This window comes from Xiphophorus hellerii, chromosome 2 (genome assembly GCF_003331165.1).
Source record: "Xiphophorus hellerii strain 12219 chromosome 2, Xiphophorus_hellerii-4.1, whole genome shotgun sequence".
Classification (NCBI taxonomy): Eukaryota; Metazoa; Chordata; class Actinopteri; order Cyprinodontiformes; family Poeciliidae; genus Xiphophorus; species Xiphophorus hellerii.
The window spans coordinates 17,874,838-18,107,794 of NC_045673.1; the positions used below are offsets into that span (position 1 = coordinate 17,874,838).

Below are 232,957 nucleotides of genomic sequence, written 5' to 3' on the forward strand. Positions count from 1 at the left end.
TTCTCTGGTGCTGAACGCTGGATACCAGAACGGCAAACTGCCTGCAGCGCACTGGATCGTCTGCCTGCACGCAGACCCTTCATGGAGCCAAGGCAGGGATCTCCCTGGCTGCAGAGACTTAAAGTTCAGGGGGCTGACCTGCACGGATCGCACCGTGGATAACTATGAAGGAAATGTTTCTCAAGTGTTTTCCTTTTGTTTTTTGAGGATTTTCTCGTCAGGTCCCCTTCCCCGCCCCCCCAGGGTTTGGAGGTGCATAACTTGCCACCAACATGATTTGGGGTGTTTTGCTGTGTTGCCTTCTAATGCCGGCAGCTGGATATAAAACACAGGCTCGATTGCCTTTCTTTCACGGACATATTTTTGAGAACTCGCCAGCGGCGTCTAAAGTGAACGGACTCAGCGTTACGGTGAAGCGCATCGACGCGCAAAAATGGTGCCCAGTCTCCGGAATGCACTTTAAATTGTTTGGAAATGGCAGTGAGGATTTCCACGTCTTCGCCCACCACAAGCGGGGAAATGTGCTGCTGAAAACTTCCCGGGTTTTAGACAGAGAGTCACGCTCAGAATACCTGCTGAGCGTCGGGTTGTGTTGCCAGACGTGCGCGTCGGAATCTGTCGTCTTCGAGGTTGCGTTGGTGAAAGTGGACGTGTTGGACACCAACGACCACGAACCGACTTTAGTGAGCGCAGACAGCGTTCATATAAGTTTAGATGACACCACCGCGCTCCGTACTGTTGTTTACAGACTGGAAGCTGTCGATGAGGACAGCGGAAAGAACGCAGAGTTGACGTTCGCCTCCGAACCAAAAAATGGCACTTTCTATGTTGTCCCGAAAACGGGGGAAGTTTTGCTCGTCGACTCTATCCTGGGTCTCTTTTCTCCCATTAAATTTTATCTGTACGTGCGAGATCACGGCTGGCCTCCTTTGACCAGCAAAGCTGTGTTGGTTACTGTTTCACCACAGCGATGGATGACGCGTACCTCTGATTTACGCGGACCAGAGAGGGCAGGACGGTCGCCGAGGGCGCTCCTCGAGTCCAGCACCGTGCTCTCCCTCAACGTGTCTGAGGACGCCGGCGTCGGCTCAGTCCTAATGAGCCTAAATCCCACCAGGTTTCAGTCAGCTGCCTACGAGCTCATTTACCCGGAGTCAGAAAGCTCTCCGGTCACCATGGGCCGCGACAGTGGAGATATAACAGTAACCCGGAGGCTGGATAGGGAGACGGAGCCTTTCCTGGAGCTCACTGTTAAGATTCAAGACAAACGAGGTGTGTTGAATATCCCTCGGTCTATCCGAGCTCAACTCAGGCCACGCAACACCCCGACACACCGCCTCTCCTCTCATTTTCTGCACAATTATCTGCTTTGCAGTGATTTTGCCCTACTTTAATGAAACGCTGCACATTAAATGCACTTGGTTAAACTGTGCCACCATCTGGACATGAAACTTTTCATCACCTGAGGCCCTCTCATTAGACTTGACCCACTGATTAAACTCATAACGGGCATTAGGGCGGCCCGATATATATGCAGAGTTTGCGGCTGCAAAATGTTGCCTGGGGGAACCAACTAGAACTTTAATTCAGCCAGGATAAGTTGGCAAATGCCTCAGTTCCACACATACAAGTCTATCTCAACAAATTAGAACAGGGGTGTCCAAAGTCGGTCCTCGAGGGCCAGCATCCTGTATGTTCTAGTTTTCTCCCTGGTGGTAATAACAACCTCTTCAGCATGTCAATGTTCTTCTTAGGCCTCTAATGTGACATCATTGGATCCAGGTGCATTAAACCAGGGAGAACTAAAACATGCTGGATGCCGGCCCTCCAGGACCCACTTTGGGCACCCCTGAATTAGAAGATTATTCAAATGATTATTTATTTTATGCAATTCTAAAAGTGAAACTTGTATTATTGAAATATCACTAAACTATATCAATAGGGTGATATATTTAGGCAGTTTGTTGTGTTAGTTATGATTATTATGGCTTAACATCTATAGAAACAAATTGGTTTCTCAGAAAATTTTAACAATACAAGAAACCACTAATAAGGATTTTAAATTAATATGATGCCGCTGCCCTTGCCGCCCTTGGTGGTCACCCTGCTTTAGCGACAAACACAAAATATCCAGTTTGGTCATTCTAACCCCTGTGTTGACCAGCCTATTTTATATTTTGAACTCAGAAATGCTTCATAGAAAACAAAAATAATAAACACTGAAAATAGCAGAAATTGGTTTCCTGCTAAAAATTGTGATTAAAATTTAACAGAAAGTGTTTGTTTTTTTTCACCTAAACACCAGGATTGCATTTTCACAGTAATGACACATTTATTATTTGTTTTGTACTGCACAAAGCAACTGAACAATAAGAGCGTATTGGATGTGGAAGAATGGTGATTCATGAAGAGACCTTTTCAAATTGACTAAATTATGTGTCCTTGATTGACATAGTTTTGGACTGTGAAGTTGTTTTCAGAGCTAATCCGTGTAGAGTGGCAAACCACTGCGACCCTCTCCCTCTCATCAGCTGGCATTACCCCTCTAATCCTCCTCACATTCGCTCTCTAGGCCCAGGGATTTGAAGTAGCACTACCATAGTCAGGAAACATCTCACTTACTCAGGGAAAAGGTGAAATTATCGGCAGCTGAGATGTGTACTGATGTATGTGTGTTGCTAAAAAAAAAAAAAGTTAGACTTTAAGCTCAAAAACGGGAAGATGGAAAAACGAGAAAAACGTTGAATCCAAATGATTTGCTTCTTAATTGAGCCTCACGGTGTGCAGGAAACAGTGTACACTGTTTTCGTTCAAATTGCCTGCTGCTGTTACGTTTCACAGCGTGTTCTAGATTGTAATTGCATGCCTGATTGAGATGCATTCTTGCAAAGGTAGGTGTCTGGAGGATTTGGGGAGAGAGGGAATATAGTAAAAAACTAAAATCTTCTCTCTCTCTTTTGCTCACTTAACAGGTGAGTAGCAGAATTCAGCAGGTCTGGACTGACAGATATTCAGATAGCTTCTTTCAGTGTATCTCTCTTACCTGCAAAACTCTCCTCTCATGATCAAAGGCATGGCATGATTTTTATTCCTGTGACTTTGGCTTTTCAAACAGAATCCTGGCAGGAGACTGGGAGGACAGGCCTTTCTTCTGCTTGTCTCATTTTAGATCCATACATGTATGTCTCTCTGATGGAATAACCCAATTTGAGCCTTTTGATTAGTATTTATAGAGGTTGAGTCAGGTCTCCCATGTGACTTGGTGTTTGAGATCCCTTTGTAATGAATTTTGGGACATGAAAGCCACAATTTCGCAAATGCATCAGAGAGCGTTTTGTGTATGCTTGTTTTGTCTGCGAGTGTGGCTGTGTGGTCACATGAAAATTGACCCCAGGCGCGATAGCAATAGTTTTAATGAGGCCCCATGCGTTGCGTCATCTTGACTTATTTTACCACAGTGTACTCTCCGAGGCACAGAGCTGTCCGCCGTACTGACAGTCACCTGCTGCGAGTCAAACAAGACGTTGCCATCAGATTACAGGCAGACAGCAGATCCCTCAGAGTTATAGTTACAGCAGTTTACGGCAAACAATAAAACTACTCAGGCATCAACATGCAAAAGAAAATAGCCAGAAAATTCTCCTTTCTAATATTAGGCAATATAAGAGGTTGAAAGATTAGTTCACGCAGACAAATAATTGAGGTTAAAAGAGCTTGCCACTAAAAGAAAAGGTGATGTTTTTGGAAAAGTCAGAATGCCTGTCTTTACAGCATCATTGTTTATTTCAGTTCCTCGTTGATTCTCATCAATCAAGAACATCATCACTCCTGCTCTGTACTAAAGTGGTTTGAACTGTTTATACTTCTATAGTGCCCTGTAATTTACATACCTGGAACTCTTTTACAACTTGTCACATTTAAACCATAAGCTTTCATGTACTTTATTGCTACTTTACGCAAGAGACTAACACAGTATATATATATATATTTATTTCCATTCTCCTTTGCCAAATGATTTCTGTGAACATAAATTTTCAGATCTAATCACAAAATAATTTCCCTGCTGGGATGAATAAAGTAATTCTAGAAATCAGAGCTGGATTTAGGTTTTGACTTTGAGCAAATTCTGACACATAACACGTTTTTTGTTCATTTGTGTTTCTGAAATGCCTTCCGCTCAGTTAGACTGAAGAGAGATCATCTGTAACCATGAGTTTTCAAGTCATGTAACAAACTCTGAATTGGATCTGGGCTGGGTCATTCTAACAAATGGATATGCTTTCATCAAACTGATTCTGTTGGAGCTTCTTGCTGTTTCTTGCATTTTGTTGACTTGCTGGATGGCTGACCTTTGCCCCAATTTAAGGTTTTTTGAAACCTCAAACATTTTATCAACTGCAGTTGCTTAAGAAAAGATAGTGTGTTAGGGGATGTGTATAGGGATTTGCATAGAAGCTCAATTTTGATCATTTTAACGCATGGATAAGCACTCAGTTGGAGCTCTGGTTATATGTCTAACACCGTTGTCCTGCTGGAAGGCTCATCACTATTATCATGATGGTAGTAGTCTCCAGGATGCTACTGTCTTAGATCAGTTTTCTTCTCACTCCCATCTCCCCAATATTCTGATCCATCTCTCCATGTTCACTAAAACTCACAAACAAACTATGATTACTTCACAGAACAGCTGTGACAATGCTGGATTGAGGTTGATTTAATTTATGTGTGTCAGACTAAAGGGAGTAGAATGCATACACAGATTGCACTTTACCAATTTTGTGAAAAAAAGTCATTTTTTTCATGCACTTTACAGCTGAGCTTCACTGTGTATTGGTCTAATAGACAATGTTCAAATAAAAATACATATGTGGTTAAAACATGACAAAATAAAAAATAAATGTTAGACTTGAATAGACTTGAATTAGTGTTCATACAGGTCCTGAAACAATTGCAGATGTGTAGAGTACAACCATAAAAGAAAGAGATCTCCACAAAATAAGTGCTACCAGTATAATATTCAGTAAATGTTGTAAAAAAAAACCCCAAAAAATCCACCAATGGCAAACAAGGCAGAGCTTCACAGAAACGGTGTTGTTTCTTCACAGCCCCATCTGATGAAGCGGTGGTCTGGCCCTGTTGGTTTTCCTGCGTGTAGCGATCAGTGAACAGTGACCTCTGGGTTATAGCTGAAATTTCGAAACCAAAAACCTTTATCCAGTAGAAATATTGTGGTACATGAAGCGAGAAGTTCATGTGAGGAAACTCTGCAAACTCCCGCAGTTAAGACTGTGGAATCAACAGAAATTCTGCCAAGCTTATGTGCAGAAGTGATCAGGCGTTACTAGAAAAAAAAAGAAAAGCTGCAATCACTGCAGCTTGTTTGAAAACAGGAATTAAATTCATGCAATTTGACCACTTTCCTATGTCTTTTAATAATACAAAGTCCCATAATAATAATAAAGAGTATGACTATTTGCTGTTTTGACTCTCTAGGTTGTCTTTGTCTAGCTTAAAAACATGTATATCAGTCTAATATTGTTTGAGAACATGTTTGAACAGAAACAAAAAATAATTCAATTCAAAAATCCTAAATTAATCCCAAATATATCAATCAATAGCCACCATCAATAATGCACATCAATACATTTGCAATCGCTCAGAATCTTTTCAATTATTTTTATGTTAATGTTCACTCCTGCAAATAGTTTCGAAACATTTTGTGTGGTGGATAAAGTACTCCTTGCTATTAGGTGGTGAATGCAGGTTTACTTAATGTATAGTGAAAGCATTCATTAAGCAGTTAATGTGGGCATGAAAAGCTAATCAAGGTGGTATGAGGCTTTTTCGCGTTAATAAGTTTGAGGTGGGTACAGCATTATGATTAGAGCCATCACTAAAGCTGGTATTAGTGTTGTTCAAATAGAGATTAAAGAGCCAAGTCTGACAGTTAGATATACTGCCTGTGCATGTAGATGGGAGATGGAGCAGCTCTTCAGGATTACGCACAGTGTGGCGTCAATCCTTTTGGACTTACCTGAAACAGAGTGAGCTAAGCCAACACTCTGGGTCTATGCTAACAATAGCTCTGAGGATTTAACATGTTTGAGCACTGAACTACCTGTGTAGCCTGACGCACTTATCAGAATCAATATTAGGATAGAGTGCCTTGCAAAGTATTCATGTCACTTTAGTTTTTCCATGCTTTGTCACATTACAGCCAAAACTAAATGTATTTTTGGTGTATCGTGTGACAGACCAGCACAGTGTAGAGCATTAAGAGGTTTTCCCAGTTCTTTTGAAAGTGTTGTGTGCATTGTTACTCAAACCCGCCCGAGTCAGTAACTGTAAGAGCAACTTTTTAGTGTCTTTTCAGCTGCAAGTCTTTTATAAAATGAAAACAAATAAAAACATCAGCGTATCTCTTAACAGCTTTGTACATTACAGTTTCTGCCCAGTTGCCTTTTTGTCCCAAACTGGTTATGCTCAATTGCATTGTATTGAGTTCATCTGTGAACATCAATTTTTTAAAATCTTCACACAGATTCGCAAAGGGATTTAGCTGTGGAATTTGACTGGGCCGTTTTAACCTGAATATGTTTTAATCTAAACCATTCCATTGTAGTTCTGACTGATTCTTTAGGATCATCGTCCTGTTAGAAGATGGTCCTGTCAAATTTCTTTCATTCTCAAACAGGTTTTCCTCCAGTATTGCGCTCCATCCATGTCACGTCACCACCAACTCTGAGCAGCAGGCCGTGCCTGCTGAAGGAAACCGCAGCATGATGCGTCCACCACCTGGTTTTACAGCTGGGATTGTCTGTTTAGAGTGATGCACAGTGTTGGTTTTCCACCACACATTGTTTTTGCTTTGCCCTCTGACCTCTGTGACTCCTACAGTTACCATCTTAGATGCTATGCAAACATGCCACACTTCAGATTTTCAGGTATGAAAAATATCTAAAACGTAAATATCTTTCCTTTCCTGGCCAACCATCTACCATTGAAATCCCAATGAAATACACTCTACCTTGGGTTCGTTTTGTGACAAAAGTGGAAAAAGTCGAGGGGTGTGGATGTGTTTACAAAGGTTTGACTTGTTTTTCCATTCAGGCCAGTCAGGAACCCACATTGTTGATTCTCATCATCATGGATTTGATTGAAATAATTTACCGTAACTCTGGTATCAGATGCTGCTGCTTTCATAAAATTAAACTGTTTTGATTGGTATTTTCTGCTGTAATTGATCAGTTAATGTAACAGTGCAGCAGATTGTCATATCTGACTGCTTCTTTCTGACTGGTTTGAGCTAATTACTCTCGCTCATTTTTGAAACAATATCCGTATGCTACATATTACCATCCCAGCGACGTGATTCATCACACCACTTTCTTTTTAATTACGCCTCCAAAAGTTTGGAATTGCTTTCTCTTTTTGCGGAACAAAACTAATACTTTGGTAATTTCTTGCCTTTTAATCGTCCTTTCGTCAAAACCTCAGAAAATGATTCGTCACTAGAGCATGAGTGAAGCTTAATTTCTATTTGTTTGTACGTATCCACATGTCACAACAAGATGCTTTAGAAGTTTTGAGTTTAATTAGGACTTTATTGCTGAATAGAAATGACTTCAGGACCCCCTGACTGGTCTGTACTCCCTCTGTGGAAGCATCAAATTTAGCATACGGTAGCGTAGCCTCGTTTGTTTAAAGAGTTTGCTTTTCCTCGGGGCTCAGAGAGAGCAGTCTTCCTTTTTTCTTGACAAGATCTCCTGCTAATGCTGGAACAATATTTGACTTCTAAACTATATTCAGTGCTCTAAGAATCCCCTGAGAAAACAATATTTTTTTTCTGACATACCCTCTGTGTATCAAACCATCTGTATAGAAAAAATAGAAAAGGTAAAGGCAGTGGAAGTAGGCCATGACTCACGACTCGCACACTGGTTATGCAGTGTTGTTTTGTCAAGAGGGAGCCAGGGACCATCGCCAGCTCTCCCTCTATAGGATTTCCACTGGCCCACAGAGGACGTCAGTTTAGATTTGTGGTGGGGATTTTTTTTCTCCCTCCTCGCTTTCGCTTGTCCCCACCCGAAGAATCGCTTTCTTTGCACCTGACTGGGAATCTGTTAATGGTATTTGACGGGTTAGGGGGAGTATTGAACACGCGGTGCTGCCCTAAATGGGCTTGAGCTGCTTCCCCCCTCGTCTTTAGTTATCTGTGGGCAGGCTGGTATTCAGTTTGTGGTAATCACCTCTTTGCAGGATGTTTTGTCTGGGAGCTTTCTCCCTCTCCCCCTCTCTCTCTTTCTTCCGACCTCGCCTCCCCCATCTCTGTCTCGCAGTCAGCATCTCGCCTCATGCTGCCTTTAATCCAATTTCTCTTTTCCAACTTGCCCCACCTCCTTCCAACTAAATTTGCATATTCCCCCTTGTGATGTGAAATGAATTGAGGAGAGACTATCTCTTTTTTTTTTTCTCTGGTAATTTGTGACTGAAGGGCTGTTTGTTTAAGTAGAAAACAATTTCACAAAAAGATGTTTGCATTTATTAAATACAGTTTTTAAAGAATTCCTGGGGGATTGGGCTTCATGTTTTTATTGTGATGGAAAGCATGCGTGTGGTTGTGTGTACACGCGTGGGAATTGTTTTTCTATCTGCATATCTAATTATTTAAATGTGTTTGCTTCGTGTTAAGTATCCACATTCTTAGACTCGTCACCTCCGGCACCTCTGCTTTGGAGCTGTAACAAGTCTGCAGCGCTGGATTTCTGCTTTGTGGCTTCTCATTTATCAGATCTCTGTCTAACTTCCCTGCAGTCTTCGTCATCTTCCAAAGTCTTTGCATGCATCTTCTGCCTCGCAGGTAGGAGGGGTGTGCTTGCCACTGTGTTTTTGAAAGATGTGATTAAAGCTGTATGAACAAGATCAGAGCCAGGAAAAAACAGAGACCTCCTCTCCTCTACACCTGGAAAAGATATTTAAAGTGGAAACAAGCGACTCGGAAAGGTCAGAGCAAGCGGCGTGAACGTTGATATGAGATCGGAAAAGTTAAGAGAGGCAAAGGTGAGAAAGATAGAGAAACACAGTGGTAGAAAAAAAAAGATGGGAATGTGTTAATACATGCCAATGAGAAGGCGTGTGTGTGTGCGTATTTTCTCTGTACGTCTCTGCAAGCTTCGCTGAAAATAAGTAAAGGGCAGTCAGATGAGTGACAGAAAGTTGTTGACTGCTGATGAGAGGTCAGCTTGGTGAAAAGTAATTGTCAGATGGAAGCGAGAGACTGTTCAGAGGGCAGGAGTGGAATGAGGTGTGCATGTACTCTACCCTGTAGTGCAGATAGGAGGGTTATAGGGCACAGTAGGATTGGGGTGCTACTATATAGCTGCAAAAACACCAATGTGCACAAGCATTTCAAAACTGTTTCAGGCAAAAGGAGGAAAGATTAGAGGAGGAATACCTACCCTTAGGAGAAAAGAGCAAACATGAAGGGATGTGATGGCACATAAAAATGTGCGTTGTCTGGCAGAGATGTTGGGTTGACTTTTACAGCCCTCAGAGCAGAAGTACTGATCCTCTGCCAGTGCTCTCTTTATTAGAGAATTAAAATGAGGATTTAGTGGGATCATTTTAATGTAAGGTATACCGGGGCCAAAGTCTTCATCAAGAGGGCCAACAAAGTTTTAAGAGTATGGAATAGTTTTTAAAGGGGATGAAGTGTAAATGGTCTCACAATCCTCCGTCCAATCCAGTGTCTATAAAAAGCGATAAATGTGTTCAATATCTGTGCCAGGTATCTGGATTCAACAACTCCCCCTGGACCTCCACCCATTTTTAGATGTTCTGTGAAGGAGGCTTAGAATCATGGTAATATTTTATTTTATGTCATGATTTTTATTGAAAAATCTTAATGAGGTTTTGGTTGTTTTGAATCAGTGAAGCAAAACAAACGGACTATGTAGGAAAGATGTTGAAAGCTCTTGTTACTGCACGTTAAAGAATGATGTGGGGATTGTTTTGATTTTCTGCCCTAAGATCATCATTACTCATGTGCCGCTTTATGTTTCATATGGCTGGAAAATGCTTCATCCAGGCCCTGATGCGATGTGGGAACTAATGTCCTTCTTGCCTCGTTTGTAATCCCTCCATTACTTTCTTTATTTCTGCACATTGCTCCGAATGTACAGAGTTAATCTCCTCTCTTTTTTATTTATGAATTTGAGGCACATCTAGGAGAGTAGTTGCTGTAAATCAAGACAGAATGATTTAGAGTCGACATTCATTTTGCCAACGCTTCACAGCAAGCCATGGTAGAGGCAGGAGGTAGGCAGGTGAAAATAAACAGTTTACTGGAGAAAAGATATTCAAAACTTATAAAAACTAGGGTCCAGTGGTAAAGCCAAAATAATGTAGCACAAGATGAGCATAAGATACCAGATTGGTGGCAATAACAAGATGATTTCACACTGAGTGAGAAAACCCAAGTAGTATTTAGTCTGGAAAGCCTGATTACTGGAATGTTAGACAGGTAAGTTAACAGGCAGATGGGAGACAGCTTGGGAGTGCAGGCAGCTAAGACACTGAAGGGAGATACTGAGCAGATCTGGGAGTTTAGACAACAAAATATGTAAACGGTACCAGAGATACAACAGAAACTCAAATACTACAGATTTGAGTTTCTGAGCTCACAAAGAGACAGAAAATAAGGAACGAAGATCAAATAAACGTAACTAAGGTGTGCAGTTCAGACAAGAATAAAAATACATTTCAAATACTAGAGGATACTGCAAGGAATTGATCCTAAGGATTGGACTGAATATAAAAAGCAAACACTAACGAATCCTAAAATAAAGTGAAACACATGACAAATGTTCACGAGAATTGGATGAAGAGTCCTAACAGATGAAGAATCGTTTTTTCTTCTTGGGTTCTTAAATTGCAATAAAAGTATCTCAATGTGTTTTTTAATCAAATACAATTGGGCTAAATTATAGCAAAGAAATCCAAAAAGGAGATTGCCTCAAGTACCTGGATATTATTTGAATTCCCAACTTAAATTTGAAAGACGTATTAGGAAAGCATCTAAAAATGTTCAGCCAAATGATTTCTAAATCACCCACAGCAGGAGTCATAACAAGGAGAGCTGTAAACAGATTGCAATTCAGTTAGGTGCAAAACATCCTTTGGACAATCATCTTTCTCATTTAAAGATCCAACATTTGTAATATTTTGCTGCCAGTAAGTAACAATTTGCTAGCCTTAGAACATTTAAATATATGTGAAAAAAATGTCTCAAACAGAGACAAATGTGTGAACATTGAAACTAGTATACGTTGCACTGCTCAGCACTTTAATGCATTGTTATTTTAAGTCTTATTTTACTGTTAGCTTTAAATAGGTTTCTTTGTATCATTAGTTTTAAAGGTTGACTTCTCAAAGCCTAACCAGGGACTGGGTGTCTGAATTAGCCATTGTCTGGATTCCCTGTAGACAGTACACTGGTTTCTTTGAAATATAAAATTATTCTATGTCTCATACATGATTAAAAAAAAAGTGAAGCAAGCGGCCAAACTGACCACTATCTGGCTAAATCTTTCTCATAAAAGAAAAGTTTGCAAATGTAATATAATCAGCCTAAGTTTATTAAATGCAAGTCATGTAAATCTTTGGCACTTTTGAGATTGTAGTTGTTTTAAGTGGAATTATAAAATAATTGGACAAGACCACACCTAAATCAGTCTAAGTAAAATTCCATAGCTCAGGATAAAACTATGCTTCCACACTTGGAATCTCTCCTCCTCCCCTTTCATCTCTAATTATCCCAATTATCCTTCCCGTTCAACAATACCAAGGAGGGGAGTGTCGGACTGCTCCAGCTTACTTTAAACTTCAGCCAAATAGTAGCTCTCCTTTTTTCCTTTTCCAACTCCTTGGAAAAAATACTCGAGCAGAACTCCTTTATTCCTCTTGGGCCTGCTCTGACTAACCATTAGCACAAAAACAATCTCTTTTCCAATAAAGAGAGAACACCAAAGAGTTATACACTGTAAGTCAGATATTAAGTCGACACAAACTCTTAAAAGAGCAATACTATGTATTTTCCAGGCACATTGAACCATTTTATAGAACAATCAAGTAACTTTTACCTTCAATTGGTGTAAAAATCCTGCATACATCAAGAATGACTTAGAAGAAATTTGACTCAGCAATCTGACAATTTTTCTTCTGTCTCTTTAAGAAGTTCCTGCTTTTTAACAACACACTTCCTTCAGCACGTCATCACAGCATTCCTCCATTATGCTGTTGACAACCAGTTCTTATGAGTGTTAGTTTGCATGACAAGCTCAGCAGATGTGTCGTTCCACCAGGTGTTTCCTAATTGCTGCTGCCACAAGTCGCTGTGGGGAGAAGGTGCAGAGGAAGGCTACTCTGTGAGGCAGAAGCTCGGCTGGAGACTGCAGGTCCAAGAGCTTGGTGGAAACGGGCAGTATTTTTGTGAGACAAGCGTTTAGGCACCCCAGAATGGTTGCCACAGGAGATGCAAGGATTCCTCAAACATGCATGAAAGAATCAAAGCAACACTCCAGGCATGTTTTTGATGAGGGAAACACAATTTCGTGATGTAAAGCTCAAAGAAGTCAATTTTATATAATACCCCCTCTTTAAAGGAACAATTGAGGATTTTTGAAGAGTGGTTCTATTGACTAGTAATAGGCAGTAAATATGTTCCCTACTGTATATAACTCCTCTGGTGTTTTACTTTGTAGAAATCTAGATCAGTTGGTCTATGATGTTAAATCTAGCAGCTAGTTCAACAGAGATCAGGACTAAAGCAGACTTCTGCTTTTAAAACAACTTCAATCTCCAAAACATCAGAGTGGCCTATTATTTTAAGAACCTTTAAACTGAAATCATGTTAGCATGTTTTTTTGGGGTTTTTTACCACAAAAATGATGTCTACATAAAAAACAGAGGATAGAACAAATAATCCTATTTCTGTGAAAAATAGGAAATTCATAATGACCACTAAAAGTGCTTTAGACTAGAGCCACATTCGCTCATTCACCCCCACATACACACACACATATTTATACGCCAATATGCAAATCAGTAGCCACCTTGGGCTTTAATTGCCTTGCCTAGGGGCACATCAACATGTGATACTAGAATAAAGTCTAAAAACTTTCTGTAAGATAATATGCACTGAGTCACTTACATATGAGTGCGTATATGCACTCATATATACTGAGAACAGAATGCAATGCATTTTTGATTAGTTACTCCCTTATAAAAAAAAATGCAAGTGGTGTAAAAATATTACATACAATGATAAATATGCAGATTTTAATTAGTGCTTCTCTAGTCAAAATGACCACTCAAAATGCTTTAACAATAGAGCCACATTCTCGCAGCAGCATTAATAAATGAATACACATTCAAACATTGATAAGTTGTATTTATGTGTTTTCTGAATGTCTTATGCGAGTATAGAGCTTTGTTGAATTACAAATTTCTGTCACCTTTGGTGTCAGACAAATTTTATAAATGCAGAAAACAGAAAACTTGGGATAAGTCCCTTCCCAACAGGTACATAAACCTGCAGAAGAAAGAAGCTAGAATTGAACTCAGCATGTTCAATTTGAAAGAAGATTCTACCCATCCAGATCCAGCTAGTCCAAGTAAACAATTTTTTTATTTACTTAGCCATTAGGTAGTTGCTCTAACTGGAAAAGGTTTTTTATCTGCTCTCAGTTTCTTTCGCACAGGAAGATCCTACCTTCATTTAAAGGTCACCTGCTTTCCATGTACAGAGGTTGCTCTCATCCAGGTATTGGATGAGATTTCATGCAAAACATAAATAACCTCTTAAACCTGCACTATGTAAACTTTTATAAACATTTTTCACATATTTGTTAAGAACATACTGACTATACTGTCACTAGTTCAAGACAAATAAATTGTGAAGGAGATGTAAAGTAGGTTTGTGCACACATTGCAAAAACACAAAATCTTACTTAGAATTTTTGGTCTAGTTTGTAGCGCAAATATCTGAGTACACAGTATAACAAGCAAAAAATGTCTTATCAGTGAAATGATCTGCTAATGAAACAAGTACCTTTTCATCAATATCTTGCTGAAAAGTTTCTTGTAAATTAGTTTTGCCTTATTTCAAGTGTACGAAGATATTTGCAGTAGAAACTACACCAAAATTATACTTGTTAAGAATTTGTGTTTTTGCTGTTTACACAAGCGTGATTAACAGTGTAAAACCTCTCTGGCTGGCTTTGATTGGTGTTTTCTGGCTGAGCGGTGTATTTCTGTAGATGGCAGTAGGACCACAGAGAGGAGGGAGAGAGGCTGGATTTTTTTTTATCTATCCCATGTGATCCTGTAAGGACATAGTGACAGTTTTAACAAATATGTAAAAAAGCATATTTTACAGAAGTCACCAGCTGCAGATTTAATGCAAATATTCCTCTGGTTTTAGGTTATTAAAATGAGGTTTGCATGAAAGGCTGTAAAGTTTTTTCAAACTGGTCTCACTTTCAGACATGAAAGCTCTTTTTCAATCATGGTCCTGCTTAGAGATTCAGTTATTTCAGCTTTCAAGACCATCAAATCAACTTCATGAAAAATATTTACTTCTTGAAACCTTGATTATCACTTTTTTTTGAATATGTAAATTATCCCTTGAAAATGTCCTCAGTACAATGAACTGTTGCTTGTTTTGGCCCCTGAGTGACACCTGTCATACTTTAAACATGAAGCAATGAGTCATAAAATGTAAAGGAAAAGCACATTGGACCAGAGAAGTATAGTGTATGTAGCTGAACGGGACCAGAAAGTAAAAAGCAAAATGGTTAGGAGCCACTCCAGTAAAGTGCAGATGATAAATGTGTGTTTTGCTCTTAAACTATGCAGCCATAAGACCACAGAAGTTGCATGTTTTGATTGAGCTGAATCCTTTTGCAGTCTTTGTGTCATGATGAAAATGCTGTGCTACCTCTTAGTGGCAGCAGTCAAAGCTCATCATCTTTCGTTTTATTTTTTGTTTGAAGTGGGCTCTGCTGAAGTGTTGTTTTTCATGGTGGGAGATTCTACAGGGATCTGGCAGCCCTATGTGACTTAATGAATAAAATCCGATGGCAGAAACCCCGCATCTCGTCACAAAGTCACGGTGACAGCAACTGCGTTTAATGTGAGTCAACCAGAGGGTTAATATTAAACCCAGGACTAGTGGACTATTATAACTGCAACAGCTAGAGGAGGGAGGAATTGGATGAAAACATAATTAAATCCGAGACAGTGAATGAGTGAGTATCTGCTGTATCTGTCTCACAGATGTGGAAACCTCATCCTTCAACCTACACATATTAGTTTGTTGTGTGCGGTTTTGTGGGAGATGTGAGTGCTGCATTTGGCACTGTGCTTTGAAGACCGTCATGGTGACAGGGAGTTTTTATTGGGCCAAGCGTCTGCATTATTGATGCCTATTACAACAGACATGGTCAGCTCTAGACTTTACTCCAAGGCAGGTGCTGTCAGGTAAATGTCTCGCTGACCTCCAATCGCACTGATTCCCTGAATGCCTCTGTGCAACCTGATGTCTACCTTTGTGATAAATGAGCATGGCTCGCACATCGCACGAGAAACTTAGAACCAGTGCTGAAGGTTTTGTTTTATTAAATTTAATCTGTGATACGGCTACACTGGTTTATTGGGAGGCAGAGGTTTGAGTTGGAGGTTTGTTATTGACATAATTTAATCATCCGCTATTGTGTTCGCTGTGATTGCCTAAATGTGGAGAGATTCCTGATGAACACAGTGGCGTTTGAGCTCGCTTGGCGACTGCTTTGTTCCTTGGCATTTTTCCCCGTCCCTCCTAAACTTTCACTTTGGCTCCACTTTGGCATGCTGGGTCATCTCTCATTTCCCCCAGAGAGCTGAATTGATTTTGTGGTATTGATTAACCAGGAGTAGTTTTGCTCCCAGTCACAAAACATCACTTTAAACAACAATTTATATGTCGCAGAATAGGCTGTGACAGAAGCCAGCTGATAGTTTACCAACTTGCACAGAGGTAGGTGTGTGATTGAGCCGAGGGGTTGATAGAACCCTCCTGAAACGCTCTAATGAATCAGCCACTCAGACAGGCCCGCCTATGGACTAGAATGAAAAAAGGAAAATTTCAGCCTGCGTGGGGATATGTCATGGGAATTCGATGCTTCTGCTTATTTATTTGGTCTTGAATTTCTCAACCTTTTGTACCCAAAGGTCCAATTAACTGAGCATAACAATGGTTGCAGCTCTGCTCTCGGTGGCCCAAGGAGGCACTGATAAACACGCAGACAACTTTGAAAGTTCTGCCGGCTGAACTGTGAACAAGAAGATTTTTAATGCGGCGGGGAAACGATCACATGGCTGCGAAAGCTACACTGTAAAAAAAGTCAGTAAATTTACGGTAAAAAACTGTAAAAAACCAACAGTTTTTGACCGTCGTATCCAAAAACATTGCATTACCGTAGAAATTACATGGAACTACCGTAAGTCGAAACTGCAAAGAAAGTCAGTAAATTTACGGTAAAAAATTGTAAAATGCCAGCAGTTACTGACCAGAATATTCACAGCATTATACTGCCGTAGAAAATACATGGCATTATCATAACTGAATAAACATATATCCTAAATAATTGTGACAGTCACGAATGTAGAAAATACAGAAATATAGTGTAAAAATATAAGTAATTGTAAAGTTCTTAAAAAATTGTAATATTGCCAGCAGTTAATTACCCTAAACTTAACAGTAGCAATCAGCCAAAATTACAAATTTTGCTGATGTTTAGATCTACAATGTAAAAGCGTAAACAAGACTGCAAAATAATTTTTTACAAAGAACAGAATGCTGGTGTGATATTTTGGTTTCTTTTTTAATAATGCCTTTAATACACCAAACTGAAATCTCAGCAGTAGACCAGGCATCGATCTGGCGATCCACCGATTGCAAAGCAAACTCCTACAGCCAACGCCACCATCATTTATGAGAGCATTTGATCATTAACATTAAGAGAACTGTATGTTAGCCCCTCTTGCTTGAATGAAGCTGAAGTTGGTTTCCAATTGCTGCTTCCAATTTGGGAAATGGCTAAAGGGCAATTCCACCTAATTTTTCACTGCAATCAGCATCTTTAATTTACTCTAGCTAAAAAACTACAACACCTAGACTCTTCAAATCTGGACTAGATTATTCTCAACTCATATCAGAATATTTAGAACCAAGTGTGGGATTTGTAAAACCTTTATCTGATTTGTGAAACTTCAATAAAGAACAATTCTAGTGTTATCCAAAATCATACAAGTTGTAAAGTCACCCATCATTGAAGTTTCACAAATCCCACACTTGGTTTTAAATATTGTGCTATTAGTAGAGAATAGTCTAGAGCAGGGGTCCCCAAACTTTTTCCTGCGAGGGCCACATAGCTGTTCCTTTCTCTGCTCGGGGGCCGGTCTTAGTTTTTGGAGAAAGATACCTTAGAAACTTATTGTCGGCGGGGGGGGGGGGGGGGGCTGTTCTGTCTTTGAAACTGTCGACGGGGGGGGGGGGGGGGGGGGGGGGGGGGGTTGCTGACTACGACACATTCGCGGTCGCTTTTAGATAGATTTTTACCCAGAATGGAAATGGAAAAAACCGTGAGTGAAACGGTGACTGGGACTGACTAGTATATATTTGAGGGAAAGTTAGTTTAACATCTGCTCAAGAGCCCCCTGGTGGTTGAAGAGAAATCCACAAACCAGAAAATACAATATATGAAAAAATACACTGAATGCTCTCTGGTATGAGGAGGCGGGCCAGATCCGGCATTGCCAGACCAAATGACGCAGGCCGTAGTTTGGGGACCCCTGGTCTAGAGAGTTTTTCATTTTGTTATTGTGATAAATAGTAGGGTTTACAGTAAATGGAGACTGTTATTTGTCATGTAAACAAATAATTATCTAGTTTGCATTGCTGCTTGATCCTTCAGCATCAGCAGCAAGATTCTTTTAACTCTGTTCCTGTAGTGGTGTCCTGAACTCAACACAGTAAAGTCACTGTGCTAACTAAGGTTGCTAACTAGGGTGCTGAGAGCCCAGTAGGCCTGGTCCTTGTCAAGATGCTGCTACTGTCTTTGAAATCAAATTCCTGCTATTTTTGCACGTTCAGGAGGAGAAGGGCAACACATCACAGGTGAGTCCCTTTCACGGTTTCAACTGAAGTTAGCTAACTTTAACCAACTGACAAAGAAATGTGTAGTTTCTGAGCCATGCTGTTTATGTACATGCACTGCAGCTAGATATTTTTACTATATGGAACATTTAATCTTCACAGATGCAACACTTCCATTAATGTTTCTGTAGGAACGGCTGCATAGATTATATTTCTGGTCTACTTCAGACTACATGTGCTTAAAGTTATTGTTAATGGCAGAAGCAACTTTTTCCAAGTTTGGTTCAATAATTAATTTGAATTACTTTGAGTGTGAAATGTTCATGCATGCAAGTTAAATCTCTGAAGAACATGTTAGCTTTTGTTTCAATATTTTGGTAATACTTAGAAGTATAAAGCTTGGCATCAGAGATATTATTTAATATTTTCCTTTGACCTCTTGACTCTCACACCCAAAATACTTGCACTAAAGTCACTGGGTCCATGACAGTTGAAGGATTTGAAGATAAGAGAATTTAAATATTAATATTTTACAGCTTTTCTCAGTTTGGGTGCATCTCTCAGAACAGAATTGAAATTCTTAAAACTACCTGTTCAATCTTCAAATTACTGTGTCACTTCTGCACATCAAAACAATTAGTTTTGCAAGTTTTGCTTTTGTACATCATGTAGCTGGTTATGTACACTTCTATGCTTTTATAATTGTAATTTGCTTTTATCGTCTTGATCAAAATATGTTAACCCTCCTGTTGTCCTCGGGTCAAAATGACCCGCCACTGTGTTAAACCCCCCCCCCCCCCAAAAAATCCCCTAAATGTAATTTTTTTAACTTGAGATTTTAAGACTTTTCCTAGATTGGCCCAGACAATAGAAAAAGTTCAGTGTTGCTTTTATTCTCATTTCCATGTAAGCTGTACAAAAAAAGGTACAAAGATGGTCTTCAGGTCAAAATGACCCGTGAGGCAAATGGAGTTGAAATCAAGGTCACAGAGTTATTTACAAACCATAAAATGTTACAAAGTTTTAGTTGTGTCTCAGATCAATCAGTAGCAGAAGTGAGCAGAGAGTGGAAGGCCAATTTTCCGAGCCACAATGCCAGTCAAACTCTTTCACACCTACTCAAGACTGATGCGATTTGATGACCGTGAATCAAGACCAGCAAGACGTATGACAGACAAACTTGCAGCCATAAGAGAGGTATGGGACAAGTGGGTGGAGCGGTTGCCCTACCTCTACAATCCAGAGCCTGATGTAACAGTGGATGAGCAACTGGTTCCATTTAGAGGTAATCTGTTTTCATATTTGTAATAAAAGTGATTTTCACTATTGATTTCTTTGACTGTTTTCTGTGACACTGATACTAATCACTGATGCTAATGTCTTTTGTCCAAAGGTTGTTGTCCTTTCCGGCAGTATATGCCCAGCAAGCCAGCAAAATATGGGATCAAGTCATGGGTGGCTTCTGAATCAAGCTATGCTTGGAAAATGCAAGTCTATACTGGGAAGTCAACCAGTGGATGCCCAGAGAAGAACCAGGGGTTGCGAGTTGTGCTTGATGTGACAGAGGGACTGAGGGGTCACAATGTGACATGTGACAATTTCTTCAACTCTTATGAACTCGGACAGCAGCTCCTGAAGAGGAAGATCACCATGGTTGGTACAGTTCAAAAGAACAAGCCTGAGCTCCCACCTGCACTGCTTGGGTCAAAGGAGAGAGAGGTCTTCTCCTCAAAGTTTGCCTTCACACCCACCACCACTCTAGTTTCCTACCTCCCAAAGAAAAACAAGAATGTAGTTCTTCTGAGCACACTGCACAAAGACGGCGACATTAGTGACCGTGAGGACAGGAAGCCAATCATCATCCTGGAATAAAACCGAAACAAAGGAGGTGTGGACAACCTAGATAAGGTGATTGGAGCATATAGCTGCAGAAGAATGACTGCCCGCTGGCCCCTGGTCATCTTCCACAACATCATTGATGTGTCCTCCTACAATGCCTTTGTGATTTGGATAGAGATCAACCCAACCTGGATGTCTCATAAGCACAACAAGAAGAGGGTGTTCCTGGAGCAGCTAGGAAAGGCACTTGTAACTCCACTCATTGAAAGAAGGAAGCATGTCCCCCACACAGAAGCCTCAGCAGCAGTTGTGAAAGCTATTCAGAGTGCAGCAGCTCCTGATCAACCTGAGGATCCATCTACCACAGCCACTTCCTCAGCTAAGCCAAGTAAGAGGAAGAGATGTCAGTTCTGCCCTCAGACTGTAAAACACATACTGTGTGCTGCAGGTGTAAGAAATATATCTGCAAAGGCTGTGCACTTGCATACTGCCCTACATGTGCCAATTAGTTGAATGGGTTATGTTATTTTTCATATTTTTGTATTGTACATCCTCTTGTTCACTGGAGAAAAGTAAAAGAAAATTAGTCACTGTGATGAATAAAAATGCATTCGAAACTCATTTTGCACATTTTTTTTCTTAAGCTATAGAAATTCAAGTGGAGAGGGAAAAGTCAAGTATTCACACATTTTGTGGTGAGTGACAATATACAAGATAGAATTTGGTGTTTAAAATTCAATTAAGCTGCTTATATTGGGGGTTTATTGAAGACGGGTCATTTTGACCCGGAGGATAAAGGGTGTATACAGAAAATGAGGACAACAGGACAACAACGTGTCTGTGTTGAATTCTCAACTTCCAAAATAGCATCAGTTCATTGTGTAAGTCTTAACATGCATAAGTCTTAAAGTTGTCATAATGTGAATCATATATTAATTAATTTATATTCTATTATTTTCTAAATCTGTCCTGAATTGGTAAATTGCTCCCAAGTGAGTCCTGAGTTTCTCTAACAGGTCAGTGTATGAACCATTAGCTCAACCAACGATCAACCAGTTTTCTGAAACAGATTGGAGGTGCATCTTGTGAACCATCAGTTGGCAACATTATGCTCTATATAGTCAGAACACAACACAATGTTACATGTCTGAGAACTGATGAACAAGTATCTGGGCAGAGTGAACAGCCAGAGAGAAGAAGAGGAGTGAGGCTGAGGAGGAAATAGTTGGGAGGAAAGCAGAAGAAGAGTCAGAAGAGGCTGAGGACATCTGCCAGTTTCCATCAGTCCAACATCAGGACATGGCTGAGACCCACAACATGATGCTGATGGAGGTCCTCCCACCCTACTGTTCATTCCTTAACCCCACTGAGGAAAAAAGATTCCTCAGTGGAGTTAAGGAACAAAGTGACTATGGAAATTAAAATGTAATGTAATTTCTACAGCACTGTACAGTTTTCCTTGAGGAGATTGTCCTGTGGCTCCTTTTCTACTTTTTTTGTTCTCTGCATTTCTGTCTTTTTCTTTCTGAATCACCATGGCATGGTCCATGAATAAATTATAGCAAAAGCGTAAATCAGTGTTTCTCAATCCTGGTCTTCAGCGTCACCCTGTCCTGCAGGTTTAGGTATTTCCCTTCTGCCACACACCTGAATTGTATCTCTGGATGATTAACAAGCTTCTGCAGTACTTGATTGTCATCCAATCATTTGAATCAGCTGTTCTGGAGTAGAGGCACATCTAAAACATGCAGAGCAGGGGGGCGTTGAGGACCAGGGTTGAGAAACACTGGCGTAAATGATCCTTTTGTAGTCTCTTCTCATGACTAATCGATTTGACTGTCTTATCTGTACATAGAGAGACTATAACTTATTATTTTGAGTCACTGATATGTTAACAGACAGGATTTTAAGAGCTGAACTAAGGATTTTGAAAGCAAACAAATGCTATTTTTCCTGTTTCTACAAATTGTTTTGAGAAATGCGCTTACTGTTTTGTAAATGCCAACAATGACTCGAGAAATGCACCAAAAGTGACTGAGAAAAACTAACCTAGCATAAATTGTCTCAGCTGTATCAATTTGTTTGCCTGTATGAAAAGTGTTCACATTTACAGCTTTGTTTCTGCTAGCTTGCAGGAAATGTAACTTACATAAATGGTTGAAGACAACCTATTGGCCTTCATGAGACTCAGATAAATGGTGAGTATCTATTTCATAAATTGCCTAAAACAGTTATATTTGTTTTTAGTTTGTGTATTTTGTCTGGTTGCAGACCAGAGGATCACACCTGTTGACAACAAACAAAGGTTTAACTACTGAATTTTCAGTCAGAAATGATCACACCACCTGGTTGAAGTACCTGTGTCCATATGCAAGTCAACAAAGGTGAAACAAACATTTAAGCGAATAAGATGTTCATGTAGTGCATCTTTCTAACTTTTTCTTTTTGTTTTCCAGCAGAGAGGAAACACCCGATTGACAACATGCGAGTCTCAATTTCAACCTGTGACTGGGAAGACTACAACCATCCTGAGCAACGTCTGATCTCAGCGACTTGTGACTCTCAACCCAGAACAAGAATCCTTTTATCACCATTTTGTCTTCTACAATATGTTATCTCTTATGTGGACACATACTGTTTGTTTTGTTTTTGTTTTCCAGATCTCAGTAATACCGTGAGGAAACTGGACATAAAATAGAATCAGTTCTTTTTTTAACTTGACTTTTTAAATAGAAATTGTTTCTTTAAGTGGATTACTCGTAATCTGTATTTTTGTTTAATTAGAAATTATTTTCTTTATAACTTTCTGTATAGAAATGCTTGACAAGTTACACTTCCTTGGTTGTTGTACTATAATTTGTATGGTAAAATTCTGGTAGGAACAGAGACCAGTAATTTACCATAAGTTTTTTTTGGGGGGGAGGGTTTACAATAAAATGTCAATATATCATACAGTCTGGATGTGTTTTTCACTCATGTAGATATTATGCCTCAGTCAGCATGACCGTATTTACTACGGCAAAACCACATTTTATTTTTTTTAAAATATTTTAGGAAGTACGGTATTTTACCGTATTTTAGAAATACGGTAGAATCCTGCATTTACAACATACGGTAAAAAACTGGCAGCTGTGGTTGCCAGAATTTTACCGTATATTAAAAATACGGTAAAATCCTGCATTTACAACATACGGTGAAAAACTGGCAGCTGTGGTTGCCAGAATTTTACCGTATTTCAAAAATACGGTGAAATCCTGCATTTAGCAAATACGGTAAAAAACTGGCAGCTGTGGTTGCCAGAATTTTACCGTATTTTAGAAATACGGTAAAAAACTGGCAGCTTTGGTTGCCAGAATTTTACCGTATTTTAGAAATACGGTAAAAAAATGGCAGTTTTGGTTGCCAGACTTTTACCGTATAAAGACGGTAAACTTCTGGCAACTCAGCTGCCAGTTTTTTACCGTAAAATGAGGCCGTTTTTTTTTACAGTGTACCCTGAGATGTTTTGACATGTCGTGAACTTTGCTTGGGAGTAAAACACACAAATTTCACAAATTGTGGTAATTGTGGGACACCAATTTGCACAGCGGAGAACATAGTTTTTCTTGAAAAGCTGAGAATGACTCGGATGTGGATAGATAGATGCCAAAATGAAGCAAGAGATTCTTGCAAAATTTCTGGCTGACTGCCGATCAAAAAGATGATGTACTGGAGAAGGCTGGGGAATTGTCTCTCAGATTGCAAAATGTGTTTGAAGATGATGTCCATCTCATGGTTTATGGTTCAATCAGTCTCATGAAAACAGCGAGAGAAAAAAGAACTCCATCGATGCCAGAGGATGGCTGATTACTGAAGCAGGTGTCTTTGATGCATAGAAAATGTAGTGCCTCTCAGGGCTGATGAGGATCTAAGAGAAAGCATGGCCTGTTATATGTCTTTTTTAAGATTAGAGCGTCTGTGTTCGAGAGTGCTGCAGTTATACAGACAGATATTCAAACAAAGGATCTTCAGATGACGCATTTCTTCCTTATTGTGTTGTGATCTGGCTTTCTCTGTCTGCTGTCTGCTTTTGTCAAGTTCTCTCAAACTCTTGTTGGACATTTCTGTTTTATTCTGGGGCTTTGAAAGCAGATGTGTTCTGTTCTTCTGCTTTCCAGCCGCCAATTTGTGTCTTCTCTCTTCAGTAGATGAGAATCGGCAGAACCCTCCTATCATTTCACCCTTTGCAGGGCTTAATTCTGTGGACTAAACAGACCATATGGTCGAAGGCCTTATAATGTGATGAGAGGCATGCAATAGGGATCTCACTGTGTCATTACTGCCAGCCTTGCCACTGAATTAGAGAAACTACTTTCCGTGATGCAGTAAGTTTGGTGCAGCTTTTACATACCCAGTTATTCAGCTTGATACACAAGAAGTGTAAAGGGAGAAATGTTTTTTTTTCTTTTCTTTTTACTAAAGCAAAATCTATGTGTCACTTGCGAAAGTGTTATAAACATTTTGTCACATAACAACTCCATTACCATAATTGTATTGCATTTTACTGGGATTTCATGTGATAGACCAACAATGAACAGTGCATAACAGAGATGACGACTTTGACTAGAGTCGGACTTATGTTGCAAAATTAAAGACTTCCCACTTGATTTAGACTTGCCCTAAAATCTTAAGGCTTGACTTGGACTCCTTGTCTGAGACTTGAGTCTTATTCAGATTTTATCCCTTGTAACAAATATTCAAAGGAAGCCTATATGTGAGCAACAGATTGTTGCTCTGATTTGCTCTGATTGCTGAGCATGTTCCCTGAGAAAGTATATGCTTAGGTGGGGAGATGGTGCAGAGGTAAAGCGTGCAACTAATTTACGGAGGCCTGAGTTCTCAACTTGGCCATCATGGGTTCAAGTCCCGGCCCATTGACCTTCGCCGCATGTCTTCCCTTTTTCTCACAATCAGCTTTCCTGCCTGACCAATGTCAAATAAAGACCACTAGAGGCGGAAAAGACTTTAGAAAAGTATATACTTGATTATTAACCAGAAGAATCCACAAGTTACCAGTTGTTAATGATTCATAAAAATCTGTTCATGTTAGCTGTAGCTTCATCATAAGGACCACTTGAATGGCTCTATAAAATATTGCTGAATTGAATGACTTTAAATCATACCTGCCTTACATCTCTTGCTGTTTAGCTATTTGTCATTACAATCACATTTTTGGCTGCAAATATCAAAATAAAACCACGTCCTCTTCAGTTTATTCAGTTCTTCAGCACTCTGGTTTATTTAGTCATTACATTTTACCTAGTTAGTTATGTTATAAATTTTCCCTTAAATTTTAACATCTTTACTATTTAGAATTTTAATGTTTTAAATGTGTGTTTAGAAAAAAGTTCCCCAATGATATTAAAATATTTCCAGCTTAGAGTGTGGAGAAAGGGAAAAAAAAGAACCTTGCAAAACATATTTATATAATGAAGTGGACAACATTGAGATGGAACATGGTCATTACTATGACAGAGATATTTTGTTTCATGCATTCTGAAATTCAACATTAAAAAGTTTGAATCGCTTGTAAATGGTGTAAATATGATAAATTTTCAAGATCAAGTAGCCTTTAACTATTTCTTTTAGGATTGAGAAATGAATGTTAAAAAAATAAAACATAGCTCTCAGTGAATATTAAAATGTTCAGAAATGATTACTAAATGTTCATGCGGTAATTCAGGCCTAAGGACAAATGATACAGTTTTGGATTCCTTTGATTCCTGCAGTGATGTAGAGTCAGAGGTGCATTACATGCTGTGGAGTTAATGAGAAAAATGTTTATTTTAGTCGCCTTAAGAACTGACTTGGACTTAAGGTGAAAGACTTGAGGCTTGACTTGGAAAAGATGTTCTGTGAAAATTTCTGCTGCATAACTGTGAAATAAAATGACTCAAAAGGATAATTTAGTTTTTCACATGTGTTGTGCATTTGTAGTCATCTCCCTGTATTCTGACACCACAAAATAAAATACTGTTTGAACCACTGTCTTTACCAACTTAGTTCATAAACAACATGTGTATAAATTGTATTAATGCAGCTGTTTGTTGAACAGGTTTGTCAGGGAACATTATTGAACAGACAACAACATGTCCAGTTCAGTTGTACAGTACAAATGCAAACTGTATGAGTGGCCACCTAATCTGAAAGGAAGGTCAAAGAGATGAGCAAGCACAAACGTAGTCATGCTAACTTTGGAGGAGTTGATAAAATATCTATGAGATGAGCACTCTTGCACTTTGCACTCTTGCACTTTGCACTTTACTGTGCAACCTACTTTGCAATGTAGGTTACACAGTAACTATATGCAAAGATGTTCTCTGGTCACATGAGAACTACGAAGTTTGAACTTCATGACCTACATCCAAAAGGCTACAGTATCTGTGGCAAAAACAACTAGCAATACACATCAAGTAGGACAACTCACACTCATGGTGAAACTTAGTGGTGAAAGCTTCATTCTGCGAAGAGTCTTTTCTTCATCAAGGACAGTAATGCTTGTCAGAGTTGATGGAAGTGACAGGAGCTAAATATGGGGCCATCCTGAAAGAAAACCTGCTAGAGACTGCAAATGCTTTGAGACTCAACTACAGCAGAATGGTTTAGTAAAAAGATTATCCATGTGTTAGAAAAAAACCCCAACTAAAATCAAGACCTAAATCTACCAAAAATATAATTGGCAAGACTTTAAAATTGGTGTTCAGGGATGGGGAGGTTTCCTGAATATAAAGGCTAACCACACTTTTAAGGTTTCATATGACTTTCCCTCCATTTCACAATTATGCATTAATATTGTTGATCAAATACCTAAAATTCAAATGAAAATAATTCAAATTTGACATATTGTGAAGGTGATTTTGTGTATAAATACTTCTCTATCTTTTGTACGTACACTATCTTCAATTTTACATATAATTTCTCGCAACTTATCAACTTGTTATTACTTCTGCCCTCTCTGCCCTGACACTTCAGCTGCTATACCATCTCAATAATTAATTGTGTGACTGTGCGGTAGCTTGGTTTTGATGGATATCTTGCACTTAAAAATGGCCGTGTCTGTCAAATGCTAAATTGAAGATCTGACTGTAAATGTTTGGTTAGCAGCATGAAAAATTGCGTGTTCAAAGTTACAAATGAGTCGTTCGGCTTCTCTCAGTGTTTGGATTAAATGCAAGCTTAATCCAAATGATGGAGCTTTGCTTTTTATTAAATGTATTTATAATAATAACCTATAAGATCATGCTCATCCAATGTGAACATCATCACAGATTTAAGGCATTAAGATTGATTAATATTAGTTTTCGGTGAACATGTTTAATCATAGAATTTTGTTGATAATGTGACAGTGATAACAGATTTTGTGATCAACTGGGATGGCCTGGAGGAGTTTAACTCTTGATTTGTCCCCTCACACGTTGGGTGATGCACGCTGAGCTTGTTTAATCTTGCTGTCCTGCTGCTAATGACAGGAGATGATGGTCCACAAAGGACAGTCTGCTCACTGGATTAGATATCTAAATGAGGACTTTATCCTCATCCCCACTTCTCTTCCTTCCTTCCATACCAATAAGCCACAGAATCCAGCTTCAGTTTAATGCATTTGACGGGAAGTGTGTGCATGTTTTCTGTCATGTCCAGTGTGTGCATTCACGCAAGTGTGCAGCATTTCTATTGGACGAATGCCGCCAGAGCCGAAGTCTAACTCCGCACTGCTTCTCCATACTAATGTCCTCTGCTTCTATGGAAATGCATTTCCAATGTTCACTACATTATTCTACCTTTTGCACAGTAAGAGACAGTGAGACGAGGTACCCAGAATGCCTCCCTCTCTGGTGTGCTAAACAATCACAGACCCAGGCCTGGTTTCAGTGATAGATTAATCCTGTCTAACCCATACACTGTGGCTTGTTTTCCCATTAAACCTGTGCAGCAGCCTCTGTTGCTTCTGCCTGGCACCAATCTCCTGTTTGCGCTCGTGTGTGTTGGCATCCCTGTCCAGTTCGCGGGCTGTGCGTGATTGTTTGCCTAGAGATGTGTTTCTATGGAAAGATATCGAAAAGCACTCCATGGACCACCTCCATCAATCACCAACTCACAGGGAAATGGAGAGAGGGATGAAAGATGGAAGGAGAGATGGGAGGTCACCACAGAAGGCAGTGTCTGGGGAAAAGGAGCAGAGGAGACAGAAGGAAAGTGGATGAATGGATGAAGAAGACAGTTCCCAGCTCTGATTGAGCGGGGTACTGTAGTTTATATCCTTTGGAGATAAGACCTGGAAGCACTGCTCAGCAGCTTCCTCTCCCTGTAGCTTGAACTGAGCGTGATAATAAGAAAGCGTGAATAGGGCAAATTGAATTAATGCCGCGGCACACCATAAAAGCCCTAACTATAATGCATTTTAAAATCCTATAATGAGGAGAGAGCTAAAATAATTTCACACTCCAGTGAAGAAGATGGCCTTGTAACAGATTTTGGGCCTGGCTGACACTGCCAGCGCTTTTGTCATTTAATGTGACTCTAGGTGCTATGTCGTAATGATACTTACTTTTATTTCCTGGGGTGCAACAGCATGAGGCAAACTTGGTAAGAAAAAAAAAGGAGAAATTGAAATTTGTGTAACATATAAAGAGTTTAATCAGAGCAGGAAGTGGCTGCTTGCCTGCTGATGTCTCACTTGGGTCTGTTTTATGGTGTCAAGCTAAAACAGTGTTGCGGAGAGGGCACATCTGCCGTGGAACTATTCCCTCATTAGTCTCCATTAACAGCCCATTCAGTTATGGGGACGTTGGTTGGAGCTGGACCCTGTCCTGTATCAGTCTGCATGTATGTGGATGAGCTTACACCTACATTTCGATGCAGAAAAGGCACAGATGTGTGCGCACAAAGGTGTGTTACAAATGCAGGAAAAAAAAAAGCAACTCATTTTTCACCGTCCTACCACGCTCTCAGCTACCCCTTCCTCATCATTAGAGTCATACTGCCATAAAGCTGAAATTACCTCCCCATTATCAAACTATGGAGAGAGAAAGATGGCTGTCTGACATGCAGTAACACCAACAGACGGGCGCTGATAGAGACTAATGACGAAATGAAAGAACGAAAGCTGCAACGATAAATGGCACACCTTTATGAGGGGAAAGGGAGAGAGAAACGTTGCTTTGCAATTCTGCACTTCTGTTCTGGTCTCTGTTCTCCTGAAAAAGGACAAAAGACGTGCCTTGTGGAAAACCCAAGGAAGTTGTTCACACTTTGCCATCTAACAACCGCAGACATCACTTGTATTTTATGTCACTGACCAACAGAAAGTAGTGACGTTCATTTCGTCATCTATAAATGAAAAAGTATGAATAGCTGCAAATCATCACAACTTAGCGAATCATCACAACTGAAAGATCAGAGGAAAAGAAAAGGAAAGGCCTCAGACACGCAGTCAAGAGGCCTTGGAAACTCTGGGGGAGCTGCAGAAATCCACAGCTCAGGTGGGAGAATCTGCTGACCAGATAAACTAGTAGCCACAGATCACAGATCTGGCCTTTATGGCTGAATCTCAAGAAGAAAGCCATTGTCAGCAGAAAGCCATAGTTAGTCTGGTATGCAGTTTGCCGGAAGCCATAGAGGATACAACAAATGTGAAATAAAGTTCTTTGGTCATCTGAGAAAGTAAATATGGAAATAAAACTGTTAAAGACATGAAAGCGAGGCAGTGGTTCACCTTTCAGCAGGACGACACAAAACATACAACCAGAGCTAGAATGAGATGGCTTAGCTAAAGCATATTCACGCATTAGACTGGCTCAGTTAAATCCAAACTTAAATTTAATTGAGAATTTGTGGCGAGAATTGAAAATGATGTTCAAGGATGTTCTTAATCCAATCTGACTGAGCTTGAGATATTTTGCAAAGAAGAATGGGCCATTAGATCTGCAAAGCTGGCAGAGGTATACTCCAAAAGTCCTGCAGCTATAAATGCAGTGAAAGGTAATTCAGTGAATTATTGCCTCAGTGGTACTGAATACAAATGTCCTCGACATGTTTAAGATTTGTATTTGCAAAGGCTTTTGAAAACCTATGAATCATTTTCCTTCTAGTACTCAGCACTGTTTGTTCTGGTCTATAACATGAAATCGCCCCAAAATACACAGAAGTGTGTGATTATATGACAAAATGTGAAAAGGTTCTGGGGTCTGATTATTTCTGTAAGGCGCTGTAACCCCAAGGATATAAATACTGAGGTGAACACAGTCACTCATCACTCATATACTCATTCCACTTGCTCGGTACACAGCTGCTGTAATGTGGCACTGGATCCACCAAAGCAGCAGAGCTAAACAAAAATGCACCTCACACACACACCCTGACACACACACCTACACACACATTTTCCCACAACAGAGTCTTGTCAAATACACATAGATGGACAAACAACGTTAAATTCCATAAAATGTCAATAATCCTCTATTGCCAAACAAACCATTCTGCAGACGGTACTTGACACACAACTTGTACATGTGTAAAGGTGCCAGCTGGGGAAATAAACACATATTTACTCACCTCATCAGACATGCAAATGAAAGCTCAAAGTAAGGTGCAAAGCAGGGCAGAGAGAGGTCAAACAGCAATTTCCATCTGAAAACTTCAGATCCACACGGTGAGGATTTTGCTCAGAAACTCCATCTTTGACTGTCAGCTGGATTAACAGCCCCTGTAACCTTTGCAAATAAGTTTCAGCCATTCCACTGACAGAGGATGCATGTGTTGCAGTAGATCATGTCATTTTTTTTTTACTGTAGAGTGCCCAGTGGGTGGAATAATGGATGGGAGCTCTGTTTTCTCTGTTGGACACATGCTTTAGTAAGTTGGATTCCAACTTCATTTTTCCATAACAATTTGAGAGTAGAAAGCATACTTTTCTGCCAGCTCTAATTACATATGATTTTTGCAGATGGCTCAGAAAAGATGATGCTTGACTGGTAATGTAGAGGTTATGTAAGTGTAACCTGATACCTATGTGTACAATTGTTTCTCCCAATTTCATTTGTGAGGAGGTGAGGAATTCATCTCACTGCCAATCATTTGGAACTGAAATTTCTTTTCAGATTGTCCTCAAAAAAAAAATCCATTCAGTTATTTATCTTTACCTACCAAGACCTGGAGAAAGCACAACAATTTATACAAGTAAAGAAAACTTGCTGTAGCCAAATGCTTTATTTTTCTTTTGTTGCTTTCCAATCAATTTCTAAACCCTAAGATATTATTCTTTTACAATAAATGGACTGTCTGTAGTCTCTGTTATATCGCTTTACCTTCCAATTCTCAATAATCTTAGACAATACGACGATATAAAGCTGCTTAGAGTGTAGACAGGAGAAAAAAGACAAACAACAGCACTGGATGTTCTTTTAAAAGCAGCTAAAAACCCTTTGTATTCAGCCTACCTGTTACCACCCTCATTACGGTGCAAGACTGGTATTGATTTGCTGGGAGCACAGCATCTTGTTGGCTTTAATGGTGTATTTAATACTTACTGAAATATCTCAGGGAGGTTTTAGCTAGTTTTGTAATTTGCTTTGCTGTTCTCGGCGATTATTTCTCTCTCAGCTACTTTATTTTAAAGAAAAAATGACCACAATTTACTTTTTCCATTTTAAATAGATGAGCCTTGGAGTGACTTCTGGTGCCTGCAGGGCTGTTTCATGTTAATGTGGTGCAAACCACAGCAGGCTACAAGTACCCAACTAAGTCTCCTATTGTTTAGGCTACTTTATGTGGTAAGGTCTTTTGTCAGGGGAGACTCTCACAAGTCCTGAAAGCGATGGTTGCAGTTGTTTCAATGTATGGTTTCTGTGTAAGCCTTGCATCATAAACTCTTGTTTTTTTTGGAATAGCTATGACAAAACTGTGAAATACAACAGTAACAGTGTTGAAAATATTCTGTAAAAAGCACTAATTCTATAAATCAGGGATGAGAAGGACAATACTACAAAATGGAAGTCTACAGCAATAAAATAATTCAGTATAATGAAGTATGCAGTAAGCTTGCAGACTTGTTGACTGTTGAAGTGAACAGTTCCCCGATGCCATATTGGTTCTTGTTTTAAAATGTTAGTTCAATGTTTTTGTATAATATTTGTTATATAAAACAGTTTAAAAGAAAGGTTGCAAAACATCTAGAAAACATGCCATGGTGATATTTTTGTTGCTGTGACATTCTTCCTCCTTCACTCTCTGTGAGCTTCAGCATCTTGGTCTCTAAAATTTCTGTTACTCATTAAACATTCTTTGTTATTTAAAATGCATCTAAATAATGTCTACATGGTCCTGAGAAATCTTGGCTGAAGCTGGTATAAATTCAGTATAAACCTATTAATCTCAGTAGCTTCATCTAGGATTTCTCCCATTGACCAAATTTTTTCCAGTTGAGTATCAACTGGGCCAATCAGCAAACAGAAGAATGTTTGATGTCAAATTTTTGAGTAGTTTGAGATTTGATATGGTTGTAGTTTGGCAATGACAGCAGAAAAAGTGAATGTAGCCATTTAGTTCGGTCCACTTTCTGGAAGAAGCGTTACGTACAACATATTTGTTTTCTGGCATTTTTGAATGATTTGCAGACTTTCTATTATAAATCTAATCTTATACCACTTTTTTGCTTGGTAGTTTTGTTTTCTTTAAAACTAGTCAAATCAGAAGACTTTGCATTGATTATGCATAGAGTCAATGTTACTCGGTAAATAGATGTGAGCATCAAAGACAGCAAAAGTGCATCCATATGACTGATAGTATGGAGCAGCTAAAGAGTGGGAATGTATGACTCTTAAAATATAATAGTCAAATAATGCATACATTTCTATTATAACTGCAATATAGCATGCTTTGATTTTAGCAATGACAATTATGATTTGATTAATTGTGAAGCTTTATTTAATATTTACCTGTATACCATTAACATAGTTGCTACTAAAATTCTACAACCCAGTACAATCGAAGCTAATTTCTCATAAACTTACTATTTCTAAGTACAGACTACATAAATTACAGAGTCCAAATGTGGTAGAGTTCTGTAGTTTTTATAAATTTGAAATTATAGAACAATGTACTCTATTGTTTTCTAAATTGGTTTCTTAAAAATGACTGGCAAATCAGGATTGTTATTTTGTTTTGCCGAAATCTTCTCTAACCACTATGTTATTGTATTTAGTTGTTTTTAGGTCTTTTTCATTACATGTCACTGAAGAACTAGCCATGGTGAGCAGATTTTTGCTTTTTAACAGCAACACTCCTAAATAAAAACTTCTCGCTGATTGCTGCTTGCAGTTTTATCTTGCTGTCTTTTTAGGAACTTGTAAAACAAAAACAAAAATCATATATGCGTCACCAGTAAAAAAAAAAAACAACAAAAAAAAACATTTCAAGAAAGCTAATTAAAATCACAGTTTTGTTTAGAAAGGAAGGACGCTGATAAAAAGAAATAACACAAAACCATTTTAAACCTGCGACTGGAGGTTCAACTGAATATACTATAAATCCTAATTAAATGCTCCTTTAAATAGTTTTAGTTTAATTTTAAAAGCTTTGAATGTGTCAGTGACCAATGCAAAGAGGAAGCTGGTTCCAAATCAAAGGAAACTCTACTGAGCTGGTTTTCCCTGAAGATTCAGTGGACAACAAAAATCCTGCATTTTAATACCACAGTATTCTTGTGTGAATGTAAAATAATTCTCATTAACAGCATGTAAAGCCAGACCATTATTAGCTTTACAAAGAGTCAGTGCAGCTGATTTTAAGAAAAAGACAAAGGTTTTTATCGGTCAAGTATAAACCCTTGTTACATTAATTGAATGGATTAACTAAATGATCAACGGTGAGTAGAGTTTCCACAAAACATACTCAAGTGAGAGGAGCAATACCCAAGTTATTCTTAGTGAAGTAGAAGTGAAAAATAGTCACCAAAAAATTATTCAAATAAGAGTAAAAACAGTAACTCTTATAACATTTATAATCAGATAAGAACATTAAAAGGAAAGATGATTGACAAAAAAGTTTTAAAAAGGAAAAAAAGTTATATATATATATAGCTCTGGAAGAAATTAAGAAACCACTCCACTGAATCCCATTGAAAACCTCCTGGTTATTTCACCAAACATTGATTTCTGAACTCTTCCTGAGTTAAAACATTAGTATTGTTGTTTCTAAATGAATATAAACTTGTTTTCTATGTGTTATTTGAGGTCTAAAAGCACTGCATCTTTTTTGTTATTTTGACCATTTCTCATTTTCTGCAAATAAATACAAAAAAATAAATGCAAAAAAATTTGTGCTTGAAATTTTGAAGACATGTTAGCAGTAGTTCATAGAATTAAAAAAAAAGTTAATTTTACTCAAAACTATACCAATAAAAAATAAAATTAGAGAAAATGATTTTAAGTGGTCTCTTAATCTTTTCCAGAGCTATAGATACTGATAATATCACTCATGGATTTTATAGCATTCTAATAAGTTTGGACCTAGAATATAACTTTGTAGAATACCATGATGGTAAATAAACTGGTGCGTCAGATTGAAACCACTATAAAATAAATAGACTGAATTTATGTATCACTTTTTGTAATCTTGTGTGTGGGGACATGTTGACATGTGGAACGAGAAAGCCGAAATAGAACCCACAGTTTTCAGATTGCAAGACAAACTGTTATGTGCTACGAATCCATTCATCGGTAGTCTATAACCACTTATCTTCAGAGCTAAGTGAAGATCTTGATAAAATGGCAAGAGGTAATGTAATTGTCGTAAATACTGTTTGTCATGAACTGCGGTGTGTGAGGTGGTGAGGCAGGGCGCAGCAGACCCAGGTTGGAGTGAGGAGAAGTAGTTTAATGAAGAATATAGTCCAAATGTCCACAAAAACCTGGCAGCACGACTGAGCGGAAGCCAGGGCTCAACGTCGGTAGCGGCAGGATAAACGAAGGGACAGACTGACACAACAAACGACAAGGACCCAACAGAGACGCAGAGACACAGGTGACATTAAATACACAGGAGGCAATAAGGGAACGAGACACACCTGGGATCAATCAAGGGGAAGACAGGACAACACGGAAACTCAAAATAAATACATAGACAAACACAGATCCTGACACTGTTTTTCTGTAGATGGCGAGTTAGCTCAAGTTTTGCAAGGATTTTAGAGATAAATGGAAAATTGGACATGGATATATAATTTGAGAAAATAAAACCTAGGATAAAGAGAGAGGGGATCCTAAACAGCATTTGATTACAGTCTTCTGTAGTAATGGTGCCCGGCAAGCTATCAGATGTGAAATGAAAAGGTTGAATGTTTTCACTTAAGAAATTCTCTTTCAGTCCATGAAATCATGCAAGGAATGTGTTGCATGATTTCAACACATCTCTGAACATGCACACACAACAAAGATGAAACCTGTGTTTGTTCTTGTTCTCCTCAGTTAACTTTGAAACATATTTTGATCTTGTCCTCTGCGGGGCATTTTTTTTTTTCAAGTTAGGAAGCAAGTTCTCCAATCTAATTAAACACTTTTAACTTCTTCTTTCCAGTTTTGATTTAAAAAAAATGTTTACTGACCTTTGTGTAGATGAAATATTTGCCCTTAAATATGCAGTCATTAACACTTTCAGCTGGAGAAAGCAACAGATCTCTTTTAACTAATTTAAATAAAAATAACTGCTGCAGCAAAACACAGTGTAGAATAAAGCATTTATTTCTTATTTGTGTCAAGAATGAATTTATAATGTTCAAAAACAACTGTGAGCTTTAAGAATTTTTTTTTCATCCATTCTATAGATGGTAACCTTAGCGTGTTATTAAGTAAAATGAAACTAGTGATGTGGAAGAGACCAAAATCAAAGTCATTCCTCTTTATTGCAGTGTGCTGCAGTCAAGGTGAAGTGGGATGAAAACAATAAACTAATGCTTTTTTAAAGACAGCTGTCAAGAGAGTTTAAGTACCGAACATAACCAAAGCTCAGAACGTATATCTGATAAAGTAATATTCTGTAATTTCAAAGCATAAATAACTTTTACTGAGGAAATGGCAACGTATTTCTTTTCATGAAGAACAGAAAAAATTTATTCTAATTCATAAGTTTTTAGAAACAATCAGCACTTTTTAAAAATAATGATCATATTGATTGTCCACAATCAAATAGATAAATCCCTTAGGTGGGACATGTGCAACGAGAATAAGAACAAATTGATCCATGAGAACAAGCACAGGATGCGTCTTCTCCTGGAAATAACATATTTCAGAAGTATCCCAACATTTTGTTAGCAAGGACAAGAACTCCATTTGGATTCTGCGAAAACAACTGTGGATGTTTTTATGACACAATGTTGCTTGTATGTTAGACCTTGCAATGCAATAAAAAGAAGATTAAAATGACAGATTGGCTTATAGTACTCTTCTTTTAGGGGTACAACAATGACAACAATGGTCAAAAAATGCCAAGGCTATTTTTTGTGAATCTAGTTATCACCAAGTAGCTCCTGAAAAAGATATTGAAAAATCTACATACATGAGGTGAACTGTAAAAAAAAAAAAAAAGACAATTCTAATTTACAGTAAAATACCAGCAGCTATGGTGGCCAGAATTTTACTGTATACAGTAAAATTCTGGCCACCATAGCTGAACACACAAGAACACACTGACTCATCTATAGTGAAATTACACAACATTTTCTTGAACTATAAACAAAAAAATATTCTTTAGAAGTCTAGGGGTTGCAGACAGCTCTTTGGACACCATATATTTCTTCATGAAGCACAGTGGCTTGATTATTATAGAACTACGGTGTTTATCACCCTCTGGTGTCAGTTTGCATCCATCAAACTACTTTAAGAGGTTATGTTATCTTACGTTGAAGAGCAAATTCCCTTGAAAAATGTTTAGATAAGACAGACAAGAACCCCAAAACCACACTTGTGAACTATCTTGGTAATATTAACCAACAAGGCTAATATTATGGAGTGATTTGCTTAAACATCAGAACTTAATATCTAGTAGAAAATACGTGAGAGGACAGTGAACACAGTGCCACTATTTTAAACAAAGCTCTATGTGGCATATATTTAAACATATCATTCAGTGACTGCATGTCTAAATTAATTTTCAGACACATTAAGCAGTTGCTGACAAATTATCATCTGATAAAGATGCAAAATTTAGCAAACATTTCTCATGTATTAATAAGCTAAATGCAGTTCCTTTATCTAGCACAGATTGTAGATACATTTCTAAGATTTGGATGTAGCTGTACCTTTCAGTGTTCAACCTGAACATAATTAGCAGCACCATCTCTGCCTCCACACCCTGATCTCCATTATTTTATGCTAGAAGACTGTGTCCTACTGGAAACTATTTTGTAAATTATCCAGCGAAGTGTAAAAAACTAAAAGTTTTTTTTTTTTTCTCCCAAACAGAACAGAAGTCTTACTAATTGTTCCATTAATTGTGGAATACACATATCAGGAAATGTGTGGCCTTGATCTGAAGAATTTTACTGCTGAGTAGGAGTTTAGTACAATGTTACCAGTACAGAGTTGACATGAAAAGAAACATCTTAAATGTTACTTTCTCTGAGATAGTCAGACCACAAATCTTATCTCATTTTGCTCTACTAATTCTATTTACAATAATTTGTTTATAGCAGCAAAATATTTGCACACAGCTCTCTTTTAAGATGTCATAGCATATCTTTGTTAGCACAAATCCCTTTTTGCACAATATGCTAATTTCTCTGAGGTTACTAAGATAGAGGCTGACAAAAAAATTCCATTTAAGGGAAAGAAGGAGGCCTACTTTTAGTGCTCACATTACATTCTGATAACCTCACTTGGGCTAATTTGTATCTCCCATTCCTCATGGCTAGAAGAGATTTGATGAGTCATTTTGAAAGTGACTCACATACCCGTCATGGTTGTATTTTTTTTATTTATTTTTGTATTTTGCTTTGCCTCTCTGCTGTCGCTTCATGTTTAAATTATATCAAGTAAGCATATTTCAAATTGTCTGTATAAGAATGAAGCAAAATGGTTGTGAAGTGCATACATCAATCCTTTTACTTTTTAAAATGAAAATGCTTTTGAATTTATTTAGTTTTCCTGCAAAGAAGAATCGCAATTTTAATGCAACAGGCCAATTTTTCCAGGTAACAGCTTGTAAAAGCTAGGAAGAACATAAATAGACTCACTAAAGGGCACTCTGTCTCTTTAAGAAGCTCCTGCTCTTTCTGACACTCATGACAGTGCTCCTCTGTTAACGTTGCACTGAGAATGGTGATTTCCCTACTAACTCCAAATGAGTCCCTGGCACCTTTTTCACACCTTGGCTCACCTGTTCAAAGAAGAATTTTCACTTTAATGGATTTTACTCTTTTTATTTCTTTTCTAGTTCTATATTTTAAGTATTTAGCTTTTAAATTGTTTTGCTTATATTCTTTATGAGCTGACCTGTTGGAAAGCAGGGGCCGTTACCATGGTAATCTGGATACGTAGTGGGAGCCTTCTGGGTATTTAAACTACTTTGTATATGTACTTCTGAGCAGGGAAAGGGCAGTCCACACGGCACCTGCAGCTGCACTCTATTTCATGCAAATTAGGATGTATGATGGAAAGGTAACCAGCCACATGTGTGTGAACAATTTTGTACATGTGAATTTTTTGAGCACTGCACCTTTCAAAAATTTTCCCTATGCCAATTTTTAGTGTGAAAGCTGCACACTCTTTTACAAATGAGGACACCTATGACTACGCTGAAGGAGTTACAATCTTCAGCAGCTGAGATGGGAGAAGTTTTGCATACAGCAACTGTTGCCTGGGTCTGCTGCAATTGTAGCCAAAAGTGCATTGACTGGATACTGACTTGAACGCGAATGTTTATGCAATCGCTTCATTAATGCTACATGTTTTTTATTTAATTCTCATTATTCTGTGAAAACCAGTTCTCACTTTGATATCTTTTTTTGTTGTCAAAGACTCCAAATAGTGTTCATCGTAATTGATCTGTGAAAGCAATTTTCTTTTTATAGGCACTATGTGTACCCACATATTAACAGGATGAACAGGCAAGCTGTATAAAAAAAGACCCTCGAATTGATAACCCGCTAATTCAACAGATTAACAGTTTTCTAAAGCAACTTGAAAATAGAAAGTCCAAACTTTCTGTGGAATTATTTTTGAGAATATCTTGGCAAATAACAGGTACTAAATGACTTAAGAGACCTAATAGTGCTTCAACAGTTACATGTACAGTATTGCATATCCTAGGTAACTTTTCCGATTTAGTCAATTTTCGTATTTTTCTCGTATAAAAGAGTGAGCTTCTACTTTTTTCAGGTGTGTTTAATTTTTTAGGTGCATTTCTTTATTTTTAAAAACCTTTGCAGTTTTTTTTTTTTTTTTTTTTACCAAATATTGAGACAATAGAATCATTGGCCAAATTTAAATAATATTAAAACCCATTATAGGTAAGGCGATGGCGCATGGTTAAAGCTGAACAATCCAAGTGCAGAGGCCTCAGTCCTTGACGCTGCCATCATGGGTTTGAGTCCTGCATGTCTACTCCTCTCTCACAACACACTTTCCTGTCAGACCACTATTATTAATAAAGGCCACTAGAACAAAAAAGACTCCAGTTAACCCCAAATAATTTAGAATCATAGAACTGACATGCAATTTACCATAGCTTTCCAAGTACAAGCTTTAAAATATTTCAGCAATTTTACATTTCTTTTTTCTAAAGGCTATATACCCTACCAGTATATCTCCATGCAACACTTGCTCTCTCTAAATCCTTGCCTTTTATGTTGGTGAATAGGGTACATTTAAGTTTGCCTCAAAGCAAAAAAAAAAAAGACAGAGGACTGAATATGCTTTCTAATTCTTTTGGCTGAACTTAAAGAAAAAATGTTCCCATGGGCGCCAACAAAAAGACCCAGCTATACGAGGTTATTTCCAACCATCCATCCATCTGTCCGTCCGCCCATCCATCCCTGCTTCCAATTACCAGGCAGGAGATTTTTTTAACTATCCTTGAAAATTCATCTTAATACTTTCACATACAAACAAAAACATTAAATAGAAATACAAATAGGGGAAAAAAAATGGAAAATTAAGAAAAGTGCATGAGAGTGAGAAACCATTAACCTCTATAAGTTCTGATAAATTATAGAGAAATGTACATCATAGCGGATTTTCTAAAACCAATGTTATATTTGGAAACTTTTTGGATGTGCTCCCATTTTGCCAGAAAATGTTTCAGTTGCAGTATTTTCCAGCTTGTTTTACTATTCCTTGTTGTGCATCTCATGTTAGAGAGATTTTGTTTCTATATTCAGACTGGCAGAGATGTTTTCTTAGACTTTGTTTGCACATCAATTTTCTTAAAAGGAAGCACAGAGGAAGAGCTGCTACAGGTAAAAAGAAAAGAATGTAGTGAGCTGTGCTGGCACCCTCTAGCTTCATTAAGTACAACACAGAAAATGGGCGAAGTGAGAATGCTACATGGGAAATGTAGCCACTGAAACATAGAAGAAACCTCCACCCACACCCCACCACCACCGCACTCACATTTATCCCAAATGATTTGGGAGAAAATGCAAGTTCAGTTCAGAGATTCTGGCCCTGCCGGGGCTTAATATTCAATATTTTAAATCAAGGTGACAGTAATATCTGATACTGACTCGTCCAAATTCAGCCAAAAGTCTAATTTACATCAAATAACTGATTTGTCGATAATTGAAATGTACCAGTCACAGTTACTAGCATACATGATACAATACACTAATGTAAGATTAAATGCATTCTATTAGATGAAAAATGGCTTCTTAGTTCAATCCCTGTTGTGTTTTTATCTAGAAAATGTATAAAACAAAACCATTAGCCTAAATGGTGTTCTGTGATAGAAATAATGTTCTTCTAACAGAATTTAAGGTAAAAATGTAAAGATTTTGTGTGAATAAATATACACACCCTTTTTTGTTTCAAGGGTTTTATTATATCAGGACACAATTAAATTTTTTCTGTCACCTGGTACTAAAATTGTTCAAATTTAATATCAGATTGAAAACAAAACAGATTGTACTCAGACATCATTTATGAAACAAAGATGAAGTCTTCAATAGCAATAATTTGAAGTAATCCTTTTGCTGTATGTAGTTTTTATGAATTTCAACTTGCTTATGGTCAGGATTTGACTGTGCCAATGACTTCAACTTAATTTTTGGAATTTTGTCAGAGATTTAACCCAGTTTGTACCAAGATTTAGCTGTAGAGATCATCCAACAACTGGGAGTTGCCTTGATATACTGTTTGAGGAATTAAATGTTCCTGAGAAAGTAAAAGCTATTCAGGTTTTGTGGCTAACAAACGAGACCAAATTAACACAATTTGACCATCAGGCTAATAATTAAAATGTGGTGACTGTAGTGAAATGCCATAAACTTGATGCTGTTCCTCTGGCCAAACAAATCGTCTTCTTTTCTTCTGTTCTAAGGATATTGTGTCAAAGTTGTTTATTCATAGGCAGCTTTATATACTTAAGTCATGCCACCATGTTCTTTTTGGAAAGGAGCCAATGCTTATCAGACCCATAAAGTGTTGGCTGTATTTTGAACTATAACTTGATAGTTAAATAACTAGAGATAGTGCTTGGTTGCTCTTAAATTTCTTAGTGAATTTGGTATGATATCCACAGGAAGCAAAAATTTCTTCACTAAGGTAAATGCTGATTTCTTTTCTCCATAAACCACAGGTTGTTCTTAATTTTTCACAGAAGGCTTTTCCATATTATGTAATTTTGTTTAATAAATTACTTTATGGTGGAACACTTTAAGTTTGATTTAGGAATTTTACAACCTGGCAAAAACAGATGTACCTTATTATTCCCCTATATGAAAAAAGAACAGAAGTACAATGTACTTTCATTTTATCATAATGAAACCTTGTTCTTTATACTGAAACTGACAAAAAGAAATAAATAAAGTTTGTCACTTTCCTTTTTGTAGTTTCTACAGAATATATTTTATTCACTAAGCTGCATGACTTTCGCTTTTTCATATCTGCAGCTATAATGTGGGGCTACTTGTTGATACAGTTATAAAGTAAAGTCTTTAAATAGCTACTAAAGCACGCACACGTGTTCTTCAGAAAAACTTTAGGCATTTTTATTCTAAATTAAAAGAACGACCAAAACTCGAGGATGTCTACCGTTGGTAATTGTTCTGGGATGAAAGTAGCTGAATCTGTGTGTTTACATGGTAAGTGTGTCAGTTGCTGCGGTGTTAATAGATTTCCGTCCCTTGCGCTTTCCAGCACGTTGATCTCCTGCTGACGGCTTCACACTTTGCTTTAAGCACATAGGTTGGAGTCGAGCCTTCTTAACACTGCGAGCATTTGGTTAATGTACCTCATTACTCCCCCTTTGAGCTGATTTTCCCTTTCCATTCACTTGCTGCTAAAAATGCACCCTCTGAAATTCCACATCTCACACGGGCCATTGATGTTTATGCTTGCAGACGCAAATTGTTTAATTCCACATAGACGTATTTGTATCCTAATTCTCTCCCTGAATGGAAGAAGAGGGAACAAGGGATGCATGTGGAAAAACCTTGTGTTATTAATTACACTCTGTGTTCTGTCTTAATTTTTTGCTCTCATGGTCTGCTACTTCATGTTTTCCTACCAGTCAGTGTTGTTCCTGCTACCTCTTGCTCTGTTCTGCTGTTTGTTGTACATCCCTTGTGTATGCTCTTGTCTTTGATTTGGTATTTTACGCTCTCTGTTAAATATCAGAGAATACTCCTTCCACCATGCTGAATGCCTCTTCCTGCCTCTCAGCCTCTTTCTCACTCGCTCTGTAGATATTTGTGTTCCTGTATCTGTGCCTCTCTCCTTTACTCTGTTTCCTCTCATCCCCTTCCCACACACACTCCCTGTCATTGCACTGTGGGTAGTGCATGTGTGCATAGAAGCACTTGAGACAACTTTTTTTTCCCTAACTGGCAAGCCACTTAGCAGCTTTATATAGCACGTACCCAAGAAGAGGATTAACAGCAGGAAACATCAACAGACTGGGCATGCACTGAGAGCGAATTCACATACACTCCTGCACAATTCACACTCGTGCTAAAACAATACAGTCATTGTATTAGAGCCAACCACACCATGGACCTCTAGCTTACGACTTTTCATGATACATTATGCTAGCCAGCCAGCTGATGCTCTTATCCTTATGGGATTGTAGTAGACGGCACAGGCTAGCTTTTCATCACACAGAGTGCACAAGGCATATTTGACTTTGAAAAATCCACTGGAGTCTGCGAGGCTCTGCCTGTTATTTCATCACATCTTTTTTGTCCCAGTCAGGTGAGGCAGCCCGTGTCGGTTTGGTGCTTGTGGGTCATCGTTCACAGCCAACTCTCTGCTTAACTCTACAGATCAGAGAGAAATTGCTCACGTTTGTAGCCTCAGAACACGAGGCGTGTTCTCTCTCTCTCTCTCTGGTCCATTCAGGCATAAGTCCTGCACCTCCCAAGCGTGCACACACCCGTGTACATTCTTCATTATCATTCCAGAGCTGATAGGCTCTAATTATCTGCCTTGGCTCTGATTAGTCTCTCTGTAACAAGCTAATTAGATGGAGCCTTGTAAAATCATCTCCACCATTACCACAGAGACATGTTTGGGAAAGACACCAACAAGCAGAAGGCAAGGAATATGTCCTGCATCGCTCCCTACAAAGATTTTATAGTTAACTAAATGTTAAGTGCTAGAGCTCTGATTTCTTTTTGATTAAGTGCTTTTTAACCCCCCTTCTACTTTGCAGCAGAATCTTTATCCTTTCTCATTATTCATCATGAAAGGATTGTTCCGTCTTCCAGGGCAGGATGATCTGGCTTAAAGTGCATAAATTGCCACTGTCAACATTTTAGGAGATAACATCAGAACATTGATTGGTTTTTCTGCCCACACGATACAGTGGCTATTTATCCAAAACGAAGTGCCGTCACAGTCTAGCCTGAACTTTTTTCTCCTCAGCAGAGGAACTTTTAAACCCCTGAGGAGAAAGTTAGATTAATTCCTTCCTCCAGCTCTTCCTTTCTCTGTTATTATCCTTCTAACAATCCCTTTAGGAGCTGTCACACACTTTTTAGCTTTTGTATTTAGATGTGAATGCTCCAGAACTAGTGCAGAGTGTGTTAAATTGCATTTTCTATCAAAAATTAAATGTAAACCAGTTGGAAAAAAAAAAAGAATTGTGATCTCTACGTCTGTTTTTCATGTGGTGAAAGGAATTAGACTGAACAAATCAAATAAGTAACACATAAAGAAACGCTAATCAAATCAAACAACCTAAGATCTTAACATTTAGCAGCATCTATCTTTCAGTTCTGAAAACCTTCCCTGTCCATGCTGAATAAAGTTTCCCCACTCCAAGATGCTACCTATGCCATGTTTCAGTATAAGAATTTCAGCTCTCTTTTTCAGTTTTGTCAGTTTAGGTAGATGGCCATGTGTGCAGCTTCGTCTGTCCATCCATCCATCCATTCAGACCAGATAGAATCCCAATGTATTCCTAAGCCAGCTGAGAAACATCGTCCCTCCAGCATGTCCTGGGTCTTCCTCTGGGACTCCTCTTGGTGGGACATGCCCAGAACACGTCACCTGGAAAGCATCCAGGAAACATCTTAACCAGCCACCTCAACTGGCTCCTCTCGACATGGAGCAGCAGCAGCTCTACCCTGAGCCTCTCCTGGACAACCAAACCTCTCACTCTATCTTTAACAGAAAGCCCAGACACCAATGGGTTTTTTTTAAGTTTTTTTTTGTTTTTTTTAAGCTGTCATGCCTATAAATAACAGGTAGATCTACACCAGGGATCGTGTTAACGGAATAATTTCAGTATTTGATTGTTTTGGGTTTTTTTTTAACAATGACAGAAAAATCTAAAGGCTGTCCTTTATTTTGAAGGATTACAATTCATTCACCTGATTACTTGATGCACATACGCAGCCATATCCGACTTTATGCACAGAGTACATTACAGATATCAGTCAGTAAAAAAAGAATATTCAAATCTGAGTATCAGATCTGACCTGGACACTGAACTGAATGCATCTCGCTATCCAGGAGTGCACTCTTTGGCATTTTTTGCTGACTTCTGACCACATCAACTGGAGAAATGTTCCCTGATTTCAAAATTTTGGCTGGAGATTTGCTTGCAATTCCAGTCTCCAGTATGGCTGCAGAGCACTGATTCATCCTTCAGATTAATATCAAAACCCTGAGATATTTGATTATATGGACAAGCCGATGCATAGCTCTTGTCCACGTTCATAATTTAAGTGTGATTGTTTCATTTGATTGCTTATATATGGTTACTACCACAGTCAATTCGTTTTGTCACTGTGGAGAAAAAAGTTTGTATTAATTTGCTTAATGTGTTATGATGGCACAATGTGCATTTTTGTTGAATATTAATTTAACTGAACAAAAGTTAAATGCAATCATATGGGTAAAAATAGATTATGACAGGATTCTCTTTGACAGTGTCTGACTAAATGATGGACCACAAAAAAGTCTAGCACAACCACTGATCTACACAGACATAAAATTGCGCACAGGTTGACTGTCCAGAAGGTGATTGCACTGGAATTGATGTCGGGGTATCAGATTAGAAAACTGAGTAGTGTTGTGCTACATTTTTCAGATTTTTTATTCATAAAAGATCTTGCAATCTATGTATATTTTTGTTCTTCACTTCACAATTATTCACAACTTTATGTTGGTCTTTCTCAATTAAAAAACTGAAGTTTGTGACAGTATCACGGCTAAATGTGAAGTATACTTTGAAAGGCAAGATATTTATTTCATGAATGGAGCAGTTATAAAGGGAACATAGCTCTATTTATCAGACCTTGTTGACTTAGCATAGACTTTATGTCTACAACATAAACCAGCTGTTTACATCAGAGAAGAGCTATTGACTCAGAGTTCAGGTAGTGACAGGATACATCACAAATTCTTCTTTTATCTTGGATTAAAAGCACACGTGTAGCCTGTGGACAGTTCTTGTTACATAACAGGATTTGTAACCCATAGCTACTTTTAGCTTTCAAGGTACCAGTGTGTTGGTGTGTCCACTGGTGTGTGTTTGTCAGAGAGGGACGTGAAGGTAGAGGGAGATGTGTGAGGACTGGAAGTATGTTGTCACTTTGTGATAACCTGCTTTGATGTCAGAACTTTTGCAATCGTGTTTTAATCTGTTGGTGCATGTGTTTGGGAACATGTTTGTCTTGGCAGGGATTTTTTTCTTCTCTGTGGTGAGGCAGATGGCCTTAGTGGATGGCAGCCCACTGAACTGGTTGGCAGCTCTTCTGACATTCTTTAATGCCACGTTGACACATGATCACAGCCAGTATTTGTGGAAATACTGTCTTGTGCTCACAGATCTGTGAATCACTTTACTTGAGGCAACAGATATGCATATTGAGGCCTGTGACATTAACAGGAGTATTTTTTTCAACATCATTTCTATTTTAACATGTGCAAAGCATGAAATAATTTCAGTTTGAATGAATGCTTGGTATGCTCTTGTCATAAGGAGAAGTACTTGCACGCAGCCTCTCTGTAGGTGCTGCAGTGCTCTCTTGAAGTCAGCCTCAGCTTAGACAGAGCAAGTTGGTAATTGGATTCCTAGAATCTTCTTATTCACTTCAGTGAGACAGCATGCAGGCGACAAAGTGCCTGCTGTCTTGAGGCGTCATCCATGCATCCCTATGGGAAGATCAAGGTAGCTTTACCAAGACTTGCTAGATGAGACTGTGGCTGACACTCTCTCCCATCTGATGCTGTAAGTCTGATTGGGAAACTTGATTTAGATCTAATACATGGCTTCACATCCACCATCCTCCGCCCTGGCAATGAGGAGTTTATACTAAACATCTGGATAAATACCAGATCAATTTTGTTTTTGTACTTACTTATTTGAACCATTCAATTTATATTTGTGGCACACTATATTAGTGGCACACCACAACAGTAAAAGTGATATATTAGTAATGTATACTTTATATATTAGTAATGTATGATTGGTGGTGGCCCAGGCCATTACAAAAACCGATCACCTGTATCTCAGCCTGCAGAGGCAGCATATGGCCCCCCTTTCCTTCACACTGCTCTAGCACAAATCCTATCAAGTTTGTTTGTAACTTTAACGCTCTGAGAGTAATGGACCTTACCAAGCTCCGCCCACAACCGACCCACGTGACCACAAGTCTCACAAACAAAGCCTGCGGGCGTGTTGTTTCTATGTAAACATGACTCGATTAGTGCATCATTTCTACCGGATTTTCACAATATATCAGCTACTACAATGGACAGAGGAACTAACAAGTTCAGGTCACCATCTGGGAGGAGGTTACTGGTTTCTCAGTCACAAGCTGGTTGCAAACCTGAGGCCAGCAGGTGTCAGTCAGTTATGGTAGATCTGAACTTTGGTTTGATGACGTCAATATGAGAAGCTACAGACTGATAGGAGGAACCAAAGAGCTCTGTAAAGGTAAAGGCAAATCTTCTGAAGTTGGGATATAATTAATTTAATTTAACATAGTTATCACGGTAGAAGCCATTTGTTTGTTAAAATTTTATGAAATATATTTGTTCTATTTGATGTTTGTTGTGAATGATGTATACTCACAAACGAACGAGGTAATTAGTCCAACGTTTAGAAACTACAGCGGCTGTAATGCGCCACAGCAAAGGTAAAATAACCCGAACAGGTGATCAACTCAAAACCACTCTTACCTTTTTACTCTCTCTCTCTTTGTAGTTTAAGCACACTTGTTACCGTGGCAACCGGCTGCGCCCCGCAAGACAAGCAAAGATTACGTTAAAAACATAACATTCAGTCCGTTACGATATCAAGTTTCCAGGCTTGATATTTATTTCTCGATTATTAATCAGCGCTTCCCTGAACACAGCGATGGTTGATTGACTAGCTGTACTTGGTGCTAGCGTGGCTAAAACGAGTAACAGTTTAGTCCAAAGCCTTTTCTGCTAAAATAAAAATCTTTAGTGTATGTCAGATACAGCACACATTGCATATTGATCTGTTTAGCTAACGTAAGACTGTGTAGCAGACAGACTTCAAGGTGTAGAAGTTGTATCAGTGCTGCCATTATGCTATACTTAGCTAACGGGAAGCGTCTGTTTGTGAGACGGCCACGCACGTGACCACGTAGAATGGACATCAGCCAATGAAAAGCGGCCCCTCTGGTAAGGTCCGTTGGGGAAGTTTGCGTCTTCACGTCGGTGACATAAAAAAAAAAAAACTAGAACTTGACAAGGGTATGGAGGCTCACTGCAGAAAAAGACATTTGGAGCAGCCAGACAGCAGGTAAAGCAGTGCACAATTGCCAACACTCACCCGGATTAGCGTGACGGTCAGAAAACTAAGCAAATAAAAGTTATCGGGCTAGTGGTGTAAAACGCTGGGTTCTGCGCTCGCTGTTAGACCGCTGCTATCGAGACGTAATGTTTCAAGGACGTAGCGCCGATGGCTCCCCATCAGACAATGGACTCTTATCGCGAACGTCTTCTTAAAGCTGCAGCATGTAACTTAAAAAATACGTATGTATTAAAACTTTCGCTATGTCCTAACACGAGACTGATAATCTGTGAAAACATTTTTTTTCAAGCTCCTCCTTGTTTTATCCAGAAACACTGCTCTCGGAAACAACCAATCAGCACTAGCACAAAACACCTAGCCATTCTTTTAGTCAGTTTTGATTTAGTAACTTATTATTGTTTATTTTAATACAACCTGCGTTTAACTCTGAATGAATGTTTCATTTTTTAACTTGACATTATTTGATATAGTGAATGGTGTGAGATTGTTTTGACTTCATTTATAATTTAGGGTGTTGAGAGCCTGCACTCTATTATTGTTTTTCAGATACAAGTTTTTCAGCTGTGCTTTTGACTGAATACTTGCTAAATTGCTAAAACCCTGCTCAAAAATGGACTCCTTAAAGCTCAGCTGAACTTTGCAGCCTCTCACATGGACAAACCAAATGTCTTCTGGAGAAAAGTTTTAATTTAATCATTTGGCATCGTAACCGGGAAGCTGAGTTCTTAAAACCAAAGAGCACGCTACCAACTGTCAGTAATGTTGGTGGGGCTGTTTTACAGAAGGCTTGTTTTACTGCCAGGGCTGCTGGTGTATTGCACAATAAAGACACAAGAATACCTTCAAATTTACCACAAATCAACTACTACATAGTAAAAACATAATATGATGTCCAGACAGGACAAACTTAACACCCCCCATGCCCTCTCCATTGTCCTAAAATATTAGTTAAACTCCAAACATTCAATCCAAGTCTTAGTTTTGACCTTGGAAGGTCAGGTCTTTGTCTTGGTTTTGGCCTTGGAGAGTGTGGTCTTAGACTTGGTCTTGGAAGAATATGTCTTGACTCCATTCCTAGAGGGTAAATGTATATTTTTGAGCTTTGTGGATTAAAAATACAGTAAATTCACCAAAGTTTTATTTTTAATGCTGAAATGCATAGTTACAAGCCCTACTTTATTAAAAGACTAATGTCACTAGGAGCAAATGTAAACTCCTGACTGGATTGTACACCTCCTCTCATGTATCAAGAATAACATGCTAGGAATGATAACTTTGAAAGAGGAGAGTAAAACTAAGCACAAAAAATCAGGGAAGATCACAACTGTTAAGACTGATATTTTGAATTGGATTTGATAGATCTCTGGGTTAGACTGCATTGCGATTAGCTCAGCACAGCTTACACAAGAAACAGTGACATTTATTACTATCCTACCTGATTTATGTGTTTCCATCTACAGGAGAGGATTTATCTCTCACATACTTATACCCTTAGTTGAGTGTCTGTTGGTGCTTCATATTTCCCTGTTTACTTGTCTCTCCTCCAAACACATACAATTACATGACAGCTGTCACTTTTTGTAATCGCATCTCTGCTACTGTCTCTGCACCGTCCTCCAGGCCCAGACTGGTACCTGAACAAGGTGAAGCTGACGATCACTGATGTCAACGACAACGTCCCTGAGTGGAATATGAAGCCATACCCATACTTGGCTGTTGTGTCTTCCGAGGCAGTGGCAGGAACATTTGTCTACCAGCTACAGGCAATTGACGGGGACTGAGGGCAAAAGTGGAGAAGTGGAATACTTCTTGTCAGATGGTAAGCTTTTTGTTGCTCTAACACATAACAATACACAACACATATAGAAGTAAAATACATTGTGCTGTTAGGTACAAAACATGGCAGATGGAAATGTATGAAAATGAATACGTCCAGGTTGTCACCAGCACAGTTGTTCAGACAAAAAGCCATAGGCATGCAGATTCTTTCATGCATTCATACACGTTTTATGTGTCCATTAGATTATTTATCCTTTTTTACCCACTTTCTCTTTCTACCTCTCCATATCCATCCCACTTTGTCTTTCTCTCTCTCTTTTTCTCTCTCTCTTTCCTGCAAACACAGCCACTATCACACAATCCCACACACAGCCAGAGGCCTTCACAGATTTGTTTATGCACTTTTCATGCACTCTTGTCTGTCTGCTTCTTTCTGTTTCATACAGGGAATCATGCAAGCACACATTCACTCATACACAAACACATACAGTGGGCTGCTGGAAGCCTGCCACAATAGTGGACCCCCTGGTGGCTAAAGGGATTGAGGGCTGCTGGCAGAGATTGGGGGATGTGCTGATGTTGCTTGTGGGGTTTACTGATTTACCCTGACTTGTGGTTTAACTGTAATCAGGACATCCCACAGCGTCCTCATTCTGAGTTGAAACCCCAGTTGCACCCGAGCGCTCATTGTCTTTATAACTATGCTAAGGACTCTTTAAAGTAGTGGCGTTTGTCAACGGAAATTTAAATCAGTTCAGCCGAACGGACTTCTCTTCAGAGTAATTTCAACTCCCTGTTTGGATTTCACCCATATTTGTCTAACCCTCTTATCCACTGCTTAACATTAACACCGTTATGGGATGTCATCAGACGAACTGACCTCTTGATGACCACAATTTGACCCAATTCTTTAGAAATTGCCAACAGCAGAGCAAGTAAAATCCCCTGTGGAGTTTTCTTGTGAAAGTATTAAAGTTTGAACCTATCATTGCCATTAGATAGAATAGGGGAAAAACTGGATATTAGAGTGTTGTATGTGATTTTCTTAGCTCCAGGTCAGTTTGTGCCTCCACTTGGTACCTACGTATAGTGCCATTAGATGTTTGTTCAAAAAAAGGAAAGAAAGTGTACCCATGTACTTAAACCATGGCAAATCAGTATATTTATTGCATTTCAGAGTATTTTCTGACATTATATCAAACTAAAAACTTTCCGTTTTAAGTCAGTGAGGATTATCAGAAATATTTTTGATTGGCTGAATTTCAGAATAATAAGTTTACACACAGAAAGATTATTATCCCTTCAGACAATTTGGGAAAGCTAAAATTATGCTGATGCCGAGACGCTGTAAGACTTTGATATGATAAACTGCAGCATTTGAGTTAAGTTAGTTAAGCACAGCTGGGGAGGTATTTAAAGACAACACTGCACACACACGCATATGCACTCACACTGGTTTCTTGCATGAGATCATGAGAAAGTCAACAGAAATTAGAAATCATCACAGGGTACAATTTCCAGAGGCCTTAAGGTTCCACACTCATCTGTTCAAACTGTTTTAACACAAGTATAAATATAATTGAAATTTCTTTCTCAGTGAAGCTATTTTAATAGGAGATTTGCTTTCTAAAAATGCTTGTTTCAGAATTGAGGCCGAATAATTCTTCAGGACTGCCAATCTGTGAGCTTCACAGACTGTCTCTCCTATATTTTATATATTTTGTCTGGCCAATATGGTATTTGGCAAAAAGCAGTTTGTGAACAATATTTTAACCAATTTTGATGTAAAAAATTTCTCTGGCTGAAAATATAAATGTTGCAATCGTAAAAATGTTATTTTTACATAGCAAATAAACTCAACATCAGTGCATGTTTTCTTTAAAGAGCATTATTGGCCACACCTATTCAAGCAGAACCATAAGATTACAGACATTGCAAAAACCTCATGTATGCCCTGCTCACAGAATCTCCTTACTCTCTGCCATGCTACAACTTCTGTCAGCAGTGCGTGTTGGGAATTCTCAGACATTGCCACTGACGATGGTGGATAAATAGTTTTTCTGGGACAGTAAGGCCTTTCTCTGCCATTAGCAAATTTAGCAGTGCGTACGTGATTAAAGTACTTGATGTACATGAGTTACATTTAATCAAAGTGTGCACTTATATTGATCCCACCTGTAAAAGTGTGTTAAAAGCCTTAAAAAATAAAACCAAAATTTTTGTTGTGGCATAATCTAACAACGACAACTTTAGAAAATAATGGAAGCAACATTTTCTGTAAATAAACATATTTGAGGCCTTTTTTCAGTTACAATTATCCATCCATCAATTTTCTTCCACTTATCCGGAGTCATTTACAGTTAATTTCTTTTTAAACTGATAAAAGCTTCTGTGGTTTTCTAATTGTCAATCCACAATATTTTATTAAATATAAATATAAATATGAGTTGACAGCAGTTTTCATCATTTTAGTTGTTTTTATGTCATGGAGCATAAAAATACAGACCACTGGTTTTTTGTTGTTGTTTTTTTTTTTAGCTTTTAGAGAATTTCAGCACAGAGGGCTATCTTGCAGTCACCATATCCAGGAAAAAAACAATTATATGTTGTCTACATACTAATCAGTTGTACGAGAATGATCCTAGAAAAAAAATTAAATAAATAAAAATAACATTTCTATCCTTCGATCACATAAGTATGAAGTGTTTGCTGTAAATTCCTTGGACTATAACATTGAACAAACCTCGGCTATAAGAACTCTTGGTAATTTTTGGAAAATCACATCATGCTCACTGCCTCTAATACCTTGTTAGGGTGCAAGCATCATGAAGTTGTAAACATAACAGGGGATTTGAAATTTAAATTAGGCAGAGTCATTAAAATGAAAATGGATTGGGTATTTCAACTTAATTATTCGAGACATAAGGCAAAATGCACGCCTGAATAGTTCACCAGACAAAAAATTCTTCCATAGCAATCTCAGCACCCCCGACCTAAATCCTATGGAAAACCTGTGGAAGAAAGCTACAACAAAGAGTAGACCAATTCTCTGGACAATGTAGAGAAATTGTGTAAAGACGAACTGTCAAAGACCAATGTCTCTGAATGCTGCGCCTCAGTGAAATATAGTAGAGCAGTAAGTGCTGTCCTAATGGCATAATGGAGTTGTCAATATTGTCCCTCTTGTTATTTTGTCAAAAACAATTATTTCTTTACATATTTTTATCACATAATCTTTTTGAGGAGCGCCAACCAATCTGACTGGCTTTATAACTCATTCGGGGTCATTCCCATACTCCCATGTTGCTCTAAGTACTCAAGTATACATTTATATCTGAAATTGGTTTCCAACCAAATGTGATTTGTTCCTTTTGAGGAATGCTTTCAGCACTCATCAGTGACAAGCTGCTTTTAAGAATTACTATATCTAATTCACTCCCTATTGTTGCCAGTCTTTTTTATTTTTTAATTTGTGAGGCATTAGAGAAAAAAAATCAATGTGTCCAACACCAGATGGGATGAGAACCACAGTGGGTATGGCAGCTCCGTTGCAGATGATTTGCACGGAATTATTTTGATCTTCACACAGGATTTACTGACATCAAGAATTACATTTCTAGGTCTCATTTTAATTTCATCTCTTGTATGTTCACACCTATTAGAGTAAATACATTTGATAATGATCCTTTGTGGGTTTTTTTTTTTAACTCTCCATCAACAAATATCTAACTTGTATTGCTGCAAGTTATATTTTAGAAGGTTTTCAAGTGCGTCTGATATTTTCTTCAGTAAACTATCTACTAGTTTATATATAAATGTTATATGAAGCAATTGTTTCTAACACAACACCATCATGGGATAATCTTGACTGAATGTACTTTTCTTTACACAGACAGTTTACAAGCAGTTCAAAAAGCGGATCTCCCCAAGTCACAAACCACTGGTGTCAGCATATACTAGTATAAATGATTGAATTTATAAAGCAAACTTGTATTCAGGCAACAAACATGGTCCTTCAGTAAATAATCTCCCTCAAATGCATTTTCTGCAGAATTTCTGTACCAAGAAAAATGTTTTACTAAATAAGTTGATTGTGCTGTGTCATTATTGGCTACCGTGAGACATTATATACCATATATAGGAAAGTTATGGAATGTCTGGTTTGAAATATTTTGGTTGCTTTGCTTTATTTGAACTCTTCACAGGTCAACATTACTGTCAGCATTCGCTTATGGGGTCTACCAGCGATTGAGCCTTGAGGCCAAAACTACCTAACAGCCATAACTGTCCTTCCAACTTGTAAATCCATTTGGATTACTAGTTAGAGGTCTTTGACATTAAATAAGTGGTAGTTTATCTCATATTTGTTAGATTTCAACAATGCAATTTTTCTGTGGTATAAGTGACATAATCTGCCAGCTGAGCTCATACTTTTTTTTAGCATTATTCAAGAATTATTGACTTAAAACAAACTCCTATATCTTGCCGAAAAGTTACTTGTAAATTAGTTTGGTCTTATTTTAAGTTTGCTGAGTTATTTCAACAAGTAACTAGACATCACACTTAATCTAATGATCAAATTTATTAACTGACTTTAATATTTTCATGTACTCAAAATGGAAAACCTAGTAACTTTTTATTTAATATTCACAACAAAAAAAAAATCTGTTTTGGATCCAGAAACAACAAAACTCTTAATTGAATTTTCCCTACAGGTGGTGATGGCTGCTTTGCTGTGGACAGGAAGACAGGCCAGGTGGTCACTACGGGGCTCGTACTACAGAGGGAGGGAGAGTACCTCTTAAGCGTGGTGGCCCTTGATGGGCTGGGAAGCCACAGCGCACCTGCCATGTTATCTGTAGTAGCAGGGGCCAGAGCACCGCAGTTTACCAACACCAGCTACGCCATTTCCATACCAGAGAACACCCCGGAAGGACAGCCGTGAGTTCTGTGCATGTGCTATTCTTTTTGTGCAAAAGCAGGGATTCATTTCCGCTCTTTGACAGAGAGAGTCTTAAGAAATTATTTTTTTTATATTGTTTTTGACGTCATGTTAAAAATATTTAGCCTTTACAAAATATATTACACTGATTAGATATCTTTCTTAGGTCTTGCCTTTTAATTAGACTGTTTTTTCCCCAGATTTAGCCACGTATTTAGTCATGCTCCAGCACCTTTAAACCAATTCTTGCCACAGTAAGAATAATTGCATGACCCAGGAGAACTGCAGTTTAACAGAGAACATTTCTAATTAAGATTATATTCTTAAAGTGAAAATTGTTGGAGGAGTCAAACCTAGATTTTTTTGAGCTGAAAGGGGAAAAAATGGCTACCTTGGGAAGTTTCTCTAAAAACATTTGACTTCTGAAATATTATAAACAAGCAAACCAAGCAGGATGTGCAGTAAAAACATATAGAAACTATAGTCTGCAGTTGAACATATGCATAAAAAAGCACTGAAAGAGAGACAAAACTGCATGTGGTGTCTGAGAACTAATACTATGTTCACACAGCTGCTCTTGATGCTCAATTAAAATATTTTCAGAAATTACATTTTTGGATGGTCATTTGTATACTAATAATTAAATGTGGCTGCAAAGAGACTTCTGTGTGAATGGTTTATGACCTCAAAGCGACTCATCCCTAAAAATTAGACGGCTGCCTTGCATAGTGCTTGATCACGTTTTTCACACAATCTTTTACTCATTGACTTTCACAGTTTTTGAAAGCACAAAATTCAGAGAAATACATAATTTCTAGCTAATTGTTACATTGGTGACTGAACATGTTAATTAACAAATCCCACTTGTTTTTCAAATTAGAAATTGGGTTGTTACTTGTTTGCTGTTGTATGCATAAGTTTGTACTGCGGGTTCTCTGATTTATTTCTTCTGAACCTTTCTTTTGAGAAGTTTCTGGTAAGGCAAATGTTCTTCACTAACACCTTTTTATCTGTGGGTGGTTATATTTATCACAGTTTTCTTTTCATATCAATCTCGCAAATAATTGATACCAAAAATGTCTTCATTTGACTGAAGACAGCTCAAATTCCAGAAGCAGCACTTGTATTACAATTTGACAGCTTTGGATCTAAACATTTTCTCTATGCTGGGACTGTATATAGTTAGGTTGTTGTGTTGCTGGCAGGTAAACGTCCGACCCAGTCCCAAGCCTTTTGCCACCTCTAACAAGTTTTCTTCACAGATTGCTCTGTATTCAGCTCCATCCGTTTTCCCATTAAATCTGGATAGTTTCTTAATTCCTGTTGAAGAAAAAGATGCAGCCACCACCATGTTTTACCCTGTGAATGCTGTGTTCATTGCTAGTATGCTCCCAAAGTTTAGTCTTGCTTTCAACTGGCGATAGTAGGACTTCCTTCCATGTGCTGCGTCCTTTGCATGACTTATGACAACTGCACAGGACGTTTTTTCATCTATGCCTACTTGGTCTTGGTTTATCAAAATCCAAATAAAATCAACTGACATTGTTCAAACTTTTCAACTTTTGAAAAGTTGAAAAGTGTTGCAAGCTACAGTAACTAACTACATGGACTAGCAAGGTAAAGAAAGACTGAGTATGCGCTCATATTTGAACAACTACTTAAATGAAAAAACAAGTTTACAATATCATGCATGCAGGCTTACACGTGTGCAGTAGGTGAATTTTCTCACATACTGTTTAAGATTTGTGCTAATAAGTATTCATTTGGTCACACTGTGCACTTGAGCAAGCATTGACAATCATAATCGCACACTATTAGGGGAATACAAACTCTCCCCTCAAAGCAAACACTGGTGTCTGCATAATAGTGTGACATTATTACACACAACTGACAAGAACTGATTGACCGTGTTTGTAGCACGCAGGCAATGGAGCATAAAGTAATTGATTTCATTATAGCACACTGCTGATGCAGGAAAAGAGGATTTCGATTCTAATTCTACATGGGCGCAGCTGAAATCAAGTAACAAAGGCTGCTTTTTTCAATTTCTTTTAATCACCTTCTCTTTGTTCCACAGCTTCCTTGTGGTGTTAGCCATTTCCTTCCAGAAGGAACAAATCAGCTACAGCCTGCTTATCAATCCCAGCAGCCTTTTCAGCATTCAGCAGGACACCGGAGAGATCAGCCTGACCAGGACGCTGGATTATGAAAGTGACCAGAGACGCTACCTTCTGATGGTGCGAGCCAGCGAGGAGCCTGGCAGCCTGAGTGCTGCAACAGAGGTTAGTTTAATTAGAACATGAAACAGTGAGTTAGTGATCATCAGTCATGAGAGTTCACACACTCTGGTCAACTAAACTCAAAACTGAGGTAGAAATTGATTTTTTGTGTGTGTGTGTGTGTGTGCGCGGGCGTATGTGTGTGTGTGTGTGAGAGAACAAACAGAAATCCATTATTCTGGTAAAACAAACTGAAAGAACTGCAACTTTTCATTGGTCTGGCTCTGTCGCATAAAACTAGATCTTAAAAAAATATAACTTGGGAAGACAATAAAGCGAAGCAAAGCTCATATTTTGTTATGTTAATTGTTGCAATGTACTAAACTTATGCCAGATGCTAAAATTAGTGTATAGGTCATGTTGTTCATTTTAATGGGGGCGTCCTCCTATTTTGGAAACATTGTGCTCCAGTTATGCAAAATATATTAATAAATCATTCTGAATAAGTGACTTTTTTTTTCTTTATAGAATCAGTCGCTTTTAAAAAAACTCAATCAAAATCGAAAGCACAATCACCCTTATTTGAATCAAAGCAAGTCCTGCTTCAAGTGCAGTATCTTTTGAGTATGCAGGTTTTTTGTTTTTTTTTACATATTTGTTAAAACTGTCACTATGTTGTGATAGTATAGCATGAGACAGTTGATATGTGAAAAGACAGCCAGATGTCTCTCAATCTAGACAGATAGCCACACTGTCACACCTAGTAGAAGGAAACAAACGCACCCAGTATAATACTTGCATTCTATTGGCTGAGATGTTACCAGGCGACAATGCTTCTCTGTTCCTAGCGCAAGCAGAAAATGATTCGCAAGAGCGCAAAGAGGTTTGCAAATGGAGATTTGATCCGAGCTGAGACAAGTTTTGAGCCCGAGGAGAAAAGGTTTGAGAAAGCACCGTGAATGTTTGAAAGAGAGCAGAAGTTTTGAGTAGAAGCATTACAAGTTTTGAGAAGGCATGAAGTCATTCTTTCACACTGAAAATGTAAGCACAAGTACAAGTTCTCAAAACTTTTAAGTTGTGCTAAATGTGTGCTCTCGAATTATGGCAGAAAAATTACCCCATAACATTAACCTAGTACTTAAGCAAACTGGTCGAAATGAAAACATCTTCATTAGAAGTGCATTTGAGTTTTTAAAAGACTGGATTTGTTTTAGAAGGTATTTACCCAGAACATTACAGCAGTTTTGTTAATGTCTCTAGTGTGTTATTTTAATGCACTTTAAAGCTACTGATTTTTAATGAAATGTGTATGTGTTGATTATTAATTTGAATGTAGCATTGGAATAGCTCTCACAAAAAATATACATAAATGACTGGGATTTTTATGACAGTGGAGACAATTCTCTTACCGTTTTTAAATTAAAGCCAGATGTTCAACTTTGTACACCGTCATTTCTTACTTTTTATTTTGTGTTTAACTGTGTTCACATTCATCCTTTCTGCTTCATTCCAACACAAATCCATGTGCATTATTTCCAAAATTGAAAGACTTCCATTTCTTTTCAACTCTTGATATTTTAGGACTTCATGGAATTTTATTCATCATTTCTACTCATTTGTTTTAGTTTGAAAGTCACTGTTGTAGTTTGCTTTGTTTATACATTGTTGTATTGTGAGAATGTTATTTTGTGTGTGTTTTCTTTCCTGTGGTTTTATCAAGCCTCATTGTATTCTTTTGTTTTGTTGGGGTTTTTTGTTCAGTTGTGCAGTGTTTTCATGCAGAGCTACTGTAGCCAAGGCTTTGCAAAAAAAAAAAAAAAATAGTGATTAAAACTCAACGCTGACCTATTGACACCATACTTGGCCATAGCCTCAAAGGAAGAGCAGCAGAATTTGTCGCTTTCTGCAGAAATGGGACGGCTGAGTGGTTTTGAAATGTTAACAAGTGAACCATGGGGCTCAGGGATTTTGTTCTGGGTTTTTTATTTATATATATATATATATATATTGTTTTAAAAACCTTTCGTTTCTGGGTTTTGGAAAGTGCTTCTGTGAAAAGTTGAAATGTAGGAAACGTCTTTTAGATTTCAAACTTCAGAATTTGAACTACAGGTAATCAATTTTAGTTAAACTATCAATCATTTCAGGTTTATCTAAATTATTTATTTTCAGATTTAGTTACCCAGTTATTATGTCACAGGCTACCTTTACACCACATATTTAGCATGGGAAAATCCTTTCTGTACAGCTACATGTTTTGGAATAGGAGCTGGAGACTGGGAAAAACCTTTCCCAGCTATTTCAGGACTATTACTCAGCTGTCACTTCACACTTTACACACTGTGGTGACAGGGAGCTTGTAGGACGGAGGACAGTTAAGGGCTTTTTGCTGAAAACACACACACTGCAGCACTCACATGCTGAAAACATTTCTATTTTAGACTCGGGAAAAATCATGAAGTGGAAGATAAAGGATGAGTTGAACGGGCAACTAGTGGAACTAGAAAATGCAATTAAGATTAAGTTTTGGGGTCAACTTTCTACAGAGCATTTGATATGGTTGTCTTCCGGATTTGAGAGCTAATAAAGAGTGGTTAATTTTGTGTTCTTTCACAGTGATTTTTCCTCTCCCTCCCTTTCTCTCTCTGCCTCTCTGCCTCTCTTCTGCCTCTCCGGCACTAATCAGGTTCAGGTGTTGATAACGGATGAGAACGATTGTGTCCCAGAGTTCCTCCAGTCCATCTACAGTGTAGATGGAGTCCCTGAGACTGTAACCACAGCAACATCCCTACTGCAGGGTGAGACTCTTTTGACCTCAGATTTCCCATCCATCTGTTTCCTTTATAAATGGAGTAGGGAGACTTTTAGATTGTTCCCCTTCTCCATTTCACAGAAGAAAACTGTGGATGGATTTTAAATTAAATCAAAAGTTCCAGCTTCTGTGAGTCTTCTCTGTTTTAGCGTATTGATACATAAAGGCTCCATTTTTGCCTCAGAACATCAGCTGCTAAAGTCCATGAAAGTCTGTCAAGATGATATGAATTTGTTTGGATTTATTATGGTCTCTCTAACCGATGATGTAATACATTCTCAATTTTTTATAAGAATAACATCTGATTTAAATTATGTGTCTCAACTCTGGACTGATATCCACTATTACTGTTTATATCTTGTACAAACTGAAACTAATTAAGAAAACTCTCAGGCTTAAAATGGTACGGAAATGTTCTGTTATCCAAATACAGATGTTTGTTTTTTTTAATGTTTGACATATTTTGACACTTTTTCACAAGCACTCCACTTCCCGAAGAAAATTACACTTTTGATTGCACTCATGAGAGTTAAGTGTAAGAAGATGCTGTACTTTACATCATTCAGATGCAGCCTGAGGGAGAAAAAAAAAAAATAAAAACAGATAAGGAAAACACACAGACAAAGCTACTAACAATATACTATGAATAAATATAACATATTATTATTAAGTTTTGCCTATTAAAGTTCATGTCATTGTTTAAAAATCAAACCAGATATTTACATGCATTATAGAAAAATGCAACATTTTTCCTGCTGTCTAACAATAAATCAGGCAAAAACTCCTCTTTTTAGTCCTTTTGGATTATGAACACAATTAATATTTGTAGAGTTTCATCAGACATTTCTCCAAAATGTAAGGTCTTCTGCAAAGTGCAGTCTTGCTTTTCAAATTTCCTCTAGAATAATGACATCTTCTCTGAGTGGCCTGTTAGCCAGCATCTTCACAAGGTTTGCTACTTTTGTTTTGCTGTTGACTATTTGCACCAAAGCATGTTTATCGCCTAAAAATGTTTGAAAAGATGAACGTGACACCATAAGTCATCAGAAAATTGAGCCAGACTTGTGAAGGTCAACAACTCTTTTTCTGCTGTCTTGGCTAATATTTTTTAAATTTTTCAATGATCTCAGGCAAGTTACTCAGTGAAGCAATGTGTTTGAGGTTTTGCCTTGAAATGCATTCACAAGTATGCTTCCAATTAACTCAAATACTGTGAACTAACCTATCAAAACTTTGCATGGTCATGACATCATCCAGGCTCTCCCAAATGTTGCAAGGCACAGTGATCTCGGCCATATGCAAACTTCAAAATTGAAATGCAGAAATTGAAATTAAAACTTGTCACACTCACAGCTCTCTGTACAGCGCAATTAAACATCTTGTTTGAACTATATCATTAGTTATATTTTGTAACTGTTCAACATTTTCTCTCCAATTAATTTTTTTTCCTCAGGGTTTTTGTTTTATAAATGCAATAGTAATTACAATTGGATAACTGAACTGGTGGCTGAATGAATGATATGGAATAGGAGCACATAGGAGTACTGCTGGATATATTAACTTGAAGAAGATCAATAAGATATAGAGACAACATTGCTGATGACCTTGAAAGTATGAAGTATGATTTTTGTAATCCTTGAGGCCATTGTGTTCAAAGCCTCAAGGAGGATAATTTATTAGATTGTTATATTACCTCAGCAAATCAAATATTAATTGGCTAACTTCATTTTGAATTCACTCTGATTATTTTTGACTATAAAGTTTGATCATCTAAAACATTTAAGTACAGAAAAAAAAGGAAAAACAGAATATTTGTTAGGGGAAATGGACTATAAATCAAAATGTTTATTCAGAAAACAATAAAATATAGAGTATAAATGGATGCCATGTAGAAATAGTTGGAAATGGAGATCCAGCTATAAGAGAAAATGATTAATAGGTAGTGGAAAAAAGTGGAAGTGAAAGAATCAATTTGAAGGAGAGAAAAGAAGCTTGTAGGGTTGATCTTTAAAAAAACTCAATCCCAGCTAGGAGGAGTGGGCAGAATTGTGAACAGACATAGAAATAGAGGAAATTTGTTAATCTGGAGGACTGCTCTGCTAACCAATAAAATATCAAAGAAAATCAGCTTTTCACTATCAGTATGTCCCCACAGGGCAAAGGCCCACTGAAGTTGACGACAAAGTAGATTAAACTCACAGAGGAGCTTTTATTGGAGAAGTGTAAAGGAAATGCAAAATTTCAGTCTCTTTAACATTTAATGAGTCAGTGAAATTATACGAACCAAATTAAAAGAGTATCATAAATTACCAGATGTGATTTGTTTTACAAGGTGCTAAGATGAAAAAAGAATGAGACATTAACACATGCAGGCTGCATGTGATGCTTGACATGCAGCAAATAAACACATCAAAATAAATTGATGTATCCAAGTGTTGGGAGCTGGCAGGGTTGTATGTGTTAAACAGAGAGTTTAAGTGAAATTCACAGTGGTTGTGGCTGCGGTCTCTGGAAAAATCTCATCACACATCAGAGGCAAAGCTATAGTTTTTCTGTGTAATTACCTTAGAATGTAATCATTTCCAGCCAGGCATACACACATAAGTGCTGTTCATTTAATTATTTCTTTTCCATGTCTTTAAGCCAATTTTGGCAAATGATGGTAATCAGTCTAGCAAGGAGCATTTTGTGTTCTAATAATTGTAGCTGTCTGAACTTATGATTTATTACATGTTATGCAAGGCCATAAAGGGATAATGATCTACAAAGATGTGAAAATATTCATCTGCACATGCCATGCCATGACATGATTTTTTTTTCATTAACTGCTAACTGATGATCCTGATGTCATGTGCTCCATTTTGACAGTTTTAGCCACAGACTGTGACTCAGGATTAAATGCAGAGCTCACCTATTACACCCTGAGCCCGGATTTCAGCATTTCACCCCATGGGACTGTTTTCCCTGCGAGGCGGCTTGATTATGAGCGGCCTAATCATTTGTATGAGTTTGTGGTGATGGCAGTGGACAGCGGGGATGAACCTCATTCTGGCACCGCCACAGGTCCGTGTGAGGATGGCTAATGTCAACGATGAGGCTCCTGAATTCTCTCAGCCTGTGTGAGTTTCTTTATTTATTTGCATTTAAAGAACACCATCTTATTCTTTTGGGCATATTTATGGGAAAGTTGAATGTTGTAATCTTATTTGTCTTCTTTTACATAAGCTGGACAGTACAGTACAGATCAAAAGTTTGGACACACAGTTGTGTCCAAACTTTTGGTCTGTACTCAATACAGACCAAATGTTTGGACACACTTTCTAATTAAATTCAATGAGAAGGTGTGTCCAAATTTTTGGTCTGTACTGTATATGAATACACAGTTCCATCAAAATATGTTTGCACAGCTGGTAAAGATGTGTAAAAAGCATGAAATAAATTTCATATTTAACTGCAGTACCTATACCCTTAAAGACCTTGTAAAACTTCACACTTAATATGAGTACATTCAATTAGTGCCAAAATAATCCCATATTAAGAGATAACTGAGCTGCAAAATTGCTTGTGAAAAACTTACTGATACCAGTAACAATAATGGTAAAATAAAAATAAATGGATCATTGTTTTTAAACGTATTTCATAATTTTTTGTGTGTGTGTTTCTAGGAACTTTTAATTATCAATCCAAAACTTTCTGCATAAACATGACATGACACAGAGGCCTATTACTTTTAGCTACTGGCAACTGGGCAAGAAGTCTATTCTGCCTATTTTTTAAGTATTTGCCCTGATAATGCAGGAACATTTCATAAATTATATTTCTGTCATTTAAATAATCTTCTTTATGGGGACTTAAAATCATTGATTTCGTAGCTGCATCTTAGGAGAATAGCTGTGCATTTAAGAATTCCTGTTGAATTCTCCTTTCTTCTCCTTCCTGTCACACTAACAATAAACAAAAATGACACCGTGCCACTGGAAACCACGCATGCTCATGCCATCACACTGCCTCCGCTTGTTTTACATGTTAAGCTTCTATTCATGAGCTGCTCCGAGCCTTCCGCCTACTTTGTTCCCAATTGTTAATCTGGTACATGTTGACCTAAGTTTGATGTCTTCAAAGACAGCTGCTTCAGAACTTTTTTGGCTTTTTAAGATGTTTTGTTGGCAAAATCTAATCTGATCTTTTTCTTTTCTCGGGGCTGACAAATTTGTATCCTTTGATGAACTCGTTGTGCTCCTGTTATGCCTTTTGATAATCTTTGACTCAGGAAGTGATGTATACCTACTAACTAAGTGTTTGCCACTTGCAGTGGTAGTATTCTTTGATAATCCGTTTTGTGGACCTTAAGGACCTTTGCGGTTTCTCAGCTAAAGCATATGTGTACAAAACATCCATGCTTGTTGCTACACATGGTAAAAATGTATAAAAAATGTAAAATAAATCCATCCTTTATTGTTGTAGTATAATCTTTCCCATATAAACTAAGTGTTTATATTTTCACGAACTCAGTGGTCCCACAATTAATGGCACCCCTAAAGGCTAATTAAAAATAAATAAAAAAGAAACTGTAGATGAACTTGTTTCTTTGTGATATAAAATTAGACACTAATGGCACATGTTATAGCCACTGTCTGCTTCCCAAGATCCAAGTTCACATTTTCACAAATCACAGCGAGAAAAATAAGATGATGGGTGAGGTATAAAAAAATCTAAAAGTCAGATTTATTACTGCAGCAAAGAGTGGCAACTTGGGATCACCAGGTATCCATTATCTAATTAAACAAAACTGGCATATTAACTGGTTGCTTGAGACACAGGGATGTGTACAAAGTGATTTGTGATTAGTAAGACATTTGTCGCAATGTATTTTGCAGAAATGCACCCGGAAAGCAGTGCTGATATTTAGCTTCAAATAGTTCTCTGTCACTATCTGGATTTTGTATCTGCAGGAGACATGAATAATTTTGAGGAATGTTTATCTGACACGGTGAGGAATTATGTACATTTATACAATTCTTCACTAAGTAACTGCTATAATAATAAGACTATCAAATGGCTAAAAACTTCTGGGTGGAAATTGTTTATTGCTTATTTAAGGATCCCCTTTAGTCTCTTCCGTAGTAGCGACTGTTTTTCCTGGGGTCCACACCAAACATTACAATAAAAACATTCTTTACAAGGCAATGTTGTTGTCCACTGAGGATGCTGTCTGCAGAAGAGTGCGGCACTCTTTCTACGACTGTTTTGTAAAAGCAAAACAGAGGATGCAGGAAGGGAGTGGGAACCCCCTGCAGGTAGGGGCGTGACGTATAATGAATTGAAACGGGCGTCCCCGGGTGTTCTGCACCGTTGTGTGAAAAGTGTTCACAATCACGTGACTGCGCTTTGACTGTTCAGCTTCATATGAAGCGTGTGGGAGTTTTAACTTAAGATGTTTTCTTTAGAATAATGTAACTAAGATTCAGACTTTTAGCGACAAACACTCAAAGTGGGTTTGATATTAGATAAATGAGAAATATGAGCAACAGAATCTGATGATGAGTGTTATGTATGGTGGATGAACTGTGCAGCTCTGAGCCCGTTTCTGTTTGAAAGAGGAACTGTTAGGGGGCATGCCATAATAAACTTTTGCACTATTGGAATGTTTTAAATACAAAAATCTGTTAAAAGAAAACTAGAAATGGGCCATCATTTGGACTTTTACCTGTATGATTCAAATCATTTACCTAAATATTCATAGAAATAGTTCAGCAGACAGAATTTCTACCCTTTGTTCTACTGTGGCACTGAGGATTACATTAAAACACTCTTAAAGTGTCATTCCATTCTTACTTAATATGCTGAAAATGTGTCTTCATCAGGGTTGTAATTAAGGGCGAAGGATGATGTTTATTACTACTAGGCTCTAGCTTGCCATATGAAATTGGAGAATAATTTGATTAAATTGTGCATATTAAATTGCAAGGAAAAGAAGTTGGCTCAATTGGACTTTGACTTTATGTACCTATTCTCGATTTTTATTTCAATTTTATATTTTTTGATAAACATAATAAATAATACCTTTATGAACTTATTTGACTAGTGTCAAGAAAATCCGAGCTCATCCCACTTCCCCATGCTGGAGATTTTAGTTTAACAGTAATAATAAATAAAGTTATCTTTAAAATGAATCACTCAAGTGACACCAAGGCCCAACAGTAGACTTAAGTGTCAATAAAATAAATCTGGTTGTGTGTGTTGTTTTTGTCTCATGCAAACTTTGCTTTAATTCTACTTTTTTCTATCTAATCATAAGAAATCATAGTCAGTCAGAGAGTCATGAAGCAGGAAAAGCAGGTTTCCTGGAAAAAGAGGAAGTAAGTTTCCAGCCTGCAGATTTATAAAAATAGCTGAGACTATACCTTATTTTAAAGCATGAACGTTTTAAAGAATGAAATCTAAACATTTTGAGTAATTTGATAAGATTCAAAGTAAAATACTTATATTAATAATGGTTTACTTGTAATAATATTTACACGTACATTTGTGGGAACACTTACAAGAAAAACAAGTAACTGTAACTTTAGTAGTAAATAATTAGAATCATGGATTATTCTTGGTTTCTTTTCAGAAAAACATCTGTAATAACTCACATTAAGATCATAATAAGAGTAACTAATAAGTTATGGTTATAAAATCATAAATGAATGATAGATCAGAGAAGCTGAAGAAAATAAATGTGATATAAGTTATGGTTATAAAATTATAAATGAATGCTAAATCAGAGAAGCTAAAGAAAATAAATGTGATAAATGTGATTTTGACATTGAACTTGAAATGGTGTAAAAGGTGTAAATGCAATTAAACATCACTGATATGTTGGAGGTAGAGAGTAGGTGAAAGGTTGTGCAGGCAATGGACATAGGAGGTTGAGCAACCCTGACATTAGCACAGACATCAGGAAATGTCTGTAAGACAGTGATGGATATGAGATCATCTGTCTGAGCAGTCAGAAACCCTATAAAAGGTGGGTGCAAAAGAGGAACCTGTTGTTGGATCCTCCGGGCAGCTTCGAGCCAAGAGATGGACAAAGAACTCTGCAGCTGAAGAAGAGCCGGGGCCACAGAGCTGAAGACTGTCCTGCTCATGGAGACCAACCCGTCAGGCCCACAACCTGTGGCTTCGAATCGCACTTCTCTCATCGGCTGGGTTCAGACCCCAAAGACAAAGATGAAGACAAAGATAAAGGCAAAGACAAAGAAGAAGAACTGGTGCCTTTTTTCCTGCCAGCACCAAGTCCTGTGTGACCTCACCATCCATGCGGAGAAGAAGCTCATCAGACCTGCGGAGATCCCTGCCTTCATCGATCAACATCTTCCTCCTGCTGCAACATCTTCTTCATCATCAGGCCAGGTCTGGGGTTCGAAACGTCAAACTCCGTCCGTCTCTCTCAAAGGTTCCCTTTTTTTTAGTTCTCAGTATCAGCAGTAGGGAAAGATAGACTAGATGATTGATTTTACTTATTTGATTATTTCTGCTACTGAATTAAGCTGTACTGACCCTTGCAAAAATGCCTTACTAATAAAATATTTAGCATAAAGAAAATCTAAAAGATGTTGTGGACATTCAGTTAATGAGTCACCTTAAAGTTCTTTGATGGTTGTAAAATAGCTGTGATGTTTGATTCTGGAGAGGAAAAAGTTTAAAATGTTTTTAGGTTGCTGGTAGCCCAAATTTAAAACGTCATCCTTGGGACTCGCCCGAGTCACTAAAACCTACCTGGTTCAATAACAAATGCAAGTTGTAAAATAGAGAACGAGCGACCGTTAACAGGTGTGCTCTGTGAAACTAGTTGGCTGTAGGCTGCTCAGTCTGGCTAATTCACAGGGGGAAGAAGGGTGGGACACCTGGATGTAGGCCGTCAGAAAACCAGGCGAATCGTTTCTCGAAACCAGCTTAAACAGAGTTTACTTCAGTTCTGGACAGGGTAAATCCCGGCAGATTTAGGAAACTCAATTAACCCGTTAGAAGGAGAGCTGGTAGCACATCTCCCCTCTCAGAAGAGGAAGTAGAGAGTGAGACAGTAGAGACAGAAGGGGGGGGGGGGGTGTTGCGCAACAACACTAGGGTATAATTTTTTTCTAGGAGTCTTGATTTAGCCAACCAAGATGTTTTTCTCATTGCTTTCTTGAACCTCTTTTACTTGCATTGATTGTGCCTTTTACTGCATGTTGCAGAGTCACTGCTTACAAATGCAAGAGGTGCTTAGAACTTGATTAGACAATTTCTAAAGAAATTGCAATGGGACCGCTGAAACTGCCAGTTCCTTGTCCTCTAGTAAGTGCCAAAAAAGTTTAGTCTGAATCTATTAACGTGTTTGTTGACAAAACAGAGACAAAGGAACATGCTGATTCTCAAACGTCAATTTCAGAGCAACATTCTACCTAACTCTGAAAGAAAATCGCTAGATATTTGTCTTGAACTGTTTTTATTTTCTGGAAATCCATAGCTCATAATGAAAATATTTTGTTACCATGAGCTTAACAAGGCCTGCCTGCTTACAGCAGTGTGACATTTATTGTTATGGTGTAAAATATGAACACAGGCAGAGATAAAAACAGAATAACCTTTAGGTTGTCTGGTACAACCCTGCTCTCATTTTGTTTTGGACTTAATGGGGCAGCTGAATGTAATTTTTTTTCCTGTTTTCGGAGGCTTCCAATACACAACCAATATCTGGTGGGATAAATTAGTAGTAATGAACTTTTGTAAAAAAAAACAAAAAAACTTTTCTGTTAATTCTTTTTGTAATTGGCACAAAAGAAAGTTGTTTTCATTAGAGACGTATAGAAAAACTACTCTGCTTTTGCCTTGGTTCTACTCATTAAAGAGCTGTAGATGCATTTTAACTTGTAGTATATACAGTACTTACTGTATATATACTATGTGTATAGTTTTTGTGTGAAAACATTTCACACAGCAATACCTCTTCCAAATAACCTCTCACAAAACAAGGTTTTTCTTACAATGATTATGAAACACTGTTTTATAATACAGGTGGAGCTCAGTAAATCAGAATTTCATCAACAAGTTTATGCATTTTTTAATTCAGTTCAAAGTCATTGCACACAAAGTGATGTATTTCAAGCACTTATTTCTGCAAATCAATATAATTATTGCTCACAGCTTATGAAAATGTTTTTCTAAGAAAATAAGAAATGCATTAATGCATTAAAAAGTAACAATGAAAGCATATATTGCACAGCATATGAGCTCAGTGACTTTTACATGAATTACTGCATCTATGTGGCATAGTATAGAGGCAGTGGTCTGTGGCCCCATTACTTGTGTCCTTTTTTCCTACCACTTGTTTTTTTCACTCATTTTTCACTTTCTGCTGTGCTTGGATACAGTACTATGTGAACAGCCAGCTTCTTAAGCAATGACCTTTTAAGGTTTACGTTTCTTGTGTCTACTGGACAAATGTCAGGTCAGCAGTTGTCCACCTGGTGGTATGTTTTGTTTGTTTTATTTTGATCCTGTGTACTTTTGTGTACATTTTCTACGAAGCCTATTTGTAGGACTTCATTTGCTTGAACAGAAATAAATGCTTGAAATATTCTGTGTGTATTGAATCCATATGATTTAAATAAATTAAATTACAAAACGAATTAGTTTATTGGTAATATTCTAATTTATTGAGATGTGCCTGTGCAGCTTGTGTATACGTCGGACAGAAAGCATCTAGCAAAGTCAGAGACATCGTTAATTTATTTTTACTGTTTCCATAAAATATTCTGTTTATGTTTCCATTTGCTTGTAAATCTTATTGTGGTTGAGCATTTCTATTGCTTGAGTCTCAATCATGGACTGATTTCAGCTCCAAAGATCAATGCTACTCACCAAAATGAAAAGGTTAAATAATTCTCCAGGTCTTACCCTGATCCACCAGCTGATCACATCTCATTATGTCAAAGCTAGCAGACTAGTTGCATCACAGATGGATGGGACGTTACATCACATATCTCAGACCTGCCTCCCTTCAGGCGATTCATTGCAGTGATGTTAGATGCTGGCAGTCTTGTCGTAAACTGTGGCTCACTTGCGTCAAGTAAAAACCATGACCGCTAAGACAAACTCAATATGTTTGTTAGCTGTTTTAATCACTGTCATCTGGCATCAAAACACTCTGTTCATTTCTCTCACAATCCCAGACAAATATTGTGGCGAATTGAAGCAATCGCACATACCCCTATGGGTTATTTTTTATTTTATTTTTTTGCACCTTCTCTAAAGGTATGCAGTAATCTGACATATGGATGCAATTCACACTGTCACCACTGGCCTTTTTGGCACAGCTGAAAGAGTGGGTGGGCTGCAACTGTCACTGTGACTCCGCTGCATTTGTTTTCTCTGGATGAGTGAGCTTCTTGACCTGCCAGTCAATTTCTTTTTTCAGTGACCTCTTTAGACTACTGTTGCAGACCTCCATTGCATGCTCTTGTTGTCTTGTTGGGGCGTCCGTCTCGGTGGGTGGGCGGACACGCAGCTAAACAAACAGGTGGGCAGAGAGGTGGAGAGTTGGGCAGGCGAACATAGAGCTCGGAGGAAAATCACGCGGAAACATGGATGCAGGCGAGCCTGTGGAGAATACCAAAAGCGGAAAACAGACAGAAGACAGCCTGTCAGATATGCAGATATAGAGAGCAGCCTGCCGGCATTCAGACAAATGCTCCTGCCAGACAAGCTGCAGACTGATAGAAATGCAGGCATTATTCCAGATACTGTGTGTTGGGTGCTTTTGTCATTGCATGTCTTAGTGAGATGTAGATATATGCTACGAGGAAAGACATGAAAATTGTGTCCAAAAACGGCACATGTAAGGGCTGGAGAGATGAACAGTATTTTATTCATGAAATTATTCTTCAACTCAAACTAATTGTGACATTTGTAAAGGGAATATCAGCAGACAGACTTATGTTTCTTGGCATGTGCTGTCAGTTTGCATTTGAATAAGTGGTAGAAAGGCTAAAACAGATTGATGTAATGGAAGGACAGACACGCGGGCCAAAGAAATACAAACAGGCAGATGTCTCGGCCAGCAGACAGACAGGAAGGCGTGCTCTTTCTGAGCCGAGCGCAACTTCACAGTTGACTGAGACGCTTTAGGAAGTAACGTGGAGGGAGTGAATGTGTCTTATCCGGGAGAAGCTGAGAAGAGGTGGCCTTTGAGCCGGGTGACGGATTACAGGTCACTCATGCTGCCACGGAGATTGCTGTGGCTGGCGGAGATGAATCGCCTATCAGCATTCTCCTGTAAACCATCAATCACTCCCCACCGCCTCCCCTCACCACAGACGCCAACACCCCACCCCATGCACATATACTTACACGCTTTAGCAGCAGAAATGGCACCAAATCTCACAGTGGATGAGTACTGCTGACGAGTCAGCTGAAACTCAGCGAGAACGCCGCCCCCTCTTATATTCCGCTTTTCTTTATCAGCCATACTCTTTTATCCTCTTTTTTTTTCCCTTCTCACCCCCACATATAACTTTTACTGTCATTTCAGTCTCAGCCTTCGCCTCTGTCACCTGCTCCTTACCTCACCTCTTTTTTCCTGTTTCACTACAGCTCAGCTCCCTCCCAGTCACAGGGTTCATCTCCACCCCACAGTTCTTTGTGCCACAGCGGTATATCAGTCTCCTGTGTCTCACCGGCCATCTTTGCTGCCCAGCACAACAGAGATGGCAAATCACTGCTGACATTTTAAAAGGCACTGGATCAAATGGCCCACAGTGGGCCGGGCTTGAAGAAGCAGCATTTGTTCAATGACTTCAACATCCCAGCAGACATTATCATTTGTCTCAGCTGTGGCCAGCTAAGAGGACAGGTTAAATCATTGTGACAAGTAAAAGCCACAACCATACGTCTAATCAGCCTGCTGATGCTTTGGATAGTGTATTAATTCATGTCGTCTGTCTTTCTGTGTTATGTCGTCTGCTCATGAATTGCATGTGGATTTACAGGCCACATTTTGTTTTATGTTGGTTAATTTTCTCTCATTATGTCTTTACAGTTCCAGTTTTTGCACCTTTATGAATTTTTTCAATTTTGACATTATTAAGCTAGACAAAAATCAGCCAGAAAAAAAGATTTTTAAATTATAATTTTATTTTATGTTATGCGAATCTCAGTTATAGTCGATGTCTGGGATTCAACTGTAAGAAGCAAAGTGAGAGAGTTCCAAAGTGAAAACCACGGCTAACCAAAATGGAAACAAAGACCAACCTCAAGACTTTCCCAAAATTTGAACAAAAGCTGTTTTTGTGAGATCTGGGTTCTTTTACAATAGGCTAAAATCCAATAGTACTTTTCAGAAAAACAGAATTATAACAGTCGAACATCAACTGTGATGGTCTGTGATTGCTTTGTTTCCTCAGAACTTGGACAACCTGCAACAATTCATGCAAACATGAATTTCACTCTACCTGAAAATCCTGAAGGAGGAGGTCCCTCCATCAATTTTTCATTCCTGAAAGCTTTTCAGTTGTCACAAATATGCTAAAGTTATTTCACAGCAATGCCAAAGACTCAGCCAGTTATTACAGATGCTTGATGGCAGCTTTTTCACCAAGGGTAACATAAGTAAGCTATTGTGTTTCCTATAGGTTGGTTGGGATAAGGTTCTTCATCATGACAACAGATTTTTTTTTTTAATCTTTCTTCAGGTGATCTTATTCTAATATAAAAATTTCTTTGACTAAAATCTGCAAAATGGTAAATACGTTTTCATGGCACTAGATTAAAAAAAATGCTATTGAACTGTTTTGTTACTACATTAAAAAATCGACTCTATTACTTTTAGATAAGAACACTCAAAGCTGAGCTCTAGTACATCCCACTTCAATCAGAGGTCCTTAAGATGCTTTTTAAACTTGCCTGCTGTCTAGTTCTGGCCTATTGAATCAATTGCACTCGAATTGAAAAGGCACCTGTCTGCAGTATATAAAACCTCTTACTGTGGATGTGTGAGTGCAAATCAAGTCAAGCTGAGAATTGACTATACACCTATGAGACATGATTGTGTCAGAAGTACAGAAAAGGAATGAAATAAGCACATCTGCTAGAATGTAAGCGTTTGAGATTTTGCTTTAGTCTTTGTAAGACAAAAGCAATTTGGAGTTTCTGGATGGTGCTATCACAGATGTTTGGTCAGAAAGGTTACCAACAAGCCGAATGGTCAGTATGTGTTAAATAAAACGTTTTGGGTAAACGTTTTTTCTCATTGAAATGTGCAGTTGAAACACTCTTAGAGAATGAGGTCAGAAGAACCAAGAATTTTGCCGTGATTTTCAACAGTATATACAGTATGTATACAATTAGACATTAAGATTCATTTCTAGCTTGCTCTCCTGTCCCCACCTGATCTGACCATGAGTGGTGTTTGTTATTGGACTTCTGTGTTGGCACCAGGACATTTTAAGCCGCAGTTCAATAATCTACTTTGTTTGCAGCATCTCTTTATGACATTTGGTAGTGGACATGAAAAAAGCACGTGAACATGGTGTACTCAAAGTTAATGCGTTAGGACTAGGAAAAATGGGCAAGCGAGGGATTTGAGAGAGTTAGACAGGGATCAAATTGTGATGGCGGTATGAATGGGTCAGGAATTTGTAAAAACTGTAGCTCTCATGAATGTGGCTGCTAGTGCAGTGAGCAGTATTTCTCAGATGAGATCTAAGAAGGAACAGTGGTCACTTCAACAGCACCATAACAGGCAGCTAAGGCTCACTTATCCCTGGTCCAATCCAACAGACTAGCTACTAAAGTTCAAATGATCACTCTTTGCTCTGAGAGAAAGCTACCAGTGCAACGGAGATTGCTGCGTATGGCACTGGATTTCTGCAGACCAGTCAAGCTGAATTGTAATACTATGCCAGAATGGTGTAGGACTTTATTATATCAATTCTACTAAATGGTTCATTTGTTTTGGTTCTCACTATAACCCAGTTCTTTTTGAATCCTTGCAGATATCGAACATTTGTTTCCGAGGACGCCGGTCCCAACACTCTTGTTGCCACAGTCTTGGCCAAAGACCCAGATGGTGACAGTATAACCTACTCCATAACCGCAGGCAACGAAGAGGGCAACTTTGTCATTGACAGCCAGAAAGGTGATATTTCTTAATTTCCAGCCTGACATTATATTTTCACCTCTCAAATTAATTGACAGGTTTTCTGTCAAATCAAATGCATTTTTTTCTAACATGCTGCTGCTGCAGAGGTGTGTTAAATGCCCTTTGGTTTCAAAGTCAAAGCAGAATGAAAGTGAAACTTCTAATTTATAAACTATAAATTCTTCTCAAGTGCTTTTTAAGTGACACCCCCTTTGTTGTTAGGATTATGAATACATTCTATAACACTGTTTTGGCAATTTCCACACTTCTGTTGTATTTTCTCTTTTTTTCCTTTTGGCTGGTGTAGAGAAAAAAATGTTCCATCTGTTTCTCTGCTTTCTAGCATTGGTGACTGCACAGTTTATCTTTTTTATTTACCCTTTGATCCGAAACCAGTGGAAATCTCTGTGACATTTGTCACCCAACCCTTTCAATTCAATTTCACAACAACTGCTCTATCATAGCTCACAATCTCCAGGCTGTGCTCTGCCAACTTCTCTTTCCTTTGTGTCATCTCTTTATATTCCCTTCCGTCCTCTCTCTATGTTCTCATAATGAAAATAAGTATCATATTTACATATCTTAATATTATAATGTATCAATTTCTATAATTATCAAATGCATCTTTACTTCCAACTTCCTTACCTTTCGCTCTGTTTTAAATGCCAAACTCATGAAAACTCTCAGAAAAGCTAAATTTAATAGCTGGAGAAGCTAGTCCTGCAATGACAAACAAGGTTGACATTTAAGGCGGGAAAATTACTGTGTACATCTTATAGTTGACCTATTTTAATGTACTGCCGTAGTAATGTCAATGTCAGGTGTTTCCATTAATACATTATTCCCTACTCTGGTCTGCATGCAGCTGGAATTATAAGTTAAGTGGGAGGAAGAACAGTGAGGCACTTGCAACTGTGTGTATCAGCAAGCTGTATTGTCTTTAATCAAGTGCCTTAAAAAGAGATGAATAAAAATCCAACAAGAGAATGGAAAAAAAAAAAAAACTCCCCATGCTCTCACTTCAATGACTCTCCTCCACATCACAGGCAGCTTGCTCGTCCTGCAACCTCTGATGTTTTTACATTACTTTTGACAAGAAAGATGTTGACTCAGATGCACCACCCTTTTATCCGACCTTTTATCTTGACTGTTACATGAAAGCAGACAAAGGAGCTGAGAGGAACGGCTAATAGGCTTCTGCTGAGCTAGGTTGACTTGGAACCAGACCCTCTTCACTTCTTCCTGTTTTCACTCAAATTCTTGAGCTGCCAGTGCATCTGTATCACAGCAATTATTGTATCAGAAATGTACCAAAACCACAACTGTGAAATTAGTTTTTGGATGTATGCTGCATATCAGATTTTTACCTTTCTGTGGACTTCTGTAGAGGTGCTTCCTCCACCCCTCTCTATTTCACTCTTCAAACTATGTAGAAAAATAGCTGCAGAAGGAATTATCTGCTGCGTTTTAACGATAGCTGCTCTCTCACTAAGCAAGGCCAGTGTGGCAATAACTGTCCTGCTTAATGACTAATGGAAAGAATGCACATGCTTTATTAGGACGCAGCCTATTTTATGATGTGTATATTAATGGGTCTGAGGTCTCTGCAGGATTGATCCGTCTGCGCTCCACTCCCCTGCCAAAGCTTCAAGGCTTGGAGTACGTCCTGAACGTAACAGCCACAGATGACAATGCATCAGGCGGGCCACACTCTCTCACCTCTACCGCCCGGGTCGTTGTTGGAGTTGATGATGTTAACAACAACAAGCCAATATTTGAGCAGGTGAGAATCTTTGCAAAAACAATACCTGTGTTTGGCAATGTCTTAGTTGCTCCAATGTTGCTGGCAATTTATTTCAGAAATTACACTGAAATATTACTCTATGCTCAACCATGTGGCAGCACTGAATCAAAGTGATGTCCTCTTTAATCTACCAGCACAATAGCGAGGATTTAATGTTGTGTTCCTTTTGTAAACATAAACGTTTGATCCAACATTATTGCTATTGTGAGGCTTTATTATGTACACTACAAGCCAAACATTTGGAAGCAAGATCAAATTTATTAAAAAAAGAAGGATAACATAGTTTCATTGGTACTTTCCAACAAAATAGGTTGCCAAAAATAATACTAAGAGAAATGATTGATATCAATGAAAGCAAAGCTTCCAAATGTTTTTGCCTTTTTTGGCCTTGTCTCAGTAATTCTTTGGAAACAGCTGATTTATAGATGAGAAATAAGAGACCACTTTCTTTTCCACCATATCAAATAGATAATATTTAATGGGACACATGTACAATTTGCCAAGGTTGTATTTTGTGCAAATTTCTTCTCCTTATGGCACCAGATTGATTCACCCATTTATTCATTTCTAACCGTGTTTTGCACCCATGTGTTACGGTTTTGTCCTAATCTAGTTGTATTTCATATCAGGAAGCAAACCATTTGGTACCCATTTTCTATACCCCACACCACAAACATTAGTCTGTGTCCCTTTCAATTGGGTAATATAATACATTATGGTGAAGATTGTGGCTCAAAGTAAAGTCTAGTTGTCTTGTTATCCAAAAGTTCAATTCCACCCATCGTGTTTTGAGGCATCCCTAGGCAAAGCACTTCTACACATCATAATGTGAGTGTGACTGGCCAAATGTGGCAAGAGTGTAAAGCACTTTGAGGGGTTTGTATGACTAGAAAACCGCTGCATACATTCATTACATTTACCATTTAAATCATTTAAGAAATTCCCCCACCTAGTATATAATTTAATTTAACCTTATGAGGTTTTCTAAATGTTTCAAATTGCGCCTTATTTCTACTGTGTGAGCATGTATTTCTGGTACACTTTGTTTGCATAAAGCAATTTTGACAGATCAGGATGCCTGATCAAACCAAAATAACTAAGTAACCGAATAAAAGTGGAGAGTGTCTGCTCCAGGAACCTCATGGTCACATTGTTGCAGATTTTGCAGTGTGCTTCTGTTGGCATTTTAGGGCCATGAATTTCAGTGGGCAGTGGTGGGGATAAGAATCTGAATGTAAATGGTCTGGATGGGAGCCACCTCCTTTACCTCTAAGGTCATGGTGCTCAGACAGAAAAAGGTGGACTGCTTTCCTCCAGCTTGTGAACCAATCTGTTCCTCGAGTGGACAAGTTTTAGAATTGTTTATCCTTGGCAGGATGGAATGGTATAGAGATAGATAAATTGGGGCGTCATCTAATTTAAAGGCTGCGTTGCTCAGGTATGTTGTAGTATAGAGGACCTAAGACAGAAAAAAAGTTCACTTTACTGGTACATTTATGTTCCAACCTTCACCTCTGCTAACAAGATATGCTACATGGCTGAACAAATCACAGACCAGTCAAAGCAACTAACTGAGTTTGTTATGTATGGTGCCTGGTCTCAGTCTTAGGGTGAGATTTCAAAGACGAACTGCAGTTGAGGTGGTTTGGTCATGTGATCAGATTGTTCGTTTTGACGCCTCGTTTGGAGGTTTACCAGCCACGTCCCTCTAGGAGGAGATTCACAGCTAAATGGAAGGACAGTATCTGTCTTCTGATCTAGGAATGCCTTGGAATCTTCCGGATTGTGGTGGAGAGTATCAATAGGAAAAAAAAAATGCCTGACTTTTGCGACTCCACCATCTACCACCTCTTCAGGCTGTTTATGTCTTCATAATCTGCTTTTATGTTGCTGGAATCTTTGGAGACTTATCTGGAAACCGCAGAAGTATAAAATGTCATATTTTTTTTTATTTTGGCAACTGACTTAGACCTTGTTAGTGTCATCCATTTTCTCGTATGTCTTATTGTTTCTGTGAACTTCAGTTGCTCCTCTCCTTCCCCTCTCTAGCTCTCATTTTCTTGGAATTCTCATTTCCCAGGCTTCTCTCTCTCTGTTTTCCCATGGGTTTCGATTAGCCTGCACAACCCACTCTATCTTTAGGCAGTCTGTCGGGATTTCAATTAATTTATGAATAAAAGTGCAATATCATCACAATACACTACACCTGTTTAATGAACTTCCTCCCTAATTAGGAATGACTCGAACTTCGTAGATGACGCATTCACGTGGAGCCTGCACTCCTGAGGTGTTTTTGGCCATATGAGAACTATGCAACTTTTGTAAATATCAAGTTAGGCTTTAGGTGTTAATGTGAGCAGCTACAGTTCTGCCCCTGCTCACGTTCTTTGATCCAGCTCATCTCTCTGTCCCTCTTGAACTCTTGTTCTCAATTTGTTTTTGTCTTTCATGGTCACTCTATCAAAAAAGTAGCTTACATATATATGGATGCAACACAAGAAGACTCCAGAGGGACATTCTTAATTTAGGGAATATGTTCATTAGGGGGAATAGATTGAAATTGTAGCCAAAGACCAAAGCTCCTCAAAATAAATCAGTTCAAATGATTTCTTTTACACAGTTATGTGCTTCTGGTTCTGTAATTAATCTGAGCTACTGTACCTGTCCTCCTGACCTGTAAACTATTTGAAATGACTTTTTTTGATCCTTGTATTCTCATTAATGCAAGACTTTCTGACAGTATATGTACCAATTCTTCCTTGTATTATTTGTGTCTGCTTTGTCTCTTCCCCTCTCCCTCCCCGCTCTTTATCTCAGTGCCAGCAGTACCGTGAGCAAGCTTCAGTGCTGGAGAACCAGCCAGCAGGGACTTTTGTGTTGCAAGTGCATGCAGTGGATGCAGATGAGGGAGCAAATGGAAAAGTGAAATATGGCTTAATGCACAGAGACAGCGCCATGCCTGCCTTCAGAATCCACCCAGACACAGGTAGGGAGTTGTGGATTGTTGCAGGGCAAAATTGGTCTCAATTATACATGAAACACAGAGTATCCTGTAGATAGACAGATCTGCAGTTAAATGGTACCTGACGTCCGTAATGATCATTGTAAAACAAAATATAATATGAGAGAAGAGTTATGCATAGAGCAGGCAGTCCTTAGATAAGATGTTAAATTATTTACAGTTTTAAAATGAGATGTCCAGTTTGTAAGAATATTAGTGACAAAACCTGTAGCTGAGCTGAGGTCTGATGAGGTTTATAGTTTCTCTTCAGTGTAAGAAACTGGTTGAACAAGACTGCTTGAAATGTTAATATGTGGAGTCATTATGTTATTCCATCAGTCATTTTCTTTCAAGCTTTGGTTATCTCTTCTTCATCTTAATCATGAAGACATGCAGCTCTTCAAAGGGAGGCTCGAATTGCTCAGAATAAATTCATAATTGTTTACTTGTCTCGATTTATGGATTGATGGATGGACGGACTCAAGTGAGAGAATTGGAAAACCACTGAATGGATGAGTGAATTTATAAGCAATCATGTGTGTATATTTGCCAGAGGGTTGATGAAGGGCCTTGATTATGCTTCTGACTTTACAGGAGTGATTGTGACAGCCCGGCGCTTCGACAGGGAGCGGCAGAGAGAGTATTCAATTACAGTAACGGCCACTGATTGGGCCGAGGAGCCGCTCATTGGCATCTGTCAGCTTGCCATCCAGATACTGGACCAGAATGATAACAGCCCCAAGTTTGAGAATTTGCGCTATGAGTGTAAGTGTTAAACATATATTATTCATGAGCCAAAAATAGCAACACTGAAGCACAGACAGAACACTGAACAATACAGGCGTGAATAGGCAGGGCAGAAGTCTCAGTGCATGCCCTTTATCCTATTTAATCGAACAATTTGAATTTAAAAAGGGCAAATGAGGAGCATTACTTGGTGAATATTTGAAGAAAAGGTTTGATGACTTTAATGTACAAATTATTTTTAGCTCACTATGTGTTGCTATGGCATGTCTTTTCATGCACAAACAAAAGATTTCAGCTCCTAGTTCTCTAATTGATTGTAGGTAATTAATAGTGGAGCACATCCATTTTAGCTTGGTTAAAATGTTTCAAAAAGGCCATTAGTCCAGCTTCCTGCTAATGTGTTTAATAGAAATGTAGATAGTTCAAGACGGTAGATAGTTCAAGACGGTATAGTTTATAACAACTGTCTTGGCCAATACAAAAGCTGTGTCTTTCCCTGACCACATTACCTCAGTTGAAGTTTACATACAATCATCACTGCCATGGATGTGATTTGAGGCTTTTCAGAATCAGAATTATTATAATTTTTTTAATTTTAATGATTAATTTGAATCTCTTAATTTTGGGCAGGAAAGATAATAAAGTAAAGCAATTTAATATTAAGATTTAGGTGAATCTTTGGCTCACCTGAACTTCTCTCTGGAGTACATTTGGCTGTCCATGTGGGCAGCTGCAAATTTCACTTGAGCTATTTGGAGCTAGTGCTTCTTTTTTGTTGTCACTTTTTCAGTCCAAGGCACTGTGAGACTTGCTTCATTGAAGACAGTAACCCTGATGCTCTTGCAGTTTCCATTTGGTTCCTTCTGAATTACCTAACCATATATTTTATCTGAGGGTGAAAGTTGGAGTCAAAATGTTAATGTTTGGACATAATTATGTGTTTCAGCATCAGATTATTTTTTCAGTTCTACTCTAAAATACATTATTTATTCCAAAGGTAAGTTAAATGTTTTCATATCCAGGTATCTTTAAGGTGTTGTCATGGTCGGTGATGCTGTGGGGTAGGAAGAATTTCTAGTAGTTGTCACTCTTGCAGTGAATCTGAAGAGGCCTATATTTGGAATTTGTAAAGCAGAAACCAAAAATTTAAATGAGTTGTGCTAATTCTGCCAGCAAGAGTGGCAAATAGCCAACCAAACACATGTCAGAAGCTAGCTGATGGCTACAAAAAGTGGATGGTTTAGACACAATTTGCTAAGAGACATTGCTAAGGGTGTATGTAAAAGCCCAGAATCCAAATTATTCATCCAATTCTTACAAAATTAATTGAAGCTGTCTTATGTAGGCTCATTCCACCCTGGAAAAACAACTGTTCAAATAATTAAGTAAAAGCCAGAGATTACATTCATGCTATTGGTAAGTTTGTGCAAACCTCTCATTGGAACTAGATGAGTTTTGATCTTTATTGTTTTTTATCTTACACTGGGGAATATGAAAAGATGTTTACATAAATCTGACAGTGAACAAGATTCATGCAGAAAATATTTGTCTTCTGTAGATTTTCTAAGAGAAGACACACTGGTTGGTACAAGTTTCCTCCGTGTGGCAGCTCATGACGATGACTTTGGCACTAACGCAGCCATCACTTACTCCATGTCAGTGGAGCAGCCTGAGTACCTGCGGGTCAACCCTGTGAATGGATGGGTCTACGTCAACCAGCCCATATCTCAGGTTAGTCAGAATGTAGTAGAGATGTTAGCCAACACACACACACACTGCACCCCCACCATCTATTGCATCAATTTTGATGCATTAGATGGTAGCCCGTGGGTTTGTGTCAACAAAGTTAATGAACAAGTCCCATCAAAGTGCCTTCGTCTGTGACTACCATTCTGCTGTATGTCTTCTCCCAGGGGTGCTGCATTGTGGGAAATGCCACAGAGGGAAAAACAGAGAGAAAACAATTCAAGCTAAACGAATGATTTAAAGCATATTTAACTATGTCAGATTTCTGTAGGTATATTTGAAGAGTATCACGGTAGACTGAGTTATAAAAGAAAGTACTTATCGTCTTGCTGATGACTGTTAATGGGTGGAAAACATTTTAGAAAGCCATTTATCACACAGAGCAGCTGCATCCTTAATTACTGCGACTTTTTTGTATTGAATTTAAGACAATTTTGTCACCATTTATAATCTCACATTTTAGAAGGGAAGCATGCTGCATTCTGCAACCTAAAATGTCACAAATGCTTTAAAGACATCTTAAAGACGGGATGATTATGCATGCAGCCTTAATGCAAACTATAACAGAACACTACAAGATAGTCACTTACCATACTGGCAAAATATGCAAAAAGAAGGGATTTGTGCCTTGCTTAGGATTTTCAGTTTCCCCAAAGAATTAACCTGCCTATACCGATTTTGGCTGATTCTGATATCTCTGTAGGAGCTGGAATTAATAGCATTCATATTATTTTTAGGGTTCCTGCGGTAAGCAGCCATTAATTATTTAAATTAAACGCAGAGGGAACGTCACAATATGTCTCTATCAGAGAGAGGCACTGTAAAAGGGATTTACTAATATTTTCAAAGATAAAATGAATATGGAGTTAATATTTTAACTTCTTTAGCGTCTTATGCTAGCTGGATTTGTGCAGTTGCCACTCTTACCTGTGTCTTTGTGTGTACAACCTAAAAAGTTTAGACTCATGTATTTAATCTGAGATTTTCAAGATACTGCCAACAATTAAAATTAAGAAAGGGCCACCACCGAGTGAGGGTGAAGACAATTCAAAAGGACAAAATAGAGCAAGTTTGCTGTAACCCACTGTACCTTCTTTGTATCTGGTGAAATCAACACCAGGTTAAGCTGTTACTTCTCTGGTGATTTTTTTAAAAATGTTCCCAAGCCAGATATGAATGTATGTCCTGTGTCAGATATGCCATCTTAGCAGAAACTAGTTAACTTTTAAATGTGTGCTTTCTTCTTTGGTGCTGCCTCTAATGTTTGGTAAAATCTCTCTGCTATGGAAAATAACGTCTCTGTAAACATTTTCGTTGTTGAAAATGCATCTAAGCAAAGTCTAAATGGTTATATAGTAATGTAAGTATATATTTGATTTAAAGTGAAAGTGTTTAAAAACAATCTAGAATTAATTTTAGACATTTATTATCAGACTTAGCACAGATCTGATTTACTCAACATAGACAAAAAAAATCTACGCCAAGCTGTGTATCCAAAATATTTAAATTAATCCTGTTCTTTCCTAACTAGTATTCTTATTCTAGCCAAAAAAGAAACAAGTTCAAGACCTTTCAGTATGAATTATTAAACTTTTTATCGCTGTTGGAACAACATATTTTTTTAAGGAGCAACTCTGTTTGCCATCTGCCTATGTGACCCTTTGTCAGTGCAGCAACTTCTTTGTCACTGTGGTTCTGTCTGGATGTTCCAGTTCTGGCCTGCACGACTGACATTTTTCCTATAGTACCAATCTGAACTTTGTCTTTAATTGTATCCAGGAAGCATCCTGTTGTCCTGATACAACAGGTCCTGATTATTTTATGTGCATTATTTAAACACATATTATAATGTGTTTAATGGCACATTATAATACGTGTTGCTGTTGTGTCTAATTATGTGAATCTCATCGTGTTTACTGACATTATCTCTATTCGTGACATCCACAAAAATACAGACTGCATGTAATTACAGCAACATCAAGACAGCAAAAAAGATTCAATTAGTTTGTAAAGCTGTCTCAGTGTTTTGCATTTTTGCAGTACTTTTTATTTTCCATCCATCCATCCATCCATCCATCCAGGGAGAATATACAGTTGACTCATTGAGCCATATTTTTGTAAAAGAAATATGTTTAAGTAATAACCAGTGGATTTTATCCCACTGTTTATCATCTAACTCAGCTCTGCAACACATTTTGTTTACATTTTTTATGTGTTGTTAACTCTTTCTAACCCCACAGCCCCCTCTGTGTTTTTTGTTTCTCATTTATATATATATATATATATATATATATATATATATATATAAGTGCTGTTCTTTTGGCAGACACATACCTTTGCACTGTAGGGTTGTTTATTATTAAACATGCTTTTAAGCGTGCCAGTATCGAAAATTCACAGCTACATCTGCCTTATGACTTCACTGCTAACTTCATGCAAAATTAAAAGTAGTAAGCCTCCAAAACCTCGTCAAGCGATGATGCTGCATATTTTAGGATACTTTCAGAAGCTGTTTGAATCATCTTTCAATCATGCTGCAGCGGAAACCATTAAAGCACTTGTGTTTTCATGTAAAATGTATAACTGGTCTGAGATGACGCTCTATTTTGATTTACTTGTCAGTTTCTCATTACACAGTAATCAGTACCAGACCATTTTTAAACTACAGTAAAAAAAAATAAAACACAGTTACCAGTATAAATCCAATGCTTCAGCTGAATTTGAAGGATAAGGGCAACTGAACAAAGACAGATATTTTTATGCCCCACTGTAAGACAGTGCCTTGCACAGCCGTGGTTCATGAAGTGTCAAAACATTGTACAGTAGCTACATCTCCACAGAGAATTAGGTGGAAAGGACTGGAAAGGCTGGCATGGCTGTATCCAGACTCTCCATGGATAATTTCAGGCTGAGATAAAAAAAAAAAAAAAACCTTTATTGCAAATCTAATTTAAAGCCTTTGTCGGATGTTTCAGATATTCGGTGTGACATTCATTTATTTAAAAAAGCAGCAGCAGCTATCATCACATTGGATAGCACAGATTGCAATCTTTGTGTTCTGAGTTTAATCTTTTCAAAAGAGTTGTTCACAAATATAATTAAATACTCCTGTGAATAATAAATGTAATTTGGAAACTGAAACACATACCTTTTTACACTTGTATTATGATAATTTGCTATTCACATGAATATGAAAAAACAGGTAACAGTGCAACTTAGGAACTGACTTAAATTAGTCTTTGTGAGTGTAGAAAAGAAGAAAATATTGTATAAGCATAAAAAAGTACTTTGAGTGCCCTATGTTTCCCTTAATGTTAATGTTAGCTTGATCTAACTTTGATAAACAGTCCCAGTAATCTACGTACTAATAAATGTTTTCAACATTGTTGACTTTGTAGTGTGTGAAGCAACTTGAACTGTGACTTTTAATGTTCACAGTCTCTTTGCTCTTCGTCTCACTTTGGTCAACCACCTAAATTTTATTCAGTCTCGATGAACTCTTCATTACATTAAGCATATTTCTCTTTTCAGTAAACTAGTCGTGTAAAATAATTATATTTTTCTGACAGTTCAAGCTATTTATAATATTATGTTTCTATGAAAGACTTCTACACCTGCAATGGGTTCTTTTATTCATGAAGGTTAGCCTCTTTACTTCCCTCTGATTGCAATAAACAATAACTCATCGTCCTCAGGTTCAATACTAAATGTTTACAATGTTAAAATTTGATTTAATTTGTAGAAACAGCTACATGTTGTAAATATCCTGAATGTGCAAAACAACTCTTGGCCAGTTAAAAATAATATTTTCCTACATTTGTACATTTTTGTAAGTCTCTGGAGTCACAAAGGATGCACTGCTGCCTATTGGCCAACTTTAGACTCCCTTAATCGCATTGGCTGTATATGAATGTATAAAACTCTAAACTCTGCTCATGTTTTGTGGCTTCCACTTGTTCTGTTTTGTCATGATATGATTACATTTGTCTTTTGTGGAAAAAAAGCCAACAAAAAAACAAACCTCAGGTAGGAATGAAAGGTTTCCAAGCAAAAAAAGAGTCACAGGGCCCTGGACAGCCTTTGGACTATCAGTTTAGGTAAATGTTTCTTCTTGCTTTACATGCTATGCTAATTCAACTGAAGCTCTGTTAGACTTTGTCTCAGCCTCCAATATAAGCCTCCAATAATATTTTTTGGACATGCATTCTTTACTTTACAAATCTTTTTTTGAATTGCAAATGAGAAGCCTTGGGACATCCGAAAAGTTTATCCCGCTGGTCACACTGATTCAAGGTTGAAGCTGAAGCGACCATTTTTGGAGCAAAAGATGGGCTGAGGGTGCAGAACGATGGAGCATGCCTCTTAGATTTAAAAACCAACAAAGAGAGGGTAAAATTACATTTTCTCTCCTGGATTTTGGATTTAACAGAGTCATTGCGATGAGCCACTGCACTGCCTAACGACGGGGATAATTTTTTTCAACTCTGGACTTCATGATATTTTATATATTAAGGGGGAAGTTACTTCTTATTGATTTTATAAACAAATAACAGTTAATTTTCTATGTATTGTTCTAGATTAATGGTGGTCTTCTCTTGCAAAGTGTCAGATTTTGATTTCTTTATTATGACATTTTTTTTTTTATCTTGAGATGACAAGAAAAATATCCTGTTATGAGATGGCAACTTTTATTTTAATGTCATAATGAGATATGCTTTTGTTCTTAGCATCTGTACCCCAAGGTTTTGCTGTATACTATTAATTGCTCTTTTTTTTCTGTAAACATAACAATTAATTATGTCTCTTAATCCTGTAAACACCTGAGTTGTTAACTGTCTTTACAGAGAACCTATATAACACGGGACATTATAGCAACAGATGGAGGAAATCGTAACACTTCCGTGGAGCTGGCAGTGACCATTACTAATGTGAGGAATCAGCCTCCTCAGTGGGAAAAAGACAGCTACAATGTTGTCATACCTGAGAACACTGCTAGGGATACAGCTATAGTGGTAAGGCAATTTGCATCTTTAATTGTATGGTGTCACTCTTATGTTATTAGATTTTTCTTTTATTATTTAAGGCTTGAATTAGCTGCTTGTTTGGTGTTTGTGACTGAAGTGTTCACCGATGGTGTCACAGATCACATTATGTTTGTCAGTGGACTAAGAAAAAACTGGAAGCACATTGGTTTAAAGTAAGCAAAATCTGACACAGAATCTCATATGCTAAGCATGTTTTCTAACTTTGTGGCTGCTACTAAAAAGAATTAAATATCTTTGATATTTAAGAAAATATATATTAATCAATTTTTAGACTGCAAATTCCCTTTAGTCCAAGGAGAGGGCCACTGATGAGAGAGATTACTTATAGACTCAAATCACTGGGTTAGATATTGCTATGTAAACTGTAGTTCATACTTTAACAGTCATTCAAATATTCACTCAAAACTGAATGACAGTTTTGATTTCCCCTTCTTACAATTACAAATGGAGTTTTATACAGTTTTTGTTTTGGCTTGTTGCATGTAAAACTCTGTTGCCTGATCTGCCTTAAGGTAAGAAACTGTTTGGCCTTATTTGATTTGGCTTTCTTCACTTGAACTTTAAGACATATATCACTTAGTTAAATACCCTAACACTGTACCCTGATATGTAGCCTGCAGTTAATTTGCTCAACTTGAACAAAATAAGTAAATAAAATACAACTGGCTTTAGACCAAACACAGAAAAAATGTGCCTGACAGCAGTCCTGGAATGCACTAATTAACAAATTGCATCTCATTTGTTTTGCCAGATTAACTCTGTTACAATTTGTTTATGCTAAGCTAGGCTAATCGCCTTCAAGCTCTAGTTCAAACATAGATGAGTGTGATGTCTTTTCACTTTTGGCAAAAAGCGAATAAATACATTTCCCTAAATTCAAAGCTGTTCCTTTTAGCCCAGCTCTTTAGCATCTCAAAGCAGCTGAGCGTGAAGCTAGAACCAAGAACCTATTAGCATTGCTGGCATTAGACTGCAGGAGCAGAAAGCTTGTCTCACTGTGTCCAAATGAGGAAAGAACACTGCTGGCGCTTCTAGAGGTAATTAATTATTAATAGTTTTTTTTTTTTTCTGTGTAGAAAATTAAACAGAAGTCTCCAGACTGTTATTCCACATTTTTCATTAGTGCCTCTTCCTGTAACTAGATCAAGATGTTCAGGTTGTAGCATTTCTGTAGGTTGTAAAAATCTTTTGCAGGATCAAATCACTGAATGAAAATCAAAATGGCCTCTTTCATTTTTTTATTGATAAGAATTAATATTCTGCTGCATCTCAATAACTTAGAGTATTGTTAAAAATATTTTCTTTCAGTAATTCAGTTACAGGAGAGAAACACATAAATTATGTAGACTTATTACATACTAAGAAATACACAGTACCTATGACAAGTGTTCATCTGTTTGGAAATTTTACCCATTTTATTATTTTTACAAATCAATCATGACATCATAGTCAACCCAATTTGACTTATTTGACACAAACATACAGTAGTACAAAAAAATTGAAAAAATTATTTCTGTAAAGTAATGACAATTGAATAAGAAATATTTAACATAAAAGAAATGTATAACTACTTGCAGTATTTATCTTTCCGTAGGTATTAAGTCTATTGTTGTGTTAAAAAAGCCCATTAGTCATAGTTATAAACCCTGTTGGTGGGTGTTTATAAGTCTTAATGTTTAGTGTTCATGTGACTACATCTGGTCAAAGGGTTTGAGCTCTTCTAGGAAAATAAACAACTAAAAACTGCCTTTCATCTTCCACCTATAAAGTTTATTAATGTAGTCATCTACAAAGCTTCATATTCTCTTTGACAGACGTCTTAATGCGGTTGCTTAAATTGGATATTGCTTTTTTATAATCTTTTAAACTTTTACTGAAACAGAAGATTGCTATATGTAGATACGCCCTGAATTAGTGTAGTATTAACCAACCGGCCATTTCTTTTCAGAGGGTGCATTGTGAAATGAGATGTAATTGGTGAACGGACCCTGCAAATTCATTCTGACAGATGTGATTAGATTACTGTGATAAGATTACTGCCATTAAGTGTCCATAGGAGCCCCTACACCATAATAACTGTACTCTTAAGTGTGCTTCATCATGATCAGTGCAATAGAAATAAACCTCCAGAGTCTACATCCCTCTTTGTTTTTGATCAAAGTCTATAGACTACCATATTTTATATATAGTATTTATCATGTATTTTGAAAGGAGCCACTGAGCTGCCTTAAGGCAGCTCAGTGGTTCTTTGCTGATCATAGGCTGATGCTGGTTTGACATGCAGTCTTTTTGGCAGGAACTAACTAAACTCAACCAAAGAGCATCAGATTGTTGTTCCCTTTTCTGATATGCATGTTGAATGTGTATTATAATTCGAAGTACACCACCTATTGCACTAATGATTTTTATGGGTTCCAGGTAATAAATATATAGTTGAAACCATTCAAGCCTTCTTGTCTGTTAGAAAGCAGGAAGTCAGGTGCCATCAGATGACAAATTCATAGAAAGATGTGGATGTATTCCTTCAGGTCTTTTTTGTTTTTGTTTTTTTGTACTGTTTTTGTTTTATGGTGGTCCCACTAAAATGCTTGTTGTTAGATATTTTGTGATAATTCTTTATAACACCAATGTAACCAACATTTAGACTTCTGCAGCTTTGAAGTTGCCATAGTAAACCCTGGAGTATGTATTGTAAAAATATGAAATTGCTATTGATTTTTATTTTTATTATTTGCAAGAAAGAAAATAAGTTTGTTTTCTAAAGTAATTCTTTAAGTCAAGGTTTTTTTTGCTCAAAAAGTAGATCCTCCTGAGGTTATTGTTTTGGATCTGCTAAAGGTGTAACTACAAAGTGACAAAAGTTTAAAGGCACTAATGACAGATTGGGTTGATCCTATGCATGTTGTAAGCTATGCTTTGAGTTGTTAGCCATGCACCTTTGTTCAACCCTCGTTGCATGATCTGAAGGCACACAGAGCTCATTATCTCAGCTGTTCAACTTGTACAGTGTAAAGGGCAAAGTGATTTGTAAGAAGTTTATGCTTGTGTGTTTATGGATTTACTTTATGATCTAAAAGGAACAATTGATTAGGACACATCATTCACAGCCAAAGTTTGACATGTTAAACTTTATAGCTGATTATGTACTGGATTTTAATAGTCTGGATTTTAAAATTTACCAAAATAAGATTAACCCCAATAAGAACTATTCAGTTTAATTTAGAAAAAACTTTTGAATACGCTGCCAGACATTCAGATAAATGAACTGGTATAGCAACCTAGAAATAACAGCCTTATTTTTTACGATACCAGGCAACAACCTGTTACTCTTGATGTCTTTTTGAAGCTTTGTCCATACATGGGTGTCTGACAAACTTGATATTGAGGCTTAATCAAACAGATCACTGGAACCTCTGGGGAAACTGGAGGAGATTCATTTCGTTCTGGAGCAAATTAGTTACACTTGTATTGATTTTATGTATTAATATACTTTACATATTCAGGGCCTGCCATAGCAATAGGCTACTTCCGTTGGCATTTCAAGTAACCATAATTAGTGAAAACAAGCCAAATACAAATCAAAACAAATTCTGACACTGTTTTGTGTCAGAATTCTGTGTCAAAACAGAGATAGAATTTTGTCTCCCCCTGTGTCTCACTCACACATGACAGTTTTCAGAGAGGATTATTTACCAATAGGACACTGAGGAGAACAGAGATGTAGAGAAGTACAGAGATGCCAGAACTCTCGGTTCCTGCAGAGTAGGGCAGAGCTTCCAGTTAGATCTACAGAAACGCCACCTTAGCGGAACAATGACTACAGACAAGTACCGTATATGTGTTTTATAATATATTTACCACCAATGAGAAAAAATATATATATTTTCACTTTTCTGCTAAATTCACCAACTGCACAGTTCATGTTAAGTAGTGTAAAGTAGCATTCCAAAAGAGGAGAAGAAATCTTATGTTTTTTGAACAGTTACAATATTTGTTGTTAATCTGTTGCTAACAGATGAGCGCCTTTTCTGGTAACCAAGTGCCAGGAAGTAAACATCTGATTTTTACTTTTGCAAAATTTGCCAACTGTAAATTTCTTGTGTCTAAGCATATAAGCAGTATCTCAAAAGAGCTTATGGTTTATAAACAATAATTAATTTGTATTTAACAGATGAGCGTTTTTTGGGGTGGGGGGGGGGGGTTTCTGGTAACAAACTGCCACGAAGTATAAATCAAAATTTTACTTTTGTGTTAAATGCCTGTTCTATAATATATTCACCAACAATGGCAACGAAAAAGTCCCTTTTCTGGAAAATTCACCAACTGCACAATTATTAAATTGTGTAAGACAAGTAGCATTTCAAAAGAGCAGAAGAAATCTTATGTTTTTTGAACAATAACAATATTTGTTGTTTATCTGTTGCTAAGAGATGAGCACGTTTTTTTGGTAATCAAGTGCCTTGAAGTAAACATCTGATTTTTACTTTTGCAAAATTTACCAACTGTAATTTTTTTTTGTATCTGAGCAGGTAAGCAGTATTTCAGAAAAAGCTTATGCTTTATGAACAATACTACTTGTTATTAATTTGGTGTTAAGAATTGAGCGTTTTATGCCACGAAATATAAATCAGATTTTTGCTTTTGTGTTGAATGTTGGTGAATTTGTGGTAATACATTCACCACAAATTACAAAAAAAGACATTTTCACATTTCTGAAATATTCACCAACTGCACAATTCTAAGTAGTAAAAGAGGAGAAGAAATCTTATGTTTTTTGAACAATTACAATATTTGTTGTTAATCTGTTGCTAAGAGATGAACGCATTTTCTGGTGACGAAGTGCCACGAAGTAAACGTCTGATTTTTACTTTTGCAAAATTTACTAACTGTTAATTTCTTTTGTCTAAGCAGATAAGCAGTATTTCAAAAGAGCTTATGTTTTATGCCAAAGTTTGACATATTAAACTTCATACCTGATTATGGACTGGATTTTAATAATCTAAGCTAATTTTTAGCATCAGAACGCTGGGTTCCAACCGACGGGCACACTTTGGCAGGCCCCGTTTAAATTTCTTCAGTAATTTTCTAGTTTTATTTAAACATGTTGTTATTATGATTACTATAGTTAGAATGATTTTTTACAAGCCTGACTTTCTGGTGCCCCCTTGGCCCCTTGGCTCCCTTCTCGTAGTGTGGGTGGTGCTGGCTGTAAGGGTATTAACAAACGTGTCTGTGTCTCTGTTTTACTTTGCTTTATCCAGCACTTTTTGATATTTCACCACAAAACCTGGGATTTGAAAATTTTTTACTTTATATTTTGTCCTTTTTCAGACAATCAAGGCAACCTCTCAGCTGGGTGACCCAAGAGTGACCTACAACCTTGAGGATGGGATGGTACCTGAAACCAACATGCCAGTCCGTTTCTATCTCTCCCCGAACCGGGAAGATGGCTCTGCATCCATTCTGGTGTCAGAGCCGCTGGACTATGAGATCACTCCGTTTTTTTCTTTGCGGGTTCGGGCTCAGAATGTGGCTGCAGTCCCTCTAGCAGCTTTCACAAGAGTATACGTCAACATTACAGGTATGAAACTTGTATTTTATAATTGTTTGACAGTAGATTTGTAGTCTTCATAATTTCATTAGTAGGTTTCTGTAGTTGCAAACGCATAGAAACATTCATGGTTTGCTATAATTAACATTAACTTTGAATATAGAAGTGAAGGATTAATACTTCTCGAAGCTACTTCTATTGTAAGAAATTTGTATCTGTCAGTTTGTTTGAATGTATCTTCAGCACTAAAGTAAATTTATTTGCCGTGGGTTTAACGAACACATCGGTTTTCCTGAGAGTTTAACATGATGAAGTGATCATCCTTTAGCTGTTGCATTTATTGTTAAATTTATGCATATATGTTGGAATGACAGCAAGCTTAGTTAAGATGTGCCGTATATTTCTAGATCTTGCACAGCTACAGAGGCTGCAAATCTCAACAAGAATTTATTTTTAATGTGTGGAAAAGAAATTAACTAGCCAATAAATCTCTTCTTTGTCCTAAGATGTCAACGACAATGTGCCATTTTTTACATCCTCTATTTATGAGGCCTCGGTAACAGAAGGAGCCCAGATTGGCACATCAGTTCTCCATGTGTCTGCCCATGACAAAGACCTGGGTCTTAACGGAGAGGTACATGCAGATCTGTTTGTGTTTGTGTTGTAAAAGTAGGAAGGAAAAGCTCTGCAGCTGAATCCACAGTGTTATTTCTCTGCTCAACCATCCATGTCACAGCAGAAGCAGCTTTATGTAGCATCACAACCCATTTCCTCCACTGGGGGAATTATTTCAAAGCATGGTTGAAAGCTGCTGTCAGCAGCTATCTGAATGATTGTGAAAGTGTTGGTAAAGCTGAGAGTATTGATTTAGTTTAATAAAGAGATACAGATCCAGATTTAATTTCAACTGTTTCTGTGGTGGTTTACATTTCCAATTATCTGTGGTCCTCAGATCACTTACTCTTTGCTCAGCGACAGCAGTGGTGACCACAACTTCTTCCGCATCGACCCCCAAAATGGAATCATCTACACAGAAACTGTGTTTGACCGGGAGGCCCGCAGCTCCTACCTGCTAGAGGTTCAGTCAGAAGATGGCCAAGAATCAGCACGACCTGGCAAAAACAAACAACCAAACACAGGTACATGTTCGAGATGGATGGATGGATGGATGTATTCTATATAATGCATATTTCTATAATTTTAATTTGTAAACAAAGTCATTTAATTCAGAGTTATATGATTACTGTCACTTTCTAGTTGCGCTAGACTTTTTTGTTCTCCGTCATTTTGACCAACAGCATTAAAAAAAATCGGTCATGTACTACTTTTACCCATAATATTATAATCATATTAAGGCTATTTAGCCGCATTTTTATGCGGTTTAGTTAATATGCAATCCTAACCCTAGTTGAACCGTGAATCCAGATCCCATCACACATAAAGCAGATGAATGACCAATACGTTGTGTTTTAAGCCATGGCTACTAAAAATGTGTCCCAGGAGGCTGGAAGCTTTATAACTGCCCATACTTTAAACAGTATTTTAATATAGGCCCTTATTTTCTCGAAAAACACTTTTTCCTTTAATGTGGCTACAGACAGACCAAACTCATAATATGCTGTGTTTTACAAGCATTATCTTGCGTAGAAAAAAGGTTACAGGCATTGTTTTTGAGCATATAAAGCAGAATTACAGTTGTTCAGTTCTTCTTTTAGACCTCCATCTTAACACCACTTTACGTTTTTGTTTTGTCAGGCTTTTCAAAGAAAGAGACTTGTTAGATGTTCCTGATTTGCATGAAGTATTCTTGTCTTCAACCTCATGAAAATGTTAAGCAGTCCATTTGACATCTCTAAATCCACAAGGGGAACTTTAGTGTATTGATTTTCTTTTTAAACAGTCAGAGAGTAATGTCACTGTGATGGTTAGAGTGGTTCACATTTGTAAAACCTTCCTAGTCCATAAATAATATGAATTCAAATGAGACCAATCTTCCTTATACAATTACAATTGGACTGTCAGAAAGCAATGATCTTGATAGATCCTGGACTTTTGCCTACTAACTGACTAAAATTTGCTGAAGAACAAAACAACACATCTATAAATTTATTTCAATTTAATTCAGTTTTGTTTACATGGCGCCCAGTTGCAACAAATATCCTCATCAGGGATGTTACAGAAGAAACAGGTTCAATTTAAATCTCGTCCAGTTCTTTCCAATATAATTGAATCATATGGTCATAATTAGATTCAAGGATTTAAAATCCAATATGCTCCCAGTTACAGTAGAATTGAATCAGTCAGTAGATTATACACTCACTGGCCACTTTATTAGGTACATTTCACTGGCACCAGGTTGCACTACCTTTGCATTAGCTCTTCATGGTATAGATTCAACAAGTTGTCTTCACCGAGACAGAATGCATAACTACATTGAGTTGCCATACTGTGATTGACTGTGTCATTATTTCTACTGGCAAACAATCATATATGTGTATAAAGTGGTCAGTAAGTGTATAAAAACAATTGTAAAATGATTCTAAGGAACTCTGATATTTATTGAAAAGAAAATATATTCTCATTGTCTTTATTATTAGCCTTGGTATAAGAGTTTTCATTGAACAAGTAGGGATTTCTTTTTTCATTGAATAACTTTGACTTTCACACTAATGTATTGTCTCTGTTTTAACAGTAAAAATAATTGCAAACACGGCCTGATGGGATAATACAGAGCTCTCTAACTCTGTATAGTGCACGGCGCTGTGTCTGTGCCTTGAGTTTTAAACAGATTACATCAGTTTACATTCACACCTTGGGTTTCAATTTGAAAAGCAGAATCTCTTAATCTGATTTATTCCACTGCCACGACCAGAATGCCTAAGCGTCCTACAGCCTGAAAACAGCTTGGAGATTTATTGGTATTATGTGTTCATATATTTATTTCTGCTATAGTGCCCCCCTTTTACAAGTTATTGTAAAAGGGGGGCAAATTATGCCTGTTTATTATTTAATCTGTATAGCTTGTGTTTGTAAATGTTAAATTGTGTGTGACATTTAGACAGTTAAAAAATCTCAGCCTGTATCTGGAGTGATGTAACATAACATTTGCATAGAAGATTGAGTCTTTCATTTGTATTTGTGAAGCTGGTATTAGGTGTTGCAGGTGATGTTTTGGAGCAGTAAAGCCCTCTCTCTTGGGTTGGCAGGGCTGCTTAGCATTTACAATGAGCCTTAGCTGTGTCTACATATCTGCCACATCCAGGAGGGCTCATCTACACTGCAAATATTACCTGTCTCTTTGTCACCCCTGCGGGAAACACAAAAAAAAAAAAAAAATGGGGGAAATGCAAAAACAAGCCAAGAAAATAAAGCTGCCACTATCATCTCTTACTGCAACTTGTTTAAATTAACATGTTGACAGCAAGCTCTCAGAGTAGATCATTTACTCTTTCTAACTAAAGAAACAAACGGTGTAATGAGGAGGGCACAGATAAGACACAAACACTTGTCATCTTATTAATATTTAACCTTACCAGCAAAGAGTTTCTGTGTCTTTTCCCTGCAAAAATAAAGGTGCTTGAAAAGGTTTAGCACTGACACTGTTATTGTGCCGTCATCAGTGCTAAAACAATACATAAATTTAAATTTAAATTACAGCAAATATGAATCTTAATAAAAGTTTTGTAACCTTTAAGTTAGAGGGAATTATTAAATGTTATTTTCTCCCTTAAAAAAGGATTGTGAATTATAAATACTCACAAATAAGAGTGTTACCCTATGTGTTAGTGTTTAATCTTTTGCTATTGTGTCATTTTTGCAGACACAGCATATGTGAGGGTTTTCATCAGCGATGTCAACGACAACAAGCCCGTCTTTGCTCAGCGACTGTATGAAGTCGCTGTCGATGAGAATGCAGATGTTGGTCTGACTGTTGTCACCGTCAGCGCCACTGATGAGGATGAAGGTACGCTTGATGAAGCAACAGAAGCGATGGAATTCAAAGCACATTTTTTTTGCTCCTACCAATCCCCAGAGTTGAAGGTTAAAAAAGCAAACCAACAGGAATCCATTTAAAAGTTATCTTAAAAATGTACCTGGGTTTGCAGATTTATTTATTTTTATCCTCTCTTTCTTAGAGGAACAAACTTTTTTTTTTTGGCACTCCATCAGTAAATTTTTCATTGACTGCTGTGTCAAATAGAAACTTTTTTGCAGAATAGCTTTTATTTTCTGCGACATGCACAAAGCCACCCTTAAAGGCAGACTTTTCCAATCTGGCCTGTGCTCTGCAAAAATCATGTCACTAAAATCAAACTGTGTACTAGTATTAGTAGTCATTTAAGTGCTCAGTAATGCACTGTAGCACATATGTTCCAAAAAGACTGACATGCTCTCCCACAGTAGGTGGGTGGGATTTAAGCAATAAAGCAGTTGCTCATCCTTCATATGGCAGTCTAAGATCCAGTTATCAGCAATGTTTAGGTCTGTTAATCAAGTATTTATGGAGAGCGGGGGTGCAGCTTAAGCTGGGCTGCCACACTAATGATAAATGGCTGTGCAATAACACCGACCCCCAACATTAGAGTTACGATGTGATTGTACTTGTGCCAAAGAGGCTACTCTCAATCGCTCTTGCTTAAAAACTCCACCTTGACTCTGGTCACAGTAAGCCTGCCAGCACCCTGCAGTAGACAAGGGGAACTCTGTCAGTTATGGCTGTTTTAATAATACAGATTAATGTATTAACACAGGATTGTAACCACTTAATCCCAACAGGATGATTGAAAGCAAAGAATATATGTTCCAGAAGATTATCTCATCTAACATTAGATTAGATGGTCTCCATAGGGGCACAGAAGATAAGTTCAGATATTGACTTCCTCTTTTCTCCACTACATCCCTGAACCTCAGCCAAGCCCCAAAATAATTCCCTTAAGGACAGTATAGGAATGCATTATGCTGCCTTCCACTCATTACTTTTCCGGTACTCCTTTTTAATTAGTATCTGATTGAATTCGAGAAGACAAAGTACAAAGTTTCCGTTTAATGAAGTAATCAAAACAAGAAGAGGTTACGTGGATATCTAGTCGTTTGTAAGTGTTGGAGGAAATGAGGTGTAATACCCTCGCGGCTGCTGCAGAGGCACAGCAACACAAAGGTAGGAAATGTTAATATACAGCTTGTTTCACTATGTCTAGATTGCCACAAACAGACCCAGCCCAAGATTATATGAAGCCCTAAGAAGATTTCATTTTGGGTCCCAACTCCACTTTTGGTCACCAGTCACCATAATACCATTGACTTCCCTTTTACACTTTAGCAATCTGCATTTAAAACTCTGATCCCACTCTTATGCAGTTAGCAACATACTAAAATTAAACTCTAAAATTTAAGATATGTGTTGATTTAATATCTTCTTGCTCATTTGTGTTATGGTGACAAAAGTTTGAGTCAAGATCCTTAAAGCAACAGTTGCTTTAAGGAATGTTTTTGCATTATAACAGTCACAGCAATCCTTGAAAATTTAACATTGAATAAAAAACCCTTGGGAAGTCTTCAATTTATGTAATCTTTTTGTTTGTTGTGTTTTTTTTTTTACAGTTAACATTCCAATTTTACATTGTAAAAGCTTTTCTGAAAAGACTGATTACTCATTTGATAGCATACACTTGAGGCCAAATTATTCATGTTGCTGACAAATTTAGATTTTTAATGTTTTTCATTTGAAGTTTGATTCAGGTGGAAAATGAGACATTTCTCAAGATATAAAACAATCTAGAAGTACGAATTAAAAGAAAATCTTGCATAATTTTTATTTAAAGTAAAAATGCATGTTAATAGCCAAATCTAAATTGTGGTTATGCTTCAATGTTAACATCAACTTTCCTGTCCAGATGATTAATGCCCTCTTAAAATTTGACAATATTTTTCTAATGATGTATTTGTAATTTATTCCACAGGAGCCAACGCCAAGCTCCGCTACCAAATAACATCTGGCAACAAAGGCGGTGCTTTTGACATCGAGCCGGAGGTCGGGACAATCTTCATTGCACAGTCGTTGGACTATGAAAAGCAAAAGCGATACAAGCTGTTGGTCCTCGCCTCTGATGGGAAGTGGGAAGATTATGCTGCTGTTGTAGTCACCATAGTCAATAAAAACGATGAAGCACCTGTCTTTTCTATGAATGAGTACTATGGATCTGTCACCGAAGAGCTTGATGGGTCTCCTGTTTTTGTGTTACAGGTGAGAAGCCTACAGTAAAAAGGGAATATGCTGTGTCCTTTTTAGTAATGACAGTATCTCCAATTAACTTTAGACATATCCCTTCTTTTTAATGAGCTTCTTTCCTAGCTTTGCTCTCAGTGTAAATTTATGTGGCATCTAAGTAATTATTACACTTTACTATTCTGGCATGTTATTTCAGTTTATCTACTGCTGCTGTTTAACCATAGCTTGGCATATTATAGAACTTAAATCTCTTTAATTTACAGAGACAGCAGAGATAATTCTTGTGCCATAATGCAGTGACACCCACTCTCAGGCGAGATGGAAAACACATGCCTGACCTGAACTCATTGCTTTAATTAAGCTGGGCAGGAACAGTGAGAAAACTTAAATGGGTGTACACAAACGGAGGCCAAAGCAAAAAGCCTCTTGAGTGATGGTTGAAAAGAGATAAGGGGAAACGGTAATTTGGGTTTGAGTGGGTGAATGTATTCCCATTTTCTAAAGATTTTGTCTTACAGGTTACAGCCACTGACCCAGACAAAGACGCAAACCAGGGAGCCATCCGGTACTCCATTCATGGCCAAGGTGCTGAGTCGCATTTCATGATTAACGACATCACAGGGGAGATGTACGCCCAGCGAACCATGGACCGAGAGGAGCGGGCTGTATGGCGCTTTGTTGTCATGGCAACGGACGAAGAAGGCGAGGGGCTTACAGGCTTTACAGATGTTATTATCAACGTGTGGGACATCAATGACAATGCTCCAACCTTTGTGTGCGCACCTGATAATTGCCATAGCAGTGTGGCTGAAAACTCTCCTCCTGGAACGTTTGTTGTTGAAATGACAGCTGTGGATCTGGATGATGCAGCCGTGGGTCAAAACGCCATCCTCACCTACCGGATTACAGATAATGCACAGAATTCGGACAGTGTGAACCTGTTCACCATTGATTCCAGCACTGGCACCATATCCGTGGCAGCAGAAGGCCTGGACAGAGAGCTTGCTGATAGCCACCATTTGGTTGTGGAGGCCAGGGATGGCGGCGGAATGACAGGCACTGCCACAGTCACTGTGGTGGTGACAGACGTTAATGATCATGTGCCAAAATTTAGTGAGGACTGGTGTGGTGCTCGTGTTCCTGAGAGCACACTTGAGGACTCGTCCCTCCTGGAGCTGAGTGCTGTGGACCCTGATGATGGTAGATATGGCCAGTTGGCATTCAGTGTGGTTGCCGGAGATGCAGAGCAGCGATTCTATATTGTCAGTCACAAACTGGAGCAGAAAAGCACTCTAAGGCTAAAGAAGAAGCTGGACTTTGAGCATCTAGATGAACAAAGGTTTAACCTTACCATCAAAGTGGAGGACTCCAATTTTGCCAGCTTTATCCACTGTATCATCCTAGTAGAAGATGAAAATGATAATGCACCTGTGTTTAGCCCGAGTTATTACCTGCTCTCCCCTGTACCTGAGGATGTACCAGTAGGTACCAGTATAATTCAAGTCGTAGCCACTGACTCTGACTCCGGTCTGAACGGGGATGTTTTTTACAGCATTCTCCCCCATTCAGACCCATATGGACACTTTACAGTCAACCGAGGTGGTGTTGTCACTGTCACCAAGTCTCTGGATAGGGAGACAGTGGCAGGTTATGAGCTGGTTGTCATAGCGACAGACCGTGGCACACCAACGCTGACTGGCAGTGTTACGGTCCACTTGCCGTTGCTCGACATGAATGATAACGGACCAGAGCTGGAGATGCTCTACTCCCCCGTGCTGTGGGAGAATGGGCCCGCACCTCAAGTGGTCTATCTTAACGGGAGCTCAACCCTCCTTCATGTTATGGACAAAGACACCCCAGAACACGGGCCACCTTTCCTCATCTCTCTGCCCTCGGTTTACTCTTCTGACTTCCACCTGCAGGACCATGGGAATGGCTCTGCCACACTCACCACCCTGCGGAGATTCGACAGGGAAAGGCAGAGCGAATACCACTTACCGGTCGTAATGATTGACAGTGGACTTCCACCGATAACGGCCACAAGCACTCTCACCATCACTATTGGTGATCATAATGATAACGCCCATCAGGCAGGGGAGAAAGATGTCTATGTGCATAGCCGCAAGGGTGAGTTGCTTGCTTACCCCCTCATTTCATTTCTTGCTTCTTCTTCTTGTTTTTGCTTTTGCACTGCAGGCAGAGTTTGAGTGAAGAGGGAAAACTAAGGCTAACGCTGAAGGGAAAACTTATTACTATAGCTATACTGACTCAGTGTGGTCTGGAATTCATAATTGTTTGCTCACATTTATACTGTGTTATGCTATGGAAATTATGTCAAATTCGTCCTCCAGCCCGGAGCGCTTTCTTTCCTTCCTTTAGCCTAAAGCTCATAGGTACATAATTTTATTGCAGAATCATCATTCTTCTTTTGTCTGTGTTTCTTTTTGCCCTCCAGGTAAGTTGGCTATGAATATTGGCTTGTTAGTATTTTGATCCTACACAGAGCTACATGGCAGTTCTGGTAATTGTGGGTAACAGGAGTGCCATGGCTTGTGGAGGCTGCCATTGTTTACCCAGCTGCGGTGCTCTGGCACTGCAGGTCGATAATAGCATAATCCATAGTGAGATAGCCTTGCTTCTTTAAGCCCCACGCTCTCTGAAGTGGAGCAATGAGAGTCTATTCATTCCAGCGGTGGGACTCCACAGTTATGAGCATAATAAGCAGAACAGAACACAAGAATGCAGAAGAAGGAGAAGAGAGGGATGAAAAGATAAGTGTTGGCATCAGCAGATTCTGTCCAGACTGAATCAATGAGTATGTATGTGTGCGTGCGTGTGTGTGCGTGTGTTTACCTTGAACAGGAAGGATGGGAAATGCTGCTCTAGGGAAGGTGTATGCCCCAGATCCAGATGACTGGGACAACAAGACCTACAGTCTGGAGACAAGTGCAGCTAAGTAAGAGCTCAGTGCTAATTGGCTATAATTTTTTGCTCTTAAAACTTACTGATCTTTAAATGTTCCGCAGAGGTTTAAGTGCTAGAGCTTTGAAAAAATGTGCCGCATATGCAGAAACCCCCCCCCAAAAAAGTTGTGTGCGGCGTGATGAGCCTATACTCCCCCAAAAAACTTCTCTGAATGACATCATTTGGTCTAAACAGTGCTTACCTTGCTATTTTTTCACAACTCAGAGGCAATTCCCTGCCCTCTACTATATCCCACACTTTCCATTAAGATTTTAATCTCTGTAATCTTCAGTGATTGTTATTTTGGAAACTGTGACCATAACGAACAATCACAGAAATCTTGATCATACTGCAGAATGGTTAAAGGCTGGAACGGCCTATATGACCACATTCTAACTACTTCAGGGACCTTGGGTTGTTATTCAGTGTGTACACTTTCAGAATCAGATTAGAAATACCAGTTGCATATTTGTTTTATTCATACAGCAACTTCTGTCACCATGACAACTACCAAGCTCTTGTAGGGCCTTTTGGATCCGTAGACATTTTTTCTTCCCTTTTGCTTTTTTTTCTTCTACTATTTTCTGTATTGGAAACATTTTTCTGCCTCTTTTTGCGTTTAAAAATCAATTCCTATTTAGCATTTCCTGTTCAGTCATGAATGAGTGATAAGTATAGAAAAACAGATCCATCCATCCATCCATCTAAAAATTGGCTACAAATTAACCGAGACCTCTAAAAACATCTGTCTGAATAAATCACAACCATTTACATAGAGGATATGTAGAAACTCGGTCTGTTCCTATTTTAACTTAAAGAAGTGCATCATAGTCACTTGTCCTGTTCTTTTTCTTTTGTTCTCTTTCTGGTAACCGTTCTTCTGCTCTTCTCAGATACTTCAGTGTGAATCAGAGCTCGGGGATGCTGACTGTCCGGCAAAACACTCCACCAGGCAGCTATTGGTTAAGAGTTGGGGTTTCTGATGGGGTGTGGCCTGATGTGATATCAGGAGTCAGGGTTCACATCAGGGAGCTGGAGGAAAAGGCCATTCTGTCGTCCGCCTCACTGCGTTTGACAGGTAATGTGTGCAGAAACACATTTTCACCTGATTGCATAAATTTTGTGTTAATTCTAAATCTGTTGGTGGAAGCATTAGAGTAGACGGATTGAAGCTTTATTTAACTGTAGTGTTACTTTACAACCTCTCGACCCAAAAATCAGAAATGGATTGAATATTAAAAATTTCAGATAGACGAAAGCTTGCTCTTTGTTGACTGTGGTTAATTCTGTTTGGACACTGATGTTGAACGTGACAGCATGTTCCACAAGTCTGAATAAATTAGTACTTTTCCTTTAATGATTATCAAGTTGTCAATCCAGTTAACACCTAAATAACAGGCTGTCAAGAAATCTTTTTTCCCTCCAACTTGCATTGTTTAACATTTCTAAGCATTGCAAAACATCCATTCACAGTGCTCAGTTTTCTTCTTCTGTTTCTTGCTCTGCTGCGGTCTGAGGTTCATGTTAGTGTATTCATTTTTCTAGCAGTCTCTCAGATCAAATCTCCGTTATAAAGGTCAATATAGAAGTGTCAGGTAAAGTCCTTGACATTTAAAAAGCCATTCGGCGAACAGAGTCAAAGGCTGTTATGGATGCCTCTGACTCAGAGTTGTTATCATGTTTGAGAGATTAAAGATGACTGCTCACATTTTGCAGGTGGGTTCCACCCAAAACATGATTGATTTTCCAGTTCTTAAAAATGTTTTGTACAAGGCAGTTTGTCAAGACTTCGGCCTCCTGCCTATGTGCAAACAGATGATTTTTTCTTTTTTTTTCTTTTTACTGTGCTGCATCAGGACTCATTTAACTCATGGACGGCTCCAAGAGGAAGCAGATCAATAGAGGGAGATGTTAGGCTACCTCTTGTGTTAATGGAATAAGGAACTTCACCGACTTTGATCAACTCTCCAGTTGTCATTGACGAGTCAGTAGTTCTTATGTCATGAGCCTCCATTCTCTTTGTTTCCCAAAGGCATTACAGCGAGAGAATTTATCGACTCGAACGTCGAGGGGAAAAGTCGGCTGGAGGCGTTCTGGGACTTCCTGTCTGAAACCCTGTCTGTCAGACCGGGAACTATCAACATTTTCAGTGTAGCAGACAGAGAGACGAGAACAGTGGACATCCATTTCTATGTGCTAACCGATAATGGCTACTTGCGCCCAGAGAAACTGCACAGTGTCCTGGCTGCACATAAAAAGAAGGTATGTATACCATCCTGTCAGACCGATAGAGATCACCGTTCATAAATCAAGTGATAAACCTAGCAGCTTGAGGGAGAGAGATAACCAAGCTTTTTATCTGCCCTTTCATTCTCACACTGAATTTCTGTCGGTTTACGGCCTGACCCTGTCATGTCCATTTGTCTCTTATTCAGTTGTTGTCGGTGTATCTCTTTCTTCTGGAATAACCTTTCTTTCCTCCACAGTTTTCCTCTGCATCAGTGTAACTACCTTGCCACTTTAGCTATTAATCTAGAGATCCAGAGTCATAGTCTTCCTGCATACTCTTCCTCTTTTAAATTTCTTATTAACTGTAGTACACACCCCGAACTCTTTCACATTTGTCAATAAAACAATGTTTTATTAGGATTTTATGTGACAGTTCAACACAAAGTAGGACAGGTTGTTAAAATGAAAGAAAAATGATATGCAATTTTCAAAAAGTTTTACCAATAAAACTGAATGGCATGCATGTGTTTTTATATTCTTAACTGCAAACATGTTGCCTCTGCTAATTCTGGAGGAGCTGCAGAGATACCGCTTAGGTGGGAAAACCTTTTGAAGGGATAACTATAAGTTTGACATTCTACAAATGTAACCTTTATGCAACAGTGAAAAGTTGAAAGCCGTACTTGAAAGAAGTGCAGTTTAAAGTATGCCACAGTAGTGTGGGATCATAGTGAAAGAAGACACTGGTCAGATGAAACAAAAACTGAGTATTTATTTCCTTTATGCAAAACATGGTTAATGCCAAATCTACTACTGCACATTTCCCTGAACACATTATTCCCTCAGTGAAACATGTTGGTTGCAGCAACGTACTATTTGCTGTGATGCAGGCACATGATACCCGGTAAGAGTAACTCTGAATCTGCAAATAACTTCACACTGGGTTGGAGGTTCACCTTTCTGCTGGATAATGACCTAAACATCCAGCCAGTGCTACAATGGAATTACTTCAGAACAAAGTAAATACATGTATTATAATGGATCAGTCAAATCTCAGACATAAATCCAATTTGGGTTCTGGTACAAGACTTAAAGAAATTGCTATTTACAGATGCCATCCTTTCAATTTGATTACCCTTTAGCTATTTTGTACAGAAGAATATGCAAAAGCATATGTCTCTAGGTGCTCAAAACTGTTAGAGACATATCCCAGAAATCTTGTAGCAGATGCGGACTCCAAAAAATATTGACAGACTTAATATTGCTGAATACTTATGCACAGGCTGGTTTTGAAATTTTAATTTGTTAAACATATTTTTAAATTAGGCATCATTTTCCTTTTTACCTCAGAATTATGCACTACTTTGTGTTGGTCTATCACATAAATCCCAATAAATGCAAGAAAACTTTGTGTTTCTAATATAATGAAACGCAAAGCTGAAAGATAATAACTATTTTGTTGGAAATCCCATAAAGAATCTTGCAAGATACAAATCCCTGTTATCTTCACAGACCATTGTTATAATACCTGTTTTTTCCCCCTTCTTTCTCACTTCAGCTGCAGTCACTCCTGCGTGTGAATGTAAGCCAGGTGCAGGTAGATGAGTGTGTGCGCACTGACTGTAAGACATCCGGCGGCTGCTACACACAGTTAAGCGTCAGTGACTCACCCACCTTGATAGACTTCGGTGCTTTATCCCTGGCCTCAGTGAAAGTGACATCTTCGGCCGTGTGTGGCTGCGCCGCAAGAGAAATGACCCACCGGACGTGCTCCTACTACCCCACTAACCCCTGCCTCAATGGAGGGACATGCGTTGACACACAAAATGGGTACAGGTGAGAGCCATAGCACTAGTTTGACCTGAGGTGAAATTGACTCTTAAAAAAGGGCAAACATAAACTTGTTTCACTGTTAGTTTTTGCAAATAGTGTCTATAAACATGAAATGCACTTGAAGTACTCTGGTGATGTCAGCTTATCCTCCACAAACTTGGATAAAGATATGAAATCACTCTCATGCTGATTTTTCAATTAGAAAAATAACTTCTAATTTTTATATTGAGTATTCAGTATGGAAAAAAATCAAACATTAAGAAAGACAATTTTCACATAACATTAAACCTGCTGGTAATGCTTTATACAACTGTCTTTCTCAAGTAGCAAAGGCAAATTTTTCTACTATAACATTTTACAAGAAAAAAGTAGGGATGAAATTATTAATGTGATAATATTTTCTCTAGTTATTAATTCTATTTCAAAATTAACAATAAAACTGTTCGTGATTAATACAATATTAAAAATCCACTTATGAACTTAAAAATCCACTTATGAATGATGATGAGCTCATCATTCAACACTTATATAGGGATATTTTAACTACCAAAGACCACTAAGTTATAATAGTTTTAAGTTTGATTTCAAAAAGCACAAGAATGGCTTTAAGTCGTTTTATGTCTTCACTGTATGCAGAAAAAACTTTAGTCTACTGATATCACTACTACTAGCTGCTCAACAGCCAAAGAAAAGTAAGGTAGCTTTTAACTCCAATAGGGTTATCAATTTACAATTAATTGTCAAATAATGATTTTTTTTATATTAAAAATCATTCCATACGATTGACTAACAAAGTCTGCTTACACAAACTTTCTCTTTGTGTTTTAGTGTGAGCAGAGGCAGAAGCCAGAAGAGATTGCTGCTGCTCATCCCTTAAACTGAGTCAGTTTGTAGTTGTATTAGAAATAATCATGGCGGAGGCATCGCAGGGCTTGAAAGTGAAACAGACCAAACAAAGTCTGATGTAGAATGCAAGGTCTATTTTGAATTATAAAGATTCAACCTTCTTAAGTTATCACCTTCACTGTTTTCAACTTAGCAACTTTGTCGCTGTATTTACTAACTTTTCAGATGCCTCTTGCAACTTTTTCAAAAAGAGAAACTAGCAACAAGTCTAGTGACTTTCTTTATTAGTAACGTTGGCCACAATACAAGAAAGTGTTTTCTTGTATTGACTTGTATTGTGTTTTCTATATATCCACCTTATCCTTAACACTAGACTCACCTTAATAAATTGCTGCTAAGCAATTCTCATCTGACCAACACAAATGATTCCAGTTAAAATCCCTGTAGTCTTTATCAAACTCCACAGATTTTTATTTTGTTATGGTAGGACAGAAAAGGCTTTTTACTGGCATGCCTTCCAAACAAAACAACCAGTCGTTGTGTAGATAGTCCCTCAAGGTTGACTCCTGATGACAACAAATACACCCACTCTTTGCTGTATTTCCTGAGCTTTCACATTTTTATCAGTGGTGAAAAAGAGTTGTCTTTTGGTTAGGTTATAATTTTGCCCTCCACGTAACCAAGAGGCCATCATTCCAATTGTCTTTAATTTATGCAGGGTTACAGGCAGGCTGGTGACTATTTGTAGTAGTCATTAAACAGGCTAAGGGTTACATACATTGCAAGGCAAATGGAGAGATGAACAAGACATATGATGATGCTCACACTTGTTTTCAGAGGCCAGCTAACGTAGCATATATGTTTTTGGATTGTGAAAGGAGAGTGGAGTACAAATGGACCCAACGTATGTATGAGTAGAACATGCGAACAAAGGAGCCAGTAGAGATTTGACTCAGGACCTTCTTCATCGTTCACCAAAAATTTAACCCAGTGTCTCCAATTAAAGTACCTTAACAGTCAAACAAGGAAATAATATCTAATAAAATGTAATAGTCATATAGAAGTGATAAATGGTGCCACAAATAATTTTTCTTAAGCAGTTTTTTTAGCCTTTATTCCCACTGAATAAGTGAACATGAACATCTGGATTTAAAAAAAACACCGTGAGATTACACTGCAACAAAAAGCAAATTTATTATAAGACTTTAATTATTATAAATGATGTTGACTGTTTTTTTACTTCAATACTTGTGGCAGGTGGTTAACAAGAGTCACCTTTTCATTGTTAAACTCATTCGACACTTTATTAAGTACATCTAGCTAAGACTTTTGCCTTCAGTACTGCTTTAATGGAGCACGTTGCTTTATTCTGCTGGAATGTATCATCATTTTGATCTAATCTGCCCATGGTCCTCTCACCTCTGACATCAACAAGACATTTTCTTCCTCACACTACTACTCACTGGTTGTTTTCTCTTTTTTTTAACCATTCTCCCTGAAAACCAGAGAGATGGATTTGTGGAAATCCCAGTAGGATCAGCAGTGTCTGCACAATTCAGATCAGCCAGCCTGTCTGGCACTAACAACATGCCACATTGAAAGCCATTTAAGTTCTCTTTATTCCACATTGTATTCTTCACCACATCCAGATGACTAAATTGACAGAATTGCTGTTTTGTTTAATATAAGTGACCAGTATTTCATGACCTTAGTTAATTTTATATTAAGCCTAGCCATTGATTGTTTCTTGCTGTTATAATAAATCGTTGCCTCCAGGTTTAAAAAGCTCAGTGGAAGTCTTTAGAAAAAAAATGCATGGATTTCATTTCACATTTTCTATCACACTCTAATGCACAGATTAAATAAACATAGGGCAAAGGGATTATTTGAATGTATTCCCTACTTCTGTTTGCTCACACTGTGCAAAGTCATAGTTAGTGCCAGTAATATGAACGTGTAAAAAAGTTTACACACCTGGTGGTCACAGGCAGCATAAACACAACGGTATTTTTGTTTTCATTACATTTTAAATTGTCTCAAACTATTGCAAAACTCGTATTTTCCGAGACACGCGTCTCCTCCTTAGGAACCGTACATGTCACCTGACGTGAATTCAGTCCATCCATAAAGAATCCAATTTTTCCTCCTATTCTCTGTTGAGGGAGCTTAACAGGAAACCTCAAAGAGGAGCTAATCAGATATTGTCAGACAGAAGAGAGAATAACAGGCCGTGCCCTTCCTGATTTGGACTGCCATTGCTCTCATGAGTCACATGAAAGAACAGTGAAAGATTGAGGTGCTCTTTCACTGCTTATTGTGTGCATATGTATGCAAAATGCTACCCATCAGGCTAAGCCTCCTCTTTTTGCTGCATATGGATCAGTATTCCTACCATGTGTTGCCCCCTCTGCACAATAAACAGTGATGTGAGAAATAGTCCGTTACAGCCTCAGTACACACAAGCCTTCTTTAGACACTGCATGAAAATAGATGGCTTTGACATTATCAGCAGAGCCAGCTTGTCTCACATGCCTGCAGTAGAGGACAGACTGAGATCAACCAGTCCCCTCAATCCTCGCCATCATTGTGATGGAAAGGGACTGCTTTTCATCACTACATGTATCTCTTTGTTTGGTGGCATTTTTTTTGTGATTAAAATTCATCATTACAGACACTCGCTCAAACAGATTCGAGAGTCTCATGAAAAATGCTTAATTTCCAGTTTGTCCGAGAGCGTTGATCCTTAGCGCTAACGCTGTAATCAAAGTAGATAAGTGGCTACAAAAAGAGGCAATCTAGCAAAGTGTGTAGCATAAGTGTGAGCAGAGGGCAGTTCAGGAGAGTGGGGGAAAAAAAAAAATCTTCTGAAAATCAGTGATGGTTCGACACATAGAGGAGTGAAAGAAATAGATTTAATTATCCCCTAACAAAAGCAACGTGATGTGCCTAGCCTGAACTGTCTCCGGGGAGTTCAGCTCAGACAGCTGTTATAGATAAAGAATAGACCAGAGTAATGCTGTGTTCATAACTAATTGATTTAATGTAGAACTGAATATTCAGGGCTTTGTCGCTAATGCAAACAATTGATAGATAAAAGTGCTCTGCTCGCTGTCTGTTGACAGGCAGCGCGTTCAAACACAGTCGGACCTGTCTGCCTGCGTGAATCAACAAGACTGTCACGTACGACAGAGACAATGCGAAGATTTCTGAGAGCTCAAAACTGAATGACACTGATTGTTTCTTTCCACTTGTTTTGTCCTGATTTCTCACACATTTTCCCTTCTCTGTGCTACAGGTGCCACTGCCCCCCACAGCTCGAAGGGCCAGACTGTCAGCAGACAAGACTTAGTTTCCTTGGTAACGGCTATGCCTGGTTTCCTCCCATAAGGCCATGCTTTGATAGCCATCTTTCACTCGAGTTTATGACGGAGGAAGATGACGGACTGCTGTTGTATTCAGGCCCGTTGGCCACCCTTTTACCTGGGGATAATGAAGACTACATTGCCATAGGTAAGTAAATAAACAAAGTCAAGTCTCAGTAATTACATGTGTTCTATTGGGCTTCTGAGCTCTCAAACCTAGAACTTAATTGTGTGCGTTAACTACTGGGAGGTAGCTAACAACAAATATGAGGAAAGCTTTAGGTTTGTGTATACTTCAGAGACATATGAGCTCTCAGTCAACTGAGTTATACAACCATCAGCTCAATATGCTTTAAAGACTAAACACTTTTCTTAATAAATATGTAAGCAATTTTGTTCATAAGCCCCTGAGGTCAGTATCATACTTGCAGTGAAACAATCGAAAAACCTTTATTTTCTATAGATATTCACTGTCAGTGAATATCAGCAGGACTTTCTGGCCTGCTGTAACTCTTAAGAATAAAAGGAAGCTTTTTTATTTTTGACATATTGATAAACTTAAAAAAAAAAAGCACAAGTAAAATAAAATAAGTGCATCCTCACTTTGACTGATTTTTATGGAAAGACATGTTTCTGCAGCCAGTTTTAAATTATCAGCCTGCAAATAGGTTTCTCATGCACCAATTCATACCACCATTTCATACTCATGCATTTCTATTTTATCCTTTGTTTCCTCATTGTATCTGTGGACAAACTATTTTATTCCTATGTACTTAACTATTGCATCTTTGTCTATTCTGCTTTGTATTTTCATGAATTATGGAGATAAGTAATTCTAAACATGCCTTCATTTAATTGTGTCTAATTTTCTGAAGATTTTTTTTATTTATTGCATCTTAATGTTTGCTTCTGATTCCAGCTTGGGTAAGTTGGCTCATAAAATTTGTGACAAATTATAACCCATAATCAAACAAAAATAACTCTAGTTCACTCCTGTAGTATTTTGTTCTGCTTATTTTTCTACCATCAGGAGACGAATAACCCCCATTCATCAATGTCCTTATTCACCTTTGAACTTTCAGTCTTTTTGTACCAGGTACAAAAATGTTAATATATTCTGAGGGACATGTCATACCACCAAACTTCATTTCATCACCCAAGTGTGTGTTTCAGACCAGCTTTGACAGCCAAAAATAAAAGTAATTGTTAACTACTCACCTCATAATTTACTGTAATGTAAAGTTTCAAAATAATAACGTAAAATAAAATAATAGTATGTGCATAATTAGAGATTTTTTGGACCACTCATCTCCACAGTTTATCAAAAATACTGAGCTAAATGAAAAATAAACTCATACTATGTAGTTTACTAAGAAGGGTACAAAAACAGTTTGTTGAAGGATACAAAATGGAAGAGGTGAAATGGCAATTGTTTGGTACATAAATTGGTAAAGAGGATTTTTGCCCACAGCCTATTATTTATGATATTGAATCATTTCCTGTGTGTAGATTATACTGAATTACTTGGAGTTTTTGAAAGTCAAAATGTGGTACACAAACCATAACAGCAAGCAAAGGTTTGATTTTAGAAGCATATTTTTTTTTCTGCCTAGCACTGCCACTCCAAATATTTGTTAGCTTCACATTTCATGAAAAAAAAAAGGTTTTGTTGCTGTTGTTTCAATTTTTTAGTGTTTAGAGGCTGCAAGCAGTACCTGCTTCTATTTCTAATGTCTGTTTGAACTTGATGGTTAAAACATCTTGGATCTATTTTTTTTTCTCCCATTAACAGATGATGTGCAAGTGTATACCTCGGTTTTGGCATTTTGCTCACCTTGAACATTTATGTCTGTGTTAACATATTGCAAATGAGATCTTATAGCAATAAGATGTCATTGATTTATTTGGTGCCCATTAATGTGACCATTGTGGCAATTTTCAAACTATTTGGATACCAACTTGTGAAGGAAATGCTTCACAAGTTGGGAACATCTGTCCCAGTGCCTGGCATTGCTAGCAGTAAATATGAGCACCTCCAATGTTAGATGCTGGAATGGTTAGTGAAAGTTTAAATCAGAAGAGCCAAGTCTCAGGCTCTGCAGGTCTCAATTAGGAAGTTAAAAGTTAAAGTTCATGGCACTGCAAGACTACTGGGTCTGAAACACAAAAACTTGAATGAAAACAAAGATCAACAAAACCTTAGACTAGGGAGAGCAGCAAGGACTTTTATTTCCAAAACAAAAGGGGAAAATAAAACATATATCTTATGAGAATTTCCAGTTCACAGCAAAACAAAAAGAGAGCACAACTTTTGACTTCTGAGTGGGTAGATGAAAGGTGAGAAGGTTGAACTTCTTCTGCTCTTAACTGGAGAAGTGACATACTTTCCCCTGTATGCCTGAACAACTCACTGATTAGATCCTATCAAAGTGCCACAAGATCAAGTATGTTTAGCACAATAGGAAAAAACTAATTCAGACAAAATGCAGAGTGCATGGAAAAATGTAAAGCTATTGTGTAGATAGATTTTGTAAAACAGTAAAGATTCTGCATGGTTAGTAAAAATATCATAAAGCAATATAAATAATGGTGAATAAAAACACCTACATTTCAAACCATACGTGTCTTATAAAATTAGTATAGCCATAACTGCAACAATTTGCATTTTTATAGCGATACAATATTCAGGTGTGTTTGAGCAGGTACACATAAAACATACCATAAGGAATTGAACTAAACATTCCCAGTCTAAAGGGTTTCAGCAAAAAAATCAAATTAGAAATTTAGATAAATTGGTGGAACATAATTTATGGCCACAGAAAGAAATCATATCTACGTATATATTTTTGTTCCACAACGTGTAAACTATTTACAATATCCTAAGCTACCTTGACAGTATGATATGCAGTAAACAAAATTCATCATACTTGATCAGAAAATGAAACCTTAAATGAGTATGAAAGCAAATTATGTAATTTACTAACATTAGACTAATATGAACAGAAATAAAGACATAGCACTGGTACTAGAATGGAGCCCTGGAAATTACATAGTGTTGTTTGACATAGTTGAAATTACCATCTTTAAAGCAGGCCGCACAATTTCAGTGTAATTCTATGAAAACCCTGTTTCTTTATCTTTTCCAATAAAAAAATAATGATTTAAAGCATTTAGCACAAAAATGCTACAGCAAAATCCTTATCAGCTAGGTATGAGCAATGAAAACCAATTTGGATTGAAAAGCAAATAAAAGCTAATCTGTGAGATGTTACGTTTATTTGCTTTCATATTTGTGAAACGTGGAAAAATAAATAAAGAAATAATTTTGCCATGTTTGTGTTAAATCTTTTTGCAGGAAGAGGGACATCTATGTGTGATAGATTGTTGTCTATATGTGATCCTTTGAAATCAATTACGGCAAAGTGTAATACGTGAGGTGTTGTGTATTTGAGTCTTGATTTACTGCGTTTAAAGATCCCAGTAAGGTCTTAGTGGAAAGAAAATATGACTCCTTTTTTTGCGCCTCCAGTAATGATCGATCACTCGTGCCATCACACAGAAAATCAGTGAACCATAGTTGCTTTTCATTGACTCATGTCCAGATTTACTTTGAATTGAGATTTTTTTTTTTGCTCTGTTGGGAATCTTTCATAGCATGGTTGAATACCTTGTGCAGTCCATTTCACAGGTAACTACTCGGAAAGCACATAGTGACTTCATGAAAGAAACACCAACACAGCTTATTGTTGCTGATACAAAGACTCACTCTGGGAACTGTGTTTTTTTGTTTTTTTTAATCAAAACTAATTAATACAATTTAAGTATGTCGTGCCTTAAAGACCTAATTCTATTGCAGCCTTAGCAGCACCGAAACATTTAGAAGAAACATACAATCTTCTCAAGGCAACAAGAGTGAAGACAATGTTAAATATGCTTCATGTAAAAGTAATATCATCCAATTGTGTAACATAGTAAAGAAACACTCTTTATGATTTTCTAATATATAACGATGCAATTATAGTGGAGTTTTATTATCAGGTTATTGTTTCTATCATTGTGCAAATGCTCACCCTGCCTACATGCATGAATATATAGAATGTCTTTATGTTTTCTATTTATTGTTCTCTAAACTAATGAATCTTTAATGAGGAACCATGCCAAAATCATTTCTTAAATTTCTTCTGTCACCCCATGATAAAGAACTATTTTCAGTGCTGGACCCAAAATAAATTCATTTTTCATTGCTGTAGAATAATTTGACTGGCAGAGGATATTGTTATTTTAATCGTTCTGGTATTTCAAGTATTTCTGGCACTGTCACCTATTTACAAGGTGCGTGGAGAGAGGCAAAGATCTGGTAAGATAAAGACTCCAGAAAAAATTAAAATTCTGGGGAACCAAAAAATTTAGGCTCTTGTCCTTTATTGGGGTCATGATTGCAGTGAAGTTGGTTCCTTTGCATTTCAAGTGTTGCTGGATTCTTCACCTTTAGGACTTTGTGATGCCACCAATCTAAAACAATCTAAAAAAAACAACAATCTAAAAAATAATAAGGACGATAAATAATTCCACAGTATCTCAGAATCTTTGTTGTTCTTAACAGTGAGCTTTTTCAAAACATAATCACCTTGTTTTGGCAATCAGGCTTGCCAGCAATCAGAGATTAAGAAAAATGGCCTTCTGTATCATGTTACAATTACGAATTATTAAAATGCACAATCAGCTGTGTACATTTAAGAAATCATGTAAACCTGAATTCATTTCGAGGCTTTTAACACAACTTTGCCATGAGTGCCCTAAATGTGGCTTGCAGCATACTGTTCTCTTTGCTACTCAGATTCTGCGCTCCAGTCTGTGTTCAGTTGTTTATTCTCCTTGTTTAAGAGAAAAACTTCACTTGGGTATTTCCCTGTATCAAACTGGGAACTTGAACCTTGCCTTTTTATTATTTTCTTTTATTTATACCGTGTTTGGTTTACAATGCATTTCATCACTATTTTCTGTTTACTCTAGTTTTATATTTTTAATCATACCTGCATTTTGAGCTGCTTTTGGACTTTGAGAATTTTGTCCTTTTCTCCAATATTTTCACCCAGAATTAATTGTCCCCTTATTTTTCAGTGGCCTCTATTAATTTTGATGTTCATCTTTTACAGAGCTGATTGGTGGGACTCCTAGCCTTAAAATCAACCATGGTTCTGGAACCCTAGTTCTTCAGTTAACAAATGTTGGAGTGAGTGACAGACGTTGGCACCGCCTTGATGTGAGGAGCAACAGCAAAGTAAGAGAAGTACAGAACTGCCATGGCTCCTACGTGATTGTCACTGACTGTTTCACTCTACATGCAAGAGAAATGTCAGATTAGAAAACACACTGCAGTTCCACGGAGTGTCAAGCAAGAAGCTGAACATTCATCCCCACATGCCGTTGTAATGACCTCTCTTTTCTTTCCTACCCAATTTAAAGGAAGTGCGCTTTACTCTGGATCGATGCTCCAGTGCAATTGTCATGGAAGCAGAGGGGGTGGATTCTTGGGCGATGACAGAGGATCGCTCTTCCTGTGAAATACGAGGGGTCACGCCCAACAGGGATAAGTAAGACCAATAATTAATTCTGGAAAGAGAAAATAGTTTGGAAAAAATATCTGTATTTTCAGACTTTATTCTCTATCCCTTTGTGTGAACTTTCTATCCAACCGTTTATCCATCCATAGATGTAGCTGGCCTTTTCATGGCCATACCACCTCGTAATTAAAGAGAGGGAAAAACCATTAACGAACAATTCATTTTATAATTAGCATATGTGTGTAATATGTTTCTGTCACAGGTCATTTGGGAAAGATTTGTCCCTCCCTCCAACCATCCATGGTGTTTGTACAGTTCATATTTGAAGCTGGACCACAGTAGAAATATCTCCAATAAATGTTTTATGTTTGTATATTTAAAACACTGAGTTAAAAAAGACAGAGATAGGAGAAATTTTTACTTGAAAATTAAGTATGAAACATGAATCTACGTAAATGAAACAGATGTGAACTAACTAACCACTGTGCTTATGATGAACCAAGTGGTTCTTTAAATAAAAAAAGACACAAATTAATGGCTGTATTTTCAATGAGTATTTAATTGGACACAGGAAAACCTGTGGCTGCATTTGTTTTGAGTGCATGAGAAGTAACAGCGTGAATAATTCAAAAGAGCCTTCTTTAAACTGGAGTGTGGCTTTCTTTAGCAACTCCAAACAAATCTATTTGTGTTTAGTTTCCACTTACTGTTTTTAAACCTAAGCTGACACATGGACCTGAGGGACATGCCCCATATCCTCACTGGGCCGTGTGAGGATTAGATGCAAAACTAGCAACCGACCCAAAAACTTAGATTTTCAAAATGTTTTGGATCGGTTGCTAGTTTCAATATAGTATTTAGTAGATGCTCTGTTTTATATTCTAATTTGCATTCATGTCTTAATGTTTTCTAAGTCACAAAATGTATGCCTTTTAGGTTTTATTTAACAACTGGCATTATACAATGCAAATATAAGATAAACAAAAGAAAGACAGAACAAAGAAAATTAAATTTTTTCTTCAAAGGTGATTTAGAGCATTATCAAATTAATTTTCCATTGATGCTGAGTTAAATATCTCAGCTTAGAAATAAAATTTAATCTGTTAACTTAGAATCACGTTTTACCAAACAAAGCATCTTTGTGGCATTTCATATGTTAGATAGCATGGGAAAGATTTGTAGGTAGAACTGTTCAAACCCAGAAATTCTCATCGAAAATGCTGTTTATGTTTATCCAGGGTTTATTATTAATTAAAATTAAATCAGATGGATACACAGGCTGTTTTCAGTTTCTCATGTGCCACACTGTTTTCTCTGGGGGAAAGAAACTGTTGATGATTTCCTGAAATGTAATCCTTAAAATGCCAATTAATTTTTGACTTCGTATCCTCATAGCATTTTGTGCTTGGTCACAGCTCAACTTGTTTACTACCACCGTGGACCTGGCTTGCCTCTGGACTCATTATTGTTGTTTCAGCTTAGCTACAGTTTGAAAAGTGCCACCTTACACATAATATTGTAATGAAGATTTTTTATTTTTTTGCACACACACAAAAAAAAAAAAAATATATATATATATATGGAAGGGAAGTTAAAACAGTACTTTGAAATCTGTTGTGTGCAAAAAAATAAATCTTCATTACATACTTCATATATACTGTATATAGCAATACAGAGCTCTTGAAAGATTGTTAGGACTTGGAAAAATTCTCACTTTTTCATGTCTAATCTGTTTGCTCTTTAACCCAGAAGTTGAACTGCACTTTAGCTATATAGCTGTCAAAATGTTTTTGTAGCTAAACATCTGCCATGTCACTCAAGCTTTATATGTCTATCTTTTTCTTTTAAAACTGAAAGGTTTATTCACTTTTAAATCTCTTAAAGCTAGTGCTGCACAGGTTGTGGTTGGAAGGGAAGTGAAAACAGTACTTTGAAATCTGTTGTTCATTTTGCTCAGGCACTAAGAAAAATAAATGTTTCATATCCTAGCCTGTTATTGCAAATACACATTATTGATTTCTTTCCATGAAGCAATTGTGAGATATTAGCAGAAGTTTTGAACTGACAGGACACATAAAATCTAAAAGAAAATGCTAAAATTACATGTTTTGTTCCTTAGAAACTTTGTGCACACAAATAACACCTTCAGTCACCTCAGTGATCTGACTTCTGACTAATCTAGAGCTATCTGTAGTACTGCAGTATGAATATGTTTTGTCTTTTCCCTTGCAATTTTCTTTTCCCTTGGAACCAGGAATTTATTTATTTCATATTCATGAGGATAAAGACTTTTGAACAGGCAAACTGTCTTTGGTGGGTGAGGAGAAAACTGCTTTATTGATCTATTCACTCTCACAACTCTAACCCACTTTTCTTGAATAGTAAGTGACCACACATCCACTTGACATATTCCCACCAGAATGTTTTTTATTTTTTTGTCAAGAAAACGTTCCAATTTGTGTTTAAACCAATCGTACTGTTACATAGGTAACAGCACAATAAACAATAAATAACCAATAAATAATTGGTTATTTATTATTTATTATCTGTTGATAAACTTGTAATAAATGTATATTTTATAATAGTTTTACAGACAAGAGATTCATAAATAAAAAGCATATTCCAATGAGGTTATGTTTTGACTTACCTTGGCAGAGAAATTTGGCATGTCTTGAAAATAGTAGAGGAATCTCTTTGCAAGTGGATTTTGTTTTCTCACAAATGTAATTTACATACAGGTATAATGCATATTTTCAAAGTAAGAGGAAAGGAACAATAAAAAGGTGTCACATTTGTTTTCTGTATGTACAAAAAGTGATGACAGTCTCAGCAACAATTGGAGAAAACTATGAATTTTAACAGACAGTTTGTATTGTATGTACATGTTACAACTGCTTACACTCTCTGTTTTATTTGTGTTGCAAGTTCTGTCTTGAATTGTAACCTTGAAAACTTTCCCTTAGCACAAATACTTTGGTTGTTTTTCATCCCCAGGTACCTGAATGTAAGTCATGTTCTGCAGCTTGGAGGAATCAATGAGAACATATCATATGAATACCCACAACTGCAACACAAACACTATACCGGATGTTTAAGGGACTTGATTGTGGACAGCAAGGTAAAGTAAAAAAGTGATCTGAGTTTAACACAACTACATGGCTGGACGAATAGGCGGCTGTGTTGTATTCCTTTAATGTGTTCTGTTATGACAGGAAACTAGCTAAGTTTATAAATAATACTGATTTAGTAAAAGAATTTATGTGATTGGTGAAATTTAGGTCTGTGATAGTGATACAGAGGTTTCTTGCATGCATCATTTTTTATTCATCAGTATTATTTTTTATTAATTTTAATTTAATATACAATTAGTTTACCATTTCTGTAGAGAATTTGGAAAAGTTCAGAACATAGTGTTATAACCTTGTGAACTCGTCATATGTTTATTTCCAATATTTGAGTTAAACAGTGTCATAACTTTAGATTTATTTAAAGCAATAAATCAAATACACAGCTATTGTAAAATCTTCTATAAAGATCACGCCACAATATATTAAGGAAGTCTGTGTAAACTTTTACATTTACAGAAAGTTTATCATTCTGGCATTTAGTAAATATAAATATTTTTAATACTAACTGATCTAAAACAGTATGAAAGGTAGTGCAATGTAATGTCAGAAAGGGAGAAAAAAGGGGATGTGTCTTCGTGTGAATAGGCTTTTAAAGGTACACATGTGGGATTTGAAATGGAAACATGAAATAGAAATAAACACGAGAACATGATAACATGGACCAAATTGCAAAGGAAAAAGCAGCACATTAATTAATAAAATTAATACACAAGCTGCATACCGCGCAGCAATTAAAAGTCCAAAACACATCAATATATAATCAGCCAGGAGCATAATAAACCGCACAAGGAGTTCAACAGTATCAACTAACAAACACACACAGATTTGCATTTGTTTCTATATTCTTACCAGAACACTACATTGACAGAACTCATTCCCGAGCGCATTACGTTAACGTCATACTGTTTTGGTCATTAGGATGATTAAAGCAGATTAATTGAGGTAAATACCAATGCCAACAAAACCTCAATTTGATGCCCAAAGACAAATAATACTGTTGTCATGTCAACAAACATAATGCACTCAAACATTCTTATCCCCATCCTCCACTACATGATTACTGAATGTTCTACAACAGTTGACTCTACCCTAATAGATATGACCTGATGTCTTTTTTTCTGCCTTGACTTTATTAACACACTCCTTAAAACTCCAGATGGATAAACTCCTCATACGTCCATTTTTATACCGGTGCTGGCAATTGCTGATGATCAGCCAACTGCATTTTGCCAGTAGCACCTGGGTGCCCTATTCCATATTCATATGAAAGCTGAAGTTTTCACTCACTGCTTCTCCATTCAGATGTTCCTCCCCCTTTATCTCAGATAAAACTTCTTTAATGTTCCATTTTAGAGTTTTTATCAAACATTGAAATTGATTTCACAAAAACAGCTTTTTGAGAGATTTGATCTTAATTTACCATTACGTTTCTTTTTACTAATCTTTAATAAAAATATAATTCTTTTAATTTCCTTTTTTTTCCATTCCTTCTTTCAGTGTGTCATTCTTCAACTCTCTTTCTCCTGTTTCGTTTCCGCTTATTCAATCTAGCTGTATGACCTTGGTTCTCCTGCGGAATCCTCCAACATTTTGCCTGGCTGCGGTCTCATTGATAACCATTGCACCGACTTGGAGCAGCTTCCCTCCTGTGGCAAGCGGGGCAGCTGTCACGGGGAGTGGGACTCTTTCAGCTGCCTGTGTGAAAAAGGGTTTACAGGCCCGCATTGTGATCAAGGTAGGCCTGTAGAGTTGCCTTTAAATGACCATGACGTTTTCAGTCTGAACCTCACGAGGTGTGCAGACCCAAATGGAAAACTTGCTGGTGTGGGAAGATAACCCCGTCTTACATAAAGTGCTTTTGCACAGCCGCACACTCTCACTGTAATTCCCTCATGTATTTCCCATGTGACAGCTGAATTAATTGAACAAGCCTTTTGTGCTTTTTTTTTTTTTTTTGATTGACAAGTGACTCCAGAGTTTTCCTTTGACGGCCGGAGCCACGTTCAGCTGCAGCTCTTGTGGTCTCTCCCTGCAAGGCGGACCAGAGTCCAGGTTGGGGTCCGTACCCGCGCTTTAACAGGGGTCATCCTCAGCTTGCTGTCCCAGGAGCAAAGTGAATACCTGCGTTTAGAGGTGAGTCACGGCTGGTCACCCGCCTCCACCTTGACAGCTGCGATTGTCTTGTTTGTGAGCCTCAAATTAGACCCTGTAAATGATTGCAGCAGATGCTTGTCAGGCTGTGAGTGAGTAATATCAGGGTTGGAGACATATGGGTGGATACCGAGGGGGCTGTTGACTGACATATGCATGTTCCTTACTGGCTCTTTGACTAGATCTACAGAGAGCCTTTTTGGAAAGTGTTTGATTAAAAATAATAGGCCCTCCATATTCAAGGGTATTTTTGTTTCTGGTTAAAGTTTCATAACCACTTTAATATAGCAAGAGAGTCAGTGGGTATAGCAATAAATGGAAGTTCGAATCTCTTGTTAAACACTTCTGAGTTCTGACACAGCTTATATGGAGAAGTAAGCTCAAAGTCTGTGCAGTATGTCACTAAATGCAATAAAAATAGTTCCTTACAAAAGTATTCACAGTTATTTTGTTCACATTTTTACCACATTACAGCTACAAGCATCTCTGTATGTCATGCAGATTTTACACAACAGACCAGAATAAAGTAGAGCATAATTTTGAAGTTAAATAAAAACACATGGTTTTTGCAAAACTGAGTTGCATAAATTTATGTTAAGCCTTCCTGTAATCCTAGGAAGTTTAGTACAATTTGCTGTAGTTGTACAGCACCAATTGTCAACAAAGATAATCTCAAGACACCTTTAAGAAGAAAGACTTTTTAAAGGTCTCCATTCCAGCCTCAGAGACCACCTAATTACTAGACAGTGCAGCTGTTTTAAGAAGAACTCAGAGGTTTGTTAGAGAAAATTAGTGTACAAGCAGCAACCTGAAGACAAAGTATAATATCCAGGGAGACGTTTAGGTTTTTTTTTCTATAAAACAATAACACAGCCTTTAAATATTTCATAGAGCACTGTTCAAGCCATCATCCAAAAATGGAAAATGGATGGTGCAACAGCAAACCCATCATAACAGTCATCCACCTAAACTGACAGGCCAGGCATGAAAAGCATTAATAAGAAAAGCAACAAAGAGGCCAGTGGAAAGTTGGGAGGGTAAATCTTTAGCCTAAAAAGAAGTCTATTAGTGCTGCATTCCACAAATTGGAATGCACCAATTTGTGCAAGAGTGGAAAGAAGAGAGCTGGTGCAAGAAAGGCACAAGATGCCATGTTGTCAGTTTGCCACAAGCCTTGTAGGGGACACAGCAAACATGTTCTGATCTGATGGAACCAAATTTGAGCTTTTTCCCTTATCCGCAAAGTTTGTTTCAGAAAACTAATACTGCACATCACTATGAACAAACCATCCCCACAGTAAGATATGGTGGTGGCTGCATCATGCTGTGATTGCTTTATTTTCTTTAGAAGAGAAACAACCGTTTGTGTTGTGGGGAAGATAGATAAAGAAAAAAAACAGTATTTATGAAACTAGGATTTGCAGAAGACAAAGAAGACACAGCCTTGAAGGTTTACCTTTCAGCAGGACAATAACTGAAAATGAATTTGTTATATTAAGGGGTTATTTGGGCGTTTTTTTCTTCCTTCACATTATTTGTATTGGTATACTCTTAATACATTTTTATGTATCTTCTAAAATTCTAATCATAAACACAGAAACAAACTTTAGAAAAAGCAGCACTACACATATGATCAGACAAAAGCCAATCGAATGGCCAACATGTCTTAAAAAAACAGGAGAAAATTCAGATTTGGGGTATCAAATACCCCGAAGCTGTGATGGTCGGTCCATTTTATTATGTCATTAAGAGCCTTAGAGTATTTTGTGTTGTGTTCCCATATTCATGATAATCTTTCTATCTATTTTTCTGTTAGAAAAGTCCAGTCCTAAATCTTATTTTTCATATACAAAACTAGACAATCCATGTTCTAAAATCCTCAACTTATCTTTCTACGTTTCAGGTATGAGGCAACAATTTCAACCTGTAGATGTGCAAACGTGGTAGCCCTTAAAGACTTGAAGCTGCATTTGCACAGAATAATGGTTTCCTAAAGCACTGAATTTGCTGTCTACAAATTTACATAGTACTTACTGATTTTTGTTATAAAAGTTTTGAAAACCCCATGTATATTTTGCTGTCACTGCTTTGAGATGGACCATCATATTTAAAACATAAATTTTAGTTGCCATGTCTTAAAACAGGGGTGTCAAACTCCAGTCCTCAAGGATCAGTGTCCTGCATTTTTTAGATGTGCCACAGGTACAAAACACTGGAATGAAATGGCTTAATTACCTCCTCTTTGTGTAGATCAGTTCTCCAGAGCCTTGCTAATGACCTAATTATTCTATTCAGGTGTGGTGCAGCAGAGGACACATCTAAAAGTTGCAGGACAAGCGGCCCTTGAGGACTCGAGTTTGTCACCTGTGTCTTTCGAACATGAAATAGTCCCAAGAGGTGCTAATGCTTTTTTAAGGCACTGGATCTGCATACTTCCTTCAACACAATTAGTTGACTGCTACAGACAGTGTACTTTACTTCATATGTGTCTTCTGCCTGACACCATGCTGAGTGTTTATGATGGTGGTGTTCCCTGTCAAAGGATTTCATCTAACCAACTGACAGGCCAAGTGAGAACAGTGCCTGGAAGTAACTGACTCTGGTAGGACTGTCACTCACAGGTCACCTGGTTGCACCGAAACTGTTTCTATTACCTGATTTCACACTGCCAGTCTGCTGTTAAAACAACATCTCGTTTTTGTGCTGGCACTTATTTGTCAGACAGCACGGTTTAAACCACCAGCCCTTGTTCTTTTAGTTTTTATGCTGCATGAGGAAAAAAACAATAGTGTCCCCATCCCTCGTTTCAGTCCCACAGTGACAGAAGGAAAAAGCTGTTGGCTTTAATGTGTGGTGTGAGGGCTGTGGAGCTTTTCTGCGAAACCCTCTGTGGAACTGAATTGGTGAGCTGTATAAAGCTTCTGATGTCTGTCTGCAGCAAACACGCTGAAACATTTTCAGCCTTGTTGTCCCAAAACACACAGAAACACTTGAACACAACCCTACTGTGTTTTCTGACTAAACCTTCTAATTTAGAGGGCAGCCTCTTTGCCCCAGTTTTTTTTTCTTTTTCTTATGGATAGATATGGAATTGAGTGCCCACTGAATAAATAAGTACTTTTTCACACAGAGGTTACCAAGGGCAGGCTGGGTAGAAACTGCATTTGGTTCTCAGAGGAGTTCAGCCTCTCTGTAAAGAAAACATTTAGAGTAATGCTTGCTGAGAAGAAGTTTTTAGAGGGTGTCTGGGATAAACTCCACAAGTAACTTCTGAAAAGAGTAAAAAATCAGAGCTTTGACATAGTTCAGACCTCAGAAATATGCTGAAATATATTTTGAGAAGGGATGATTGCATATGACTCAAGGGATACTGCAGAAAGTTTATATAATCATTTGTACCTGCGCATTGATTAATCTTTTTTTTTTTTTTTTCCACAATTTCTAGCTTTGCACTACAGGCAAGATGAAGCAGTAGGGAAATCACATTGAGCTTAGATTTTTTTTTTTTATTATAAATGGGTGTGCATTTATGTGCGTCCAGTAGAAGGGGGCTCCTGCTGAGGGAGCAATAGTTAATGCATGCTGGGCTGACTGTGAATTATCTAGACCTACTGTTTCCAATTAAGCTCAGGACATGTACAAGCTGCAGTTATGGGAAGCCTCACATTGGTTTGTCCATTGTGTTCACTCATCCCTAACTGCTGAAGATAATTGTTGTTTCATGTATACCTTGCCTTCGGGATGACTTTGCCATGCAGTGATGTGTGGAGCAACCTGGCAGAGCATCATTGCAGCAAAATTGCCGAATAAATTCTTACCGCTGGAATTTCCATCCCACTTTTCTGCCAGGTTTTACAGCAGACGGGCTTGTATGGGTGCTTAAATTTCACAATTCTTGCCTTGCTCACCCTTAGCTGCCTTTTCCTCACCTTGGGAGCTGGCCTACTTCTTATAATGTTGTTATGCTCAAGAGCTTTTTTTGCACATCAACACAGCACAATATGGTAGAAATCTAACTCTGTCAGACTGTCAGTCTGCTTCATGGCACCTCATTTTGCAATTTTACTCCTGAGTCTTGAAATCTACACTAAAAGAAATAGTGTTGTTGCAGCAGCTGACAAAACTGAACAGCTTGTTTTACAGCAGTACAAAAGTACCCTACTGTAGAGTTAGGATGCCTCAAACTTGGAGCAAAATCTTGATTATCAAAATGTGTCCAATCTTTCACTTGGAATATAAGAATTTTACAAAGGTACCACTGTGTTTTCAGGTGACTCAAGGCCTGCTGGCTGTTTTCTACAACCTGGGAGACGGAGATTACAATATCTCACTGCCGTATCACCGCCTGGATGATGGGGAATGGCATGAGGTGGAGTTGGATCGGTTTCGGCAGAGAGTTCACCCTGAGGCTGGATAGGGGTGGGGGTCGACTTGAAATCACCGCCTCACCCGGCCAAAGTCAGGAGATCATTATTGACTCCCTCTGTGATGATGCTTGGGAACTCTTTCCCATCTGGACACAACCGCAGCTTCTTTGGTAGGTTTCTGCTTGGAAACTAAAGCCATTGCTAACAACAAATAATTTCTGTAAAGACGTGTCCTGCATTTTTACCTTCAAATCTTGTTTTCTGCTGAATTCTGCTCATGCACAGTAAGTCAGAACAATATATACAGTTGACAGGTGTATGCTGTTTCAAATTTTCTGAAATGATTTCAATGAGGCACAGAGAATTTAATGAAGTATCTCAAGGACCACTGACTGAAAGAGGTTTACAAAAGCTCTGTGTTGCCTCACTTGTCACTATGTAGAAAACCATGTCTTCGAAGATTTGCAAATGGCAGATACTTTTGGAATTCACTGTAAATCGGGGGTGATTACAGTTTTGGCCAGGTGAAGAAAATGAAAGAGAAATTCCTTAATGACTTGTAGTATTAACTTGTAATCTGTTTTTTCAAAGGAATGCGTCTCACAGCTGACTTTGAGTGGATTTGATACTTAGACTTACCTCTTCCTGGACTCTAGGTGTTACACAATAAAATGTGTTTTGATGCCATAGTTCAAAACAAATAAACAGAGTATGTCAGTGGCACTGATATGCATTTACATGATGCGGAAGACTGTGCTTTTAACAGAGCAAGTAAACTAACTGGTAGAAAGAAAGAACACCAGAAAAAAAATTTGTGCTGAGAGCATAGCCTGAGGCTGTTTGTATGTTTGGCAGTGTGAGAGCATTGGTCGGCAGGTATGTCAGCAAGTCTGCGAGTGTTAATGCTTGTGTGCCTGCATATTCCAGTTTACACTCTTGTTGCTGTGTAAATGTGTGCCTGTAAAAGATTTTTGCCCTGAGGACTAGTGTCTCCCTTCTCTTATTTCCCTCTGTCTTCGCCAGGCTGTTTGCGTGATGTGAGGTTTAATGGTCGCTCCGTTCCCCTGGAACAGGACCAGCATTCAGAAGGACTTCAGGTGTTGGTCGCTTCACAGGGCGTCTCTGTCGGCTGCTTCTCAGATGCCTGCAGAAAGCACCACTGCTCCCCTCCCTTGGTCTGCTTGGACCTCTGGAGACAGCATGATTGCAGGTGCTGTAAATATAGAGAATAAACAACCAAACGTTTTAAAGCGGTCTTAAAGTGTGCAGTCACGCTCGGCACATATTTGCATGCAGATCTCTAAAAACAAAGGATGCATCAGATTATCATACTTATGATGCAGTTAGAAATGTCAGCAGTCAATTTGTACTTTGGCAAAGTTAAAAAGCTATGTCTGCCTTTCTGTCTGTCTGTCTGTCCAACTATCTGACCTATTCTACATTTTTATCTTTTGTGTCTATCCAATCTAAATAATGGGGATCAGCTAAAAGGTGGCACTCATTAATACTCAAAGGAAATGCAAAAGGTCATTTCCACATTCAGAGTAACTTCAAATGACTTGCAAATAATACTGAAATTTTGCTTAATGTGATCTTCAGCAATGCCATGAATCAGCAAGTAAAATGTCAGAATGTCCCTTGGAAGGAATACGTTGAAAACTTAATACACAAATCTGACCATCCAAATGAGAAATTACTTATTTTGATCTGCTTAGGATCTCTGTGAAGAACATCGTTTAAAATATGTTTTTAATAGTTGAGCAAAGCCATAAATCGGCAACATTGATAATTAATTTGAATTGATTATTAATAAATGGATAAATAATTTGAGTTCAGTTCCTGATATATTTAACTAACAAAACTAGCAATAAAAAAAAATCCCCTCCACTTAAACAGAATCCAGTTGATTCCAAAATGATTGATCCATTTTCAAAACCAAAGCAGTTTTGTTATATGTATGCATTTTATCATATGATTCTACAAAATGAAATTATATGTCCTGAGAGCAAAGTGCAAAAAGCAAAATGTTGTTTGAGAAAATATAGTAAAGTATGTAGTAATATTGGTAAATAAATCAGCACAAGGACTTAACACTAAAAAATATGTAACAAAAAAAATGTGTTTTCTGTGAGCTCATAATGAGTCCATGACACTACAAGCAACCTGTGACCAGATTTCAAAAGAGGAGGTATCAATCTCTATATAACAGCGATATAAACAAGAGCACAACCACATAGGGCTATAAAAGTTACGACTAAAATTTTAAAATGTATTCTAAAATGCAAGGGCAGCCAGTGCAAAGACACTAAAATGGCTGTAATTTATTGCTTCTTTTTAGTGTTTGCCTTGTAGCTGCATCCTGGAAGAAGTGGAGACATAAAAGTGTGAATAATCATTTTAGGGCTCATTTTTTTACAAAATACTTTAAAGCTCAGAGATGTTCTACAGTTGGTAAAACCCTTCTTTTAATTAATTAATTGTCTTAAATAATGCTGCAAGGGCATAGCAGAGTGAAAAGCATTCCTCCTGGCTAGGCATTTAATCAAGGATGAAAACTTATCTTATTCAGCAATAGACTGAATGTTGCCATCATAACGATGGTAAGAAATTTCCAGGAATAAGTCTTAGGAGGTAGAATGTATAAGATAAAATGATGATGATAGGACAAAAGTAATAGGTTCCAGCACTGAACCCTGTGGGTCACCCATTTTCAGGGTTTTACATTCAGAAATGATCTTGTTGGTAAAAACATTGCCATTTCTGTCGGTAAGGTCCATAAAGTGGATACAAAGCCTATAAATCCCAGGTTAAAGCGACATTTTTTTTTTGTGTTGTAAAAAATTATACAAAATCTTTTCAGAGAATTTCCTACCTAAATCTAACACATGTTTTGTATCTTTCATTAAACAAATCTGAGACTCATGGATTTTCTTTGGGGTTCAGGTCAGAGGAGCTTGCTGGCTAATAATGAACTGGAGCACCACAGGTCACTGAACCAGCTTTGGTGCCTTTGGCAGCATGAGTAGGCGCCAAGTCCTGCTGGAAAATAAAACCATCATTTCCAAATAGGCTCTTCAGTAAAGGGAAACATGAACTGCTCTAAAATTTTCTGCTACTGTGGACTTTGGTGCCTCTTGATGCACCAAGTGTAGCCACAGTCTCCTTGTGTTGCTCCCCCAAATTCTGGAGTGGATTTCACTTGACAATCCTCTCAAGGCTATGATTCTGCCTGTTGGTGGTGCACTTTTTCTAACCATACTTTTCTTCAACTCAATTTCTGATAATATGCTTGCTCTGTGAACAACCAGCTTCTTAAGCAATGACCTTTTGTGGCTTACCCTAGTCAGGGTGTTGATGACCAGTCTTCTGGATATCTGTCAAGGCAGGTGTTTTGAGTTCATTGGCTGATTAGGATGTGACACCATCATTTTCATTTACTACCGTTTCCCCAGTATCCTAATTTTCTGAGGCACTGAATTTGTGATTTTTATTTTCTGTAGTCATTAAAATTGGAATATATCAACACATGTGTGATGACTTTACATAATATATAAGTGATAAGTATCACTTTCCGAGGTGACTGGCAAGAAATATTGCGCTTTTTTGTAATTTTCTATTCTTTTTTAGATACACTTGAATCTACTGAAGAAATAGGCTATCCTACGTCAAGATACATCCAATTTTGGCAATATTTCTGGAACATGTTTTGTTTGTGATTTAAGCTGCATTTCTCAGTAAAAGAAGTCATAATTTTACAACTGAATATAACTGACTGACTAAACAGTTTGTTTCTAAGGTGGTCCAAAGTCAACAATTCTTAATTTCATAGCAGAAAATTAGAAGTCATAGAGCTGTTATTTATGCAAGACATTTTATTGAAAGTCATTTTAATGAATAATAGATGACAAAACATACATAAATTAATGCAGAGAAAGAAGGTTTTGCATCCTTAGTATGATAATTTTGTGTGAATTTTTTATCGTTTCTTGATTCGCTATTGTCCAACAGATGGCAACGAGGCCGAGTGGACCAGTAGCATGCCGAGTGTCAAATATTGAGTCAACTTTAAAGAAAAGCATATACCAGCAGCGACTGTAAGAGTTTTGGCTGGCCCTTTATACTCTGCAGGATCACTAAGTCTCTTTGCTGTGATTTCAACACTCCAAACCAGTGGGGACTTTGGCATCCATATTCTGTGATTGCAGCACAGCCTCGGGATACAAAGCACTCAGAGAAGCAGGGGGCAGGGATGAGTGATATTCAGGGGATAGTTTGTACAAATATACTGGGGGACTACTGCTGCAAAGCCAATCTTAGTGTCTCGGTTTCTTGTTCCCTTTTTTTTTTTCCATTTCCAGTCAACATTCTGTAACCTTCAAAGAACATATCTTTGAATCTGGTATAAGAGGTGCAACTCCTGAGGGATTTATTTTTACACCATCACCTTAGATGCCATAACTCCTGAAAAGTACAATGATTTTTTTTTATTATTATTATTATTTGACAGCTTCCCAAGTGTCTCATGTGTCTGCTTTACAGTTCTTCATCTTCTCTGCACAGGTGCCCTCCGGGACACATGACCAGAGAGACCTCCTCGGGCAGAGTGTGCATCTACACGCTCTGCGCCAGCCGGCCGTGTCGACACGGAACATGCGTGGCCCACTCGCCGTCCCGCTACTCATGCCACTGCAGCGAGGGCTACCGAGGGCGGCACTGTGAGGTGGCGCTCGCCGTGTTCCACAGCGAGGACAGCAGCAGCCTCAGCCTCAGCTCCATGTTTGCCATCAGCATCTGTGTCATGGCCTTTCTAGGTAGCTATATCGACTATGTCCTCTTCTACATATGGTAACCAAACATTGTCATCGTCTGTCTTGATTTCTTTTTTACCATCTTTCTTCTTGTATTGTTGTTTTCATTGTCGCTGTACCATCATGTAATATTTGCTTGATCTGTATATCAGCTGTTTAAGTTTTATTTTATTTTTTTCTCACTTCTGTTGTTTCTGTACACAGCCGCATATTTTGTTGCTTTATTGATCTCTTGAGTTATGCTGGGATTTGTTTCTCTATGTGTTTCCTGTTGGTGAAAACAGGAAACACAGGAAGGCAAGCGTGGAGATAAGAGAAACACTGCTTGTCCTCATTTGTGATTCATAGGAAAACTAAGAAAAACTCTGTTGAGATTTTGAGATTCTTTCTCTTTTCTATTTTTCATGTCTGTTTACTCCTGTCTCTTACCGTCTAAACTTTAGAAGTCAGTTTCACTCTCTGCCTTACTTTCTAATTGGCCAACTTATCGTTTACCTCATCAAACAGTTATCGCCCGATTGAGCACTTTAGTTTTTTTGCAGCTCATAGAGCACAAAGCGGAGTGGGGACATCTTTGATTGTCCTCTTTATCACTCTAGAGTGTTTTAGGTGAACTTCAAGCTAATGTTCACTTATTTTTTTTTTTAAAAATAAGAGAACAAAGCTAAGCATAGATTCTTAGCTGCATCGGAGCTTTGTACCTGCACACGTGATCCGACTGCAGGTATTTATTAATATGTTTATTGATTTAAAGCAGTTTATTTTGATTTTATGTGAGAGACCAACATAAAGTAGTGCATTATTGGGAAAAGGAACAAAAAGATACAAGGTGTTAAAACATTTTTTCAAACTAAAATCTGAAAAGACTTAATCTGATACAAACCTCATCAAAACAGGTTCATTTATTGAATATGGCAGTATCATAATGGCCTTATCAAAGCTCAGAATCCACATCAACATTGGTTCCAAACCATGTAAATTAAGTCTTGTCTCCATACAGCCTGAGTGAAATTAAGCTATTTTGCAAAGAATAGATATAAATTTCAGTTGCTAGATGTGCAAAACTAGGGGAAACATCACCCAAAAGACCCACAGTTGTAATTATGAATTAAAAAAACAGAATACATGCGTTGAAAAATGGAATACATAGAACTGTGTTGAAATTTGACAAAATATGAAAAATGAGACCCAGTTATTTTGCTCGTCTGTCCATCTGTCTGAATAGAAAGATATCATGTAGAAGCTCAAAGCTGCTTCGACAGAAAATAAAGTTATGGAATATATAAGCTGTGGGAGATAGTGTGCCCTTACCAAAAAGTTTCTCTTTGAAGGCTCATCAGATGATCTAAGGCTGCACTCTGACACATGTGAGGTCATGAGTTCAGATCTCTAAATGGGAGAGCGGATTCTGAATGCTTTGTAGTTTAAGAGCAGAATCTTGAAATCAATAATTATAAGATGAGGGTTATGTGCTCTCTCCTTTGTGCCTGCTGAGAAGTGAGCAGTTGAAGTTTAGAGTTTTATCGCTGATGCTAATGTTAATGAAGGTTGGGAGGAGCTTTGCAAGTACAGTAAATATGAAAAAAAATACTTGGATTTTGATGAGCAAACTAGGCTCAAAGCAAGACTTTGTCAATGTGCCCTTGGAGAAACTTTGTTAGACTGGCACGGCACTCCTAGGAAGGTATACAGCTGTTCCATATTATCTTAATTAGTGGATAATTGCTGTCGCTGTGGTTTGCTGAAGTTCCTGATCCCTAGAAATGGCTTTGTCATCCTTTATACATGGATAGATGCCAGTGAATCCATTTCTCACCCTCTGTTGAAATTTGCCTAAATTTTTGCATGATGTGCCACTTTTTATGTGACACTTTATACTCTTGAGGGTCACATGACTAAAACCTTCAATATAACAATTGTGTGCTTAAATATCATTTGATCAGATAAATCAGTTTTTATTTGTGTGCTGCCAAATATATCAATGTAAAAAGATGTTCAGTGTTATTTAACTTTAAGAAATGCTTATCAATTTCAGAGACAGCCATTTGGTCATATTTTAACAGTTTATTGGGTAGTTTCATCAATATTTCCTGCCACAATCAGCCCTTTGAGATACATGATCTTAATATGGCCCAAAATGAAAATGGGTTTGATAAATCCTGTTTCATTGATTTCTTAATTCTAAAGGTCAGAGGTCAGGTAGTAATCAGGTGGATACGGTGGCCCTGAGGTGCAAACCACTTCAGCAAATTGAAAGCACAATTACAAATTACAAAAGCACTACAACATTAACAAAACGGAAGAGGTATGTCCCAGTGGGAGATCTAAGAAATCGCTGATTGGACTACAGCTCGTTTTAATTTTGAACCGGAAGTTACTCTGGGGTGCTTCGTTTTAATGAGAAGCAAAGCAAGCGGGAATACGGTCACGTCGCCATGTATTGCTCAAACTGTGCAAGAGCTGGTTGAGCCGTCACCAGACTTTTGTAGCAGTTGTGGCAAGAGGCTTTGGATCACCGATAACATTCATGTTTTTAAAAAACACGATAAAGCCAGAATAACTTCCGGTTCAAAAGTAAAAACGAGCTGTAGTCCAATCAGCGATTTCTTAGGTCTCCCACTGGGACATACCTCTTCCGTTTCGTTAATGTTGTAGTTCTTTTGTAATTTGTAATTGTGCTTTCAATTTGCTGAAGTGGTTTGCACCTCAGGGCCACCGTAGGTTGGTGACTAATACAATCGAACCAAAAAGTTATTTCATTATTTAACCCTCCCGGGGTCTCAACGTGATGCTAAGGAGCGCAGCAAAAGTCATGATCGGAGAGCAGAGAAGCCGGGGGGTTGTCCCAGTCAGACCGTCAGCTTCTGAAACCACACACACGCACACAGAAAAATAGTCTCATAAAAGCACAGACAGGGTCAGTGTGACCCCGCCAGACTGCGCACAGAGTAAAAAACTTATGAGGTCCACATAAGGTCTCGTAAGAAGCTCAAAGGGAAGGCAGTGATGTTTTCTTATATTTTCCTTCAATATCTTTTAATTCTCATTGTACAGGCATGCAAAAATGTTTCTTTGCACAGCTTAAAAAGAGCACTCATAACAGAGGTTGTCTTTGTCATCTCTTTCAAAGATAATCACTGCCTTATCTTTGCAGTGATTATTCATGTAGTCCATAAAATTTAAAAAATAGGCAGGAGAATAGCCAGTGATATTTATAGGTCTAAGAGTTTAGGAGCAAATTAACAACATATCAAGCTCTAGTGAACTAAGGAACATCAGTTAAATTGTTTAACAGGCAACACAAAGGGCATCAGATAACTGATTATTCAAATGATATTTCAGCTCTTAACTTGAACTGATGACACTTGCCCTCCTTGTGTAAACAGATGAATAAAACTGCATGGTTGATGGTTTCATAAGCTGTGTTAAGACCTAATAGGATCAGGATTCAATATCTTCCCACATCTGCTGCCAGAGGGTTTTTTTTCTTTTAAATAAGTATGCAAAAATATTTCTACTCCAATTGTTAAAAAAAAAAAGATGGAAAGTCCTATTCTGTAAAGGTCGAGGAAACGGATAAACTAATTGTGTTGGGATCACATAAGGAATTTTGTGCTTTTTTTTGGTGCTTACGAAAATAGAAAGACAAATAGCCTACATGTTGTTGGACTGGCTTCCCTCTGAAAGGCTGTGTTGCTGTTTATGAGTCTTTGTGTCATATGAAACGCCTCGGCAATTCAATATACTGTCCCTGCCTATAGCCGACTCGACGTTCCCTCAAGGGCCATGTGGCCGGTATTAGGTGATCAGTTATTCTGACACTTTCCAATGAAACATAAAGTTGTCTGCAATATTTGATAATTAATTCAAAGCTGATGAGGTGTGGCCTTGGCCTCATTCATGGAAATTCATGAGCTACTTGCAATGCCAGCCTAAAAAGAAAAACACTGAAGCAGTTTGTCCGTGGTTGTAGATGAGGCATTTATATTCACCGTGCAAAATTTTCACCTCAGCAGGAGTCGTAGGCTGCTCCGTAATGTAATTTGGATCAGGACTGACACTCGTTGGTGAGTGTAATTACATTTTCACAGGTTAGAAAAAATAATAAAACAACTCAAATCTTTTCCCTCAACTGGAAGCAAGTAGAATATTTAGTTGTGTTCGAAAATAAAATTAGTCCTGTCCTTTAATTTAGAAAACAGCTGCTTTTACAGCACAAACAACAGTTGTTTAATGATGATCCTCAGGCTCATCACCACAAGAACCACTTCTATAAATGCACTGCAGTGGGCTTAGCTAAGGCTGCTGGCTGGATGCTAGATTAAAGGGGACTCTTACTCCACCTCAACGTGCATTAAAAGTTAAAATGATCATCCATTATTAAGTTTTACATGCAGCATCCCAGGCCAGGCAGTGTGTGAGATTGGTGGAGGTTATTGACCGAACAAAATCGTCTGACCAATGCTCATTAGTCAAACATCAACTCTGACACTGTGTATTTTGATGAATAGAGGAATTAGCTGTCCAGATTGGCTCGGTTCCAAAGCCATTGCGTAAAGTGCCGCCTATTTTTTCCCCCCTCATCCCTGAAAAACGTATAAATAAATTATTTCCCAACTCTTCCTCATTTGTCACCTGTCTCATTTCCATCTTCATCAGTTTTTATTTCTTCCCATTTTACCTCTTTTCCCACTTGATGTTCAATCTGTTTCACAGCTCATTTTTTCCCCTCATTGCTCTCAGACTGGAGGCGCAGCGAAATAGTTAAATTCAGGGATCGTGCTTGGTTACAGTTTTCTCCACACTCATTCATAATGCACAGTCCAGTCCAGTCTAACATCATAATGCCCTGTTCATAGTAGTGGTTAGAGGGCAGAGGAGCAGCAGTGTTATAGATTGACGAATGACTGCGATGTTTGTGCTCTACCCTGTGGGATATTGATCTCACTGGAGTGTGCTGCACATTCACTCGCACTCTACTCTGTGTTGCAGTTGCCACAGGTATAGAGCAACCAGTGTCTGTTTACCTATATCTAATTTTGGATGCTTGCAATGGAGGGGGCCGTAGTTTAGCCTCAATCTCGCGTCCATCTTACTCCTCCACTGTAGTTATTTGTTTAACGGCAGCTCAGGTGATGCTAGAGGGAAGGGGCCCCGCAGGCTGCACCTAGAAGGCCAGGTAATCCTGGAGGTAAGGATAAGAGCTGCCGTCGGGCTGGCACCTTATCAAGATTCTGGTGTTTTCTTCAAGGCTGCTCAGGCGTTAACAGTCAAGGAGCCAGGTCAGCTGATCAATACTGCTCTCTCCTCCACCTCATACAGAGGACGGTCAGTTGGGGATTTAATAGGAATCCTTCAAATCTTTTTCTGTCTGAAATGAGAGGAGCATAAAAAATAAAAGTGTGTAGCATTTTCACTCCACCGACTACAACCTATCCAGTTCAGTTCACCTCATCTATATAGCAGCAATTCACAATAATTCTCACCTGAAGGCACGTTGACACTAACAGATTCATCTTATACACAGAAATATAACTCATATCAGTCCAATTGGAAGGACAGAAATAGATTCAAAGACATGCATTCTCATTTGATCCAAGTTACAGTACATAGCTGTCATAAAGTACAGTGAAATTCAGTTTAGAATGATGTTGGTTGTCAAAAAGTTTTCATAGTAAGGATGTTTGACTGCATCAAATCATTGAATTTGCAGCAACCAAGGTGTGCAATATACAATGACAACTGGGGAGTGAGTGATTCGTATAAAATGAGCAAATAATGGAAAATTAACTCTTTAACAAAAGCAGAGCAAATAAATTCAGTCTGCTCACAATAATGCTCAGATGAATTAATTTTATTCAGAAAATATATATATAACAAGGGGTCTGACCTGGAGTAAATGCACATCTATTGAAAATAAATATTAACATATTCTTAGTCTGGTCAGTGTTCAACTTGATCCCCTGAAGAGGAAATAGGCAACTCTTCAACAGCCTGGTAAAATAAAGACACTGAAATTAGTATTTGATTAAAAACCTTTCAAGGGGTGGTATTATGTATTTTCCAGGCACATAGTAAAATCAAGTAATCATGTTACCTTCAATTGTAATAAAAATTCTGTATATATCAAACATGACTTAGACAAAATTTGACTCCTTGAAATTGGTCCTGTGTCTCTTTAAGAAGCTCCTACTCTTTCCTCCAGCACATCATCACAACAGTGCTCCTACCTTATCCTGTTTACCACCGTTCTCAGGAGTATTGAACTGAGAAATGGTTCGTATGATGAGCTCAGCAGATGCACACTTCCACCAGGTGTTTGGTTGGGGGAGTTGTGAGGGAGGGTTGTCCTGTGAGGTGGAAGCTTGGCAGGAGACTGCAGCTCCAAGGTGGAGCTTTGTGGAAATAATCCAGAAGAGTGGCAAAGTTAAAGACAAGAAAGACTTAATGAATTGTATCATCCATAGAGAGAGAGAACAGAAATTTATTCACACCAATACCTCAGGTGATGGCTTCCTCCAGAAAGGTGACACAGCTGGATGGAAAGCTGTGTCAGGTGTTGCCTCTGTAGAAATAAAATAGAAGATAGAAAAAGCAAAGGTAATATCAGCAATTAATTGAAAGTAAGGCATAAATGGAGAGTAGCAGGAGAAAGTAGCACAGTGAAGAAAAGTGTTCAGTATGTCCTGTATGCCTATTGCAGCTACAGAGATCGTTTAGGTTAACATAAGTCACTCAATGTTTCATCAATAAAAGGTTTTGTTCCAGTTTTAAAAGTAGACAGCTCCTCTTCCTCACTGAGAAAAAGCAGTGATTTTCAGTTAAAAAAAAGGATTCCTTCACCTCTCTTTTTGTGCAGATTACCTCTGTAGGAGTTGTGTTTTTCTGCTGTTGTGACCAAAAAAAGAGTCATTGCTTATATTTATTCTCCCTCAAAGCAATTACTTTAAAAATCCTGGACTAATGTCATTATCTCACATTTCTCTCAAGATTTTCAATTACACCAGTACTTAGCTCACTCCATATAAGACACTCCAGGTGAGATGGATCCCATTTTGTGAGCGAGATAAAAGCTAAGGCCAGAGGAGGCCAGAGAGGTACTGGAAAAACAGAAACAGGGAGAGACTTAATGAGTGAGAACAAGGGGAGTATGCAGGGAAGGACATTCCAACATGCAGCAACAACAACTTTAAAACAGAGAGCAAGAACAGAGAAAAGATTCAAAGTAGTGAAAACAGATAGCGAGAAGAAGAAAAAAAATGAACATGAAGGATGGCAAACAGGGTGAAAATATTGGTTGAGATTAATGGGTTTTAAAGGTCAGTCCAGCATGTTGTATAATTCAGCACACAATAGATATGATTGATGTGTGTGCTTCAGGACCTTTTCCTGTTCAGCTTCCGCAGTATTCCTCCCCTCGTTTAGCCGAGCCACTGAGGCTCCGAGTTTAAGCTGGGAGGAGTACAAATTTATTTAATAGGTTTCTAAGGAGCTGCGGTCTTTGATAAGACAGGAAACAGAGAGGCAACATCAAAGAGAATGGGTGGAAAGGTTGGTGCCTCCATTTCCACGTTTGTTCCATTAGTGCCTCTTAACTGTATGCCCAAGGTAGCCAACAGGCCTTTCGGATTGAATCAGTGTTATGGCTTTCGTATTTGTGATGCATTATGTGTTATTTGTTTCAAACAATGTCAGCTGTTTTTAGTGCTTTTGATGAAAAATGTACTTATTGTCATGGAAATGCTAGAGTGGGTGTTTATAACTAGAGTTTTAAAATTTGTATCACAACTTTGCGCTCTCATTCCTTTTTCATCCAAAGGCATGACGTTTTGCTGCTTAGCTTCTCATTTTAATTATGCGTGAGTGCTCCCTGCTGTGCTAACACGCTCTCTGGCACCCCTCAGTGTTGATGCTGGGGCTGTTTCTTTACTCTTGCTGGAGGAGACACAAGGGCCTGAAGGAGGGTGTTTACCATGTGTCTGCACACCACGGCGAGTGGGAGGATATCCGAGAAAATGTGCTCAACTACGACGAGGAAGGTGGTGGCGAACAGGACCAGGTAAATGCATTCCCAGTCTATCTTGTTAACATGGAAACGGTACCTAAAAGTGCTCGGTACTTAACAGTGACTTGCAGACATTATATTGATATTTGAACTTGTATTAAAAAAATTCATATTACAATCACAATCTTCAAAGTGTTTCATTTGACTTCTGCTGTAATATCACAAGTCTTTGGGGTAAATATTTTAGTTTCACCCATTGATTTTTAATTTTTTAGCATGAACTCAATCAGATTGGTTAGAAACTATAAGCTTTAGTTTGAGACTGGTTCTCATTTGGATTCTAGTATTGCATTGTAGCTTTGGTTGAGTGTTCAGTATTGTTGCCCTGGTGGAAAGTGAACTTTCACCCCAGACTCAAGTCTTTTGCTGCCGCTAACCAATTTTCTCCCATATTCGTTAAGGAATCATCCAGAGTTACTATTGAGCTCGTAAATGTTGTCTGATTAATGCTCTCTTTGCCCATCTTGATACCCTTATTTTTTGCAGGCTTGCAGTAGTGCCATATTCTTAGTTTTTATAACTTACCGGTACTTTTAATTTTTCCACAAGCGTTTCTCTTACCTGTCATTGTTCCATATTTTTGGTGTTTGTGATGCTGTTTATAATTGCTCTTGAACAAACAAATTAATACTGAGTTTAAATAACACGCAGTGAGATAGGTATTTATTAAAGTGACTTCCAAATGAGCATTGATGGCACTTCATTTTTTTAGTGTTTCTAGAGTAAAGGGGCAAAATAACATTTCACCTACTTTAGTAAGTGTATTTCAAAAATACACCGAAGACCAAATATCCTTTCATTTCACTTGATTATTATGCTACTCTGTGTTGGTTTATCATGTTATTAACAAGCTTGTCTAATCTTTGTGGTTGTAATGTGACAAAATGTATAAAGATATACTGAAAACTCTTGCAAGGCATTATAAATGTCATCACAGTACATTTTGGGACTAAGTACACAAAAGAGGACACAGTTGAGAAAGTAAACATTAACATTTCATATAAAATGTTCTCTGCTGCAAAATGATAACCAAATATCAGTCCCCTGGAGATCGAGGGATGCAAGTCAATTAGATGAAATTAAGCAAAAAGGCACCAATAGCTGTTAATGCTTCAGTTTTAATAGGCTTGGTAAGAGCAGAACACCATCTCCTCACACAGATAATTAATTACTTGGCTGATCAAAGGAGCTGTTGTTGCCAATTTCCCTTCCTATGCTGAGGATTCCCATCTTACTCTAAGTAACAGGCTCATTTACTCCCAGAGTCATCAGTTGAGCCACACTGGTTAAATTGTTATGCACTATGACAAAATGGCATTGGTCATTATGGCGTGTGCAGCATTGTTCTTATCGGCTAGATATATTAAAAAAAACAACTATATTTTATTGTGTTTTGTCCTTTTCTTTCTTTGCTGTCACAGAATGCCTTTAACATGGTGGAGCTGCAGCGCTCCCTCCAGCCCAGCCCCGCACAATCCCTCCGCTACAGCTATCCACAAAACACCAGCTCCTACCCACAGACTAAGCTTTCTCAAGACAACAACAAGAAGGGGATGTCAAATGGAAATGGCAATGCTGCTATTGCCCTGCGTCTGGCCATCCCCCCCTCAGAGGCAGAAACCTTGTCGTCCCCTCTGACCTTCCGCCGCTCTCAGAGAGCCTTCTCCTTCTCCAGCCAAGATTTGGCTCGCTACCTGTGTGAGGTCATCAGAGACATGGAGCACACAGAGGACCCCGGCACCATGACCACGCCGCGCCGTCCCTCTGGAAAGGAGCACAACCTGTCCTCAGTGCGCTCCCTCAGCTCCCTCAGTGCATCTCAGGGTTCGGAAGTGAAGCTTCACGCCGCCCAGATAACCCGGATGGACACATTTAGAACCCTTCGAGCCGTGATGTGTGACCTAAGAGGAGACTCCAAGACTGCGGACAGTCAGAAGGACAAACTTAAGGAGAGCAGAGGGCAGCTGAAGTGTGAGAAGAATGGGTGAGGCTGCGCTCTGAGAAACAGAACTGGAGGTTACCCAGAACCCCCCCCCCCCCCCCAACATTAATCAGAAATCAATGGCGGAAATCCAAAGGGAGGTCATTATTAAATGTGAAATACTTTAAGACTGGAAAGACTGCGCTGAGTCTGTGTGAATTCTCTTATAAATCTACTGTATTGAAGAAACTTTGAAGATTTATGTTCTTTGATATAAAAGATGTTTACCAATGAATGATCAGATGTGATGTATTGTTTATTTGGAATTGCACTGTACAGTATTTAATTCACAGACAGCACTTTTTGGAGGTGCCCTGTGTCAAAGCAACCCATGTCATAAAGCTCATAGAAGAAATGTTTGCAAGCAGCGGGCCAAATGAGTTTTCTCTGAGAAAACTGGATTCTTTGCGCTGTTAATGACTCATGAAATCATTTATGTGACAAAATGAAAATTGTTTCATTTGTACTATCTATTTCCTTTTAAATAAATGAGTATGTTTGATAATATTTCAAACTCGGTCTTGTTCAAACAGGCGTTCATATTCGTCATGCTCAAATATTCCGCTTTTTTTTCTTTTTTCTTTGTTTTGAAGTTCAAGCAAACCTTCATCTTCAAACATGAATCAGCTAAATGAGATTTACATTGGACGTCTTATCACTTTCATGTTATTAAAATGACACCTTTCATGTGTTTGCAATGTTCATACGATGATAACATTCATAACAAACTCGAGCAGCTGTTCTTGTCATATTAGGCTAACTGCTACCAGCAAGAAGAGCCACTGATAAGAGCAAGGTCAATTTTGGGATTAATTATTCATGTTGAGAGCCTGTAGCCATCTGACCTAAGTGGCTGAGACTCTTCAATATAAACTCAAAACGTCAGGGTCCCAGCAGGCAACCCTACATCATACTTAATTGGGCAACATTACTGGAATTAAGCAAGTGTGACACTGGAGCGAGTCTCTGGAGAAGCACACTGAGCTGCTGCCTGCAGCTGATAGAACTGATGTGTCCTTTCCATATGTCTGCACACCTACATAATGCATCACGCTAAGACATATAAGAGACCAAAAAGAGGATTTTAACACCCTGTAGGTCTTCAAAGAGCCTCGTGTTTTATCCATTTGTATTCATGAGTCTTGGTGTACTACCCACATGAGATAAACCCTCTCGAAGTGAATAAAAGATCCTCACCACCTTAATTCTACAGAACGTCTCCTTGTATGCAGTCAAACTTGATCTGGTCAGATTCCTTAGAGATGAAGCGGTTGCATGAAGCCACACTGCCACCTTTTGGCAATGGCCAGATGCAATTTGTATTTGAAACATTATTTTACATTCAGGGTTTATCGCCACACAAGTGGGAATTCTCTCAGCAGGATCTGAGGATTCTAGCAGGAATCTGTGATTATCTCAGTCATCACGAATTACGATGTAGGTCAAATATTATTACAGTTATTAAAATTCGTCCAAGGACTGAATGCATAAGTGGTTCATTTAAATTTTAAATTACACAACCATAGAGCTTTCTACTTACCTCCAGTGTAAACAGTTACATTACATTGTTTGAATTAGCACTGAAAACAAAAGTAAAAAAATATGTTGATTCTAAAAGTTTAAAGGTTATGTTAAAATATTAAAGTGTTGATGATCCAAGATTCCATGATAATTCAGGATTCAATCCGACTTGGTGTTGTACTATATGTGAGGCCAACAAACTGCATAATCATGCTGTCTTTTCCAGTTCTTTTACCTGGGAGCGACAATGATCCAAGGCAGTTGCTTTGCTTTGATTTTTCTGTTAGGGTGTGTGATTTATCTCTCAGCCACTAGAGGGCAGTGTAAGTTAACATGGAGCAGATGCTGCAGGGTAGACAGGAGCAAACTGATCAAACGCCTAAGTGGAAATTTGAAACGAAATTCATACTAAGAATTACAAAAAGTGGGAATAAACAGTGGTAAAAGCACGTTGATCATCAGGCTGCCAAGATGAGCCCTTATATGTTTGATTTAAATCAATATGTTTAATCAATATTACTAGACAACAGGTTAAGTTAGAGCTAAGAACACAGTTAACCTATGATAAAATGGCTCAGACTGGAAAAGTTAAAGGGATTGTCTGGCACTGTTCTGATTGGTTCAGATCCCACCTGATGAAGAAAAAATACATCAGATGGTATGCATTTTTTTTTTTTTTTTTACAAAATGTGTATTTTGTAAAGCAAAAAACTGCTTATTTTTACTTTACAAAAATAAGTAAATTATTTAGATCCAAAATGATGTACTCAAATGTACATTTTAAGATTTATTCAAAATCATCATACCTCACCAGAATTAAGGGTTTTCTATTGAAACAAGACACAGATAACTGATGCATGATTTTGCTTTCAACATCTTAGATTTTTGTTTGTCTTTGTTAAAAATCACTATCGTTATTCAAACTCATCCAAAAATACTGCTGTCAAAGTCCTGACCAATACCAAGAAAATGGATCAATTTACACCAGTCCTTAAATCAAAATCATATATTTTCTATTGTTATAGAAATAATAAGTAATGAATCCTGTTTTGTTTGCATGTCAGAGACAATATGAACCATCTACGACTCTCAGGTCACAAAAGACATGCAGACGTAAAGCTCCAGGGACCAGATCAAGAGAAGTGGAGTTAGGGTTCATTTTCTATGCTCCTTGGGTCTGGAAACAACTCTGAAGGACATAAAGTGCGCAGCATCTGAAAACATTATTGCTATTGCAGCTTATTTTGTAACATTTCTTACTCTTTCAGCTTATCCACTAATTGAACGTGTTTTCAGTTATTTGTATTTACTTTTTATTTCCTATTTCTTGTGTAATGCTTGAATTCTACTTTACTTCCTATTATGTGTTTTTGTCTTTTAAAGTGAGCTTTAATTTACTTATATTTTCTTTTCAGAACACTTTGATTCGTCCTGTATGAATGGTGCCACAAATAAACATGCTTTACATTGAATAGCTTAGGTCATTTTTTCCACCCCAGCTACATAAGTACGTATGTTCAGTTTTGTGACTTTTAGTTGTGGATTAAAAAAAATAATAATCTAACCCTTTGATCAATGAATGACAATACAGACTTTGAATGTCATTTAACTCTAATGCTGAAACACTAGTCATAGAAGTGGTCTATAAAGGAGTTTAAACTAATGTTAATTAAATGCAAACTATTTGAAACAAGTTGTAATTGTATTGGTCATTAATCAAAGTAACATTAAATTCAAATGTACCATATTTCTTAATAAAATAAATAATTTATAAAGTACAAATATACCCTAATGCTTCTCCTGAGTGTTACTTCCCACATCTATCTGATACATTATATAGGTGGGACTCTAATAAATAATATAACTCAAGACACAGTTCCTTCTCTAAATGTTTCACATGTCAACCATAAACTTTGATGGATTTCAATGGCATTTTATCTGATAGACTAATAAAAACTTCTAATAACTTTCCTTCAACAATGGCTTTCTTCTTGCCATTCTTCTATATGGGCAACTTTTGCAGAATAGACAACTAGTAGGAGTCATATCAGCCCAACTAGTAGGAGTCATATCAGCCCAACTAGTAGGTGTCATATCAGCCCAAGCTGCAGGTCTTTGCCGCTCCTCCTCAGGTATCATGGGCATTATTGCTCTCTTCACCCAGTCCTGTCAGCTTAGGTCAAAAAGAAATATCTTGATAAGTTTTCAGTTTACAATATTCTTTAAATTATTTAATGTACAAAATACCAGTGGGACACATCTAGAAAGAGGTTAAATTTATGTAATTATTATTCCAAATGTTTTGAATAAAAGCAGTTTGTTTTGCGGTTTGTTTGTTTTTTCTTTTTTGTTGTTTTTTCCAAATTTGTACTCCTTCCAAATTGTTTGGTATATTTTCAGAGATGCCTGTATCCTTTCCTATAACAAAAAACTTCTTGGTTGAATGAAAAAAATAATAATAATTTTAAGTCCAAATCCTCAAGGGCCTTGGCAGTATGTACTATATTGTCCCAGTAAGTTTTAGTCTGCTTATGAAACTACAAAAGGATGTGCGAACACGCTGGCACTTCAACAAAACCCAAATATTCTATTCACTTACCTGCCAATAATCATCTAGCTGGGAGTCAGATTTACCCTAAACCTCTAAAATTCTCTCTTTCTCTACCTAAAGTCTGAATTTTCTTTTAACACAGCCCAATTCCACAAAAGGAGGAAGCAGAAACCAATTTATCCAGGAGCTTTTTTGGAGGACCGTGTATTCTCTTGCACCACAGGATGCACTTTTGATGTGATATCAGTCCAGAAGTGTGAGATGGGGGAAGGCGGTGGGCTCGAGTCTGGAGGACGAGCAGCACGAAAGGAGAGTGTTTGATGTGACAGCTGGAGATTGTAAGAATGAGGGGTGACACAGAGCTCCAGCTTCCTCGGTCCTGGCTGGTCACCCAGCCAGCCTGTCACTCAGTCACTCCCTGAGATTCCAACTCTGTTTACTCTTGTGTTATTAACGTCTCTGTGTGTGTGTGTCCGTGTTTATCCTCCGGCAATAGATCTGGGAGAAGTGACAGTGTGGCGTGGCCCTCTGTCAGTTGCCCAGCAAAGTGGCATGCGTGTCAGCTCTCCTGACAGACGCTCTCATCCTGCTGGCCAACGATGGCGGCTGCAAATGTGGGACATGTCTTGTGACAGAGCGACACAGCCTACACGACAACTCGGCGTGCAGACAGGACACGAGCAGTCAAGTTTGATGTGAGGGGGTCAGCGCTGAGGGCCGAGTCTCTGTAAGGCTGAGTGAGAGCTGCGGTGATCTCTGCACAGCTGGAGACGCAGCCGCTCTGCTGCACCTCACTCACAGCTTCTTGTTTTTAAGTGGGTGTAAAAGAAACCTGTTTTTATCAGTGACATGCTGATGCAGATCTTCTGTCCTTCCTCGCACAGCTTGTTAACATCAGAGCAAAACAATATGCGATGGCTTTACAATCAGCGTCCAATACCTGCCTTGTTAAGGCACTTATTAATGTGCCGTTCACTGCTTTAAGGTGGAAAGATTTGTGGTTTACCACTCGAAACAGGATGAGAGGGTCACTGCTGTCACATGCAAGAGGAATTCTAACAACAGCGGGGCTAAAAAAAAAAGAATATTCCTTAATGTTTAATGTTTGTCATGTTATATCCTCAAGCTTAATATTATAAGGATTATGATAAACCAACACAAAGAAGTACATAATTATAAAGAAACATAACAGGGATAAATGGTCTTCACAGTTTGTTTGTACATATAAACCTCTTTACTCGTATAACTCAAAGAACAACGTGCATCGAGTTGCCTTCAGTTAACACCGTATTAGTTAAGTGAGTCATATGGTTTGTAATATAATCTTAGCATAAATCGAGCTGCTCTATGGAGGCCTCAGTGGACAGCATCATGAAGGAAGGGTAGGAAATCATAAGATTATATTTTATCTTCTATCGGCTCCTTTTTGAATAAGTTGTGTAAAACGTCCTGTAAATTGGCATGACTGTCTTATTTTTTAGGTTTTGTCTGCACTACTGGCCTTTACTCAGCAGTTGTTAGACAGCAAAGTCAGTTATGAGAGAGGAGGAAGACATACAGTAAAGGTCATCGGGTCGGGACTCGAACCTAGCCGCATTGAGAACTGAGGCCTCCATACACTGGTTGTGTTTTACCCCTGCGCCACCGTTGTGCCCCTTTTACTTTTCATTGTCTGCTCAAAATAAGTAAGTAAGTAAATAAAATAAGACCAAGGAACCCAGCAGAAAGGTCAGGGACAAAGACATTGAGCAAGGTTATAGGTTATCGAACAGCTTCAAAATCTATGAACAGCTCATAGAACAGTGTTCCACCCATTGTTTGAAAATGAATTGGACTGCAAATCTACTAAGAAATGGCTGCCCACCTAAATTAATGGAGCAAATAAGTGGCTCTACTCTGAGTCCCTCTGTTAGCAGGACGTGTGACAGAACCAACACTACACACCACCCTAAAGACCCCATCACGATGAAAAAAACATGGTGGTGGCAGCCTTATAGCCTTACTATATGGATTAGTTCCAACTATCCATATAGTTGGAACTAATACTGTCAGTAGTTGGAGAATAAACCTGATAGGGGCTGCAGAAGGTTTAAAACTGGGATTGAGGTTTACGCTCCAGCAGGACAAGAAACCCAAACATACAGCCAGAGTTATAATGGAGTAGTTAATCACAATTATAACAATTTACATACTAAAGTCTATAGTTGTCTTGAAATATGGTTCCATAAAATATTGGTATAGAGAAGATAAATAGAAAAGTAAGCCACACCTATTTAGAAAAAAATAGGTGTGGTTTACTTAGCAGTGTTCTTACTTAGCTCTAACTTAACCTGTTGTCTAGTAATAATGATTATTCACAACGCTGCACTAATTTGTGTTGATCTATAACATAAAATTCCACTGTAATACAGTGTGGTTCGTAATGTATACATAATTATTGAGAATATGTAATTGGAAACCAAAACAATCTTTAAAAAGCAGGGAGGAGTGACTGAATGAGATCAATGAAGATTTGTTATTTATTTTATTTTTCAGCATTCTCCTGCAAGGTTAACGAAAGGAAAGAAACAGTTAAAGGCCAAGTACTAAGTTATAAACAACCACACAAACCTCACAACTCTGCACAGAGGACAAATAACTCCAGGATGTTTTTCTTTCTCCTCCATTTTCTGCCCAATTTTCACAATAATGTAAGCAAACCTGTAAAATTGTCCAAATTAAAATATATTCGCCACTGAAAACATATTTCCACCAAATTTACTCACACAGTTCTGTGAATTTTAAGATCCTGAGATGTTAAGATGGTTCTGAGATTCCTTTTACTCCTGACTTGGTTTTAAGAAGGTTACATTGAAGGGCTTGGTTATCTTTTTTATTTTGATCCAGTGGCAATCAAAAAGACTTGCTGAATTCAGTTGTCAAGGCAACATGTTGTAATTTGTGACCGTTCTGCTGAAAGCCATGATCTAACCAAGGACAAACCTGTCTTTTTTTTTTTTTTTTGCTTTGTTTTTTCCTGCATAAAAGTAAAAAATGCTTTATATAGATTTCAAGTATATTATAACATCAGGACTGACATTGAAATACTTTTGTCTGCCAACATGGCTGGCTTAGTTTTTTTTTTAGCAGTTTCCTTCCCAGTAGTTAATTGGTGAGAGTCAGAGTACCTGTAGGATGGGTCACCAGTTCATGCACCACAGATGACTAGAGTAAACAAACAAATCTTCTCCAGTAAGCATAACATTGCTATAAAATATTTTCACTTAAGTAGACATAAGAATTATGATGCAGAAAACTTTTTAGAATACCTTCTTTTTTAACTATCTCAATTAAATGTAACTAGTTACATGGTGCTCATTTCAAACTGCATTTATATTCCATTATTGCTTTCTTTTTTAATGTCATTTTCAAACAGGATAAGTACATTTTTATAATAAAACGATGTGTTTACTTGCCTGTGTGTCTGTGTTTGTAGCTAACTGATGCTAAATCAAGCTAATTGGTTAGTCAGGTTCACCAAAAGTCATTTTGTTTTCTAAATTCTGGAAAAATGAGAGATTTCGTTTTTTATTATCTCCTTCTAAGTCAAAAGTTCACAGGAACAATTTCGTATCCCTTTAAACATTTTGGGAAAACTATGGATTTTCAGGCTTCTGCTGGTTGAGTCACTGCTACATTTGAGGCACACCTGTGGATGTCATTTGATGCAACATCTCAACCACTGTGCTTCCTATATGTGAACAAAACAATCAAAATAGTGTCAGAAAGAGAGTTTTAGACCTCTACAAGGTGATTGATTTGAGATGTGCTTTAATGTGAACAATAGCAAAAAAAAAAAAAAAAAAACTTGTGAAGATTCTGGCTAAAGCCTGTAAGATTGTCATCTTTCACAGTTAATTGAGATCTATGAATATTTACTGAAAGTATAAGTCATATTCACAAAATTTAGAATATGAACTCCAATGAGTCAAACTGTTTAAAAGGTGTATTATATAAACATTTCATAATATTTTATTGGCCTTTTTCCAAAATAATAACATAAAATCTCATGTGTGTGTTACTTGAGAAGCTGTTTTTATTGTTTGGCCAGTTCTTGGCGGGAAGAGTGGTCAGCACTGTCATCATACAGTTAAAGTAACAACGGCTTAAATCTCAACTGCGGGGACTTTTCTGGGTTTGCCTCAGGCCTCTGTGGGTTTTCTTCAGAGTTCAAAAAGATGTTAGACTGTTTGTTGATTCTAAGGCAACTATAAGAGGAAATACGAGCTAGTTTTTTTCGTTTACCATTTACTTGTGAACATACTAGTCTGTCTGTTTTTTCGTTTCGCTGTTTTTGATTAAAAAAAGATGAGTGATATGTTACTATTTACATTTGTTGTTTCTTACTCTGCTGGTTATGTTTAGGCATCAGATCTCCCCTGAGATCAGTAACAAACTCTTTAGGTCTCCACGTGAATATTGTAAACTTATTTTGTGAGAAAACCTATTTAAACTGGCAAAAACAATCATCTGGTTTACTTCATGTCATCCCATCATGTAATATGTAATATCTGCCCACAGATGGCACTCTTTTCCACACCTGAGCTCAAACGCCACTGCTCTGTGCTCACATTAGGTTTCTTTTGAGACTCTTGGATACTTTACCGCCTCTCTTTGTGGTGCTGCACTGCGCTTTGCAAGGATACACAGCAACTTTCCCGAAATGTGCTGGTCGCACTTCATCACTCGCTAAATTAGGAACCTTTAATGACACAACTGAGATGGATTCTAGGAGTTGTTGATTTATTGATTACTATCCTCTGCTAAGCTGTGAATACTCAAACAGTTACCAGTCACAGCCAGAAATCAACTTCTCTTTGTTTTGAAACAGTTTTAAAGATTTTTTGAGTTGCATCACTCGCTTTGCTGATGCAAGAAATGACTGAATATTTGCGGAAGATTACATCCCAACAAGCAAAATCCATGAGCCATTCTTGCATTGAATGTGACCATTTGTGTCTGTCAAGGATCTTGTCCATCCATCACAGAGGAAGAAGAGGGCTGAGCCGAGCAGCAGCGAGGAAGAGGGGGAGAAGCAGAGGGCGCCTGACAGATGGGCTTAGTGAGTGAATCATTGACAGGGGCCTGCAAACGGATGCTGGCTCCATCAATAGCTCAAAGCCTGCGTGATGAATTACTGCAGACAAACAATGCTGAGTAAGCAAATCTGTTTTTAACAAAGCCAGGTGGAAATATTAGAGCTTCTTTCAAAGCTTCAGAACATCAAAAAATGCCATAGATTTATGGACACACACAGTCGGAGCACAAGAAGACCGAAATATACGTAATAAGTTGCATGAGGTTGGTACAAAAAAGATTAAAGGATACAGTTTAACTGTTCAAAATAAATCTAAAGTGATTGCAATTTTGTTGCTATAAATATGTTGTTACGCTCTGTGATTAACTTTCCATAAATCTGCGTGTACAACAAGTCACTGGACAAATACATTCCATATTGCCATAACTGCAATCTGGAATACAGAGCCATCTACAGACAGGTCCGGAAAAATTTGTAAACCCTGACAGTAATATCTTATGAAGAGGAAAATGAATAAGAATAAGATTTTGCAAAATGTGAAAAACAAATTTCAAAACCTATCAACAACTGAATGCAGCAATTGTTCAGAAAATAAGCTGGCTTTTGAAACATGCAACATTAATACTTTGAAGCATACACCAAAAATAAAAATAAACAAATCATAAAAAACACAAAAATAATTCTGAAGTCAGCATAAAAAAATGAAAAAAAAGTCAAAAGAGTCCTAGATATAATTGTCTCCTTTTTGCTTGCATTTAAAAATGATAATAATCTTTTGAGAATTTATTGTCTCCTAAAATGTTGGGTTTTGTTTTAATTTTGCAATTTTCTTTTATGGGCTGCACAGTGGTGCAGTTGGTAGCACTGTTGCCTTGCAGCAAGAAGGTCCTGGGTTCGATTCCCGGCCGGGGTCTTTCTGAATGGAGTTTGCATGGTCTCACTGTGCATGCGTGGGTTTGCATCCGGTCTCCGGCTTTCCTCACACAGTCCAAAAAAACATGACTATAGGTAATTGGTCTATACTAAATTTCCTAGGTGTGAGAGTGTGTGTGTGCATGGTTGTTGTCCGTATGTCTTGTGTTGCCCTGCTCACAGAATGGCACCTGTCCAGGGTGTACCCCGCCTCTCGCCTGGAACGTAGGCTGCGATAGGCCCAGTCAACCCTCACGCACCCCATTAGGGACAAAGGGTGAACAGAAAATGGATGGATGGAATTTTCTTTTATGATTAAAAATCTGAATGTGGTGTGCATTTTGTAGTCACACACATTTACTCTGATACTCTGATTTAAGTCAAGCACCACAAAGTGTGTTCAGAAGCCATCTACTTATTAAACAAAGTCAAACTGTTTATGATGTGATCTTGCCATAAATCTATCTAATCTGTGAAGGCCTCATGGGTTTGCTAAAGAAGATTAGTGAACAAACAGCATCACGAAAACCAGGGAACCCAGCAAACAGGTCGGAATTAAAGTTGTGGATAAGTCTAGGCATGGTTGGGATTATAAAACAAAAAACTAAGGAATCCTTGCTATTGTGGATCATAATGAATTTTATCTAACGATAGAGCAAAAGAGGCTGAAGTGCACAGAATGTAACATTAACACCAAAAGTTACTCTTCTCTATCAGTTTCAGCTTTATTTTAAAAGTGTAGCCTAGAAAATGTTAACACGTCCCTCCTACCCCGCTCTTTGTGCTTCCTCCTCCCCATTACTGCAGACAGAACTAACAGAACCAGGTGCTGCTGGGAACAATGGCTGGCCCACGCAGGGATCAATGCCAGGCCACTGATGGGCTCTCATTCCTTCACCAGCCGAAGTGATAAATGACATGGCCCATATGTCTCCGCAGCCCAGACTGCAGCTATCAGCCTCCTTTGTCTCCACATCTAAAGCGAGTTATGCTGTGAAAAAATGTAAAATGCAAACACAGGCACAAACAAAGCAACTTAGACACGCACATGTTGCTGTTGAAGACCATCAAGCTGCTATATTATCAGTACTGTTTAGATGAAAAAAGATTTGATAATTAGACTGTTTTCAGAGACCTCTTTGCAACCAACAGTTTATAATTATTTATTTTATTTTTTTTAGGAATGACTATCTGCTCCTCCCTCCTCCTCGCGTCTCCTCCACAGTCTTTTTCCCTGGCAGCAGTAAATCCTGATGTCTATACAGGTAGCAGATCTCTGGCCTCTGCCGGTTGTGTCCCAGGTGTCTTGTCAGCTGTCACAGACGTCCGACGGCAGGCAGAGATGGCATGACCAGCGGGCCGGGCCATGTTGGACGGGTCAGCCGTCAGCGTTGTGGACAGACAGGCATGTGGCAGTGATCTCTCTGTGACAGGCTGTCAGAGAACCGCCAGAGAGCCACCAGGCAGCACTCACCCCCTGTCATCCCACCTGACTACAGACAGAGGGGAAGCTCTGAATTCTCAACTTGCCACCCCAGACTCTTCTGCTTCCTCCCCCGCCGCTGCACAGTACATCCATTGTAGCTTTGAAATTCAGCAGATTTCTTTATCTGGGAAATGCACCGGTGTTCCGGCTGCTGCCGTAATAGCGTCGCTCAGTGCTGGATATTCTAATTGAATGTTTGCTGAAAGGATGATTCAGTTCAAGTGCTTTTTACCTGTCTCACCTCTTGAAAATGTATACCTGCGGGGCACACACGGTGAGGCAGACAAGTCCTACACAGGAAGGAGATGCAAACCTGTCAGGCGACATAATTGCCATTTTATAACAAGAGACATCACTGCTGCTTCCGATCCTCTTCTTCTGATGGGAGTGTATGCTCGTGTGTGTATATTTACCTCAAACCACTCTGAGCTCCCCGTTCAGTGAGCAACTGTCTGACAACTGACATTTGGAGCGGCTCAGGAGATGTATATGCCATTTGTATCCATGGCAGGGTCAGACTGTGTTACATGACCTGCAGGACATAGAGATAGAGAAAAGATACTAGTCTCATGCAGGGATCAATACAGCACAGAGAAGACCTGATAATTGACCACTGTCAATCAATCAGCGTTGTATGTGTGCAGCCAGAAAATGTATCTTTGTTAGAAGGAGAAGTAAAAGACTAGTAAAAGTATATGGCAAGGAGATGTGGACTGAGAAATTCACTTAAGGTGCAACATAACTAAGATAACTAAATTTTTTTGCTTAATGCATCTCTTTTATGATATTTTATATTATGATATTGTGTGGCCACTCCATTTTAGTCTTCTGATAGCTGCGGCTAACATTGTGTTTGTTTTCTTGCCTTCTCCTCAATAACAGGCATTCCTGCAAGTCATTTTGCAGTTTGTGTCATTTTCTTGAACCATTAACCTCACAACCAGTCAAAGCAGAAGGTTGTCTTCCACAACATTGGTTTCTGCTGAACATTTCTTCCTGCTAATAGAAAGTTAATTTCCCCTCCACCAAATTCCACCTGGTTAATGTTTATAACATAGGGCTAAAATTAGAGACAGTCATACTGTCATACTGTTTCTGATTTTCCCACATATGTTGGAGCATCTTAAAACTCTTTTAATGTTAATTAGGGGTTTGTCATACATTACACTCCTCTTATGTATTATATTCCATGTTTATGAAGGGAGTAAAAACTGGCAGGGTGCTATTTTTTAGTATTTTTTTGCATTTGCATTTTTACGCATTGGTGTTAAAATAAAAATGTAGTGAACTGGGACTCAAATGTTGCTGTAATTACCAAAAAACATAATTGCCTAATCTCATGCAACCCAATGGTAATGCAGTTACTCACCAATAAATGCACTTAATTTCATTACATGTACACTAATCTAACATGTGTTTTTCAAAATGCCAGCAAAAATGGCAGGAAACAGCGGCCAATTGATGCCAGTCTCGGTTTTTTTCTTGATATCTAATGTTAACCTGACCATTTTGGGATTACAGTTTCATGCTCTATTCACAGACTTAAAGAACCCAAGTGGTCAAATGCATTATAGATTGTTTAATCAGGACATAGAGCCAATTCCCCTGCTATATCAGCTGCTACAAGCATTCAGGATGCTGATGTGAGTGAACCTTTATCAACGGAATGTCAGCTTACATAGTGTAGCATGGGATGTTACTCTCATGTTGTTCAGTGCTACATACCACATACATGAATTTCATGTTAGTAATGAACAGTTTCTCAGCATCTCTGAGTTGTGTTCATACATTTTTTTTTCAGACATGCCCAACAAATATTGTCCTGAATATTGCTGTCTTGGTCAGCAATGCTAAATGCAGGCTTTTGCCTGATCATATACAGTACAGACCAAAAGTTTGGACACACCTTTTAATTCAATGAGTTTCCTTTATTTTCATGACTATTGACATTGTAGATTCACACTGAAGGCATCAAAACTATGAATAACACATGTGGAAATATGCACTAAACAAAAAAGTGTAAAACAACTGAAAATACCCCTTATATTCTAGTTTCTTCAAAGTAGCAACCTTTTGCTGTGATTACTGCTTTGCACACACTCTGCATTTTCTTGATGAGCTTCAAGAAGTAGTCACCTGAAATGGTTTTCACTTCATAGGTGTGCCCTGTCGGGTTAATAAGTGGGATTTCTTGCCTTATAAATAGTCATGAAAATAAAGAAAACCCATTTAATTAGAAGGTGTGTCCAAACGTTTGGTCTGTACTGTACATAATGCTGCATGATTATGCAATCAAACAACCCCATATTTGTTCATATATGACACAAAGTTAGATGGCAAAGATGGTTTTTAACAGAAAATCTTAGTTTGCTTTTTGGCTTCTTTATATGGCTTCAATATATTGGTTTCCATATATTGATTTTTTTTTTTTGAAACATGAGACTTTTCCAAATGTGATTATTCCACTTGAATTGGAGAGCTTTGACTGGGAAAATAAAACTGAAACAGATAAAATGAATGTTGTAAATGGTGTACTTATTTGTGGCAAAGCTTTCTAAATAAAGTGAATGAAATTCTGTCTAACATAAAAACCCAGTGAGAACACTAATACTATAAAGTGCCCTGAGAGTAGGATTCAACCAATATTGACTTTTCAGTGTATATTACTGAGAGAGTACAGTGGCTGATAGATATTGGATATATCGTGCTGTTGTTGGTAGTTTTGTCTCACTGTTCTGATTCTAAGCTTAAAACTAAACATTGCTTTGACAGCTTCACATTCTGCATGTATCAACAAACAAAGTAACTGGGTGTTAAACAGTATTATTCTACACCAGGTATGCTGACAAAGCTGCTTGAAAGGCAGATGGTTCTGTTCGTTTACTTTTTACTATGGCATAGTATCTAGAATATCTTTTCTCAAAAGGTAAAATAACTGAATAGATTGATCAGTTTTACATTTTAGTTGATGAACAATAATGTAAAAAAACAGTTTATAGCCCTATTAAAGGGGCAAACACAAGTCTATGAGAGCAGTGATATTTATATTTCATATTCTTTGTTGTAAATTATCGAATGACTTCATTTCATACACTTCACTCAGCCGGTCTCGTCCAGGACCTCTTGCACTTGAAGCAAAAGTCATACGCCTAGCCCTAGACCTTTCTTATAAATATCCAAAACCGAAACAAAAGCTCAATCTTTAATTCGATCACTGACTACATCTTTTAGAAAAAATGTAAGAAGTGAATTTACAGCACATTAGAAAAGGTTTGAACCCCCATATTGTATTCAGGTCCCTGACTCAATACTTTGTAGAATCCTTTGTGATTATAGCTGCCTATATGTACAAATGTACTGGAAACATACAATTCTGCTATGTTTCTAATACATTTGTACATGGAGAAAAAATATTTCTGCAAATTGTCCTGTGCAAAATAGTTCAAGAACAGTCAGGCTGAGAGGAGAAATGTCTATGTACACCAATTTTCAAATCTTTCCAAATTCTATGTTATATTAGGTGTTAGGCCTGAGCTTTTACAACACACAAAAGCATTTAGGTTAACTATTCTTTTGTAGCTCTGGCTGCATTGTCATGCTTGTTGAATGTATGTTTTAGTCCTAAGACTTTTTCAGCTTCTAGTAGGATTTTTAGTATTGCTCTCTATTTAACTCCATGCAACTTTCTATCACTTCTGCCCAGCTTTACTGTCCTGCTCAACTGCGTCTGCCTGCAACTGGTTGCAATTTATTTTATTTTGGAATATAAATAGTGTAAAATGTACTGAAAATAAATACACGCTACACATTTCTGATTGTTGGTTGTAAATAAAATTGAAAACTGCATCATTTTCATCTGATTTCATAGTTATGCACTGATATGTGCTTGACTGCTTTCAAATATCCAAATAAAATACACTTGAGGTTGTGTTTGAGCTGTGACAAAACGTAAAATCATTTTGGCAGACAATATAAATAAAAAGTCCAAGACAAAATTCATGATGGCATCACAAATTTCTTGATTGTTTCCATCAATAGAAGGACTGACATTTTGTGAATTGGAATAGGAATTTGCCACTACGAAATGTTAAGATTAAAGAACACAGTTTAAAAGGCTTTTATTTAGAGAGAATGTACTAGTCATCCAAAATATTTGTGCCTTTTTTGGATAAAAAATGTACTTGATAGACTTTTGCAAAGTCTATCAAATCAAAAAAGAATTACTTGTGTAAAGTAACACAATTACACTGAATACCATACTATCTTAGCTGCACATCTGACTTTGGCAATGGGTAAAGTAGTTTGCAACTACTGCACCGCAGGCTCAGAAGATGCACAATTTGGAATACACCTTCACCCACATTTGCACAAACAAAGCTGCAAAGCACAAAAACATGCCCACACGCAGTGCACCAGAGGCATAGACAAAAACTGCTTTAGACTTTCAGAGAGGAGGTGACATCAGAATATGCAAAAAAGACTTTGCCGCAGGCTACAGATTTTTAATGATGAATCCATTCATTATAGAATAAGGTCATTATGCTTTTGTTGTCATGAAATGTACACATTCATCATCGGTCCACCTCGGACCAAGTCTATTGTCCCTCTTCGCCCGACGACCTTGGATGGAAAATTTACAAAGTGAAAAAAATACACACAAATACAAACAGAGAGATTTGCCAGTATGCATACTGCTACACACATAAATATCCCCAAGGACAACAAAAATACACACCACAAAATATTAATCCAAACCACGTCCATTTCATCACACTATTTACAAAGCATGATTAGGAGATGCAAAAATGTTTTGTGAGTGTTGTTCAACGGTTTCAAACCCTTAACAGAGACTCAACCAGATATATGAGCCTGTAATGAAACATTTTATGCTAATTGTATTTGTTTATGAGCAAATTAATGGCAGCCGTGCAAAGCGGATGATGATGTGAGCACGTACACAACATGATAGGATTCCTGAGGAATTCATTAGCTGTTTGCAGGTAATTAGAGGAAATAATTAAGGTGATTAGAGTGAGTCACATGTCCCCCCCTCCACACACATTGGTACAGTATACATCAAGCGATATCCCTCACCACCCTGCCTGGTATTCTGCAACTCTTCGCCAAAACTGCTGACGGTGCTTTCTCGAATAACCCAATCACTGAATGCAGAGATTCTGATCCCTCTTTTCGCTCCTCGTCTTCTCCAGGTCCCCAAGTTGTTGTTTTTTTGTGAGGTTCCCCCTCGAGTCACAAATCCCTCATACGGAACTGGTCACGATATGACACATGCAGAGGTGGCATATCGGTGCACCAAAGACACAATCGAGAAGAGAGATCAGGCGACACAATGCAGAAGTGATAAATCAACAAGCTGGAGCTCCCCCTTATACAGGCAGCACAACATTACAGACTATCCCCTGCTGTCTAGCAGAACAGCAGGGCTGTAAAATGCAGAGACTGACAGACAAGCAGACTAACATACAGACAGATAAACAGTTCTAATCAAATGTTCACATGTGTAGCAGGAGCTCTGATGCAGAGGGTGAAACCCGCAGATTATCCGACTGTAATAAGCAAGCAGCCTCTCCACCAATGTAATTGGTCTGCAGTGGATCTGCAGCCGAAGCTCGTTAGTGTCACAGCAGAAATAATCACGCAGTAAAAACCCCTCCTGTGACTGATCGTCATATATCATACAGATACACACAGATGCACGAACAATTCTCGTTCTCTCTTTCACTCGCACACAGGCTCTGGATTGGTGGGTTATTTTGTGTTTTAATGCAAAATTAGACATTTAGACACAATCCAGGAACATGGCTTAATAGGTTCCAATTTGAAAAAGTGGCAATCTGATTATATCTCCGCATACATTATATAAACATAGCTTTAATACAAAAACGATAGACGGTTCCTATATTAATGTAAAGTTGCTTTTTTTCTCAGTGAGTTCTGAAATTTCCTGTTTCTTATTTTGTTATGCAAACAGACATAGACTAAAATTCATATTTAACATTCAAGTTTAGAAATATGATTTTTTTTTATTGTTGTTTTGTTTTGTTAGTTTTCTTCAGGCTTTCTAAAGGATTTTTGTTGTTTTCCGCTCCTCCAAACCTCCTCTGCTATAATTACCACAGCTGCTTTAGGTTTCTCATTATTACTTCCAGAATACTTAAACTCTACTTATATTCCCAAATAGCCTTCAGTTCTATTTGCCATACATATTTGACATAATGATGCAGGGCTTTTGGAATCGCTACCCAGCAGCAAATAACTTCACTAACATTCTGTACGTGGTTTTTATTTCTCTCTTTTTGTATTTTTACTTTTTGTGAAAAGCAACATTATAACATTAAGAGTTTATAAAAAAAAGTGATTCGCATATTACAAACTTGTGCTGGTGCTTAATTTGTGGAGAAGTATGGACAAAGTAGCTGGTCAATGTGAATATAATATGCAGAATCATCCACACTCTATGGTAGTATTACAATGTCAAACACAAAAACAACAAAAGAAATTGTCAGGCGTACCCCGACAAGCTTACTGGCTACTTTTCCATTGTGTTGTGCCAAGTGTATATTGTGCAACTGTATGCCACAGTTAAATAATGATGCTTCAGTTCCAATTCAGTTTCTGATTTTTATTTGCAAAGTAAAGGACTATTTCACAGTTTTTAAAAGATACTTGGTCTGCAATTGACCATCCCTAGCTGAAAACTTTATGAAAATATTTAAACAGTGAACAAAAATGTATTAAATCTCTTTTTCTAATTGTTAAAAACATAAAAATAGCTTTTTCATGTTTTTTGGCATGAAAACAGTCTGAGATTGGGCTAAATTTTAAAATTACAGCAATTGTCTCACACCACTTGAGGATTTTTTAAAATACTGTATGAATTGGTAAAACTTAATCATAAAAATTGTAAAGTAAATACTCTTACTTTCATTTCACATTGTGTCATTGTATGATAAGATCAGGTGTAGAAGGACAGGTTTCAAATAATGAACAATCAGCAAATAGGCTTAACATTTTTGTTGAAAATGTCGTGGCTTTTTAATGAACTCTATCACAGGATTTGAATTCAAGATCTTTGAAAGAACCACAGACCCACAACGCACCACAAATCCTACGGCAGGATCTTTGGCAGATTTTTCCTCGCTGAAAATTAGTAAAAAAAATCTACTTTTCTTAAAGATCAAATTAATTGTTTGGGGGGGTTTTTCTCCTCTGAACAATTGTGCCACAGCAGTAAAAGGTATTTATTTATTTATTTTTTAATACATTTTTTTTTTTATCAAGGATGGAAACAAATGTGGAGAGCGCTACCTTTGCATACTCCTCATGTGAGAGCACTGAAAAAACAACTCCACTCTCCTTTAAACAATTATCACTAAAAACCACTGATCTGCCTCAGAGACAAGGTTCTGCACGACTGCACCTACAAAGAGAAATACTGAGTCAATGGCGCTGGAGCTATTACAGTTGAAAGAAAGTGGAGCCTTTCATTGTTTAAGATGAAGGTAAAAGGTGGTGTGTCTGTGTGTGTTTGTGTGTGGGCGGTGAGTGATGATCCTGATTCAGAATGGGGACCTACGCAGCGTCTGAAACAGAATCAAACTCCAGCAGTCAGGTATACACCACCTGCACCAGAAGTCATTTTAATGTCCTCCTGGGCCATCGTAACATCGGGAAAATTCAATCACGCTGTCTGCTGTTGGAGGGGACAGCGTTCTCCGAGATTACTTGCAAGGAAACTTAATAGCTAAGAGCATTAAAAGCTGGTTGTTGCTAGTACTGCTGCCAATAGTAAATAAATGATTTTGGCGGCGTATAGAGACGGGAAAATCAATACACAAGGGTTTTCTGTGCTGTTGGGCTTGTGTGTTCATGTAAACATAGGAAGTGTTTTTTTTCCACACCTCACAGTGAGATTATCTCTCACCACTGGAGGCCTGCCCAATGCAGAGGAAGATGCCACTCTCAGCTTGAGTCCTGCCACTGGCAGTCAAATGATATTTGAACATTGCCCCGTTCTAATAGGACGTATGCAAATATCGGGAGATTTCTTTTCTGGGTGCCCACGCTATGTGTCAATGTAAGAAAAAAATCTCTGCTTTGATGAGTAAGTGCTCAGGCAGAATAACTGTTGCACATGCGGTGCCAGCTGCCTACAGGCCTTGAAATTGTGTGATCAGCGATAAGCTGAAGCTATTTTCTGAAGTGCCGCCGTTTTGATAGTCTAAGCTGCTGGCTCTTTTGCTCTTTTGCTGGCCCATCCCCTGTTGTGACCCCTCTCTCCATATCTCCATCCAGACTTCAGTTAGAGGGCAAATGCAGAGAAGAGGGGATGAGTATGGGGGGGAGGAGGGGAATGAAGAAGAGGAGAGGCAGAGAAGAGGTGGTGGTGATATGAGGGGGCCACTGCTCAGCCATAGTGACCGGGTGAAAAGGCAGTGCAGATGTAATTTGTCCTCAATGGCTGTTTGGGAAGAGTAATTGTGGTGACACTGGCGGGTCGATACTATGGATTTTTTGTTTGGAGTGCCCTGTGTGTGTGGTGCTAAGGGGAGGCCAGGAAATATAACACTGCTGCTCAAATACAATAAAAATGGATCGAGGGTGTGGTGGTTGTTTGCAGAGCTGGTAGCCATCGTTTGGCTGTGGATGTCATACTGTAGCTGCTGCGGTTATCAAATACACCCCTCCGTTCTGCCCTATTAACACCAAATGTTCAAGGCTTCAAACAGGCCTTTCGGGCAGGTTTAAACACTGGAACAAAACCATCAGTTAGGACGGTTTTTACTGGAGGAAATATGTCTCAAATAAACAGCACTTTGGAGAGGCCATGTGCTGAAATGACTGCTAACTAGTTTTCCGTGTTTATCTCAACCTGTATGGAAACATACTGAAGATACTGAAATAGAACAAATCCAAAGTTCTTCTAAAAATGTGCGTCACAATATTACATCCAAATATATGAGTTTTGTGTAAGTTGTCCATTTCACACCCACGTTCTTAAATCACAGTGTGACCCTAGATCAGTGTTTCCCAACCCTGGTCCTCAAAGCACACTATTCTATATGTTTTAGAGGTTTCCCTGCTTTAATGTGTCTGATTCAACTGACTGCAGTTCAACAAATGCCTGTTAATCAGTCATCAATTGAAATCAGCTGGACTGAAGCAAGGAAATACCTAAAGCATGCAGGTCAGTGTGCCTTGAGGACCAGGGTCGGGAAACACTGCCCTAGATCACACCAAAATAACTCTATGGGACCTCTTGCACTTAGATATTACATATTAATTATATTACCCAGTTCACTTACAACAAACTGATTAGAATTTGAAAATTTATTTTATTTGTTGATTCTCAACAAAATGTTCCCCTGACGCATGGAGGTGATGAAACACCTACGTCAGACTGTAGACATTTTGCACCAGACTTTTTCAGGTACAAAGAAACAACTAAAACTGCAAAGGTATATCAAGGGAGCAAACAACATTGAGCCTCCCCTGCAACTCAATGTCAATGCAACCATTTTGGGGGCCAGAGGGAATCTATCTACTTCCCAAATTTCAAATCTGTGATGTACCCTTTGTCAATTTCTTTGGGTGTTATTTAGCATTTTGGCTACATCCACTTTTGATTCCATTAAAAATGTTTGTTTTTATGCTGTGGACAATTTTGGGCAAGGTTTGGCCAAAATTGACCAAACCTTGAATGATTACTTATTATTACTTTTCAGTCCCCAAAAATGCAAATTTTGGGGAAGAGTAATAATAAGTAATCGTTCAATTACAGTATGTCTCTGCAGTGCTTTCACTGCTTGAGTCCAACAACTGGTGAAAATAATCTGCAGATTCAGTGTGTGTACAGTGAGGTTGAAAGCAGAGGCCAGTGGATGATTGCTTGGGTGTCCCAGTCAGTTCTAACATGATTAAGCAATGGTGTGTTAGTGCAACGTCTTTTGTCCAAGCAAAGAAATGTAATGAGTTAGAAGACAATGGGCTGTGACAAAGTGAAGAGATGTGTATTGTCTTTCTGGCATTAGGTACAGACTCTTCGCTGTGTTGTACATTGAGACACTTCTAAATTGGCTTCCTTCAAGCCTGCAAAGAAAAGTTTTTGCTGTGAACCACCACGCATTCTGTATTTTAAGTGTCTCAGGGTGTGATCTCCGGAACCTCTGTTGCTTTCTCAGCAACTTTTCTCGCCAGTTGCTAGGTGTCAAAAACCCATATCCAATCATATAGATGCATAACTGCTTTCACATTCACCAAGCAGTGTGCTCGTCACTGTGCTGATAATGAGCAATGTGTCATATCTTAATATGAAGCCTCCCACTGCGTCAGGGCAACCTCCTCGAACACAGCCATGCCGGCCCCGTCTGTGTCGCCCCTGCCATCTCCCATCAGATCCTGTTTTGCTCCAAAGTGGTGCTCTTTGGGTAAAACCATTAACAGAGTCAACGGACACAAAAAGGAGCACATTTTGACACTCGGCCATAGTCCTGACGTAACAGAGCACGACACCTGACGTGGGGAAAAGGTCACACGACTCGTCAAAGAGACAGGGGTGCCTCAGATGGAGGACACAAGGACTCAAAAATGGACGCCTCCCGACGGTGATGATAGACACATGGCTGAAGCATGGCCTTCTGGGAGCGGTGGGAGGAGTGGACGTCCTGCCGGGAACTGTCCCTTCCCGTTCCTACGGTCCGCTGACGAGTGGTGTCCTCGCTGATCTCACATGATGAGGCTCACACTAACTAAGCAAATCAAATGTTGTTAAGTGTGGACACTTTCACTTGTAATCAGGGCAGCACATGCTTTATCCAAAATGTAAGATGACAAGTCAGCCAGGAAAATGTGCATATGCTGACGTATATATTATGATGTGTCATCTTGTATTCAGTGTGTCTTTATCCCACTGATATCTATTAATGTTTACATTTAAAAACTTTTTAGGGAATATGTAATGCAGACAGAAAATGTCAGTAAAAGATCAGTACATGACTGTTGTTAAATATTGAAATGCAATTTCATGCAGCGTAAGAGGAGCATTTCGGTGAATAAAGTCTAAAGCACAGCAGTACAATTGGCTTCGTTTAGCTGAGTTTAGTTTTGAGAAATTGAACAGAAGGATCTTAAAAAGTTTCCAAATTGATTATTATGCAATAAAATATTGTGTTGAACTGAAATAGGAAAATGATGATTAGTTCCTATAAACCACCACTAGCTAACTTGAGGCTAGCTAGCTGTTGACTGACAAGACATCCCGATTCAATACCATGTATGAAAAAACTTAAAACGATTACATAATTTTTATTATGATTGTAAAACTTGTCTTATAACCCAGTATGAATGTAGAAAAACAACTTGTTTCAGTGGGACTACTTAATTTAAAAGATTGGATTCAGTTACAAATCTCAAACTGTCAAATAATTACAATCTCACAGTGACAAAAAACTAATAAACAAAAGAGACACTTAGATATTTAGGATGTAAAAAATGAAAATTATGAAGGGCCTACTCAAAATAAACCAAACAAAGTAATGGGATGTTTTATTTGGATTAAAGTATTAAAATATAGAATAAATATGTATTTCTTACATTTTTTAATTATGTGTGTAAAGGAGCTTAAATGTTTTATTGTTGTTGTTAAGATTCAAATACTAAAAATTTTAGGTTAACCCAATGTTGAAAATGATTTCAAAACCCACAAACCACTTCACAGAAAACAAGCAATATAACAAACTCTCAAAGTGAGAAAAACTTTAAAATATGTTTAGCACTACCCTATTCATGTTTACACCTGGATTAACCAGGTATTTCAAATTGCATCTCTTAGATTTAATGGGGGAATGGCACAGAAATATAGCCTGTCTAAATTCTGCAAATATCTTCTATTACTTGGTTGTTCCTTAAAATTGGTGCCATCATCAGAGTTTACACAAGGGTTCTACATGTTGGGTTGGCTTTAGTTGGTTCTATAAATGCTGTTATTGATGATCCCTCTGCCGTTACGGCTAAGTATATGATTCTCACAAGAACCAGTCTGTTGGTGTAAAGTGAAGATCTTTTCAAAATCTGTATCAACTGTGAAAGTTGTGTCTGCCCCCGGCTTCAGGCTCATCTAAACAGACAGGCACCTTTGTTGAACACTATCCATTAATCGACTATTTGTAGCTTAAGTGGTAACAAGACTGACAAAGACAGGAATGAAAGTAACTGACTGGAATAAACAAGTTGTCCTGTAAGCTACAAAACAAGTCCACAATTTAATGTTCGTTACCTCATGAATCGATTGACCTATTTTGCATTTTATTCTAAGACTGAACTGTAATTCGGCATACATGATTACTCAAAAGTAAATGAAATATATTTCACCTCTAATGTAGATTTGAGTCATTTTTTTGCTCTGCAAATCATCTAAGTTCAGACGACAGTTTTTGGACCGTGTTTTACAGTTATGATCTTGGACACCAGTGTGTCCCCTGATCAGAAACACCTAATTGAAATAACTGGGTTGTTATCAGTCTTTATAGGTGCGCTTGATGAAATGTTAATATAGTGACAAGCTCACCTCCAAGTGATCTTATTTACAGGAGCGTCAATCTATGTCAGTGTTGAATATGAACAGTACAATCACGATTCTGTTCGAGAAGGCACAGGGTTACCTAACAAGAGTAAACCAACGGTTACAAGAAGATTACAAAGTGTTTCTAAAAATATTAAACATTTTACAATTAATAGCAATGTAGACTAAATCCACCTGGTTCTAGTGTTTCAGTTGTATATCTTGCAGCCGCTTTGCACTTCTTGCTAGATTTACCTTCTTTGTTCTTTCACAAGTAACAATGGCTTCACAAAGTGTAAAAACAGCAGAGTGCTAGTGGCAGGTAGACTACAGAGACTGGATTTGGAGAGTTATGGAGGCAGAGAGGGAAGTAAGCAAAGGGTGAAACAGAGATGGAGTCCCTTGGGCCCCATTAGAGGCAGTTCTGAGGGCCTGTGACATCTGACTGGATCAGTGTTCTTCAGTCAGATGCTCTCCTCTTATCCACTCCTCTGCTGGAGTCAATAAACACATCACCTACGCACATACAAGCAACCACACACTCAGTAACTGAGCCTCCAGGGCGAGCACAACATCACTTCATTTAAAAAAAAGGGGTTGACTTTTTCTTCTTGTTGATCTGCATCTTACCAAAGAATTAATGACAGTGCCAGACAACTTGCACCATTACTGCAATTTGATTTGTACGCTCTGAGGATGTAGCTAGTTTGGAAACTGTTGTGATGTATTTCCTGGTGGTCCAAAATTGTTTACTTACCACTTTTACTGATTTGTTGTAGGCCAAACTTTTTGCGTGTCTTAAGCGACAGTTAGCGAAGACCCACAGCTACTTGACAGAAAAACCAACCGACGAGCCGTAAACACTTTTCTCCCCACGCTGATGGTGCGGTGGCACCAAGCAGGGTGAAACTTTGAAAGTCAAGCGGTCCTTTATCCATCCCTGCTCTGACCTTTCTGCTAGGCTGCCCTGTATTCACTGGCTGTCAGTGTGAGTTTGTCAGGAGCCATCCGTCTCTGTCCACCTCCATCCCCCTCCCCAAATCCCTGCCGACCCATTAGCCGATAGGATCCGGGGGAGCGGCGGCACAGCCAGCCCTACGGGGGCCTCTCCATCCTTCCTCCTCTTCCCCCCTCAGTCCTGGTATCCACGTTGCAAAGAGCTCATCCAGGTACCCCTGAGAGGCTGCACTATCTGGCTATATATATACAGTATGTAGCAAAAGCATCAACACAGCACTACAGTCTGACATGTGGCCCATGGGAGCTGCAGAGAGGCTGATAGCTGCTGGGACGGAGGGAGAGCTGGTGGCATAACTGCAGGGGCTGGGTAATGCTGCTGCTCCTCACAGATCTTTTACATCTTAACTACAAGACATGCATGTTTACGGACCAGTTGCACCACTTCATCATACATTTAACTCTGTCTATTTATAACTTGTTGGTTGTTGAGATTTTGGTAGATTTAAAGATAACAATGAGTTTGAGCAAACTTTAGCAGATAGTATTTAGACAGCGAGTCCTGATGACCAGGATAGAGAACCACTATTCTACTACTACTTTCTTTCAGTATTGCCTGCTGAATTAGCTTTATCCCACTTAAACCTCTGATCAGCCTCCCCACAGTAACATGCTGCCACAGCTATCCTAACTGTTGGCAGGGTGAAGTGCAGTTTCGTTTTACCACACGTTTTCTACTTAAGTCAGAAAGTTGCATTTCGTTCTCATCTTCTTTCAAATGTCTAATGTGAAAGAAGGTGACACAGTTTAGGTGGACTAAACCTACCTATCATTGTTTTATAACCTAACACTGCTTTAAATTTGCCCAGCACTTTATTTCTAGCCTGTTAGTTTATAGTGGACCCCTGGTATTAGCGGGGAAGAGGGACTCACTGCCTGTGAGTAGACAGTTATGCACTACTATCTTCTATCAGATAAATTCACAAGAAAACACAGTGAAGTCTGAAGTTGTACTGTCAGCAACATTCAAGAAAGTTCAAAGGGTATAAATAGTTTTACAAGGCACTATATTAATTAATCTTATCAAAATGAAATCTGTCAGCTTTTGACCCACAGTATTCGTCTTCTTATTTTGCCAGGCCATCTGCTCAGTATGACAGGATGAGAAGCAAGGCTCATCTTGGATGTTTTAGAAACTAGGCATCTAAATACTATTAATCTTTAAATCTGTGTCAAACTTCCCAGTTTCTAAAAGTTTTTAAACTAGTCATCTTTTGTTTTATTCGTATCTAATTAGCAAAGACATCACAATAGCAAAGACTCAAGTTGATTTAGGAGAACAATCCTGTTAGGTAGCTTACTAAACAGTTTTCTGTTATTTTCCAGTGACAATGGCAAAGAAATTATATATTATATGAAGATAGAAAACTACTGTTAATGAAGCAGTAAAGATATTTAAAAAAAAGATGAACCTTAAAAGATTTGAAGTCAACAATTTATTCAGGTCAAGGCTTTTCCTATTGTACATATATTTATATTATCCAACAACACTATTTGAGGTCTACATCTCTTCAAACATAAATGTGACAACACATCAAACTATACAAAACCTGATCTAATGACAGAGAATGTGAGGAAGAGCACAAAGTGTTGTTTTTGGAAATGGTAATGCAGTTGTTAATGATAGAGGAATAAATGGAGGAGGAGCAAGGGGGATGGTGGGTGGAGAAATGAGACAGTGAAGGAGGGAGGGAGGAGACAGAAACATGTGATTAATGGATGGGTGGTAGCTGGGAGGTTGAAGTAGACTGAAAGTGAGCAGAGTGACAGTAATAAAGTGAACCTGCCTCCCATTCATCTCCCTCAACCCATCTCCCCTGTCTGACTGGTTGGGCTTTACACACTCTGACTAATGCCACGCTCCACATGCAGGCACAGACACCATGCCACACACTGATTTTTTTTTTTTTTTTGGCAATTGTGTATACTGCAACCTAAATGACACACACAATTTCTCATGGCCTCCCATCATCAACCCTGAGCGCCATCATTCATCAGGGAGATCAACGCTACCTCATCGCCTCTTATGGCGTCTAAATCATACAGTGAATCAGGCTCGTCTAGTGTTGCTTTAACCGCAGGGTCAAACATGGCGGTCTCAGTTCTCTGGCCAACAACGCTCGTGACCTTTCCCGAATTGGAAGCTTTGTTGTTTTTTTGAAGCGGAGTCATACAGAAACAGTGAGATGATTTGTTATGTTTTGCATTTGATTCCTGAAAATGATTGGATGAAGCAGCAGGCGGAGGTAAACACCTGATGTTTTCTTACCTTCCCCTCAGCTTTTGAGATCATGTCCCAAATGTAGTCTCATTACTTTGACCTGTGTTGCTTCAGCTCACATCCTTTACATTCTACAAAGAAACATAATCCCTTTCATTACAGGGTTATGTTTGGGTTTTTACCTCCTCTCATAACTACTACCTTTACTTAGACTTTTGATCTGTCGAATAAATTAAGCAAAGGAGATTACTTTAAGTATTCATCCTTCAGGGAGATGTGCATCGCACACGTCTCTCTCAATAAATTAGAATATGACCAGAAAGTTAATATATTTCAGTAATTTAATTCATTATACACGGAATGATATCTTTCAAGCCGTTACTTCTGATACATTTGATAACCATGGCTTGCAGCTAGTGAAAACCTAAAATTGAGTTTGTGTTGAAATCTGAATATTATAATAAATTTTGAAAATGTACATCTAATACATAGATGTTTGAATACTGAAAGTGTATCTATGTAGTTTACACTCAAAACTTATAACTTATAATCAGTTAGTGGTGGTGAAGAGGCAAGCAGCCATTCCTGAGATACTAAAGAAGTCAAACTAAGAAGTCTAAGAAGTCCATTAGAAGTCGTCTGTTGTTTTACGTTGTTGGGTCTTGAGTCGCTTATCTTCCTGTTAACAACAGAATAGATTCATTTATGTGCGGTAAGTACTGAAGCACTGACTTCAGCAACATTTAAAACTTGTGAATCTCCCCCAAACTCTTAACTGGGCTTCACAATATTCTGAAGGCTTCATTCAAACCTGCTGCTTGTGATTGTTTTTTTCCTTCTTTCACTTAACTTTACATTAACATGTCTGGATGTAGGACATATTGAACCGCCAGCTCCTTGTTTTATTTTGGTATTCTAGTATTCTAGTTCTTTTGTTGCAGTGTCCTGATTTAGTTCGTCCTTCGTTCGGTGTTGTTTGGTGTGGTGTTTGAATAATTTTCTAGTTTTAGTCATTCCTTCTGAAGATTCCCTCAGAAATCTCAGTCTGCTTGTTTCCCAGTGAGCTGCTCTTTCTTGACAATTACGCTCTCCTTGTTCAAACCACAATAATCACTCTCACTTGTACATATCCCCTTCAGTCTCTCACCCTGATCCTAATTCTGTTTAGCCTCAATGCTGCTGGTTCCTTGCTTTGTTTCTCAAATTGGATTTTGATTAAATAAGGTTTAGGTGTTACATTCATTTGCATTTATCCAGTTTGTTTTGTGGTCCTCTGCTGGACTCAATTTTTATGAGACATTTGTGAATTGTCACGGTCGAACGGACAATGATAAAAACATGATCACAACATACCATTTCTGTTTTTAAAATATTAATCAATATTCTAACTTTTTGACAAAATGTAGCCAGGACCATCAAAATTAAATAAAAAAACCACACACATATAAACCTTTAATGTCAAATTTTGTGCGAAATTAAACTTGCACAGAATTATTACTTTCACTTTTTGAATCAAATTACAGAAATGAATTAACTTTCAATAATATTCTAACTTATTTAGATGCTTCTGTGTAGAGTGAACCTTACTTGACCTCCTAAGTGAATCTATAGCCTCATCCACACACCCCATTCCCTGTAAATGAATGGTTTATTAGTGTCACTCCAGGAAATGTGCCAGTGAATGTGATGCAGAAATAACGCGATGAGCAATAATTCATCTCTTACTCTGTAAAGTATGTAAATCAACGTGTCTGAAACCCAAAAGCCTCCAGCAAAATAAAATGTAAGACTAAATTGGCTTAAATTACTTTGGCACTGACTTGACAAAAGACCGTGTGTGTTATTTCAGTCATTGGTGGTTTTAATTGCTCCAAGGTATAATGAACACATTACTAATTGATAGGAAGCCCTTAACAGTAAAAAATCCCCCCTCCAACGGGCCACACCTGCATGGGGTAAATCTGTCTTCATATCAGCTGCATGACTTTTGCCCGGGCAGACAATAGATTAAACAATGAATGAATGATTTATTAGCTGTCGTTGTCGTGCGATTTAGATGGATGGATGTACATGCGGCGTGACCTCACTTCCATGTTTTCTGCCTTGTATTCGAGGGTATGCAGGTAGGAGGAGTGGGGGGGGTGACGTTAGCAGTGTGGGTCAGGCACACTACTGGCCACTGACAGGACCCAGCCACTTGATCAATGACCCCTGGATTTGATATTGTGGCGGGCTGTGTGTGAAGCAGCTGCTCGTGGACGTCAAGTACATACAGAGGGACAAATCTGTAAGCCGTAGCGGTCTTTGTGTGCACGCGTGCATGTGTGGGATGAAGTGCAAAGCCAAAAAAGTAACTACCTTTACTCTCCTCAGCCGTAACTCCCCTCTCTTCCTCTTTCTCCTTCTCTCAAATGGGTTATTCTAGCGATGGCCCTGACAGGCCATGGTTTGGATTTTGATTTATGTTCCTGTGAAGCTCAAATCAAAGATTCCATCTACTGCTGCTTTATGGCAGCTGGGATGATGAATGGCGCAGTCTCTCGGTCAAACCAAGCCTCTGTGTCTTTGCCCCACATTTTAATTGCTAAAGTAGCCAGTCATCGCTCAGCCCATCCTACCCACTCCCTCCCTCCTAACCTTATCCTTTTCTCTGCTTTTCAACTTATTGTCTCTCACTTTCTTGTTCATTCACTCTCAATAATGCACCTTTATCTCTTCAAAAATGTCTGAACTTTGCTTGATAAAACTTGAAATTGTCACCTAAGGCGTACTCATGTAAAATGACTCTAAGAGTGAACAGTGAAGATGCACAGAAAGCCTGTAACATTAAAGGAACAGCTTAGGAGTTTTGAAGTAAGGTTTTATTAAAAGGTTATAAGCAGTTAATATCATACCTACAGTATATTCCTTTTTCAGCATTTTTATTAGTATAACTCCATATTGGTTGGTCCTTGAGGCTGAAGTCATCTGCTTTCTGAGAGGAGTCGAGACCAAACTGAGATTAGGGCTGGGTTATTATCATCAAAACCAAGCCTAATTCTACAGAATGTCAAAGTAGTTAATGTGTATTAATTATTGAAATTCAAAATCTATCATCCACATTTGTATGGCATGTTTATTTACTCAGAAGCCAGTAATTATTTACACAAAAACTTAATTTCCTAGGTTGTGCACCACCTCAAGCAAATCCCAAAAAACTTTAAAATTACTCCAATAATGCCTAATCCACAAAATCACAACTGAATCCAGAAAAAAAAATCCAAAACCTTGGCGACCTCTCTATCCTCTGTTTAGGTCGTTTTTGTAATTGAACATTTAGAAATTGGGCCAAATGGACTTTCATAGGTGAGCTCTAAAGTGAAAGTCAATACTGATCAAAAAGGACACAAAAACTAATCTCACATTTGAGTAAATATACTGTGGGCCAACAAGACAAAAGTATAAATTATTATAAGATGAGGGCTCTGATAGGTGTGGTGTCAAATTAACACAGCATATCAGAGGGAAAAACAATCAAACATGTTGTTGGTGTTGTGGTGGCCTAGGACCATGTTGATGCTTCAGTACATATACGACTTTATCCAAAAGTTCGGAGGGAGAATGTTTGGCTAGTCATTAGTGACCTTTATCTGAAGCTTGTTTAGGTTCTGCTGCACAACGATGATATGAAAGACAATGGCAAGTCTACATCTGAATGGCTTAAATATCAAAACAAGGGTATAAGAGTAACTAAAATAACCTTAGATCTGAATGAGATGCTGTAGCATAACCTTTAATAGGCAAATCTTGCTTAAAATCCTTGCAGTGAGGCTGAATTAAAGCAATCTGGCAAAGAAGAGAGGGTCAAACTTTCTCCACATGTTTGTGTAACCCCCATAAACTATGCTGATCTGTCTGTATGTTTAATGTTTGTTTGTTAGTTCTTAGAATGTCCTGTAGAGGGCACTAGACCCACATTTCTCCTGTGTCGGTACGAGAAGAAGAGAAAAGAAGAGGAAGAAGAAAAAGAAATGGCAGACTATGCACATTTCAGCAGAAGTAGAGAAGTTACTACTCATAAGTGCTGCTGTGATATGAAAGAAATCTGTTTATTTTGAACTGGATAATGTACATTCTGTTCTGAGAGTTCTCCGGTGAGTCTGTTGTTTTATTTTCAGCTGCTTACTTACGCAGAATGGCTACCTAGCTGGAGCTAACGTTGCTCGGTTTTTTTCGAACTGGAAAAAAAACCAACCGGAGTATTAAGTGTCGCTCTGTAAGCAGCATAGCTCTGTGAAATGAGACTGTTTATGATGAAGTGATGTTTATTAAGTAATTTCTTTATTACTGAGCATTTTTGGTTTATTTTAAACGCTAATTTGGTTTTCACTGAGAAGTAATTGAAAGATTTCTATGATTTCCGTATACCTGTATGATCGGTTAACGCTCTGCATGCAGGTTGGTTTTCTTTTTTTGGACGACCGATATCTGAACGAGCCAGTGGTTCCAGAACCAGGAGGGTTCCGCCGCCATCTTTGTGACTCGGACTGAAGCCTGGGAAGACGGAGGGCCTGGTGCTGCTGGAGCTGGATGTTTTGCGTGGACAACAGATAAGCTTATTGAACAAAAAGGGGGCCCGCACATCTTTTTTTTTATTCCACAAACTATTTGTTCATGAACATTTTCATAACAGACAACTTATGTGCACATTGACTGAACTGACTGACTGAACTGTTATATTGAAGGACTAACTGGAATATGTAATTTCTTTTGTTGAAATAAGCTTTAAAGCTACTGTTTAAAAAAAACTACCCTCAATTTTCTATATATTAATCTATATTTTTATATAAGGGTGGGACAATTTAAGTTTTATACCTTAATTTTATTAAGGTAATTAGTGTTACCTGGATTATTATTTTGTTTGTGAGGAAAGAAAAATAAACTTGAGTTGTTAAAACTTGTATGCTTATCATCCTCCTGTGTGACCCTAGAACAAAAGTAACTTTCCTACTGAATTTATTGCTAATTAAATTAAGTAGTGGTTACATTTGGTAGCATATGCATTTTTCTCAACACATAAAATTCCAGTTTGACATCTGTATTGTGTATTTCAGGACATCTTTAAATGAGGACAAACATGTTTATGTGAATCAGTTAATGGGATAAATAGCAAAAACAGATGAATATTTTCACATTCAGTACTTTTGGAAATTTTGCTAACTTTCTGTCGGAGTAACTAGTGTGATATAAAAGTAAAGTGGTGTAAAAAGAAACAAATATGGTTATTTAGGTAAACATAATTCATTCTTAATTCTGCCTTAAGCTTTATAAACACTGTTGAAGGTGCCTGCTTTACACAGTTATATTATTGGTAGTGCACTGCCTCCTACCTCCATTTTAATCCTAAATAACTGTCTTCTCTGTAAATAACCACCAAATGAAACACGAAAAACAGCTCAAAGGTTTACATGTTGCATAGACCATGTTCTTGAGGTTAGGGTCCTGAGTAGAGGTCCGCTTTGGTCTTAGCATGTTTTAGACTAGTCATTAGCTTCAGGACCAAATAATCTAAACTAAAATTCGACACCAAGAGCGATATCTGCTCCAGGTTAATATTAACTATTTAAAACATTTTAAAAGGGCCTCACATCCCTTTAAGAGGTATCTGTCTATTCCACCAGCCCACATTATTTTACACATCCAGCATTAGCAAATGATATACAGCAAACAAGTCTGATGAGGGTGAAAATTCATTCCTGCATCAACATAAAAAGCCACTTTATTTGGAGGAAGAATGTGCAGATGTCAAGCTCTGATAGAGTTTATGTTTTCTCACTATTTTTCAAAAGTAAACACATTCGGCGGTACATGACATTACTAAGTAGGTTAAGTATAGCCCCGGGCGATCATCCATCAGTACAGAATGAAGCGAGCATATTCTGCTCGATGAGAGGTGAAAGTTTTCCGCTGTGCCACGATGACATTTAATTTTTCACATCTCCTGCGTGTTCCTGGGATGAATTTTGGCAGACCTGGTGCAATTTAGCTGCTTGGCAGTTTGAAATTGGGCGATGAATCACGACGTGGATTCAATGGGAGCCAGTCAGTGTACAATATTTTCTCTGTGTCAGACTGGGAAAGCGAGCGGGAAAGAGAGCTGCTGAGACTTTAGATTGTGTTCTTCCAATCATCTTCCACTCACACAGCCTATCATACCTTCCTCGCCCCCTCCTTCCAAAAACAAAGTGCCCGGGTCGGCCATTAGAAAAGAAGCCATGTGTGGCTGCAGATGTCGAGCGATGGTGGAGGTCTTTAAGGTCTGCAGTTGGATATTTTGACAAAGAGCAGTGAAGAAAGAAATCAATAAAGTCAGGACTTTGCCAGTCACTGAGCAGAGCGGCAGAGAATGCAAAGCTCCTCTCCGACCCCTCGACAAACTCAAAATGAGCAACCAATAGACTGACACTGCCTCTGACACAAGCCATTTATTAGCCTGGCAGCAGAAGCTGGTGGATTGCACAGCTGATGGTCTGTAACTGGGAGGACTGCACCTTAGGAGGAAACATGTTATCCAGAAGACCGTGTGTGTCGAAGCACAGCAGCTGTGTGGCGATGACTAAAAGTGTGAAACATGCTGGATGACATCTGCAAGGGAAATTTTAGATTTACAACACAATCCATTTATCAGCAGGCATCCCACTGTGCTATAGTTGTATTTAAAAGACTGTTCACTCCCCACGTTTGCATCATCTGCTCGGCTGATTGCTGAAAAATGATCATCTCCAGTGGCGCTGTTATGGCTGCGGCTGCACTTTGACCTCCCAGTCAAAGGAGGTGGGGGTTTTCTCAAGTCATTAAATGTATTTGAACTCTCTACTGGTGCAGGGAATATTGCAATATTACAATCAGGGACAACAGAAACTGCACTGCTAAAAAAAAGGATAAAAACATTTTAACATAAGACTCTTAAAAATGTCACCTGATGTAGCAGTTTTGGAGCAAAACATTGCATGTTAAATTGTACATGTTTAATAATGTACAGAAGTAAAGTTAGTGTAGTCTGTTTGTCCTCTAGACATCTGTTTAAGTAATGAACAGTTGTGAAAGGTTTGAGGGTATTTTTGAAGATATACAGAAAAAAAACCCCATCTTTGAATTGCTACCTTCTTGCAATGCTACTTCTCTGTGCTGTGTACTAAAGAACTCTAAAACCTTCCAGATTTATTGCTATGTCCAAAATAGATTCTTTAAAAAAAGTTTGACTTTTTTTTCTTTTACCTTTCCAATACAAAAAAAAAAGTTTTTAAATTCCTCTCTTACCATCCTCCACTGTGTGTTTCAAGATCATTTAGGTCAATATCAAAGTTCGATTGTTTTACTGTATATGTGTAAAAGTTTAGAAGATCACCTTTTGTCCGACAGCCGTTTTGTGTTGTACGAAGACCAAAACACATCTGCCTTACTTAGATGGTATAGTTTATTATTCCATTAGAGTGGTTGACAGACAAAGGCCTCTGTGTCGTGTGATATGGTTACCTCTTTGAATGGGGAGATAAAAAGGAAAGAAAACAGAAAACTTCCTGCTTCTTCTCATTAGAGTAAGTGTTCTGATTTTAGCTTGGTCTCTGTCATTCTTCTAGCAGGAACTCTGTCTTAGGCGCCTTAAAAGATGTATCACACTTGGAGAGCGAGTAAGCTTGCCTGCTCAGTCTACTTATACACACTCCTGGATGTGTGAGAGCCTCCACTTCCACTGCGTAAAATCACATTACCCCAAAGAGGAAGGGGATGAAAGGAAAGCGCTGCGGAATGGCCATAGACCAGTGAGTTGTCAAAGCCATTTACATTCAGGGTAACAAAGACAGAGAGGACGAGGTAAGATGGAGAGAAGAGAAATGAACAGGGCTCTTTCCAAACAAACAATCCTACGTTAGAGGTTTCCAACAGTTGTATTCAAATCTCATCTCTAGGATCTTGTACAGTGACTGACAAACAGGGTAAATAGTTCTCCTCACAAAGTGACCTTGCGTCTGCCTTCCAACTCAAGAGTTTCAGATTAATTTGACATAAAGCTGGAAAATATGAAGCTGAAATCACCATGTTTGTTTGGATGTTTGTGTGTTCTTGTCCGAGCACTTCAGGGACTTGAGGATGATTCAAAGTGCCATTTGGTTGTGTGAGGACGGCCTTCACATACACACTCATCAGGCAGAAGATGTTGTCATCCACCGCCTCATTGTTTGTGTAAGTGATGTCTCCAATCACCATCAAACACACGGAGTTTCCAGTCCTCCCAGTGTCACTCTTCCTGCTCAGTCGTGTCCGAACCATCGTACAAATTGTCCTATCGTCCTTCTGCTCCTGTAAGTCTCCTCTGTCGCTCTCAGCTCAGGGGTTTTCACAGAAAGGCACCAATAGATATCAACATGTGTACACACATAAACATGTCAATGTTAAACCAAGATTGCTTTCCCATGCAATATAAGCAATAATATTTTAACTTTAATCCGATTGTCTGAGCTCATGTCTGAGCTCACGAAGAAGTTAAAGAATAAAAATGACGACTTAATCAGAGGTTTTTACTTACATGAAGCAAGTTTATGTCGAGCACCAAAGATTTGATTGCTATAGCTTTACAAGTTGTGCCAAATGTAGAATGCAAAAGTGATCAAACATGGACAGCATACAAGCAAGGTGCTGCTGTGGTGGAAGCTTGGCTTAGCAAGATGTAAACCATCAAAAGAGAGTTTCCTCACAGCCTCCCAGAACCTTGGGCTACCTCTGCTCCAGAAACATGGTCCTAAGATTTGGTGTTTGTTACATCAGAACAAATACAATTTGAAGTTACAAAATTCTGCATTGTTGTTGTCTTCAACCGCACTCTCTGAATGAGTCAACGCGACAATGATCTTCATCGCCTGTCTCTGAATGGTTATCCTTTTACATTAGCTCACAGGTTTTTATCAAGAATGATAAACTCCGTCTGCTGAATACGCTCCTCTGGTTTGTTGTACTGTTTTTCATTTTGTAAAAGCAGTACAACAACAAGATGTTACATGTTGCTGTAGAAGCATAACACATCTAGTCAGCATAATGCAAGTACAATGCTGAATTGATACATTTTGTAAAAATGTATAACTAAAATCGTATTAGGCAAGAAAATATCTACTTGTGATCAAAAGTAATTTGTGCACAGTCACAAAAAATTTTATTTTGCAGGGTTTTTTTAATCTTATTTCTGTTCAACCAACATTCCTCCACTTCAGTTTTCTCACAACTACATAGGAAAATTAAATTGTATGTAACTACAATATGTTTGCTTGTTAAAATACATAAAAATATTCTACTAATTTAGTCACATGGCTTATGGGTATGTGCGTATCTGCGTGCCTGCGCCTGTGCATTTGTGTGTGTGTGTCTGCCCTCTAATGCCAATGAGATTTACAAAGCCAAAATGTCATCACTTGCAAATGAAAAAAAAAAAAAAGCATCAAAGGAACATTATTTCTAAATGCTGCTCATTTCCCTGCTGCTGTTTTCTGTCTGTGTATAGGTGTGTATTCCATTAGCATGGTCTCGAGCCGTTATTAAGGGCCAGTAAAAGCTTTTGGCATGCTCTTTACAGCACCCCACAACCCCATTCTGCTTCACCCACCCTTCAAATATCTCGTCTCATTACCTGATTGACCTGTTAGCGTTCGTTACCAAAAGCTGCAGCCGCTCCCAGCAGAGTACTTCAGATGGATTTCCCATTTCAGATCAGACGAAAGTGGAGTCGGCTTCGATTGGAGCCGACATCGGAGGAGTTCTTCAGGGCAAACCAGCTGTGACTGGGCTGATGTGTAGCTGTCACTTTGTCGTGACATGATATAATATGAAATGATATTGAACAACGCTGGTTTGGCACTAAATTGTTAGCAGGGCTTCAGGTCTGACAGCAGCCAGTTTATGGCTTTAATCCCAAGGTCCTTTAAACCTTGTTTGACATAAATTGAGTTTGGCGTCTGGACAGAAAAAAAGAGCAATGACAGAAAAAAAAAACCACTTTCTGCTCTACTATTTTTGTTTAGTTCAAATAGAAACTTTTTCCTGTTTGTGAATTTGTTTTACCCTTGGCTCACAAATAATGAAGATGTCATTGTCAAATTGGTGTGGTCACATACTGTCATTTAATTTTCACAGTACTTTCAGCACGATATTAATCAAAGCGGTAGGGCCAGAATGTCACAAAATTGTTCACCACACAAAAAGACACAAGATGACCATCTCAATGTGTAGCATAAATCCAACAGAAATAAAATGGGGTGTTCAAAAAAATAAAGAGAATAAGAGAGGAATCGGCGTTCTGGATGAAGTGAAGAATGTGCAAAGAGAAAAACATGAAAAACATTTCCCTTGCTATGCTCTCCACCTTGTAAACTGGTGTAAGGAGGAAACTAAGTGCTGTCCTGTTGGCAAAATAGCTGGGAGATTTTACAACTGTATAAAAGATGAATGTTTCTTAAAACTTTACATACTTTTAGCACTGTTTCCAGCAAGTGTGAAAAGCACTGCAGAGTAGATGATGATGTAACCCAGGTCGTGTGTCATATCTTGTATTTATTTTTTACTTGGGAGTTGTTTGTGCTTTGTAGACAGATTTTAGGGCTGAAGTATATTCTTTTATCACCCTTTCTCATTATTTAGGCTCACAACCAAAAGCCTGTACAACTACTGGAAATAAAGTTATGAAGGATATTGGGATGATTTAAAAACAAACAAACAAAAAAAGACTACTGCAGAAATCATGTAAATAGCCACTGATTGTAGCAACTGTAGCCTAAATAACAAACAGAAGCCAGACATTTTCTGACGCTCATCTTATCTCATTGTTAGGATGTTGACATCCACCAGTGATGTGTGATAAATCTGCAATGTAAAGCTCAGTGAAAAGCCTGAACACAGGTCTGAGGGACCCGTTACAATGACTAATGCCCCAACTGACAGCGAAAGATAAGACTCATCCTTCACCTCAGCTGGGCCCATTTCTCAGCAATAATGTTCATAATGGAGTGCTCCGGTGTCGTTATTGTGTGAATAATTTAAACAGTGATTTAGATTATTGGGCACTGAGGTCACAGCCACATCAACTACCTATAGGAGGACATCCAGATGAGATACTACTTTACTTTGTGCACTTTTAAGAGGCACTTTCTCTAGACTCATGTGAAAAGGTTGGAGATGACTGTGTGGTAATGATTTGGTGTGTTGCTTAATTAGATGTTCCAGCGACATCTGTTTTTTAAGGGAAAACTGCAACTCTGGCACATTAATTCACTTTGTAATGAATGACTGAATGTCAGCACAGGCCATGAAATCACCAAGAGGGAAGTGTGCGAGTCTGTGTGTGTGTGCAACACTGTGAGGCTTTTCCATCTGTTTGGCAAAAACACTCTCCCACCAACACTGGCACCGTCAGTGTGCAGTCGCTAGAACGAGGAGGGATTCAAGATGGCCTAAAGCTGATTGGGAATTCCTTTTAAATGAACAAAAAAAAAATGAAACAAAGATGGAGTGGACATTACGCTGCTGAATCTTAGTTAAGGATGCTTCACAAGTGTCTGACAGTGTCATTAATCTCAAGAAATTACACACCGAGAAACCAATACAACAGAATCAGCGGCTGCTAATAGAGAATGTGCCTCTAAAAATGTTTGAATGCACACTTAAACAACGATCGTCTTGTTGTTGCTTGTATGCAACAAACAGCGCGTTGCAAAAAAAAAAAAAAAAAAAGAAATCTGCTTATGCTAAAATTCTGCTGTGAGTTAACTTGGTATCTGTTTTTATCTTCCAGATGGAGCTTAACATGTTTTCCCTCCGGCGGGTTAAAAAAAGCAAGCAGCTTCCTCTCTGTGAGTGACTGACTGTGGTCCAAGGAGACCACTTGGCACCTGGAGTGACAGGCTGCCATCAGCGTGTAAAGATGCTAATATGAATTCTGATCACTCGCTCATATAGGCAAGGGAATTACTGCCCATCACCAGCATCGACTGATTCTCCACACATGGCAAAGTCAAGGGGCACGCCGCAGAACCCAGGCAAATGGAGCTGGTACGGCAGTCGAAGCCAGCTTCTGCTTGGCACCTCCTTCCTCTGTGACAGTGCTAAAAGATGTGCTCTGTAATGTAATAAATTTGGAGCTATGTCCCCAACATCTCAGACTGATGAGAAATATTTATGACAGATCCATTGCTTAAACCATCCTTGTCCTTCAATCTCGATGCCTGTGTGAGCCCAGTAGGGTCAGAGGCTAATTACCAAACAGGATAAGAGGCAGGGGAGGAGAAAGACAGAACGTTCACAGTTTTCAGAGGTGTAAATTTATGCAGATTATTTCTGAGTGGAATGTCTGTCAGCTGTATTTTAAGCCACTCACAATTAGCATCTACATCTTTAAAGCTTGTTTTTTTATTGCTTGACTTTGGTTTGTCTCACATATGGATGAGAAACTGTAAAGATTTTTTTTACCAACATACAGTGAGGTCATGATAAACAAAACAATTAGAGCAACAATTTAAAATCTGCAATAACCTGGTCCCAAACATTTGTCCATCCTGAATTAATATTTGAGTGCAGCACTTTTGGATTCATCTTTTGGCATTCGGTGCTCTTTTTAGTTCATAGATATGGTCAATCTAATTTACCTTGAAAAAAATTACAATCTTCCTGAAATTATTGTTGCCATAGTGTGTGTAAGACTGAAAATAATAGCCAGGAGAAGAGTACAAAACAAATCTCATGCTATTATGGACATTTACTCTAAAAATAATAAAGAAATAAGTCATTCATAAAAGGAGAAAATATGAAAAAACAGTGACATTACAAGATCTTCAAAACTGACAGAATACTGAAACTAGACACAGAGGATGAAAGAAATACACGACTTCCTGACAAGAATATGTTTCTTATCTGAAATACTCCATATGTCTGACTTTTGGCATTTATATAGATATATATGTTTTTAATCAATCCAAAGTTGTTAGAGGTGGTAATTCTAAATTTAGAGTTAAATTATGTGTCTCCCTATTGGAAAGTGATGTAGATTTTCAGCTGCTCAACAACTTAAACCCTACTATTATTATTGGAAACATTATTAGTGGTAGTAGTAATTGTTCTAACAATAGTAGTAGTATAATTTTGCATACTATTTTGTAAAATCCTTTTTTTTTCACAAGGCCAGCAGGTCAAGAGCAATAGCTTTATCTGTTTCAAAACATACAGTATTAATAATGCTCAAATTTTTTAAAATAAATAAAAATGAAGACCAATATAAAGCGTGGTTTAGGACAAGCTGAGACAAAAGTCACTCACCTGCTCTCCATCACTGTCCCTCCACTCTCCTGCTCCCTGGTGAATTCTCTCCTCTCTTCAGAAAGCAATGATACTGTCTGCTTTCCTGAGACTCTCCCCGGCTGACATCCCGACACGAGGAGAAGGATGTTCTTGTCTGTCTTGTCACATCAGACGTCCTGATTCGGATCCCTCCCATCCAACACCCTGTGATGCTTCACTTTAAAAAGCTGCCCGTCCATCATAAACATATCCTTCCTTTTATGTTCCCCGCCTGAGAACGGAAGAGAGGGAACGGGAGAAGTCAGCCCTCTCTCAAACACAAGCTGACAGCTCTAAGCAGATTGACATTATATCAGAAGAAAGATGTGCCAGACATTCATTGAATTTCTGTGACAAGGTAACACCACAATTATGAGTCACTCTGTGAGATCAAAAACTTATCGCAAATTCTGTGAATTTGCGAACGCTAAAGAAAAGCAAAAGTCCTTAAGAGAGGAAGAGCTGTTAATCATATACATCGCAGCTCTTTAATCAATCCTTTTCTAAATATTCCCAGCAGTTCTGGAGGAGTCTTAAATTAAATCCCTCACCTTGACTTCATATAAATGTAATACTGTCAATAAAGGGGATATAAATAGATAAGCTCGTAACCATTCATAATCTACCTGAATATTTAAAAAGGGTCTTTTGGGCAATGAGGCACAGAAAGAGAGGATGACACAGAGACTTGATCAATTGCCTGAGTTCAGCCTCTACAATCAGAAGTGTGCTAATTGAAACGGTGCACAGACTCATCTAGCACTCCTAAAAGATGAACCATATCAAATTAGTAATTTTTTCTAATAATTCACAGCGAAATTATTAAATCTACTCGCATCTCACACTCGCCTCGCCTTTCCTGTCTGGACAATGATTGAGAAAGAATTGCTTGCTGGCTGTCTGGGGAGGAGCATGGAGAAATGTTAAGCAGACCTTTTCAATGTCTGACCAATTCAGTCTGTGAATGTTAATGGTCTTTAATGAAGACATGAACTGAAAACTGAACTATACGGCTAACAGGGGAAAAGAAGAGTAAGAGATAACATTCAAGCAGGGAAGAAATTCTTCAAGGAAGCGAAGAGTCAAAGCTTTGGGTCACAGGCGGAATTTGCCGCATGTCAAAAGCTCATAAAGGGAGATCATGAGTGTTAAAGGTAGATCACTGGACATGTTATTAAGGTGGTTGCTCTGAGCTATCATCACACGTCCACCTTTGCCTGAACTTTTCTATTTTCAGAGTGAAGCTAATGAATTGGGACCTAAAGAAGGTTTTTCTGCAGGCTCACAATGAGGGATGGTAAGAGATTATTTTAGAATGAAGATCAATGACAAGGTCCAAACGGTGTGAGGAGGAGGAGCAGCGGGAGAAGGCTTTGGCGCTAATGTAAGACGAGTTGAACATGCAACTCAAGGCCAAAGGCAAGAGCTTCATCTCACCAATTCTCTTTACAGGGGTGGAAATTACTTGGTGCCATACATAGCTGATTTACACAAATTAATGGTCCTGGTTATTAATAGGCAGAGGTCCATATATTAAACAGTGTGAGAAAAGGTAGCTTTAATTATGCATTCTTTATAAAACCTGTTTGACTTCAGCTCCCACTGCGAAGGTGCATTATCAAACTTAATCAGATCCCTGACAAATTAGTTAATAGAGCAGTTGGGCCTCATTTTACTTTCAACCATCAGCTGTTTTAAATAAATGTCTTCCCTCCACATTAGTTATAGTAATCACTGCAGTAAAGACAATGGACAGTTAACCAATAAGTGGAATCAGTCAGAGTGCTTTGCAAAAGCAGTCATACAGCAGTAACTTTTCCACTTTTCTTATTTCACAAATACAAAACTGAAGGTAGGCATTGAGTACCCTTTAACTCTGACACCCCTAAATAATATGTCACCTACTTAGTAAACAGTGTAATGTAATATCAGTGTAGATAGAGATGTTCTGTATTGCCCTCAGAGGTTTGGTAGAGACCATTAGTAAACAAACAGCATCATGAAAACCACAAATTATGTCTGATGGGTCAGAGAAAAAAGTTGTGGAGAAGTTTAAAGGAGGGTTAGGTAATAAAACAGTGTCCAAGTGTTTTGAACAGCGGAGCATTGTGCAGTCAGTCATCTGAAATTAGAAAGAGTACGCATCAGCTGCAAATCTACCAAAACATGGCTGTCCACCTAAACTGCCAGGATGGGACCTGTAGTCAGAGAAACAGCCAACAATCCCATGGTAACTCTGGAGGAGCTTTAAAAATCTGCCACTCAGCAGCTCAGGTGGGATAATCTGTTGACAGGACAACCAATAGTAGTGTACTCCACAAATCTGCTAGTAATGGAAGAGTGGTGTAAAGAAAGTTGTTGTTAAAATAGGAACATCTCAATCAAGCAGTTCAGGGGACACATCAATCACATGGTAGAATGAGCTCTTATAAATTAAATCAAAACCAAACATCTGGATTATATACAAAATGTGATGTGTGGTAGTTAATGAACTTTGGACTTCTCCCCGAAAACACCATCTCCTATGTGAAATGTCGAGGCTCCAGCAATTCAATTGAATAATTTTTAAAATACTACTTAGCACTTAAAGTTTCAGCTTCTGTTCATTAACATAATCATCGTTCTCCGTGTTTCTTCACATACTTGGAGGCCACCAAATGAGCAAGAGTTTCTGGGACCTCTCCACAGACAATGGTGTCACATCTTTCCCCCCGTGGGGGTACACCTCAGAGTGATTTGTGGTTAGGGAAGACTGATGAACTGCTATTGCCACCCCGTTTCTTTGCTAGATCAATTCTACATGTAGGAGTGTGCTTTATGAATGATGGAGACCTCCTCAAGCCATCCATACAGCTGCCCAAAGACACGTCCCTGGCCCCCATAGCACCTACAAAGCAGGAATAAAGCAATCACTCTTCTCAACAGGGCCATGCATTATGCACCCACAGTCGCACGTGAATGCAGCAACATGAATACACAGATAAGGCAAAGATGCGCACACATGGACAAACTTGGTATCTGTTTGTAGGAAACAAATGAAGACTTGGTAGATTCTGTTTTTTTTTTTTCTCTTTTAAAATTTGTTTAGAAAAGCAGCCGGGCTCTTCCTCTGCACAGAAGCCTTGCTCGTACAGTTTGGATAAAATGAAGCTGGATGGCCGTTCTTCTGAGGCGTGAACTGTCTGTTTACAATTTTGGCTTTGCAATTCTCCGCTTTTCTGGACAGGCCCCGTAGAACTGAGCAGAGTCCAATAAGAGCAATTTGATGGTATTGAGGGATCACTTGCTGCACAAATCTGAAGGCTGTATAGCATTGTGAATAGAACCGGCATACATAGATGTCATGAGTCCTGCCTCCTGCAGAGAGGTTGAAAGCAAAAAGTGGAGCGCAATGAATACTTGAGTGTTCTGGAGGCTATGAAATTGAAAGGCCTCTCTCTGTTTTTTGCCAAAAAAGATTTCTATGGAAAAATAGAAGCAGCTCGGGCTTTTTAATCGCAACTTTAAGATTGATTGGGCGAACTTGTGTGCAAATCAATGCAGGCTTGACAGATGATCCTCTTTAATGATAATCCTGGTGCTGAGTGCAGAGAGGAGGAGAATAATGCAGCAGGTCTACCTAACATTAGACAGAATCACATATATTACTTGAAAGAGGATTTGAATCTCATTTTTAAATATGCAAAATAGGTCTAAAAATGAATTTCCTGAAGTAATGGAGTAGTCCAATCTAAAACGGATTTGTTCCAGTTTGTTCTTAAACAGAATACCCAATTTTCTGTCAATCACACCCAATAAATGTCTGGACAGCCGCTGCATTACACTAATCAGATGCATAATGTCCTCTATTTTACAGTGCACCAAGCTCCAGCCAGGTTGCAGTCTTTAGATGTCAGGTTTTTAACGCATAGAGCAAAGCAAGACAGATGCACAGCTGAGATAACTTCCATTTACAGTGTAAGCCTGGGAGAACCACAGTGTAAGAGGCCATATACTATTTATGGGTTAATCGATACAGTGGCTGGATGACACCATGTCCCCACTACTTTCTGTCATGATGATGGCTCACTAATTTTGGAAAGGCTGCTTTCTCCCGCTGCCTTCAGCAGGCTGTAGGACGGTTTAATTTGGCTGTAAAAACGCCAATCACAATGTTACTTCTTGTTCCTGGGGGAGGTCAGAGTGGGGGCAAGTCCATAGGAGGAAATATATTCGCATAGTTCTGTTAGAGACACTGCTAACCCCTGACATCCCATTTGGGTTGTAATTTCATGTTGTTAAAGTGACAGGGACAGAGCCTCTGTACTCTTGCAGAGATGAGGAGAGAAAGGAGCAAATCATGTTCAGAGTGAGGCTTTTAATTCTCAATTTCTGCTTTAGCATGCACATGCGTTGAGACGGCATTAGGAAGAAGAGTGTGCAGAGTCGTGTCACACTCCACTGCAAATCCGTGTGTCCTAAATAGTTTATATACTGGGATTTACATGCAACATGTTTTGGTTCTGAAAAATGAAGGCAGAGGTAGTGCACATCAGAGGGACAGGAGGTCATTCAGTCAGCGAGTGGTGAAAACTCATTAACGTGGTCATTACCGAGACTTAGCACAGCTTCCTTGAACTGCTTTGATCTCTAACTGTCAACATATGAGAAAACTGGTTAATTTAGTAGGGGTGTAAAAATCTAACATTTAGGCAAGGAAAGCCAAGACATTGCAGTGACTTCAAGAAAATGGGAAAGCAAAGAAAAGTCTGAATACAAACTAAAATTAATAATGTTCCAGTTAATGTCAGCCAAACGCAACTTCAAACAAATTAAATTCAGCCTTGATTTATAGGAACTCAGTGTTTTAGGAGTTTTGCTGTGTTCAGGAAGTCCGTTCAATACTTGTGGTGCATAAAAACTGAATGCTGTGTCTCTATGCCTGGCTCTGATTCTGATGATGATGCAGAGCAGCCTTCAAACAGTAGACCTGAGTGGTCTGGAAGGCTGATACAGTGATAACACATATTTAATGTAATTTGGTGCAAAAGCATTTAATGATTTATAAACAACAAAAAAAAAAAACAATTTGAAAGGGAGCTATTGTAGGGACTTTAGAGCTTGGGTGTCATGCTCAACTTTTCTACTTTGAGTGAGAATGTGAGCAGCAGCATTCTGAATCAGCTGCACTTCTCTGATTGACGTTTTAAGGAGACCTGTGAAGAGATTGCTGCAGTAATTCATTTGACAAAATATAAACGTAAGGTTGAGATTCTTAAGATCTGACTGGGACATTTAGCTTCTCACTTTAAGGGTGTGGTTTGTGTTTTGGAGCATATTACAGTTTATTACTACAATAATGTACAACCCTTGGACCACCTCAGATTACACATAGCCTCTGATTTTTTTTTTCTTGCCTTCTACTATTTGCTCTTAAAGGATGGGCCATCAGTGACTTTTCTAATGGATTTCTTAACAATTTTCTCTCCCAATTCCTACCAATGCTTTATTTGTGTCATGTTTGGATAAACTTAAAGTAAACGTTTTGCACTCCAAGAGTGTAATAATATATAATTTCTCAGCAGTTGTGTTGTTAATATTTTTTTTACTCTAACAAAAACATTCATTTTGCTTTCTTCAATAATATGCTAGTGCCAGAACAAAATAGCAACAAAACAAAGGGGTAATTAACATTAATAGGAATGAAAGAATGGATATAAAAGGGTAATTGTATTAAGGTGCATGGGAATGATTGAAAACCTGACATATACTAAAGGTGAAGCGTTTTGTTTTCAAATATGAATTATGGAAAAGGGATCAGCATGTGCAGTAAATGTCCCCGTAAAGTTAAGGTATGAGAAACGAGTTCCAACCAGTGACCAGCAGGTACTACTCTTTCTGTTCGCACTATTCATTAAATGCATCAAAGCTCAGGAAAAAAAGCACACTGTTTTTGGTCTATAAATGTGTATATTGATGGACAATCTTTAGAATTTAATAAATAGGACATTTAGGAAGTGTTCATGCATCTATGTCCATTATCATGTAATTCATTTGGACATTTGTATTCTGTTGGATTCCACCATCTTTTTTTGTTTTGTTTTGTTTTGCTTGCGTTATACTGTCTTAAAAAAGCAAGAAAAAAATATTACCAGGTCAGACATGAAAGAAAACTGTGAAGTTTTTTATCAGCCACACAAACCAATATTTGCACCTATAAGCTTTCTACAGGCTATCCTGTCTAGGAGGTCACTGTGGTCAATTTCAAGCTATTCTGCATGTAGGCCCATATAGATTTTCTTCTCCCTGGTTTTCTTGTATGCAACACATCTGGACTAAATACAATGTAACCCATGTCTGCAAAACCAGATGGGCACCCTAAATATGTCCTGTTTTCATGGGTATTGAGAAAATCTGTTTCAATTACCCCTCATGATGACTTCTAATTTTTTTTTTTTTTTTACCAAATTACCTAATTTCCTAAATAGGAAATTATACCTATTGGGTAAGTTTGGACAGTCTTTCAGTAACTCTTTCAGCTATTTAATGCCATTGATTTGTTACAACTTGCATATTTTTTTTCTAGGATAGAGACATATATGAGAACCTAATATGCATTAAAGGTTCTGCTGAAAATAAAATATTTATTTATATATTTTTTTTAAAAAATCTGCAGCATCTTCCCGCATGGCAGTTAAAAATAACCTAACAAATGTGACCTGCAACTGCATTTTACATAAAATGATCTCGATAGTTGGTGTTTTTGCAGCACTCCTTCTGCTGTGTGTGTGTTAAACTAACAGTTTGAGCTGCTGATCGCATGAAGTCAGAGGTAGGTGGACGCCTGTGTGAGGTGTCCGCCCCTCTCTGAGAAGTAAAGAGTTAACGGAGCGGTGGGTTTGCCCATTCTCCCGCTGTGAGTGACGCGATCATCTCTCTTATCCCTCAACTTTGTCTGTTGCCAGACCAGGCAGCCGAGGTGGACGCTGGCTATCACCGCTGACATTCTGATCGCGTTCGCTACGAATGATCACAACAACAACAACAACAACAACAACAAACATCTATGATCCGCTCCCAGGTTTATTTATTCCCCTCGTTTTACATCCCCTTCCTTCTGGCTGCGATGATTTTTAGTTTCCCTTCCTGTCGGACTCTCCGATGTTGTGCAGTCTACAACACGAAGGCGTAAATCTTTTTCTGATTAGAGGTGGATCTTCCCGGATACGGCGAGGAGGTAGCTGTATGAAAGAATAAGAAAAAGAGCAGAAAAAGAAGACTTTTGGAGGAAATCGCCACCCAAAAAATGCCACGGAGGAAACAAGAAGCGCCGAAGCGCGCAGCAGGTATGTGGATCCAACTACATAAAAGCGCCTAACACCAGGTTTACGATGTTTTGTAAGGCTCACTTTCCAGTCACTGCATTTCCGTTTCCACTTTATGGCTTTTGCTCTGTCTGACGATGCGCCCTGGCACTTTTGGCCACTGTTGTGAAAGCTCGTAAAGGCTGTCACCTACCTTTTTCTCAAAGCGGATAAACAGTTTTAAGCATAGCGTTATGCGTTTCTGTGCTACAACTCGGATACATATGCTGCCGGAAAGTTTCGCCCCCTGTTTACAACTCAAACTATTCATGTATATCCAGTAAGAGCGTTATGTTTGATGGTGATTGTTTGAGGCGTGTCATAAAGCGGAGCATGGAGCTTCGTGCGCATTTTGGTGGAAGTGCATAACTTCTTTTCATGCGGTGAGAGAAGATGAGGAAAATGTACCTCAAAGGGTTTTTTTTCCCCCTCCCTCATTTTGGGAAAAGATAAACAATCTGCGTGCGGACAATGGGAGTTTCGTGGGCTGGAAGGAGCCACAATCGACAGTTGCCATGTCTGATTTGACGGTTGATTGATTGGCTGTCATGCGGCTTTGATCTGATCCTTCCCGATTTGCATCAGAAAATCACTTCCAACCATGTGCTGCGGGCCCCTGACGTCACGTTTAGACCACTTTGAAAGGGCCTGTGTACTTTTTACTTACCGTGACACGCACGCACACTAGTTTGTGTTTTTGTCCTTATTGGAACTTTCTATTGAATTCCTGTAATTTTAGTAACCTCATTTGTACCTAATCTTAGCGCCATCCCTAAACACAATCCACACTTTGACTCTAAAAAGGACGAGCCGCTGAATATTTAGGGCTTCATGGTAACTTATCCCGAGAAGGTATTATAGCAGCGAAGGTTCTAACAATGTAACAAATACAAGTATGCTCAGTTTGTATCAATGATGATGAAGTGACTCATGAAAAGTGGAAGAATGGGAGGGGGCAAAGTGGTTCCACAGTAAGAAATCATACACACGCTTCAAAAAAAAAAAAGAAAAAAGAGCACATCACACTCACTTGTTCACTTTGAACACTCACAGTAACAGGCATACAGTGGGTAGAGGAGGCGGGAGGAGTGGGTTAGGGGTTGTAAAAGGAGCCGTGTGCTATGTAATGGAGGGGAGGAATGGGTTTGCTCTGTCAGACTGGGCCGTCACAACGGCTTTGTTTCATGTTTGATTTAATTGTCTCTCCCCTGACAGGCCCATTCATCAATGGCTTTAATGGTCAATCAGAGACAGGCTGAGTGAGTGCTCCCATTCTGTTTAGCCATAAGCTGGCCTGGGCTTTTATTTCATCAAAATGCCCCAGCCCTAATGTACATGCTCACTGGCTCAGAGTGGCCGCGGGGAGCACATAAAGAATGACTGAAAGCTTTCTGATTTCAGATCAGTGAGAAGGATGTTTTTTTTTCTTTCTTCTTCTTCTTCATGTCCTCCTCTGCTCTCCACTCTCTCCTCCCCTCCGCACTGCTGTTTCTCTGTTGACGAAAGAGAATAAAAGGCTGTAATATAGATCGTTTTGTGTTTTTAGAAAACAACTTTTTCTCCCTGCAACCACGCTTCTTTGTTCATTCATTCATCTATTCATTTCTTCATTTTTTCATGCTCCCCTTCCACCCCTGTCAGTCAGCCCGTGCAGCTGCAAGTTATAAAGTTGTCAACTGTTCAGTGGCACACAAAGGGTGATGATGAATTGATTGCAGCACAGAGCATGGTGATAGAGAGAGCAAAGAAAAGGATGACAGATGATGGGCCTTGATTAGGGACTTAGGGGGAGAGTCAGCCCACTGCAACCTTGAGACTTGCATGAAAAATCTACACACGCCCCAACAACACATACACACACATTCAGCTTTGCTTGCTCATTGTCTCTCAAACACACACACACGCCTGCACACAAACACACAGCTTCTCCCTCTTTCTCTTTCCTGTCTGAGAGGGCTTCTCCCTCCACAGTAGAAAACTTGTTTTGCCTGCTTCATTAGCGTTGGTCCAATTAGCCGTGAGGCTGATGGAGTCCTGACAGGCCCTGTGATTGGAGATGACAAGCTCGGGGTGCCCGGCCCAATGAGGTTTGCCACCACTTTGATGTAATCAACTTGATATTACACAGAGCTGCTCGCCTTTGGTTGTGCTGTAACTCAATTTTCTGCTGCAGGTGACAAATGGGCCTGCGTACCTGGGTCAGGTCTGAGTGCTCTTAACAACCGAGGGCGGCTGGCCACGTAAACAGCCGAGAAAACATGGGAGAGGGAGAGTTTTCCCGACTGTAGAAACGCAGAACGCCTTCCTTTGTGGCGGGCGATTAGCTTTACCTCGAGTTCAGGGCCTGAAGCCATTGAATCAGCTAAAGCATACTCTGTTGACTTAACAGGAAGCCAGCAGCAGCTTTACGACAAGTAGGCAAAGACTTGGATATTCAACTAAAGCGTCCGAGAGGTAGGGAAGAACGGGATGTGAACTAAGACTTTTTAGTTCAAATATTTATTTTTAACACCTTTAACGTCCTTGCGACAAATGAGGACTTAATTTATTTTAGCATGTGTTTGATATTTTTTTACATCACTGAAAGGAGCCATAGTTTAAAGTTAAACCTCAACCAATAGATGGGGTATGTTGTGACAGATGGAAGATTGCAATGCTTAATAAAATACAATATCTAAATGTAAATCATTCAGTCCAATTGGAACTCATCTGCAGTTTTCTTATATATATTTATATATGGGAGTCTGCCAATATAGGTTAATGCAATTTGTTGTATGAAAACATACTGAAAAAAACAAAGTCCTCATTTGTCACGAGCACATTAAAGATGTTAAATATATATAGTTAAAAATTATAAAGCTTCTCTCCTTCTTGGACAATTTAGTTTAATAAGCCATATATATATGGTATATATATGTATAAACCATATATATATATATATATATATATATATATATATATATATATATATATATATATATATATATATATATATAAACCATATATATATATGTGTGTGTGGTGTGGGTGTGTGTGTGTGTAGGGGTGTACATATGTGTGTATATATGTGTATAATTGAGAAAATACCGTCTGAATTTATAACAGTAATTTTAATACAAAGACTACAAAACCATTTAAATTAAGGAGTTTTTCCTGCTCTATAGAGTAGCACAAGTGTGACACGTTAACATTTGCTGCTTAATTAGTCCGGTCAGTTGTATGGTGTCGGTTGTGATTTTTACACAGTGCCTTATGAGGTTATGTTGTATGATGTTTTTTAATTTTTGTTTTTGTTTTGTTGTTTTTTTTCCTGTGAATATTTCTGGGCAACAAATCAATCATTTTTGAAGGTGAGGGAAAAGTGTCGGACTGTTTTCCCAGCCAGCTGACTGCCAGTGCCCAGCAACAGGTGAAGAGGCACAACAGTGCTTTACTCTATGCTTCAGATAGTCAGAGAAAACTGCAGCCAATTTCTCTGACATGACATTAAAATGACGTTACAAAATACCTGCAGTACGATAGTGGATAGTGGATAGATTATGATGTCATAACTTTTTAAAATCTTGCAACTTTTAACTTTTAGTCCATTCATACTTATAACTATAAAAATGGTTTATTTATGCTAATGTTTAAAGTGTGAGGTTTGGTTGTGATAAAAACCTACCATGCAGAAAAAAAAAAAATTGCTATGCTGAAACACTTTTCTGCAACTCACTTTGAATTTAAGTGGAAGCTGCCAGACAGTTTGCTAATGTTCTTTACACACTGTCTTAACTAGGTCTGTTTACAAATAGCGCTGTATAATAACCCCCCCTTATTTTTTATCGGAAGCTTCAAATACTTTGTTTCTGTGATTTTGAAAATTGTTAACATCCCGCAACAGTTTTCTTTTTCTACATGGTCAGGGATGCAGCAGGCAGATTGGCCCCCGTCTTTTATAAGCTGTAGATATGAGTGTGCATCTAAATTGGCACTTATTCTCAATTTGTGGGGGATGTGTGCGTGTGTGTGTGTGTGTGATTTGGTTCTATCCATGAAAGGCATCATGACTGTAGTGTATCTGTTGGAGTCTGGCCTTAATCCTGTGAAACCTGTGGGCTTTAAGTTTTCTGTCACTCCATCTGTTTGTCTTAGCGCATCACTAGTGCAACATAAGAACAGCACATGCCCGGTTAGATTGTGACAGCCTGATATGCAGTGTTAACACCAGGCATGAGCACTTATGAGATCCTTACAATTTTATAATCCTAGGTAAGAATACTACAATTTTATGAAAGGGATGTGATATGTAGTATTAAAATTTTATCATGAGACTTTGTTCTGTTTTATGCAACAACTATTAAAGTAATATCACTTTACACGGTCAGAGCCTCACAAATGCAGGTACTGCTCTAAAACAAAGACCTACCTACTATAAAATGTGTCACTTTAGTACATCTGTTACTTCAAGTAGTATAACGTACCACTTAGCTACCCACAATAATTGTGTTCAATTATCCATCCATCCACTTTCTATACCAACTTGTCCATGTAGTGTCACAGAGGATGGTGTCTATCTGTAGTTGTCATTGGGCAAGAGGTATACCTTGGGCAAGTCGCCAGTCCATCACAGGGCAACACAGAACCCAACAACCATGCACAAATACAGTCACACCTGAGGTCAATTTATGGTAGATTGACTGTAAATTAGCCTAACAGACACGTTTGGACTGAGAGGAAGACAGAATACAGTGAGCCCACACATATGCGTGGAGAACTTGTGTTGTTCCAATGAATCGTCAACCAGTTGCATGCAGAAAGACCCTAGGCCAGGTTTTCAATCTAGGATCTTGCTGCAAACCAAGTGTGCAACTGACTGTTTCACCATGGAGCCGGTATTCAGTCATGATACGGTAATTCATGTAGCCAACAGTCTACTTTTTTCTCAAGCAGCAAAAGTAGGAGTTGCAAACACTATTAATTTATGTTTAGTAAAATATATTAATGTCATTCTTTTTCACGATAACCCTAAATGATACAATAACCTACATTTACCTTTACATGTAAAGTAGAGCGATGGATGGCTGAGTTGGTGGGGTGCACACACCTCATGTGCTTCTGGGTCATTTGCTGCATTTAGTGTACAATAAAGGCAACTAGAGCCTAGAAAATCTTTTTTTTTTTTTTTTTTTTTGTTTACCCCTCCAGGGGGTCTTTCGTGGGCGCTAGTGTCCCTTATATGATAGTGGGCTGACAGGAAACGGGGAAGGAGAGGGGGGAAGACATGCGGCAAACGTCGTCGGGTCCGGGAGCCAGAACCCGCGACGGCCGCGTCGAGGACTCAAGGCCTCCAAATACGGGTCGCGCTAACCGCTACAGCCACCACGGCACGCCCAAGAAAATCTTTTTTAAAAAAAACAACATAAAATTGTATTTTGTGGATTATAAGTGTTTGTTATTGTTCCATTCATTCAGAAGCAGTCATATTCCTACAGCTGCTACAATAATGTAACATTAATTATTTAAAATGATACGACAATGTAATTTGAAAAAAATATTTTGATTCATAGACTTTAACAAAGACATAAAATAATCACCACTAAAGTTACTATAGTTCAAGTGTTTTTTATTTTCAGAAAATTTTGCTTTTCAAGTTCTTCATAGAATAAACCCAAGCTGATATTATCCTGTTAATTGGACGAGCATGTACCTTAACAGACATACCACTCAAGTTGAAATGTTAAAACAGTGCTGACTAATTAAAGAGTGATGTCTGGCATTCCTATAGTTAGTTTTCACGTCATGACTTTGTGGGGTTTTTTTATTTCAAAACTGGAAAATGTTTATGCACAGCTAAATTTGCCTTCTATCAAAGCAAGAACCTTCTATCAGCCAGTTGATTAATAGGTGGGAGTGAGGCAACCCTGCGTTACTCTATTTCTGCTTTTTCTGGAAACAGAAACTTTCCAAAACTTCAATAGAACCGATAACTGACTCTTACATATCTGGCACTAGTAACGATGCAAACCTTTACAACCCGTGTTACAGATGCCTGCACACATGTTGTGACTTTGTCGTAAAGCAGGTGAAAACAGGTATTCTTCTTTCATATGTGTCTGCCTTTCTGTTTAAGTTTGGAAAGCATGTCCTTACGGAAGCAGCAGGGGAGCTGCAGTTTGGACATAATTGCTGGTTGACAAGTCCACCAGTATCGTCTGAGAACTCCAACAACAATTTGCCTCTGCTTGTTTGCAGGTGTTAGAGCGAGGCAAATGGTTTGGCCTTGCAGGCCTTGTTGCTAATGAAAGGTTCTGCAGCCGGATTCCGTTGAAGTTAAGTCACGTCTGTGATCTATGTGTCTGATAAGTGCATACCTAATGAGGCTGTGAGCCCCAGTGAAAGGAGGAGGATGGCTGACGAAGTGTTTCCCACAGGTATTGACAGACGCCTTTTTTTGTTTTTAACTGCGGGCCTCTACTCCATAAATCCTGCCTGTGTAATGATAACAGTGCCACCCTGCCAGCAAGTGACTGAAAGAGAGACTTTAGCAGAAAAAAGAAGAAGGGCACGAGGGGGGGAGGAAGTGGAGGAGGAGGCAGTGGCGGTGGGGATGATGGTGGGGGAGTGGGGGCGGTAAAATGGGCCTTCTCTCCTTTTTAACACACACTTGGCAGATGTCAAGCCGTAGGGTTGGGCTCTCAGAGAGGAGTGTAAGTGGTGTAGTAGTGTCACAAATAGAAAACTGTTAGCCAGTCGCTCTTCCCTTTCAGCTTTCAGTGTGCTTTCAGCTGAGGTTTTCAGCAGAGACTGCTGTCTTGGCACCGACTCGGTGGCTTTGTAAAAATAGTCCCACCGCTCTTGTGATGGATGCAGCTGCACTGTGGCGACAATTGGGACAGGCTGGATCCCCACAGCCCCACCAACCCACCCACCCACCTTTTTCCTCTAAGAAGTGAGAGAGCGTCAGAGCCTGGTGGGATGTGTGCTCTTTTTTTCGGGGAACCTGAGCTGCTCCGTTCTTTAGGGGTCCTGAAACCCAATCCACGAGGAGAATAGGCCGGCCATGCCAGAGAGCCGATTTCCTTTTCAACAGAGTCATTTATCACTGACCCACCCTTCGCTTCTGACACGGTGACGTGTGTCATTTATCAAACAGGCTTTACCAGATACACACAGAATGGAGGTGGATAGGGGGCAAAGAGGAAGAGAAAGAAAGAGGAAAGAGAGGAAAAACAAGACAGGGATTGGACTGAAAGAAACCACTGAAAAAAAAACAGCCCTAAAAGTTAAGGAACGGAGAGTGAGGTATAGAGTTGGGAAAGTGAGAGATAAACTTTTGTTTGTATGCGCTTGAGTGATTTTCCAGGAAACAGTGAGTTCTCCTGAAACCCTTGAGGAGGAGTGTTTGGGAGGGGGAGATTTTTTTCAGATGACAGGAAGGATTGAGTTACACTGAGCTGCGTCTTGATGAGTGACAGAATGTTCTTCCATGACACGTCGCAAGATGTCTCAATAAAGGGGAGAAATATGTTTTGTCGGTGTACGAGTCCGACAAATGTGAAAGTGTTGTTTACTCATAATATATGTACGAAAGACACACACATAGAGAAGTACCGCAGATAGGCGTGTGTGTGTGTGTGTGGGGGGGTGTGTGCGTGTGTGTGTGTGTGTGTGTGTGCACATGAGGCCATATGGCGTCAATGTTTAATGTGTGTGCACTGCTCCCTGATGAACAGGGCTGACAGGTATCACTCATGCAGCAGCCTGGCCTTTAAATGAACCCGGGCTGCTCTGCTCTCCCGTGGCCCTAACAGGCTCTCTCCAAGATGGATGCTTCTTTAAAAATCAGATTAATGATGGATACCAGGCTTATAGCGCCATTTATCATGAAGAATATTATTTAGGCCGGCCGTGTATGGCTGTAACTGGAGAGCCAGGACGAGAAGAAGCAGGGTGGAAAGCCTGAGACAGACACTCACTGTGTGATGGATGGCTGAGCGCTCTCTGAGTGTTACTAGACACCAGTGCCGCAGCAGTAAGCCATAATCAGATAGCCCAGGGATGTTTATCCCGCAACTACACTACCCAGATTGCTTTGCCTGAGGGGTTGCTTTATGAAAGATAGACGGTCATTATCATCATCTTTTAAAAGTTGGTCAAATCTGGCATTGGCTGGTATTGGATTCTCGTGTTTTGATAAACAACAATCATTCCCACTGTTAAACAATTGATTATTACAGTCACACCGAGGACTAGACCTTCTTTCAATCTTGAGGCTACAAAAAGGACCTCATTTAGACAAGAGTCGACTTTAAGTTTGACTGGTGTAGACCTTTTAATTTGGTCTAGAATAAACCCAGTAAGCATAACCCAGAACTGTAAGAAAGCTTTGTTTGATTCAGATTGATGCAACCCTTTTTGAATCATGTGATGAAGGAATATGACAGTAATAATACCAGACTGCTCAAAACGAATAGAAAATTCAAGTTCAATCTATAATTTGTGCACCATGAAGTATACTGGTCTAGGGCTATGAGTATAGATGTTAGTAAATCAGAGGCCTAGAGTTTGAGCCCAACTCAATTCTTTTATAATGCTCATCATTCCTGGTTAAAACAGGTATATGTTTACAATTTTAATAAACATGTTCAAAATCACTTTTAGACCATATGTCGTTCCTTAACCCAGATATTTGTAGCCGATTGATAAACTTTGGTTTTAGACTGAAATTAGTCTAAAACTTAAAGAACTCAAAAGAAATTACATTGGACTATTAAAACAGTGTACATCAATAGGTTAGGGGTGGTGGTACATTACTTAGCATTACTCTATACTCTGTATAACTGACAAAAAAAATTCTCTTCACTTAAGCATCTCAATAAAATGAATGTCTAGTGATTATGAAACTTTTTTTTAAATCTTGGGATACCTTGATAACTGGCACATGATCCATTGTTGTGTCTAATGGAGAAGTAAAGGGTATTTTTGCAGGTATACATGTTTATAAAGATCCAGTGGAGGTGACATACATAATTATCTGTACGTTTCCATGTAGTTTTTCTAGAAAAATCCCAAGAACCATCGGATTCAGAAAGATATTTGATTGAAAATACAGTTAAAAGGTCAAGGCAAGGTTAGCTCTGCTGTTCTGAAAGAAAAGTGAAGGAAAAGAATGTTTTGTTTTTTGTCCTCTCCTTGTTCCCTTCTCTCTGCCTTCTACGTTGTCCTCCTCCCACACACTACAGTGATTTATGGTGACCATCCATCTTCAGCTTGCGTCCATCACCTCCTCGTTGCTAGGCGATCATGGCAGCAGCTGTGTGTTGTAGGAGGGATTTAGTTGTCCTGCTCCTCAACCCAAGTTTATTCTCTCCTTTCCCGACCTTTTGTTGGCCCAAGATTCAGCTTTGAGCTTAGTGCTCATTTAACTTCCAGGTTTTTTTTAGCAGAAGAAGCCGGTCAGCTATAGAGCTGAACTCCCCTCAGAACCTTTTTGGATTTGAACACTTGCAGAAACTCATATACTACAGACTATAGACCATGATTTCATATCCAGTTTTAAAGCCTGGATTTTTTTTTCTTAATTTTGATGTGTTTAGAAATCTGTTGTTTTTGGAATTTGTTTAGTTTTTCTTGAATGTTTAACTGAGATTCTTTTATTGTACAAGTATTAAAGTTTGACAATCTCTTAGACACTTTACACAATGAACAACAACTGACTTATAGAGGTCTCTTTAAATTGGATGTCTGGCAGGACGGAAAAAGAATATTTTTTTCTTGTTAGTTTAAACTGTAGCCATAGATATTTTCTTTCTCTTCTGACTCCATATCAGAACAACGGTAATGTGAGTCTGATTCCTGTGTGTCCTGTTGTAACAGTTTTGCTTCAGACAGTTTTACAACTTCCTGCTCTCAGCTTAGAGCACAGGCAGGAGATCAGGCCGGTTTTAAACAAGCTTAGTTTAAACGATAAAACACTGTTGGTGGCAAAACAAGCTAAACATCACAACTGCTGATGGAGCAAACCCACAGGCTTTACTTTTCCCACAGCCTTTTCATTGCATGCAGTCTTGCAGTGTAATTTGATCTACAAGGAAACATTCAAGTTTGCCAGCTTTAATTTTCAAGGTGTTTACATTAATGCTTTAAAATTTGTTAGGGGTTTTATATTAATGTCTGCTTCCAGCTTCAGGTTGCACTCTGAATCATTTGCCCGAGGCAGGAATCTGGTACATGCAATAAATAAAAATCCCCAAAATTTATGCAGGTCCTGTGGTACTTATCCAAGCTTACCTAGTATACTCTTACTTAGGAGTCTCCTCCTTAATTTTCTACTAATTTTCCACATCACAGTTAGAAATTCTGGTGTTCTTGGACTGCTTATTTTCTTGGGCAGTTATTGAAACATGTATCGCCCCTGTGGTGTGCATTTAAACAATGCAATCCAACAATGTATTTATATAAAAGTGGATTTTTTTCACATTTAACAGAGATTTTTTTAAAAAACATAATTTGTGATTTTTGAAGCCTATTATTTTTGTGAAAACACAAAAAGATGTTCAGTGTCTTTTTTTCATTTGGACCACCTCACCTTAGAGTGGGTCAAGTGTGAATAGTGGAATATATAAACCGATCAAACTTGGAATGAACTGCTTTCCAGTGATTGCAGATGTTTTAAAATATACCTTGTATTTGAAAAGATATGTACTAAGATCTACCTAAATCTCTTTCTCTATTTATCTTTATGAAATAGCATTAAGTCTCTCTGCTTTATATCAGATCAGATTTTCTCAGTTCTTATTATTTCTAATAAGCTACATTATAAAACTTAAATAAAAATGCATACTGGTTTGAAAGCTCACAGAGCTTTGACCTAGAAATGCTTGAGAAAAGTGCACAAAGAGAGGTGGAAAGACGGAACACATTTTTGTCAAAGATAGAGTATCTCAGCAATATGTGACTGAAACATTGCCTTCTCTTTTAGTTGCTATATTGATGGCCTTGTTTGTGCACCTGTGGAAGAAGGTTGTGCAGATTTTGTGTTTGTTTACATTATATTTTATCACTTATTGTGGCTGCTTCAAACTGAGGCCTGATGCGTTCTGTGACCTCCTTCTCCTCTGTGTTGGAGTAAGTACCAGGAGGCCTCTATGTGTTCGTGACTTGTCTCCTGTCAGATAAACTGGATAAATTTTCAGGTCGTGGGGGTCTGTGTGTGCAGCTGGCAGCTTTGAGGTCCAGCCATAACACAACAACCAGCTGAGGGTTGAATCCATTCGCTTGTTCACTCTCTCTCTCTTCTCACTATGCGCACTGACAAGGTTCAGCCCTAAGCTTCGCCTGGGGCCAGAATGATCTCTCTGTTTTTCCCATCTCCCATATCACACATCCTGCACTACAATTGGCGGACACAATGTATTCACAGTGCCATCAGGGGGTAGGGAATGCACACAAATAAAACCTGACAAAGACGTCCATGATTGCCTGGAACAACACTGCGTGTATTAGCTGAATATTGTCGCTGAGTTATGAGCTGAGAACCTATAAAAGGAGAGGGGCACCATTCTCCTGGTCATCTCTAAAAAAGCGACTTATGTCAGAACATATTAATTTTTAAAGTGGCCACAGATCACCTGTTACAGTTTTTCTCATGGGACTTAAAGCCAGCTTGAAGGGATCAAAGGGAAAAGAAGGAGAGACCTAAGTTTGATTGAGTGTGGTACTTTGACACATGTGTACAAGGGAAAGGCATTTTAGGTATGTTACTGATCTGCTCCTGTTTTGACAGAATGGGGTTGTTTTAGACTAAATTTTTCTAATCTATTTAAAGAGTTTTAGACAGCTAAGAAACTTGAGAGAAACTACAAAGCAGATTTCTTTTTCTTTTTTTGTTTTTCATTTGATTGAGACTGAGGTGGCTTCCTGTCCTGTAATGTTCCTGAGCTGTTTCCTGTCAGTAAGGGCCCCCCACAGAGGACTGGTGTTGGTTCAATGCATCCAACGTCCAGCTGAAATATTGTACGCATGTCAGGACAGATATGTCATGCTGTGATAGTTTTAGTTATGGTACTTCTTTCAGAGTTAGTCTTTTGAGAATACTGATTGACAAAAATATCCCAAAAGAAGCTAATTTCTTCTTTTCTTTTGATGCCAAGCAATAATAAACCATATCCCCTTTAAAATAACTTCACATTATCCAGAAGACGTGTTATGTTTTCTTGCTAGGTTTTATTGTTGCTGCCGTTCTCCTAATGTAAGCTCAAAGAGAACACCTAGTGGGACTACTCCCAGTTTTCTGTCTAGACTCCAAAAACATACACTTATACAACCGACTCACATTACTTGTACAGTAACATTATGCTCTATATTTGTAAAAAGTAGTACTTTTGTACTTTCTAAGACTAATTTCTGATCGCCAATGTTTCTAAAGCTTCGACCCAGGAATACTAATTTCAGCCAATTCCAATTGCTATTAGAAACTAAGGTTGCTGCAAAATATTTTTATTCTTTATTTCTTTCCATTATTGGTCATTACTTAGAGAAGCAGAGTAATCCTTCTCTAAGTAATGAGAAGCATTACTTAACTTCTCATTAGCTTTTAGCTTTTCTAAAAGCTAATGAGATAAGAATATAATAGCTTAGTTATTAAAAAAAAAAAACAAAACATTTTATGTATTTCTTAAGACATAAAAAAGTATTTTAAAAGTTTTTAAGACTTTTTTATGTCTTAAAGAAGTTCACACATTTTTTAAGACATAGATCAAGGGATGATGGAATGGACATTTTTGACATTTTAAGGTGTAGCAGTTAGTGCGGCTGGCATGACTAAAACAGTAGTCTTCATGTGTATATCTTCATAAATGTATTGGCAGCAGGTTTCATAAGCACTAAAAAATAAAACAGAGCAGCTGTATTGTACTGCATTCAGCCTTCTTGTTATCCTGTTATCTGCTAAAAGTCTTGTTCCCTCTTGCTCTCTCACTGTCCTGAATTAAATTAATCAGAATGTAGTTTCCTTTTCAACTGGTTCCTTGCACTTTAATGCTTTCTTTGACTTAAGTTTTAATCTTCTCATTGATAACAACAGATAGCAATGCGTGAGCCATTCTTTCACAACAATAGCACACACACAAATTGAAAAGTGTTGTTATTGTGAGATGGTACATCTTTCATGTGGTGTGTTCACTGTCTGAGAAAGTATCACTTTTTTTGAGTTGTCATCGTCAGGTCAGATTAAATTTTAAACCAACAGGTTCTGCACTTAGCTGATTTCTCTGTGTACCTCATGAGTTTTTTAACTGAAAATATTATTTCATGTTTTCAAAAAAAGGCATCCATATATTCATAACAAGTGCTGCTTTTATATTGTAGTAAAGCTATTTTAAGCACTTTTTTTTATAAATATGTTGCTCAAACCAGCCAAACCTTTCTTAGGGGAGAAAAAGCAGTAAAAATGAAAGATTGTATCTTTCGCACAAAGGACAACCCTTTCTGTTGTTTATGTTGCCTCTGGCAAGGTTGTGTTTTTGACCAAGCAATCATTTAGCTACGAGGGTCAGATGCAGGTACAGTTTCTAATGATACATCCTGTTTACCCTGCTTCTGTTGGGTGTGATCTGCCTCCCCAGACTGTTTTCCCAGCTGTGGAACATTCCTCTTGGTCATCAAGACGATTTTCAAAAAATAAAGGAAAACGGGTATTTAGTGATGGTGTGGTAAATATATTATTAGTTTGTTTTGGAAAGTTAAAAGTTTGAAAATGTGTTTTGGATGTTTTTGTTTCTTCTACATTGATGAGATACATCACAAGTGTGCAGATTTCTTTTCCAAGATGTCATGTGGGATTTTCTTTAATCACACAAGAACCGGGTTAAGATACAGCAACGGCAGAGTTTAAGACTTCCAGCAACCCTTGAAGAGAAATCCCAATATGACAGAGAGAAGGAGACAGACACTGAAAGCCTCCATGTCAGGGACAGCCACAGCACCTTCCTGCCTAATCACCCCCACCCCCTGCCCTCTCTGTTGTTCCTGGTCGTCAGAGCAGCACTGCAGTATTTCTATCAGATGATCTCTCCCTCCTCGTCTGCGGCCCTTATGTTTATGAAAATGATACTCCACAGGAATGCTTCCTGCATGCCAAGATGTCACTGTCTTTCCTCATCACTTGCATCTACGTGCATGTTCAAGTGAGTTTGTGTGTGAATGTGTATGGAAGTGGGGGTGATATAACTGACTAACTTTGTTTATAATTACTTGGCATGTATTTGAGGTTGAACCGTGTGCCTCTGAACATGAGACTTCCATATTCCGCAGCTTTTGTGTTTCGCGTGAATTTGTTGTTGCCTTTTCTTTTTCTGTGAGCGGCAACGGAGATGTTGATTGTATGAAAGTGCACCTCCTACCATTCTTACCCAACCCCACCCCAAAGGAATCATTCAGTGAACCTAATGATTCTTGCCACCACTACCCCACCCCAAACCCCCACCACCATGGCATCAGCTCAGTTTATCATTACAAGAACCCGCCACACATTCTTGCTTTCTTTTTCTCTTTCTCACACCCACACATTTAAACAACCACCAGGAAGACTCTGAAAACAGGCTTGCCCCATATGCTTAGATATCACTTATGGCTGCAACCAAGAGTATTGTTGTATTCAAAATATTCATAATTTATTCTAAGAGAGCCTCTATATTCCCATCACCTTTTATTAGCTTGATAAATCACCTCTGTTGTCAGTCAAGGCAGGGAGAATAATTGGATGTGGTTGTCGCCCTGTGTGATGGATTATCAGTCATTGGGGATTAAATTAACAGATAGTGCTCAGACATAATGGTTTTTGTTTTGCATTTTAAATTGCCTGGGAGCATGGTTTGACTCTAAAGGTTTTTATTGCTGGTCTTTTTGGACTTCTCTCTCTCTCCCTACCTTCAGTGCTGCCTGCTCTTCAATAACCCTATTGTCTATAAATTTAAAACAATTTCCACACAAAAATGGGAGTTAAAGTGGTTTCAGAATGTGCCTACAAGGTTTCACATGAAATATGATAATGAAATTCAGAAATGCACTCATCACAATTAAACCTTATGCTTATTTTCAGTCTGGGGTTTGTATAATGCTTTGTCTGGTGCTAAAACACAATTCTATTATTTTAAAACAAAAAAAAATTTTAAGCTGTGTTTAGTAATTGGCACTGTTAGCTTTAGCAAAGCAGCAGTTTCAGAGTGTATTCTCTCAAAACGATAGACTCTCGCTCTAACGCTGAGGTTTCAAGAAGACGTTCACATTATTAAAATCCATCGTGTTTCAAAGTAGACAAAGTCTGACAGCTTAAAAAGACAATGCAGACCAACTTTGCTGAACTCTGCTCAGATGACCTGTAATCTGGTCTAGTTATTTCTCTCTCTGTTGTTCCTCACATTTCAGTGGGCTACAATGCATTTTGTAGAAAAAATGATTCTTGTTTAAAATCGTTTCCAACATCTTAGTGCTTCCTCTCCTTAAAACGTGTTGGTGTTAACAACCTCACTGAGATTGAAAATATGCCAGTTTGTGAGCTCTTCACTCAGTAACAAAATCCATACCAAAGGGAGTTTTCAACATGACCATATGGCGCTCATATATGCCATTTACACAGACCTGGAACTGAGTTTCTGACTAGCTAATTACTGGTCATGATCAAGTATGTCAGAAAAGTATATGATTGTGATATTATTGCTGAAAACGGCTATGATGCTGATTACAATCTATCTTGCACAAGATCCTTACTTCGCAACATGAGCTTTAGTGTCTGAAAATATACATTAGGTGCGGGAATTAAGAGTTGTTTAAGTCCACCCAACTGACCAGATATGCAGATTGAGAGTGCATGACATTTTCTGTTTAATAACTTACCAAATATTCCAAGTCGTCCATTGAGATTGTGCTATTGCATTCACTAATATTGAAGTTGGGATTGAAGGTTTATATAATGCGTTTTTCTTGGGTCAAGAAGAATCCATTTTTTAAAAATCAGTTTCTTTTCATCTTTTGTTGAAATAAATCAAATGTCTAGCAATATACCAAGCTGTTTTTAATGCTATCTGACATTTATGACTAGCTTGTGAATACACAACAACCCAACATTCCTCAATTTTGGTTTTATAAATATTAGAAGGAAAAGTAAAGTGAGAGCAAAGAGGGCGGCAGCTGAACTCTATTTGCAGGGAGATATATCCCTTGTATGTTTCTCTGAGCATGAGCCGTTTACCTCTTCACCCCTTCTCCGTTCTTCCACTCCTCCCCTCCTTTCCCTTCTCTCCACGTCTGCATTATCATAATTGTGTCCAGAACATGAGGGGCCGGGGAAGTGATCATGTCATTTTATTTACACCCTGCTTGGCCCTTTTTACAAACGACATGCCACTGACTGCCAAGCGGACTGGGGCCCGACGACATCTTTTGATCAGGGCTGTCGGGGCCTATCAGCGGAGAATGGCAGGTAATGGATACCCAGTGACAAACCAAATCTCCGGGAGGACGGAGAGTGGGTCGCACCTGCCAGGTCTCCATTAGGCTGGCCTCACGGTAGGGCTGCCTGCTGACTGTGCCCCCGGGGTCCAAATCAGACCAGCGCCAGCCGCATGGCTGCCTTGAGATTGGCTGTTAGCACTGGAAATGAGAGTTATTTCAGCTATGACATTTTTGTTTAGACTGGAAATGTGTGTGGGGGTGGAGGGGAGGGCATGAAAGATTTAGTCACATAGTGTATTTGTGTTTGTGTGTGTGCGCCTGTTTAAGCTCAACTGTGTAGCTGATCAAACCATCTGAGTCCATATCCAGGGTTTTTTTTTCCCCCTAGCATTTGTCTTAGTTTACAATATTGTCCAAACGGCCTCAGACCTGTCCACAGGCCATCCACTATTTTCAGATTATTTGTTTTTTTTCCAACTTGAGCGGTTTTGTGAGTGAGGCTGTCAGGAAATGAGGTAGAGGGGGCTCGGGGGTGAGTAGTGGGTGAGTAGTGGCTGAGTTGGCGTTAGACGCGTAGACTTGTCGCCACGGGAAACACAGGAATCTGTGCGTGTTTGTATGAGGTACGCTTATTTGCGGACGCGTGCACACACTTATCGCTCCTCACGAGAGCTCTGGTCATTGACATGCAAAGTGACAAGCCGCTTATTTTCAGGTCAACAATCCTTTTTCTCAACTCCTGTATAAAGTCTTCACAGTATGATAAAACTATGTGAAAATATTACCACTTCTTTTTAACATGGTATCTATCAAAAATCCTAAAACGTATAAAAAATGGTCAAATTGCTATTATTTAAAAAAGTAAATAGACAAGTTTTCATACTGTTGCAAAATATTGTGTTCTTACAGTTATAACGATAGTACTCTAAAAATGTATTTTTGTGATTTTGAGCAGATGCTAAGCTCAATGTTTATGGCATCTAATTAAAAACAACTTTAAACCATATGAACTCTATGGTAGAAAATCTTACTCTTTTTGAAATCATAACTTTTTAAAACCTTGTACCAGGCCTACTAACTTCTTGCTTGAAATCTAAATAAATGTTTTTATTTTTCAAATTTCATCCTGTTATTTTAAGAACCTGTATGACTTCAGTCCACTTGACACACTGGGTTGTCTAGTTAACCTACCAAAATGTAATCGACAAAATTTTGACATCCCTCTCACTTCAACTTTTTTTAGAAAAATCCTTTTTGACTGTGTTCATGCGGGCGTCAGTCTGAATTTGTGTGTAATCAGAGAGAAGGCAGATGAAGAGGCGTCAGACATATTAACTGACAGATGGAGGTTGATCCAACTCATTTATTACCCCAGAGGAGAATGCCACAGTGAGATTGGGCTTCATTAATTTCAGATTTAGTTTTCATTTCAAGCTGTTGTGCCCTGAGATAAATAAAATGGTGCATTATGTTTTTGCCAAGATATTTCTTTTTTTGTTTTCCTCCAATAGAAGGAGTGTAAAGAGGGGAGGCATAAGTTCCATGTGGCTGGGGTAGTATATAAATACAGGCTCGCCTAGAGGAAAATAACACCTCAACGGTTGATGAGGTGAAATGGGATGACTGTAATTTCTCAGCTCAGCTTTAAAGGCTCCCACACAGATGGCTCATTTATCCCTGGGAGTCCTCGGGCACACATTGCAGGGAAACTTTTTCTCCAGTTATTCTAACATAGCATGTACTCTCCCTGCAATTTAACTCATCTTATTCCTTCTCCCTTTGTCTCCATTCTCCTTGCAGCTTACTCTCCCGAGGAGCTGGCAGAGCAGATTGTGGAGGAAGCCGAAGCAGGAGAACAGCCGTCGGTACCACAGGATGATGACCTTCCCATGAAAGAGGAATTTGTGGAGCAAAGTGTAGGGACTGCCAAGGAGCAGGCATGTGACCAGGAATCAGCTGAGGCCACAGAGCTCTCAGGACAAGAGATGGACAGTGAGTCACATGCAAGTGAAGCCAGTGATCGCCTCTCAGATTTTGAGAGTCCGTCCAGAAAAGCAGAGTCCAACTTGGTCCCAGCATCTTTGAATCCCGATGCCAAAACGCCTCCCATAGGCATGGACACATTAGAACAAATGAAGGCTATCTACTCAAGTTTCCTGACCAGCCCTTTGTGGTCACCACTGAACTTGAATTCCACACAACTTCAGACACAGTCCGTGGCTTCAACGGAGAAGCCAGCCCGCAGCAACAGCACTAGCAGCAGCAGTAGCTGCAGCAGCAGTAGCTTTGACTGGCATCAGTCTGCTGTAGCAAAGACCCTACAACAACACCCTCCTCAGAGCCGTCACTCTGCTCCTTACTGAGCCAAGCCTCTTTAGTACAGTCCAACTTCACAGGCAAAATCCAAAGCTGTTTGGCTCTATCTTCACTGGGGCTAGCAAATTTCGCTGTAAGGGCTGTAGTGCAGCTTATGACACTTTGGTGGAGCTGACCGTTCATATGAACGATACAGGCCACTACCGAGACGACAACCAGGACAAAACAGGCAGCGGTTCAAAGCGCTGGTCCAAACCCCGTAAGAGGTCCCTGCTGGAGATGGAAGGAAAAGAGGATGCCCAGAAGGTTTTGAAATGTATGTATTGTGGCCATTCCTTTGAATCACTCCAAGATCTCAGTGTCCATATGATTAAGACCAAACACTACCAGAAAGTGCCTCTGAAGGAGCCAGTGGCCCCAGTGGCAGCCAAAATCATGTCCTCTAAGAAAAGAGGACTTGTGGGTTTGGACCTCACCTCATCACGATCAAGAGAAGGAACCCCCAAAGCCAAAGCAGATCATAGTGAACTCTCACAGAAACCGTCCTCCAGCCCTTATGCTAATTCTAATCATCGATACAGCCACCAGAATGGTGCCAGCTATTCTTGGCAGTTTGAGTCTAATAAACTCCAGATCCTCAAATGCATGGAGTGTGGCAGCTCTTATAATACACTCCAAGAGCTGAGGACTCACATGATGGTAACTGGACATTACCTGAGGGTGTCCAGCTCGGTCGGTAAGAGAATTAAAGCAGTTCCCGAGGCCACCTCCCCTAGTCCTGGGAGAGTCACCACACCTACTGATCAAAAAGTCCAGTCTGTTCCACTTGCACCCTCCACCTTCTCTCCTCCACCTGTTCCAACCAACACAACTCCAGCCACCTCCCCTCCTCTGAAAGAGATCAAGAAAGAGGAGGTGGAGGAGGAAGTGCACCAAACTAGAGACTGATATAAATGAAAAGCATGTCATGACCACTGTTGGTAAAGAGGAAGACACTGAGGGAGAGGAAAAATATGGCATTTCAAAGTATAATTATCTTACAGAGGATGATCTGAAGGAGAGCCCTAAAGGAGGTATTGATATCCTAAAATCACTGGAAAACACTGTGACTTCAGCGATCAATAAGGCACAGAGCGGGAATCCAAGCTGGGGTGGCTACCCTAGCATACACGCAGCCTACCAGTTCCCCAGTGCCCTTAAGCTTCAGCAGGGCAACATAGAAAAGAATTCACAGATGAAGTTCTTGTTCAATGGAGGGGATGGGGCTTTGTCATCTTATGCTAAAAACCAACCTCTTATTTCCCCTCCACTAAGTCATTCTTCCCCCTTTCCCACTAACAACTTTCAAGCAATGGAAGATTTAGTGAAAAAGGTGACAGAAAAAGTAGCAAAGGTGGAGCAAAGGGTGAAGCAGTTGTCTCCAAAGAGGGAGAACCAGCTGTCCCCTTGTAGCAGTGAGGCTGGAGAATCACACAAGGGAGGAGTGGCTGACTCACCTCGAGAATGGAGAGAAGTTACTCCAGCCAATAGTGACCGGGGGAGCCATAGTGATAGGGCATCCCCAGCAACAGAACCCAAGAGGGACTCAGCAGTTAAATCTCCTTTTGCTTCCACACTAAGATGCAGCACCGCCATTATCACTGGTCACACTCCTCCCGAACAGCCCTTTGTCAACCCACTAAGTGCTCTTCAGTCCGTAATGAACATTCATTTGGGGAAAGCAGCCAAACCCTCTTTGCCAAATCAAGATCCCCTTAGCCTGCTTTCCAGGCTCAGCCAGAGCATGACTGAGAAGGCTGCAGTGGCTGCCTCCCCGTTACAGACCAAAAAACCAGAAAGTGTTGTCGATAATAGTTTTTGCCAGCCCAGTGATGACCAGCCTATTGACCTCACTAAAAGTAAAAATGATAAAGGAGGTTCTATAGTATCAGGCCCCTTAACACCCTCTTCTACAGGCTCCTCTGTCTCCCCCATCTCGCTTGTTACTCCTGCGAAGTTATCAGTGGTGTCTCCCTACACGTCCAGCAGCCCTCTGCATGAGAATGCATTGTCAGATATCTCAGACATGCTTAGAAACCTCACACAATCTCACCCTGTAGCAAAGCCTCCTTCACGGTCCCGTGCAGCCGAAAAAATTGAAGTCGTAGGCACTACACAAGATGAGGACGATGCATCTCTGCATGGCCATAAACGTAAGGGTCGTCACTCCAACTGGAACCCGCAGCATCTCCTTCTCCTGCAGGCCCAGTTTGCCTCCAGCCTGAGACAGACTTCAGAGGGGAAGTATATAATCAATGATCTCAACCCACAGGAAAGAATGCACATATCTCGCTTCACAGGACTTTCAATGACCACCATCAGTCACTGGTTGGCTAACGTCAAGTACCAACTAAGGAGAACGGGCAGAACCAAGTTCCTCAAGAACCTTGACTCTGGTCAGCCTATATTCTTTTGTAGTGACTGTGCCTCTCAGATCCGGACCCCAACAGCGTATGTGGGCCACCTGGAAGCCCATCTGGGCTTCAGAGTCAGGGATCTGGCCAAGCTATCTCCCAAACAGACTGTAAGGGACACAAACACTCTCACTGAGAAAGTAGCGCCCTTGGATTCCTTCCTTTTGCCACAATCTCCTGATGACTGCAGCAGTAATGGAGCTGTGTTCAGCTGCCAGCTCTGTGTCCGTAAGTTCGCCACTAAGCACGCCATCAAGCTTCACCTCAGCAAGAGCCATGGAAAGTCTCCAGAGGACCATCTGCTATATGTTTGTGAACTAGAGAAACACTAAATTACTTGTAGCACTAGACATACTGGAAAATGTATGTAAAAAGACTGCTAAAAACAAAAATCTTAAAGAGAATCTCCAAAATTTTGGATAACACATGAAGACATCATTAACTAGTGTTTAAAAAGGTTAGCACAATGTGTTTACCTTAGTTTGGCCTACAAACATTTCTTTATATTTCAAGACATTTATTTCACATCAAAGTATACTGTAGCTCAAAGATATATGGCTTCCTTTGTTTGCATTCACCTTCAAAAATGTGTAACAATGCAACAAATCTTTTGACTAGAAAAGAAAAACAGTTGACTTGAAACTTATAAAACATAATGTATTTATTTTGTATTTTGGAAGTAAGAATTTGATCTGGTGGTAGACTGCATGTTTTACTGTTACATTTGTACAGTCCTGTCTTGTCAAAAGTTAAAAGTTCCCTTTCAGATTAAGCATTTTTAACACCTTAAAGCAGCCAAATTCCTGGGAAAGCTCCTTAAAAGGATCTGCCAAGCAGCAGAAGTTCATCACTTTTCTATTGTTATCAATTATATTTGCTGATTGTAAAATCTGCCTTATTCATCATTACTGAGTAGGGAGCACTTAAAATCCAGGTTTGTGTAAAAATGTACATATATTGTGTAAGCTTACAATTTGCTGTTTAAATTATGCATACTTGTTATATTTCCTAATTTAAGAGGACTATGACTATCCACTGGTGCAGAGCCTTTGAAGATTAAAAGGACACTGTTTTGCACAATAGTTTTATAAATGTTATTTGATATAAAAAGACACAATACAGATATGTTGATGCCTTGTGCTTCTATTATTAAACTGAATTAACTGCTGAAAAAAATGTTTGTTTCATGCTTATTAACCAGGTTAAATTGTATACTACTTTTAATTAACAATTCAAGTTTAGAGCAGTGTATTTATTAACAGTTGCAATCTAGTAACAAAAATATCATGTATTGCAGTGCCTATCAAAAGAATAAAGATTTTCCACATTTATTTTATATTACAGCCATAAACTTTGATTTGTTTTATTGGGATGTGATAGAGAAACTCAAATAGTGCATAATTATCAAAGAGAAGTACATAATCAATCCTTCAGCATTTTTACAAATAAAAAATTTAAAATGTGTCTTGCATTTCTGTTCACCCACCCTTTACTCTGATTCCCTTAAATAAAACCCAGTACAATTAGTCACCTTCAGTAGTCACATCTCATGTGTAAACAACCTAAACTGAAGAAATGTTTTGCAGAAAAATTAATATCACACTGAACACACCATTACTGCATACTGCAGTGAATCATGGTGGTGGCTGCATCATGCTGTTGGGATTCTTTTTTTTTTTCTTTCAGGGAGTTCATTTAAGCTGATCACAGTTGAAGTAGAAAACCTTTTACTTTTTCTTTGAAAACCATGCACATTTTACTTTCAGTTCACAATACAGTCCTACTTTGTTTTGACTCAGTCACATCTCAATATAACACATTGAGGTTTGTGGTTGTAAGTGGTGGGAATGCATTTGCAAGGCCCTGTCCTCTAAATGAATCTTAATTTTTCTTCATTGCCACACAAAGCCATGATGGAATTTAGATGACATTTTGCATCCCAAGGTTACATCTGCAGATGTGCAGTGAAGAAGTTCAAAAATACACCACAGTGCATAAAGCCACAGTCCTTTCCGTATTCCTGGTGATATCTGTGTTGTCGTTATAGCGGGGCAGACTCTAGAGGTGCAAGTGGTGCCACTGCCTGCAAGGCGTCTGGCAGGTGGTGTGTGCTGCATGTAAACCACCAGATGTTTCTGAAACGAGCCACTGGAGGAGGAGGAGGCAGGCGGGCTCCAACAGCAGGCAGAGTGGGCTGATTACCACGGGGGCTTGGAAGCCATCAGGAGCCCTGGGCACAGACAGCAGATCTGGCACACACCTGGACTCCACGACTGTCCCTTGGAAAAAATAAAGTGGATCCTATATATGCGCGCTGAGACGAGCTGACAGTGGTGCAGGACGCAAAGACAGGTGCTATTCCCTCAATGCAGGCTTTTGGATCTAACGATATTACTGGCAGGTGTTGATGCCATCAAAGTAGTCACAATTCAGGCTCAGTGCCATGTAATGAGGAGTTTTAAAAGTGTTTTTTAGAAGGGACAAACACACGCGCACACACATCTGCATCTTAAATCTGTGACCATCCACCTCTGTCTCATTTGAAGACGCCTGGGGACACCATGTTCTTTCTGTTTGATCTTCCCAGGCTTCGCTTGTCATGACTGACTGACTGAGCGACTTGAGGCCAGGGAAGTTATCTGGTTACTATGGTGACGGCCATTTGCCCAGCCTCTAACCCCTGCTCACTCACTCAACAGGAGGACAGCTCGAGTGCAGCACACCCATTTACTCTCTTAAATCTCATCATCTCGCTTCAGTTCCTCCCACCCGGGAACAGATTAATTAACACACACACACTGTGTCCTGACCCCGTCTTCTCACACAAACTCATTACCGCCTCAGACTTGCTCCCGGCCCTCCGACGTTTAGGATACATTGGTGAAACGTTGTGGGAGAACCCAGTGATGACTCACATCTGACAAGCAGAATAAAGCCTTTAACAAAGGATGCTAATTGAAAGATGTGATTCAAGCCGGTAGCCATTGATAATGCAAATGAAAAAGGCTGAGCAGCCTTATTGAATATCTTGTGAGTTTCCAGTGCTTACAGACTTCTTGCAAATGGAAAATTATCTTGCAGACTGATCAATTTTTTTCAACACTCTGTGTGTTGATAATGCTTGAGGCTTAGTGATGGACTTGGGGTGAGGATAGTTGGAGGCATTAATGAGATAGTTGACACTTTGGGGGTTAATGAGGGGCTGGAGGGAGAAGGCTAAATGATTGGACTTCTGCTTGAATGAGCATTATAGTGGCTGCTGGAGAGCAATGCAGAAGCTGCAAATCTGCTGTAGCCAATTATTTAGCATGAAAAAAAAAATCCCACAAACCTCCTCTCAACTGTATTTTCCAGTGATAATAAAGGGGATATTAGATCCATTATCGGTTGTTCTTTTGTCTTGACTATCCTTGAAGGGTGGATAGTCATAAACGCCGATTCGCCTCAATGCTCCCAAAACAAAGTAAGCAGCGAGAGGGGATGAAAGGAGGCGGACAGGACAGGGATGGGATAGGAGGACAATGAGTCCCCCACTCCTCCATTCCACACATCTCCCATCAGCTCTTGTCATCTCTCTAATGAATATCAGTTAAATTGCTCTGTGGATCTGAGGAGTTTGGATGTCAATGTGATTTGTGCGAGTGTGGCGGATAGAGGGGGCCCAGACTAATGAAAGGCAAGCCTAGCCTGACAGAGTGATGAGCATCAAGCCCATCAGACCAATCACACGGCAGCGGATGACAGCGCAGACAGACAGACAACCGAGGAGGAGCGACGATCTACTTAGGAAAACAAAATGGCTGCCAAAATAGTGGTGGATTCTTTTTAGGGCAGGTTGACATATATCTCTTCTGTCTTGGTGTGCTTGTGTACACGGCTTTAGATCACTATGTAACAAACAAGTGTCTACAAAAGGTCAGATTCCCAGAGGCCTTTTTCCTGCTTTTAGAGGGCCCTGCAAAAGTATTTTTTTTGCTTTAGGCCACATTAGCACCACAAACTTCCACACATTTTATTGACATTATGTCTGATAGATCATCACAAGGTCACCTGCTGTCGTGAAGTGAACAGCAGGTAACAAAATGCTTGAGTAATAAAAGTCTGAAAATAGTGGCTTTTCTGTATTTTTATTTTCCTTGAATTAATACTTAGTAGAGCCTCTATTTGTCGTAAGTCTTTTGGGGTCTGTTCAAACTTTGCACATCCAGTGAACAAAGGTTTTGACCAATCTTTTTTGCAAAACAGTTCAGTCAATCTCCAAGCCTCGCTAGAGATTTGGAATTGGATTTACCCCTCAATTGTTTCTGGACCATTTTCAACATGAGTATGTTTTGATATAAACCATTCTAGTTTGTAGTCATATCTAGTTTTTAATATACCACATGTTTGCTTTAAACAACTTTTTTTATTTCTTATTTTAGGATTTTGAAGAAAATTTAATGCATTATAAAGACAGAATACAAATATATAAGTATTCCTTTTGTGGAAAGCAGAGAAAAGAATAGTTTGGTTTTACAGTGCTAAAAAGCCATGAAGCTGCAATGAATCAAAATGTAATAATTTTAAATTAAATTTTCCTTCCTGAGCTTTAATGTCATCATATCTGATAAAGACTCATAATATTGCTTGAAAAAGAGCTTTGTGTCTAGTTCATAAAGTTTTGTGGCAATATTTTAGGCAAAACAAGAGATGACAATTGAAGGAGCCTCCAGAAGTGACTTTGTATTTTTTGACAACTCGACAGACTTCCTCGTTTGAGCCAAGTTAGCTTCACCTTGTACCGCTGACCTCTGTATCTGATGTTTGGCAGGAACTGCATCCATCTTTTAAAAAAAACTACAATGGTTACTGACCTGTGGAAAAATGTTGCAAGTGTTTCACAGAAAATATAGTTTCGTATAAAAACTAGAAAACATTTTTATTGTCAAGAACACCGACATAGTTTTTGGAGTGTAAAAGGTGAAGAGAGACTGCAAAGTAAAAAGACAAAGAGGTTTTAGTTGATGTGAAATCTCTCCATGGGTGCACGTTTTCATAGTTCTGTGCTGCAGCTTCCTGAGCTGGCTGTCAGAGGTATTTTGGTGTGATATCTGACAGATTTGCTAAAGACACTCGTCTCAGGGCAGTACTCTATATATTGTTAGTTTAATGCACAATGACATGACCAATTATAGTGAGCTCCATGCTCAAATAGCATGTCAAAACCTGTGTATCAATCCATTATATCCTGTCTCCCATCACATTAAGTGGTACCTTTAGCTATCTGTTCGGCACGTAAAGAAAAATGCTGACGGAATGGAAAATGTGCCAACGCTGTTTACAGAACTGATGTCTTTTGGGGAAGGAGTGCTCCGCTCTCTCTCTGCTTCTTTGTCTTTCCATCTCTCCTTCACTCTCTTGCACATCCATGCCACCAAGCACAAAAATGCATAACCAATATATCTAGATAATGGGCTGCATTGTTTACTTAGCACTGAAAATGTATTTGTGCAAAACTCTAAAATGCATTTACGGGGAATCATTCACTCTGTGTAAAGCCTTGTTGACAATGGGGCGCTCGCTAAAGCAGTGGAAGTGTCATAACAACATCATAGATCATTGCATCAATTGGAATAAAAGGATAAGATTTGCATTACTTGTAACAAACCAGTGGATTCCTCCAGTAGCGGCTTTGCCTCCCCCAGAATTTCTGCATCAACCTGCTTTGTTGGCTGTGGCAGTGGGTGGGAGGAGGTATGTGATTTAGTGCAGTTGGTCCTAACGACCTCTCTGTCCTTGTGACGGGGACACGCAGCCTCAGGGCTCTGGCATGGACGATGAGCCTTGGACCGCCTGGCACCTCGCCTGGCACCACGCGTGGCAACACGTCCACAGTCTGCCACCCTTCTGATGGATTGGCCTGTTTCTGATGCCACCTTCATAAAATCACTTTTTGATTTGTTGTCATGATCTCCCTTCCTTCTTCTTTTTTTTATTTACCTGCAACTTGGGGTTTTCACGGGTAAAAACACCCTCTGGTCAGGTATTACAAGAGTGATTAAATTAACCTTCAATAAATTAGCATAAAGAGCTTCACCTGTGCAAGTGTGTGTGTGCCTATTTGCCTGATGATATGAAAGAGTGTGATCAGGAGATTAACATCAAATGTCCATCTGCAACTTCCATATGAAACAGAGTTGCCCCGTGGCTGAAACTGCTCTTTCCAATGTGCCATTTTACAGGAAACACATCAATAAGGCGCGATTACAAGCCTGACAAAATTAATCCCCACTGTCGTTTCACAGAGCTCATGTTTGAGAGAGCTCTGATCATGTTAAATTAGTGGGAAGCTACTGGATAATTTGAACCTGAGTCAAGAACCAAATCATTTCTCTATGGATTGAAAATGTTTCTCACCATTTCTTATGAAATGCTAATTAAATAACTATTTTTAGGAGTGCGATATAATAAAGAGTCATCTTTAACAAATTAGAACATGCATTCTGATGAGTTTATCAGATTATAAGCATCTTTTGAAATAAAATTTAATAAAAATTAAATAGAATTTTTATTAAGCCCACATTTCTGCAATATTATTTTTTCTTTAATCTCTTATTTTAAGTGTGTTTTCATTAGTGGTTATCAGAAATTCCTCATACTTAACGTAATGAGATTCTTGCAAACATCGGTCTACGCCTTAGCTTACTGCAAAGTAAGGGGATGACAACTTCCTGTTGTGAATGTTTTTGCTGGAATGGAGACAAAAACAGTATCATGAAGAGAAAAAAAAGTGTAAATACTGAAGCAACAGCTCAAGACTTAAGCAAGGCATAAAAAGTATGGACTTAAATAGATCGTCCAGATGAACAACTTTGTTAAAAAGTGACTCTGAAGTAAATGTTTTGGAGTGGCCATCACAAAGCCCTTTTCTCAACCCCACTGAACATTTGGACAGATTTAAAATGCTGTGTTTGAACAGGGCACATGGTGGGAATCAGCCCTGTATAAATCAACTGAATTTAATATATTGACTCTGAATAAAATGGTCAGCAGAAGCATTATTCTGTCTTTAATGTTGGATGCCAGTTTACACAGAAAACATTAAGTCTTGAGATGACAACATAGTGGAGAAACAAAACTGCATTCAAGTTTGTGTTTCTTTTTGTGTTTTCAACAAAAACAAGCTAAATATACATTTTAAAAAAAAAATAGCCACACAAAGTGAGCATGTTTGATTTGGAGTTGATCAGATATTGACTTGTAAAACTGACTCATTTTGGGATTTTCCTGTGTGCTCTTAGTCAGTAAAGTTGGAAAATCCCAGCATGTCAGATAATTTTTAATGCCATCATACTCTGCTTCATCACACTCTCCCTAGGGAAAAAAATCAAGAAAAAGCACATTGAGTACTTAGATCAACAGATTCTTCTGACATGTTTGAAGAAAATGTTATTACACTTATTATTAATGAACCTAGTAACTGTCTGGTGAATCTGACTGCAATATAAGGCTTGGTAATTTTAGAAAAAAAGGGGAAAAAGACAATCAAATACAGACAGATTCTCACAGGCTGCTTGTTTTGATAACATGAGCTTCATGCTTACGTAGCCGGTTTGTAATTAGTGGGATTACTGAGTGTCACACTGAAAGATGCAGCCACAAATACAGTTTCTGTTTTTAAAATGCTATCAAGTCTTCTGCTAAAGGAGATTAAAAAAGAACTAATGAAACTATTTTGTTTGCTACTTAAAAATATTAAACATACATCTTACTGACTATACCACTCGGATACTTTTGAGTCAATTTAATCAGTTGGGCCCTTTCTATAAGCAAATGTAAGAATATTGGAGCAAGAAGCAGTAGCAGCACTAGTATGCAGAGAGAATGGGTAACAGTGTCTTTTCAAGCAAAGATTTGATAGAACTGAATAGTTTTTTTAGCTTGTGATTTTGAGCGAACTAGAAAATAATGAAATGGGGAATAGGCTCATTGCTTGACTGGAGTTTTTAATATCTTTTACAAATAAAATTCATGATTCTATTGGAATCATGTGCATCCTCAAGAGCGTTTAAATAAAGGCAATTCTTTGATTTGTTGAACTTTTTCACAGTTTTCTCACTATGCAGGTTTATTTCAATAAGTTAGAATATCATTGAAAAGTTCATTTATTTTAACAACTTAGTTCATTCAAACACGTCATATACATTAATTACACAGAAACTGATGTTTCTCAGATATTCTGTCTGTTGATTATTATGATTTTCCACTGAAAACAAATAAAATCACACTCAGGATATTAGAATATAACATCAGACCAATAAGAAAACAAAAAAATCATCACAGAAATATTGGCTTAGTGAAAAGTATGTTTGATACCTGTTGAAAAGTTGTTGTTTTTAAAAGAGACTTTTGATCTGACCAACAAGCATTTTACAGTTTACTGAGATGTACCCATTCAAGGTTTTTTACTGGGATTTTATGTGGTAGACCAATATTAAATACTACATAACTTGAAAGTGAAATCATAAGGACACAGAGTTTTGAAAAAAAATATACAAATAAAAAATGAAAAGTGTAATGTACATTTGTTTTCAGCTCCCTTTACATTGATGCTCCTAAATGCAACCTAAGGCAACCAATTGCTTTCAGTGTTCATCTAATTAGCAAAGACAGCTTAAGAGCTCATTTCGTCATTTAGATCATTAAACTATAGTAAGTTTTGCATCTCACAGAGCACTGTCCAGTCACACAAAACTGGAACGATTGCATGATGGAAAACTTGCCAAAATGAGGGTGTCCATCTAAACTAACAAGGTAGGAAATGAGAGCATTAATCAAAGAAGTGGTCAAGAACACCATGATAACTCTGGAGTAGCTGAAGAGATCCACAGCTCATGTGACTGCTGTGCTTCTGTCAAATTAATCATGCACTCCACAAACCTAGTCTTTATTGAAAAGTGGCAAGAAGAGATAAAAAGCTGAGAAAACACTAGAAAGTCAGAGAACAAAACAAGCATGTCTAAACACAGTTAAGAATCCTGGAAGAAAGCATATTCGAGGTTATTCAACACTTAAAACTAGAGTGGAAGTTCACCTCACCCCAGGACAATGATACTAAATATGCAGCCCAGAGGTGCAATATTGTGGCTCTGATCAGTGACGGTTTTTAATGTGGGCCGTGTGAGCAGCTGTCCAGAGCGGCGGTGGTATTATAAAGAGAATCCACACAACCACCATGTCAAAAATAGAACTTATTTGTTTGATAGTTTTGACTGAACAAATTTTATTGCCTTTTTGCATCTGAAGTCGATGGGTTGAGGTGCAGCAATATATTAATAAGGTGCCCAGCTGTGTTTGCTGTCATTCACACAGAGTCCACATGGGGTGAGACGCAAGTTTCTTTTCCTTTTGATAAGGTGGTTTGGCTATACGTTTAACAGCAACATTAGCTGTTTAACTCAGGGACTCAGTGAAATTATGTCTTTACAAACTGGGATCATTTCCGTGGATGTTTATGTCATGGATTCCACTTTTCCTTTTCACTGGACAATATCGCACTATTTTGTCTTGGTCTATTACATACAATTTCAGTAAGATACACAAACCTGTGGATATAATATGACCAAGTGTGGAGAGCTAGAATGGTAGTGGTTTCTTGCAAAAAGCTGGGAGAGTCCTCCCAAAACAGATGTTTTGGACATTCTGTAGGCCCAACCTGATATTTAAAAAAGCAAAACAAAAGAAAAGAAAAAACAGTTTAGCTATTTTTTTTATTGCTTCAATTTGAATTTCAATTCCAACTTAGAACTTACTTTTTTCCTATGTTATTACAGTTTGCATTCCGATCTGTGAAAAAGCTAAAATTCAGACACCTCGATTTTCCATCTGTTCTGTCTTTAGTGCCCTTCACGATCAGATCTTGACAGATCTGTCCAGAGGAAGAAGGCAAGCTCAGGACATCTGCTACTCTGTTTCATGAAGACATGGCAGAGATTCTGACACAGGTTGTCAGGATAATCTGACAAGACAAGCCTCATGTTTTATTGGAGCGTTCAAAAAATGTGCCACCGTCACTCTCGCTCCCACTTTCCGTACATCATGCTGTCTTCTCCTTGACGGTTGAGCTTTGCATATAGGTGGCATTGAAATGGAAAGTCCTGCAAAAACAATGATGAAAGTGGGTAGAAAAGGAAAGAGAGGGAGAAAGAGGAGTCGAACCCGTGACCTCTTTGGCTGTGCGATGTGTCTGAAGCTGGCAGGGGACGCAATTGAGAGTGACACTCCTGGTTGGAGCTGCCAAACTGCCACTTCCTGTCGTCTTTATTCACACATAGCAGGAGTTTAAGCCGGACGTTTGAAGAGCAAAGAACAGACGTGTGTCTCCTTGTACAGCCTTCGCTTGTGATTGTCATTATTATGGCTCATGACCATTCTGTCCAAGCCATGGACAGACACCCATTTGTAGAAAAGAAAACAAGTAAAATGGTGGATGGAAAAATATAAGGGCCAAGAAAGGAGATTGAGAGTGTTTATTTCTTGTAATTGACTGAAATGTGAAACTGTCTTTGTCATCATGGCTCCTTTTGTTCAGCTCTTTACGCCTCCTCAGCTACATCATTGGATTTGGAAGCCCTCTGTGGCTCAGTGCGATCAAATTGCTGCAGAATTGGAGAAATAGGACTCATAATTTTCATGTTTTGTGTTGACTAACCCTTTAATTTTGTTAGGATCAAGTTTGTCATTCTCTGTCTTCCGTTTTATCCACTTTAATGGCTTTGTTTTTCTTCTTCCTAGCATCCCTTATAGTGGTTTATAACAACAAAAGGGTCAGTTTTACCAATACAAATAAGATTCAAAGTCATGTGTCCAGCTGCAGGTTTTCATTTAATTTTGTCCCCTCAGGTCACGTTTGTTTTATTTCTCTGATATTCTTTCTTGCCTGTGTCCCACCACTATATCCATCTCTGGTTCTGCTGTTTTCTCCTTCTCCTGTCTTTCTACTCAGACACACACTCTCCTGCTCGCGTACACGCACACATTATCCTTGGGCTATTACCAGGATAAGTCAATTTGATCCATCCAAGGCAGTGGATGTCATTTTATTCATATATTTTCAAGCCTAGTGACTTTATTAAAGGCTACTGCTTCAATCTATCCTGAATGGATGAATGCACCCACTGATGAAACACGGGGGAAAAATGAGGCCCACACAGCCTGAAATGACCACAGCCAATCAGTCTGTCATTTTCAAACATGTTCTCAGATTCTGTGTTTCATATGCAATCGAAAACAGCTTGGCGAATTTGAAGCTTTTGGCACAATGTTTTCTATTCATCTGTGAGTGAGGAGACGGAGAGCTGCCTGCCTCCTCCCAGTGACAAGAGAATGGCTGTTGAGACTTCCAGCTTGGGGGGAAAAAATGAGATGTTACAGTCAGGGAGGCACAGAGCAGAGAAAGTTGGAGACGAGACAAAAATGTGTCTATTCATGCCAACTGGTGTCCTGACCCTCCTCCAGGCTGCCGTTGCCTTCTGTCAGGAGAGCGAATTAAAGGGCCATTCACCAAACATAAAGATTTTCACTTCTTTTCCACACAGTCCCTCTCACCCTTCTCCTGCTGCTTTTAATTGTCAGTTCAAATAGTTTTAAGGCAGTGAAGGAGGAACTCTTTTACTTATCTTCATTCAGACAGAAAAAATAAAACAGCTCCTGTCTCTTTAAAATGAAGCCAACTATTTCTTTCAAAGTTGAGGGGAAGGTCATACAGAGTTCAGAGTGAAAGCTCTGACTGATGGTTGTGGAGGGACGCTGGTGTGTTCTGCTCCACCTCGACGGCTTGGCTTCGGTGGCTGAGAACAGAGCAGGTCAAGCCGGAATCGAACCGTCGGGAGCCAGCGCTAAACTTCTGTCACAGTGCAGAGGAAGATGCCTGTTAAATGGATCTACATCTCCCAGACTCCAGCACTTTACCTGATTGGACAACAAGAAAAACGTACCGTTTACCACTTTCAACTTTACCACAGTCTGCAAAGTAATAACCACGAATTTGGTCCATTTTCTCAGATTTGATGTGACAGAATTCAGAATAATTGATATTTATGAAGTGAAAAAAAGGCTTTGAAATCTTTTCTCTTTTTTTTTTTTAAAATAAATATCTCGGATGTGGTATGCTTCTCCCGAATCAAGACTTTGAGAACAGACGTTAATTTTAGGGTCTCTTCACCACCTTTTTTGCCCATCCTTCTTTGATAATTTTTCCTTCTTTGTCATACTGGATTACAAGCATCTGTGAACATCAATTTTAAATTCTTATTTTTTTGTTATTTATTGTGGTCTGCACTTTGAATAGACCATCTTCACACATAAATATACTGTAATGTAAACAACTGGAAGACAGTCTTCTGTCCACATCTCAAGTTTTCTTCCAGGCTTGCCTTAATTTTGGCTTCATCTGCCTTACTATCAGCTCTGACCACCTTCTCATTTCACTGCTCATCACCACCTTTAGGTCACAACTTAAACTTCAGTCTTTCCTGACCAGAACACTTCCTTCCATATGTTTGCTGTGTCTGTTTAACAGCTTGCAGACTTCTAGTGGATTTTTTTTCAGCAGTGGTGTTCTTCTTGCCTCTTAGAGTTTACAACTCTGCAGCTCTTACAGTTGTACAATGCATGATATTGAACTGTCCAGACAACAGATTATTCCACCTGAGCTGGGAATCGCTGCAGCTCCACCAGAGTTTCCATGAGCTTCAGGCTGATTCTCTGATTAATGCTTTCCTCACCAAGCCTGTTGGTTTACAGGAAGGTTCATGTGTTGGCAGGTTCTCACATAAACATCTTAATATACTGCAGATATAAAATCAAAATAAGAGCAGACTTTTTCAGTAATTAGCTGACTTCTGAAGGCATTTAGTCGCAGCAAATTACTCAAGTAAAAGGAAAAGAGAATTTGGTAAGTTCCAAGTAACTGATCATAACATTTAATTTGTTTAAGAAAAAGCGCGTAACAGCATAAAAAATAGTAAAACCAGGCAAAGGGAACTAATATGTTTTATTTATCACAAATCAATACATATAGTAAATAATGTATATTTGTCAGAATAGTGTAACATATTTCCATGTGACAACTAGATTCTTTGTGCACAAATTCCATTAAAAGTTGAAAATATGTGTAAATATATAATGTTACAACATGGACACCTGCAGCTTACAGACAAGTGCAGCCTATGTATGTCTGTTTTATTTCTTTTCAGAGTTAGAGGGAGTGGCATATATTCGGCTATGTTCAATTCTCCGTAAATTAAGGTGGAAGTAAAAAGCATGGTGCAGTAAATTTACTTGTAAAACTATGTCTTGTTTCCAAAAAGTTACTGAAGTAAATGTGAGTAAAAGTAACTATTTACCCTCTGAGTAGCGGTGCCACTGGCTAGTTGGTTTTTGAGTATGTCACCAAATCTTATTACGTTGCTAGCAAACAGCTAAATAAAGCTTTGACAATGTGGCAAAACTGTGTACTTTTTAAAATCAAGAGATTTTGTTTGACTAACATCTGAAATTCATAACATTTCTGTCAGAAAGACAGAAATAACCACTTAACTCAGCATACCAAATGTAATGGGGTACTAAGGAGCAAGGTAGCTCAGCTCCATCCAAAAAACATAAACACCTGGATGACAGGTTAGTGCAGGGAGACAAAACAGAGACTTTGCATCCACAAGGTGACCCAAATCTCATCATGCTTTTGACAGCATCCCACGATCTTCTCAACGCTTTCTGTTTGACTTAGCCACACCATGCTATAAACCAGAGGCTCCCACAGCTGTTGAGGAGAGATATGTGTGAGTGCATGTGTGACAGCCACAGATTCCAAATTCATCCCCAAATGCCGCTCACATCCCTCCACCGCCACCCCCTCCCGTTCTCCTTGACTATCAGAGCTGTATCGGTTTGCAAACCTCTGTGGTGATGTTGTCAGGCGTCTCTCTGTGAAGTGGCCCCAGCCATAAAACAGCAGTGACGTGAGTGATTGATCCAGCAATGAGGATGGCAATACTCCTCTGCATCAATATGAAGGCAGCCTGCGGGACTGGAGCCCTTTCAGACAGCTCTCTGTTTCTCCTCAGAGGAAAAATCCATACACAATTGATGGCAGTTCAAAGAGAGGCTTTATTGTGGGATATCAAATAAAACATCAGAGAACATAGAAAACGGGAGAGAGACCGAATGAAAGAGTGCATGAGAGTGAGAGAGAGTATGAGTGTAAAAGAGGGAGAGACAGACAGAACAATCTGCATTTTGCTTTATCTCCTTTTTGCACCTGAATGGTAATGAACTGGCTGAGATGAAACTGAGAGACCTCATCGTTTCCGGAGGACTTACAAACACCATGCAGATGTCAACAGTATCTATGGCACAATTACACAATATAATCATGCACAAAAATGGTATGCAGATAGAGTGACTCAGTGACTCAGTGCCAATGAAGACAACCTAGATAGGCCGGTAAAGGTGTTAAGTATTTATAGGGTTATTTCAGGGTATAACCGAGAAGTGGAAGTCAGGAGGAAAGATATCAGTCGTTTCCTGGCAGTTCTCTGCAGCTTGGCCTCCAGCAAACCCTGTTATGATTTCATCAGCACTGCTTCTAATCCACTTACTTAATGAAATACATAATTAACACAGCCTAATTGTGGTAGGGACAGCTTTGACTGAAATCATTTCCTGTGGCCGTTGTTGCTGTAATTGAATGTGTTCTTCACAGCCAATCAAGACTTTTGGATTGAATCAGAGGACGTTTGTTGGTTTTCCTTTAATTAGTTCTTTTGTTTGGTGAATCAAGCACTCTCCTTTTCAAAATTTTTGTTGTTGATGTCTCAGTGTTGAAAGACAAGAAGTCAGATCACTTAAGCATCAAAGGATTTGTATTTCAGCTTTACTATTATGCCAGAGAAAATGTTCTTTTTGTCCTACTTATTATGTTTCACAAACTATATGAAAGAGGCCCTGCATAGTGGTGCAATTGGTAGCACTGACTTCTTGGAGCAAGAAGGTCCTGGGTTCAAATCCCACCTGGCGTCTTTCTGGAGTTTGCATGTTCTCCCTCTGCATGGAAGCGTTCTCTATAGGACAGTCCAGCTTCCTCCCACAGTGTAAAAAATGACTATATTACCTGGTCTCTCTAAAATTGTCCTTGGTTTTAGGTGTGTCTGCATGTTTGGTTGTGTCTCCTGTCTGTCTCTGTTTTGCACAGCAATGGACTGGTTTTGCCCCACCTCTCATCCAATGACTGCTGGAGATGGGCACCAGCACTTCTTGAAACTGGGAAAAGGATAAGCATGTTTACATAATGGGTCCCACATTTAGAATTTGTAAAATGTGTTACTCTGCCTTTTGACTAGGGCAGATTATGATAACATTTATAACCCAGTTGGTCTCAAAATTTGACAAAAATCCATCTGAAGAATGAACTGAGCAATTTTCACTGATGTAGAGGGGTGGAAAAACAAGTTATTAGTGAATAAAAACCAAGAAGTAGAAAAATAGGCACCCCAACATTATTTTTCATTTTGTATTTTTAATTTTTGTAATAAGTTAGATAGTTTTGTTTAATTTCGTCCGTGCAATTCCGCGCGCGGCCGCTAGGGACGCTGTCGCGTTGGTGGTATAGAAAGGACTGAGCACACAAGAAGAATAAATCTTCCTGTTATGCTGGCGAAAGCTTAACGTGTGTGTCTCATCTTTTCTATACCACAGGTTGGTAAAATGTATTTTTATACATATATATTGATGACCTTCGGGAGTTAAAGAGCTCATTGATTCGGTTGTTGACTAGTGAGTCATTTTGTCCGGTTTGTGTTGAGTATTGTGTGAAAAACGGGACACAGTTCTGGAGGTTGGGGTATGCTAATGCTAGCGGACTTTGGTTTCTATGTATTAAGCTAGCTGAGAAACGGCTAAAGTACTACCAATTTCATATTGAACTGGTTTGATGCATTTTGTTTCTTTTCAGTTTTGTATCTATTTATCTGGCAGATAACTGTTGTAAGATAAGATGCTTGGACATTAAAGTGTGTTTTACCTATGCAGAATAGGTCGTGAAGGCTATTAAAATATCGAAAAGCAAATTCATGCACTTTTATTTGAATTGTTAAAAAAACAAATATTTGAACATATGTTCATTACAGAAGAAGAATAAATCTTCCTGTTATGCTGGCGAAAGCTTAACGTGTGTGCCTCATCTTTTCTATACCACAGCACCACACGTTGAGGGAAGACCATCACATACATTACCCTCAGCCCTCCAAGGTTGCGGGGTAACACTGACAGCATCCCACGATCTGTATATGAAAAAGATTTCTTTATATTCTATTTAATTACATTTTATTAAGGATCAATGTATCAATAAGCACTTCAATTAATATCAAACTGTGTTAGAGAATAAGGTAGAAGGGTTTTACCTTCACCCTTGTATAAGTGTATAAAGACTTATACACTTTATGTATTAAGCTGAAAAAGATAAAACATTAAAAGTACAAAAATTAGACTAATTTGGAGTCTAATCTCCCTCTTAATCTAAGAAGGGAATGAGAAAGGGAAATGCTATTGCAGCTAACCCGCAGGAACAGTCAGTTTCAGCACCATGACACAGCAGCAAAAGAGTACCTTACTGAATTAGATGGACTGTTTCCTTACACAGAATTTGCATTTTTGCTCCTGCAGTTTCTTCCTCTTTGTCTCTCGAAGCCTTGTCATTTCATCTCCAACTGCAGGTCTGTCCACAAAATAGGAAATGGCAGCAGCTGTGGGGTTTCACCAAAGATGAACAATTTAATTTTTGCCTCATATGAATAATGAATCTGTGCAATTACATTTTTTTTTAATTGTATTTATATGATTCTCATTTTTATTTCTTTCCTGCCAATGAGCAATTGTGTTTTTTTTCTTGGATACACTCTGCAAAGGTTGATATTTTCCAATCTTTCTCTTACTATGAGTGATATCATCTCAAATGTCAATACAGAAAGGTCATTTTGTGCATTATGTTTTTGATTGTAAAACATGGGAATGTAAAATTAAAGTGTTCTGCGTAATAAAACTCCACTGTGGAGGACATTGTATGAACAACAGAATCCCAGTGGAGGACAGAGCATGATACCTGGACCTCTTGTCTGGAGTCTCGCTGGAGGGAAGAGTTAGAAAATACCTGTGAGGGTAGAGACACTGTCAACCTTTCAAAATAAAACCACACTGCACATATATGCATACACATATTATGTCAAAAGAATAAAAAGAGTGCAATTATTCCTGGAAAAACCACACAAAAGAGATGAGTATGAGATGAGAATAAAAGTATAGTAGAGACCATGTAGGAGTATGAAGGAAATGTTTTTTTTGGAACTGAAAAAGCACTTTTAGTAATTTCTATGGCCTCTAGTCCAAGTATAAAACAAGTGTCTGTATGCAGGAACTCAATATTTTAATTTTTTACTTTTTCACTTCTTAATTTTGAGTTCAGCATGACTAGATGCCGCCCTGGACGGTTGCCCATGTTGCCGATATCAGAAACCGCCACTGCTCACAGTTCTGTCCTGTCTTTCGCCACATCTTATTCTGTGAAGTACTTAAAATGCTGCCACATAAATGACTTAAAAGTAATGGGAAATTTCAACTGTTCTTTCTACCCCATTGTCCAGCCAGCAGGGCGAGCTGTTGCCAGCACAAGGCAACTCAAAAACTATTTCCTTTCATACTCCACAATAAGAGTCTATAACATTATTATGAAGGGTCAAGCTCAAAATAGCCAACTCAGTGTTACAGGCTTATAGTCAGAGACTAGTTAGCCTAACAGTCAGGTTTTTGGAGACAAACCATGTAAACAAGACCCCAGGCTCAGATTCAAATCCACTACCGTCTTGTTGAAAGGAGACAGTGCTACCAACTACACCTTTAATTTTTTTTAGCTTTTAATAAGATTAGTCAGACGTATACACTTTATGTATTGAGCTGAAAAAGATAAAACATTAAAAGTACAAATCAAAATGACAAATGTTTGGGTTCTAAAGTGTTTTTCTGTTGATTTCCATTCATTCTTACTTTTCTCCATTCTCCACTGCTCTTTGGTCATGATTGATGGATATGTCAGGTATGATGGGGCATCATGGTGTTAGAACGGGGTTTTGCAGCTCAGTCATGTGACCGCAGCAGATGGCACAGCTGAGTATTAGAGTGGGTTCACCTGCTGTTTGCTCTCCCGCTTCCTGCTTTACTGCTCTCAAATGCCACCAAGGGAGATCGAGGGAGGCGGGGGGGAGGCAGAACGACAAGGGAGAAGGAAGGAGGGCTGAAAAAGAGCTGGAAAGCAGGGAGACGATGCAGGTTTTAGGAAGAAAATGCACAAGAGGGATACAAACAGGTAGGACAAAATAAAAAATAAGAATGAAAAGGGAATTGTGAGATTTTTCCGGGATGAAAAAGAAAATAAATGTATTCTATGGTTCCTTCCTTTTGATGTTCCTTTGTGTTGCTCTGTCTCTCCCTCTTCCTCAGTCATAAGGATGAAATTATAAGCTCATAATGATGGGATGTGGTCTAGGATCCATTTAACACCCGTTCCAGACCAGCGGATGTGTACAGATAGAAGGGCTTAAGAGACACACAAAGTAACTATGACTGATTGCCGTGCCTGGTGACTCCAAGGGACATCCTCTGTGTAATTCCCTTAGTGTAGCATAATATCATTTATCCCACAAATAGACATATGACCCTGCTGTACCCGTGTCACTCAGAGTTCAAGACTCTGGGAGTGCACTCGAAGGACAAGACACACAATCTGGTTAGTGCACAAACATGCATTATATTTTATACACATGCCTGTGCTCAACTCTAACGTTGCTGGGTAAACATAAGCATGCATGGACACAGATAAGATACATCAGTCACACATATGCACTCAGGCTCATTAAGTATGCACAGCCCAGCATGTAGCAGGGAGGGCATTGCTGACTAATAGAAGCACTCTTTGTGGCCTGCAAACATTAGCGTTTTATCAGTGATGAATTCCACCACACCTACCCACCTTGACGGCAGTCCAACCGACGGCCCCCTCGTCTGCTATCTGCCCTCCGCAGCCCTGCTCCTGGGCTGTTTGGGAATGAGTGGCAGGTGTGTGTAAATGCTGGTGCCGATATGTCACAGGCACCAATCTGCAGTCCCCAGGGACTCTACTGGGAGTTCAGCCCGAGTATCACACCGCGGAGAAAACAATTTCTGCTGCCAATACTCCCGCGCAGATGAGAAATGTTTTAATACTCGTGGCTGCTTTATGGCTGCTGCTGTGACAGTGATGGAGAAAATGTCAGCTCTTTCCACCCTTAAATGCCACTCTTTGTCTCAGTCTGTTTCTTTTCATTGATCTCTGCCTCTGCCTCTGAATCAATAAGGTCCACCAAACAGTCGCTTGTCTAAGATTGCGCGCTTTCCCTCCCTGGAGCTTTGAAATATACAGAATTGTGAACTTTTATTTTCTTTGCCTAATTGCAATAGAAGCACAGCTTGTTTGAGAGAACATGGGCAAAAATATAAATACCAAAAACATTAGTTAGAAGGCACTTACAGACAATGGATGGTGAATTCTTATTCCTGTTTTTTTTTTTTTACATTAAATTTTTGTTTTGTTAGCATCTGTACAAAGCCTAACACAGTTTAGCAATTACTATATGACATTCATCATCATCATCATCATCATCATCAGGGATTCGCAGACAACCTATTGCACAACTGTAACCCAGCTTTAAGTTTGAATCATGTTCGAATCAAGCTTGAAATTAATTAAATCTTTTTTAAATAAAGGCTGACTATAAGTTAAGGTTTAAAGATACTTGAATTTATATTCTGTGTTAAAATAAGAGAGAAAAAAATTTCCTTGATTATTATTAAATAGATTTCACACGAAAGTGGAACGTATTTAATATGTCACTTCTATAATTTTCCTTCCTCCATTTTGTGTTGGACCGTCACATAAAATCTCAATTAAATACATTAATATTTTATGGTTGTGACATGACAAAGCACAGAAAAACTCGAGGGATGTGAATACTTTCGCATAAATTGTAAATGCATGTAAAGCATTTAGATCAATAACGTCATCACAAAAAAGACAACAAGATGTTGCCTCTTTCCTCTAGCTACTCAAGAGCTCAGCAAAGGCCTGTCGATAGCAAGTGACCCAAACCTGCACCCTGATGGGGTGAAGGGTAATTTAGTCAGTGCTGTCACTGTTGCAGTCTCCCTTCAGCCTTGCCCTTCAGTGCTGATGCAAAGAGGTAAAAGCAAAGGAGACAGAACAGCAGGACCTGGGTACAGTTTAAACAGCACAGTGGATAAACTTAATTGACCAGAGTCTTTAAAAATGAGCAAGTACTGGAGGCACGCGTCAGTCTAGATCAGTGACGTTCCACACAGGCAGTGAGTGGGGAGTCAAACACATATTTCATCAGATGAATGAAAGGTTAAGATTAAAATGTGGGCAACAATAGGTGTATTTAGCTGAATCCTTGATTCTGGGGTTATTCAGGGGACGCTGGGGAGAGTGATGATATAATATAACGCATCACTTCCCTTAAACGTCAACAGGCCAGACAATTAAAGGTTTGTTCTCACAAGAAACGTCTTTCATTCCTCGGGGTCGGAGGAGGAAGAAGAGGAGGAGACATGAAACTGATTCCTCCTGAGACTTTCTGGACATTGCATTGTGTTTATAGACACATGTCGAAACACAGGACGATGATCATGCTGCGCCATGGTGCACAACAACATGAAGATAATTCATGGTCTCATAAAACAGAACAATAGATCCTGTGATTTATGATTCATTAAGAAAGGAAACAGACGTACAATACCTGGAAGCACCAAACGACAGGCATACTGCAGACAGTTACAGGTTGATGTTTAAAGCAAACACACCACTTAAAGAGCCTTACAGTCCCACTTTAGTCATTTGCAGTTTCTCCCAGTGGTCCACTGCAGTTAATCAATATTAAGAACATCCTCAGTTGTCTCCAAAGTCCTTTTTTTCCTGACTTTTTATGTTGTTCTAAAGATTTACAAATGATTAGGATTGTTTTCAACTCAACTGTCTTTCAATCTGCAAAAAAAGATGATTTAGTGAGGGAATGATCTGCAGATTATGAGTTAGATACCTTAAAATGACGTCAATGTTATAGCAGAAATACATTTTAAGAGATTTCCATTTGTTTCTCAGTATTTTTGTATGCAGGGATGTCTTCTAAAATATGCTCATATTGTTGTAATAGTTAAGCTTGTTTGTTTTTTTTATTTAGTACAAGAAACCAAAAACAAATGTTTTAAAGTCTTTAAGGTTTCAAAGTAAAGGTAAGTAAGGTAAAATAGGATTATAAAGCAAAGGAATTTGGACACCGTATTCCTACTTTTTTCTATTTTACATGAAACAATAGCAAGAAACTCAAGTCTGAGACTTCATATGTGAGTTGTGGCCACAAGGTATGTGCACAATAACATTATTATTGATCATGTAATGTATGATCGCATCATGTAGTATTTTTCTCACTGCGGGGCAAATTACAGAAGCATCTGGTAATATCCCTCAATCTAATGCAGCGTGAACACTTATTATTACTTGTTTATCACCACATAGAAGAGGCACGTTAACAAAATCTCCTCAAACGTGCCACACTTAGGTACATTGGATCATTCATTCACAAAACTCCCCTAAAGCTTTTCTATAACAGATTCAACTAAATCTGTATGTATGAATTTAGGGCTTAATAACTTATACATCATAGGAAGGTGCAAGAGCACAGTGATGGTGAGATGTCCTCAAAAAATATCTGTAAAGGAAACTGATGGCATGTAGGCGTGAGGTCTTCAGAACTCCTCAGCTAAGGTGCTTCAGATGTCAAAGCAGCCTAGTGTCAGGTGACGAGGCATCACGCTGCCTCAGACAGAAATGGCCCAGTAATGTCTTAGCCAATGAACCACGGGCCACAGCTTTGTCCTCTCCATCACAGCTGAGTCCAAACAGCAGCCTGCTGCTGTCACTGTTAATGTGTCTCCACCTAAACACTTGGATTAATCGCATCAGGGCTCCGCGTTCATGCGACTTGTTATCATTATCACTTTGTTTTCTGCTCACTTTGGGTTTCTGTTTTTGGATGTGCCCAGGTCAACACTAATGAGACAAGCTGACACCATTTAGGGTTTCAATTTCAAGGTTGACAAATCCCTGTTGCAGAGCTCCTTACAATCAACAGATGTAAATATGTAAACAAATACATTTTGTTTTGTAGCATTTTCATCTCATGCAGACTTTTGTTGTGTTTCAACCCATCATTTTAATGAGTTTAAATGTTTTACTCAACAAAAACTTGTAGTAATATGCCCACTCACTTTGACATTTTCAATTCACTTCAACCTTTTCACAAACATAGATTTACCATCAGTTACAGACAAGATCAACCCAGTTTGATTTCACATTTACATTTGATCTTTTCACAGTCCTATTTAGTTGCTTTGTCAAGTCTTAACTTGTTTATTTTATGCTTGCCTAAAGTTGAATTAACAGTGTTTTGTTTTTTTTTCTTTTGGAATTGCTCAAGGGCTGATGATTTATACTTCGACATAGATATGTCGAAGTATAGACATATCTTTACTTTGATTATACTTTGATATGTTCGACATAGACGTATATACTTATACTTCTCTAGATTCTAAAAATATTTTCACCAAATTTTTATTTTGGTGAAAAAAATAAAATCTTTAATGATTTCATTAGAACTTTAGACTTGAAAATATTCGATACTGTCAGGATGTACTCCACTTGTGAAGAAGCTCTATAAAATGACCATTTCACCTTCTGAATTGACTAGCAAGAAATGTTGCACTTTTATGCAATATTTAAATGTTTGAGATGTATGGTATATTAATGTTTTACAGTCCTGGGGTCAAAATCCTAAAATGTCAATTTGACACAAAAGCAACATAGAAAATTGCCTAAACAGCACCAACCCCATAGAGGAGGGGTGTCAAACAGGCCGGTGTCCTGCAACATTTAGATGTGCCTCTGCTGCACCACACCTGAATAGAATAGTTAGGTCATTAGCAAGGCTCTGGAGAACTTTTCCACACAAGGAGGAGGTAATTAAGCCATTTCATTCCAGTGTTTTGTACCTGTGGACACATCTAAACACTGCAGGACAGCGGCCCTTGAGGCACTGGAGTTTGACACCTGTGCCATTAGAGCATCATTGTGGTAACAGTTGTATTCTGGGATAATTGTTCTTCAGATAAAATTGAGATGTCTGTTTAGGCAAAATACCAAAAAGATTTAATTTAGCATCACAATGAGCTCAAGCATACATCCAAATCAACTAAATAATGGCTACAGGTGAAAATTAAAGCCTTTGATTTAATTTTAAAAGTAATACAGTTTGAGGACTTTTGCGAGGTAGAATTGGCAAACACTGCCAATTCATAATGTGAGATAATGATGGACTCCTGACAAAGAAGATTGGTGCTTCAACCTATTTCTCCATTATTGAAGTGTGCAGAACAAATGTCACATTATCTGATGGGTTAACAGGACTGCGTAGACCTGTGAGATCAGCTGTATGTTTTTCTTTGATTTTCACTGATTCAGGTCTGTCTAAGCGACGACTCATATTTTCCTTTGAATTGTGCAGTTGTAACAAAAGGAAATTACAGCTAGCTGCAGCTGAATTTGTTTCACCAAACAAACCATCTTTTCCTCAAATGATGATTTGTTTGGGTTCTTGAATGCTGGTATTGTATGACATGATTTTACTCTGCAACTCATCTCATAGTATTC

General features: G+C 38.5%; 2 protein-coding genes across 2 annotated transcripts; both read left to right on the forward strand.

Moving 5' to 3' along the window:
* The first annotated feature begins 249 nt into the window (after positions 1 to 249).
* LOC116737429 (neural-cadherin-like) lies at positions 250 to 142,841 on the forward strand. The gene is given in 37 exon segments (XM_032590565.1): positions 250 to 1,272; positions 50,135 to 50,292; positions 50,294 to 50,333; positions 55,009 to 55,234; positions 57,313 to 57,517; positions 60,141 to 60,252; positions 63,135 to 63,328; positions 63,330 to 63,385; positions 74,282 to 74,424; positions 76,038 to 76,210; positions 79,049 to 79,217; positions 79,827 to 79,997; positions 81,538 to 81,710; positions 86,570 to 86,737; positions 92,102 to 92,351; positions 92,828 to 92,955; positions 93,274 to 93,460; positions 96,142 to 96,285; positions 98,282 to 98,565; positions 99,069 to 100,677; positions 101,413 to 101,506; positions 102,408 to 102,592; positions 103,547 to 103,776; positions 105,302 to 105,579; positions 109,718 to 109,932; positions 114,941 to 115,065; positions 115,251 to 115,378; positions 118,343 to 118,466; positions 120,028 to 120,211; positions 120,443 to 120,609; positions 124,898 to 125,011; positions 125,013 to 125,105; positions 125,107 to 125,164; positions 126,018 to 126,204; positions 129,555 to 129,805; positions 137,707 to 137,861; positions 139,289 to 142,841. Coding segments are annotated over 37 exon segments (8,745 nt in total). The 5' UTR covers positions 250 to 272; the 3' UTR covers positions 139,856 to 142,841.
* A 44,616-nt stretch (positions 142,842 to 187,457) lies between these two features.
* On the forward strand, positions 187,458 to 210,288 carry tshz3a (teashirt zinc finger homeobox 3a). The gene is given in 4 exon segments (XM_032547581.1): positions 187,458 to 187,891; positions 206,144 to 206,700; positions 206,702 to 207,586; positions 207,588 to 210,288. Coding segments are annotated over 4 exon segments (3,339 nt in total). The 5' UTR covers positions 187,458 to 187,851; the 3' UTR covers positions 209,445 to 210,288.
* Positions 210,289 to 232,957: the final 22,669 nt, after the last annotated feature.